At 49.0% G+C, this 260,506-nt stretch overlaps 7 protein-coding genes, 2 long non-coding RNA genes and 1 other non-coding gene across 49 annotated transcripts; 5 read left to right on the top strand and 5 right to left on the bottom strand.

The window, feature by feature from the left end:
* Positions 1–20,429: 20,429 nt before the first annotated feature.
* LOC118678113 lies at positions 20,430–21,832 on the bottom strand. Its single transcript, XR_004974751.1, has 2 exons — positions 21,556–21,832; positions 20,430–20,856 (listed from the first exon to the last, which is right to left on the bottom strand). It is a non-coding gene; the product is annotated as an uncharacterized LOC118678113 (long non-coding RNA).
* On the top strand, positions 21,187–30,481 carry DRG1 (developmentally regulated GTP binding protein 1). Of its 2 annotated transcripts, XM_036353215.1 has the most exons (9): positions 21,188–21,343; positions 22,727–22,850; positions 23,504–23,679; positions 24,941–25,010; positions 25,810–25,979; positions 26,679–26,809; positions 28,177–28,344; positions 28,603–28,725; positions 30,152–30,481. In XM_036353215.1, exons 1-9 carry the CDS (start codon positions 21,302–21,304, stop codon positions 30,249–30,251), a joined length of 1,104 nt encoding a protein of 367 aa, XP_036209108.1. In that variant the 5' UTR covers positions 21,188–21,301; the 3' UTR covers positions 30,252–30,481. The 2 variants fall into 2 exon arrangements, with proteins under 2 accessions (XP_036209109.1, XP_036209108.1); XM_036353216.1 differs by lacking the exon at positions 28,603–28,725 and having other exon boundaries at positions 21,187–21,343.
* A 2,126-nt stretch (positions 30,482–32,607) lies between these two features.
* EIF4ENIF1 (eukaryotic translation initiation factor 4E nuclear import factor 1) lies at positions 32,608–65,929 on the bottom strand. Of its 10 annotated transcripts, none has more exons than XM_036353160.1 (20): positions 65,782–65,929; positions 64,752–64,877; positions 57,980–58,053; positions 55,335–55,462; positions 51,766–52,052; positions 51,295–51,496; positions 49,065–49,240; positions 46,884–46,910; positions 46,663–46,798; positions 46,276–46,455; positions 45,319–45,551; positions 42,737–42,808; positions 42,097–42,277; positions 41,076–41,155; positions 40,603–40,745; positions 37,794–37,872; positions 36,295–36,427; positions 34,513–34,857; positions 34,074–34,238; positions 32,608–33,313 (listed from the first exon to the last, which is right to left on the bottom strand). In XM_036353160.1, the coding sequence occupies exons 2-20, from the start codon at positions 64,845–64,847 to the stop codon at positions 33,072–33,074; spliced, it is 2,979 nt and encodes a 992-aa protein (XP_036209053.1). In that variant the 5' UTR covers positions 64,848–64,877; positions 65,782–65,929; the 3' UTR covers positions 32,608–33,071. The 10 variants fall into 10 exon arrangements, with proteins under 10 accessions (XP_036209053.1, XP_036209055.1, XP_036209056.1 ...); XM_036353162.1 differs by lacking the exon at positions 65,782–65,929 and adding an exon at positions 65,508–65,648; XM_036353163.1 differs by lacking the exon at positions 65,782–65,929 and adding an exon at positions 65,374–65,459.
* LOC118678099 lies at positions 42,273–59,800 on the top strand. Of its 2 annotated transcripts, XR_004974746.1 has the most exons (5): positions 42,273–43,534; positions 43,915–44,226; positions 48,302–52,077; positions 58,724–58,763; positions 58,860–59,800. It is a non-coding gene; the product is annotated as an uncharacterized LOC118678099 (long non-coding RNA). The 2 variants fall into 2 exon arrangements; XR_004974745.1 differs by having other exon boundaries at positions 42,273–44,226.
* A 3,354-nt stretch (positions 65,930–69,283) lies between the features above and the next one.
* On the top strand, positions 69,284–110,785 carry SFI1 (SFI1 centrin binding protein). 3 transcript variants are annotated; one of them, XM_036353157.1, is made up of 31 exons: positions 69,298–69,437; positions 73,626–73,787; positions 75,467–75,538; positions 78,841–78,999; positions 80,513–80,607; positions 82,132–82,249; positions 83,644–83,746; positions 90,228–90,384; positions 91,896–92,057; positions 92,333–92,403; positions 93,396–93,488; positions 95,165–95,262; positions 96,411–96,477; positions 96,825–96,955; positions 99,001–99,082; positions 99,361–99,539; positions 100,687–100,762; positions 101,252–101,347; positions 101,775–101,851; positions 102,880–102,982; positions 104,305–104,401; positions 105,237–105,397; positions 105,804–105,878; positions 106,519–106,593; positions 106,735–106,911; positions 106,982–107,241; positions 107,923–108,027; positions 108,176–108,407; positions 109,581–109,882; positions 110,385–110,496; positions 110,572–110,785. In XM_036353157.1, the coding sequence occupies exons 1-31, from the start codon at positions 69,367–69,369 to the stop codon at positions 110,674–110,676; spliced, it is 3,873 nt and encodes a 1,290-aa protein (XP_036209050.1). In that variant the 5' UTR covers positions 69,298–69,366; the 3' UTR covers positions 110,677–110,785. The 3 variants fall into 3 exon arrangements, with proteins under 3 accessions (XP_036209052.1, XP_036209050.1, XP_036209051.1); XM_036353158.1 differs by lacking the exon at positions 78,841–78,999 and having other exon boundaries at positions 110,385–110,785; XM_036353159.1 differs by lacking the exons at positions 73,626–73,787; positions 75,467–75,538; positions 78,841–78,999 and adding an exon at positions 70,563–70,697 and having other exon boundaries at positions 69,284–69,437; positions 110,385–110,785.
* PISD (phosphatidylserine decarboxylase) lies at positions 110,739–132,172 on the bottom strand. Of its 10 annotated transcripts, XM_036353175.1 has the most exons (9): positions 132,043–132,102; positions 128,556–128,635; positions 116,194–116,568; positions 114,804–114,969; positions 113,327–113,563; positions 113,030–113,168; positions 112,638–112,784; positions 112,316–112,476; positions 110,739–111,948 (listed from the first exon to the last, which is right to left on the bottom strand). In XM_036353175.1, the coding sequence occupies exons 3-9, from the start codon at positions 116,364–116,366 to the stop codon at positions 111,724–111,726; spliced, it is 1,248 nt and encodes a 415-aa protein (XP_036209068.1). In that variant the 5' UTR covers positions 116,367–116,568; positions 128,556–128,635; positions 132,043–132,102; the 3' UTR covers positions 110,739–111,723. The 10 variants fall into 10 exon arrangements, with proteins under 10 accessions (XP_036209068.1, XP_036209069.1, XP_036209074.1 ...); XM_036353176.1 differs by lacking the exons at positions 114,804–114,969; positions 116,194–116,568 and adding an exon at positions 125,324–125,502 and having other exon boundaries at positions 132,043–132,172; XM_036353181.1 differs by lacking the exon at positions 116,194–116,568 and having other exon boundaries at positions 132,043–132,089.
* A 1,925-nt stretch (positions 132,173–134,097) lies between these two features.
* On the bottom strand, positions 134,098–163,347 carry PRR14L (proline rich 14 like). 11 transcript variants are annotated; one of them, XM_036353146.1, is made up of 9 exons: positions 163,228–163,347; positions 156,537–157,056; positions 150,278–150,350; positions 144,547–149,722; positions 143,461–143,532; positions 142,607–142,778; positions 141,959–142,065; positions 139,105–139,176; positions 134,098–138,431 (listed from the first exon to the last, which is right to left on the bottom strand). In XM_036353146.1, the coding sequence occupies exons 2-9, from the start codon at positions 157,005–157,007 to the stop codon at positions 138,155–138,157; spliced, it is 6,420 nt and encodes a 2,139-aa protein (XP_036209039.1). In that variant the 5' UTR covers positions 157,008–157,056; positions 163,228–163,347; the 3' UTR covers positions 134,098–138,154. The 11 variants fall into 11 exon arrangements, 10 of the variants coding, with proteins under 10 accessions (XP_036209039.1, XP_036209040.1, XP_036209045.1 ...); XM_036353147.1 differs by lacking the exon at positions 163,228–163,347 and having other exon boundaries at positions 144,547–149,407; positions 149,666–149,722; positions 156,537–157,232; XM_036353152.1 differs by lacking the exon at positions 156,537–157,056 and having other exon boundaries at positions 163,228–163,343.
* A 3,689-nt stretch (positions 163,348–167,036) lies between these two features.
* Positions 167,037–231,237, top strand: DEPDC5 (DEP domain containing 5, GATOR1 subcomplex subunit). Of its 8 annotated transcripts, none has more exons than XM_036354202.1 (43): positions 167,037–167,204; positions 167,876–167,992; positions 171,546–171,633; positions 172,441–172,487; positions 173,832–173,917; positions 174,975–175,058; positions 176,381–176,430; positions 178,439–178,508; positions 180,367–180,445; positions 181,359–181,420; positions 183,476–183,545; positions 183,844–183,916; positions 185,198–185,301; positions 185,813–185,887; positions 187,453–187,587; positions 188,776–188,837; positions 189,102–189,175; positions 189,899–189,968; positions 191,221–191,257; positions 191,952–192,072; positions 192,760–192,980; positions 193,593–193,796; positions 195,526–195,661; positions 196,879–196,976; positions 200,532–200,597; positions 202,471–202,654; positions 203,332–203,492; positions 205,273–205,390; positions 205,799–205,966; positions 207,070–207,289; positions 207,839–207,972; positions 211,665–211,776; positions 214,760–214,825; positions 217,797–217,951; positions 219,372–219,449; positions 219,952–220,084; positions 220,723–220,831; positions 221,793–222,017; positions 224,896–225,065; positions 225,641–225,812; positions 228,072–228,132; positions 229,933–230,015; positions 230,163–231,237. In XM_036354202.1, the coding sequence occupies exons 2-43, from the start codon at positions 167,935–167,937 to the stop codon at positions 230,453–230,455; spliced, it is 4,812 nt and encodes a 1,603-aa protein (XP_036210095.1). In that variant the 5' UTR covers positions 167,037–167,204; positions 167,876–167,934; the 3' UTR covers positions 230,456–231,237. The 8 variants fall into 8 exon arrangements, with proteins under 8 accessions (XP_036210095.1, XP_036210096.1, XP_036210094.1 ...); XM_036354203.1 differs by having other exon boundaries at positions 167,871–167,992; positions 202,498–202,654; XM_036354201.1 differs by having other exon boundaries at positions 167,871–167,992.
* On the bottom strand, positions 228,775–228,920 carry LOC118678657. The gene has a single exon (XR_004974954.1). It is a non-coding gene; the product is annotated as a U4 spliceosomal RNA (small nuclear RNA).
* Positions 231,238–243,073: 11,836 nt separating the features above from the next.
* YWHAH (tyrosine 3-monooxygenase/tryptophan 5-monooxygenase activation protein eta) lies at positions 243,074–254,643 on the top strand. The gene is made up of 2 exons (XM_036353585.1): positions 243,074–243,315; positions 253,192–254,643. The coding sequence occupies exons 1-2, from the start codon at positions 243,229–243,231 to the stop codon at positions 253,843–253,845; spliced, it is 741 nt and encodes a 246-aa protein (XP_036209478.1). The 5' UTR covers positions 243,074–243,228; the 3' UTR covers positions 253,846–254,643.
* Positions 254,644–260,506: the final 5,863 nt, after the last annotated feature.

The following is a 260,506-nucleotide window of genomic DNA, read 5'->3' as shown; positions in this document are numbered from 1 at the left end:
GAGGATGCCGCACGCGGGTTGGACACCGAGGTTTGCTGCCGGAGAAACGCGACCGCCGTGGGGCCGCCCGGCTTGGAGCTCTGAGCTGCAGGCACCGCGTGTGCGGGCGGGAAGTTCCCACAGTTGCAAAGAAGGAGCGAAGTGTGTGTTCCAAACTTTCCACGGTTCCAAACTCCAAACTGAGCGTTTCCATTAAGAGAAGCGGAGGGGGGGGGGCGGGGGAGGAGGAGGGGAGGGGAAGCATTCTGGGGATTAGCATGCAAATGAGCGGGCCCGGCTTCCAACTCCACTCAGGATTCCAACCGCCGCCAGCCTGCCCTGCGCCAAGCCACGCGCGCTTTGGGGGCTTCCGCGAGTGGCGCCGCGGGAGGACCCGAGTTCGAATTTGAGACTCCGCTCCCCGGTTAGGTGGTCTGGCGCCGGTCAGATGGCCTCTCTGAGCCCCTCGGTTAAACAGTTTTCCTAATGTGTACACCGGCTATGGCAGCACCTGTCTCAGGAAGTGAGGATTCGAGGGTCTTTGCACCGCACCTAATTCTGGGCTGGATGAATTAGGACCTTCCTAGGGCGTAGCTGGTGCTAAAAGACTGTTGGAGAGAAAAAAAAAAATGAAACTTAGAAACTTGAGGAAAATTCCTGGACCCGGAGCCAGACTATTTGTGTTTGTTCTAAGCCAAAACGTGCTGTGTCACCTCAGGCTAGCCTTAACTTCCCTGAGCCAGAGCTCGGAGATTCTTGGGTGGGTTCTGGAACCGGCAGTTTTTTTGTGTTCCAGAGTGCTGCTGGGAGCAACCACAGAAAAAGATGAAAGGGATTTCATTATTGAGTGCCTATTGCTCAGCGCACATCCTCTCTCTAAGCTGGACATAGCTCTTTCCATTCTACCGCTAAAGAAATGGAAATGAGTGACTTGCCCAAGGCCAGACAGTAATCCAGCCGGTTAACCTGAGCATGCCCCTGCCTTACCAGTGGCTTCTGAGCCTACTTACTGGCTCCTCCTGGAAGGAAGAGTAGCTCTCAATCTGCTGTGCTTAGAAAAGGGTGCCAGCCCTGGCCAGTGTGGCCCAGTTGGTTAGGCGTCCCTCCTGCGCACCAGAAGGTTGGTTCATTCCTGGTCAGGGCACATGCCCAGTTGCAGGCTCCATCCCTGGTAGAAGAAGGTGCTGTGACTGGCTTCACCCCACAGGGTTCACCCTATGAAGATAGGTGCACAGTGCTCTGAGGAAAAGGGGAGAGGCATCAGCCCCATTTTGCAGAGAGGAGGCCTGAGGCTGAGGGAATTTGAATGGCCTAGGATGCGATGCAGCCAGAGACAAATCCACACTCCAGTTCTGCAAATTCATATTCCCGCTGCATGTCATCTTGGCAGCATAATTGTACAGGACTGTAATGATCTCTCAACTTCATCCATGAGTTGACCTTCAGTCTTGCCCATCTCTTAGGCTCCCAGAATTCCATTCTATAACTTCAGGCTTCAGGGCATTCTTAAAGGACATTTTTTTTTTTTTTTTGTAATTGAAGTGAAATTTACATAAAATGTAACCATTTTAGGGAGTAATTCAGTAGCACATATTACATTCACAATATGGTGCAAGCAATACCTCTATCAAGTTCCACAACGTTTTTGTTAACCCAAACGAAAAGAGTACTCATTTGGCAGTCACTCCCCAATCCTCCCTCCAGCCCCTGCAACCACCAGTCTGCATTCTGTCTCTAAGGGTTTATCTGCTCTAGATATTTAATATAAATGGAATCATGCAATATTTGAGCTTTTGAGTCTGGCTTCTTTTACTTTGTATAACTTTTTGGAGGTATCAGTACTTCATTTCTTTATAAGGCTGAATTCTATTGTATGGGTACCACCTTCTCTTTATTCATCCATTCATGGCCTTTTGGCTATTGTGAATAGTGCTGCTATGAATATTCGAGTACAAGTATTGGTTTACCTGTTTTCAATTCTCTTGGGTATATACCTACAAGTGGAATTGCTGGGTTGTATGATAATACTAGGTTTAACTTTTTGAGAAGTCATCAAACTGTTGAAAACAGCAGCTGTAACCATTTTACATTCCTACCACACAGGTCTTTGTATAAGTGATTTTAGAGCTTGTTAAACCTCCCATTTTATGAATGAACATGCTGAGGCCCAGAGAGATTAAGTAACTTGTCTAAGGTCACACAGCAGGGTCCAGACTAGAACCCAACTTTCCTGAGTTTCTGGCTTTCCATCTACTAAGAGCCTTTCACCCTCCATCAAAGATCCAACTACCTGCCTGAGTTGTCACACCTGACCAGTGATCAACTGAGTTAACCATATTTATGAAGTTCCTTTTCCCCTCAACAGCTGTTGAAAAAGCCCACCACAATGTTCTCCATGTCCAGGCTGCACCTTGAAAAGAGGCAGAGCTCACAATTCCTGTGTCTGTCTCCTGCTGCTGGCCTGGCTGGCCCTCTTCTGTTGTCATGGAAACCACGCACCTCCCTTTTGGCAGTGTACCAGCTGGACAACATCCTTGTCTCCCAGGCTAAGAGGAGCTGTCAAGGTTATTCAGTCGCTAGATCCATATTTATTGAGCACATACTAGGCAACAGGTTTTTTTTGAGGTTTTTGTTTTGTTTTAGTTGTTAGGAATACAGCAGTGAACAAGCTAGGCCATGGACCATGCCCTCAAGGAGTCCACAGTCTAGGGGAGGAGACAGACAAAAAAACAGAACAAAACACAGGCCCGGCTGGTGTGGCTCAGTGGTTGAGTGTCTCGGTTCGATTCCCAGTCAGGCCATATGCCCAGGTTGCAGGCTTGTGGTGCGTGCAGGATGCAGCCAATCAATGATTCTCTCTCATCATTGATGTTTCTATCTCTCTCCCTATCCCTTCCTCTCTGAAATCAAGAAAAATATTTTTAAAAATAGACATATATTTTAAAAATAAATAAAATTACAAAAAAAAAAAAAAAAAAAACCCAAAGAAATAAAAAGGCTTCCCCTGGCTCCGCTCCCCAGTTCTTCAAAGTCTGCCATCACTGAAGGCCCCACTCACATCCCACTTCTAGGCCATACCCCCCCCCCCCCAGCAGCCCAGATCCAGATGGTAGCTCCTCTCAGCTCTCAGAGCTTTTATTTGATTGCTTTTCTCTCTCTCTCTCTTTTATTGAGGTATAATTGACGTACAGCATTATTTTAGTTTCAGGTATGCAACATAATTCAATATTAATTTACTTTTCTTGATTGTACAAGTGCATTGCAGAAAATACATGAAAACACAAAGGAAAAGATCCCTCTGTGAGTTCACCACCGATAGCTAAGCACTGCCGACATGTCCTTCTGGTCCTTTCCCCTGTCTACATGCGTAGAATGGCTTTGTTTTTAATCGAATTGGGTCCTGCCTTCTATTCTGCTTCATAATCTTGTCTCAACGGATTGTCCTTCCAACACCACTCAAAGTTCCCCAAGAGCATTGACAAGACGCGGACATTTTTTTTTTTTTTTAAATATATTTTATTGATTTTTTACAGAGAGGAAGGGAGAGAGATAGAGAGCCAGAAACATCAATGAGAGAGAAACATCGATCAGCTGCCTCCCGCACATCTCCCACTGGGGATATGCCTGCAATCCAGGTACATGCCCTTGACCGGAATCGAACCCGGGACCCTTCAGTCCACAGGCCGACGCTCTATCCACTGAGCCAAACCGGTTTCGGCGACGCGGACATTTTTTTGAACACCGTGCCAGCCATGGTCCTAAGAGCGTCCTTGGTTTCCCCGCTGCGATCCTAGAAACACCCGATCCGGGATCCTCATTTTATAGGCGAGGAAACTGAGGCATCGCCAGGTGAGGAAAGGAAAGGCATGGCCCAGAGCCTGTGAATGACAGGCAGGGTGGCCCCTGGATCTTGGCCTGCTCCTGGGGCCTCCCACCAGCCCAGGCTGCCCGGCTTTGTGGAGTGATTGGCCAGGAGCCAGGGACCCAGCTGGAGGTGGTTGGTGATGGAGGGAAGCACGAGAGAGGGGCACCCTCGTGTCTGCCACACAACAGCAAACACCCCACTGGCCTTTACCAGGCTTGCTTCCGACGCTCTTCAATGCTAGGCAGTATTCGGCTTCCTAACAGGAGTGACAAGCTCATTCGTTGAGCAGCACTGGCTCCTCGTGCAGAGGCAGAGCTGAGTCTTTGGAGCCAGACAGACATGAGTTCAGGGCCCAGCTCTGCCCCTTGCTGACAGTGGAGCTCTGGGTGAGCTGTGCCAGAGGTTTACTTAGTGCCCCCAACCTTCCTTGGGGGGTGGGATCATTGCCCCGTTTCTAGAGGTCGGGTAACTGGGACCGTAGGGGGGTCATCCACGCCTGCACAGTGGAGGGTGGAGGCACGGTCCTCCCCGACTCCCACCGCCAGGCTCTTCCCACCGACCCCTGAGCCTCCTTTGTTTCTTGAAATTGCGTTTCCTTTGTGACGGGAGACTGTGCCAGTCCTCCGCCTGTTCTGGAGGCCCAGCTCTTGGAGTGTCATCAAGGCTCCGGCAAGAGCAGGGGCTCAGGGTTACCCTGCCAACCCCAACCCGGTTATCGCCGCCAGTGCGGGCTGCGGTCTCCGAGGGCTGACAGGGATGCTGTGGCTCATGCTTTATCATGGGCCATGTTTCCTGCTTCTCTGTCACCAGCAGGCCCTTCACTCGTTCAGTTAATCAGCAAAAAAAAAGAAGAAAAAATTCTCATATGCAATTGTTTTATATTTTCTACATGCACATCGATGTGGGTTTTCTTTTTTGTTCCTATTCACTGAAGGAGAGTTAAGGTGCCACTGGTGGCATGGGGGCAGGAAACATGGCAGATGATAAATCATACCTCTCTGTCTCCCCCCCCCCTCACGCACACACACACACACACACACACACACACACACACGAAAGGCAAATGGCCAACCGCAAAAAAAGTGGCCACATTTGACAGTGAACGAGTCAACATCCTTAACATAGAAAGAATTCTTAAAGATATTAAAAAATATACACCCCCAAAACCAGGGTATTTGTTTTACTGCTTTTAAAACATTTTGTGAGGTTGAAGTTGTTAGAATAAATTAATTTCTATGGGGGGGGATGAGGACACATTTGTAATACCTTAACTAATAATAAAAAAAAATTAATTTCTGAAAGAGAACTCCCTGCTGCACAATATTGTGAATGTACTACATGCCACTGAATTTTACACTTTAAAACGCTTAAATTAAGGAGGTGAATTTCATGTTATGTGAATTTTACCTCCATTTAAAAAATATTTTTAAAGGGAAAAGTGTGTAAAGGATATAAGCAAGCAACTCACAAGAGAGGATCTGTCAAGAGCTCAAGTCTATTTCCAAAGTACGACTGGTCTCTATTTAAACGCGGCTTCCTCAGCGAGGCTGCTGGACACCCTGAGTCGTTGGGGTTGGGTCCTTCTGCTGTTTCCAGGAGTGCCCTAAGCTTCCCCTTCCTCCTCTCAGCAGCTCTGGCACCACTGCTCCTCGAGGCAATAATTTCCTCTTATTGTCCTTTCTCCCTTGACAGTGGGGACGACTCTCTGGTCCCCACAGAGTCTCTATTGCCCAGCATGGCACTCATAAATATTTGTTGAACGGATACATTTAAAAAAATCATTTTCGGCCTGGCCGGTGTGTCTCCATGGCTGAGCGTCGACCTATGAACCAGGAGGTCACGGTTCGATTCCCGGTCAGGGCACAGGCCCGGGTTGTGGCTTGTTACCCAGTGTGGGGCCTGCAGGAGGCAGCCGATCCATGATTCTTTCTCATCATTGATGTTTCTATTTCTCTCTCCCTCTCCCTTCCTCTCTGAAATCAATACAAAAACATTTAAAAAGAAGAAGAAGAAGAAAGCCCAGGGTATTTTTTTCCTGGCAGCTGGGCCTTTCTGAGTAAGCAAGTAGCATACTGTAGTGCCAGGTGATCCCCAAGCCCTTGGGGTGGGGGTGGGGCTGGGATGGAGAAGGGGAGGGTGGGGGAAGGGAGAGAAGCAGTGGGTGAGGAGGGGGAGAGGAAAGGAAGGAGGGGGGAGAGAGTGGGTGGAGTAGCAGGTTACAGAGGATTCTGGAGGTACCAGCCCAGGGGGCACTCCTGGCACAGAGTGGCCCTCAGCCTTCACCACAGGCACAGGAACCCCGGTTTTCTGCCCAGGGCTTGTGCTCTGGAAGAAACACATGTTGGGCATTGCACCCTGGAAACTAGCTGGGATCTCCTGTCTGCACCTCTCTTCCTCTCTCTAGGATTCCGTTTCCTCACCCGTAAAAATGACAGAGCCGCCCTAGATCGTGGTCTCAAACTCCAGGGCCTCCAGGGCCCAGGGTCACCTGGTGAGGTGGGCATCCAGGGGCTGAGGAAGTTGGCACCGCAGAGGGGCAGCCAGAGTCTGGCCTGTCGCCGCCGTGGGAGTGTGGGCCCCGTATTGTCAGGTCTTCCCGTTTTCCACGACCATCTAGGAATCTGGAAAACCCCCCATATTTAAATGTTTAGTAACCAGCCCAAACTTTTTAATAAACGTTGTGCTGGTCAAATGGACAAGCCCGCGGGCCCAGTTTACCATCCCTGGAATGGCTCCTCTCGGGGGAGTGCTCTGGCCCACATTTGCCCTTTTATGTGCTTGGAAATTGCCCCCTGGAACCCCAGGTAGGCCTTTCTCTGCCAATGGGATGTAATGCATGACCTTGGGCAGTGAGGTCAAATGCACTGAGCCTGCAGGCCGTATCCCCAACCACAGAAGCGCTCCAAGATGGGGCCTGGGCCTCAGAACCAGTCCCTGGTAGCCTCCCAGAAACTCAGAGAGCTTTCCTAGAAATCCCTAGGAATCCCTGCAGAGCCCCTCACCCGTGGCAGGCTCACCAGGCCCATCGGACCCCAGGTGGTCGACAAACAGACTGTGGTAAATCAGATCGTGGGTTCACAGGAAGTGAGCCTGGACAGAGCTTTAGGTACCAGCTAGTTCAATTCCTTCATTCCACAGACCCAGACTGCAAGCAGTGTGCCCCCAGTCCAGGGGGACCCAGGTCCCTGCTAAAGGGGTAGTGGTTACTCGTGAGCACTGAGGAACCGGGCAGGCCTGGGTTCAAATCCTGCCTGTGCACTTGCCAGCTCCTGACGTTAGCCCTCTTTCTGGATAAAGAAATCTGTTCCATAATCCACTTTTGTTTCATGCCTCTACACCTTGGCTTCACTTCCTTCATTAGGAATTCCCCTTTCCCTACATTTTTCTTTCCTAAAAAAAACATCCTGCTCATTTTCAATAGTCAGCTCAGATTTCAACTCCTCTGAAGACTTCCATCCCTCTAATCATTTGAATAGATAATACAGGCACAAACACATTCAAAGTCCAAGTGGAATGAAGTGTTTCTTGATCTCGAGCTGGTCTTTACCCCGGAATCTTTGACCTCTCCCTCCATTGACCTGACTCAGTGTCCAGCATGGGGTCTTGAAATGAATGGGGAATGGTAGTCAGACTCATTTCTGGGCCCTGGCCGGGTAGAGTATCATCCCCATACGCCAAGGTTGTGGTTTTGATCCCTGATCATGACACATACAAGAATCAACCAATGATGTTTCTCTCTCTCTCTCTCTCCCTTGCTCTCTCTCTCTCTCTCTCTCTAAAATGAATAAATAAAAAATATTCATGCCTGGGACGAAACACTATGCAGCCATTTAAAATGAAGTGGAATAATTTTGAAAAATATTCACAAATTGTTGAGTTAAAGAGTAGAGATCCTACTCCACACAAAAGAGTAGGATTCCAATTTTATCAGGAAAAAAGAAAGTACACATAGAAAAAATATTTGAGGAATTATAGTAAAATCTTACCAGCAGCATTAGTAACTTTTACGTGAATTTTTTTCTACTTCTTGCATTATTCTTCATTTTCATGATTTTCTACATAGCCTTCTGTTCACTTTGTGGTCATTCCAAAATAAGTTCTTTACCCTGTTGAACTTCTTATACTCTTGGACCCGCCCAACAAGTCTGGGTGATCAGAAACGTGACGACGGTTACCCCCATTTTAGAGATGCGCAGACTGAGGTTAGAGGAGGGTGTAGGACTCCCCCAAAGTCTGAAGCTAAAGCATGGAGCCCAGACTAAAACCCAGGTCCTTCCCAGGCTTGTTCTTTGCCTCCTTAGGGGAAACCCCCTGTCACTTCCTGCATCCTCCGGGCCGTGCACACGTGGCATCAAGGACTGGGCAAGGTGCAGAGGAGCCAGTGAGGACGGGCATGAAGGGACATCGTGAATAGGGTTGGGGGAGCTTCGTCCAAGGTTGACTTCCGCGTACATACAGGCGTATGTTGTCTTAGTCAAAGCTCTTTGCAAAGACCTATTCAAACTAGCTTAAGTGAAGAGAATAGGAATTTACCGGAAGGGCGCTGTCTCAGCTCACTGAACCCAAAAGTAATGGGGCCTCAGGAGGCCTGGGAAGGAGTCAGGAGTCCTGAGAATCGCTTAGAGCTCTCCTGGTTGCAAATAACAAAGTCAACTCAAGCTCTGTAAGTAAAAAGGAACTTTAGCTGAACCCTAGCCTGTTTGGCTCAGTGGATAGAGTGTCAGCATGCCGACCAAAGGGTCCTGGGTTCGATTCCGGTCAAGGGGACGTACCTTGGTTTCGGGGTCCTCCCTGGCCTGGCCTTGGTCGGGGCGCAGGCAGGAGGCAACCAAATGGAGGTGTTTCTCTCACATCGATGTTTCTCTCTGTCTTTCCCTCTCTCTTCCACTTTCTGTAAAAATCAGTGGAAAAATATCCTCGGGTGAGGATTAACAACAACAACAACAAAACTTTATTTGAAAGACACAAAAGTGTCCTCTGCTGGAACCCACAAGCAGCATTGGCTTTCTCCATGTACCCGGCACCCGGCAGAACATGGCTAAGCCACGGAGCCTGCATTTTGTCGTGTTTCTCATCTCAGTCACCCTGGAAACCCATTGGAACTGCTGAGCCCCAAGGCTGAATCTTTCAGAGAGGAAATTGGATGAGCCCAACTCGGGTCCCTTATTTTTTTACAAATATTTTTATTGTTTTCAGAGAGGAAGGGGGTGGGAGAGAGAGCTAGAAACGTCAAGTCAATGATGAGAGAGAATTATAGATCAGCTGCCTCCTGTATATCCCCCTTCCTTCCCCACATGGAATCGAGCCCACAACCTGGCATGGGCCCTGAATGGGAATTGAACCGTGGCCTCCTGGTTCATAGGTGGATGCTCAACCACTGAGCCACACCGGTCGGGCTCAACTCAGGTCCCTTATAAACCCTGGTACCATCCCCTGTGTCCAGGAGAAAGGGAGGGGTCCTGTCTTACCACATGGCTGCCCCGAGCCACACTGTGGGGAGAGAGCAGTTCTCAGAAAATGGATTGTTAGGAACTGGGCAGCCACCTCACAAGATGAGGGCTCTTCCTGATGCAATTACATGTCATGACTGCTCAGCTTATAAACGAGGGGCTTAGCTTTACTATCTTCCACTGAAACCCCGGAAAAACTGGGGTGTCTTTTTTTTCTTTTAAGGACCTCAGGATCTAGAAACCTTTGTGCACACGGACTAATTCAATTTGGCCAGCATATTGAGCAATTACCTTGAGCTGTGCCAGGCCCCGACCATCCGGAGATGATCAGATATCATCCCTGCTCAGTAGATTCCCAGCCACCCCTGCCCCCAATATTGTATTTCCATCAGTCAAGTTCATTTAGAAATCTGTTATTTCCGACACAGCCTGCCTTGGAACTCCCATCTGACCGCATTAGGAGACACTACATTGCAGGAATTCATCTGAGTGTTGAGCTCACAGGAACTAAGGATATATTTGATCTTCTTACTCCGAGTCATCATTTTTTTAAAGACATAAATATTCTGAAGGCCATGGGCAGTGGTGGTATTGATAACTGGTTGGGATTTCCCAAGCCGTCTCCCAGGCCTGTCCTTAAGGGGTGGAATCGGGTCCAGACACACTTGGGATGTCCTCGAGGGTCTGCCCTGGCTTGTCGTGTTGTTAACAGTTCTGCTGAACACACAGGGGCACACCTTCGACGCAGAGCCAAGTTCGGAATCTTCCATTTACTGGCCGGATCCCTGTGGATGGTGCACCTCCCGTCCTGCTCTGAGCCTCAGTCACGGCCTCCCGTGGAAAGGACACAGACCCGCAGACGAGCTGCTCTTCCTTCTGGGAGGAGTGGGGGGACTTCAGTGAGCAGCAAAAGAACATTTTTCACACTTTATTTCATCAGAGTCTGCATATTATTCTGTTAATTCATTAGAGAATTAGCTACAAGAGCTTGTGTTTCTCTTGGTTTTTAAAGCACGTTGGAAAAACTTAGAGCAGCCCTAACCTGGTAGCTCAGTTGGTTGGAGCCTTGTCCCCATAGGCCAAGGGGCAAGTTTTTGGGTTTGACCTTGGTCAGGGCCAATAAGAGCTTGTAGCTATAGGATTTTATTTGAGGGTGTTTTTTGTTTTGTTTGTATTTTTATAAAAATTAGGTAAACTGTACATATTATTCTATTAATTATTTTCACCTAAAAATAAAGTATTATGTTTATCCTTCCTAGGAAAAAAGAGATCTTATGCATTGGTTTTTTTTAATTTGTTTTGTTTTTCTGAAGAGAGGCCTAGGTCCTCCTCCTCTTTTATTTATTTATTTATTTTAAAATATATTTTTATTGATTTCAGAGAGGAAGGGAGAGGGGGAGAGATAGAAACATCAATGATGAGCGAGAATCATTGATTGGCTGCCTCCTCCGTGCCCCACACTGGGAATCGTCTCTATTTTAACCAATGTGATAGAGACAAACGCTACCTCACTGTGTCTCTCATTGTCATTTCCCTGGTCAGTGGACTTGGTCAGCAGTTTTTCATATGTTTACTGACCTGTTGGGTTTCCTCTTCTTGGAATGGCCTGTTCATACCCATTGCTCCCTTCTCCGGGCATGTGCCCTTGACCAGAACCGAACCTGGGACCCTTCAGTTCGCAGGCCGATGCTCTATCCACTGAGCCAAACCGGCTAAGGCTATGCATTGTTTTTTAATAGCTATGTAATATTCCATATTGTTTCATTAATATTGTTTCATGTACATGATGAATTCCCCCCCCTGATAAACATTGGGTTGTTTCAGGCTTTATTTATTTATTTATTTTTAAAATATATTTTATTGATTTTTTACAGAGAGGAAGGGAGAGGGATAGAGAGTTAGAAACATCGGTGAGAGAGAATCATCGATCAGCTGCCTCCTGCACACCCCCTACTGGGGATATGCCTGCAACCAAGGTACATGCCCTTGACTGGAATAGAACCCGGGACGCAGGCCGATGCTCTATCCACTGAGCCAAACCGGTTAGGGCCAGGCTTTATTTTTTAAACTATAAACAATACCGCCATAAACATTCTTGTACTTACATAGGAATTACGGCATGGATTCCCCAGAGTGGGAATGCAGGGTCAAGGGGCATGTCTGTCTTAAATCTTAGTAAATATTACCACCTTATTCCCCAAAAGGATTGTCACAATTCCCCTTCCCTTCGTAGTAGCAAGGAATGGGAGTGCCTCTTTTCCCACATTCTTATGAGCACTTGATGCCACGTCTCTCTTTTAACCAATGTGATAGGGACCAACGCTACCTCACTGTGTCTCTCATTGTCATTTCCCTGGTCAGTGGACTTGGTCAGCAGTTTTTCATATGTTCACTGACCTGTTGGGTTTCCTCTTCTTGGAATTGCCTGTTCATACCCATTGCTCCCTTCTCTGTTGAATGGTTTATCTTTTTGTTACGGCAATTTGTACGGCTTTTTTGTATAGCAGGAATTGTAAACCTTTGTCTTTCATAGGTGTTGTAAATATTTTTACCAGTTGTTCATTTATTTCTTACTTTGTTTTTTGTGTCTTCTTCAGTCTAAAAGTATGTGTGTGTTTTTTTTGTTTTGTTTTTGTAAGTTAAAATTGCCAGTCATTTCCTTTAAGGCCTGGGTCTGCCTTGTTTTGGAATGCTTCTCTTGCCTAAGGCATTATAAATGTTTTTCTAAAATTTCTTCTATACTTTTTTTCTCCTTCTAATATTTTTAATTGTGGTCATTTGAAAAGGATTAATTACTGTACCATTTCATGTAAAATGTAAGACACTTGAAACAACGTAATTCCATTTACACCCCCAATATTCTCCCTTGTGCTATTATGATCTTATATTCCATGTGTTTATGTAAACCGCATAATATAATACTACAGTTTTTGCTTTAAACAGTCGTCTTTTAAAGAAAATAAGAAAATCTAAAAGACAATATAATGGACATATAACATTGTATTTAAAAGCCCTGGCCAGTGTATCTCAGTGTGGCCAATGTTTCTCAGTGATTAGAGCATCAGACTGCGCACCCAAGGGTCTTGGGTTCAATTCCTGGTCAAGGGCAAGTACCTGTGTTGTGGGTTTGCTCCTCACCCCCTGTCGGGGTGTACGCAGGAAGCAACCAATTGATGTGTCTCTCACATCAATGTTTCTCTCTCTTCCTCCCTCCCTTTTACTCTCTCTGAAAAGCAATGGAAAAGATATCCTCAGGTGCGGATAAAAACAAACAAACGAATGAATGATTTAAAAAAGTTCTCTACATACTTATCCCTTCCAGGGCTCTTCACTCCTTACTGCAGATCTGAGTTCCACCTGGTATCATTTTCCTTCAGCTGGAGAGTTTCCTTTTAGCATTTCTTATGGCTGGCAATGAATTCTCTTTAACTTTCGTTTTTTTCTGAACATGTCTTTAGCTCACTCATTTTCTAAGGATATTTTTGCTGGGGAGAATTCTGGATTGACACTTTCTCTATTTTAGCACTTGATTCCACCCCCCGCCCCCTCCCAACTTTCACGATCTTGCTCTAGTTCCTTCTGGAATCTGCGTCTAATGAAAAGTGAGTTCTCCTTGTATCTTTCCACCACCACTACCCCCGTCCCCCCCGCCCCCACCCCTGTATGTAAATGTCTTATTTTTCTCTGGCTGCTGTTTAGATCGTCTCTTTATTCATGATTTCTAGCACTTTGAATATGATGTTCCTGGGTATGTGTGTTTGTATTTATCCTACTAGAGATTTGCTGAGCTTCTTGGATCTGTAGGATGATGTTTTCTGCAAAATGACAGGAATCTGGGAAGGGCCAGTTTAGAGGTATTAATTGGCACTTCTTTCTTCACATAGTTTTTCTGCCCCACTATCTTTTCTCTACTTCTGGGCTCCCGTTACAAGTATGTTACAGTTTGATACTGTCCCACGGGACATGAAGACTGTTCATTTTCCTCCCATTTTTTTTTCTCTTTGTTTTTCAATTTAGATCATTTGTATTGATTCTTCACGTTTAAACTTTATGCTGCACTTTGAAATCTCTTGTTAACTTTACATGGTGAATTTTTCATTTCAGATACTGTGCTTATCTGTTCTATAAATCCCATTTTGAAATATTTTTCACTTGTCTGCTGAGATGTTTCCTCATTGTGTCCATTTATTCCTTTAAATCCTTGAACAAGGTTGTGGTGGTTGGGTTAAGTCCTTTTCTGCTAAGACCAACATAGACCCTCTTAACTTTTTCTCTGGACCATGTATCTCATTTTCCGTCATCTTTTCCACATGAATAACCTCTATGGTATGTAGACTTGAACGATACATACTAGTGGGTCTGAATTTTATGGCATTCTTTTCAAGGGTTTGGTTGTTGTGTTTTTCTTCCTGGAAGGTGGTCAAATCACTGGTAAAGCCTGTTCCTATCAGGTTCGGTTTTTTTTGTTTGTTTGTTTGTTTTTATATTTTATTGATTTTTTACAGAGAGGAAGGGGGAGAGATAGAGAGTTAGAAACATCAATGAGAGAGGAACATCGATCAGCCGCCTCCTGCACATCTCCCACTGGGGATGTGCCCGCAACCCAGGTACATGCCCTTGACCGGAATCGAACCCGGGACCTTTCAGTCCGCAGGCCGACGCTCTATCCACTGAGCCAAACCGGTTTCGGCAGGTTCGGTTTTAAGTTTTGTTCAGGAGAATCTCTTTTGGTTTTGCCTTTTAGTCCTAGGGGATGGCCCTTACGCTAGGCCTCCGTCCTTAATCCTTTGGGAGTCTCCACTGAATGCCCACAATGTCTAGCATGTCCACTATGGCGGGGCTTGAACTCCAACCTGTTCCAACCCTGAGCAAACTCTGCTGTTTCTGTTCAGCTCGCCGCCTTGTTCTGTGCTAAGCCTCCCAGAGTCTCACTCGGTACACATACAGCCCACAGCCCAGCCTTCTTTGACCAAAGACTCAGAGAAATTCCTCTGTAGAGACTTCTGCCTCCTTCCATCTCCCATTGTGCTACTCCCCCGCCCTCTGAACCCTGACCTGCAAATTCCTGCTGCTTCAGCAGCCTCAGACACGGATTTCTGCCTCTTCAGCGCAGGAAGATGACTCCTTTGCTTGGGATCCACCTCTCTGCACTACAGCTGGGAGACTGTAGGCAGGCAGAAAGCCAGGACAAACACGGAGCTCGTCTTGTCCATTTCCCTTTTCTCAAGGATCGGAGTCTATGTTGCCTATTTTCCAATGCCTGAAGACAATGGCTTCTGAATTTTTTTTTTTTTTTTTAGCTATTTAGAATTAGAGGGTTAGTTTGTCATTATTTGAAGTCCTACTTTCTTTTTTTAAAAAAATATATTTTATTAATTTTTTATAGAGAGGGAGAGAGATAGAGAGTTAGAAACATCGATGAGAGAGAAACATCGGTCAGCTGCCTCCTGCACACCTCCCACTGGGGATGTGCCCGCAACCAAGGTACATGCCCTTGACCGGAATCGAGCCTGGGACCTCTCAGTCCACAGGCCGACGCTCTATCCACTGAGCCAAACCGGTTTCGGCTGAAGTCCTACTTTCCCTGTCATTTTGTAAACATCTTTTTAGAGGTATAACTGACCTATAACACATTGTATGTATTTGAAGCGTACACTTGGTGAGTTTTGATTTATGCACATACCCATGGAACCATCATGGCAATGAAGAAATGAAGGCGATAAACATATTTATCACCCCCAATGAAAGCTCTTATTCTTTAAAATTGAAGACATCTCCGCTGTAAACCATCTGAACCTCGGGCCTTCTAAAATGATTGATACTGCCAGGCGGTGTGATTCAGCGGTTGAGCGTTGACCTGTGGACCAGGAGGACATCACGGTGCGGTTCGATTCCCAGTCAGGTCACATGCCCAGGTTTCGGGCTTGATCACAAGTAGGCAGCATGAGGAGGCAGCCGATCAGTGATTCTCTCTCATCATTGATGTTTCTATCTCTCTTCCCCTCTCCCTTTCTCTCTGAAATAAAACTTATAAAAAAAAACAAAAAAGTAATAGCGTCCTGCATGGGGGTTCCGGGTTCATTCCGGTGGGGGCATGGCCTGGTTGCGGGCGCATCCGTGGGAGATGTGAGAGGGGCTGACTGTTCTCCTCTATCGATGTTTCTGGCCTCTATCTCCTTCCCTTAAAAAATCAAAAAAATAAAAAAAAAATAAATAAATAAATAAAAAATCTAACCGCATCCAGGCCCCCGTAGAACCCATTTCGGCTCTCGGCACAAGTAATTCTTTCACATTATGTTTATTATTATTATTATTTCTATCCTTTACCCTTTAATCAGGCATGCTAGGCTATTTTTCCTTTCTATTTTATTGGTCCGTTCAAATCCCTTCACCTACTTTTGACAAATTGTTATTTTTTTTATTTTAGATTTTATTTTACTTTCTACATTATTTTGACTTACTTGTATTTATTTGGTGTTCTTGCTCAAATTTAAAATTTTTAATAATTAATCCATCTTTTTATCATCTTTTAAAAAAATAATATTTAAGACTACACGATTTCCTCTGAGTACAGTTTTTGCAATATTCCTATGGTTTTGGTATGCAGTGTTTTACTCATAAGATTATAGATGATTTGAATTTTTACTTTTTGTTTTATTTAGGAGATTGTTTCTTAATTTCCAAGTGATTACATTTTCTCATATCTTTGCTGCTGCTATTTAATTTTATTGGATTATGTTTAGAAAATGCAGCCTGTGTAATCTCTACTATTTGGAGTATTTGGAAGATTTAAAAACATATTCTTGAACTTTTTTAGTACCAGTCAGTGGTTTTTAGTATATTCACAAGGCTGTGCAGCTACCACCACAAATCAATTTTATAATACTTTTCTTACCTCAAACAGAAACCATACCTTTTGGCAATCATTCCCCCTGCCTGCCAAGTCCTAGGCAGTCACTAATCTACTTTCTGCCTCTATAAATTTGCCTAAAATGGACATTTCATATACAAATGCAATCATAGAATATGTGGTCCTTGGTGACTGGGTTCTTTCACTCAAGATGTTTTTAGGATTCATGCATATTGCAGCATGTATCAGTACATTCCTTTTTATTGCTGAGTAATATTCCATTTTATGGATATAGCACATTTTATTTATCCATTCATTAGTTGATGGATATTTGGTTATTTCCAGTTCTTTTACTTATTATGAATAATGCTGTTTTCTTTTGTTTTCATTTATCTAGCATATCTTTGAACATTTATCAATCTGTTTCATTCTTTTATTTTTAACTTTTCTTTGTCACATTATCAGGATGTTGGTTTTTTTTTCATATTTAAGATCCAGCTGGATTTTTAAATAATCTAATTTGACAATTTCTGTTTCTTAGAGTGGAATTTAGCATTTATTGTATAACAACAGATATATTGGATATTATTCCTTTCAACCTATTTTACTAATTTCCTCTTTCTCCTTTTCCCTACTTTTGCTGCCTTAATCACATTTCCTTATTCCCCTGTTATTTCAGAACCTCTACTGTGCTTTTCAATTCTACCATGGTTACCTTCCTTCCCCTTGCTAACATCATAATCAAAGGCATATTTTTTTATTAACATAACACAATTAAATGATGACTAAGCCTTTAGAGCACATTTATTTCTCCAGTCTCCCCAACTCTCAATGCCTCCATTTTACTGGACTAGACTGACATTTCTAGTCCAGGGTTTTAATTTGACTTCTTTTCGGCTTATTTCTTCTGTTTTGAGCGTACTTAGAACAAACAATACAAGTTCTTGGACATTTTTACAACTTTTTTCAGAAGAAGGCTAATGAAGGAAAGGGAATTATCTTTCAGTAAAGTACCATTTTGCCTTTTAACCACAAAACGACTGGCCATGTTCACCGTACTCACAATCTCAGTGAGCAGGATGTGTATTGATAATCAAGAACAATGTTCTGTTTTGGGATGTTCTTAGCATACACACTCACTCCATTTCACTGTCACCTGTGGAGACCACAGGCGTGTCCTGGCCTTCCTTCTGCTCTGCGTTTGCTCACCTGCATGAACTGGTTTCTCTCTCCCATCTCCATCTTCCCAGGCCCATCTCTTTCCGAAACAGATGTGAGAGCTTCTTCCTTTGAACTCTACCTTGTTTATCTCTCTCCTGACACCTCATTGGGCTTTGTATGACTGAGCTCTGGGTATTTGCATATCTTCACCCCTCTCCTCTCTTCTTGGGGTGGGGCAGGTATCTGGTCTTTGTAGTATTCCCAGTGCCTAGCATAGTCCCTGACACACAATGCATACAGAGATGAAAGGACTAGAAGTACTATATGGGTCAAGGAATTACCCACTTGAATGAAAAAAAAAAACCCAAAAAATCAGACTTTGACTTAGTGCAGACTTTTGTGCACTTTTAGTTTTTGCATCGATGAGATGAAGTTTTTATAGAGAAGGACTGCCTTCATTTGTACCCTATATGCACATTCTTGAGCATTTCCTTTCTAAAAGCAAAGCATTTACCACTCCCCGATGATATTAATAACTTCCCTTCATCTAGGGCTTCCCAGTCTCTACTGCTATAGTATCCGGGGAATTTTGACCTGTTTAGAAGCTAAACTTAAAACAGTGATAACATGGAGTTTTTCCTGTATCATTACCCTTTTACTTTTCTTTTATTTTTTTTTAAAATATATTTTTATTGATTTCTTACAGAGAGGAAGGGAGAGAGAGAGCCAGAAACATCGATGAGAGAGAAACATCGATCAGCTGCCTCCTGCACACGCCCTGGGGATGTGCCCGAAACCCAGGCACATGCCCCCGACCGGAATCGAACCCGGGACCCTTCAGTCCGCAGGCCCACGCTCTATCCACTGAGCCAAACCGGTTTCGGCTTTTATTGATTTTTTTTTACAGAGAGGAAGGGAGAGAGATAGAGAGTTAGAAACATCGATGAGAGAGAAACATCGATCAGCTGCCTCCTGCACATCTCCCACTGGGGATATGCCCGCAACCCAGGTACATGCCCTTGACCGGAATCGAACCCGGGACCCCTCAGTCCGCAGGCTGACGCTCTATCCACTGAGCCAAACCGGTTTCGGCTACCCTTTTACTTTTCATGCTATCAACCAGACCCAGGTGTTTTAGCTCTCCATTTCTGTGGTGTCTGAAACAAGGTATAAATGCTCATCTAGGGGAAAAAAAAATTTTAAACCTCTTCTGGCCGAAACCGGTTTGGCTCAGTGGATAGAGCGTCGGCCTGCGGACTGGGGGGTCCCGGCTTCGATTCCAGTCAAGGGCATGTACCTTGGTTATGGGCACATCCCCGGTGGGAGATGTGCAGGAGGCAGCTGATTGATGTTTCTCTCTCTCTCTCTCTCCCTTCCTCTCTGTAAAAAAATATATAAAATATATTTATTAAAAAAAAAACACAAAAAACCCCTCTTCTGCTTCTATAAATTTTTTTTCTGTTTTCTTGTTTTTATTTTCATTTGTTTAATAAACATGTTTCAAGAGTTTGCTGTAGCTGCACTTTTGCTGGTGCTGGGAATATATCCTGCTCCTCCCTCGTGGGCTCGGGGGTTAGTGGTGAGTCAGACAAGTCGAGAAGCAGAGTGACTGCACCCTGGTTGGGCCGAGGTGAGTGGGGAAGCCAGAGGCGGGCCCCTACTCAGCCAAAGAATGCTTCTCAGAGATTACGCAGATCAGAAAACTATGACGATGAGGAAGACTTAGGCCAGATCTGGGTGGTGGAGAGAAAGGGTGGGGCAATAGTATACTGAGCAGAAAAAACAAGTTCCAGAGAACCCTCACACATCTGGAGAAGTGTAATTACTTCAGAGTGGTTGGAGTGTCCCGGCAAGCGATGAAGCTTTTCTGTCTTCCCTCCATTTTATTTTTAATTATTTTTTGTTTTGTTTTGTTTTGTTTTGTTTTGTTAGAAACACAGTGCCAAGCCATGAGTGGTTTCGCCATCATGCAAAACAGGCCCTCTGTTGTGGTTGGTACCAAGCAGACCTGGGCTACCCAAGGCTTGTAGGAGCCTACAGCTTGAAGGTCTGGTCTTGGCCTCCTAACCTAGGAATTGCTTAAGTTCAAGGACAGTGTCTGATTCACTCTCTGCTCTGTCCCCAGCCCTGGTACAGTGCCAGGCAGCAGTTGGAGCTCAGTTAAGTATTTGTTGGATGAATAAGATGGCCACCCAGGACCCTGGCGGAGATGAGTTTTACCCTCTGGCACGTTCTTGACAGCGTGGGGCTTCCAAGGTGGGTCCCGGGATGTCTGTGAGCGATGAAGTAGTTAACTTATCGGCAGGTCTCCTATGACAGATTTGCTAAGGAGAACCTACTCACAGAGCTGTGATGCCCTTGATCTTGTCAGCCGATTAATTCCTTAAGTACTCCAAGTTAGGGAAGGTCTGCTGATTTGATTTTATCTGACTTTTAAGGCTGATCTTTGATCATATCCCATTCCAGCTGGACTTCCTCTCCTCTTCTTCCCTCCTCCATTACTGATCGTGCAGGGATCTAATTACCTCATCACCCCTTAATTTATTTATGAAAGGGCTGAGGTTAAAGAAAAGAAGAACAAAACTCCTGGACCCTTTTGGGGACCTTGTGTAAAAGCGTTCCTCTCTCGATTCCCGCCTTTATGCCCAATAAAACCTCCTTTTCTGTCTCTGGCAAGTTGGAAATGTTCTTACTTACAAATTTAAATAAATAAACTTCCCTCCCTGGGGCTGAGTGGAGGCCAGCCATGTGGGTTAAGCCTGGCCCGCCACTCCCAATGGATCAATCAATCTATCAACAAGAATTCATTGATCCCACAGGAAGCAGATTTCAAAACCAGCACACAGCTCCTGGACATCTTGGCTTCCTCTTCACGAGACGCTTGGGAAAGAGGAGTGTTTTGAAATTTTTAACTTTATTATTACACAAATGTCACATGGACACAGTCAGCTTGTACACAATTCCAACGACAAAATGTATGGAATGACAAGTGAACCGCTTCCCTTTCCTTGCATCCCATCCCAGTGTAAGAAGTTGAGAGTGTGTCCTTTCATTCAGGCCTTTAAACAATGCACTTTCCTACATGAACACCAATATCTAATTAAAATAAACACAAACAAATGGGATCATAACATAGGTGTTTTTTAAAAAATATATCCTGGAGATCTATTGAGTCAGACCACACGAATGTACACTTTAATGGCTGAAATAGTATTTCACAGCCTAGAAGGACCATTATTTATTTATCGGTTTTCCTATCGATGGGCGTTAACATATAGCTTCAAAATTTTCAGTACCGGTTCTCTGGGCATTATCCATTTAATCTTGCATTTATTGTGGGCTCACCATGTGCCATGCATTCTACCCGGGATTTGGGGGGGTAAACAAAACAGATACCTAAATATAGTTGTGAGTGATGAAAAAGGAGCATTTTCTTTTTTGCCAAGAGGGCGGGACAGGTTGAAGATCGGCCTCTACATCAACCTAGGGGTCCGGTAAGTCCGCCCGGGCGTCCCCCCAGCACGAAAAGGGGCTCCGGGACCCGTAAGGCGCTGGCGAGGAAGAGAGGGTGGAAGGCTGCAGCGCACGCTTCTCCGCCGTCCAGGGTCTGTGGGCTGCGGGCCCTGGGCCGCGGCAGGGAGCAGCCCCCGGACACCCCGCGCCGGGCCTGGGCGGGGCGGGGCGGGGCCGAGCGGCGCGCGACCCTCCGCGCGCTCCGGGAGGCACGGGCTGGGGCGGCCGCTCTGGCCCCCGCTCCCGCGGGCTCTATGACACCGCGCTGGCTGGCGGGACGGGGCGGGGTTGGCTGAGGGGGAGGAGCCGACGGGACGCGGCGGATCTCGCGGGGCACCTCGCGCGGGGCTCTCTCGCGAGAACTGGGGAAAGTCCCGCGCGTGCGCACCGTCGTGCCTGGCAGCTGTGGCAGGTCCGCCGGCGGGTGTGTGAACCGAGACAGTCAAGTGTGGAGGTGGCTGCAGCCCCCCGCGACCCGCCGCGATGAGCAGTACCTTAGCCAAGATTGCGGAGATCGAGGCCGAGGTAATGGGCGCCACGCGCGCTTCGCCGTCCGCCCGAGCGTGCTGGCTTCGCCGGTGTCGCTCCTGCCTACCTCCCCTCAGCCGCGTCAGAACCGGGCCCGCGCCCCCCGACTCCCCTCAATCTGGTCCCGCGCCCCCCGACGCCCCTGTGCCCAGGCCCGGGTTCTCCGACTCCCTTCAGTCCAGGCCCGCGTTCCCCGAACCCTTCCTCACCTGCCCGCGTTCCACACCACTGCGTCTTGGTTGGTGCTCCTGGTGCTGTTTGTTTTTCTCAATCTCTAATTGTGTGTGTGTGTGTGTGTGTGTGTGTGTGTGTGTGTGCACGTACGTGCGTGTGCACCGAGGTCTGCTTCCTGACTCCAGCCCTGACTGCTCACGTACTTTGTGTGTGTGGTGTGTGCGTGTGCGTACATGTGTGCGTACGTGCGTGTGCACCGAATCCTGTTTTCTTACTCCAGCCCTGATTCTCCTTGTTCTGTTTGTTTCTCTCAATCTCTAAGAGAGTGTGTACACGTGTGTGTACACGTACGTGCGTGTGCAGCGAATCCTGCTTCCTTACTCCAGCCCTGACGCTCCTTGCTCAGTTTGTTTCTCTCAGTCTCTGATTGTGTGTGTGTACGTACCAGTCCTGCTGCCTCACTCCCGCCCTGGCTGCTCACCCGCTTCGGTATCTTTCCTCATCACCTCTCGACCCCCCACCTCCCCCAGCCTCTGCTTTGACGGCTCGGTTCCCCGGAGGTAGGACCTGGGAGTGGATCGACACCTGTGGAGGCGGTCGATTCCACCCGGATGGTCGTGCGATTCTGTCGCTCTTGAAACCGGGGAGAGGGGTGGCCCTGTGTGGTACGGGGCGCAGCAGGTACAAGCAGCGGGAAGGGAACCAGCGGATGCGTTCTAGTCTCATCTGTGGACGCTGCTGGTAACGGCAGGTCTCTTCTCTAGACACCCCGTTTGCTTGCTCTGTAATGAGGGGAATGGGCCGGGTGCTGGAGAGAATGGGTTTTTACTCTTTTTAACATCTGACTAAAATGGGTACAGGTATACTGACCTGAGAGGGACCGAGGAAGAAAACGCCATCCTCTCGGACAGTGGTTCTCAACCTTCTGGCCCTTTAAATACAGTTCCTCATGTTGTGACCCCACCATAAAATTATTTTCGTGGCTACTTCATAACTGTCATGTTGCTACTGTTATGAATCATCATGTAAATATCTGATATGCAGGATGGGCTTAGGCGACCCCTGTGAAAGGGTGGTTCGGCCGCCAAAGGGGTCGCGACCCACAGGTGGAGAACCGCTGCTCTCGGAGGTGGGGGAGCATTTGTTCTGGGTCTTGGAGCCTGTCGGGACTGCTTCTGACTCGGGGCTGTGATTCTTCCCCTGTAGATGGCTCGGACTCAGAAGAACAAGGCCACCGCGCACCACCTGGGGCTGCTGAAGGCTCGCCTGGCCAAGCTTCGCAGGGAGCTCATTACTCCGAAGGGCGGAGGCGGCGGTGGGCCAGGAGAAGGTTTGTGTTGTCCTTAAACCTTGTTTTCCTCTGGTGTAATTTTAATCCAAATAATACAGGCACATGGCCCAAAAGTAATTTTTAAATTTCTATCAGAGAAGATTTATGCTTTCTAAGCCTAAAGTCTTGATTTGTGTTTATTCTGCTGATTTCAAAGGCAAGTGGATATTATCTAAATAAATTAGGGTTTTATTGATGTGTATTTTATACCGATAGATTTACATCGGCTTACAGAAATACATACACATAGACAGTCAAGATAAAAATTAAGGAAATGGATGCCAAGGGACACGAAGGTAGGAAGAATAAGCGTAAGCCGGAGAAATTGAGAGAGAGAAGGTTAGGAACAAAAAGGAATGTCAGTATTCTGTACACTTTCTAGAGAAGGGCCACAAATGTGGCTTTGAACCTGTTTGCAGCCATTGTAAAAAGAAAAAAAGGAAAAAAAAAAAGAAAACCTAAAAAGTCCATTAAACATTGCAAATTGCTGTAGTGAGATTTTGTATGCTTAAGTTCTACTCTAGAGGTAAACTGTACAAAATTGCAGACGTAGGTCCTCGTCAGATAGGTAACCAGAATGTGAAAAGAATTACATGAGTCTCAACACTCAGGGATAACTTTCTTCCTCTTTTTGATATTTGTTGATGCTTTAGGTTTTGATGTGGCCAAGACAGGTGATGCTCGAATTGGGTTTGTGGGTTTTCCATCTGTGGGGAAGTCGACACTGCTCAGTAACCTGGCAGGGGTGTATTCTGAGGTGGCAGCCTATGAGTTCACCACTCTGACCACTGTGCCTGGCGTCATCAGATACAAAGGTGCCAAGATCCAGGTGAGTCAGTCCTGCAGGACAAGGCAGGGGGGAACCCATCCTTTCATTCATTTAAAAAGCACTTATTGGGAGCTCTCCCTATGCCAGACCTGGTCTTTGCTTCCCGATCATTGTCTAGCAGCGAGATAGAGCAGTAAGGCCAATCAGTACACAGTGGGATAGACCTGTGAAAACACAGAGAAAGGAGGGACTACTTTTCATCTGAGGATTGGGTGTGGGGGAGGTCTGGTAAGACCAAAACAAAACAAAAAAGACTTCATGTAGAAAGTGACATTGGAGGAGTGGAAGGGAGGAGGAGAGACACACACAGAGAAACATCAATGTGAGAGAGACACATTGACTGGTTGCCTCCCACATGCGCCCTGGCATCCACTGGAATGGAACCCATGTCCCTTCAGTCCACAGCCGGATGCTGTATCCCCTGAGCCAAACCTGCTAGGGCTGGAGGTGGGTCTTGATGTTCAAAAGGCATTTCACCAGCCAGTAAAGGTAAAGGGCTACTTCAGGGAGCCATAATGGTGAACAGCCTGCTGTGGTGTGAGCTTAGGTGTGGGACAGGGAGTGTTAGTAACTGAATCTGGAAAGGTAGGTTGGAGTGGAATTATGAAGGACCTTGTGTACCTACTAAGGAAGTTGAATTTTATCTTGTACCTAATTTAGGAGCTATTAGAAACTTTTAATAAATAATATGATCAGCCTTAGCCTGTTTGGCTCAGTGGATAGAGCGTCAGCCCTTGGACTGAAGGTCCTGGGTTTGATTCCAGTCAAGGGCATGTACCTCGGTTGCAGGCTTAATCCCTGGCCCTACTCTGGGCGTGGGCGGAAAGCAACCAATCGATGTTTCTCTCTCACATGGATGTTTTTCTCTCTTGGTCTCCCCTTCCCCTCTCTCTAAAAAGAAGTGTGGTGATATTGAAAGATATTAATAGAGACAAATGCATTTGGCTCCAAAAATGTGGGTTATAATTTTACTTGAGTTATTAGGATTGTGACTTTGAGTAAATCACCACTTTTATGAAACTCAGCTAATATCCTTATTTTATAGGGTTGTTAGGCATTTTAAACTAAAGTATGTAAAAAGCCTGTAGCTGACATTTAGAAGATGCTTAGTTGAAATAATATTCATATACTCATAAGGAACATTTGATTTATATCTCCTAAATTTTGTATACTGAGAAATAAATCATTCTATGTGATCTGCTCAGATTTATAATAAGTTTTTCCATTTCTCCCCCCTACCCCCCTACCCCCAATCTTGCAGCTCCTGGATCTCCCGGGTATCATTGAGGGTGCCAAGGACGGGAAAGGTAGAGGCCGTCAAGTCATTGCAGGTGAGTGGTCCAGGGCCACCATCCTGGAATATCATTCCTTTACCAGATGTTCTTTAGCTGGGGACTGTGGACTTGGAGACGATGCTATAGTGAAGGGCATAGTTTTACCCGATTCTTACCAGAATAGAATGTCAGAACTTGAAGGGACCTCAGATCCCCATTTGAGGAGAAACACTAAGGACAGGAGAGGTAAAGGGCTTTGGTCCAGTGTTGCAGTGTTCATGGAAGATTTGGAATTAGAACTGAGGTTTCCTTATTTCCACCCATGCTTTTTCTTCTTTTCTGTTTATTTAAAGTAAAATCTTATGAAAGGCTAATCATAAATTGCAACAATCTGCTACCCCACCTCTCCTCACCTTCACTGTCACTCCCCTTTGACAACTATACTGTCAACTCTTCAACTGTTTCTTCTACTTACCTTCATACTTTTTTAAAGTGTCTGCACACTATCACCTCATCTAAAAAAAAAAAATTATTGATTTCAGAGAGGAAGGGAGAGGGAAAGAGAGAGATAGAAACATCAATGATGAGAGAGAACTATTGATTGGCTGCCTCCTGCATGCCCCACACTGGGGATCGAGCCTGCAACCTGGCCATGTGCCCTGACCACAAATTCAACTGTGACCTCCCGGTTCATAGGCCGACTATTTACAAAAACATTTTTTGTCTGTTAAGTGCAGGAACTCTCCCCCACCCCTACTCCCACCCTCACCCTCACCCCTATACTTTTGAGTATTTGTATTAGTTAAATCTTTAATGAACTTTGCCTGGGTGTAACTTTTATTTTTTAATTCTTCAGTGGCTCGAACGTGTAACCTGATCCTGATTGTTCTGGATGTCCTAAAACCCTTGGGACATAAGAAGATCATTGAAAATGAATTGGAAGGCTTTGGCCTTCGCTTGAACAGCAAACCTCCCAACATTGGCTTTAAGAAGAAGGATAAAGGAGGCATTAATCTCACAGCCACTGTAAGGGGATAAGGTGGTATGAGGCAGGCTGCTAAAGACACTGGGGTGGAATGGATTGAGCTAAGGGACAGTGTCATTTGGAAATTACCGGACTTCTAGCACTAATTGAAGTAACATAATTACCTTGTAATGATTGACAAGAATCAAGAGTAGGATAAGAGTCAGACTCTCATTTCCTCTTTTGGGTTAACTGTTTGAGGTGGTATGGGGGTATAGACCAATTTTATGTTTGCAGGAGGTAGATCGGCCAATGCCACGTTTTTATTCAACACAGATTAATAGAGTGCTTACCATGGGCTAAGTATTGCTTTACGCTCTGGGGAGTGGATGGAAAAGGGAGCAAAATAGACAAAAATTCTTGCTCTTACATTATATGAGCCTACTCATGTGATTTTAACTTAATTACCGCTTTAAGACCCTATCTCCAAAAAGTTATATTCTGAGATACTAGAACTTCAACATGAATTTGGGTGGGGGCTATGGGGACGCAATTCAGGCCATAACACCTTCCCTAGAGTTTGGAAAGATTTTTAGTTTTTTGTATTTCCTACTATAAGTTCGTTACTCTCATCCAGGATAGCAGTCTTTAGAAATGAGTTTGCTGCACTTTAGCTAAGGTTACCCAGATTCATCCATGGATACTCTTGGGAGTTTTTGTTTTTGCTCTCTGACCAGTCATTGTCTTCTATGTCTATTCAGTGCCCTCAGAGTGAGCTGGATGCGGAAACTGTGAAGAGCATTCTGGCTGAATACAAAATTCACAATGCCGATGTGACTCTGCGTAGCGATGCCACAGCGGATGACCTCATTGATGTGGTGGAAGGAAACAGGTATGGACCGACTGCAGTCTGGTGCCCGAGTTTGAATTTGAAGCCTCTTAATGGAAACAACATTGGATCCTGAATGTGGCAGACCTTGATTCTAACTGTAGTTGTGCTAGTATCTCCAATATTAGTGGGCCTTGGTTTCTTTGGCTATAAAGGGTTGATCTTGCTTTCTAACTTCCTTGTTTGCTTTGAAATTTCATTATGATGGTCTGATTCCCCATTTCAGTTACTTGCTGTGAACTAGGCTGTCCCCTAAGCTCTGTGTCATACGATGGTTGAAGAGACTACGTTTTCGGTCTTCGCTCCTAGAATTAACCCATGTGAGAAATCCTAGAGGCTATCCTGCAGAACTCAGAGTAGGCCGGGCTGTGTCTGTTCTCTCTGACCTAAGGGTGCATTAGCTAAAACCCTAATCCATGAAACATTACTACTATTAATATTTGAAATTAAATAATAATTGAAACTACTGTTAAAATTATTTCTGGCATTTGGATATAATATTTTCTAGTTGCCTTCCTGTTCATTTGTTCCAATTGGTTGGATGAATTTATTTGATCCTCATTTGAAAATAAAGCCAGTGCTTTGATTTAGGCATTTAGTGAGATAATTGAAGCCTGAGAATTTGTGGCCTGCCTATTTAATACTAACCTTAGCTGCCACATTGATTGGACATTGGGATTGTGACATTGCCAGATTTTTGTTTAAAGTGCTTTTTAAAAAAATATATTTTTATTGATTTTAGAGAGGAAAGAAGAGGGGGAAAGAGATAGAAACATCAATGATGAGAGAGAATCATGGGTTGGCTGCCTCCTGCACGCTTCCCACAGGGGATCAAGCTCACACCTGGGCATGTGCCCTGACCAGGACTCGAACTGTGACCTCCTGGTTCATAGGTTGATGCTCAACCACTGAGCCATGCCAGCTGGGCAAGTTTTTTTTATTCTTTAAAAATTATCATGAAATATGTTATTAGAAATACATTTACATTCTTACATTTCTGAAAACAACTTTGTAGGAAATCAACTCTGAGACCTGTCCTGGGGCACATATGTAGAAAGTGAAAGAGCTATGAGTAGATTCAGTCTGTATGACTCTAAAGCTTGTGTTCTTTTCTCTGTAGCATGTTCTCTCAGTTAGCTGCATGGCTGGAACTAGAGCCTGGGTTTTGTTACCTGTAGTTCACTTTCTGGATGTTCTACTTTATTTTGGTGGGAAGTTCATTTTTGTGGGATAGAGGGGGTGGGGGTTATCTGCATCATATGATCCCTTTGGAGAGTCTCTGATTTAGGATTCTGGATGAGGGGGTACTGATAATCAAACTGACAGTCTTGTCAGCAGCTCCAGACTAATGTCCTGGTTTTCTTTTTTAGAGTTTATATCCCCTGTATCTATGTGTTAAATAAGATTGATCAGATCTCCATTGAGGAATTGGATATCATCTATAAGGTACCTCACTGTGTACCCATCTCTGCTCATCACCGCTGGAATTTTGATGACCTGTTGGAAAAGATCTGGGACTATCTGAAACTTGTGAGGATGTAAGTCTTAGTGGGTAGGGTAATATTGCTGTGGGAATTAAACCAGACTGGATTACAATGATGTCCTGTGGAGCTCATTAACATAAAGTCTTTGGAGACACAAATTAATTCCTATCATCTGCTAGGCCATATTGAGGGCACTTTTTTCTCGAGTTGGGGGTTATGTGCACCTGTTCTGAGAGGTGATGGAGGGCTGATTTGCATTCAGCACATGAAGCATTCCAAGAAGTAGACAACCTCTGCTTCTTCTCTTTCTAGTTACACCAAACCCAAAGGCCAGTTGCCAGATTACACATCCCCAGTGGTACTGCCTTACTCCAGGACCACAGTGGAGGATTTCTGCATGAAGATTCACAAAAATCTTATTAAGGAATTTAAATAGTAAGTATCACGGGCACGTAGGTGGTGCCTTCTTTTCCCAGTAAGCTACTGATTTCACTAAGTGGAAATTCTTAGCATGGCATTAATAGCAATATGGCCACCATTTTCTGTCCTTTTGTACATAGTTCTTAGCTTCTGTGAGGCAGGTTTCAGTGTCTTGTTTACCAGTTCCCATCAGTAGTACTACATATTTTTAGTACTTGAGATCCATGGATAAAAATTATCTTCATTTACCATATATATATATATATATATATATATTTTTTTTAAATATATTTTATTGAATTTTTACAGAGAGGAAGGGAGAGAGAGAGAGAGTTAGAAACATTGATGATGAGAGAAACATCGATTAGCTGCCTCCTGCACATCTCCTACTGGGGATGTGCCTGCAACCCAGGTACATGCCCTTGACTGGAATCGAACCTGGGACCTTTCAGTCCGCAGGCTGACGCTCTATCCACTGAGCCAAACCGGTTTTGGCTATATATTTCTTTTTAACTTATTGATTTGAGAGAGAGAGAGAAACATTGATTTGTTGTCCTACTTATTTGTGCATTCATTGGTTGATTTTTGTATGTGTCCTGACCGGGCATTGAACCCACAGCGTTGGCATATTGGGACGATGCTGTAACCAACTGAGCTACCTGGTCAGGGCCCAGTTATGGTTTCTTGATAGGGAGAATTTTCCTGGCATGGCTGAGGAAGGAAGTCCTACATTTTTTATCAGATACCACTGATAGTTTTAGTAGAACCAATAAAAACTGGTATTCTTTAACAGTCGATAACTGACACTGTACTTCTGAGAATTAATTTCCAATCTGATTTCAGGGTATTTCTCTATAATAAACCCATGCTTTCTTAATTTTAAGCTCATCTTGTCACACTTCTCATTTGTGTTTTTTCTCTTTGACTTTCTTAAATTGGCTTTGGAACATGAGGAATTACACAATTTCCAAGTCTATGCTACTTTGTATGTGAAGGTTCCAGTGTGCCACACTGCTGGGGACGCTAAAGCCTCTGAATGAATTTTGAGTGTGATTTTTGACTAGGCAGAAGGATCCTTGACTGTTGCAGGACTGTAGCTCTTAAGAGCCTGAATGCTAAACCTGAGCAGAAAGGTGGCTGCCAGGTAGTCAAGCTAGGTCAGTGATGGCGAACCTATGACACGCATGTCAGAGGTGACACGCGAACTCATTTTTTTGGTTGATTTTTCTTTGTTAAATGGCATTTAACTATATAAAATAAATATCAAAAATATAAGTCTGTCTTTTACTATGGTTGCAAATACCAAAAAATTTCTATATGTGACACGGCACCAGAGTTAAGTTAGGGTTTTTCAAAATGCTGACATGTCGAGCTCAAAAGGTTCGCCATCACTGAGCTAGGTGATTGTTCATACTGACTGTTTTTTTTCCCTTCCATATAGTGCTCTGGTCTGGGGTCTCTCTGTGAAACACAATCCTCAAAAAGTGGGTAAAGACCATACGTTGGAGGACGAGGATGTCATTCAGATTGTGAAGAAGTGAAGCCTTCCCCTTTGCCTATCTGCTGGGCCAACCACTGCAGCTTTCCCCATGACCAAGCCCCCCACCTCAAGCCCCTTCTGGCTTTGGCAACCACTGGATCAGGATTCAGGGGAGGGAGATGGAGGTACCCAAATTGGAACACTTGTCTTAACTTGGTGTCACCTTGTGTGTTGAACTGCATAAAGGACCTGACGGCCAGCTGGCTGTGTGCAGGTCATGTGTCATTGTCAGAATTTGTTTTGCGATGGACTAAATGTGGATGGGTATGTACAGCGAGGCAGCTGGATAAGGGGTTACTTGGGAACTTGGTCTTGAGTGTGAACTGGATAAAAATGTGACTGCAACTTTTTTTTTTTTAATTCTCACCCAAGGATATTTTCTCCATTGATCTTTAGAGAGTGGAAGAGAGCGGGAGGGATGGAAGGAGGGAGCGAGAGTGAGAGAAACATTGATGTGAGAGAGAGAGACATCAACTGGTTGCCTCCTGCATGAGCCCTGACTGGGACCAGGGATTGAACCTGCAATTGAGGTATGTACCCTTGACTGGAAATTGAATCATGACTTTTTGGTTGACAGGGCCAATGCTCTAACTGCTGAACAAACCAGCCAGAGCTGACTGCAACATTTTTTTTTTAATCTTCACCCGAGGATATTTTTCCATTGATTTTTAGAGAGGGAAAGAGAGATATTGACATGAGAGAAACACATCAATTGGTTGCCTCCTGCACACCCCACACCAGGGATTGAGCCCACAACCCCTGGCATGTGTCCTGACTGGGAATTGAACCATTACTGCCTGGTTCATAGGTTGACGCTCAACCACTGAGCCACACCAGCTGGGCTGCAACATCTTAATTTGATGTTTAATCATGGGAAATCCTTCCAACTGGCTGTGGCCTTTAGTCCTTTCAAGTGGTCTTCATATGATGCCGAAAGACTTAAGTTAACTGCTTATTCTTTGCAAGGCTAGCCCATTTGGGAGACGATGTGTGGTCACTGAGTAAAATACTCTGACCAGGCACATTGGAGTTTGAATTGCAGGTTAACTTCTAATTAGCTGTGGAACCTTGCACAAATTACTTAATCTCAGTAAGCCTTAGTTTCCTCATATAACATGGAGATAGTAATAGCACTTACTAAAGTGGAGATTGTTAGTATTAAGGGATGTGGTGCTTGTAAAATGCTTAGCAGTGTGTGCCGAATGTTGGCTCTTGTCACTGGTTCCTGTGCTTTTCCTGGGCTCCCTGCCTGCCCTAGTCAGAGCACAGCCCTCTGTCAGTGTTGGGCTGAATGTTCAGCTGAACCATGCTGCCAGGTTGGCCACTAAATGTCCCTTTTTCTGTAGCCCAGCCTTTCTGCTTGAACCCCCATGGCAGTCCCGGCCTCAACCACATAACCTGGTTGAAGGCATGGAGGCAGAACATTGCAAGTGAGGCAACCGGTGTGATCAGAGCAGCCTTGTGTGTATACGTAACGTGTTACGTAAGGCGGTGGGAGACTGCATTAGGAGGGGTGTGGTCAGGACTACTTGAGAGTCTATTAAGGGCATAATCAGAGGTTTGGGGTTGGGAATAAGGGATTTTGAAGGGATTGCTTGGCTAATGGGAAATTGGCAAAAATCTTGGTGTGGACTGGCTAGTGAGGGTATGGACATGGGAGGTGGGCATATAGGTACAGAGGAGAAATGTAAACCTGGTGCCTGACTTGCTCTTTAGAGGAAGAGAAGTCCAAGATGATTTCATTACGGGTTAAAGGGATGAAGCAGCCCGAGGAAATCAGGAAGGGAAACAGTTGCAGGAATAGGTTGTCGGTGGCGTGAGCTAGGACTCGCAGTTGGCGGGGCGAGGATGCGGGCTTATGCACACTCAGGCTTTTCTAGTACTTGTTTCTTTTGCTTCCTTGTGGCAGTTTCCCTCTGAGTCTTTCTGGAGTGTGTCAGCGCGCACTGTCTTTCGGCTCAGAAGATAAGCCCCTCAGGCCTGGTATCCAGTCACTTTGTAGGATATAAGCCTTGATGTCACTGGTCCATTTAAAAATATATATATATTTTTTATTTCAGAGTGGAAGGGAGAGGGGGAGAGAGAGAGAGAAACATCAATGATGAGAGATTCACTGGTCTGCTGTCTCCTGCACGCCCCCTACTGGCGATTGAGCCTGTAACCAAAGTACTTGCCCTTGACTGGAATCATCCGACTCTATCCAGAGACAAACCAGCTAGGGCAGTGCCATGGGTTTTAAAGAAAAACTTAAAACCAGATTAATTTCCCATGAGGAACCTATTGACCCTGATAGGTCAGCTGGTTGGAAACAAGGAGGGAGGGATTCAGGAGGAAATAAACACAGCAATGCCATTCACTTCATTCACAGCATATGCAACTTTAATCAACCCAAAGAGAAAGTCCCAAATGTACAAGTGAAAGAAATACAAACTAGACACATGTTTAACTAATATCAGCTACTTTTTTTTTATGTACAGCTGTATAAGTTCAAAAAAGCTATCCTATATGTATATACAAAAATTATTTATACACAGGTCTGTACATAAGGGTCTATACATTTATTTCCTCAGAACCCTTAGGTGCCACCTCTTGGTGAAGACACCAGCACTTCATTCACATATCTTACAAAAAAAGAAAGACTATTTCCGGCATTGACAGGACTGTGCATCCTGTATTCAGACCATGGAGGCTTCCATCATGCAGACCACACCAGATGCCTAGGCCTCCTAAACAGCTTTGCACAGAGTGCTCCAAAGTAAAAGCCTGTAAACCAAGCAGAGTCCACCATAGGTCCAGGGTTAGGTGAGCCTGCCTGCCTTGCTCACTGTCGATACTCTAATTCATCCACACTGATGACTTTGGCAGGCATGGAGGGCAGGGGCTGCTGTAGCACATCAGAGCCAAACCATTTGGCAAGGCCCACCGGGGAGCTGCTCCTCTGGCTGGGGCGGTGCTCCAGTGGGGAGTGCATGTGGGGCAGGCCTGACCGGCTGGGCACATTCTGTGGGGTCGCCTGAACACTGACAGCTGCTGCCTGGGAACCAGAGCCTGGAGGATGAAGAACTGTGGGAATAAGAAGGAAGAGTTATGCCCTAGCCGGCTTGGCTCAGTGGATAGAGCATCAGCCTGCGGACTGACGGGTCCCAGGTTCGATTCCTGGGTTGTGGGCTCGATCCCCAGTAGGGGGCATGCAGGAGACAGCTGATCAATGACTCTCATCATTGATGTTTCTGTCCTTCTCCCTTCCTCTCTGAAATCAATAAATACATTTTAAAAAAAGGAAGAGGTAGAACAGGAGGGGGAAAGTACTGTATCAGGTCCTGCCTCACTCAACTCTATCCATAAAACTCCAAACAGAATTCTTTACCTGATGATTTATTCTAGGAAATTCCTTTGCAAAATGCCAGAAAATAGACCTTGGAAAGCTGAGCTATTCAGAAGACACCCTAGTAGATGACATGACTACTATGTCCCACAGCAAGCAGCCACATCACGGAAGCACTAACATTAGCTGGCGAGAGGGCATCTATTCTGGGCAGTCCCTATGTGGAACCTCTGTTGGAAGGATTTTCAGCTCCTAAGAGGCGAAGGACAAAAAAGCACCAGAGCACATTTGGCTCTCTGTTTTACAGGAACAGGAATTCCCAATCCCGTAGAGGTTGGTTTACATCATCTTCGTCTTGGTTATACCCTTATCCCAGTCTTGCAGGATAAGTTAAAGAATGAATTGTCTATGTCAATTCATCCCCCTCACTGGGAACTGGTCCAAGACTTTAAGCCTATGTAGCCACACCCAGCTCACCCGGCCCATTCCTGAACCTACCTGAACGCTGTAGCTGCTGCTGCATCATTGCCAGATGCAGAGGTGTCCCAGGACGAGGGTTTAGGAGAGGGTGGTTAGCAGCAGGTAAAGGGTAAAAGGGTTGACCCAGGATTGGGCTAGATATTCCCTGTAAATGAGTCAGATCCATCCCAGGAGGAAGCACACCTGTTAGAAAGAAGAAATTGGTGAGAATCTTAATCTACCTGGAAATTTTCAAGCTTCACTGTACAGTGTTACTGATCTGAAAGTTTACTGAGAGTGAAAAATGCTTAAGCTAGGTTCCTAATCTTTTAATAGAGTAAGGAGTGGACTGGATTGGACCCACTATCCACCAGTTAGATGGAAAAATCTAGTAACATCTTTCTAGAGATGAAAACCTCCCACAGCACAGCACTTTATTAGTTCTAGCAGCTGTTGTCATGGCAGGGCAGAAACTCACCAGCTTGTAGCAAACTTGGAAGATGCTGTGGATGTATTCCCTGGGCCAGCATCCTTTGGACCAACCCTGGGTGAAGCTGGTGAGCAGGCCGAACAATTGGGACATGGGGGACAAGGGGAACTTGGTGGACAGGACGGAGAAAAGGTGTTCCTGGAACTGGGGGTGCCAAGGTGGGTGTTTTTCTCCCAGTTGCTTTAGGTCGATAATCTTGTTCTTTGGTGTAACGGCTGGTCTGGGACAGTGGGGTGGAACATGAAGACCGCTGCAATGTTGACAGTTTGGGATTTGTGGTAGGAGAATAGTCTCGATCAGCATTGGGCACAGAGTTGGATGACAAGAGATTCTCTGTAGAGATCCAGACAGAATATTTTTAGTGTTGGCAAACTCCCAAACACTTTGTCCTCCCAATGATCCAGTAAATCTTTTTTTTTTTTTTTTGGGGGGGGGGGTGTTAAATCTCACTTCTTAGAAAGCTCACAATCCTTATTTGGCTCCACTCAACAAATTTAGAGGATTGCATAATTAGGAAACATCAATTTGCCTTATGAACAGGCCCAGTCAAGGCCATAGGGGTAGTCAGGGACAGAGCTGGGAGCAGACCCCAAGTTTTCCTGTCTTCAGCACTTTGTTGGAATAGAGTTTATCTTTGCTACACTTTAAAAACCCAAAGGCTCTAAAGTTAAAAAAACAATGTAACTCTTAAGCCCCAGTTTTTATTCTTAAAATCCTCTCAACCCAGGAATAGCTACTGGGCAAGTGAGCCTGGCACAGCATTTCTGGTGATGTAATTCAGCTGGGCACCTTGCTCTGCCCATATGGCTATGGTCTGGATCTGTGTGGGAGCTCGTCCTATTCTAGTCAGCTGCTTGGGATTAACATGCTTTTTCAAAGCCTAAGGTAAAAATCAGAATTATGCAAATCCATCATAACAGAAAGTTCAAATAGCAATTAGAACCTGGTGAAGGAATCTTAACTGCCTTTTTAAGTAAGACCAACAGGATTTCCTCCCCCCACCCCAAACTTCCTCACAGGCAAAAAGCTCTTACACTAATACCCAGGCCTGTAAACCCAACATTGGAATGTTTCACCATGTCTTGAACAATCTCAACTGCAATTCCTAAAAGAAGCCTGTCAGCATTTTCTATGTACTTCTAAAAGGCTTGGTACACTTCCTATATGCTTCATCCGTTGCAGAGTTTGTTGGACACACACACTATAGACTGGAGAGAACCTTTCAGAAGTAAAACTGGTTGAACTATATCAATTTGCCAAATAGATGTACTAATAATTCTACTTTGAACCTAAATAAGAATCCAAACCTAAAGCTCATCCCTTCCTGTCTAATACTAGTACTCTTAGATTGGTCAGAGTTTTCAAGCGGCTAAGTCACTATGAGCTGGTCCAACCTTCTCAATGTCAAACAGAAATGTGGTCTAGAGCAGTCAGGGATCTTGTCTAGCGCTTTTATTTTATTTTACATTTTTTACAGAGAGGAAGGGAGAGGGATAGAGAGTTAGAAACATCAATGAGAGGAAACACTGATCAGCTGCTTCCTGCACACTCTCTACTGGGTATGTGCCCGCAACCAAGGTACATGCCCTTGACTGGAATCGAACCTAGGACCCTTGAGTCTGCAGGCCGAGGCTCTATCCACTGAGCCAAACCGGTCAGGGCATTGTCTAGCGCTTTGCAGAGAATCAGGCCATGCTGGTCAGCACTCAAATCCATGCTCCTTCTCTCACATACTATCTGGGCAATACACCCTCAACAGCTCTGCAGTACCTTCACTGGACTTCTGAGTGTCCTCTTTACTGTCACCAAGAACTGCTTTTCCAGATGCTGGCTCCTCCTTGCTTTTCTCTTTGCTCTCGTACATCTTACGAATCACTGAGGTAGGGGTGAAGGAAGGAGAAAGCTGCAGAGAACAATTAGTGTTAGCACTGCTCTAAATACCTTTGCTACTCAAGCCGAGATTAACTGGACAAACTAAGCAAATTGAGGAGTCCCTTTATTGGCGACATGTGAAAGCCAACGTTCTGGTCTCTAGCTACTAGAGGTAACGAAACAGGATGGGGCAAATGGATGGTGGCCAGTGCATCATCCCTTACAACTGACTTTCATCAAAACCTAGACTTCCTTGTACATAAAGGTTTAACTTGATGACGGTGACCTCCAGTGCAGCTAGCTACTTCCCCAGCCAGGGCATTAGCTTGGAAGGGGGAGAGCATGCCCAGAAATACGCCCTGGAGCAGTAACACTTCCAGCCAGGAAAGGACATTTCAGAGACAACCCCAGAGCCTAAATTTCTCTATCATCAAGTTCTCACCTAACATTATTGACAGGCTCTGTGACTCTGAGCTAAGTGACATATAATGAAACCAATTTTACTATAGGCTAGTTGATAAAAACAGGAGTTATATGTACAGCATCTCATCAACATTATAACCAAATGACCTTGAACAAAACATAATTTAAGGACTTGTTATATTACTAGAAAATTCAAAATTATCTTCCTATTCTCCTCAGCTACTAGAACTCGCCATTTGGGGTCATTTGTTCCTATCTCTTCACTGCATATTTCTACTTTGATGACTATCATGCAGGCAACTTTTCTTATTAACCAACCCAAATCCATGATGGCAGGAGACAGGGAATGAATTATGAACAGAAAACATCCTTCTGGACCCTGCCTTCAAGGTGCTTAGTACAAAGACCTACTTGGGATCCTGAACACAGAGTGATCGTTTTGCCCACATCTGTCAGATTTAACTAGGTGATAAAATTTGTGGGGAAGGAAACTTAAAAGAAAATGCTGGCACATGAGTCAGCTGTGAAACTAAACTTGTCTCCACAAAAAGCAAACCCCTTGGTCCCAGTCTTAATTCGTATCAGAGATCTGGAGCTGAATTTGTGAACTCACCACTGCACTCCCCATGACCTGACCCCGGTCACCATCCCATCCACCACACCCCCTGCCTTTCACACTGTCCTCCCCACTCCAATTGTTCACTTGTTTGAATATACTACATATCATCTGTATGCTCCAGCCATACTTGTCTATTTGCTGAAACACACTTTCCCCAATGTAAGGGCTTTAACTAAAACCCCAACAGACTGAAAGGGGAAAACCCAATAGACAGACAGGTCTGAAAGAGTGAAATCAATGATTCCTGTGGAAGGCACTCAAGGACATTTGGGTTACAGTGATACAACATAGGCACAACCAAACAGGGAGAAACCTAGAACCCTAGAGGTCATTCACAAAGGCAAAGGTCACTGACCATGCTTGTGATGGAGGCGGCAGGGGAAGAGGAATTCCCTCTGTGCACGGGTGCTGGTGACTTGGTCACTCGCTGTTGCCTGTGAACAAACCAAGTATCAGTGTAAGCCCCGAGCTGCTTCAACTCTGAGTCCTAAAACCACACCATACTGAAGATCAGCCTAGGACTTCAACATTTCCCTTAATCCAATTCAACTTCCCAAGCATTTGCTAAGTCTAAATATGCAAAACCACATGCTAAGTTCTGAGGGAAGACAAGCTCACTGAAACATGGTCCTGGGCCTTGCAAGAACTCTCATCTGGTGGGGGAGATGCTCACTAACCTAGGACACACCAAGCATTCAGGTATTAGGTACCAACAAGGTGTCATGGCAAAATGAGGGGTAGAAGGAATGATAGGATACGTCTATTGCAGGGACTGGACAAGCTTCCTGGTAAGGAGCTGCATTAACTTGGGTGTGACCAATGAGAAGCTACAAGATGAGAACAAGGATTTAGGTAGAAGGAACAGGTACAGGGACTTGGTAAGGACTTGGGAATGTAGGGTTATCCACAGCTCATGTATAGTTTATTTTCAGACTACGAGTGAGGTAGGCTAGCGAGAAGTTTCATCTTGTGGTCCAGGCTGTGCTCTAGAGGGGAGGGAGCAACACTGACTAGCATAGTGCTTGGCATAGAACTGATGCTCTGTGAGACACTGACTCAAATCAGATACAGCGCCAACAGTTTCAGCTATTTTATTTTAAGACCTAGTTCCATGCAGCATTCCCCACCACTCCTGGTCTACACACAAGGCTGATCCCAGGCCTCCCAAGTGAAGTTAAGAACAGACTTGCATTCTATCCCGGACGTTCTACTCATTCTGCCTTAATTTGGAAGAAAACCGGAAACAGTTGAAGATATAAATAGGCTGAGAGAAGAATGAATGTGTGAGCTCACTGGCTAATGAAAGCTCCACTGCAGTTCAGCCTGGTCAGACCCAGTACCACAAAGGCCCAAGCCCAAGTACAGCCTGCTTCTGAAGTTTTCTGAATCATGAGCAAATGGGAATCCTAAACCATGACTTCTTTCCTCTTTCCAGTCTCTACCAGGTAAGCCCTACTGCTGCCATACTGAGACTCTGATCATGACAACGAGGGGACAGACAGGTTAACAGTATTCTGAGTGATTAAGATATAAACCCCAAATCAGGTGATTCTGCATAAGGTATAATTAATTTATTCCTTCTGACAAACGTACTTGAGCACGTACTATATGCTAGACCAGGGGTGGGCAAACTTTTTGACTCGAGGGCCACAATGGATTCTTAAACTGGACCGGAGGGCCGGAACAAAAGCATGGATGGAGTGTTTGTGTGAACTAGTATAAATTCAAAGTAAACATCATTACATAAAAGGGTACGGTATTTTTTTTTTTTTTTAGTTTTATTCATTTCAAACGGGCTGGATCCGGCCTGCGGGCTGTAGTTTGCCCACGGCTGTGCTAGACACTATTGTAAGTGCTAGGGATGCAGTAGTAAACAAAATAGACAAACTTTGGCCTCATTACATTCTTGTTGCAGAGTGGAGAGGGGTTACTATGGGCAGGGACACAGACAAAAATTAAATAGCATGCTAGAGCCCGGCTGGTGTGGCTCAGTGGTTGAGCATTGACCTATGAACCAGGAGGTCATGGTTGGATTCTAAGTCAGGGCATATGCCTGGGTTGTGGGCTTGATCCCCAGTGTGGGGGCGTGCAGGTGGCAGCCACTCAGTGATTCTCATCAGTGATGTTTCCATCTCTCCCTTCCTCTCTGAAATCAACAAAGATATATTTCGAAAAATAGTATGCTAGAAGGTGCTAAGTACAATAAATAAAGGAAGAGAAGGAGAAAGGCATGTCTGTTGGAGGACACAACGTAACACAGGGTGTTCAGGGAAGGCCTGGGAGGGTGACATTTGATCTAAACATGAAGGCTCCACTGACACATATTGTAGAGAGAAAGCCAATGACAGAGCCTTAGCAGACTAGTCCTGAGCTCTCTAGGCTGAGGGCTACTAAGGATAGAATGCCTTTAGGCAAGGCTACAGGGTACTTACTAGTCTCAATGTTTTCTGAAAATGTCAGCATATAAAACTAGCTGAAGCAAGACACTAAGACACAGATGTGGCAAATTTTAAGAATCACATCAAAACATAAATACTTCTTAATTTCCAAGTACTGTATGAATAGGACTAAACTGTCTTTAAGGCTAGACACTTATGGGAGCATAAAGGGGACAGGGCACACAGCTTCTGGGTAGCTAACAAGGAGTTTGCCTTGCACATTTGCTTAATGCAGTTTTTTATTTTCTAATAAAAAAGAACAATGTTGCTACTCCCCTACCCCCCAACTTATGATTCCTTCCATTTTACTACTTGTTGCAACTCGCAGAAAGAACAGGAGGAGAGTGGTCAGTAATCATTTAACTGCTCTGATCAGCAAACCCACATCAAGAGACAGTTTGATCACTCAACAAGGAAGCCATGGGGGAGGAAGCTAGGTAGTTTTACTTTCCATCATTTTCTGGCGTAACTGCAAATAAGCTGCATTCGAAAAGATGAACCCTTTAAATCAAGAATATAAAAAAGCATCATACAGGAGGAGAAGCCTATGCCCAGGCAGAATTCAATCATTTTTCCCTTCACTGCACATCTGGATGAGATGGCATTCTCACCATGCGGTGTACAACGTATCCGTGTTTACAACAGAATTACACTGCGGATAACTAATTTGCTAATCTGAGGAAAATTAAATTGCAAATCCCCACAAGGGTAGGGTCAGTAACTTACCTGTTTCTGAATCCATCTCTGGTTCTGTCCACCTGTGGTTTGCCAAAACCAGGCTGATAGAAGTTTGCTGCCTGCACTGCAAGGTCGTGTGGCAGGGCCAGCCCCTCCAAAGCTGCTGCCTGCTGCAGTTCCAGCTGGCTCATCTGCTGGACACAAGCGGCAGAGGGTCAGAAGAGTGAGGACGGTCACTGAACTTTATACAAAGGTCTCTCTTCACTCTCCGTCAGCAGCAGCTGAGAGAAATTACATGCTGCAACCTGACTAAATCGTGCTGTCCACCAAAGAGGGTTTTAACTATTTAAATATGACTTCAGCTGTTCACCAATTTTTTAGCCTTTACTTGAATTATAGTTGAACCGGAATTACAGTTAAAACCACCTCCAAGAATTATAGCAATCTAATTCTCCACCCCATAAATAATAATAAAGGTGGAAAGCAAGTAATAGATTGCATTTGAGAAAGCTCAGCTGGACCTGGGCCGTGACGGGACTCATGGGCTTGCGCATGCCTTGGAATGGATCTCCGAGTAGCTGCTGTGGTCCTGGTGTGAAACCTGTTGGAAAGGTTACAGTATCAGGGAGTGTCAGGGTAGCACATGTCCATCAAAGAGGCATTATCACCAAGACATGCTGCTCCTCAACACCAGCTCTTTTGAGAAGTACTGACTTCTTGGGCTGATGTCCCTCTTCTGTGTCCCCCACAGTGGGCTTTGTGGACCGGCACTTAATGACCTGAACTGCCGCTGTGTCCATCTTCCCCGCTAAGCTGCCAGCTTTGTCCTTTCAGAGCTTCACTAGCCAGTGATTTGGCTCATTATCACCAAGCCAGCTGATACCAAAGCAGAGACCAGTGCACTCAGTGGCCTTATGGGGAGCTCTTCATTCTATCTCCCTAATTATGGAGGGAAGATTACAAAAAACTCCCTCGCAAGACATGACTGGCAGGAGCCAGGGTGGCCAGCAGCCTATAGTAGTCCAGGGTGGGAGGAACACCTGGAGATTAAGCACAACACTTTGCTATGATAGCTTTCTGGAAGTGCTTCCCTTCATATCTGAATTAGCCATAGACCTCACAAATGATTGTGTACCGACTTCATTAGGTTGGTAAAGACCCAGTACTCTGACATACTCTATCAAGAAAAAAACCTAGGAAGTCAAATTAACTTTTTTGGATTGAATTCCCGAAATAAGGAAAAAGACTGAAGAGCTGGACCCAATTTAGTTCAATCTCAAGAGAAAAAACAAAACTATAACATGGACATATTTATCTAGAGGGGCAGTTGGAAAATAAACTATGTTCCACATGTGTCCTCCCCACCCGTTGTAAACAACGTATAATAAACCCACACATTTCTTTTTAAAATCTTCAAGGATGCCCATCAAAAGACTTTGCCAATTCTAGGGGACAAGTATAATGTTGGTCATGTGAGTGGGTGGTGAAATGTGCATGGCATGATGGAGACGGATGGACGGACATCTACACACGAGTATTTACCAATTGGTGATGGTATTCGAGGACGAAGGTAGTCTGCTGAGGCTGCTCGTGTTTGAAACACCTGTGACAAGGGAGGAGATGGTGCTCTTTGGCCCAGTAGAGATGTAGGCTCCAAGCTCCCCATAAGGCCGCTCAGAAGGTTGGAGGAAGCAGGTCTCTGAACTGATGGACCCAGAAGTTCCTAGAAGGCAGAAAAGTCAAATCCTTGTGAACACAACTCGTTCTCCCTCCTGGTGAGAGGCTATGGATTAGGGATGAGTTTTTGGAAGCCAACAACGAATCTCCCTCATACTCCACTGAAGGAATTGTCACATGTACATGCGACAATTTTCTCTGAAAGTTCAGTTAGCAACATTGCTGCAAGTTAGTGCTATCAGTACAGGTTAGATACTTTAAACTTCCATAGGAATTGTAAGCCTGCAAACTGGAAATCAAGGGCTTGCTTTGTCATTTTTTTTTTTTTTTACCTTCCTCCCCACCCCACATTGAGGCTAACAGCGACAGCTATGTTAGGGCAGCGACATATCCTCAATTGCCAGCAACATGGATCATTCTCTCAGGCCCAAAGCTGGACCACTACAAAAACCAGTTCAGAGGATACTGTTCAGGACCCGAGGCCTCGGATAAGATTGTGAAGTACCTGCAGGATGTTCTTAGGGACAGGCTGGCCTGGAATCTCAGCAGAGGACATCAAATGGCTTTCAAGGTTTCGCTAAAAAAGTCAAAGGAAAACTGGTTTTAACCTTCTCACACATGGCAAAGATTAATTGGGGACCACAAGAAAGCTTTAAAAACTCTTCAGGAGTCAACATGTAACAGCAGAATAATGTCAAAGTTACAGAAAACAAACTTAAATCAACCTGTTCCACTCTCTCATCATATAGGTCCCAAATATCTGGGACCAGAAAGAATCTTCCATGTACATGTAGCATCCACTCAGAGACCGTCCTCAGACAAGGTCTTTTCCTCCCTGTAGTAACCCTAATGCATTTAATGGTTTCTAACACTGACCAAACAAAGGAAAAAAAGAAATGGTGAAAGGGGGAGTACTTTAGTTAAGAAGCCACATGCAGAAAATTTGGATAATTTATAGTTTCTGAGGCAACTTTTGCTATACTGTAACAAGATTTATAGACCAGGCGATACTAAAAATCTAGTCAACATGCAGGCCAGAACTGTCATATTTTAGGAAATTTAAACTTTATTATTTATAAACAAGCTGTTTCAAATGGGTCTCACATACAGGGGGAAATTCAATTACTTCACTTTTTGCTCTTTTAATGCAGCTGCAGTTATGTTTTGCATCCAACTTGCATTACCTCCCTGCACTTCAGTACATCCTCATGCCTAAGTGCTCTTCTCTGGTACACTTCCCTTCCACTGGGTGGAGATGCCAAGGCCCACAGCAGTGTCCTCGGGCATGGAGTATAGCCCAAAGGTATCCACATGTTTTACTGTTGGTTTTGGAACTGGGACTCACTGCAGATGATTTTAATAAGAGATATCCTAAAAAGCCATTTAATTCTAACAAAAAACAAATAGGCAACTTTATACTATATAGGCTCATATAGTATACAGAGCCTACAATTCAATTTGAAATAGAGTTTAGATTGAACCAACAAGTTTGGAGGAGGAAACATGATTGAAGCTAAACAGACATAGTCAAATCAGAAATAGTATGCATCGCACACATAGCCACAGTAATTAAAAACGATTTTAGATGTAGACCATGACTCAACAACATGCAAATTAAGCAATATTTTGGGATAATGACTGGTGTGCTTATTACATTATTTTTCTTGTTGCTTTCTTTCCTAGGTTATGTTGGATTTCTGTTACTCTTTGCCTAGCAGCTTGAATTATGTCATCCATCCCTTTAAATAGGCGTTTTGAGTCTCCTTCCCTCGGCGAAATCAGATATATTTCAGAACATTGAAGTACAAACATTGAAATAGTTCCTCTAACAACTCAGGGTCAACTGTGCTACTATCAAACCCTAGAATCGTATCCATATCTGAAACAAAATGTTCAAAAGCATCAGGTTAACTGTTGAATTTTCCTGTTCCCATTTCTTTGCTCACACTAAAAGAAAGAAGGTACAAGAAGTGACCCAGTCACCAAGACACAAAGGTAACAAGGAGAACAGAATAGTTTGCAATCTTTTAATCTGGCCCTTGTATCTAATAATTCTTTGAATGGAAATAATTCTAAAGCAGTTTACAAGAAGTATTCCCCTAAACTGGCAGGGTGTGGTCAGATACTCAGGAATGAATCTACCTCCCTGAGTTGCCACCTTTCCGAGGTGGACAGTTCTAGCAGTAAGGCCCGGAACAATGGCATTTCTGTGGGAATCTCTATTGCTAACTGCTGGTCATATGAGAAACACCAAAAATCAGTTCCCTTCCCACGGTCAAGGCACAATGAATCAGTTACTGCTGCAGCAGCTAACTTGTAGTTCCCAGATAAGAATGTATAAGGAGAAAACAACTCACTTTGGTAAATCTAACACAGCAAATGGAATGTCTATGTTTTTATTCTTCAGATTTATCCTGCTTCCTTGATCACTTTCATCAAGGAGAGCAATACTGACACAAAGGCCATGGTTGAGAGTCTCACACTTCCAGTATGTGCTACACACCTGCATTTACTGATATTCAGTCACCTTGTAACCCAAATTCATGCCTAAAGGTGTTTTACAAGTTTAGAGTCACAGCTTTTTCTATTAGTAAATTAACAAAATACAATTGTCTTGAAAAAATCCATCTTACTTGACAAATGTTTCGTATAACTGCCAACGGCCTAGTCAAGAAAGCAGGTAAGCCTGGGTATTTGGAAGTAAGTAGAAGGTATGGAAAAGATCTGACTATAAATATACAGTAAGTTACTTTAACAAGTAGCTGAATAAACACAAAACTTTCTTTGGAGTTCATCCAAAAAGATATGTATCACCATTTTTTTTAGCAATGACTTAAGAAAGTTATGTATGACTCTTTCAATCTTTATATTGTCACCCACAACACATGTAGATGAACCAAAACCTGTTTTTTCTAGTAACAAATAGCACAGCGATAATTAAAGAACACACAAAAGCATCAAGGACCAAATGACTACTAAAAAATTTCCAACTTACTCAGAATACCTTTTTAAAAATCCATTTATTGTGGGAAGTGGAACAGAAAGAGGGAAAAGGAGAAAAGGCTGGAGTTTGTGTCAAATACTTACGCTGACTTTGGGCTGAGAAGGCAAAGTCCCACTTGCCTTCATGGTGTTCACTAGCTTGTTGAATGCAGTCATATCGCCATCTTTTTTGAGCTGTCGATTGCTGGTAACAGCACTCAGGGTCTCCTCTAAGTGTTCTGCCATGAAAGGAGTGGAATTCTTCAGTTGCTGGTCCACCTTCAAGCCCTTGAGCCCTGCTTCTACTTCTTCCACTGAAAGCACAACCCCTGAATGTGCTGAAAAGTTGAGAAAGTCTAGGTTAAGTCAAGCAAAGGAGTATGTGGTAGGAATTCTCTTTGGCTACATCACGGTTAAGGTGAAAGTAAAAAAGAATCACACCAAAAATAGACTGAAGATACTTAAAATCATTGTTGCTTAGTTGAAATGAGGCCATAATTGTGTGCTGAGTAAGAGATGGCATAAACTAACCCTAAAATGCTTCAGTGCTAGAAACGGGGCCACAAGCTGTAAGACTTGACAAGATCCTGCTGCGCATCCTGTCGGAGGACCTCTGCAAGGGTCTTCTGGAGGCTTGTCACCAGGGCAGGAATCCCCGCTGGCCTAACGTCAGCACGACTGCCGCCAGCACGATGCTTACTGTACCACTAAGGTTTCCTGTGGAAGGCTTATAACCTCACAAGAACATGGCAGTTCGGGGCAAAGATGTGAGGAGCTGCCAAATGCTGTTCAGGAAGACAGCATTCGCTAGAGGGTTATAAACGGGCTCCCGGTGAGGAGGACTGGGTGGAAGAGTTAATAGAGGTCCCAGGACCTACTGACTATACCCGGTTCTCAAAGAGGTGGTATTGGTTGATTAAAAAAAAAATTTTTTTTTTTTTTTGAAGAATGTTCAACGAAGCCCACTATATATTTGACTTTTGATGAAATAGCATTAACTGCCTTAAGACTGAGCATTCAAGCTTTTGCAGATACCTAAAGCAGACTCTAATAAACACTTACAGCTCTCTTTAAGTTTTTCTTTATTTGCAGAAAGGCTGGAAAGAAGAGGTTTTAAATCCACTTTGGCCTTCTGTAACATTTCTAAAATATCCACTTTATTCTCAGCATGGTCTTCCAATGGTATAGGAGCAAAATAATTCCCCGAATTCTGTCCAGGAGAGAGGATGGCTTGCTCCAGACCTAATAATGCAAGTAAATATATTCATAATTGATCCCAATAAAGCACAGAAACACAGCTTCAAATAGTATTAAAAGGACACGAATTGAAGGCTTTTTCAGTATCCAGAGACTCTTTAACCCTAATGGACCCCTGACTAATGAAGACAATGAACAGTGTCAGCGAGAGCTCAAGTTGAGGTCCGTGGCCAGAATCTGCAGCCATTTTACCTGCAAGTCTCTCCAGTTCTTCATGTGGTGTTGAACCAAGACTGCTGGATCTGCTTCCTGATCGGCTTGGGTTAGAGAACCACCTACTGAATCGACTGGCAGAGACTGACCCTTCTCCCAAAACGTCTTCTATCATCTAAAAGGAAAGACAGAGGAGCTAAGATAATAGTTTCTAGGCGAAAGGGACAAGAAGTTTCAATTTTTAAGAAAGGGTCACTTACTTTGAAACTTCCTTTGAAGCGGCTGACCTGAAGGTAAACACTTTCAGAACTTAGGAATCTGAACATCTTTCATTTTTCTTCCCCTCCTGGGTCATTTCTGAGTAACCCAAACTTGAGAATAACCAACCATGTACTTTCTAAGCATATAAAGCAAAACCACTGTGCCATAGAAATGGCATTTTTTATCCTTTGCCTCATTAGACAAACCCATGAACCACCGAATGTTCTTGGGGGACATAATTTCAAAATCAAAATCAGCACCAAGAGTAAAGCATTCCATTGCCAAGCTGAGAAGTGGCCTTCAACTAAATATCATGTATGGACAGCTGACGAAAGAAAATCCTTGCTGCAAACAGTCTCATGGCTGTAATGAACATCATAGAGTTCAATGCTGCTAATTTCCGAAGCCAAAAGCTAAAAAGTAGAGCTCACAGATCACAATTCCAAGTCAAAGTTTAGAAAATATCAGAATGTGAAAGATGAACTTTTAACGCATCTCTAATATCTGTTTGAATTTAACGAGGAGTTTTCGGATGTTTGTTCTGTTTTAAATCCAACTTCCATGGTTTCTGGCTTAATAATAAGGCCAACTAAATGATGCGCTATGATCAGAAATATTTTTTTCAACACTATTTCATAATAGTAATTTCTATCATCAATCCTTCTTAAAAGATAGATTTTAAACGGTTTTTTTAAAAAATAAAATTTTCAACTGTACCCTATCATAAATCCAGTTAAATATAAAAATTGATATTTATGCAGTATTCTTATCAACATTTAGAAAAGCTAAAGCAAATGTCAATCCAAAAACGAGGCACATCCTTGAAAGTAAGGCATAAACTTTTACTTCTATACCAATAATAAACAGAAAACACATTTCCCCCCAAACTGGTACATAGATGACAGTGTTAGTGACTCTTTTATCTGAAGTCTAGAACCCCCAGTTTCCAAAGTTCAGCAGTGGAAGTTAAGAATTATTCTTTTATTCTTATCTGGAAGAATTTTCTCGTAACACATACCCAAACTAAGCCACAAAACACTCCTGTCACATAAGAAAAGGGATTTTAATTCAAGACACTAATTTGATCATTATCTGTGGTACTTATATTTTCTGAGGTATTAGTCATAGTTTCAATCACATTCCACTTGTAGACTCTCATTTAAATAATGCTGACTTTTACGTGCACTTGCAATAATTACAGCATAAGAGAAGCATTATGAGTGATGTGGCACTGTGAAAATAGGGAATCGTATCCAAGATACAATCACCTTAGTGATAAATAGGAATTATTTTAAAAGTAACTAAAAGATACAGCTATTAAAAACAGTTTAATGTTGAAAAGAGTTTTGCTATATTATAAATAGCAAAAATGGCTTTTCATTTTAATCCTTTTATTTCCTCTGATCATACTATATAGGAAAAAAGTCAGAAGATATACAGAAGGAACACGAAAAGCAAAGGACCTGAATATAAAGCATCTGGACATTTTCTAAAGATATGACAGTAAGTGTTGAGAAAGTCATTTGCATATTTTGATCATCTACCAACTTTGTTTCACTTAGAGAAGCTAAATTTTATTATAGCTAAAACATAAAACAAAGTTACTTTTATACACATTAACTGGAAATGCCAATTACAAGAAACTAAAAGCATTTTAAACCTGAGAAGAATCCTGAAGAGTTTATCTAGTCTGTCATTTTTATCACAGAGCAAGCTGGGATGCTCTAACAGTAGGGCCTCCCCCTAAGTGTGCCAGAAGAGGCAAAAGGGAGAAAGGGATAGAGAATGTGTTTGAAGAAATGGCAGAAAACTTCCCTAGTTTGGTAAAGGAAAAAGTCACACAAGTTCAGGAGGCACAGAGAACCCTAAGCAGGAAGAATGCAAACAGGCCCAGACACATCATAATTAAAATGCCAAAAAATTAACAACAAAGAGAGAATCTTAAAGGCAGTAAGAGAAAAGCAAACTGTTACCTACAAGGGAGCTCCCATAAGGCTGACACCTGATTTTTCATCAGAAACATACACTTGGGTGAAGATTTAAATAAACAAACAAATAAAAGCCTAACAGCCCCCAGGGCCTCTAACAAAAAAAAAAACAAACCTCAAAAAGACATATGTTAAAGACATATTAACCATACAGTTGCTCCCTCCATTTCGTAAGTGTGCTACTACACTCACCGAAGCCAAGCATGGCACCTTATCAAGGTTAAAGAACTCGTTAAAGTCAAATTCTCCTGGGGACTGCTCAGGCAAGACGGCATCCCTCGGCACTTCCTGATCTGCAGCAGGCTCCTGTGCAAGGATGACCTCCACCTCCTCCTCTTCGGCCACTCCTCCATTGCATTCGGCTATGCCTAAAAGCAAAACCAGGTCAGAAGCAGGCTGAGCACGCTAATTGCTACTGACTTAGTCTGTGGCCTCAGCCATCATTACATGCAGAAGAGACATAGGTGACTTTAAAAGCGGACTTCTGTTACAGTACAGCATGTTCAGTAGAAAAACAGTTCTCTTCCTATGGAAGGAGAATTGTGGTTCCTCCTCTGCCCATTCTTCAAGTTTCCCCCAGTGCAGTATAGTGCTTTCCCTCTAGTGCGCCACAAGAATTTTTAAAACCTGCAATACCTGACTCTTTAGTCAGGGGCACTGACCTCTCCCTTAGATTGCCAAATTTAAAAAATGATAGCAGCCAACACAATAGCCCTCCAGTATGAAGCCCCGCCTTGAACCATAAATACAGGGTGTCCCAAGAAAATGTGTACACACTCTAACAGCTGGGAGCTCAATTTGAAAATGAAATGTGTATTAATAAATACTCCCTTTGTAATTAGTCAAAGTGTGTGTACACATTTCTTTGGGACACCCTATGTATGGGTCACCTAATAGAGATGCATCTTACTGGCCAGGTCACATAATAAGGTTACGTATGATCGGTTAATTGTTGGTCCCAGAAATTCTTCTACACAAGTGTAGGCACCTGATATTTTCACAAAGTTACTTTGGAGCAAAAAGGGTAGGCAATTACTACCATTATTATTAATTTTTTGTAAATCAATCAAAATCATACCTATTTTTTGTCAGATCAGCAAGAAATACCTTTTTTGATGTGCCACAGAATTTTAGTAATTAGTTTTCCTGTGCCATGAGATGGAAAAGCTTGAAAATTGCTGGTGTGGTGGATTATTTTTCTAACAGGATCTTTTTTTTAAGGAGTGGCCTTTGCATGTCTTACTGCTTAAAAATGGAACCAAATTAATTTGGTTCTGTCTTTATACATGCATCTGCACCACCACTTAAGTCAGGGTTCAGAAAGCTAAGATACTGTTGCAGTTGTGTCCCAACTAAGACTCATACATTTATAAAAGAAACTAATTTTTAGCATAGTCACTCTAATTCTGTGTTGTGATGGGGACATCTCTTAACAGATGAATGGCTTTTGCAAGCAGCACGAGTGCCCCATATGCAACTTTCTGTTGTTAATCCTCATCTTAGGCTATTTCTTCCATTGATTTTTTTTTTTAAGTGAGAGTGGCAGGGAGGGAGGGGGAGAGAGACACAGTGAGAGAGAAATGGATGTGAGAGACACTTCGATTGGTTGCCTCTCTCATGTGCTCCGGTAGGGCAGGAGAATCAAACCTGCAAATCAGGTACATGCCCTTGACCAGGGATTGAACCCGTGACCCCTCAGTACGTGGGCTAATGCTCTTAACCACTGAGCCATACCAGCCAGGACTGTGTGCAGCTTTAAGCTCTCTAGAAAGCAGGCTGGGCCTGACAACTGAGAGTCTGTACGAGTAGGAATATGTACTAGCAGACAAACACAACTGGCCATTTATTATGATAAACTCAAAAGTCAGGGACCTAGGCAAAGTAACTAAGAACAAAGTCTCCCAAGTTACCTATTTCCTGCATCACCCGAGGGGAAAAAAGTGTAACAGCATACATCCTGTTCAACTCCCAGCTTCACTATTTACTTCCTCAGGGTCCTCAGACAAGTCACTAAAGCCCCCTGTACCTTCAATTGCTCACTTATAAGATGGGCATAAAAGCACCTGCCTCACAGGATTGTTGGAAGTAGGATTATATAGACAAAATGCTTACCACTCTGTGTAATATATATATATAGTGTGCTCAATAAATGAGATCCCCATTATATCTACCACGTTTCTGTCTCTGGGAATCCTTTTGTGTGCACAGTGCTCGTAGCAGCACAACGTGAGGACTTTCTGTTTAGCATTACAGGCAGAGCAAGTTGAGGAGGTAGTATAGGAAGCCGTTTCAAAATCAGGCTGCAACTGTAAGAACTTGCTACTTCCTAATAAATGTGCCCATTCCTAAGTGCATAGTTATAAGCCAATTATAAGCACATCGCGTTTTAGAACAGTGAGCTTCCCTCCCCGTTTTTGCTGACCTTCCTTCACAGAGGCTGTCCGTCGCCTTGTTCTTTTTCTCCCCTTCTGATCTTCTTCCAGGATCTTATCATCAAAGCCAGTCAGCTCAATGGTTTCAGACTGACTTGTGGGTCCAGCTGAGAACCATTCTGGTTCTTCTTCTGTGTAGGAATCGTTTCTTCTACGCTCACCAAAGACACGCTTACTATCCCCAAACTCCCTCTGGAAAAGTACATAATGCAGATAAAAAAGAAAATTCTAGTTAAGGCATTTCTACCTCAATCAAGGCCTTGGTGAATTAAGTAATACTCAATAGTGCAATGAAGATACTATGTTGTAGACTTGAAGCCCCTCTTTGCCCCCATCCAGCTCGCTCTATTCCTCCCTATCTGGCTTAAGAATGGGCCATGTTCGTCCAGGATCTCAGAGTACAAATGAGGTGACTACTGAGTCCCTAAGTACACAGGTGCCAAGTAACCTAGAAGACAAACCCTGAAGCGCTTGTCCTTGTAGTCCCTCTCTCGGTCTCTTTCTCTCAAGTCCCGCAGGTCCTTGTCGCTAAGCCGGTGGTCCTTCTCGAAGTTCCTGGCAGAGATTATCCTCCCACTGCCAATTCTTCGTCCTCCAATCAGGCGAAGTCCATCACCGTCTTTCTCCAATGGACTTCCTGAGCGCCGGGAGCTAACAGCGGCCGTGACGTGGCAACCCCCTCCGAAGCTTCGCCTCTGTGGGCTGAGAACAACATCTAAGTCATCTTCTTTCAGGCGTTCTCGTGGGTCTGGAAAGATGCCAGAAACAGAAAGGTAAGCAAGCCAGCAAGGGCATTTTCCTCCTCCATGGTATACCCATGATGTGGTGGTGGGGTTCCTAGAGAAGAGTCCCACTAAAACAGTTACCGAGTAACATGTACATTACATATTTACGTAAGACAGCCTTTGCTTTTTTATCTTTAGTAGCAATCAATGTATTTAATCATAAATGATTTTCCCAGATTAGTTTCCATAATCCCTTTTGACTATGTCCTTATCTATGTAATTATTAGCAAATGTTTAGTCAACTTATGTTGTGTGTCAGCATTAAAAAAATTACTTAAAAAGTTAGCGTCTCTTCAACAAATAGTATTGAACAGTTGGATATCCATACACAAACAAGTGAACTTGAATCCACACTTGGTCTCATATACAAAAATTAATTCAAAATGGATAATAGATCTAACTGTAAAACCTTATCAGCGGTTCTCAACTTGTGGGTCGCGAACAATGAAAATACATCCTGCATATCAGATATTTACATGACGATTCATAACAGTAGCAAAATTACAGTTATGAAATAGCAACAAAAATAATTTTATGGTTGGGGGTCACCACAACATAAGGAACTGTATTAAAGGGTCGTGGCATTAGGAAGGTTGAGAACCACTAAAACTTCTGGAAGAAACAACAGGAGAAAATCTTTGTGACATTGGGTTAAGCAAAGTTTTCTTAGGCATGACACCAAGAGCATAATCCCTTTAAAAAAACGATAAAGGGGGCTTGATCAAAATTTAAAGCCTCTACTCTTTGACAGATACAATAATTCCTTTCTTAAGTTCTCTTAAGGTAGTTGATAGGTTCCTTAACTTTAAGTGAAACAATGTATAACAAAACCAATTTTACCAGAGGCTAATTGATATAAACAGGAGTTAAATTCCCATGGCATTTCCTCAATGTTAAAATGAAACGACACTGAACAAATGATGTTCTTTGAGAACCTGGCATAGTACTCAAAGAACGGAAAAACAAGCCACAGACTGGAAGAAAACATTTCAAACCATATAGCTCATAAAAGGCCTGTACCCAGTACATATGAAAACTCTAAAAAAAACTCCAAATGGCTTGAAGAGACACTTCACCAAAGATGATATATGGTTGGCAAATAGCAATAGGAAAAGATATTCAACATCATTAGCCACTAGGGAAGTGTAAATTCAACCGTATACGATGCCACTACACATCCATTAGAATGGCTACACTAAAAAGAATGACTGGCGCTCTCCCTCATGAGAGCACGCCAGGCTTTACCCTCCCCCTCTTCTTCCGCCAGGACCATCACCTTTGACTTTCTCCTGAGCTCCAAGGGCCCTTCTTCTTTCTGCCTCTCTAACTTGTTTCCTGACCTTATGCAGCCCAGCGGGCTCACTTCTCCCTCTGTAACTTTCTAAATAAACTTTCTCTTATAATTTGAAGAAAAAGAAATAAAGACTGACCATTCCAAGTGCTGACAAGGATGTGGAGCAAACGGAATTCTCATCCAGTGCTGTAAAATGGTATAACCACTTTTAAAAACAGCCTGGCAGTTTCTCAAAATGTTAACCACATCTACCATCTGACCCAGCCATACTACTTTAAGCTATTTACCCAAGAGACAAGAAAGCATATGTTTCCATTGAGACTTGTACATGAATGTTCATAGTTTTAACAGTTAATAACTGGAAACAATCCGAATATCCACCAATAGATAAATGAATGGTGGCGAACTCATACAATGAAATACTATTAGAAAATAAAAAGGAATTACTTATAGAAAATAAAAAGAAAAACAACATGAATGAATCTTAAAACAACTATCCTGAGTGGAAGAAGCTACCCAAATAGTGCACACTGTCTATAAAATTCTAGGAAAAGTAAACTAGAGTGACAGAAAGCAGATCAGTGCTTGTCTGGGGGGAATTGTACAGAAGAGACTCAGAGGAATACTAGGAAACTTTTGGGGGTGATGGAAACGCTTATTACTTTCATTGTGGTAATGTTTCACAGGTGTAGACACATGTTAAAACATTAAATGGTATGCTTTATGTGCAGTCTATTATATGTCTACTAGAGGCCTGGTGCACGAATTCGTGCACAGGTGGGGCTGACTGGGGCCAGGCTGGCTGGGGGGAGGGGATGCGGGAGGTTGGCCGGCTGCCCCCCCCCCCCCACCATCGGAGTGGAGGGGGCTGACTGGGGCTGCATTTTGCATCAAAGCAACCAGTCATTCCGGTGTTCCAGTCACTTGGCTTTTATATAGATAGATTATATCTCAATAAAGGTGTAAGAAAAGTAAACATGTTAACACACACTCAAAAATTCTTCCTAGAAAAACCAGAAAACTAAAGATAAGTCCAAGTGAGAAAAATCTTTTAATCCTCTCATCAAAATCAGTTCCTAAAACATTTTGGTGTGTACTTTTCCAGAACTTTTATGCAGTGCCTCAGTTTTTATATGGGTAGCTTTATATAACTTGGTAAACACATCTCCAACACGTTTTTAACAGCTAACCAATGCAATACTCACACATACTCAACCCATTTCTACTATGGACATTTAGGTTGCTTCTAAGTTTTCATCATTTGAATAAAGTCTGTGGCACATCTTTAATGATTCTGTTAGAATAAATTCTTTGAGGGGCATTACTGCACTGACTGCACTAGTAGATTCTTTGTAGAAGGATCTTATAGCTCCAACTAAAGTCATCCCTATTTTCTTTGCTCAGTTCCAAATTTGTTCTATGATGGGTCTTCTCTTATCAAAAGGAGTTCCTCTTGCAACAAGTTTCTTGACTAGTTTTAATATTGCCAGGTCTCCATTTCACTCTTCAGTATCTTTTCTAGTTCAAAGGGGGAAAGGTATGGAAGATCAAACTTTACTCCAGTCAAAAACCTTATCTAAACCCTGTATTCATACCATATTCCATTATGAATTAAGAACTGCCAGAACTGATTTATACCTGAGTACTAGTCTCTCATATGAGACTAAGCATAACCAGATTTCCAGCACAGCTTTATGCTCCCTACCACACCTAACTCAGTTATCTACGTCAATGAATGACATGAGTACTTTTCATTCAAAAGCACATAGCCTAATGTGTCTACTTGCCACTGCTGCTACACAGGAAGGCTATGATTTTGCTTAACTGGAAATCAGCTTCCTGATAATGACGCTTTCCCTCCTTGCACAAAGCTCTCACAGCTAAGAATGAAGCCAGCAGCAAAGAGCCTTGTCTCCAAACTGCTGCCCCCACTTCCAAGTGACTTGCTCACCTACTATCCTGCGCACCAGGGAAGGCCGGTCTGCATCCAACTCTTTTTTCACACTTTCCACTGGGGAGCTCCTCCCGGAAGCTGGGTACAGAGAGGCGTGCCACTTCTCAGGGTCCCAGACACCGTCACTGTAAGGCAAAGGGCACCAACAGTTAGCATTTACACATGTCTCATTTACGAATTTCCTCAAGTAGTAAGTTGTGGAAATCCCTTTCCAATATAAAATGTCATGGTTACCATAAAAATGGTTAAAAATGGTTATCTATTTTAAGATGAAAACAAAAGCAACTATTAATTCAGTAATACTTTGTTGTTCACGTAACACCTGAAGTAGCTTGAAAACTAGTCATCTGTGCATAAATGAAACATTCAGATTACATACCTTGGGGTGCAGTAACTATGCCTGTTTTTCACAAAAACTATGGCTTCCTAAATGTTACTACTCAGTTTACAGAAGATTAGTACAAGGAGGAAAAACCTCTTAATCCTCTCACTAGAAGTAGCTCCTAGAATGCTTGGTGGGTATTTTCCCAGAATTTCTATGCATAGTCTCAGTTTTCCCCATAAGCTCTTTCTAGTAAGAGCCTAAAACGTGTGGCTTGGGTTTTACTTTGTCCGCCCTCTGATGATGGAATGACAGGTGGTACAGTGTGCATAGCAGCTTTGGAGCCCAATGATCTGGGACTAATTCTAGCTCTGCCATCACCACCAGGGACACCTTAGACAAGATGCCCTTCGATCTTCTGCAGAAAGGACTTCCCCAAGCCCAGATCAGACCAGCTGCACTACACACTAGCTCTGCTCTCTGCACTTGTCCTTCACAGCCTGTACTGGTGGCATGATAACCTCTTAGGGGTATCTGATTGTGCCCTTCCACAGACCAATGTTCCACGAAGGAAGTACTTGACAGCACCTGACACAATGTTTGCCGCATGGCAGGCACTAATGGAACATTTCTTGAATAAGTGAGTCAACCTCTCTGTCTCAAACTCCTCATCATAAAGGGGACATGACCTGTCTTTTCGTGCGGTTTTGAGGATTGCTTAAAGTTTAGGAACCCAACAAATTTTAATTGTCAAGAGAAGAGAAACAGCAGAATGAGAACCTTTTTCCTCTTATTTTTATTAGCATTACTAGGCATAATGTCTCCACTTCAGAATAAAAGTGAATGTGTATGCCCACAATAACTTTATTTTATGTCAAGAAGAAACAGCTGTAATAAGAAAATTCAATTTGAGGCATAAAAAAGCTTTACAGCTTTAATGAAAAACAACAACAGATTATCTGAGACTTATTAAAAAGTCCTAACCATGTGGAATAGCAATTATTCAAGTATCCCCTTCATCAGGGTAAAGCAGATGAGGAGTCCAGATTTAGCAACCTTCTAAACAGTCCATATACAAAAATAAAATGAATACGCACTATTCAACCAAGATGGATGCTTTGTATGTTAAAAATGTAGACCAGCCCTAGCCAGTTTGGCTCAGTGGATAGAGCGTGGCCTGTAGACTAAAGGGTCTCAGGTTCGATTTCGGCCAAGGGCACATGCCCAGGTTGCGGGCTCAATCCCCCCAGTGGGAGGCGTGCAGGAGGCAGCCAATCAGTGATTCTCTCTTATCACTGATGTTTCTCTCTCTCCCTTCCTCTCTGAAATCAATAAAAAATATATATTAAAAAAAAAGTGTAGACCAGTATGAACCATCTACGTTGACACTGAAGAAATGACCTTAAAAGTGCAATGTAGAAGTTACTGTAAGAGCTTTTCAGAACATTGTTAGCTATATATATAGTCTTATTTTTTCTTTCTTTTTTTTTTTTATATAGTCTTGTCAAACCAAAGCCTCTATCTCTTAGGAAAGTGCCAAGATTAGAAAGGGCTTATTTGAATGACTCTTTTTAAAAAAAAATATATATATATATATATTTTATTGATTTTTTACAGAGAGGAAGGGAGAGGGATAGTTAGAAACATCGATGATAGAGAAACATCGATCAGCTTCCTCCTGCACACTCCCTACTGGGGATGTGCCCACAACTAAGGTACATGCCCTTGACCGGAATCGAATCTGGGACCCTTGAGTCCACAGGCTGATGCTCTATCCACTGAGCCAAACTGGTCAGGGTTGAATGACTCTTGTTTGACAGAGCTGGGGGGGAGGGCACAGATGAAAAGGCTCAGAGTCCTCCTGATCAGCCTACCTGGGGCAGACCTTGAAGAAGGCCCCTCAAAGCACAGTGCAAAAGCCACTAGAAGAGAGGAAATACCCTGATGAGGACTCCTGTGTTCAAGTCAAGTCTTAATTCTGCTTTCTGACCATGTGCCTTTGACCAAGTTATTTTCTAGTTTTAGTTTCATCACCAATTAGTTAAAAGGGAACTGGTTTAGCTGTCTTTAGAGTCCCTTGCAGCTCAAATCTTTGAATTAATGTTCAAAACTAATTAATAATGAAAATAATGAAGACAATGTAATGAAATACTAGTCATGTTCATAGTTTATCTGTAATATGTTGTGTTGAAGCTCAATGTCAAAACCCCTATCTCCCCACTCATAATTCTATCAAGAAGCTCCAAAACAATACAATTCTAAATGTACCAAGTTTGATGTAACAAGCTGACCAGAAGCAACCCCCCCCACCCCCCCATACCTGTCGTATTTTTCAGAGAGGCATGAAGGCCTTTGTTTGGAATGAGGGCGTTCTTTTATATCCAAGAGCTCCTCCTACAAAGAGAAATCAAATGGTGATTTTGAATACTATTTCACGCACTTTTGCTTATCTTTGTGTTCAGTAATTGAGTGTTTACTTTAAGCATTTTAAACAGTTCCTATTTATTTATACCTGACTTATTCCTGAAAGGACTGGAGTCAGTTTAAGGTTCTTACAAGAAGTTCAAGCAAAACTGGCAAATAACCTAACAGTGATCAGTTTCTTGCTAAGACACATTCTCTCACAAATCACTGTCCAATAATATATTCCACACACTGAATGCTCCTCACGGCATGGAAGCATCAGGCTTACCTGAAACCTCCTGCTCTTAAATGCACCAGGTGCCAATTTATAAGGAGACAGATTTTTAAAATGGACTTCAAATTCATAAACTTTTGTGTTTCAAATTACTAGTAAGAAAGCAAAAAGACAACCCCGAAAATAGGGGGGGAAATTACAAATCATATATGGTAATCTCCCTTTACCCCCAGTTACACTTTCTGAGGTCTGGAATTAGATAGTAGTGAAGGCTGCACAGCTTTGTGAATTCACTAAAAACCACTGAGTGGTGTACCTTAAAAGGGATGAATTTTATATTTCTGAATTATAAATATTTTTAAGTAAACACAAGTGAGAGATTCAGTTACCAGAGGATAATGTTTTGTTTAATTTCTCTTCTTACAGATTTATTAATCAATGACTGATAAATGCCAACTATTCTCAGGTATAAGAATCACTCAGGTTGGTAAAAATGTTTTAACTTCCCCTCCCATATTATTCTAGTTTTCTTTGTTGACTTTATATGCTTGGCAATTTCCAGGTGTGAACAAATACTCAAGTGACTGACTATACAAAGCCGATAGGAGCAAAAGATGGAGCAATGAGCCAGCTGCACACCGGCATTAACTATGCTAGCAGTACCATTTGTGACAGGGTACACCTCTACTGGAATGTCAATAGAGGATGAAGAACCACATTCTTCAATAATAGGCTGAGAAGTGGGAAAACAAAACCATTCTTGGACTGTAAAAGCTGGTGGGAATAACTTAAACATCAAGGTAAACTTATACTTATGGTTCTTGAGAGCAGAGCTTGTTAAACCAATTTCAGGGCCTCAAGGAATCATATACAAAATTGTGTGTTTCAGCAGTGAGTGTTTATACCTTCAAACGATTGCCAGTAAATCCTAAAGAAGTTAAGAAGTAGCACTTTAAACCAATGACGTTTCTCAAAATGTGACCCGGATCCACCTGCGCATTTAGGGAAACAGGAGAATGCTCCTCTTCGTGGGCTGAGAGAGTGGAACCTGGTAGCAAAGTCTCAACTGCATAAGACATAGGTATCCCAGCCTGAGAGGATCCCCACTTAAGTGGGGAGGAGTCAACAAAGTTTGCTTTTTCGTAACTGTCCACTGAACATTTCCTGGGAGCCAGGCTAGTCTAGCACAGGCAGATGACTCTCTTTCCTGGCCTCACAGCTCTCCAGTTTCTCAAGAGGACTTGCTATCTCATCTAGAGCCCTTAACAACAATTATTCCTGGAAAGGAACCACTTTGGGATATTTTAAAAGAAAACCTTCAAATTTAGCTAAAGGAAAAATACTTGGAAAAGTGCCCACTATGGTTTTCTGCACAATTGAAACATTAAAACTGTATAATGATTTTTCCTTTTTTTTTTTTGGTTAATCCTCACCTGAGGACATTTTTTCCACTGCTTTTTATTTTTATTTTATTATTATTTTTAAAATATATTTTATTGATTTTTTTACAGAGAGGAAGGGAGAGGGATAGAGAATTAGAAACATCGATGAGAGAGAAACATCGATCAGCTGCCTCCTGCACACCTCCTACTGGTGATGTGCCCGCAACCAAGGTACATGCCCTTGACCGGAATCAAACCTGGGACCCTTGAGTCCGAAGGCCGACGCTCTATCCACTGAGCCAAACCGGTTAGGGCTCCATTGCCTTTTAGAGAGAATGGGAGGGAGTGAAGGGGGAGAGACACACACACACACATTGACTGGTTGATTCCTGGGAGCACCCTGATCGAGGGTGGGGGACAGGGAGTGAACCCATAGCCCAGGTATCGAACCCATGACCAGGAATCGAACCCATGACTCTTGAGTGCACAGTCTGATGCTTTAAGCCACACCAGCCAGGGCTCCTTTCTTCCTTACTATTTATTTATTTTAGAGAGAGGGGGGATAGGAGAGGAAAAGAGAGTGAGACAGACAGACAGTCAGACACATATCAACTTGCTGTTTCACCCACCTATGCATTCATTGGTTGATTCTTGTATGTGTCCTGACCAGGGATTGAATCTGCAACCTTGGTGTATCAGGACAACATTGTAACCAACTGAGCTACCCGGCCAGGGCTATCATGACTTTCATACCATAATTCTGCTTTCTCCAATATAAACAGGCACCCCTATTTTTACATTAGCTTAAGAGTTTGCAACTAGCCCTAACCGGTTTGGCTCAGCGGACAGAGCGTCGGCCTGCGGACTGAAGGGTCCCAGGTTCGATTCCGGTCAAAGGCATGTACCTAGGTTGTGGGCACATCCCCAGTGGGGGGTATGCAGGAGGCAGCTGAATCGATGTTTCTCTCTCATCGATGTTTCTAACTCTGTATTCCTCTTCCTCTCCCTTCCTCTCTGTAAAAAATCAATAAAATATATTAAAAAAAAGAGTTTGCAACTAAGTGTGCCACTGAAATGCCACCTGTTAAAGATTACTATTCAATTCAGTTTTTGAGAGAAACCTATAGCCATACTTTGAGTAGCTAGACTTTAGTATTCCTTGAACAACCCTGACGTTATCAAACGAGATCTATGTACAAGAAAAACCAACCATCTGACTACTGATTTCAACTTAGGGTTTAAATCACAGTTACTGTTTTCTTCTCAGAAGCTTGCTGACTTCAAGTCTTGCACCTGATTTTCTCCAAGAAGGCTAGGAGGTTACTCAAACCAGTCCACTTGGGTTGTTTTATTAATGATTTTAAAGCAAAGACATAAACATGGCTGCACCACTGTCACCAATTGCCCACCAGCCACAAATGAGGGGGCCTCTTTTAAAGATCCCTTACAGACACTGATGGCTAAAATGGTGCCAATTCTCAACAAGTCAAGGCAATGAAGATCACACATGAAATTAAGCTCAGATAATCCAACACCTACTTTTTAGATTTCACATGCATGAACACTGATCAGTGTCAAGATGAATGCTCTGTATAAGTACTGCGCGCTAACCGACTGCGCCACTGGAGCTCCAAGATGAATGTTCTGTGTCCTCTGTTTTTATTTCCTGTCCCCTGGCAGGAGGCAGCATTTAATGAGTTGGTGGGAAGATAAAGAGCAAAGGAGGAATAGCACTAAGTATGTACACTCTATGGTCTAAGATCAGTCTGTTCACTTGAAGAAAAAACACATGGATCTGAATAACGGGACAGTCCAAAGCATTTCTATTTTGTATTTCAAGCAGAAGATGATATCACTAATAGAATAGCCAGTGCTGCACCTCAAGAACTGGTAAATAAGGGCCTCTGATGAAGGTAAGAAAAAGCTGAATGGCTCCCAAAGTTTCTTCACTAATACACATCACTATCTCCTCTGTTTCCTAAACCAATGGTTCTCAAACTAGAATCAGAGTCAGAACTCCCTGAAAGACTTGTTAAATGCTGATGACTAGGCCTTATCCCTAGACTTTGATTCAATACCTTTGGGATGGGACTTGAGACTTTATATTTCTAACAAGTTACCAGATAATGCTAAATGCTAGTTCAAAGACCACACGGTGAGAACCACTGTCTAAACCAGCGGTTGCCAACCTTTCGGACCTCACAGACCACCAGTTGGTGACCGATGGTCTAAAACACTTTTAATCCATGACTTTGAGGTGAGACCCACACTATAACCTCCAAAAGTCTCTCAACATAATCCAATCAACTTATAAATGCACATTTAAATACTACGGAAACACAGCTTTTGATCTCAGTAATCTGACCTGGCAAAATGGACCTCTATCAGTTTATAAATTAAGGGCTCAAACCCCTCAGGACAACAGGTGCATTTGAAAAATCCACTTATAACCATCCCCATTAATCATCACTGAGACTTAAGGGTAGGTCTGAAAGTACCCAGTGTGAGTCTGAATTGAGTTCCTGAGATGTTTACGGAAGCACAATGGACACCAACTGAACCAGGAGGAGTAACAATGCATCTGAGTTGCCTGACAACATCAACACCACGTATTGGGTTGTTCAAGGAATACTAAAGCCTAGCTACTCAAAGTGTGGTCAGTGGACCAGCAGTTTTTAACTTGGGACCTGGTTAAGAAACTGAATTTTCAAGCCCATCTCTGACCTAACATTCAGAATCACACTTTACAAGGTGATCCCCGGACACAAGGAAACTCTGGTATGTTACCCTTAAAAGCACTTAGCCAAACATCTGGACCCCTTACCTTCATGGGGAAAAAAAGCCCTCAAATTCTGAACAGACTATTGTTATCCCATAAAAACAACTGAATGCTAAACTACGAAGGGTCAAAGGTTAAGAAGCCTCTTATCTGGCCAATGTGTTTTATATTTTTTTGACCTTGTAGTAAAATTCCCACATTTACAAAAGTTTTCACAAAATATATCACTTATGGTCCTGACTGGTTTGGCTCAGTGCATAGAGTGTCGGCCTGCAGACTGAAATGTCCCAGGTTTGATTCCAGTCAAGGGCATGTACCTTGGTTGTGGGCACATCCCTAGTAGGAGGGTGTGCAGGAGGCAGCTGATCGATGTTTCTCTCTCATCGATGTTCCTAACTCTCTATTCCTCTCCCTTCCTCTCTGTAAAAAATCAATGAAATATATTTAAAAAAATATATATATATACATATATATATATATATATATATATATATATATATATATCACTTATGAAAATCACTGAGGACAGTTTCCTTCTACTGCTTCTAAACTTTCTAGTGCATGAACTTGAAGTGGCAGAAGTATTACTAAATGCTTTACTTATTCCAATTGTTTGATCTCTGTATGCTGATAAAGAATAGGCGAGCTCAAATACTATTCCAGTTGTGGGACTAACAGACCATTTACTATGGTACTCAGAACTCAGGATTGCTTTAAGCTTTCTTCAAAAGAAGAAAGGCTTAGTTTGCCTCAAGTCTCACATAAAATTACTAGTGCTGAGTAACATATATAAGAAAGCACTACCCTAACTTTGCCTAAACACAATCCTGAAAGTGCCATTAACTAAATGCTCTTGAATGGAATGGGAAGTAAGCCTATTTTCAACTAAATTTGGTAGAGAAGACTATTACATCTAAGCCCCACTGTCACTCACTTAAAAAATGCTTTTCTTAACCATTTTAGGTACAGAGTTTTGAGGTTGGACTATAAAAAATGGGCTATTATGAGCTTTTTATTCTTTACTGTAGACATACATACGCTCTATCCCAAGAGAAACCAATAATAACTTTCTAAAAATGACTTAACCATCAAGATGGATAAACATTAAGATGAAATACACATGCCAGCCTCAGGTCAGCCTGTGGAAGTGTCAGTGCTCTACCATTAGACTACCAGTCAGAACTTCATTCAAAAAGTTCTGGCAGAGTTGAAATCACAGAAGCTTATAAAAGTTTCCCTTCATTTAATAAGCTTTTCTCCATTCACAATTCACCTGTCAACATTTTAGGTAATGAATTTAAGTTGTGAACACTACTCAACAAGCACCCTCAGGTTTGAGGAGAACTACACTGGGGAAGACCAAACCTGGACGAAGTAAAATGCTATCTATCAACTCTCACTGTTACGCCAACACGGACTGCAGTAAGACAGCAATTAACCAAGAACTCTTTTGCACTTGAACACACTTATCGGTATCCTAGCAAGCCAGGGACAATACCACCTCCAAGACCTGACTGGGTCCATAGTAAGAAAGTATAGATATGGACCCGACTAGGACATAATCCTTTCTGTCAACAGTCCCAAGCACATTTTATATACTCCAGCCCACTACATCGCACACAGCTCACTCAGTCCTGTCAGCCTCTTCAGAAACATTCAGCAACTGACAAGATCCTGTGGGAAACAATAGCCTCAATAAAAATACCCCACCCCTCCCACCCCTGGCAAAAGCAGATCTCTAGATGAGTTTAAAATCACGAGTTTTCAGCTAGGGGAAATATAATTGAAGTCTTACTTCTGTGAGTCCATATTCAATCTGTGACAGGAACTAAAAAAAAAATTGAAAATCTGGTGATTCTAGCCAAGCACCTAGAATGCACCCAAGAGCATTCCTTTGGGGTGTTCACCTCTTAAGAAAACATCAAAACACAGGACACTGCTTTTGTGAGGCATCTCAGAGATGCAGTTCTTACAGCATCTAAGCCAACAACATACCAGCTCTTACAGAATGTGTGTGCCAACGTATGCTGGTCCACAAATTCATGTGGGATCCGAGCCAACACTCCTCTCACCGGAAAGCTACCGAGAAGCAAAATCTACTGCAAACTCTGGGGATTCACTCTTTCAGAAAAAAAGTTCAAAGCGATGCGTTACGAACTCTAGTTAACATTTAGTCCATAGAGTGAATGGAATGTCACTACCACTTTCGATAACACCAATGAAATACCTACACAATGTTACCAACCTCCCCGCCTTTACGAAGAAACACTATTTCATTAGTAACAAAGCCTACTTTTGTATAGCGATGGGGGGCTCTGAAGGCCAGTTGCTTCTTCAAGTCAAGGAAAGCATCTCCATTTTCTATGTCACCCGCACTTCTCCTATCCATGGCTCCTCCCGGGTCTACGATTCTTTGCACCTGGAAGATAAAGGAGCACAAAACTGTCTCTGAGAACAGCACATTTGCAGAAGTCTTGACTGTTTCAGAAACTGGAACTTTTCCCTCTTAAAATGACTACCATTAAGACACAAACCTTCACCCAACAACTGTGCTCTAAACCAGAGCCCCGTCGGAAACGGCACCCCTGGTACTGGGTTATCTCTTCTAGTAAATAAACATCCAAAGGGCGAGAACAGCAGGGGCAGGTGCCCAGGTCAGGGGACAGCCTTTCAGCTGCTTTACTCAAAAAAGGAACCAAGATCAGCGGCTGCCACCCATGGAGACCGGTCGCGGCGCAGCGGGGAAGTTTCCCGGACTGGGGGCAGGTAGGGCAGTGGTTGGGGCCGGAGAGACGGGAAGTCGGGCTGTCGTCAAGTGCCTGTCACTTGCCAATGGACGGCGCCAGCTGCCCCTCGTTACCCGCGGCCAGGGACCGGGGACGGAGCCCGAGCGCCCCTCGCCCCGCCAGCCGCACCTGTGGCCATGCCAGGCGAGCGCCGGCCGCGGCTCCGAAACTCGGCTTCCCCCGGCCGCGACCCCAACCCCCGGCCTCTCGCGCAGGCCCCGGCCAGCGGCCTCCTTCGGAGGAAGGGCGGGGGCTGTACTCACGAGAGGAGGCGGGCCGGAGGGAACGGGGAGACCGAACCCCCTGGCCCGGGCGCTCCGAGCTGGAGCCGGCGCAGGCCCGCCGCCGTCCGGCCCGGCGGCTCGGGCCCCACCAGCCCGTCCGCGGGCCGCCCCGCGGGCCCCGAGTCCCCGCCCGCCCCCCGCGCGCGCCCCGGCGTTCGCGCTAACGCACGCGACCCCGGGAGCAGCGCGCCCGCGCCCCTTCTCTGCGGGCCCCGGGGCGCGGCGCCCGGACCCCCCGCCCCCCGGCTCTTACTCGGTGCCTCCGCCGCCCGGAGGCCCTTCCCCTCGGCCGCGGCTCCCCGCTCCGCCGCCCGCGCGGGTCCCAGGGCTGCTCGGCGCGGCCTCCGCTCTCGCCCCCCCACCCGTCCGGGCTGTCTCTCCTCAGCCGCCGTAACCGCGGCCCAGCCCTCCGCCCTCCTCCCCGGCCCCCTCCCTCTTAATAACTCCCTCCACGCACCCGGGCGCCGGCGCCGCCTCCGCCGCCGCGAGCCCGGATGTGAGGTGGCCGCGGCGGTGCCGGGCCGAAAAGGGGGCCGTCGGGGCGCGCTGCCCGGGCGCCGGCGCCCGCGAGCGCTCGGAGGCGAGGAGGTGGCGACGGGGGATGGGGGTGGCGGCGGGGGCGAGGAGGCCGGGCCGGAGGGGGCATGAGTCCTCCCGGGTGCGCGCAGGCGGCCGTCGTGGGCAGCCCCCGGGACAACGCCGGGTTCCCACGCGCGCTTCGGGGCGGGGAGGAGCGGGACGGGCGGCGCTGGGAGCCCGCGACCCCCGCGGGGCTGCGCTCCTGGGGAGGCCGGGGCCCGCCGCCTGGGCCGCTGCGTTGGCACTGTCGTCGCCCGCGGAGAACCGGGGGGCTTAGGCGGCGGGCGAGCCTGGGGGTTCTGAGCCTGCGGGGTGTGGGCTCGAACCCCAGCTCTTCCCAGGGCTGTGAGCTGGGGCAGAGCGGCCCGCCTTGAGTTCCGCTCTTTTTAAAATGGTTTCTCTCTGTAGATTTCCGAGGAATAAGCGACGTTCCTGGCGGTTGTGTTGCAGGGCGAGCGCGCCGCGCTTGCTGTGGATGGGGCTGAAGGCGGCTGACAGGTTCTTGGAAGGGTGTTTCCCGCCCATCAGCCGCCGTCTGCCGGGAAGGGGAAGCGCGAGTGTGTTTGGGTGGAAATGGACGCCCAGCGCCGAGGCCCGAGTGCGGACACTCAGAAGGGGACACAGAAAAGCAAATATGACCTCCCTCCCGTGTGAAAAGGCCGGACGGGTCCCCTGTGAGCCTGCTCGGCAGGATTATCGCAGCTCCGGCGGCCGCCCAGGGTTTGTGTGGAATGACACATGGGTGTGGATGGCGTTTTTTTGTTTTTTTTTTAAGGGACCTACTTTCTTTGAGCTTAATTTTCCTGTGAAACCCAGGGACTGGACACTGGTCACTAAGTTTTCTTCTTATGAGTCTTGGCAACAGAGAAAACTGGGACGTAAACGTTTTTCTTTTCCTCTGTAATACGAAATAACAATGTGTTTCTCACAAATTCTATTTTCTCTGCAAGAGGCAGAGGGGAGCGTTTGCAAATGGGCCGAATTTGCCTCCCAGCCCTACCACACCCTACAGGCGGCGGAGAATTAGGCCGGTTACTCATTCTTAGCCTGGGTTTTCTCATCTGTAAAGTTGGGATGATGGTAACTCACTCACACCGCTGTTGTCGAGATTAAATAGGAGAAGGTGGGCAAAAGGCCTCATACAACCTTCATAAAGCTGCTGTGTGTGTGTGTTTTTAAGCCTATACAGAGACACGTTATAGGTGATCAAACAATGGTCGTTTTAATTATTATTTTAAAAAACCAAAATGTGTCCTGGCGGGTGTTGTACATTGGTTAGAGCGTTGGTAGTGAACCAAGGGTCTCAGGTTCCATTCTGGTCAAGGGGTCAAGGGCAGGTACCTGGGTTGCAGGTTAGATCCCCACCCCTTTTGGGGTGCATGAGCCAGGCAACCAATCAATGTGTCTCGCGTAGATGTTTTTCTCTCTTCCCCTCCTCCCTCTCGCCCTCTTGGGTCAATGCTCAACCACCCAGCGACACTGGCCGAGTAGTATCTACTTTTTAAGCTTGTAGTGGGAATTAGACATACTAAAAACACTGTTCCGGTTCTCGATTGCTGTGTAACAAACGACCCCAAATCTCAGTGGCTTCACTCCACATTTATTTTGCACTCCAATCTGCAATTTGGGTGGTTTTATCTGGGACAGCTGGTCTCTGCTCCATTGAGAATCAGCTGTGGTGGTGGGAGGCTGGGGGCTAGGATCACCTACCTAGTGGCTCACATGTTTGATGGTTGACGGTGGCTGTCAGCTGGTGCCATCGGAATTGGCCGAAACACTGACACATGGCCTTTCTCTGTGGCAAGATGGTGGCTGGATTCTGAGTCAGACAGTTGCTGAATTTCCTTTTCGAACCTAGCCTCAAGATCACTCAGTGCCTGTTGTGCCACTTTCTGTTCTTTAGCTAGGAGTCACCAGGACTGGCCCATGTTCAAGGGGAGGGGCCGTAGACTCCACCTTTATAAGGGAGGAGTGTTGGAAGACAGTGTGAGCGTATTTTAAAATTACCACAAGTCACACGTGTAATCTCAAGGCAGTTTACTGTGGTGACATTGGCTTGGCCTGGAGCTAATTTCCTAGGCCCTCGGGCTTATCCTAGTTAGGACGTACTCTTCCACTAGGCTCTTGAATGTCTTGTGGAACCTTGGTCTCACCTCTCTCTATGAGTCTCAATTTGTGCTTGTGAAAGAAGACAATTATTACCTAGAAATAAAAAGGTAGTAATTTACTAACGGGGGGCAACTGTAAACTACATTTACCTGTGCTTGCAAAAACTTGTCTCATTGTAGCATTTTATAAAAAATAAATGTACTTATTGAAAATGTATATACATACAGAAAAGTATACAAATTCTAAGGGCTCATCTCAATAAATTTTCACAAGGCAAACTCATGCAACCACAACCTGGATCAAGGAAAAAAAATATTTTTTCAAGAAGCTCTGCTCAGCCCTAACTGGGTGGGCTCAGTGGATAGAGTGTCAGCCTGTGGACTGAGGGGTCCTGAGTTCAATTCCGATCAAGGGCACATGCCTGGGTTGCTGCCTGGATCCCCAGTGGGGGTGTGCAAGAGGCAGCCGATGGATGATTCTTTCTCCTCATTGATGTTTCTGTCTCTCCCTTCCTCTCTGATATCAATAAAAATATATTTTAAAAAATTAACATGTAGAAAATAGGGCAAAAATGCAAATTACCTAATATTCTAATCCTGAGACACCCAACAATTTTTTTCCTCATGTTTTTAACGTAAAACCTTTCAAGCATTTAAATATATGATACTAGCTAGCTTTTGTTCTTTCCACCAGATATCTCATGTGCTTTCAAGCGATATTTTACAAAGCACAGGAGAAAAGCACGTAAAAATGTCTCTTACCCTTACCCACTCCGATTTTTAAAAGATGATCAAGAGTGGACCCCCAATTTAAAATTTTAACAACTAGCGCTTGTTAGTTTCTGAATCCTCCCCTTAAAATGTAGTTATCAGCCCGGGATAATTTTAATTAGGAGGTGGCAGAACGCCGCGCCCCCCACCCAGCCCAGACCGACAACCGCCCGGTCCACCCAGGTGCGCCCGGACAGTGCGAGGCTGCCGGAGGGGGGCGTGTCTCCTGACGCACTGCGGCTGCGCGAACTCCCGGGTCCCAGGCGCCGCGTCCCTCACGCACGCCGCGTCGCCTTGGAGACGTGGGCGGGGCCGGCACGAGATCCGCTCGCCGAGGCGCGGGAAGCGCAGAGCCTGCGTGGGCCGCGCGGGCGCCGGAAATGGGTGGGCGTCCGCCGGCTCCCGCCCGGACTCGCCTGAGGCGCTACTCGCGAGGGCTTGACTTCCTCAGGTACGAGGCCGGGTCTGAGGGCCCCCCCCCCCGCTTTTTTGAGGCTCAGCCTCTCGGGGCCGCTCCCAGCGGCCGGCGCGCGCCTGTCTCTCGGAAGTGGGCCGGGTGCCTCCTGAGGCAGCCTCGGCTTCCTCCCCGTCCCCCTCCTCCTCCTCCTCGGCTAGAAGTGCAGGTGACGCCGCCCACCCCCGGGGCCTGGTGGGGAGCGGAGGAGGCGAGGGAAGGGCGCGCAGGGCGGCCCCCGGAGCCTGTCCGTGCCCAGCGCGGCGCTCGCGTCGTTTTGGCGGCGGCTGCTCGTCAGCGTCGCGGAGCCGGGACCGGGCGCCGCCGCCTCCCGCGCGTCCCGTGCGTTGCAGGCATGTGCCTGGCCCCGCGTCCGTGCAAGGCTCGGATTGGGGTGTCCGTCCGTCCGTGTCCCCCTGCTGCGTAGCCGGCGAGGGGCGAGTGTAAGCACACCACAGGGCCCCCCTAAGCCCCCCGGGGCCACGTTGTGAGGGAGCCCCCCCCCCCTCAGGGCGAGGAGGGCTTCGCTTCAGCGGCTCGAGGCCCTCCGACCCCTCGTTGGCCTCCGCGCAGGTGCATGTCTTCGTGGCGTGAATGGTGCCGGGCGAGCACCTGTCCCCGCGGGGCCGCTCTCAGTGGTTCTCCACCTTCCTAACGCCGCGACCCTTTCATACAAGTCCTCATGCTCTGGTGACACCCGACCATAAACTTATTTCCGTGGCTATTTCATAACTGCAATGTTGCTACTGTTATGAGTCGTCACGGAAATATCTGATGTGCAGGATGGACTTTCCTTGCTCGCGACCCACAGGTTGAGAACCGCTGGTAGCTGGACACCGTGGGCCCTTGGTTTCTGCGTGGAAATGGCCGCCCCGGTCGGGGTCGTTGTGTTGAGAAGCCGGTGATGGATGTCCCGGCCAGCGTGGCCCCGCGGGCGGAGGGCGGAGGGGTGTCCGCGCCTCGGGAGGTTGCTGGTTCGGTTCCGGGCCCCGCACGTACCTGGGTCGCGGGTTCGTCCCCCGCCGGGGGTGCGCGGGGAGGCAGCCAAAGGCCGTTTCTCTGTTTCTCTCTCCTGTCCTCTCTCAAAAAGACACCCCCTCCTTTTCTTCTTTTTTCTTGTAGTTAGAAGAGAAAATAAAAGGCTTTGACTCATGAAGAATCTGCTCACTCAGAAGAGTGTATATCAAGCCGCTGGTTGAATTTCCATTAAAAAAAAAAAGAGATTAAGTGGAGAATGGAGAGGAAGGTTGGCTCCAGGTGAGTGATGTGACTTGACACACACACACACACACACACACACACACACACAGTCACTGAAGTGATGGCTCAGATAAAAGCCTGCACATATTTTGTGTGTGAAAATAGTATATGATTTTATTTTTAAAAGTTTTGTGCTCAATTCATGCACGGAGGATGTGATAGGAAGTTTGGGTAAGGATTTTTTTGTTGTTGTTGTTCATTTTTTTGGTTTCTCATCCACCGTGTAGAGTATAATGCACATTTCATACCTTACGTTACAGTCAAACCCTGTCCTGAGTGTGCGGCGTAGCCATCGTGAGAGTTTTGATTTTGATTCATTGCTGGAGAAAGGCCCTGCGGTGGGTGCTGGGGCCACCCCAGGGAATGGACAGCCTGGACCGTCCTCTGCCGGGCGGGACGGGGACGGGGACGGGGATGGGGACAGGACTCTGCCTTCGCGGGGCGTCCTGGAGAAGCAGCCTGACCCCCGGCAGCGAGGTGGCGGGGCTGGTGAAGGTCACGCTGGTTTCCTGCAGGCCGTGCCGTGAGGGAGGTGGCGGTGGGTGTCTCAGTGTGTCCTGGTCAGAGGAGGACTGGGCCGTAGCAAACGGACATTGAAGCAGGCCATGGGCTGGCCTTCGCCGCGTGCAGCCTGTCCCCCGCCCGAGGGCCGGCCGCCGGGAAGGAGTTCTGTAGGGGCCACCTGGATGCTTTATATCCTGGATGGTTGTAAAGGCTTTGGCCATTGAGAGGGGACTGGACTTTTCTTGCAGAAAGGGACCCGAATTAACAAGTATGTTGGTGAATCTGGAAGAGCTGTTAGAGCAGTGGTTCTCAGCCTGGGCTGCACATTAGAATCACCTGGGAATCTTTTTAAAATCCTGATTTCTAGGCCTCATCCTCCGGAAATTCTGTTTCTTTGTTGCTAATGTTGTGGCCCCACCCCATAGCAAAGAAACAGAATTTCCAGAGGATGAGGCCCAGAAATCAGGATTTTATTTTCTTTTATTTTTAAAAAATATATTTTATTGATTTTTTACAGAGAGGAAGGGAGAGGGATAGAGAGTTGGAAACATCGATGAGAGAGAAACATCGACCAGCGACCTCCTGCACGCGCCCTACTGGGGGTGTGTCTGCAACCAAGGTACCTGCCCTTGACTGGAATCGAACCTGGGACCTTTCAGTCTGTAGGCCGACGCTCTATCCACTGATCCAAACCGGTTAGGGCTAGAAATCAGGATTTTAAAAGGATTCCCAGGTGATTCTAATGTGCAGCCAAGGTTGAGAACCACTGTGCTAGAGCATCCAAAAAGCAGGAATGGCGGCTCCTTCCATTATTTTCCTTGAATTGGATGCTTAGCAGTTGAAAGGGGCAACCGTGTGTGTGTGTGTGTAGATAACTTTTTGAAACTACATTAACATCCTGTTCCTTATCAAACTAGCACCCACTTGTTTCTGTGGGGCCACCCCAGTGAATGAGACAGCCGGGGTCCATAGACGCTTGTGGCGTACAGATGGTTCACATGCCCCCGTCATTGTTTGAACACTTCTTTACCTTCTGATCTAAAAAGGTATTCCAGGCTCAGCTTGCATTTCCCTTGTTTCAGACCTGAAATCATATCTCCAAGGAGCCCTGGTTCCTTTTAGTAGGAAATGGCATTTTATAAACAGTGTTTAAGCTCTGTGTGTGCTCATTGTTAATGGACTATCATTGCTTCCAAGTATTTCCTGCAGGTAGAGTTCTGCCATACATTTCTTTCTTTCTTCCTCTCTTCCTCCCTCCCTTCCTTCCTTTTTTTAGAAAAGCAAGCAAGAATTTATTGACCTCAGCAAAAACATAGCACAGTGAAACAAGGACGGGCATAGGAGAAGCACCAGGAAAGCCTAGGGTGGGCTGCCTTAGCTCACTGGGAAGTCAGAGGCAGGTTCAAAGGGTTAGTTATCCCTGGACGAGCTGCAGCTGCCTATTGTTTGGAGCTAGGTTCAAGGAGTTAGCCCTGGACGAGCTGCAGCTGTCCATTGCTCCCCTGGCTGCAAGCCTCATGGGGTCCCTTAGCAGTGGTCGGCAAACTGCGGCCCCTTGAGTGTGGCTCTTCCACAAAACACCACGTGCGGGCGGGCACGTACAGTGCGATTGAAACTTCGTGGCCACACTCAAGGGGCCAAAGAGCCGCATGTGGCTCGCGAGCCGCAGTTTGCCGACCACTGCCTTAGAGGATAGGGGATACATGACGGGAGGGAGGGAGGAGAAAAGGGAGAAGAAAACGGTACAGGGCCGTACTCCCTGGAGGGAAGAGCACCTGCCACACATTTCTTAAAAATCATGAGTTCAGCCTTAGCCTGTTTGGCTCTGTGGATAGAGCGTCGGCCAGGGTCCGATTCTGGTCAAGGGCATGTGCCCGGGTTGTGGGCTCGATCCCCAGTGTGGGGCGTGCAGAAGGCAGCTGATTCATGATTCTCATCATTGATGTTTCTCTCTCCCCCCGCTTCCTCTCTGAAATCAATAAATATATATTAAAAACATTTAAAGAAATCATGAGTTCATCCCAATAATGTAACTTTTAATGTTTCTAAAGCAGGATTAAAAGTCAGAAATTTAGTGTTTAGTAAAATATGTGGTTTCATATTGTTGTAAAAGTCACATTATCTGAAAATCATTTCTAATTGCTTTCTATATAAAAGAATGTTTCTAGTTTATAAATGTTTACTCTTAAAATGACATTAAAATGTTAGGACTCATGACTCCAGGGTGCCCTGTACCTCTGCAGTCGATGCCTAGAGCCTGCAGGTATTTCTGTCAGAGATTGGGCTGCTTGGTGTCCTGGAAGCATAGTTATTATCTGTCTGTCTCAAAGAGTTTATTTAATTTCACTTAAACGTGTAAAGGTATTTGCAGCACATGCAGAGATAATTTGATTCTGATTCCCCTTACTCCTCAAATTTAAGGTCTTTTAGGGATGGTGCAGTTAAGAAATTTTATTCTCCAAAGATACTGTCCGACAAGAAGTCTTCTGCCTTCCCTGGGATCCGGAGTGCGATACCTCGTTCCGGCCATCCAGGGCACCACACTCGGACCCAAAGGGGTCGGTTAAAAGAATTGCGCATCAGGTGAGCATGCGAGTGGTCACCTGCCTGCAGTGGATTTCTCATTGTTTTCCCTTCTTGGTTAAAATAGAGGGACAAGCCCTGGCTGGTTTTGCTCAGTGGATAGAGTGTCGGCCTGGGGACTGAAGGGTCCTGGGTTTGATTCCGGTCAAGGGCACATGCCTGGATTGTGGGCTTGGTCCCCAGTGGGAGTCGTGCAGGAAGCAGCTGATCAATGATTCTCATCATTGATGTTTCAATCTCTCTCTCCCTCTTCCTCTCTGTAAATATAAATTTGAGTAAAAAAGAAATTGAGGGACGATTCTTATTCTCCTATCTCATTTAGTTGGACACCTTCATGCCTGCTTTTCATGACAGAATGTTCAGAAGAAATATTTAGGACTCAGCTGACATAAAACCTGTCATTGCGTGTTTTCATTCACGTTCTCTAGTTAGTACCCACAATGTGTAAGCTATAAAAGAAAAGTCTAAACATGGTCCAAGAAAAATGATTGTTTTCTATTCCTCTTCATTAGCGCCATCAAAGGCATCCATCCATTTCTGCATTCAGTGAAATGTACCTGTTGCCTCTTGCACGCTCCCCACTTTGCCAGTGTTACGTAGATGCTGAGCAATCCCAGGCGAAGAAGGCATTCCTGGTCCCTTAACCTGACCGAAGTTTAAGAGCAGGGATGCTTGATAGACTCTTAAATAAGTCACAACAACAGAGTGTGGTAAGTGCAGTGAAAGGAGAGGATGTGGTGCCAGAGATAGGTTCATGTGTCAGGGGCAGCCATGCTAGTGTAGTCGGGTGACTTCCTGCAGGAAGCGAGTTTAAGCCAACTCCTGAAGGATGATGTAAGAATCCGCCAGGTAAAGGGCAGGAGGAAGAAAAACATTCCCAACTAAACCTGGAGGTTAACAGCTGAGAAAAGTCAACTTTTTGTGTGCGCGCTAGGTACTGGGGATACTGTAAGGCCCAGTCCCTGCTCTCAGGAGCTCATGGCAAAGGGAACAAGAGGCACCCTGCAAATCCATGACCGTGATTTGGTGGCATAATGTTCCAGAATAGAATAAAGTGCTGAGAGCACAGAGCATTCACCCTGTTTGGGTTGAGGAAGGTCCAGTAAGGGTTCACATAGGAGCAGGCATTGAAGATGAGCCTTGATGGGTAGGTGGGCATTTGCCAGGCATTTTAGGAAGGAGGAATAATACAAACAAAAGCATTATTATGTACTTCCTTTTCCTCAACTCCGAAGTCTTTAAATATATATATACACATATATTTTGAAGAGGAAGGAGAGGGAGGGAGAGCTAGAAACATCAGTGATAAGAGAGAGTCATGGATCAGCTGCCTCCTGCACATCTAACTCATTGAGGATCGAGCCCCACAGGGAATCAAACCGTGACCTCCTGGTTCAAAGGTCGACACTCAAGCACTAAGTCACACTGGCTGGGCTGAAGTCTTCATTGACAAAATACTTTAAACTGAAAGTATTTTTTTAAAAATCTGCTTGATTTTAGCTTTATAAATCTGTCCCATCGTATGCTGTTTGATGCAAGATTAGCTATGATTCACCCTTTGACTCACTAGCCTTTCTCTCCCTCTGGGGCCTTAAAGTTTCCCTCTCCTTTCCAGAAAACTGATGAAGTAGGCCAAATGGAGTTTTAAAATGTGCATGTCCTTTCTTTTCATCTTTCAGATGTGTGGCCAGGAAGTTCTTGTATTTGTGGATTCGAAAAACTTTCGGAAGAGTATTTCCCTCTAAAGCCAGGTAGTATTAGCTCGGAACACCCAGCTTCCGCTGCATTCATTCTGGGCTTCTGTTTTTATATTAAGCCCACACGTAACGTTTATTATGGCATGTGTAACATTCCTTCCCCGCCCTCCCTTGGCCTCCAGCAGGCATATAATAAAGTGATAATTTAAGACATATTAGTTTGACTGAGTGAGTGTACGAAGGAATCAGAAAGGAAACCAGGACAGCTAATAGCCTCTGGGAAAAAAGGTATTTGACCAGAGTAAGTGAGCCCTTTGAAGGGCAAGATGAACACATTGACTTGTTCTATGGAAAACGTTGGCATTGGCAATGGGAATGAAATTTTAGTCAAGAGAAAGTCCCTCTGCCATAGCTTCACTTGGTATAATCCACCGCTCACTGCTCTGGGTTTTGGTTGATAGTTTTAGCTGCCACGTCCAGAGTGGGCGGCAAGGGGGCGCCCCCGGGGTCAGGGACACTGTGCAGCAGGTAGTGGGGATGGAGAGGAGGGGCCAGTGTAGGGCATTTTTTAGAGGGAGAATTGGCAACCATTGAGAACGTAAGCGTTTTTTAAAAAACAAATGTTACGGGTTCTCGCCCCCTTCCCTCTCTCCCGTTGTACTTTCCTGAGCCTGGCTTTCCCAGCCTGGAACATTTCCCAAGGCCTCTTGGTTCAAGGTCTCTCAAGCAGCTTTGCTGTGTGTGCTCTCGGAAACCTTTCCTTTGAATACCTTGTGGCGCCTTACTGTTCCCGTCTCCTTGTGCCCAGCGATGCTCCCCGTGTGGCAGCAGCCCATCCCAGTGGCAGGGGTTAGGGGCCCGCTCACCTCAGCTCTCCCCCTGCGCGTGGCCCCGTCCTCCTTCGCTGCCTTGGCAGCTCTTTAGTGCCCTCAAAGGATTTTTTTGATCTGCTTTCCTTGCCCTCAGTAGGAGAATTGATCCGAATTATCTAGTGTGCCGTTATCAGAAATCTCTTGTTTTTGTTATTTTTTTATTCATGTTGGCTTAGAAGTTATATATTCTTTTTCCTTTTAAGGACTGTCCTGAAGCTATAGCTGGTGTTGCTCAGTGGGTAGAGCATCGGCCTGCAGACTGAAGGGTCTCAGGTTTGATTCTGGTCAAGGGCACATGCCCAGGTTGTGGACTCGATCCCCAATGGCGGGGAGAAGGGGCGTGCAGGAGGCAGCTGATCAATGATTCTCATCATTGATGTTTCTATCTCTCCCTCTCCCTTCCTCTCTGAAGTCAATAAAAATATAAAAAAAGAAAAATAAATAAAATCAGTTCTTTTAAAAAAAAAAGAATATAAAGTAGTCCCCCTAATTTGTGAAAGTTTCGCTTTTTGCAGTTTGTTGCCTGTGGTCAACTGAGATCCGAAAATATTAAATGGAAAATTTCAGAGATCAACAATTTATAAGTTTTAAATTGCACGCCATTCTGAGTAACACGATGAAACCTTGTACTGTCCCGGCCAGAAAGTGAATCATTCCTTTATCCCGAGTATCCATCGGATACACGTTGCCCGCCCTGTTAGTCACTTAGTGGCCATCTCAGTTATCAGATCAAGTGCTGCGGTATCACAGTGCTCATGTTCAACTTACCCTTATTTTACTTAATAATGGCCCCAAAGTGATGCTGGCAATTTGGATATGCCAGAGAGAAGCCACAGTGCTTCCTTTACGTGAAAAGGTAGAAGTTATTGACTTAATAAGGAAAAAAAAACCAAGGAAGTATGCTGCGGTTGCTAAGATGTAGGGTAAGAATGAGTTTTCTATCCATGAACTTGTGAAGAAGGAAGAAGAAATTGGTACTAGTTTGCTGAGAGAGAGGGAGAGATCCCATTCACATAACTATTTTTTTTAATATATATTTTTTACTGATTTCAGAGAGGAAGGGAGAGATAGATACATCAATGATGAGAGAATCATTGATCAGCTGCCTCCTGCATGCCCCTGGCAACCCGGGCATGTTCCCTGACCCGGAGTGGAACTGTGACCTCCTGGTTAATAGATCAGTGCTCAAACACTGAGCCACGCTGGCCAGTGTGCAATCTTTTTTTAGGTCAAGGAGGTTGTTACTTTGGGGAGGTTTGGGCATATTGATTTTTCTTTTCTTTTTTTCTTTTTTTTTTTGTCTCTTCATTGAATTACCTATTTCTCACATTTAGGAATATTAGAGGGGAATGACATATCAGAAACTATAGAATATAGCCATTAAAGAATGCTTTAATTTTTATAAACGAATTGTTTTATCATTAATAAACTAAACCAAAATGATCACTGAATTAGTAGGGCAAAAATAATACAGTAAGTGTCCGTATATAAGGCAGTCTTAGATCTGAAGTAGCCCCTATTTTTCTGAAGAGAAGATCTGAGCGAAACGTGTCTGACTGGGGAAGCCGATGAAACAGGCGTGTCCGTTTGTTGTTAATCAGTGTTTCTTCCTCATTCGTAGCGGGTCCTTGTTTCCGGGTGTAGAAGCAGCAGAAGAGACCTCCACCATGTTTACCCGGTGCCAGCACCTGTCCCGTGTAGCCTGCCTTCCCAGCTGGTGGGCAGATGAACTGTCCGTGCTCTCATTTGTGGCAAAATCCTTGACTTTTGCATGATATTCCCCTTGTGCCTACTCAAGGCCATCAATGTAGCAAGGGTTGTTTTTTCTTCTTCTTTTTTTTGCATTGTCAGTTTTTCCCTCTTTAATGGGTCACATTCAGTCATTTTTCCCATTCTGGGAAAAAAATCTTTTTGCCTCAACTTCCTCCTGTAGCTAGGATTCCATCACTTGGGTTCCCTTTACATCAAATCAGTCCTTACCTGAGGATATGTTTATCGATTTTAAAGAGAGAGGAAGGGGGAGAGGGGAGAAAGAGAGAGAAACATTGATTATTGCCTTCCTCACCCCCCTACCCCCCCAGTGTGGAGATCGAACCCAAAACTTGGGTATGTGCCCTGCCTGGGAATTGAACATGTGACCTTTTGGTATACAGGACAACGCTCCAACCAACTGAGTTATACTGTCCAGGGCTCAAGAATATTTTTTAGTCTGGTTCATGAAAAAAATTGAGAATAATTCTCAATTCAATATGGTATTTGAAAAGTCAGATTTTTATTTTACTTTAATGCCTTTAGTTGGTAAGATCTATAGTATACAGTTTTGATCTGAAAAAGTTAAATGTCTATTTTTAATCTATGTTGGTGTTAATCAAATAATGAGCCACACTTTACTATGCGAAAGCAATGGTAAAATGAAACCGTGACTTGGGACTAGAGATCAGCTTTAATATCCTCATGTCCCCCTGATTTTTCCCGTTGCCCTAGGTGTTACTATAAGCAAAGGGTGCTCCGGAAGGTCTTTGAAGAATGGAAAGGAGAGTGGTGGGTTTCCCAGCGGGAGTGGAAGCTCTGTGTTCGAGCAGACTGTTACTACAGGTCAGATTTCATTTGTGTGACTTCAAGTTTAGTGATGCACATTATCAGGTAATTCCTTGGCATGTTTATGGTCAAACAGAGACACGTTCTGAATCGTTTTAGAATCCGCAAGATCAGAATCCTATGTTAAACCCAAGCACACATGCACGTTAGTGCGCATGCATGAGAGCCACTCCTCTAATTCAAATAACCATTATGTGCTGGTCATGCTAGTGATTTGAATAAGGTTTTCTGCTTGGCTTTCACTTATTTATAATTTCTTATTCTGAGAATATTCTGTTCTTTAATGTAAGTTGTTTTAATTTATACTGATTATAGGAGAAAATATATGCCCAATAAATCTGACACATTGTGTGTTTAAAATGGTGTTTACTCTCACCCTCAGGCCCTTGCTTACATGACCCAAAAAAGAAGGAACAATGGCCATTACCAAAAGGCCGTGGCCATGTGCAGGCACGCCACCTGCACCCGATGCGTGCCCATGGGCAAGGAGTTGTCCTTTGAAACATAGTGCAGGCCCTTGCCATTAGGGACATTTCTGAAGCAAGTGTCTTCCCTGCCTATGTGCTTCCCAAGCTGCATGTGAAAGAACACGACTGTGTGAGCTGTGCCTTCACAGAGAGGTGGTCAGGAATCGTTCTCGTGAGGCCCAGAAGGACCACCCCGCCCCCCCCCCCCCAAGGCACCACCTCGATTCAGACCTGCGGGTGCTGCCCCACCGCCTCCACCAAAGCCCACGAAGGAGCTAAGTCCTTAAGGACTGCAGTTCTCTGGGGGAAAAAAGTCACTTCTTTAGGTTCTTTGGGGTAGGGGTTCTGATTTACATATTTTTGATAAAATAGATGTATTGAATAATTCTTAAAAGCTGGTATAGTATGAAAAATCAAGTCTAAGGAAATGGGGTAGTGAAAATATGGAGGGACTGACAGTTTGAATGTGTTCAGTGTATGTATTGAGAAGGAAAAGAAAGAAAATGTCATTGACCAAGTTTTAATGCAGAGGAGAAGTAATGTTTTACATACTGTGGATATTAAGGTTTGGCTTAGTGGATAGAGCGTTGGCTTGCAGACTGAAGGGTCCAGGGTTCGAGTCCAGTCAAGGGCACATGCCCTGGTCGCGGGCTCAGTTCCCAGTAGGGAGCATGCGTGAGGTAGCCGATCAATGATTCTCTCTCATCATTGATGTTTCTATCTTGCCCTCTCCCGTCCTCTCTGAAATCAATAAAAATATTTTTTAAAAAATATTTTAAGAAAGATGACTAAAATATGCCTATCATTCCAAATGTGGCTTTGTAGCTGCTGAAGGTGAAGTTATTCTCGGAAAAATTGGGCTTTTTTTCTTCAGTGACACCGTAAGGTGTGGAGAGCAACATTCTGTCAAGGACAGTAGATTTCACTGTGATCAGAGGCAATGAAAGTTTAGCTTAGGATGAAGATAAGGCTTTTTTTTTTTTTTTTTGTATCGGAAATGTCCATGGTGATTTCTCCTGAGTACAGACCAAGCCTATCAATGAGGAATTGTTTCTTATAAAGAAATGCCGTTTGCTTTTTTGGCTCCTCAGGTATTACTTGTACAGCCTGATGTTCCAGACCTGGAGGACCTGCGTGCACCAGCAGCGGGGCATGAGGAACAAGTACACGAGAGCCGAGAACTACGGTGAGAAACGGAAGTGCACGTCTAAAGGAAATGCCCAGATTGGCTTTTATTTTCCCTTATTAAGACTTTATTTTTTGGGAGCAATACCTTCTGCCCCTACACATTCATGGTTTCCCCCTTTTGCCAATATTTTCTCCCACCTGGGGCTTGTCTTTTCATCCTCTTAACACTATCTTTTGCAGAACAAAAGCTTTTAATTTTGATGAAGTCCAATTTATCAATTTTCCTTTTGTTAAACAAGTTATTCCAGGCATATGACATTGTTTCAGACCGTGTCCACAGACCTCAGGGAGTGTTCACTCTTTCACTGTTAGATGAAGTCTGCAGGCACTTGTAGGCCTGAGGGAGGAATGGTCCTCAAATTGTCATCAGACTCTTGGTAGAGACGATGAATGCAGATTCCCGGGATTTCCATGCTCAGAACATAACAGCTTGCATTTATTGGAGACACTTTTCACAGATAACCTCATTTACTCTTTGCAAACATATCTCTAAGGAGGCATCACTTAATAGATAAGGTTACTTACCTAATTATGCAAGGTTACTTACCTAATAAATGACAAGGTCCAGTATTCAGACCTGGCCTCTTACCCAACTCTAAACCATAGCACCATGCTATTGACCTTGTTGCTGAGGGTGTGTGGATTCCTGAGGCCTGCGGTGGGCTCGAGGAAGCTACATGTTAAATTTGTCTTCATATTTTGAGTTGACTTTTCAACAACTATGAAATATAAAGTATAGCTCTAGTCCTATTGACCACATTTTAGAGAATATTTTGAAAATGCTTTCTATAATTTTATTTTCTCCTTTGTATGCTAAAAAGAAAAGAAGTTTACTTTATTAGTGATAACTTTCATAATAAAAATGGAATTTACCACAAAGGGAAACCTGTTGACCTTTGCACCTTCATATCTACTAACTTCTCTTTCCTCCAGGATCATTACTGGTCTGCCTTACTCTGTTTCCCAAGCAGATAGAGATGGTAGCCTTTTCTTTTGTCTTTCTTATGCTACTTTAAAATTGTTTCAGACAGCAAGATTTATAACATGATTTCTTACTCTTTAAACTTCATATTATGGAAAATTTTAAATCTCTACAAAATTGAAAGATGGAATAAGGAACCTCTATGTACATACACCCACCCGGCTTCAACAATTATCAACTCACACCAGTCTCACCTCTCTACTTCCTGTGTTATTCACATCATTTCATCTGTAAATGTTACACAACATATCTCTAAAAAATAAAGGGCTTTTAAAATAAAGTGTTTCTGAGCAGGGCAGTGTATTGATTTTTCTTTAAATGTTTTGTAACTGTCATCACTTCTATAACCATTCTTCACATCCTCTTGCATCTTTATTCATTTTGTGGAACTTCACGACTTTTCCAGCAGGGGGCAATTGAAGCCTGGAGGAATTTAGACATTCAGAGGCGGGAGAAGTACAGAATCCCATGAGTTTTACCATAACCCAGAGTCACCCATCTCCCCCACCCTCTTTTTGAAAATCTCTTTGGTGCATCTAGATGCAAAGCAAAAGATGCGACAGGCCTGGAAGTCCTGGTTGATCTACGTGGTTTTTCGAAGAACCAAATTTCAGATGCAGACCACCGCCCTGGAGTTTAGGCAGCGGCGCATTTTGTGGTGAGTGCACTCAGATGCCCTGCGGTTCAGTAATGATCATTTTATCGCCGGGAAGCAGCATAAAAACCCACCTTAAAACAGTTTTGAACACAATTGATACCTAATAAATATTAACAAGTTGTTCAACTATAAGATCACTGGTTTCTGCATAATCGTAACACTAATTGATTATGTGCGGTGTTCTAAACCCTGTATGAAGTATGTGTGTATATTAATTTTTTTAAGTAAAGTGCCTCGTTTAGTCCTCACCGTAAGCTGCAAAGGAAGCTTTCTTGTGCAGGTTAGGGCACGCAGGGAGCTCGGAGAGGTTGAGCAGCGCGCTCCAGCTCATGCCAGCTGTAAACGCACTTTTCTGGCGCCAAACCCGCGCTCCCACCTGGGCACCATGTGTGGGACGGATGAGGGCGGGGGCTTTCCAGCGACACTGGACCGGCTCCACCCCTCCCAGCGTGTCATTGGTCATCTCACCCCTCCATGCCTCACTGTTGTCACCTGTGAGATAGGCACCCCTTAAGTGTCTTTCAAGGTTGTCATGGAGACACTTTCAAGATAATATTTGTAAAGTATTTTAACATAGGATGGGCATACAGAAAGTTATTTAAAATAAAATAATTTTGAAATGATTTAAAATTTATTCAGCAAATATTGTAAGACTCTTAAGTATGTAATTCTACTAGAGTCTATAATGGTTATTTTTACATGATTTTATTTACTCAGTGTATATTTATTGAGGGCTTAAAATGTTCCTGGTATAATATTGGGTGCTGGGGCTGCATTCAGGGAACTTAAATTCCCTGAGTGCTCTAAAAGATAACTCATAATGTAAGATAGCTTGAGATTTTGAAGTGCGTGACGCAGCTAGCATGGCCTAGGTTAGGAGGAAAGAGATTTTGGTGGGTGGAGTGACCAGGCAGATTGTGTGTTTCTGTAAAGCAGAGGCTGCGAACTCTCACATCCTCATACTGTTTCTAGAAAATAAGCAGAAGAGAAATGAGACTGGAATGAAACCTGGCCCGGACAGTGGGAAAGAAAGGGATCCATCAGGACTAGAAATCTAAAAGCTACTTTTATTTGCAGGTTATTCTGTGAACTCTCCTGTTTTTTTAAATCTTGGCAATGATTTATTATATATTCTTAAATATTTACGTAAGCCATACAGAGCACGTTGTCTAAGGCTGGATCTGACCATAGAACCATCAGTTTCCAAACCTGACTTGGTAGCTTTAGGACTGTCTCGATTGACGTTTTTAGCAGCGACTCTAACATACCCATCTGCACATGGTGCCAAGAGGCAGAGGGACGAGCTGAGAGTCTGAGGCCCAGCCCTCGCTCCCCTTCTCTTTCCCGCATGACTTTTTTCTGACTGGTTCCATCCTCAATGTGCTCTTCGGCAGGGCGTGGTGGAGCGAGTGGAGGCGGCAGCTGGGACAGGTCCGGGTGGGACGTGCTCTCTGTGCCTCAGCTGTGACGCACAGGGCCCTGAGCCTCAAGCTGCAGGTGAGTCCTTTGTCCAAGTTGTGAAGCCCCACACCCAGAGGGTGATGCTTGGAATATGGAAATGCTCGGTGAATGCTAGCCATCCACTCCTCCTCCTTACCTGACTGTATAGCTCTAAGTCTCCATCTAGGGAAAGGGATCTTCTTTATTCTTGTTCTTTTTAAAAATTGTCCTGGCTGTATCAGGGAGCTCACATTGTGAGTTATGTAAATTTCTAACCACTATGGGGTACACCTGAAACTAATAAATTATTGAATGTCACTGTAATTTAAAGAAAAAGAAGTTCAGCCTTGGCCAGGTGTCTTGGTTGGAGTATTGTCCCATACACCTGAAGGTTGTGGGTTCGATCCCCAGTTGGGGCACATGTGTGAGGCAACCAATCTATATTTCTTTCTCACATCCATGTTTCTCTCTCTCCCCCTCCCTTCCTCTCTCTCTGGAATCAATGAAAAACATATCCTCAGGTTAGGATTTTTAAAATAAGTGCAGTAACAAACAAAAACTTTAAAAAAGGCAATAAAAACAAGAAGCTCTGAGCTAAATTTAAGAGTCAGCTCCAATATACTCATCATGTCTGATAGGAAGCTTGCACCACGATGCTGTATAATTAATATATGTTGAATATGATCTCAAATTGTTTCATGCTTTCAGAAGTCCACATGGAAAGAAAACACTTCATGGGGTCAACTTTGTACATGGTTGGTTGGTACTGCTTATGGAAGAGTTCATATAAACACTCTCTTCTCTTTGACACTATCTTTCCTCTTCCCTGGCCTATTCTGTAATATTCTGTTCTTCCTACCCCTACTAATACATATGCAACAAAAAAGGGAAGAGGGAGTATTTATGTCCCCAAATTGTATCCACTTAATAAGGACTAAGAAATCATGATGTGAAATAAATGTGGTAAACATTTTTTTAAAAAAAGAGTCAGCTCCAAGCAGCCAAGTGGGCCCAGAGCCCTCGCACCTCGTGTTCTCTTCTGCCCACTCCCACGTTCCAACCGAAGCTTGTCTCTCTCCACATACTTTCTGAGGGCTTACCAGCCATTGTAGACGTATTGACCACTGGCGGCAATGTTGGCTGCTACCTCTGGGTAGATAGTGTCAGAATTGAGTTGAATTCCTGGACACCCTACCGTTGTCCAAGAATTGCTTGTTGGTGTGTGTCTAGGAGGGGGCTTTCTCTATACCCCTCGCCCACCCCACTTTAGAATGGGGCCCAGGGACCCAATTGAGAGGGAGAGAGAAGGAAGGGTCAGGTAGATCATGAGGTGACAAGGAGGCAGATTGTAGGGCTTTGTAGGCTGTGCCCTTTAAAGGCTTTGGCTCTTATTCCGTGTGTGTGTGTGTGTGTGTGTGTGTGTGTGTGTGTGTGTGTGGGTGTGGCTATTGGCTTTGAGTGGGTCCTCTTCATAGGACCCTCTGGTTCATTACTGCTGCCTTTTGAGGAAGAAAGGAAGGGAGAGAAACTAGAGATAGTGTGTTTTCTTATATTTTCAAGAAAAACAATGGAAAAATAAACCCCCAAAGGTAAATCAGAAAGGAAGATAATCCCTAGGGTTTTAAGACACTGAAGCAAACATACCAAGTTTGTAGCAGTGACTACACAGAGAAAATCATTACTTCAGGGACTTCAAAATACAACATTGGGACTGTTCCTCCCTGGTGGGATGCAGGCTAAGGACACAGGACTGCTCAGAAATCTAAAACTGTATCCAGCAGTCTTACTGTTAGTAGCAGCTTTGGAATTAGGTTGAAATGATTATAGCTACATTGTAAGACAAAGCAGATAACCATGGCAGTATCATTAGGAGTCACAATTTATAGGGTAAAAGAAAAAACAGGAGCCCTGTAAATCTGAAACTGGAACTGTAAATATCAATATGGACTCAAAAATTTTTTTACCTAAAAAATCTACTTATTGAAAAGTCTTAGAAGCAGTGGCAATAACACAGCATTTGGCATCCTGAGAGCCCAAGTTGTGGTCTCTGCTATTTCCCACTGAAAGGAACTGAGGGTGTGTGTGTTGAGAAATGGCTGATTTCAGATCTAGAGCTGAAAATAGACATCATAAGCCTAAGGAAGTGATTTTCAATGTTTTTCATCTCCTGGCACGTAAACTAATTACTAAAATTCTGCAGCATACCAAAAATATATATTTTTTGCCAATCTAACAAAAAGTAAGTATAATTCTGATTGACTTAACAAAAACTAATAATAGTAATCACCTACTCTTTTTGCTCCACAATGACTTTTTAAAAAAATTTTTAAAGAGTTGACTTGAGGCCCTGGCTGGGTAGCTCAGTTGGTTAGAGCATTATCCCAGTATGCTAAGGTTGTGGGTTCTATCTCTGATCAGGGCACATACAAGAAGCAACCAATGAGTGCATAAATAAGATGAACAAACGGATCGCTATTTCTCTTTCTAAAAATCAATTAAAGAAAAAAAAAGGAGTTGATTTGAGTGTATTTGAGCCAAACAGACTACATGCCAGGGAAGCAAGATTTCAGATGCTCCCCAAAGTGACTTTTTACCAAAATATCAGGTGCCCATACTTGTATATAAGGATTTCTGGTACCAAGATATAGCCCATCAGATGCAACCTTATGTGATGTAACCAATAAAATGCAACTCTGTACGTGACCTATATATTGTTCAAGACGGGGCGTTCACACTGCACCGCTGTGTGTTGGCTGTGGTCTTTTTTTAATTTGTCAGTCTAAGGAAAAATAGTTCAGTGCCCCTGACTAAATAGGTGTTGCATGCTTTAAAAATTCTCACGGCACACCTGTTGAAAATTGCTGGCCTCCGGGATAGCGTGCTGGAAAGGGTGTAAATTAACAAAGGTTAATGGAGTTGTATCAGGGCTCCCATAGGCTTAAGCTAGAACAGTTGGAGCATCAAAAAAGAATAATAGTGGATTAAAAACACATCAAGTATATAAAAACGTATGCATTCATAATGAGACATAAAAAGGAACTCATTGGTCACAATTTGTGTTGTGAGAGCTTTAATTCAATTCTTTGAAAATTAATGAAGGTAAAAATCAAGCTATTTATCCTGCCTTTCCTATGCAAACCTCTGAGAAACGAGGTTAACGAGAGAGTAGGCTTCTTTATAGAACTCCAGCTATAAAAGCACTAGAATTAGAAAATCACTGCCCGTCACTCCTAATGAAAAAATGGATCTGGGCAGCAACCACCAGGTGAAAAGACGATGGGGAAATACAGTGGAGGGACCAGGCTGATGCCACTGAGCAGTCTGGCGCAGAACACTGGCAGCAGCCACGCTGGGCCTCCTGACGCAGTGTGATGGGAAATGCCTAGCACCACTTGAGAAAGGTTCTTGTCTAAAAATTGGAACCTGACTCCATCAGTTCAGGGAAATACGGGGTCAGAGGAATGAGTGTCAGGCACCTGGAGGAGACAGTCAGCCACATCTAAAATGTGGGGCATTTTATGCCGAAACCGGTTTGGATCGGTGGATAGAGCGTCGGCCTGCGGACTGAAGGGTCCCAGGTTCGATTCCGGTCAGGGGCATGTACCTGGGTTGCGGGCACATCCCCAGTAGGAGATGTGCAGGAGGCAGCTGATCGATGTTTCTCGCTCATCGATGTTTCTAGCTCTCTATCTCTCTCCCTTCCTCTCTGTAAAAAATCAATAAAATATATTTAAACAAATAAAAATAAAAAAAATAAAATGTGGGGCATTTTATAGGGTAAATGACTTGGTATCCCTAATAAATTGGTGGCATGAGAGGGGAAAAAAAAGGAGGAGGGAAATTGTCATATAAAATAAAGAGGTTTAAGTGACATAAACCAAAACAAACGAAAAAGGATCACTGTGGCTGTTGCATTAAAATTAGACCATTGAATGTCAAGGCTAAAAGCAGGGAGAACAGATAAGGAGCTGTTATCAGATTCCAGGGGAGATTTTGGACAAGGATGACAGCAAGTTGGTGTTGGATTCTGGGTATGTTTTGAAGGTATTGTCCACAGGATATGTCAATGGATAGATAAGATGTGAAGTTTCAGAGAAACTCCAAGATGACTCCCATGTTTTAGGCCTAAGTGAACAGTGTCGTTGCCATTTATTGAAATTGGGCAGATGGAGGAAGGAGCAGGTTTGTGGGGAAAGATTAGGAAGAGGTACATGTTTTCAGCCTGGGAGGCCTTTCGAATCCCACCAGGAGGTGTTAGGAAGGCAGTTGGATATGTGTGTGGAGTAGTGAGGACAGGCCCAGACCTGGATGTAGTTAGATCTGGGAGTCCTAGGCACGCAGCTGGTGGTGGAGAGGTTCCAGGACTGAGCCTGTGAGCTGGAGATCAGCAGCAGGAGCAGAGGGAGACTGTGATATCCTGGGAGCCGGGGAAGGACGGTTTGACCGGCTGTCCCATGTTTCTGCCAGTTCCGGGAAGCTGAGGGCTGCGGCGATTTGACCTTGGGATTGGGGAACTAGAGAGATCATGAATGACAGCAGTTTCAGTACGCCTGATGGGGAAGAGGGTTCAAGGACACCTTCATGGGAGAAGAGAAATCAGGAAACAGGCAGCCTTTTCTAGAGTTTGGAAAGGAAGGGAAAGAAACGTAGTGTTAGCCGCTGGCAAAGTGGTGGTCGGTGAGGTCTGAAAGGTTGGGGACTGCTGGTCTAGAGAGGGGTGCCAGTTGGTTGGTTTGAGAATTACTGATTTCTTTTAAGAAGTATTTTTATGTCCTAGCTGGTTTGGCTCAATGGATAGAGCATCGGCCTGCAGACTGAAGGGTCCCAGGTTCCATTCCGGTTAAGGGCACATGCCTAGGTTGTGGGCTCAATCCCCAGTAGGGGGTGGGCAGAAGGCAGCCAATCAATGATATTCTCTCATCATTGATGCTTTTCTCTCCCTCTCCCTTCCTCTCTGGAAAAAAAAAGTTTTTATGACAGTAAGCTACCTCCCCCCCCCCCCACACACTTTTTATTTTTAACAAATACCAAGTCACGGAAAAGGTGTATACTATCTTCTATTCACTAGTTTAAGCATTGTTTATATCTTGCCATATTTGCTTTATCTAAGTATATCAATGTATTTTCTGAGACACTTTAAAGTTGCAGACATAAAGTTTATACTACTTTAGCTTCTTATTTCCTAAAATAAGGATGTTTCCCTACATAACCACAATATCATTGTATCCATGAAATTTAATATTGATACAATAATAACTAACATAGTTTATATGCAGATATACATATATTGTTGCTATTTCAGTGTCAGGTCCAGGTCCATTGAAGGGTTACCTATTGCTTTTGATTTTCTTTTTTTTTAAATTGATTTCAGAGAGGAAGGGAGAGGGAGATAGAGATAGAAACATCAATGATGAGAGAGAATCATTGATGGGCTGCCTCCTGCACGCCCCACACTGGGGATCAAGCCTGCAACCCGGGCATGTGCCCTTGACTGGACTCGAACCCAGGACCCTTCAGTCCGCAGGCCGACGCTCTATCCACTGAGCCAAACCGGCTAGGGCTGCTTTTGGTTTTCACATCCCTGAGGGATACATCAATATTGTTTAGGATGGGAGAAATAGTAGCACATTCATATGCTGATTTTGAAAATCTAGTAGAGAGTGAAAATCAATGATGTAGAAGTCGGAATGGCCAGAGAGGTCATCTTGAGAAGATGAGAGAAGGTGGGATGTATCCTTAGTGAGAGGGGTGACCTTCGATGGGAGCACGGACAGTTTATCCAGAGTTCACAGGAGAGAAGGCAGAGCCTGTGGGCAGGTGGGTGGGTGGGTAGGGTGGGGGGAGCTTGAGAAAATTTTTTTTGATTGCTTTTATTTTCTTGGTGAAATAGGAAGAATGGTATTCAGCTGAGAGGAAAGGAAGGCGAAGAGGTGGTACAGGTTTAAGAAGGTACGAAGTCTTGTCTGAGACAGTCATCTTGCAACTAGGGCACGAGTCTCGCTGAGCGTGCTTGGAGGTCTCCTGAGGGTGTGCGTTACGGGTTGTCCTCTGGGGTCCTTTTGTGGACCTCAGCTTCGGCCGATAAAGTTCCTGGAAACTAACACGTCTGAGGAAGGGCCTCTTGACAGCAGGCTCCTCCCACTGAGGAGGAGAAGGCAGGCTCTCACCTGTCCCAGATCCGAATGCATCAGGTCACCCCTGTGGTTGTCCCTGCTTCTTGTCTGCTCGTTGGTTTGATGATTCATTTTTATTTTTTGTTCTTTATCCAGAAAAAAACTTACTTTCTGGAAGCAGAATGACCCTCTTAAAGATCCTTTCACCCCAAATTCCCATAGCTTATGATCCTGCTTAGGGATTGCCACTTCCTTGTGTCTGATTTTTACCTTTCCTGTGTGTGTGTGTGTGTGTGTGTGTGTGTGTGTGTGTGTCTGTGTGTGTCTGTCTGTGTGTCTGTCTGTGTCTGTCTGTTTCCCTCACCTGTACTTCACCTCTGCTTTCCTGCCTCTTCTTTGATCGTCATCTTTTCTTTATTTTTCAGGCTTGGTCACGGTGGCAGGAACAGCTCCTGCATGTCCAGAGAGAGAGACAGAAGCTGGTCTGCGCAGTGAAACACCATCAGCACTGGCAGAAGTGCAGATGTCTGAAGGCCTGGCTTGACTACCTGCAGGCCCGGAGGGTAAAGATACAGCAGAACGGTGAGCGGGAAGTCCGGGGCTCGAGAGACAGAGGGTCGGGTCACAATTCCCACTTTCCTTCCGCCAGTGGAGCTAATTTATTAAGGAGAGAGAGCACCAGAGTGTGCCCCAGTCCTGGTAAAGGGAGATTGAGGAGGAAAGTACGTAATCCTCAGTTCACACTTACTTTCTTCTGTGCATATATTTTATTCAATAGGGTTTTTAAAAATATTTTTTAATTGATTTCAGAGGAGAAGAGAGAGAGAGAGAGAGAGAGAAACATCAATGATGGGAGAGAATCATGGATCGGCTGCCTCTCCTGCACTCCTGAAGATCGAGCCCACAACCCAAGCATGTGCCCTTGCCTGGAATTGAACTTGGGACCCTTCAGTCTGCAGGCCAACACTCTGTCCACAGCCAAAGCAGCTAGGGCTTCAGTAGAGTTTTAAAGATACTATAACTACCCTGTTGTTATGGTTAATATGATACATGCAATTTTGTATGTGGCTTTTTTCCCCATACAACTAACCTGTACTTCCCTGTGCCTTTATTCTTCACAAATGCTACATTCTTTTTAGTGGCTGTACTTAATAGGGTGGCTTATTTTAATCTACCGTAGCCATTCTTCTGTCGATGGGTATTTGGGTTGTTCTCTTTGTCCCCAGTTACAGGGATGCCTGTGATTTAGATGGTGAGTCGTGTTAGCTCTGTGCCAATCGTTTCTTTACCAGTGAGAGTTCAGAAGTAATAATACATGCATAGGTCATGGTCACCGGTACTTCTGTGCTTTCGTTTCTTCAGCGTACGCAGAAGTGACTCACACTCTGTGCCCGATGCCGGGTCGGGCTCTCCAGCGTTCACCTCGACCTCCCTGCAGAAATCTCTAGGCTCCTGCGCTCTGGGGAGAGTGAGTGTGTCCTGTGAGAATAGTGACGGGACCACTGCCTGGTTGCCCAAGCCCAGAGCGTTAGGAGTGATGAGCTGCAGACTAACGTTCCTCCAGTTACAATATTTCGTCCGGGACCCGCTCCCTTTCGCTTCCCGGACGCCGGCTCCTCAGGCCCTCAGCTAGTCAGTGTTCAAAGGGAGTGAAGCTGGCAGCCTGCGTCAGCCCGACTGAGAGCTCCACAAGCCGCGGCCAGCAGTTGACCGAATGGTGTGACATGGACTTGGTCCCTGAAGTCCTGTCCAGGAGACATTAGCCAAGAGGCAGAAATAGAGCGGAGTCTGAAAGCAGCAGTCACCGTTCTTACTCGTCAGTAGTGACTAGGAGCCTCAGCGCTTTGATTTCATAGCATCCTCTTCCCTGAAAAGCCACACCTTTTCTCTTTTCTTGGACAGAAGAGATGTGATGAAGGGATTCCTGAGGTCCCTCCCATGGTCAGAAACCATGTAGTCCAGGGTTCCTTGTGAGAACTGCTTGGAGCCCTGCTGGCTGCTTGTGGGGTCAGCTGGTGTGAGGGATGCTGCCTGCTCACTGCCCAGGCGGGAGGGGCAGCAGCGAAGTCACGAAGTCACGTTCTGTGTTGCAGAGATGGCTGAGCGATTCCACCGCGTCACGGTGCTTCAGACGCACTTCTGTGATTGGCAGTGGGCCTGGCAGCGGAGGCAGAGCTGGCACGCTTGCCATGCCCGGGTGCAGGCGCTGGCCGGCAGGGTGGCGCTGCGGCGGGCCTTCACTCACTGGAAGCACTGTATCCTTTTCAGCCCTGTGGCCCGTCCGCTGCCGGCCAGGGCAGCGTGAGCTCAGCCGCCTGTACGACAAGGGTCAGGGGCACACGGGCAGCAGTTCTGAACACTTTCGTAGTCCTGCTCTCTGTTGACTTCTTTTAGAAATTTTCGTTTAATTGGGGCTATTCATACAAAAGAGTCCCTCAATCCTGCAGCCAGAACCCTTCAGTGGGTCAGCGGGATTGTACCATGTGGGGGTGGGAACCCTGAGGAGATGCGAGGCCTTAACTCCTGGCGGACGTGCTGCTGTGTGCAGAGGACACTGCCCGGTGGAAGGGGGCAGAGGACCACCGTCGGCGCCGCTTGCTGGTGAGCGGGGAGCCCTGCGCCAGCCTCCACTCAGGAGCCCTGGACCCACACGCTCTTTCAGTGCCTCTGGGCATGTGAGCCCTCCCTGTGTGGGCATCACCATGGAGCCCTCCCTGTGTGGGCGTCACCGTGGAGCCCTCCCCTATGTGGGTGTCCCTGTTTTCACTCTGCATCAGAGATGGTAATGGGCGCCCCCAGGGGTTTGGAACTGTAAAGGAATCTTAGGGATGTTGTAGTCCTGGGGTTTTTTACTGGTACACAGGCGGGCCCCTGTTTAAGGGTGGAAGCCTAATCTGTGAAATGGATCAAAGAAGAGATGTGGAGGATGGGGGAAGGTCTGGGCGTAGAACCTGTTCTCTCCCCGACCCTCGCCAACACTTTAGTGGCCCGGGGGCTCCGCAGAGCACAGTGTGAGAACCCCTGATCCCTTCACTTCTGTCTCGGGAAACTGAAGCCCAGGCCGTGGGGGAATGGGCTTGGCTTAGGCCACTGGAGAGACATCGATGGGACTGGAGCCAGGCCCACGTGTCCTGCCCCTTCCCCAACCCGACTTACCAAGGATTCCTTCTCTTCCACTCTTGCAAAACTGCATTTATAACTGCAGGTATAGGCGTGACCCCACGTAGTTTAAAACAAAACATCATAGGCTAAAAGTCTGCCTCCGTCCTGAGAGGCAAAGTTGATATTTTCCACCTTTGTCTGTGGTGTTCCCATCTGGGCCATGGGGTCTCTGCTGGTCAGCGGGAGGGCGTGTTTGTTCCTGTGCATCACTGTGCACAGCAGGGAGGGGTTCCACAGCGGTTTGTTAAGTGCCTACTGTGCGGCCTCACCTACTGTGTGTGCATCAGACTCCCAGTTGACACGCAGCAGAGAAATGCTCTCCGGGACCTGGGAGCAGCTGTGACTGAGCTCCTGGCCACCGGACCCGGGCGCTGCTGTTACTGTTGCAGCCACTTAGATGGGTGACCCGTGTGTCCTTCTGCCTTCCACAGCACTTCTGCTTTAGAGCCCTCAGAGGCAACGTGACCCGCGCCCGCCTCCAGCGCATGAGAAGGAATCTCGCTCACCAGCAGCACGACGTCGGGGTGAGGGCCTTCTCCTGCCGCAGGGGCCCTCCTGGTGGCCCTTCTCTTGTTAACCTTTGTGCTTACAGATTTGTCCCCAGACTCATAGATGCTGAAACCTCAGTGCTCGTCTCCTCAATACTCCATCCCAGCCAATAGAGAAACCCTGGTTTAATCCCACTTATCTGTTGGCTAAGAAAGGTGGTGTTTGAATCACAGGTCAGGTACTGGCTTCCAACCCTGACCCAGTGAATATGGTTTAAGCCCCCACTCCAGGCAGCTCTGGTTGGTTTGCACTGTACATCTGTTCTCATCAGGGGTGAGTTACCTCAGGACGACAAACGTTCTGTCTCTACTTAGAGATTGTGTTTGTGGGTGCAGAAGGATGGGGTTTTCTTGTTTTGTCTTTTTTTTTTTAATTGAGTTTTTAGAGAGGAAGGGAAAGGGAGAGAGAGAGAAACATCGATTGGTTGCCTCCTGTAGTCGCCCCAACTATGGATCAAACCTGCAACCTGGGTACGTGCCCTGACCTGGAATCGAACCTGTGGCTCTTCGGTTCACAGGATGATGCTTCAACCAACAAAGCCACCCTGGCCAGGGCTCTTGCTTTGTTTTTAATTGTGAAAATGTTCAAATGCATAGAAAAAACTTAAAGAGTAGTTTGATACACGAAATGTATCATATTAACCATTTTTAAGTTTACAGTCCAGTGACATTAAGCACATTCACATTGTTGTGCAGCCATCAGCACCATCTCAGAACTCTTCTCATCTTGCAACACTGAAACTCGGTCCCCATTGAACAGCTCCCATTCTCCTTCTCCCTAGCCCCTGGCAACCGCCATTCTCCTGTCTCTAGGAGTTTGACTGCCCTGGGTCCTTCCTATTTGCAGTACTAGCCTTTTGTGACTGGCTTATTTCACTCAGCATCATGTACACCTTTTTTTTAAAAAAATGACATTGAGCCGAAACCGGTTTGGCTCAGTGGATGGAGCGTCGGCCTGCGGACTGAAAGGTCCCGGGTTCGATTCCGGCCAAGGGCATGTATATGGGTTACGGGCACATCCCCAGTAGGAGATGTGCAGGAGGCAGCTGATCGATGTTTCTCTCTCATCGATGCTTCTAACTATCTCTCTCCCTTCCTCTCTGTTAAAAATCAATAAAATATATTTTAAAAAAATAAATAAATAAAAAATGACATTGACTTTTTGAAAAGGAACACCAGTTATTTTGTACAGTTTTCCAATGTTCTCAATTTATCTGTTTCCTTTTGATGACATTTGATTTTCCTTTTTTCTTTCTATGTAACTCCCCTAAACTAGAAGTTAGATCTAAGGGCTTGATGAAATTGAAGCTAAACATTTTTTTTGGCAAGACTACTTCATAGGCAGTAAAATGTGCTAAGATCGCTTCTAATTTCTACAGTGGCATTGTTGGCCGCTAGGCCCTGATGAGAAGTAGCTCCTGATTTCCATAGATTGGAAGACCCTTCCTTTTGCTTTTTGGTTGGCCCAGAATAGCTCCATGTAGCCTCACCCTAGTCGTCCCACAAGCCTGTTGTATGTTGCGTGCTCCCAATTGCGGTCATTTCTGCTTTGGGGACCTTACAGTCTTTTGGTATGGGGGTTTGCTAGCTAATAGGCTAAGAGAGATTAGTTTGTGGTAATAAATTTTTGCTTCTTTTCTGTTTTGTTTCAGCTGCTGCGCCGGTTCTGGAACCTCTGGCAGTCTCGGATCCAGCAGAGGGAGGAGCGAGAGCAGCGCCCCTTACTGCAGGCTGCCTGGGACCACCACAGGTAGGGACTCTGACGCTCGCCCGGGGCTCTCCTGGGACCGCCGGACAGACTCGCTGTTCCCCAGGAGCGAGTGCTTACCCTCCGTGTGCCCCTGAGCAGGTTCAGGCAGCCCCTGCGGTAACATTGGTCCTGAGCGTGTGTTCTCTTGGCTGCTCAGAGGAGAGGTAGAATGAGGATGTTTGTACCGGCTCTCGGCCACCATGGTTTGAAGCATGTGCCTGCTGGCTCGCCGCCTCAGTCCTTGGGGCTCTAGTGGTGTTCATGTTGTAGAAGTCATGCGTTAGTGCTGTTAAAGAGAAGGCTCGGGCCCTGGCCGGTGTGGCTCAGTGGATAGAGCATTGGCCTGCGGACTGAAGGGTCTCGGGTTCGATTCTGGTCAAGGGCATGTACCTTGGTTGCGGGCACATCCCCGGTCGGGGGGTGTACGGGAGGCAGCTATTCGATGTTTCTCTCTCATCGATGTTTCTGGCTGTCTATTCCTCTCCCATCCTCTCTGTAAAAAATCAATGAAATAAAAAAAAAGAGAAGAAGGCTCAGGCCAGGGGCATATTTGTGGTGCCGTCTTGAGGGGTGCAGAGAGTATCTTCAGTTTTTTAGAGTTAATCATTCCGTTAAAATAAATATGTGAGTGTACACATGTCCATGAGGAGAAACTCGGTGTCCAGGAAGGAATGTAGAGAGTTAAATAAAAGCTACCTGGGACCCTCCTCCAACCCCTTGGTCTTACGCTGCAGAGGTAACCACTATCAGTTTTTGCTGCCAGACTTGTTTAGTATACCCCCTTAAAAAGCCACTTTAACCCACCTAATGTGCACAGTTATAGGTCTGATTTTGGAGCATTTTTCCTTTTTTTTTTTCTTAAAGGGGAGTGGTGAGAGAAGGACAGGTGTCTTTTTATTTTATTATTATTTTTAATTGGTTTCAGAGAGGAAGGGAGATGGAGAGACAGAAACATCAGTGAGAGAGAATCACTGATCAGCTGCCTCCTGCACGACCCCCCACTGGGGGTCTCCTAGAATGAAACGCATGGGGTGCCTTTAACACTCATGATATAACTACACTGAATATACCTGCCTCAGAACAAAACAGAAATGCAGGAACCTGGAAGTGGGCTGGGCAGCACCTTGGTGTTCTGTGTTTTATTTCAGAAGAACATTGCTACGCAGGTGTGTCAGGCGGTGGTTACAGCGTATGCAGAAGAGGCGAGACAAGGAGGTAGGGAGCACTTCACCGCAGGTCGCTCTGCTGGCTTACACTCTAGTTACGTTTCCTTTGCTTTGAAAAGATTCTTGTAGCCCAGCCGCTGTGGCTCAGTGGTGGAGCATTGACCTATGAACCAGGAGGTCACGATTTGACTCCCGGTCAGGGCACATGCCCGGGTTGCAGGCTTGATCCCCAGTGTGGGGCCTGCAGGAGGCAGCCGGTCCATGATTCTCTCTCATCATTGATGTTTCTCTCTCTTTCTCTTTCCCTGTCCATTCCTCTGTGAAATCAATAAAAAGAGAAAGGTTATTTTCTTTTTTAATGTAAAGTACAAGTAAAGGTCACTCGTTTTACTTCAGCTGCTACAGGCCAGAGCAGACAGGCATTTCCAGCAGAGAACCCTGCCCGCAGCCTTCCAGGCGTGGAGGAGACTGTGGCGATGGCGCCTGCAGGAGAGCGTCCTGGAGGCCAGAGCAGCACGCTTCCACAGGTACGCGGCTGGGCAGTGTCGCTTCCACGGGTACGCGCAAGGCGGCGTCAGGGTCTGACTCAGCCACCGCACGGCCATTGCGGTGCCTTTCAGCCTCGCAGCCCCCGGGCCCAGGCTCTTCCTGGATTTTCTCTAATTGATTTTTCTCTGAAATCAATGTGCTCTCACTGATCTCATCTCGCAGGAAGACGGCCAGCCTCCTCCCCAGGGAAACGTTTATCCAGCTTCATTGCAAATGCTTTCAGAGCAGGCTGGGTTTTATGTCCCTCCCCTCATTACAAGCCACAGTGCGTTCCATTAAAACTGCCCATTAGCGTCTGAATCCGAGTGGGGGGGACCTTGCATTGCTTTGGCAGGCCGCCTGGAGTGTGATTTCCCTGCAGCGTGTGGTCCCTGCTCCGCTAGACCTGACTTCGTGGAGTCTTGAAATGAGGACAGGCGAGGAGCAGAGCTACCTCTTTTTAGTGGCCACAGGGGCAAACTCGCCCAACTGCAGGTCCTTCCTGCATGTGGGTGGAATGTATTGGAATGATTCACCGCTAGCTGTGTGTCTGCCACTGTGGTGGGCAGGGTGTGATGGGAGAAAGGAAGCCACCAATCGAGGGACTCGTGTGCCTGTGCCATCGTCATCGCGTTAATAACGTCCATCTCCCAGCCTGAGAGAACCAGTTCACATGGCAAACGACCCACCTGGTAACGCAGGCCGTCGTTAGCAGAGCCCGGGTTTCAACTCAGCTCCCGGACTCCAAAGTCCAGGGAGGGAGCTCTTTCTAAAGACTTTGCGGGAGATAAGACTGTTACGCAAGAAACTACTGAAGAACAAACAGTTCCAGAGAACAGCTCTCGTGTCCTCAGCTGTGTCAGCCACAAGCTCGAGGGCTCAGCGCTAGTGCTGAGGGAAGGACCTGGGGCAGGCGTGGCTGTGAGCCGGGGGCTGGGGATGGGTGGCTGAGTGGACAGATGAGGAGGACAGGACTGAGGCGATGGCCTGATCCTGTGGATCAGTCACGGGCAGGTGTGTGCAGCCAGTGAAATGACAGCTTTGGAGATTGCCCTGAGTAATGGTGTAGGTCAGCTTAGGACAGAGGCGGGAGGGAGGGACACGCGTTGGGAGAAGTGGCCGTGATCTTGACTAGGAGGATTCGATCCTCGGCAGGTGGGGCGAGGCAGCCAGTTGATGTGTCTCTCTCACATTGATGTTTCTTTTTCTCTCTCCCCTCCTCCACTCTCTCTAAAAATTAACGGGAAAAAATGTCCTCACGTGAGGATTAACAAAAACACACTTTTCAGTTACAGTTCACACACAGTATTACGTTTGTTTCAGGTGTACAACATGGTGATCAGATGTTTACATGCTTCACTCAGTGGGCAGTGATAAGTCTAGGGCCCGTCTAGAGGTGACAGAGCAGTGGTTCCCACTTACCTCCCTGTCTGCCGGCTGCTTCCGGGGCAGCCTCAGGCCTGCTCCGCAGCCTTGGGGGCCAGGCATCTGGTTTTGTTTGTTTTGTTTTATATATTTGCTGATTTCAGAGAGGAAGGGAGAGGGAGAGATAGAAATATCAATGATGACAGGATCATTGATTGGCTGCCTCTTGCACGCCCCCTCCTGGTGATCAAGCCTGCAACCTGGGCATGTGCCCTTGACCGGAATCGAACCCAGTACCCTTCAGTCTGCAGGTCGACGCTCTATCCGCTGAGCCAAACCAGCTAGGGCCAGGCATCTGTTTTTCACGGCTTTGCCCAAGGATGTGTGTCCTGCAGGTCAGCCTGGCCTGGAGCAGCTTTCGCTAGGAACCGTGAGCACTGGCGGTAACTCCGCATGGACTGCAGAAGAACAGTCTCACAGTCTTGCTCACACTCTGTGAGTGCCTGGCTGGCACCAAAAATACTTGGAAAGAATTGGGTGGTTGTGGGGTTGTTGGCTATTTTTCCTGTTCTTCCCCTTTTCTTTCTCCCTAGATAAGCTTATTTGTCTCTTAAAAGCACAGTGTACGAGGAAAATCCATTTGGAACTTCTCATTCTATTATTATTATTATTTACATAGGGAGACATTAGAGAAGCAAGTATTTGCTATTTGGTGGCAGAAGATGTTTCGGCATCAAGAACTCCGCTTGGCAGAGAGAATGGTATGTGGCTTCCCCTGAGGAGGTGCGAGCCAAGCCTTTGCATTCACTGCCTCCTCGCCTCAGGACGTCGCCTGGGACCCAGACCCCCTCAAGGACGTCCTGCCTGTGACCAGGACTTGGGGCAGGGCCAGGGTCTGGGGCATTGGTTTCCTCTGCACAGGTGGCTTCTGGGCGAGGGCAGCTGGCTCCTGAGTGTCTGTTTCTTCTGCCTCGTCGTCCTGGCTCCTGTACCCCTCCGACCTGACCCCTTCTGTTCTCTCCCTGCCTTCGTGCCGCAGGCCATCCTTCACGCCGAGCGGCAGCTCCTGTGCAGGTGCTGGTCCACGTGGCACCGGCGGGCGGCAGCACATCGCCAGGAGCGGCAGTGGCAAGCAGTGGCCCGTGCCCACCACCGCCAGGCGAGGCTCAGCACGGCTTTCTCCACTTGGAGGGAGAGCGCCCGAGGGCTCAGATCAGAGTGAGTGGTCGCTTTCCTGCCTCTGGCTTTTCCCATCTCAGACCAGCTTTTTTTTTTTTTTTTTAATGTTTTTATTGATTTTTGGAGAGAGAGGAAAGAGAGGTAGAAATATCAATGATGAGAGAGAATCTTTGATTGGCTGCCTCCCGCGCACCCTCTCCTGGGGACCCACAACCCGGGCATGTGCCCTGACCTGGAATTGAACCGGTGACCTCTTGGTTCCTGGGTCAATGCTCAGCCACTGAGCCACACCGTCCAGGCTCAGACCAGCTTTGATTGTAGTAGCAGCACTGTCAGATCTGAGTGCCCAGCCAGAGGGTCACGTTAGCCTAGACCAGTGATGGTGAACCTATGACACGTGTGTCAGAGGTGACACGCGAACTCATTTTTTTGGTTGATTTTTGTTAAATGGCATTTAAATATATAAAATAAATATCAAAAGTATAAATTTTTGTTTTACTATGGTTGCAAATAGCAAAAAATTTCTATATGTGACACGGCACCAGAGTTAAGTTAGGATTTTTCAAAATGCTGACACGCCAAGCGCAAAAGGTTCGCCATCACTGGCCTAGACTCTGGTTTTAAGTTCCGAAAATTCAACCTGAAACAGTCTGAGCACAACCAGGGCTGTGGTGAGAGGACCCTGTGCCTGTGCATCTGGGTCCTGTGCATGGGCGCACCCTGCTTGCTGATTGGGGCCCATGTGAAGTGACCGTGGCCAAGGGACACACTAATGGGCTTCCTTGGGGGTCATGGACCCTCCCCAGCATGGAGCAGAGCTGTAGCCAGGGCCACGGGCAGCAGGTTTTGCCTACCACGTGATTAGTGGGGACAGAGCCCGCTGGTGCACTGCAGGCACTGTCCTGCTTCAGGCCTTTCTGGATCCCCTTGGGGCTGTGAGGCGCTCCCCCACTCAGCTCGGCCACATGGCGCCTCCTGCACGTGACTAGGCCTCAGTGGTACTTGGAGCCCCGCGAGGTCGTCTACAAAGACGTGATCACACGTGCATGCTCCTGGGTGAAGAGCCCAAATCCTTTGGCCGTTCTTCAGAGTGGAGCTTGACTCTCCACATTTAAGAACCGCTAGGCAGGAGCCAGGGAGTGTGAGGGGCACTCTCGGCTGGGCCCTGCCCACTCTCTCCCCACAGGAAGACGGGCGGGGTGCTGGCTGCAGCGTTCCTCTCAGCGCGGCTCCTGCGCGGGGCCTGGCACAGGTGGAGGCAGGTAAGCTTTGGCACAGGCGCCACCCCCGTGTGGCTGGGGACAGGTGGAGCTGGGTGTCAGTGACTCAGCCACAGGACGGGCTCATCCCCGTCCCTCTGAGACCGCAGGCCCCTGAGCGTGGGGTGGGGCCGGGCAGCAGATGAAAACGTGAACCTGGCCTCCCAAGATGATAGACTCAGAATTCCTTGTTCTCTTACGCGCTGGGCTGTTCTACCTGAACTCCCTGAGCCTGAAATTCCTGGTCTAACCATGATAGGTACCCTGCTCTGGGCAGAAACATTCACGCTCACATTGCCGGAGCATTCACCCCAAGTCAGGCCCTGGCCCCACTGATCCCTGCAAAACCTCTAACGGTACCTATTTATAGATGGGGGAGCCGGGCTCCCAGGTGTCCTGCCCTCCCCCAGCTCACCCAAGCTGCGTGTACCTGGAGGCAAAGCTGAGCCTGCCCTCCTCGGCCCTCCCCTCTGGCCGGGCCTCTGTCCGCAGTGCCTGACCCTGCGGGGCGCCGAGCAGCAGAAGCTGATGCGCGCAGACCTGCACCACCAGCACACCCTGCTGCACCGGGCGCTGCACACCTGGGGGGTAGGCGCTGCTGCTTCCTCCTCGCCCCCTTGCCTTGGGAGAGGGGGACCCTGAAGGCGGTTTCCCTTCCTGTTCTTCCCGCCCCTCAGAGCAGTCATTCCACCAGAGCGAGTGTCCTGGACGGGGTCTTACAGCACAGGGCTCAGTCCTTCCCTCCTCGCTCAGCAAACACAAACCAGAAACGTAAACACGGGCTGTCTAGGCTCCAGCCTTCTGTTCAGAGTGGCCTGTGCCCAGGAGCCCAGGGGTCTGTGGGTGAGGCTGAGGGGGACAGTCCTCGCCCTGCTCTCGGGTGGTCTCCCAGCCAGGGGCCTTGTGGCCTCTCCGCCCCTCTGGTGGGTGTGAGCTCTGGGCATGGAGAACCCCCGCGGCCTGGGAATGGAGAGAGCTGTGGCCCAGGGCGGCCTCCAGTCCTGGTCTCCTGCAGGCTTACCAGAGCCGCGTGCGGAGCGTCCTTCAAGAGGTGGCGGCCAGGGAGAGCCAGCACCAGAGGCAGCTGCTGCGGTGAGTCTCCTGGCGTCCCGGGCCGCCCGAGCGTGGGGCCAGGCTCCTGACCAGGCAGGTTGGAGAGTTTTGTCCGGGGCAGGCACAGGATGGGCCTGGCTGCCACGTGCAGCTCACAGCGTAGCTCTGGCTTTTCCACAGCCAGCGCTCCGTTCACCGGTTCCCCCCTTGTGCCCAGAGCCCGCTACGTGCAGGGCCGGGCCCCTGGGAAGCAGCTCACCTGCGTGTCTGAGGGCCCCGCGTGCCCTGCTCTGAGCGCTCCCCCTCCCACCTCAGGCCTGAAGGAGGCACCAGTGTAGCATCTCCTGCTCCAGAGGCTGCGATGGCTCCTGTGGCCTCTCAGCTCCCAGTCAGTGGCCTCCCTGCTTGGCTCTCCAGACCTTTCCCTGACTCCCCGTGGCACCTCTTGCCGCCAGCACCCTCTGTGTCTGGGACGCCTTTGGTCACCTGCACCGCTCAGCGCCAGTCCCCCAGCCCGTCCTCCAGTCTTGCTAAGCCACGCTCTGAACTCACTCCCACCGCAGGCCTCCCTCCGTCCGCCCTTCCGTTTCCTCCTGTGTCTGTTCACTGCACACTGTGTCAGGCCACCTGTGCGTGAGGGGCCTGGGGACTTTAAACATCACTGTCCCTCCTTCAGGGCCCTGTATGTCCATTCGGCTCCCCAGACAGCATGGCATGGGGAGGGAGCCCTGCACTGACTCCTGGGTCACAGCATGACTCTCCTGTCCTGTCATCACCTGTTACAACGCTGTGTTCCCTGGAGCGCACACATGTGCGAGGATGTGGCCTTTGGTCTTGTCTACCGCATGGTCCCCAGGGCTGCCCCATCCTGGCACAGGGCAGGGCTCAGCAGCCGTGGGGCCCACGTCCCAGTCACCATAAACACGCCTGTGGGGAAATGTTCTGGGCAGAGGGCGTCCTTGATTGGGGGTGGGAGGGGGCTGCGGAACCAGCAGTGATTCCCAGGAACCTCACCCCATCTCTCCACACTGGTGTCCCCCGCCCCGTCCCGTCCTGTGCGCCTGCAGGTCTGTGTTACGTCGCTGGAGGGAGAATGCAGCGGCCTGCGTGGAGGAAGCAAGGAAAACCTCTCGAGCGAGGGCTCACTACCGAAGGGGCCTGTGCCTCAAGGTGAGGGCTCTGCAAGGCAGTGGCGTGGGAGGTGGTGCCAGGGATTCGCACTGAACAAGGAACTAGAAAATGGGGTAACGTCCTCGCCGTGTGAGCAGGCGGGCTTTCTGTTTATTGAATTATGAGCCAGTGTTCATTAAAACAGAATAGCACCTAGTGAGCAAGCTGCTTGTGTCACAACTAGTACTTTCCACACGTGTGGGATTTCCCACGGGACAGACTGGCAGTCACGGTGCCATCTGAGCGAAGAGGACACTCGCTCCTGCTCCTCAGCCTCACAGGTGTTGTGGCTGGGGGACTTATGGGAAAACCTAGAGCAGCGGTTCTCAACCTGTGGGTCGCGACCCCTTTGGGGGTTGAACGACCCTTTCACAGGGGTCACCTAAGACCATCGGAAAACACATCTATAATTACATATTGTTTTTGTGATTAATCACTTTGCTTTAATTATGTTCAATTTGTAACAATGAAATTGGGGGTCACCACAACATGAGGAACTGGATTAAAGGGTCGTGGCATTAGGAAGGTTGAGAACCACTGGCCTAGAGCATCCCAAGAATGTGAGGCTGTTGGTCGTCATCGGTGGGAAGTGGCCCCCAAATGCCACCCGGTGGGGCCTGGTTTCACATGCTGGGGCGCGGGGGTGTGTGTGTGTGTGTGTGTGTGGCAGGATGTGGCTGTGGGAAGATGACCTGTTACAAGACAGAAGGGACTCAAGTGACAGGTGGCCCTGGGCGCAGGGATGCCTTAGAAGGAAGCGGTTGCGGGAGCCCAGCTGGCAGACCTGGCAGGGGCAGCTCCTGACAACTCTGACACGTCCGCGGTGGAGAGCCATGTGCAGTCCGGCCCAGGCCTTTCTCAGGAAAGCACGGAGGCCGGCATGCGGGTCCCCTGCCCTGGAGGGAGGGTCAGGACTCTGCTTGGCTTTACGGCCTTTTTGGGGTGAATGGAGTTTGTGATCATTTGGGGAGCAGGCACCAGGTGTCCCCTGGATGTTCGACTTCTTTTCAAAGTGTCCTACTACTGTGACTTCGTAGGTCTCACAGGAAGTGTACGCGTGACATATAGTCTCCATATCAGAATGGAAGCCCGTTCGCGTCCTCGTGGCGCGGGGTGACGGTTAACTCTCGGTAGGGAAGGCCGCCCCTGAGGTCTGGGCTCCCCTGTTGCCTGCCTGTGGGTGGCATGTGCCTCCGGGAACGTGTGGCAGCGCCGTATGTCTGCCACTTGGCTTCCTTCCCTGAGGAGCTGCCAGCAGAGCACGGTGTCCCCAGGAAGTCGGACACGCTGTGACCGCCCCTCTGCACTTCGTCTGCCCGCAGGTCTTGACCCGGTGGCGGGAGGCTGCGGCGGTGCAGATCTACCGCCGGCAGCGGGCGGACTGTGCCCTCCGGGAGGCCCAGCAGGTGCTGGCGAAGGGTAAGCGGGCCCTGGAGCTTAGGGAAGGGTGTGAAGGACCCAGGACGCTTGTTGCCCTGCAGTCTTGTCTCCTCATGTGTGGGTTTCCTGTTGCTGAGGTAACAGCACTACAGATGCTGGCTGTGCAACCTGGGCCCGTCCTCGGAGCCCCCATTTCTCCATCTGTAAAGTGGGGACAATGCTCCCTGCGTCTCGGGGTGCCATGAAGGCCAGGCAGTGTCGGCATTAGTACTAACGCTTGGCCTCCAAGCCCGTGAGCGCAGCCTTCCCTGCCCCGCCTGTGGGTGCTGGAGGGCACCCTATCTTGGCATCAGTTCCCTGGTATCAACCCTCTTCTGTTGTCTCTGAAAGACACTTCTCTCAGGGCCTGAGAAAAGGAAAAACCCAAAGTAAAATAATCAGCAGGAGAAAGTGAGACTTGGTGACATAGAAAGAATGCAGGCCATGGCCCTGCCTGGCTCGGCTGCTCGCCGGTCTCTGCGCCTCGGTTTCCTCCCACAGAGCAGGCCGTCTGTCGGGCCCAGGGCCTTCCGGGCCATAGGCGCTCGTGCAGCCCTGTGGGCCCTGACACACCTGTGGTCTCTGAGGCTCGAGGGCCCACGGGACAGGCGCACCAGCAGAGAGCAGGCCTGGCTCCGGTCCCGGTGCTCACGGCTGTTGAGGTGCCCGGAGCTGTCCTCAGAGGCGTGTCCATCTGTGGTGATCTCACCCCGTGTGGCTGACATCCCAACGCTGCCCCCCAGGGCCTCCTCCATTCTCCACGCTCAGCTTTGCCCATGACGTAGGCATTCATATAGACCTGACCAAAGAGCACACTGACTCGGACCTGCCGTAGGCCGTCTCAGGACCTGGTTTCGGCGCTGGCGGGCCCGGGGCCGGAGGGTAGCCCAGCAGCGAGCCCAGCTGGAGAGGGCGGCGCGGCATTACCGTCAGCGGCTCCTGCTGCAGGGCCTGGCCTGCTGGAAAGTGCACCACCTGGGCTGCGTCAGGAAGAGGGTGAGGCAGCGGCAGCTTCCTCCCCCCCCCCCCCCCCCCCCCGCCCCCGGGGCCCTGGTTCCCTTGTGTGGTGGAGCCTCCCAGGCCAGGAGGGCGCTTCTGGGGAGGAAAGGTCCTTTCTGCAGAACTCACAGTACCAGTCGGGTGCTGGGTGGTCTCGGGTCCTGTGGGCACACGGTTCAGGAGCCTCCAGGCATGGCTGCGGGGACCAAGGTTAAAGGGGTCTCTCCAGGTGAAAGAGAAACCTGGCTCACTCGAAATCATGGCCTGTCCGAGCCGGGGCACCTGGCAACGGGAGACCCATTCGCTTGGGTGGGGAGCCTCACCTGTGGCTGCCCTGGGTGGTCTGGGCAAGGGCACCTGGTAGCACTGGAAGCATCTCCCATGCGTGTGTCCTCTCTTCCAGCTGCTGCAGAGGCGGGGCACCCAGCTCCGGGCCCAGACACTCAGCCGGTCCTGCTTCCGCCAGTGGCGACACCAGGTGGGAGCCGAGCAGCCCTCACCCCAGAGCTCCCCCTGACATTGCTGGGCAGCGCCAGCTTCCGTCCACCTGTGACACTACGGCCAAGCCGCTTCAGGGCCCTGTTTCTGTGTGTCTCATTAAAAATATGTCAGGATAATATCCAAAAATCAACATGAGACACATTTTTAAAAAATATGTTTTTATTGACTTTAGAGAGGAAGGGAGGGGGGAGAGAGAAACATTAATGATCGGAGAGAATCAGATTGGCTGCCTCCTGCACGCCCCCTACTGGGGATCGAGCCCACAACCCAGGCACATGCCCTTGACCAGAATCGAACCTGGGACCCTTCAGTCCGCAGGCCAACACTCTATCCACTGAGCCAAACCAGCCAGGGCACGAGACCCATTTTAAGTCTTAGTGAAGTCTTGGCAAAACACCGGGTGGGCCTGTGCCCTGCTCCGCCAACCGTCATATGCCAGCGTCCTGCTGAGCCTCTGACTGCCATGTGGAGGTGTTCCCTGTGCTTCTGCAGCCCAGCGTGCTGCCCCACGTGCCCTTTCCGAGGGTCATTCCCTGATCCAGCCCCTCGGGGCCTGGCAGAGCGGGGTCTGCGAGTGACGGGGAGGCCTCCCTGCCATCTTTTCTTTCTGGCTGTAGCTGGAGAACAGGCGGCAGGAGCAGCGGGACACAGCTCGGGCCCTGTGGCTCTGGGCCTTCTCGCTTCAGGCAAAGGTACTGACGGGCTCCGCATCCCGCTGCCCAGCTCCTCCCGGGGGAGCGCTGTGCTTTGGTGGAGGGCAGGGTGGGCTGTGGGCATAGCCCCTGGAGGGTCCTAAAGGGAGAGCTGGGCCTCACCTCCTCCCCCTCCTGGAGGTGTGGGCTGCGTGGCTGGGCTTCGTACTGGAGAGGAGGAGGAAGAAGGCGAGGCTGGAGCGGGCGGTGCAGGCCTACCACCAGCAGCTCCTCCAGGAGGGCGCCACCTGCCTCCTGCGGTTCACAGCGGACATGAAGGCCCTCCGGCAGCAGCTGCATGCCCAGCAGCAGGTGCAGGTAGGCCCGGGTTCCCCTGCCTTGGGGGAGCAGGCAGGGCATGGCATGTCCTGACAAGAGGCCATTGCAGGTGGCCCACAGCCTCCACCGGGCAGTCCACCGCTGTGCCATGCTCTGGAAACAGAAGGTGCTGGGCCCCGGCCGGGCGCCTCCCCCCACCTCCACTGTGCCCAGCAGGAGAGTGACATTCAGTGGCCCCCTTCCCGACCACGTCAGCGCTGCTGCTGGAGATGCCGCCCCGGAGACCAGGAGGCCTCGAGCCCCTCGCGGGCCACAGGGCGCTCTGGGTAGCCTGGCCCTCGATGCCGGGGACCCCCCACTCCTGGAGCTGTGAGTAGCCACCCCTCACCTCGCCCCTCCGCTCCCACCTGGGGCAGAAGCTTGGCCTGTCCTGCAGGGAGAACACTGGGAGCCTTCTCTCCAGCAGGACCTGTCCCTCCCAAGCGCAGGGGTTAGCAAAAGGAGGGCAGCTCTGCCCTCCTGCCCCAGGCCTGCCAGTGTCCTGCTGATCCTTACAGCCAGGAAATGGGGCCCCCTCTCGGGAACCCCTTTCTATGCTTTGGCACCTGCCCTATAGCTGCACACTGAGCTGCCGTAGCTGTTGCTCCCAGAGAGCCCCGTGCTGCCTGAGGCTGGGGGAGGTTGCCAGCAGGGAGTGGCCCAGGCCTGTCCTGCTCTGCTTGCCTCACCCCATCCCTCCAATCCCGACCCTAACCAGGGCCGGACCCTGACAGGCCTGTCCCCGTGAGGTGGGACAAGCAGCTGCATCACCAGGGTCGCCGGAGGTCAAATGAGATGATGTGGGTGAGGGAGCAGGCTCGCTTCATGGAGATGCCGAAGTTCTGTGTGGCCCGGGCCTAGCCCAGCTCCCATGTCAACCTTGGGCAAGAGCCTCTCCTTCTCTGGCCTGCAGTCTCCCCACAAGATTGGGGGGTTGGGCTGGATGACGACCCCTACCCCAGAGTCCCAGGCCCCTGGGCAGCCTGAGGAACAGGCCTTGTTTCTTCCCAGCAGTGCCGTCCGCTCCGCAAGGAAGCAGCCACGACGTCCCAACTTCTTGCTGGAGCCCTTGCAGAGCCAGCGGCCCCTGGGGGGTGGCAGCCTCGGGGGACGGGGGTAGGTCATGGGGTCTTGGGCCCCCAAAGTACATGGTGCCTCCATCCAGGGCATGTGGTTTGGGGTCTGAGGGTGAGTGCTCCCCTTCCCTTCCTGCTCCTCAGGAGGATGCTGAGGCCTGACCAGCTCCTGCCTTCCCTTTGCTCAGGCCTGAGACGCCGAGGGAGCGAGACCTAGGCCTGGCCCCGCCCACAGGCTCTTCCCTGACGAGGCCCTTCTCGGAAAAGGCCCAGACAGTCCTGGTCCCAGGCAGCGCCCTGCCCCAGCCTGGGGCCCTGCCAAGTGCCTCTGGCCTGAAGTTGGTGCCCATGGCGAGTACAGGCCCGCAGTTGCTGCCCCCTTCCTCCTTCATGCCCTGTGGGGTGGGCACACCCACCGAGGTGAGTCCTCCCTGGTCATCTGGGCTCCCATCCTTCAGGGCTCATGCACTTGGTGCTGCAGCCACAGCTGTACTTGTTGCTTCTGAAACACATTCATTCACCAAGTGCAGGTGCCACTGCTTGAGGGCACAGGAGTGACCCTGGTGATGCAGCTGCTTGTTCCACCTCACAGGGACAGGCCCGTCAGGGTCGGGCCCTGGTTAGGTTCGGGATTGGAGGGAGGGGGTGAGGCAAACAGAGCAGGACAGGCCTGGGCCACTCCCTGCTGGCAACCTCCCCCGGCCCAGGCCCCTGCTCCCAAGGTTACATGTCCCAGTAGAGAGGACAAGACCAGCAGACAGACTGCAGGTCACAGAGGGCCGTGCAGGCCCTGCTGGAAGTTTGGCTTTAAGGAGAGGGAAGTCCTAGAGGCTGGCTGGCTGCTGTGATGGATCGCCCAGTAGGTGCTGGCCGCAGCAGACCTGGGCCAAGACCCTGGTGAAAGGCAGAAGAGGCAGGACTTGCTCTGATGGGTCTGCAGCCAGTGAAGGAAGGAAGCTGGCTTGGATCCCTCGGGATAATGAGTTCTTTCACTGAAAGAAGGAACACTGGGTCCCATTTGGGGTGAAGCATGAAGTGTGTTCAACCTGTCACATTTGAGATAAAGCAACAGGCTTGTGAGCCTGGCCTTCAGGGAAGAAGTCTGGTCTGGAGATCAAAGTTGAGAATAGGAGTCGGGTCGGGACGGAGGTGTGAGAGCAGGAGGGCTCAGTAGCAGGAGACAGCCTGGGGCTGGGCCACCCCAAAGAGCTAGGGTCTCGAGAGCCACGGGAGTGCTGAGGGGCAGGGTGACAGGAGGGGACGTTGCTCTCACCAGGAGGGAAGGAGGGTTGTAGGTGGGCAGCTGGACACTTACAAGTGCCTCTGATCACTTTCTCACTGAAAGACAAGGCCACAGCCTACAGACAGGTAGGGGTTAGGGCCAGGAAGGCTTGAAGCAGCTGTTTGGAGCAGTGCTCAGCCAGGCTCGGCGGTGTGGGGTGCTTGGGGTCAGCCCTGAAGGAAGGGCAGGGCCAGGACACTGCAAAGCCCAGCTCCTGGGGCCTCCTCGACCCTCCCCTGCAGTGGGCAGCCTTGGCTCTTGCCCCAGCCTTCCTCCAGCTTCTCTGCTTAGTGTCCATCCTTCCTTTACAGGCATCAGCATGGGTGACCACCCCTGGCCTTATGCCCCAGGCCCCTCTATCCCTGGCCAGTGTCCCCGACCCCTGTCTGCTCCTTCCTGAGGCCGTCACAGGTGGGCCTAGCTCTGAAACTGCAGGTGTGCACCTGAGGTCTGTCAGTGCCTGGGTCCCCTCCATTCAGCCTGGGCCCAGCTGGGAGCATGGCCAAGATCAAGTTCATTGTCCTGTTGCCCTGGGCCACAGCGACCTGGAGGCTGAGCTTGAGAGCATCCAGCGGCAATTGCAGGACTACCAGAGCATGAAGCAGAGCCTCCGGTGAGGCCCACAAACACCCTGCCCACGGGAGCAGCTGGGGGTGCTGCCAGGGCCTGGGGCGATTCACCTGCCAGCCCCGGAGCACAGGTGGCCCCTTTACCCTCAGTCCTGCTCAGGAAGGCTGTTGGCCTTACCTGTGGGTTGGGGGGCAACAAAGCTGAGCATAAGTAAACATGACTGGGCCACGTGAGTGCTGGGCCAGCAGTCTGCCCAGTGATCGTGACGTGGGATGAAAAGCTACAAAGACTGGCCTGGGCCCCAGCGGCACGCAGTGGCTTGTCTTGCTTGTGCTCTGGGTCCAGAGTCTGCGCCTCCAAGGCCAGGCTGGAGACCCCATGAGCAGCAGCCGTGGAGGTACAGGAAGGGGTCCCTGGGCCCCTCCGAGCTGCGTCTGCTGGACAGTGTGGAGGCAGGGGAGGAACAGGCACCCCTGCACCAGAAGCACATGCTTCACCCCAAGCCTGAGCGCCACCGAGGCGAACAGCAGGTGTCTCACCCTCAGGTCCTACCAGCGGCAAGCGAGCAGCCTGCGCCGGTGGCTGGAGCTGAGCCAGGAGGAGCCCAGGCCCGAGGACCAGGAGGCTGAGCAGCAGGTGCAGGAAGAGCTGCAGGAGGTGAGGTCCCCGGCCCCCCTGGGAGGGGCTCTGGCTGTGCTTCCTCTCAGCACGGCTGTCCCTCCCTGCCCGCAGGTGGAGCTGCAGGCCCAGCAACTGGCTGCGGAGCTCCAGGCCCGGCGCCAGCCCGTCAGCGCCTGCATCGCCCGCGTCCAGGCCCTGCGGCGGGCTCTGTGCTAGAGGCCCTGGCCAGGGAGGCCTCAGCCTGCCTCCAGGAACAGAATGTAAAGTAAAATGAGTTCTTTTTAAATTATTATTTCAAAATGTTGCAATTACATGAATTACTGTTCAGAAGTCTCCTGCTTTTCATACAAAAATACTGTGCTACTGATACAGTTGAAAAAGTTCAAATGGCTTCTCCTGCAGGAGAAATGCGGAGTCCCCAGGAGACAGGAACCCTGGGCCACCTTAGTGGCTCCCCAAGGATACATGCCTACCACCTGGGACAGGGTTTCTAGGCACCGGCCCTGCCTCCCACCCAGTGTGCCAGGGCTCCTCTGCCTCTAGCGTATGCCCCCAAACCAACAGCAGCAACTTCCCTGTATTTAATGGAGGGGGGGGGGGGACGGGATGCAAGCTCTCCCCGTGTGGCCATGACTACCTGCCTGCCCCATTCACACGGGACACCAGTCAGGGGGTTCAGTAACTGGCCTTGACAGCTCCGGGTCACTTGGGTCTGCAAAGCGCCTCGTCTAGTCACCATCCTTGGGAGACCTGGCTGAGTCGGGTGACGTAGTCGCCACCAGTATGAAGAGGAAGGCTTTCCCAGTGAGCAGGTGGGCCGGGTTTGGAAACAGAAAGCGGTTACATTACAGGCTGGCGGGCCCAGTCAGTGCCAGGAGGGGAGGCCAACAGTAGTGATGGGAGGAGCAGCAGAAGGTACAGTACCACTTACCATCGTAACAAACCAAGACCAACAACGCTCAGCCAGGAGATGCAGGTCTCTGGTTTATGCAATAGGAGTTAAAACTTCTCCAAAAGGGAATCTGAGATCAGCCCGACACTTACTTTCTCTTTAGGGTGAGCAGAGGGGATGACGTAGGTCTTGGGCAGGACCGGGCTCTGGCCTTGCCCGCACCTCTGGGACAGCAGGAGCAGAAGTGACCCAGGTCCTGCCTGGTCAGACCCCCCTGGTCCTGAGAGTCCCCTCCAGACAGCTGAGGAGGTTCCCCTCAAAAACTCTCCCATTTCTGTTTAGATCCCTCAGTAGCGGCAGCCAGGAGAGGCCTAGAGGGAGCCCAGGGCCTCCCCAAATCGGATTTTCTGTCCTGCTTTCAGCTTGAAGTCGAAGTCCTTGGGGGCCTCGAAGATGAGCACGATGGTGGAGCCCAGGTTGAACTCGCCCAGGTGCTCACCCTTGCGCATGGGGATGCCCTCCCTGTTGGCCTGGGTCACGAAGCTGAAGTCGTTGTAGGAGCCCTTGCTGTACCGCGGGCTGTTTGTGTGCAGGTCCTGGGGAGGCAGAGGCAGAGCAGGTGGAGACTGGCTCCCTGGACCTTCGACACAGCCTGCGGCCCGCCCCCAACTACTTGCAAAGGGCGGTGGGCATAGTGGCTCAGCCCAGGGGCCGGTGCCTAACCAGACACAGTGCCTGACGCCCGCTCTGAACGAGGCAGGCCTCTGAGGGATCAGACCCGACTGTTCTCCAGCACAAACAGAGGTGCCAGATCAGCACCCGAGGGGGCAAGTGGCAGTCACAAACCAACACCAAGAAAGGCCCTCCCTCTCCAGCCACCTCCAGGGAGGGGCAGGGGTCAAACTTCTGGTTCTGACAGATCTGGCTGCGCAGGGGACCCCAAGTGGCCAGGGTTCTGCTTACCCGGTCAAAGTAGATGCGGATGGAGCCCACGTTGGTGGCCCCCACAGCTGTCAGTGAGAAGAAGCCGTGTTTCCAGTCCCCGGTCAGGACCACCCGCTCGTTGTGGCAGAAGAGCTCTTTGATCCAGCGGGCCATGCCGGGGTTCACGGACATCAGGGAGCCTGTGGCAGCAGGGACACTGTACTCTCTGCCCGGCGGGAGGCCCAGCCACCCAGGGTCACACTCACATCACTGCAAACACTGAGGGGGCTGGGTCCCTGAGACCTAGAAGCTGAGGGCACATGGGGCTCACAGGCAGCCCTCGGCCCTGGGCCTGGCCTACCTGGGAAGTGGCGCCGGTGGGACACGGTCCAGTCGGTGGGCGAGTGGAAGCAGTGGTAGTCCCCGGGCGCCAGGTAGATGACGCAGTGGTAGAGCTCGTTTCCTTCCCGGGTGACCAGCTGGCTCCGGAAGGAGTTGCAGGAGGCGGCTGTTGGGGGCAGACACAGGGCCAGGCAATCAGATGGGCACCCGATGTCCCCAGCTGGGGCCGGTGTGTCATCTGGACACGGGCTCCAGGGAGGCCCTGAAGTGCTGGACAGAGTGATCCTGGCCCAGGGGCCAGCCCTCAGTGCCTACAGCCTTCCCAGTGGCCCCTTCCCAACCCGTTCCCAGCCTTCACCCTCTGACCTCGGGCCGGCCACACTGCAGCAGGGCGGCCAGGCCAAAACCCACCTGGTGGGAAGGGCAGGTCCTCCACAGAGGTACGCGGGCCCAGGAACGACTCCAGTGAGTAGGTGACCCCCTTCACCTGCTCCACCTCCGAGTTCTTCACCTGCCCAAAGTTGAGGATCTTCCCATCCGACGGGCTGATCTGGAAGGGCAGGCGGGTCTTACTGCCAGGGACGGGAGGGGGGAGAGGGGACACAGGGCAGGAATGCCCACCCGTGGGGGCTGTTGGGACTGGTTCCCAAAGGCACAGGCTACATCCTGTTTCTGGAGGGGGGAGTGGAAGGCAGGACCAGGCCTCACCACGCAGTGCACACCACACACGGGCCGGGCCTGCGGCTTCAGCTTGCGCCGGAAGAACTCGCTGAGGTTGCGGTAGTGGTGCAGGTCCTCCACGGCGGCCTCCTTCATGTTCACCCCGAAGGTCCAGATGTACAGGCTGTAGACGGGCCTGCGCAGCCAGTGCGGCAGCTCCACCTGGTTAAGGCGACCCCAGGCCCGCGACAGCAAGCGTGTGGGCACCGACTTGTACAACGCCACCTGCAGGCCACAGGCGGGTGGGTGAGTGGGCCACCCTGCGAGCCCACTGACCCCACCAAGGGGGCCCCCTCCAGAGGCCTTGTGCACCCCACATTGGCTTGTGATGTGGTTTCTCACTAGGAACCAGACTGAGCTTGCAAAGTGGTTTCACAGACTAAGTCCTGGCCCAGACCGACACGGGACTACAACTCCGGTGTTTGTCATTTCACACAGACCCGCCCGCCGCCATCCTAGTCCCTGGGGCGAGACTGGGCAGCACAGTCTTGCTTCTTGAAGGGGGAGGGAGACTAAATGGATCTGATACCGTCACAGACAGGCTGGGGCAGGAGGCCCTGGAGGACAGGAAAGTGCAGCCCAAAGTGATTCCCTGCCCTAACAGGACCCACTCCCCCGTCCAAGGTCAGGCACTGTGACAGGCAGATGCGCTGTGTTGCCCGCCCGGCAGGCAGAGGCATCTCCTGTGACGGGCCAGGCCACGCGGCTGTTTACATTTGGGGCTCCTCCCAGGTGGGACAAGGGAACCAGCCTCTCTCAGGGCCAGGTGACCCTTCTAGGTGCCGCTGACATGGGATTGCTAGTTGGTGGCTGATGTCTGAACACAACCAAGCCCCAAGGTAAAAGCAATTTCATTCCAACTTAACCGCCTCTAGGTGTTGCCTGCCTGATTCCCAGAACTCCTCCCAGCTGACGCTTGTACACGAGTGGCCACAGCTGCCACGTGCCCTCAGGTCGAATGTCCAGAGCTCCATAGCTTTTGAGACACCCCACCTGGGCCGTCCACGGGCCAGGAGCAGGGCCTCCTCCTTGGGGCCCACCTGCCCTCCAGGGAACTGCCCGGGCTCCCATGTCCTCAAAGGCATCCCCTCCCCAAGGGCCCACACAGGCTCCAGCCTTCCTGGACCGCCCTCTGGCATCCAGGAATTAGCTTAGATTCTTCTCAAAATTACCTCTAAGCTCACTCCTCCTTGAACAAGGAAACCAACCCGACACCGTTTTCTGAAGGCCCACACGGTTCTGTCCGGAAGCAGAACCCCCGAAGGCGCAAATGCAGGCAGAGCCGCCCTCAGGCACCTGTCGGCAGGGCCACAGCCACCGGCCAGCAGGCCCTCACCTCGCCTTTCAGCGCCCCGCCTGCCAGGCTCAGCCCCACAGCCAGGCCCTCCATGACCACTGTCTCCTAGGTCTGGTCCCTACCTCAGGCTGCCCGGGTGGGCCCGGCCAGCAGCCTGCACACACTTACCCTGCTCACGGGCCTCCATCCCACCCGGCTGAGCGGTCTGAGGGCACCGAAGGGCAGGAGGTAGTAGAGGACCGTCAGGGGCCAGGAGCGCAGTTTCAGCGCAGGTCTGGACATGCAGCTCAGCTGTCCCAGCCTCCGTCGCAGGGCCAGCTGGGGGAAGTGCAACCTGCGGGCAATGTCCACGCGTGACGGGTCAGCAGCCGGGGTCTGGGAGGCATGGGGAGCCCCACCCACCCTCAGCAAGCTCGCCTCAGAGCAGCGTCCGCCCTGCCCTGCATCCTAACCCCATTCTGACCCGGTGGCTTGGCCGCCTCTGGTTGGCAGCTCAAGTCCCAGCCCCTCACACCTGCCCCGGCTGCGGCGGACAGGTGTCTGCTGGCCGCTGAGACGCAGCAGGAGGTCCAGCTCCTCACCCCTCTGAGAAAGCGGCTTCTAAACATGGGACGGGCCCTGGGAGGCCCTTCAGGGCTAAGCACCACCTCGCCCCGCCCTCCTGGGGCACCAGCAGGCAGTCTGACCTCCCAGCACCCCTCAGCATAGCCGCGCACCGTGGGGGAGCTACTGCTACTGCCCGCGAGGACCTGGGGAACCGACGGATGGCTCCAGGCCTCTTAGTTCCTCATCTGAGTTAAGGGGCTGGGACGAGATCACAGAGGAAAACAGCCCCCTAGCAGTGACTGCTCCATCCATCAGCATGGCCACTCGACACAGGTCAGCATCTCCAAAACCCATCCACAAATTGCTGGGGGGAACCTGCCACACCCCTGGCCCAAGCCTCCCCAGCCCCAGCCCAGCGCACTCAGCTCAGGCGCAGCCTCTCCCCAGAACCTGGGCCTCCTGAGCCACATCAGTGAGGCCCGTGTCCCCTCAGTGCCGAAGGCTCGGAAAATGCTGCCGAGGCCCTAGAGCAGCCATCAGGAGGCCACACTGCCACCCTCTGAGCATCTGCAAACGGACTGCATTCAACTGGAAACTAAGTCCCCCAGAGAAGCGGTGTCCTTTGCCCCCCGCCCCCACTTGCTGACCAAACCAAGGAACAAAGAGGCAGCTCAGCTGATACCGAAAGCAGGAAACACAGAGAACCGAGCCGATGGCCAGGCCCAGCTCAGGGACGGTTCTGCCGCATCCACTGCTCTGCGGACTCCCCGTTCATTCTCTCACCGCCCGCCAGTTTTTTAAACAGGTCTGGTTGGTGGTGGGGCCCAAGCAAAACCAGACAAATCCCCGCTCCCCGTCCCACTGCCCCCACCCGCCCTGCTCACTGCAGAAGCACAGGGACCAATCCTGGAAGAGCTGCACCCAATTGGGGTGGGGGCGCCTGGGGTGGGGGTGCAGCAGTTTAGGTGCAGCGCAGACCCTGGGCCACCAGCCCGCTCCGCCTCCCCAGTACCTGAAGCGGGCTCTCCGACTGAGGCCCCCAAGGCCGGGACCCTCCAACCGCGGGGGAGCCCCGGGGCCCCTGCCGCCACCTCCACTTCGGGGTCGCTGGACATGAACTCTGACCTTGTGGAGGTCGTGGCGGGGAACAGCAGGGTTAGGAGGCCGCTGGCAGCATCTCACCATTTCGCCGCGCTGAGCTCTGGTCCTCGCCTCGCCTCTGACTGACACATGGTGGGCGGGCAGGGAGGCGGCGCCAGCACGATTGCCTTTGTTCCTCCTCCTTCCGCCCTTCCCCCCAAGGAGCTCCTGGGCTGTCACGGCTCCACGGCGGCTGGTGGGCCGCTTCCTCGGCCCTCGGCTCAGAGACCACTGGGTGGGGCAGGGACTATTGCAAAGACAGGCACTGGTCACACACCTGCTGGGCCTGCAGCACCAGCCCTGAGCGCGGCCCACGCTGTCCCCAGCTTGGCCACCAGCCGCTCCAGTGAAGCCCGGCAGGGAGGGGACCGGCCCCTCTGGGCCCAAGGAGCACAAGCGGGAATCGGAGGGAATCTGAGCCCTGCGCTCCAGGCAGGCGCCCAGCGTCGCCCAGTCTGCGGCTCGGGAGGCCCCTCCCTTGCCAGGACCTGACCCATTTTCCATTCAGGTGACAAAGTAGCATCTGAGGAATGAGGGAGGGGAGGCAGGGGAGGTGGCTCTTCCTCACGGCCCATGCCCCGGGTCCCCCATACGGGGAGCACCCAGGTGACAGCCAGGAAAACGGCATGGAGCTGGGGCCAGGACTGAAGCTCACCCCTGCCCCGCCTCTGCCCTCCCCGTCGGTACTTGGGAACAGGGACAACACTCTGGCCGGGGACCCGCTAGGCTAGGGGGAGGACACGTGTCCTCCAAGCCCTTCCGGTAGCCTCACAGATAACAGGGAAGAAGAGCAACATCCCAGGTTGTTGCTGCCTCAGCCCCGGGAAGCCAAGGCCCCGGGGAGGACGCCCCACCAGCCTGGCCTCCAGCCCCATCTCTGAACCCCCCAGGACCCCACACGGCCACCGCCTGTGACCCAGCAGGAGGCCCCAACTCAACACGTTCTATCACACAAGCGGGACCAGATGACACCCAGCAAGCCCGCCTCAGGCAGAGGAAAAGGCCAGCTCGGCACCTGCCAGGTGTGCAGGGGCCCGTGGGAGCCAGGACCAGGCTGCCTGAAGTCTGGACGTGAGTGTGGATTTCTGCCCTGACCGAGGAGACAGCAAAGCCCGGCCCACCCAGACCAGAGCAGGTCCAGACCCCTCCCCAGGCCACTGGCCTTGGGAGGGGTCAGTTCCCTGTGGGGAGGGGGCCAGGCCTCCTCTGGCCCCGAGGGACAAGCCCACAGCCCCATGGACACCCCTGCTTCAGGCTCTGTGATCTCCAGCTAGCAGTCCTATCCCTGATGGTCAGGTAGCCTCAACCACACCACTCACAAGCTGAGCATACCCCACCCCTTCCACCAGGCCTTGGCCTCATACTGCTCCCCAAGAAAACAGGCCCAGAGGGTGATGGCAGTCGGGGCTAAGTTTGGTGCGTGGCTTCCAGGACGGGGTTCTCTCCCTGCCTCTAGAAACTAGAAAGCTCGGATTCGCGGTGGGGCCAGCGAGGCCTGTGGGAGGGGATGGGGCTCAGCCGCCACTTGCGGGTGCTGCTCTCGGCCATGGTGGCCACGCAGCATGCTGTCAGGTCAGAGAGGCACAGTCAAGGGCCCGCAGACAAACCCGCTTCTCTGGAAACCTGACCCTCAGAGCAGAGGCTCATGCTGGGATTTCATGGTCCCCAGACCTCCCCTGCTTCCCCTCCCACCCCACAGTGGAGGGAGCTCAGGAGCCGGCCAAGGAGCTGCTGTCCTCGGGCCGGCAGGAGGTCCTTCCCGCCTCAGTCCCATCTCGGCCACTCCTCTGCCTCTTCTTCTGAAAGATCCCCAGGAAGCGAGCCTGGCGCCCAGGCCAGCTTAGAGCTGCAGGACGGAGGCAGTCGGTCCCTGGCGGTCACCACTCACCTCCCGGGGTCAGAGCCACTCCCGGCCTCCCATCCCTGAGCCCCACTTCCCTCCACACGTGGGCCAGCCTCGCCCTCTCTGGCTCCGAGTGGGGCTGGGGATGGAGGTGGGGGTGCCTCAGCTGATGAGGAAGCCGCAAGGAGGTGCTCTGAGGTGGGGAAGGGCGGACACTCTCCCTGGACCCCGAGAGTCTCAAGGACACTCCGTGGTGGTGAGTTTTGGGCTGTGACCAATAGGACATTAAAGTCATTACAAGGCCTAAGGGACAGTCACATGGACCATGAAAACTCAGGTGGCTTTGGTGGGGACAGGGACAATGTGGTTACTGCAAAACCCCCACCCTGAGAGCAGGGAGAGGCCTTGCCCCTCACAGGAGCTCTCCCTGGTCATTCCTCCTGCGCCACCCCCACCCCCACCCCAGGCCCAGACCAGAGCTGCGACCACTCCCAGAAGGACTCTGCTCAGAAACCCAGGCCTCCCCTCCACCAGGAGCTCAGTGCAGCCTCACCCCAGGCCTGGCTCCTGACATCTCCCCTCCAGACCCACACCCTGGGGGACAGAGGTGTCCCCCACTGGGAGGTGGAAGCAACAGGGCCGAGGCTGCCTGTGAGTAGGAGGAGAGGGCCCCACAGGACCCGGGGAACCAGGACTGAGCCCACGCCTGCCCGCCTCTGCCTCCAGCTGCGCGGGAACAGGGACAGCACTCTGGCGGCCCCATGGCCGGGGGGGACCATCTGTGCCAGGATGCGCTGTTCTGGGGGTTCACACCGAGCAGTGCTGCATGTCCCCGTCCACCCTCACTGACCGGGCGAATGGACACTCCACCTCATGTCGGACGGACTGACCCAGGCCAGTGACCAGCTACTACAGGTGGGTGGGCGTGGGCATGTGCCCCCGGCTCCCAGGACCTGACAGACTCAGGTCTGAGCCTCAGCCAGGCCAGGGAGGCAGTGAGGGGGTCGGAACTGTCCCCCCTCCGCCCCCTCAGAGGCTCTCCATGCGCACATAGGGCCCGGCAGCCCTGCTCATGTCCAGCCTGAGACCACCCAGACTCTGCTCCTGCACCTGCGTGGCCATCTCCCTGGGTGCCAGTCACCCCTCTGAAGCCTCAGCAGAACCCCATGCCCCCTGAATGTGTGCACCGACCTTTGAGTGCCCCGCCCTGGAGGACAGAGACGCTCCCCCCGCACCACCACCCCCCCCCCCAGCTCCCCTGGGCCTGGCCCCCAGGCAGCTGTGTCCCGGTGAGGCTCCAGCCCTTCCTCCTGTTCCGGGGCTAGAAACAGGCACAGCTTCACAAGGAAGGAGCGGAGCCATGCTCTCCCCGTGACGTGGGTGGGCCGTCTTGGAGAGGCCTCGGCAAGAGAAGCGGAAGCAGAGATGGCCCAGGGGCAGCCGGGGAGGGGGGACAGGGCTCTCCCAAAGGAAAGGCCCTCCTCTCGGGCAGTCCCCCCCGCCAGCAGGGATGAGGCTCAGAAAGGACAGCACGTCACCCCGCGAGGGGCGGGGAGGGGGCGACAAGTACTGACACGGCCAGGTCCCGCCGAGGAACAGTGCAGCCCCACCCCCCATGCCCACCCCAGGCCCTTTGGGGGGCACAGAGGAGACCAGCCGAGCTCTCGGCGCTGGAGGCACTTCCCTTTTCTCGGCCCTAAGGCTCCGAGAAGCCAGAGGATGCAGAGGAAGTGAGCTCATCCAACCGGCCGGCCCACAACGGCCATGCGGGGCCGGGAAGCCCACTACTTGGGGGAGACGGTGGGGTGGGCTCCTTGGGCCCCCAGGCCTCAGGCTCCGAGCCGGAAAGGGGTGCCCTGAACCGCGGGGGCTGGTGGCCTCCCAGCCGGGTGTGGAGAGGAGCCCAGCTCACTCACCGGCAGGTGGTCCTGTCCCGCTGGCTTCCGGGCTGCACCCAACGAGGGAGACGGAGACGCCGCTCCTCCGCCAAAGCCTTGGGTTGGAGGGCGGGGCTCAGCCTCCAGCCACTCAGACAGTGGGACGGGACAGAAGGGCGGACACCAGACACCGGGAGCTGTGCTCCGCCTCCCGGCCCAGCCCCGCCTGCCCAGGGGCCCTTCAAGGGGAAGAGGAGACCAGCACCCTGGATCACAGTCAGGGCACTTCCCCAGTGACATGGCGGGTTGGGAGCCGCAGTCCCCAGCAGGGGCTGGTCGTCTGGGCGGCTGCCTCCCTGACCCCCCTCCCTACACCCACCCCTGGAGGCAGGCGGGGCCTTCAGGTGCCTGTGGCTTCTCTGGGCTAAGGAGCCCTGTCCAGCCCTCCAAGTGAGAAAGTGAAACATCCCGAGACCCAGGCTGCCCCACCCCCGCTTCCTCTCCAGTTCACTGTGGGTGGCCACGCCTGCCGCACAAAAATCCCGTGGACCAGCAAACAAGCCCAGGGGGCCAGGTGTGCCCCTGGGCCGAGCACTCAGGACATGTCTTATTTTATTTTCCTATTACAGTTAACAGTCAACCTTATTTTAGATTAGTTTCAGGTGCACACACAGTGTTAGACCTGCCTTTCTACCCACCAGACGGCAGACCGCTAGCCTGTGGGGCCAGCGCCACATCCGCATGCCCGCCAGTCAGCACGGATGGAATGACGCACTTAGCATATCCGACCAGGGGAAGGGCTGACAGGAAGCCCGCCCATGCGACCACAGCAAGGCAGGACTCAGGGGCCCGGCTGCTGGGGGTGCCGGCCACGCGGGCAGCTCGGCAACCGCTGGTCACACTGCTCAGAGGCGCCTTCTTCTGGCTCAGGCTCCTGAACCAAACCAAGCCCTGCTTCTTCCACCGAGAATGTGGTTTCTAGGACGCCTCTGGGCTGTGAAGAGATGGTAGCTGACCAGGGCGCGCAGACCGCCCACACCAGGCCTCACTGGGACCAGCACCTTCTCCACGACCTGGAGACCTGGCTGCTGCGTGGAGCGCAGGGAGGCAACGGGAGGCTCCTGGCTCAGGCCGTCCGACATCCCACAGCGGCAGGCGCAGCGGGCGGGACCCACACTGAGGCTGCGGGACTCCCAGCATTCTGAACCCTGCTGAGGCGCCAGACCCTTCTCACCTCCACACTCCAAGCAAATGCCACCTGACAAGATCAAACGGAGCTAAAGCACAGAGGAGGCCGCCAGAGTCCTGGCCGCACACACGCCACAGCAGAAAGGTCCTGGGAGCCTCCAGCACGGCCCACCCAGACCAGCACGCGCCTGTGGGTCGAAAGACCAGCTTCTCATTTGCTGAGTGGAGGCACCAACACGCTCCCTGGTAAAATGACCAATCAGGTGGCTCCACACCATCTCCCAGAGTTCATTGTGACACTCAGACCCCTCAGGGGACGGTGTTCAGAAAAGGCACACACATGCCCCAGGTTTGCCTTGGGATCAGCCTCCGGCTCGGACCTGACCGCCTGGGGCCCTGTTTCAGCAGGAAACGCCTCCTGGATCCCAGACAACAGCTGCCAGATCATTTCTGGGAAAACAAGAGCCCGTGGTAAGCTTACTTCCCCTCAGAATGAGCCCCTTCCGGCCAACTGGGTCCTTCACTTCAACTCCCGCGGGTGGGAGTACCGCCTCTCGCCGCTGGGAGGCTCTGCAAGCCTCCGGCCTCTTGGCCACCAAGACGCGTGGACAGACCTCCCCTCCAGGTCAACCCCTGCAGCTCCCCACTGAGCGCCAGGGACCAGGAGGCAGTGGGACAGGGTGGCAGGAATCTCTGCTGATTCCCATTCCCTGGGGGCCAGTCGGGCGGAGGGGGGAGGAAGATGGGTGCTTGCAAACGTCTCTCAGCAGCCCTGCCAGCCCGCAGGCCTCTCCGGCTCACGCGGGGAGCCCCTCGGTGGCTCTGAGGAAGGGTGGCACGCAGCATGAGAAGAGAACAAGGTGCATGTGCAGGAATAAACTCAAAATGGATTGAAAACTTAAGGTCAGATCTGAAACTGAGCCCAGTGAGCCAGGACAGGTGGGCCGGGAAACGGAGGCAGACAGCGGGACCAGCTGCCCGAGCGTGGACAGCAGACACAGGTCACAGGACCCAGCCACTCAGGTAGGACGCGGCCAGCACTCCGCGTGCCAGGCTGCACGCTGGGGCTGGTGTTCCGGGAGCTCTTCACGCCTGATGCGAGTGCCGGCTGCCACCACAGCTCCCTCTGCAGCACAGGCCTCCCACCCCTGCTTGTCACCTCCCTGGTGGCACCTCCGTGGCTTGCAGGAGGGCCGTGTGGACGGCTTCTTCCCCGACAGGCCCCCCATTTCCATCGCCCAGCTTTCCCACCACATGGCCCCGTCCTCAGGTCAAGAAAGGACCAACAGGAAACGCCAGAGACCGAGGGGAATCTGTCACCAGACGTCACCCTGCACGGAACTCACATCGGCTATGTTCCCAGAAACCCGGGAGTCACCACGCCTGGATCACCCAGTAGCTTTAGGGGTACAGCGCCACACACCTTCACCCCGCTCGTTAGGAGGTACTTAAGAAGGCTCTGTTCCCGCTTTCTGACTTATGGGGACAAGAGGACAGCGTATCTGAAATCTCAACTGCCACACAGATGCAGAATCCGCCCTTAACCCAGAGTCTTTCGCTCGCTCTGGGCAGTTACTGTCAGAACTGAGTTGGACTGTAGGACACCCAGCTAGTGTGAGCCTGTTTGCTGGTGTGGGAAATACACCCCCAAACACACATGCAAATGTTGGAATTGGTCCCAGAACCCTAAACAAATAATAATTTACAAAAACCCTCCAAGTGCCCCTGCTGCCATGCGTCCTGCTAGCTGGTAAAGAAAGGAGGTGTCTGTACTAATAACGAGCTGGGTTCTCTAAGGTCCAGAGGCTCTGCCCACTACACAGCCATGCACATGCAGGGGCTTAGCTTCCAGGAGCTCCACCGCACACTCAGAGCTGGGAGCCAGTTCCCAGCTCACCCGGGGTCAGGAGACACTTGCACAGGCACAGGCCGGTGGGAAGTCCTCACAGAACACAGGGCATTGAGGAGGCATCCCCGAGAGCCGCCCCGTAGTGCAGCAGCAGGGCTGGCCTAGTCCTGAGTAGAGGCCACGCAGTTTACAACCATCCAGCAAATCGAAAAACCCTGTCGTCTGTAACCAAGGACACTGAAGAGTGAACAGTCCGCCCGGCTGGCGTGGCTCAGTGGCTGAGCATCGACCCATGAACCAGGTCACCGGCTGACCCCAGAGCCAACCAGCCCCGCCCTCATTACAAACAATCCCCGTTCAGGTCTGGCCTCACATATGGCGGTAGCCCAAGCACGCAAACGGTGGGTGCTGAGAAAACAGCTGCTGACACTGGTCTGTCATGATTTTGGAACCAGCAAGTTTCTCCCAAATGTACATCCTCTTGAAGGGAGTGGGGATTTCCTGAGGGCTGCAAGCTCCTCACAGGGTGAGTCAGCCTGCCACGTGCTGGGGCCAGAGCGAAGCAGCTTGGCTTTAACACGTGACGACAGTCATGAGTCAGCTCAGCAGCACTAAGTGCTCTCCAGGAAGAGCATGTTCACTGGGGAGACCACCAGGGCCATGGAGAATGCAGAGCCCAGCAGGCCCCGGAGTGTGCTCACATTCGATGCCTGCCCTTCCCCGCGGATCTGCGCTGGAACGCCAGAGGACAGAAAGCCTTCGGTCTCTTGGTCCGAGTCGGTTCTTATAAAGGCCACGGCGCGTGGACGGTAGGCACATGAGGACAGGCGGACACATCTCAGGGTCCAGCCACATCGCGACCTGCATGGCCCGCCGACGAAGGCAGTTTCACAGGCTGTGGGACTCAAGTGAAACCATTCCCCTGCTTCTCTTGGAGGAAGAGGGTCAACACCAAAAGCCAAAACAGGGTTCTGGGAGGAAGCCTGTATAACATGTAGCAGGTAATGCCAACAATTCTAGATGAACCGTTAGAGCTGGAGTCATGTTCCAATCCAAGCACTGTTATTGTTGTTTTCAAGTCTTCCAAGGACATGCTTGACGAGAGCGGGGGGGGGGGGGGGGGACTTTCATCGGCTGCCTTCATCCCTGCCCTGACTGGGGACTGAACCTGCCCTTTGGGTGCACAGGACGACGCTCAACCGAGCCCCTCGAGCCACTGTTTTACAGCTGACGACACAAAGGCCCAGACGGAAAGTGACACAGCCTAGTTCCCTGAGGAGCACGCTGGGACTCGCAGACGCCCTGGACCAGCTGCACTGGATACTAACATGGACGGAGCGGCTCACGAGGACACCCAGGCATCATTCCAAACGCCGTAACGTCTTCACGTTCACCCCCTCTTCCGCCCAGACTGCCAAGACCGATTGGTATTTTGTATTTTCATTTGTTAAATATAGCTGCAAAGGGGGCAGTTTTTATTTATTTATTTTTTAAATATTCACAGAGAGGAAGGGAGAGGGATAGAGAGTTAGAAACATCGATGAGAGAGAAACATCGATCAGCTGCCCCTTGCACACCCCCGACTGGGGATGTGCCCGCAACCAAGGTACATGCCCTTGGCCGCAATCGAACTCGGGACCCTTCAGCCCGCAGGGCGACGCTCTATCCACTGAGCCAAACTGGTCAGGGCAGGGGGCAGTTTTTAAACATACACACTTATATTCGATTTCAACATTTACTGAATATCTGCTGAGTCAGGGATGGTCCCGGGCCACGGGAAGCACAGAGGAATAAGGCAGCTCGTTACGCATCACCCCCGGGGTCAACAGTATCGCAGCCTGGCCCTACCACGCGGCCCTCTAGTGGGGGGGTATCTGAGCAACAAGGACAAAGGATTTGATTATTTCAGTCTGGTTTCTGGTGAGAACTTAACCACATCCCCAAAATCCAACCGTTTTAGTTCATCCTCAGCCTGAGAAGGCGTGAGCAGCCAGGATGCCAGCCCCAATATCAGGCAAGAACTCTGAGGGTTTCAGCAGCAGGCCGTTTCTACTCAGAGCCCGTGGGGCGCCCTGGGGAGGTCTGGGACGGAAGAGAGAACTTCTGTATCTGGCCAGAGCCCACTGGAGACATGAGCTCCAAGAAGGCGCGGTTCACTTTTTCAAACATTTCGACTTTGGAGCATTTAAAAGTGACGGGCGGTTGTGCTAGACGAGAAATCAAAGCGGTTCCGTCTTATTCCTACCTCCCAGTGACCTGCGAGTTTGGGTGGAATCTCCAATCCCAGCTTCTCCAGCTCTCGCTCCCTATACTTCTCATATTGCCGGTAACCTGCGTACCCGCCGCCGCCAGTCAAAACCAGAAATGGCAGGGGGCGCAACCGGAACAAGGTTCGAGCAGGGGCAGTGTGAACTTTTCTGGCATCTGTAAGAACAAAAAACCAACAACAGCGAAAATGGTGAGCCTGGGAAAAGGGACAGGAATGAGTCATGCAAGCCCAGCGCCAACAGGAGGGCCAGGAGAAGGCACTGCGTCTTAGAAGCCTGTGCAGGTGAGTGGCCTCAAGGGATCTGACAGGCAGGTGCTACCTGAGTCACTACTTGGGACCCTCTGTCTCCAAATTCTATCAATGAGCAAGCGACAAGCATCTTTCCTGTGAAACTACAAGGCGCCCCAATTGCCGCCACAATCACAGAATTTAAGAAAATACTGAATAACAAAGAGGTCAAGACACTGATCCAGGTGGCCAGCCCGTCCCCACCAGGTCCAGGGCTGAGAGCCAGGCACCCTTTCTCAGCCAGGCCTCTCTGACCTCACTTTAGCAAGGCGTCCAGTTCTTATTGGACACTTCCTACTGGACACTACTGTTCTCAAATGCAAAATCTCATAAGCTCTTACAGTTCAACAATAATGAAAAAAAAAACACAATTAAAAATGTACAAAGGGTTTGAAGAGACGTATCTTCAAACAAGATACACGAATGGCCAATAAGCACATGAGAAGATGCTCAACATGTGCCCCTCCCCCAATTCATATCTTGAAACCCTGGCCCCCAGTAGCTCAGAACAGGACCTTACTTGGATAGAGGGTCTCCACAGGTCATCAAGTCAAAATCAAATCATCACGATGAGGCCTAATCCAATGACTGGTGTCCTTATAAAAGGGAAATTTGGACAAAGACACGCACACGGGGAGAATGCCACGTGAGGGTGAGGGTGAGGGTGAGGGAGAGGGTGAGGGATGATGCTTCTAAAAGCTAAGGAAGCCAAAGACTGCCAGCAAACCACCAGACACCAGACAAGTTGCATGGAATAGCCGTCAGAAGGAAGCAACCCCATGACCCCCTCATCTTGGACCTCTAGTCTCCAGAACCTCAAAAAAATTAATTCTATTGTTTAAGCCACTTGGTGTGTGACACTTTATTAGAGCGGCCTAACCAATCAAGACAACATCACTAGTCATTAGGGAAATCAACTCAAGCCACGAGAGCTACCACCTCCCAGCCACTAGGATGGCTACAATAAAAGACTACGTGCTGGCCAGGCCGGGGGGGACTGAACACTCACACGGCTGCTGGGATTGCAAAACGAGGCAGCCACTCTGAAAACCATTTGTAACTCAAAAAAGTGAAACATACATCTACGCGAAAACTTATACAAGATCTTTCAACAGAAGCATGATTCCTAACAGGCCAAAAAACCCCACTCCAAATGACCCCCAACGGAGACTGGATAAACAAAACGTGGTTATCCATTTGGTGGGACATTATGTGATAATGAAAAGGAATGAAGTATTGACAAACGCTACAACATGAACCTGAAAACATGACATGAAAGAAGCCAGCCACAAAAAGCTGTACATTGTGTGATTCCATTCATATGAAACTAGAGGCCCAATCCACGAAATTCGTGCAAGGGGCTTGGCCCTTGCAGCCGCAGTGGCGGCAGCCACAGCTTCATCCAGAAGGACGTCCAGAAGGTCATTCGGCTGTCTGGTCTAATTAGCATATTACACTTTTATTATTATTGATACCCAGTATAGGAAATGTACCATAAGTGATTAGTGATTGCCTGGGGGAGGAGGGGAGGGAGAAATGGGGAGGGACAGTTTAATGGGTGGAGTGTTTTTCATGGGAGGGCAAGGAGGAAATGAAAATGCCCTGAAAGTAGACAGTGGTGACAGTTGCACAACCCTGAAAATATACTAAAGAACACGGAAACGCATACTTAAAAGGGTGAATTTCTGGTATGTGAATTATTGATCAATACAACTGTTATTAAAACAAAATCTCTAGAGCTGACTTCCCAGTCGCCTGTGCAGAACCAGAGCACACCCTTCGTAGGCCCGACTCCAAGGAAGGAGTGCCCTGCTCCCGGCATCGCTTCCCTCCAGCGGGTTCTAGTTGCTGCTGTTCCTTTTTTCAATGAACAAGCGAGGGTGTCATTAATCTCTCCCACCCTCTAACGATCCCTCCTGGACCCTTACTACTTAATAACTAAATACTCTACCTCTGACGACCAGGAAAGATGTGTCAAAAAGCAGAACACTTTTTCTCTTTCTGGAATATTTGGTGATGAGAAAACTTGTAGCCTCCCTGCACTAGGCCACATCCTGGACGGACTGGTCCCCCTCAACCTAATGCCGGCGCGTATTTCTCCGATGACGGGCCCCTTTCTCTTGCCTCTCAAAGGCTTGCTTTACTCTTCCAAAAGGAAGCAGTGAATACGGGCGCTCACCCCTCCTGACCACTGCTCCACTGGGTTTGCCGCTTCCTAAAAGCACAGCTTAATGCAGGAGGTTCCCCACCTCCCTCTTCCATGTGGTTCCTGCGTGGTCTAGCACGCAGGCCAATTCAGTAACACCCAGGTGCGCCCCTGTTAACTACAATAAGCCTTTGCTTCTGTTCTCGCTAACCATCTCATTCTACTCCAAGGCGCTCTTATTGGGCAGTTAGAAATAGCTCTTGGTATGATGAATAAAAAGGGTATTTAGATAATAAGGACAATACACATTTTCAAAAGGGTTCACATAGCTGCTTCAAGATCAAAAAAGTTCCGAACCCACGGTGTGGGGAACTAATGTGCCACGGCGTGCCCTGCTGTGTGAGGGGCAACTGGTTTACCCTCTGTGAGGAGCAACTGGCGTAAATACCCAACTGTAAAATACATAAACCTGACTCAGCAGTCCGCCCTTTACCGATATATCCTGAAGATGCAGAGATGTTACTATAGCGCCACCTACAGTAGGAAAAGACTGGGAACAAATGCCCAATGCTAAATGGGACTGCAGGCAGCCTGTAAAACAGGGAGAGAACAGCTACTGCTTCCGTGAGACCACATGCCTGGCATGTGGGCACCTCACAGGCACATGTCCTTGGATTCTAACCACAACCCTGAGGAACAGGTGCCACGTGCATCCCAATTAGCTGATGAGCAGCCCGAAGCCCAGAGAGGCCACCACCTCGGATGACTACTTACTTTTAGAGAAGGCTCTGAGAGGCAGCTTCCGTGAGGGCTGTGGGAAGTGGCTCAGGGCAGTGTTTTCACAGTGATGGAGGCTGCAATCAAGCAAAAATGAACAATTAGACACTGTTTTTATAATTAAAACAATTAGATCAATTGGCAAATTTTGAATACAGTCTATGGATTCAACAATGTTACAGCATCAATGTTAATTTCCTGGTTATGTACGAAAATGCCCTTAGCCCTGGCCGGTGTGGCTCGCTGGATAGAGCGTCCACCAGTGGAATGAAGGGTCCTGGGTTCAATTCCGGTCAAGGGCACGTCACTCGGTTGCAGGCTCTCCCCGGCCCAGGCCCTGGCCCAGCCCTCTCTATGTGGCTCAATTTTTTACTCATTCAGTTCTCTGCTCAAATGTTTCTCCTGTTTGGTCTGTCCTGACCACCCTGTGGCTGAGCTGCCGCTCAAGCACTCTCTAATCCCTCAAGTACCTGCCTTCCTTTATTTATTTATCTTTACTGTTGAACCTTTATTTTTCTTCCTAGCACTTCTCACGAACTGAAAGAAACAGATTGCATATATTTATTCACTTAATTGTTAGCTGGCTGTAACCCGGATGAAGGCAGGGGTGGTCTGTCTTCTCAATGGACTAAATCTCAGCAATGAGGTGAAGCCCAGAGGAGGAATGGACCATCACCGGCTGTCTCTCCCATGGTGTCCGGAAGCAGGTGATCGCAGCCCCTCCTGTGATTAAGCACTCAAGTCCGACTGTGGGGCTCAAATCTCAGGCCTACCACGTATTAGCTGCGTGACTTTAGGAAATTTCCTAACTAATTCCAAGCCTGTTTCTCCACCTGTAAAAATAGGACCGACGTCTCATTAAGAGTGAGACAATCATGCAAACCCCTCAGCCCAAGGCCTGGCCCCTAGTTACACATTACTACATATTAAAAGTTACATGTATTGCTATAGATATATTAAAAGAAAGAGAGTTTACATTAATCTGGCCCACACTGGGATGGCCGTGTCAACTGTCTATGACCAGTGTCCATGCTGACTGGTCTGTGCCCATATTGTCATAGTTATAAAAATATCCTTAAAATAATTTTAACTTATTGATTTTTAGAGAGAAGGAGAGAAACACTGATTTGCTGCCCGCTTATTTATGCATGCATTGCTTGCTTCTTGTACGTGCCCTGAACTGGGAATCGAACCTGAAACTTTGGTGCATTAGGACGCCTTAACCAACTGAGCTACCCGGACAAGCCTACAAATATTCTTAACATCACCTCTGGTGACAACATTGTAACTAGAGCTGTTATCTCTCTCCTGCTTCTAAAGCTGTGAAAATTCTGAAAATGAACTGGCAGGCCTCTTGACAGCCTCGTTTCATATTCTATCTTATATAATTTCCTAGGGTGTTTTCTCTCTCTCCTACTGAACTGTACAGGCTACTCTTCCACAGTCCCTGGCGCCATATACACTGGTAAATGCACGTCTTACACAGCCAACCACGCCCCGAGCGTCACGTCCATACTGGCCCGAACCTGAGCGGATCGGGCACCAAGAGCCCAGCCTCACCTACTGAGCCTGAACGTGGCAGCAGGATGGAGGTCTCTGTTTCTAATACATATCTCCCCCGTTCTTTCATCAAACATGGCCCCAAATTGTCACCCGAGATGCTGCTCTCTCCGTGTTCTATCACCTGTCGCACATCACCCAGTTACTGAAAAACTTCCCTGCGATATGGGGCTTGCATCTGTGTGTCTCTCAGAGGCTGCTTTACTGAAAACTCAAGAAAATGTTACCTTTTAGTTTTTTGTATCAATATAGTTTCCTTCTGTCTTGATAAGTAATACCTTTGAATATTGAGACATCTCCTTGTACCCAAGTCCTTATCCTTCCCAATCACTGCACCTAAATCTAGTCTTTCGTACTTACATTGGTACTAAAAGTGTAACTCCATCCCACCCTTTAAAAAAATATGTATTTTTATTGATTTTAGAGAGGAAGGGGAAAGAAAGGAGGGAGGGAAGGAGAGAGAAAGAAAGAGAGAGAGAAACATCAATGATGAGAGAGAATCACTGACCGGCTGCCTCCTGCAGGCCCCACATTGGGGATCGAGGCTGCAACCCGGGCCTGTGCCCTGACTGGGAATCGAACCGTGACCTCCTGGCTCAAAGGTTGACGCTCAACCACCGAGTGAGTGACGCTGGCCCGGCGACTTCCCCGTTTTTTAATGACAATGAGTAAATCCTCCTCCTCATTTAAAAAATATTTTAGGAATGTCACTTTTTAGTCTTCCCAACTCATGACAGAGTTTAAAAGAATTCATGGCTGACGCAAGCAGCACACCTGGTAATAACACTGAAACCACAGGGCCCCACCTGCCCAGATCCCGCCAGTGACCACCCCGCTGCAGAGGCCCCTCCGCGCGACCCGCTACCGCTGCACAGTCCTAGGGGGAGGGGAGCTCTGGCGTCCAGGCCGAGGACAGCTCTGCTCCCCTCGCAGAGCAAATTCCGTGTCTCTAGCTTCCCAAAGGTACCGCGAGGGGTGGCTTTGGGCAACGCCTCTGAGAGGAACCCGGCCGGAAACACACGTGTTTCCCAGCGTCCAAACTCCCTTCTTAGAAACACCAAGCGGCTGACCCTGAGTCACAGCTGCCAACACTCATGCATCTTCCGAGAGTCCCACTGTTCCCGAGCTATGGGGGATGATGATGATGATGATAATAATAATAATAATAATAATAAATGCTCACACGGCGGGCAGCCTGAGGTCCTTGGAGAGGAGAGGAGGGGGAAGGGGGGAGAGGGAGAGGGGGAGGGAGGGAGAGAGAGAGGGAGAGAGAGAGAGAGAGAGAGAGAGAGAGAGAGAGAGAGAGAGAGAGAGAGTCCTGGCTCTGCTACTAACTGGCTGGGTGAACGCGAGCGAGGCCTCTCTCCCGGGGCCTCCCTTTCGCCAACTCCAGGAAGAGCCGGACGTGGACGGCGCCTCGGGGTGCCCTCCAGCTCTCAGCACCTCCGAGGTGGGAGTCGCCACGGTACAGGGGACCCCAGGTCCATCCTACTTGGAGGTTACGGGCCTCAAACCCCCCGCTTCCAAGAACCAGACTCCGAAGTGAAAGCCGCCCGAGGACTCCCAGTCCAGTGCTCCCCCCACGCCACACCGCCCGTCCCCTCCAGGAACACGAACCCCTGAGAGGCGCCAGTCCCGCCTCGACTCCAGGGCGGCACGGGCTTCCTCCCTCTGGCCTTTTCCCTTCCTTTCCCTTGTCCCTGTGCACGTGTAGCGGGCGAGGGCAAAGCCCGGGCGCTTAGCAAGACCCCGACTAAAGCCGGGCCGCCCTACGCGGCGGCAGCCGCACCTGCTCCCGGGCTCGAGGTGAAGGCGGGTGACCCCGTCGCCCCCGGAGCGGCCCCCCGGGCGAGCCGGCGATTAAACACGACTCCTCCCTCCCGACCCCGGCTGGGCCCAGGCCGCCCCCCTCCAAGCACGGTACCTGCTCCGCCAGGGCGCGACCTCACGCAGCAACCTCAGGCACCGCTGCCCCACGGAAGCCGCCATCTTGCCTCCTCCTTCTCACTGGCCACGCCCCCTTCCGCACGAGCGGCGCACGCATGTGGCGTCGCGAGCCTTGAGCTCACGGAGCCAATGAGGAACGCGGAGGGGTTGTGGGCGGAGTCGATTGAGTCCCTCCCCCAGGTCTCCCCGCCCGACCAGCGAGGGGCTTCTGGCCGCCCCGAGCCGGGTTGGGCAGGTGTGGGCGGGGCTTGCTCCGGCTGTCCTAAACCCGGGCCGGGGAGCAGCGTGGCCAGTGGAGGCAGAGATGTTCATACCTCCATGTGTAGCTATGTGTTTTTAGTTATGACAACTTTTATTTAACATATTTTATTTTTTAAATATATTTTATTGATTTTTTACAGAGCGGAAGGGAGGATAGAGTCAGAAACATCGATGAGAGAAACATCGATCAGCCGCCTCCTGCACACCCCTTACCGGGGATGTGCCCGAAACCAAGGTACATGCCCTTGACCGGAATCGAACCCGGGACCCTTGAGTCCGCAGGCCGACGCTCTATCCACTGAGCCAAACTGGTTAGGGCTGTCTAACATATTTTAATGTTTATGAGAATTCGAGATTGTTATCTCTTGCTGCTGGATTTGCCCTTTTTCTTTAATATATTTCAGAGAGGAATGGAGGTGGGAGGTGGGGGGAACATCAATGATGAGAGAGAATCACTGGGGATCGAGCTTGCAACCCAGACAGGTGCCCTAACCGGGAATTGAAAAGTGACCTCCTGGTTCACAGGTGGATGCTCAACCACGGAGCCACCCAGGCCAGGCTGGATTTGCCCTTTTTGCCAATGATGAATGACCAACAGCTCCTGGGCAGTGCTTTCTTCGGAATGTCCCTACTGCCACTAGGGGGCAGAATTAGCCTAACATTTAAGAACCAGCATGCAATCCCTGTGATTTTGCAAACTGAATGGTGGGGGCTGAGCTGCATTACTGCGTTTGTGGCCCCTTTGTTTGCCTTAATGGACCCTTTTCTCCATTAAAAAAAATTGGTTAAAAATTGTATTTTACAATAGTCTGTTCAAGTAACTGCAAAGGTTCCGTGTGCAAGTTCTATTCAAATAGGTTCTATCTCAGTGAAATGCAAAGTTATCAACTGTCAGTAAGGAGGGAGAAGACACTGGAATTTGAGGTTATGAAAAACTCACCTATGACCCCTGGAAGTTGCTTGAAGAATTTTCTAGAACATTTCTCAAGAGAAGTCCCAGAAGGAACTGCAGAAACGAGGTCTCCATATTAGCAGAGGGCAGGACACCAGAGACCTTTTCTTTTTTTAAGACCATCATTTTTTAATTTAATTTTTCCCATCACCATTTATCCCCTCTATGCCCTGTTATCAACCCCCACAGTCACACACTGTTGTCCATGTCCAGGAGTTGAGAGAATTCTTAAAACAGTTTGGACTAGTCCTCTTATTCTCAGGAGGACCTACCCATGCTAAGATTCTGAGATGGAAGATGTTAAAGGAATAACACCACCTTAATTGATGACTAGCCTCTGCCTTCTAAACAGAGGAAAAGTGTAGAATACTCCTCAAGTAATGGTGAAACCAAACAAGTGCAAGGGTACATGCCCGGGTTGTGGGTTCGATCCCCAGGAGAGCACGTGCAGGAGGCAGTCCATCAATGATTCTTTCTCATCACTGATGTTCCTCTCTCTTCCTCTCTAAAATCAATTTTAAAAAATCAATGGAAACAACATTCTCAGATGAGAATTAACAACAACAACAAAAGGAACAAAGAGAAGGGAAGGAAGAAAAGCTTCATGGTAGCACGGAAGGCACGTGAAGGTAGAGTGCCACACGTCCTGAGCACAGGACAGCCCTTAGGACCTGGTGGCCGCTTTGGAGGGTATGATGCCTGTTCTGATGATAACTTTGTGATGTCTATTTTAAAAAAACCAGCCTCATGACATTACAGGCAGAATTTTAACTTATTAATGCCAAGCCATAAGAATAAAATAACAGCCTGGAGAGTTACTTGAAAGGCTTCAAAAATTCTTTATTTTCATAAATTAACACACATAACAGTGGGAATTTTAGAGGCACAAACTACCAAACAGAACAGGAGCTGCAGGGGCATCATGTATGCCAATGTCACCAAAAAATGTACAAAATCTCACTGAACTATTGATCGTGATAATATATAAACACGGCAGGCAGCTACTCACTGGCCAGCCCAGCCCAAGGAGATGCGGAGGCCTCTCACCGAAATTCAAATCCAATTCAGCACCAGAGAGGGACTCGTGAAGACACACAACGAACAAGCATCAGATCGGACTATGCTGTGCTGGATGGTGGACTACTCGGGGGCCTTCACTTTACCATCGAATAGCCTTTGCTGCTCCATCTGTGGTTGGAGACCATTACATTTGATTGTGATAAAACGGAGCCTTCCTCCCCAGCCAGCCTTTTACGTAAGAAGTTCAGTTGTGGTGCAGGAGCCCTTCCCTCCCATGAGTTCAGGAAAGCTTGCTCCACATTATCTGGCCAATTATTTAGACTTTGGATACAGCCACCCACAAGGTGGTGATGAGGAGGTCCTTTCCATGATACCAGGGGAAAAGCTTACAGAAACAAAACAGGAGAATTTTAAAAGCACCAACTGCATCCACCCTCCCACCCAGGGAGCAGGAGAAAAGGACCACGGCCGAAAGTTGGTCTCTTGCGGACGCTGATGCACATGGGACTGTGAGGTGGCATTCTGGCCTGGAGACGACCGCGGGCTCCGTGTGCCACGAGGCTGCCCAAAGCTCGAGGACCCACCCCAGCCCTGCCTCCTTGGTGCAGCTCCTGGCCTGGCGGGCAGGGATGGAGCCGTGGGGGACGGGGGGTCGTGCCTGGAGGGTGGGATCTGGAATTGACCTCAGGTTGGCTCTGGCACCCATCAAGGCTCTTTCAGGCAAAAATGTGACGAAGTGTCATGATTTCACAGCTCTCGGAGGAGCGCAGAGCTTTGGGATTCACAGCATGAGTTTCTGAGCTTTTCAGGCTCCAATAAGGCAAACGCTACATGTCTTTCCACTGTACCTCCCTCAGCTGTAGCTCTCAGAGCAAGGTCAGTAAGAAAAAGTGGACATAATCTGGTTTAAAAGGTGATGAGGTATGAAGAAATGAAGCTGGAAAGGAGGCCAAAGGAACAGAGATGGGGAAGGTGGGTGGGAAAGCAAATACAGCTGTAAACTAAAAGACGAGAAAACCCCTAGTTCAAAGTCTCGGTGAAAAACTGACGGGTGAAACCCCAACTGGACCTGAGATTTCTCCTCTTTCCCACATTAATGACACTACACCAGAGTTGAGTAAGTTACGGTTAACTAGAACTCCCTGCCACTTCGGAAGGAAGTCCCCAAACTTAGGAACTGTACCAGGGCCCACCAGAACCAGACACTCGGGGCAGGCCGTGTGCCAGCAGCTGACTCACATCCCCAATCATTGGCGGGTCCCACAGGCTCCGAGGACCACCAACAGCGCTGCAGCTTGCTAGCCAATGGGGAGGACAGAGGTAAGACACGTGTGCCTGAGCATGGCTAGAACCCTTCTAGCGACTTTAGGCAAGCAACGGCAAGTTCGCAGTGGGGACCCATTCTTAACTTTGCGGCGGGGAAAGGCCCTAACCAGAGGGCATGCCGAGAACTTCAGGGATAGACAGGTTGGCCTCAGAGCAGCTTCTCTCCCACATTCCCAGGACGAGGAAGGAACCCAGGTCTCCATTTCCTCCAATTCTCCCTTCCCAGACACCAATGTCCCAAGTCACTCCTGCTGGCTCATAAAATGCCCTGCTGCTAACGGGCAAACTTGAAGTCGTAATTGTAAAGTTGGTGCTACCACAGTGCGCCCATCTCAACCTCAGCCTGCAGGATGCGTGGCTACATCACTGACTCGGCTAGACCGCACGGGCGCTGGCAAACAGGGCTCTGTGGACTCACTGGGCGTTTGCAAGCGTGTCCAGCAGTACTTCCCTAAACACGTTTGGACAAGGGCACATGGCATCACTCACCCACTCCTAAAGCAAGAAGACAGAAGCGTTAGGGGCCCTGTCCCAGGAAGGGAGAAGTACCGAGGTGAACACAGGTCGTGTCCATACAGTCTAGGGCTCTAGGCCAAGTGGATGTGCAAGGGCAGAACGGGCTCACTCAGAGCCGGGGGAAGCCCGCTCTCTCCTGACGCTAGCTGGCCGTGGCCTGAGAAGCCTCGGGACTCCCAGGTGTGTATGGGACTTACTAGGCGCTGTCTGAGACAGGGGCCCAAGACAGAGGTGCACTTTGTTTTTTCCGGCTCATGTCCGTCTCACTGCTCCAGTGTGGCACAGACTGTCAACCTGCAAAGGAAAGGCACATAGAGACCTCCCACCCCACCCGTCTCCCCACTGACAAATGGGGAGCCACAGAAACCTAGGAGACACACCCCAGGGCGCCTCTCTCTCCTCTAGCAGCCTGGCGGCAAGTGCCTGGCGCCGGGACAGTTCCCACTGGCAGCAGCTTCTGCAGTGGCTCTGAGGAGGACAGGGAGAGGTGACCGGTGTCCGGAGGCTGCGTCTAGTACTCCATTCACCAGCCAAGGAATGTAATTCTCTGAACTCTTGTTTTGAGAGAGAGAGAGAGAGAGAGAAACACAAGGGAAGAAGGGCAGGGGAAGCAGGGTGCGGGCACACAGGGATTAGTGGGAAAGGAATGAACCTCTGGGACTGCTAACCCACACAGCATCCTTCTGCCCAGACTCCTGTGGGCACAAAAGAAGACGCTCAGCAAGCACGGGCATTCTACATTTCCAGTAGGTTCGACACAGGAGCCCAGAGAACAAAGAGGTGTCCTCAGAGGGGCCGGCCAGCCGTGGGATTTCGTGATCCCACCGCAAGAACACACCACTGAGCTTGAACCGCGGTGGCCCCTCCCCACTCTCAGGGCCGGCTGCTCCGACAGCTGCAAACACACTGGTCGGCCTCTACCACCGCCTATACTGTTGTTCCCAACTTTGTTACATTCCAACACTTCAGATAAAATCCATTAAAAGACCACACCCAACCATCACACTTTAAAAATGATTGGGAGAGAAACCTGCTCTTACTTCCGTCATTAAAATTAATACATCTACTTAGCACGCAAGAATGAGAACCCAGATGAAAAAAGTACTCCCTCTAATGAACTGCAGAGAGAGAGATGGGGAAGGGATTGCTGAAACACGTGGATGGAAAAGTGTCTCTCCACTGTCCCAGACCATGCAGATACACTGGGTCAAACTCCTACCATCTATTCTGCAGACATGTATTATCTTTCTCCTCAATGTCTTAAAAAATTGTTTTAAAATCACATTTAAAGGCTCTGAACATGCAGCAATTTAAAAAAAAGGAATAAAACAAATGAAAATAACACCACAACGTTAAAAAGTGCAACTTACTCTGAATGGGGCCTGGATGGCCCCTCTGGCACTAGTGACCCACAGTCACAGAGGGGAGGAAAAAATGATGGGAAAACACACACACACGCACACGCACACACACGCGCACACATATACACACACGCACACGCATACACACACATATACCCCAGGTTCTGGGCAGACAGACTCAAAGGATTAGAAAACACCACAGGCTCATCGTTCCTCAGCTACCGAAATGAGCTGTGAGGCCACTCAGGCGAGGACGCCAGGCCCCCTCCCTAGGCAACATCTGTGAGCAATCTTGGTCTAGCACCACCGTAAACAGCGTGGAACTTTCACAGGGACGTGCCAGTGCTGGAGTCCTTGGGATCTAGTGTTGTCGAAGGTGCGCTGCGCCCTCCTCTGTGGATGGCAGAGTGTGGGAGGCGGCGGCCCGATGTCACTCAGGACCACTTCCAGGAGGAAGGGCGCTTTCCTGAGGTTCTAGATCAGCAGTAGAAGTAGAGGGCCCTCCGCCACCAGTTTCCAAAGAGGCTGCACCTTGAAGCAGTAAAAATCCATGGATTGCAATTTGAGTGGTTTGGGCACTGGGCAAACTGATGCAACCTCTTCCCAGGAGGCCTGGGAAATCTAACATTGAGACGCCCCAACCAAACTGCTTCTCAACACCCAGGTGATGGCTCCTCTTCCTCTTCCTTGGCAAAGAAGGTCTCCAGTTCCATTAGTTTCTGTATCAAAAGGGCATCCAGCTCTCGACTCTGCAGGGCTGCCTTCTGGGCTCTGGTGAAGCTGCCTGTCACCTTGACCTTCCCACGAGCTCTCCTCTTTCTTGGGACAGTAAAATCCTGAAACTCGAGAACTCGCTTCCTCTTCTGTTGGCTGATGGAGATTAGCGTACCATTTCGTTCCTTAGGTTCCTCAAAGATGGTCTCTAAGCACCTAAGAGTGGAACACAAAACAATCACCAACACACCAACTCAAGGCCACACGTCTAGTCAACAGGGGCTGAGAGCTGTTTGCACCAACTCCGTAGGCAACTATTTCCTCTGGCCAGTATCTTTTTTTTTTTTACATGTGTGTGTGTGTTTTTTCCAACTTTATCAAGGTATAACTGACAACTACAACTGTAAGATATTTAAAAGCATAATACTGTGACTTGATATAACTGCGCACTGGTAAAGGATTCACATATTGGGGTTAACACACTCATCACCTCAGATATTTACTTTTGGGGGGAGGGGAATACAGTCCAAGGACTTGAACTGAATTTAGACCCAAAGCCAGCCAAGTAAAACCTTCTCTGTGTTCGGAATCATATGCAATATCAGTGATTATTAGTCCAAAAGACAGCCAGCATATTCAGTAAAAACTCTAGTACAAACTAAAAGGAGACTACATTTTCTGTATTAACTAACCCAATACACATTTCTTTCCCATCCCGCCACCGACCCCAATTCAAATGCTGGGAACTAAAAGCAACAATCCTAGTAATTTCCAAGACCTGACATGGGAAGAACTGAGCATACCCTGTCTGCAGTTAAAGAACTAGAGATTTACATCGATCATGTCAGAAGCCCTCCCCATGTATTCCTGCCTACTCATATGTACCTACCTGTTTGCAGGAGGAGACTTATAATTCTTGTTGGTATATATTTCTTCCAAACTGAACTCCTTTTTCTTTAACCTGAAATGAGAACAAAATGTTTGTCTCTTACAAGAGGTAAGATTGGCTTCCTAACTCTGTCCATTAATTTACTTTCGACCTTTCTGTAGTATGTTTTAGATGCGTTTCATGTGAACGTAATACTGGATTTTCCCCCCAGGCTGCCATTCTCTCCAATGTTATGAAATGTAGCTCATTTATCCTTATTGGGAATGATACAGCTGAATCTATAACTATTTTCTAAACTTACTGCTTCTTTTTCTTCTCCTCAATTGACACCTCCCCCCGCCCCCGCCGCACTTGCTGCTGTCTCCCTTGCAGCCCATCTCCTGGCTTAGAAATCGTACACTCTTCTATTCTTTCAGTGGTTGGCAAGAATTTTATGAGTATATTGAACATAGAAACTAAAGTGCATCAATATTTTTATCCTTCTCCCAACAACACAAGGACCCTGGAACACGAGAGACCCTGGATCTATCTAAATCAGATCAGTACTGTCCCAATTTATGTTATCAGTGCTCTATTTTGTCTCCTTTTTTATTTTGTAATTTCTTTGATGAATAAATCAGGTAATCTGGATTCCCCAGTCAAGATTTTTTTACTTGATTCCATCTACATGGTGTCATTTAACATGCTTCTTTGACCTAAACATATGGGAATACTATAGATGTTTCCTACAGACAGGCAATTAAATACAGAGGCATAATCAGATTAAGGTGTGTTTGGCTAGGAAGACTTTTAGATGGTGCTGTAGTTTCCATCACAAGGGACATGACCCTTGTTTTCACCCTTTTTGTGCTATTGATAGCCACTGAAAAACACTGACAGAGAGATAGATTTACTCTTCTTTACCAGGCTCAAACCCGCAACCTTGGTATTATCAGAGGATGCTCTAAACCAACTGAGCTACCCAGCCAGAACTGCTTTTCAGAAATTTTAAAAAATATACATATTTTTTTATTGACTTCAGAATGGAAGGGAGAGGGAGAGAGAAATAGAAAAATCAATGATGACAGAGAATCACCAATCAGCTGCCTCCTGCCCATCCCACACTGGGGATCGGCCCAAAACCCAGGCATGTGCCCTGATCAGAAATTGAACTATGACCTCCTAGTTCAGGAATTGAAGCTCAACCATTGAGTCATGCCAGCCAGGCTGGTTTTCAGAACTTTTATCTACAAGGTAGAATACATCCAATTCTGAATCCTATTTTATTTTAGTAATGATCAATAATAGAACTATAAGATAAAAATACAGTAAGATGAAAACCACATGGGAAAAGTGAAGCATGAATCATGATCATAGTAAAAATTAACTATTAATTGCATATGTGTTGTGTGAACCAGTATAATAGCTACAGTACATTTTTTTGGAATCTCTATTAGACTTTACAGCAACCTTGAGTATTGGGAATTTTCACTCACATTTTACAGAAAAGTTTCTAGAAGCTCAGGAAGGTTATTAAATAACTTACCTGGGGTGACTTCAGGGACCATGTTAGGCTTCTATTTGCCAATGAGAAATGAAGGAGTGAGAGCCACTACATGAAAATAGAGCTCTGGAGGCCTTCTAAAAAATGTTTCAATTGTCATAATGTGTCCGTGTAACACATAAAATTGGATTCAGGCTAAATACATAATTTGGAATCTGTTTTTTCTCCCCTCTTTACTTTATAGGATTAGCAATGGTCTCTGTCATAAAAAAATAAATATTTAGAGCCCTAGCCGGTTTGGCTCAGTGGATGGAGTGTTGGCCTGTGGACCGAAGGGTCCCAGGTTCAGTTCTGGTCAGAGTCATGTACCTCAGTTGTAGGTTCCTCCACAGCCCGAGCCCTGGTCGGGCCTCGCGCAGGAGGCAACTGATCGATGTGTTTCTCTCACATCGATGTTTCTGTCTTTCCTTCTCCCACTCTCCCTAAAAATCAATGGAAAAATACCCTTGGGTGAGGATTAACAAAATAAATAAATAAATAAATAAAATGACCAAATGGTTTATGACACGTGTTGGTCCAGTTTAAAAATAAAAATAATAAATCTTTAGAGCCGAAACCGGTTTGGCTCAGTGGACAGAGCGTCGGCCTGCGGACTGAGGGGTCCCGGGTTCGATTCTGGTCAAGGGCATGTACCTGGGTTGCGGGCACATCCCCAGTAGGAGATGTGCAGGAGGCAGCTGATCGATGTTTCTCTCTCATCGATGTTTCTAACTCTCTATCTCTCTCCCTTCCTCTCTGTAAAAAAATCAATAAAATATATATATTAAAAAAAAAAAAATCTTTAGAAACAAAATCTTTTAAGGCTATAAGTAGACCATAACATGGATCTGGTATTTTCGAAAAAAATTTAATTCTTTCCTTCATAACATTTAGGCCCCTTCCCAGTTTTGTGCACAGAATGTTGTGAGCTTGAGCTGTGGGGTCGGGTAAGACCTGTGTGAGACAGAAACCACCTGTGTCGTGACTGGCACTATGGCCTACCAGGTTCCTAACCCAGGAAGCTCAGCACACTTACCTACACCTGGGGTGACAACAGTGTTTTCCTCCCAGCACCACTGAAGGGCAAACAGAGAGAGTATCCACCCAAAGGGTGCATGGTGAGCTCAATGGTGAGCTCAATGCAGATGATTAGGAGTGTGGTGAGATACCTCTGCACATAAGTCTCTGGCCACACTGCCAACGAATATTCTTGGGTCAACCTTAGGAGTAAAATAGCTCAAGGGTATACTAGTAGATCACTGAAAGGTCATTGTATTATGTCAAACGATTTTCCAAACGAGTGAAGCTATGTGTATTAGGGAAAGAGCTCACCTTTTGGGGCGAGGGAGGCCCATGGGGGTAAGATTAGGGTCTGGCTTAGGAATGGTTTTCCGGATGCGAATCTGTGAGACTTTCTTTGGCCTCTTCTCTGGCTCAGCCTATTTTTAAGGGTTAAAAAGAAAGATACGTCAAGTTGTAAGATGTTTTAAAAAATATAAAGTCCCTTTTTTCACCCTCAAGATATCACATCCTCCATTTACAGATGACTCTAATAAGTAGTTTATGACAAAGCTTCCCCTGCTACTCCTGCCACCAGTGTTTTCAGCAACTATCCTACTTTATATTAAAAGAGAGCCCTATCATTCTCTGTTGGAGACAGCAGATATTGCAAAACTGAAAAATGCCGTCATTCACTCATCCTCTCTGAATGCATGAAGCAGCGCTGTGGTCTAATTCTCTAAACAGTGTTAAATTCTGTCATTAAGAAAAAAAGATCCAGAAAACAATGTAGATTAAGAGCTCCAGGGTAGCTGCAGTGGACAAACAGAAACCTCCTCTTGGTGCTCTCCAGGACGCAGCGGAAGCTAAAGGTGGCAAGTAAAGGCAGTCAGGGCCATGTGTACCTATCACGTGATCTGTCGTCATCGATGGCCATCTCCAGTGCCTCTGCCACCTGACCCCGGAGCACTTCACACTCACCTCTTTCTGCTCTGGAGGGCTGCTCTGTGGACGGGGGCGCGCTGCTGTCACACCATCCAGTTCATCTAACCCAGGAACCGGGAACTCAGAGGCGGACAGCAGGAGCTTGCCGACAGCCGAGTCTGTTACCAAGCACGACTTTGGTACCAGGGCAGGGAACGGAGGCTCTAGCCTAGCAGCACCGAGAGAAAAACACAAGAGAAAGGATGGGACTCACTTTCTACCTCAGCACATTCAACTTAACCCCCAGACTAGGTTGAAGCCTTTTGCCAGCAATGACATTTCAACCTGATCTCTAGTCACATCTGGGCATAGCCTGTGTCTATGTATGTAAAAATTTACAAGAATGCGGGCAATCCATTTCATTGGTATGGAGTGATAAAATAAGGAAAAAGTAGTGAATAAGGAAAAATGTAAAAAGGAACAGATTTTTTGGAAGGGAGAAGACATTTAGTGAACGAAACAAATGAAATGTAGGCAGATGAGATCAATCCCACCCAGGCACTGAAGTTGGGCTAAATGACCAAAAATAGCTTGAGAGGGAACTTACAGTATAATGAGCTGGCTAAGTGATTTTGATTTCCCCCCCTTATTTGGTATTGATTACATATTCTTAGTTGTTACTTATAATAAAACACATTTGAATCTAAGATTCAATCTGGTTTAGAAGAAAAACAAAAGCTCAGAATCACACCAGGCCTGATCCACACCATCCGCTACCATATTCTCTCTCTCTCTCTCCCTCTCTCTCTCTCTCTCTCTCTCTCTCTCTCACACGCGCGCGCACACACGCGCACACACACGCACACTCACTCACTCCGCAAGTCCTCATGCGCCAGCACCATTGGACTTACCTCATCTGACCGCCACTGGTGTTGTAAGCAGCTTCCATGCCTGGAAGAGGCACATACGGTAACATGGTGTGGCTGAAGCGGAACAAAAGTACACGAGCAATAGGTTAGGGCAGTGGAACAACAGAAAATGTTTTGATGTCATTATGGGTTTAGCACATGATGGTCAATTAGAGCCCCAGGAAGATAAGAAATGTCAGTAACTCAGAAAGATGACAATCTCCCAGTTGGGAGCATTTCATTTATGTGCTCATCACTGGAATGGAGGCCGGTGGACAGGGAGATGATTTTCTCACTTAGATGGAAAGAAGGTAGAAATAAGCAGAGGACAGTAAGAGAAAGGAGGAGAAAAGAATCATATGGGCAACATAAAACATGTTTAAAGTCTCTATTTACTCAAAGGGTTACAAACGGGAGGATGTATCTATTACATCTAAAGCAGATCTTTAGGGATATAACTCTCAATTCTTTTTCTTTAACTTTCAATTAGAAGGTAAAATGATACTGGTGAAATTATTTTCCTAGTGGTCAAACCACAATAACTCTCTTCCAAGTTCATGTAAAATTCTATAAATTCTGCAACTATAGTATGTAAATGCCAATCTTTGAAGCCTTTCTGTTCCAGAAAGAAATGCAAAGGTTCACAAACCAGATTTGGTGACGCCTATGTAATTAACTTGTTAAAAAAGTATTTCTTCGTATCCTTTACACACCAAACTCTGAATTAGGTGCTGGCTATATAATACTTTGTGAACAAGTTATAGTTACCAGCCATTATTTGTCACTACTTAACTTGTCATGTTGTTCTGTTCAGAGTAGGGACAAGAGGAGAAAAGACATTCAAAAGATTTGATGGTTTGCAGAATGAATGGAACAGAACAAAGAATGGCACCAAATAAAGGATTCGGCAGGAAATTAGAGGGGTCTGCATTTAAATTACTGCCCCATTTTCTCAGCAGAGACTGGGCAAGGTATAAAAAGAATGCAGACACAGCTCCCAATAGCCCTGCACATCCAGCAGTGGCCCTCCCTCTCCCTGATGGCAGGCAGCAAAGACGGAACACTTACAAAGAACAGGGGACAGTTTACCTGCTTGTGATGTCCAGAGTTGGCGGTCGCTTGCTGTGAGTGGAATGCAGAGCAGAGGTTTCGAAGGGGCAGGCAGAAGGCCCATGCTGGCTCCAAACGGACAGCACTCGGCCCACCGAATAGGGCAGAGAACAGAAGATCTTGTCTGCTATGGAGGCTGGAGACCTTAACCCCCTCAAGCCCTGTGTAAACTGAGTCATGAAGAGCCTCTGCATGGTAGGCATGTGACTGGAGAAGCTCCGTTTTTTTGTCCAGATTCGGTAACATCCCGGGGAACAAAGTGCTAGGAGAGTGTGAAGGCCAAGGACAGAACAGCCTGTTCTGGTCTGGACTATGGCGGTGCCTCCGTAGTCTTGGAGAGGAGCTGGAGGCTGTGGAGGAGCCTGGGAATGTGCCTGAGCATGGAGGCCAGTGTCTTCCCTGAATGTGGCCATCCCAGGGCAACCATGGGACAAGAAGAAGGAAAAGGTCCACTTGGGAGGTTGAGAAGGACAAGGGGTGGCCTCCCCTAAGGCAAGCCTCGCCGGAGCACAGTGCTCAGGAAAAGTCCGTGGGGACTCAGGCATGCACTCGGAGCCTGATTTCACGTGAAAGGATATGGGGAAGATTCCAGAACCCAACAGCAGCAATGGCATCTTGTTGCTCAAATCTATGAAGCTCATTTTAATGGCTTCGAGTGGATAAAGTGTCAAGGGTTTATTGTTAGGCCTCCTATCCCATCCACTAGCTGTCAAATATGGATTCAGCTGCATCATAGTGTCTGAAAATCCATCCAGGAGCTTTTTACATCTGAGCCGCTTGTAGCTTTTAGCCACTGGAAGGAGTTCAGAAGAACACCGCCGATACCTTAGTTTGTGGGTCTCTGAGGCTGGGGCCAGCCTGGAGGCAAGGACGGATAGCTTGCTGAGTAAGGCTGATTCTTTGGTGGGCTTCCTGACGTTCAGGCTCCTTAAGAGATGGCACGGAGTAGCCTTCTGCTTTGGTATGTGCCTAACTAGGCTCCCGCTAGGTACTGTGTCGGGTTCCAGTCGTGCGGGTGCAGACAGAGCAGGTGAGCTGAGAAGTCTGTGTGCTTTTGTGGGGATGGTCTCAGAGGAATTCTTTAAAAAGGCAGAATTCCTGATTTTACTTACTTTCCTCCCGATGCTGACTTGCTCCTGACAGGGAACTTTCTTACATGCCCGATGCGGCTGCTTCTTGAAGGGAAGCACTCCTTTCTGATGGGAAGTGTTCCCAAAGGCACCGTGTACTTCGTAACACCTGGCAGAGCTGGGGTCTTGGGATTTCTGGGGGACACCATGAAGGCAAGGACCTACGCACAACTCAATGTCCTTTTTTAATGGATGACGTAATTTTTCCTCCTTTGGGTCTTTCAACTTCTGAAGCCGTGCGGTAATGTTACCCTGGGCCAGCTGTGCTGGGGTGACTTCTTTCATCCTGGTGTACTCACATTTGTAATCCTTAGGTTGGTTCTGATTTTGCACTTCATCTGACAACATATTAGATGATGTACATTGTTCCAATAGTGTCTGTGCTTCTTTCTGATGTTCATATTCCTCTGCCTTCTGCAACATGGAGTCCAAATCCCTCTGGCTTTGCTGTTCTTCAGCGTCACCATACATCCTCAGGGATTTACAGTGTGTCTGAGAAATCTCACTCCTGTCACCACCATGACCATCTTCTCTGGTAACCCTCTCGTCAGATTCCTCCCCAACAGGTACGTGATCTGGTGGTCCCCTCTGATCTTTTTTGGCTTCTTCCCCTTTCACTTTAGTTTCTGTTTTCATCATCAAAGGCAACATTTTCATACTGATGTCAATGCTGTTTCCTTCGCCGGGATTACTCCTATTCCTTGGTATTTCTTCCTTCATCTCAGGCGGGACTGTGCGATCCTCTACATTTTCACAAAGCATTTCACCATCTTTTGGTTTAAAAATATTTTTCATGTCAGTTTCTTCACTTTTAACATTAGCTTCTGATGCTTCTTGAGCAGATAGACACAATGGCATTATCTCAATGGATTTCAGGCTCTCTGGGAGAACCGAGTTCTCATCTTGGTGTCTTCTAGACACCAACTCTTCTGAGGAAATTCCAAAGATATTTTCCTTGTCAAACTCAGAATGTATTTCTAGTCTTGATTTTTCAATCATTTCTTGTGTTTCTCTCAGAGATGCTTCTTTAACTTGCTGTTCATGATGACTATGATTTAAAGACACATTTACTCCATCCAATATTCTTGTATTTGGTTCATGATCTGCAATAGACTCTATCTCATTGGCACAAGGGTCTGGATGCACTTCCATTTCACTATCGTTTAACGATCTGCAAACTTTCTCTTCACATGATTTTTTTATTTCAAGAGATTCTGCTGCAGAGGAAGTAGCATCTGGGAATTCTGAATCCTGGTCAATCTGTCCTGTAAACGCAGCATTCAAGTCTCCTCTCTGAGACAGGGCACTCCTTGAGGTTTCAATTAATGCCAGTCCACCTTGCCGCACACCACCAAGTGTGTCCAGCATGCCTTCTCTAGGCTTATTATTACAGTTTGTGCAGGTGATGTCTACCATACCATCTGTGGACTTACCACAACTAGAAATCCTTTCAAAGCCTCCTTTCAAATAGCCTTTCTTCCGACTACCACCAGACAATGAGTTGTTATTGCCGGAACTGAATGGCAGATTCTTCTGGTTACAGCTTTCCCCTGTGTTAGGCTCTGTGATGGTCTGTCTCTGGTCATTACCTAGTGTCCCCTTAGCTGGTTTATCTTCACTTCTGTACTCATCTGGTCTGTCTGGGTTACTCCGGTAGTCAAGGACTTCATCTGTCTTCTGATCAAGAGTTTTAACTGCTTGATTCATGTTTTTAAAACTGGAGCACTTAGCAGGAAACAGCTCCAATCGTTTTTCAGGATTTGGAATGTTTATAGATTGGTTTGGCTCTTGTGTGGCACAATCAGAGTTGTTATATTTATAAAACACAGTCTCTTTGGGTATATCCTGTTCCTTTAATTCTAGCCCTTCCTCACTGGGTTGGATGTGATTGGTGCCGTGAATGGTTCTGTTGGAAGCTTCACTATTTAACATACCTACTGTCCTTTCGTTTCTGATCTTATCTCCTGGAAGGCTGCCCTTCGTTTCTCTTCCATTAAGTTCACTTCCCTCTGATGTACAACTCACTTTATGGGTGCTTCTTTCCACGGAGTCTTCTCTTCCTGGGGAATAGTGATCGCTGTGCTGAAATGCATTTTCATGGTTGATCATCAGTGAGTTTTCACCTTCCAGGATGATTCTTCTAGACTCATAAGCAGCACACGCAGAACACGTGCTCTCTCCTGGTGCATTTTCCCCTACACAATGGCAGCTAGAGAGATGCTGAGGTTGAACACTCTGACAATCCATGATAGAGACCTCTGGAGACAAGACTGCTATTTCTTTCTTACATGAGAGAAGTCTGGAATGTAGGTCTTCTGTTCCTGAATCAGCCATTTTGTTTTTTCTTTGTAGGCTTCCTGGTTTGATATTTAAGGTGAAATTGTTTGATGAGGCACCACAGGTTTTGTCACCTGGTGGAGAGATATCTTTCATTTTTGTCTTCATGGGGATGGTTTGGATATCAGTAAGGACACTGGCTCCATCCTCTAATGGAGGGTGATGGCTCTGTTGGGAATCCTCGCTTAGTGCTAAAGGCAACTCTTTGTCAGTTGACAATGTCGCATGATCTTGAGAATTAAGGGACACTTGATTTAAAACACATTCACTTTCTATTTTGTCTAGAACTAGTTCATCAGCAGAGGGACGTTCATTCAACTCACAGGCAATGCTCTGTTCATCTAAATGTGGAATATTGTCCTGTGAGATCTGTACAGATTTTTCTGACTCAGGTCTGCAACCAAATTCTAGAGATGGTAATAGCTGAGCAGCACCTTTCTTGGGTTTTGATTCCTCATTTACAAGACTTATCTGGTCCTCTGGCATTAAACTCACATGGGTTTTTTTTTCAATCATAAAGTCACTATATGATGCTTCATTTAACTGGGTGTCACCTTCCAGATTTCTCTGGTTGCTGACTAAGGAGTTAGGGTCTTTACTGTAAATCTTTTCACTTAACATACCAGGCTTGATAGTGGTTGTCTGTTTTGGCTCTTCAGTCTGCATCGAGGAGGAAAAACTGCTTTCTTCAGAGTGTCTGCCTAGATGGCTTATATTAGTAAAAGTTTCTCTATGGCCCTCAGGGTCTGTTAAGCTAACTTGCATGTCTGAAGTGATATTCAAATCTTTTTTTTTAAACGTGACTTCTGTGGCTTTGGGAAAATACTTGGGCATTAGAGAACTGGAGCTGTCTGTGTGGATACTGCCTTGAATGCAATAGTTATCGCGGACATTTTCTTCTGGGGAGGCAACAGTCTTTTTTTCTACAGAACAAGGACCACCAGCATCCTCTTCTGGTTGCTTGGCATTAACAAGAAAGAATTCCCCTCTTTCAGAGCTGAAGTTCACACACTGTTCTTCATTTTCTTCTCTAGAAGCCAAGTTCTTGCTTTGAGCGTCACCATCAAAACAGGAATTCTCTGTCTTTTCAGCAGATCTCTTTAGCAAGCCATCACCTGCAAAACTACATTTTTCTAAGGATGCTGTTCTGGATTCTGGACCAGATAAACTTGATTTGAAACAGGAAACTTCAGAATTTTTTCCTAAGGGTTCTACAACTACATTTCTCATGGGTCTGGGACTGCCATGAGCAGAACCGTGTTTTTCATTATGGTGGCCAACAATCTGGTGGTGATTGTCATCTGCTTCACAGACAAGGCTTAACTTACACAACTCTTCCTTCCCATTGTCCACTTCGCAAATGGCACTGTTCCCTGGTAATAATGACAACGAAGAAGAACAAGTTTTTAATTCTTCACATACTTTTTCTTTAGGAGTTGCTTCTGTTAATCCAAGGTTCGCAGAGTTTAAAGGCTCTAGGGAAATGAATGTGCTGGTTTCTGAAACCTCACCACTGGTCATGATTTTGTCTACTTCTGGGGAATCGCTGCGCCCAGCCGAGAGATCTTTACTCACATTGCCATTCTTGTGTCCATCATTATTATCTGTCTGAGTCCCATTGACCTTCATACCTTGTACTTGTTCAGTAGATTTTAACAGAGTTTCAGTTGTAATTTGGACATTTCCTTCTGCACAAAAGAAATAAATCCAAATCAGCATGTAATCATAAAAAATAAATTCATGAAGGCAGAACAAAGTAATCATGCAACAAACAACAAAAATGCCCAACTCAGAAGAAGAATTGCAAAGTCAGTGCACGATGCCATTGGTTTTGTTCTTCTCTGCAGAGTATGACAGAGGCCAAAAGTGTACCTGACTGGAACAGGTAATTAAGTGTTACTTAAATGTACTTACTTAGCAGGACCAAGGACTGCAACAAAAGACATGCCTAATTCAGAGTCTTAAGCAGCTTCCATTCTAAAACATTAACAAAGCAGACTCACAATATAACAGCTTATATTATTATTAGATGACTACCTTCTTACTACTTAAATAATTAAATACTAAAGAAGTCATTGATCAGTTACCTCAGCCGAAATACCTGGAATAATAGCTACAAGACTGGTCATAAGCTGGTAATCACTGAAACTGAGTGAGGTACATGGGGGTTTAGTATGCTCTCCACTTTCGAAAAAATTTGCAATTTTATGAATATTTCCAGTATGAAGATTTGTGATAAATACCTTTGATCCTCAGACAATCCTCAGGGAGGTCCATGCATAACAGTTCTTCATGCGACGGCATCCGGAGGTCCTCCTGCAGGAAGATCAGTGGTCAGGGAGGACTCAGAGCTCTGTTGAATACTTGAGCTCATGAATGAGAATTCTTTATGACTCTGGAAATTCACTAGTAGCCACAAAGATTGGGAACTGAAGGAAACCTCAAATTTAAATAAGTATAATCAATAAAAACTTCCACTTCTCAAGGGAGAAAAAAAAAGGAGACATATATAATACTCTTTGTAATACTTTAAGCAATAAAACAAAAAACAAAAACAAAAAAACTTTCACTTCTCTATTTGACCTGGAAAAGCCAACTTTCCCAAGATCGGGACAATAGAGGTTTAAAATGTTGGCCTGAAGATCCATCCAAAGCCCTATAAATACCTTCTGAATCAAGAAACAAATTGCTGCAATGTAATCTTAATTTCATTAAAAAATATATCAGGAAGTCTGATGTACTGTATCTCAGTCCCTAACCATTCGAAATACATACTCAATTTTCTTTCCAAAGTTTCTTCCAAAAATTCGTAGAAGGGCTATTATTTTCTTTCATCCCCCTTCACATGGGAGGAGAGGATAAGGGGAAACACCACCAATAATAACCAGTTTCCTCCTGAAGGAATTCAGAAAATTGAGAAGGGCAGTGGCAGAATGTGCACGGCGTGCAGCAAATGGCTTGGAGCCCCATAAGGTTAAGGTTGTGTTAGACTGACCAGCTGGGAGACACTGATAGACCAAAGACAGCTGCTCACACTCAGCTCCTTCTGGGTCATTTCTTTTTCCCTGCCCTAAGAATAAAAAAATATTTTTTTTCACAGTGATTTAACTGGTAAGCACAGACTATCGCATAGTGTTCACCTAAATCTACAGGCAGTGAAATCATTATTACAACTTTTGATAAGTTATGTAACACTTTAAAAACCTTACAAAAAATACCAGGTAAAAGCCATTTGGGCGCTGGCCGGTGTGGTGGAGTTGGCTGGGTGCTGTTCCATGTACCTATAGGATGCTGGTTCGATTCTGGGTGAGGGCACAGGCTGGCGTTGTGGGCTCGATGCCCAGGAGGGGCAGACAAGGGGCAGCCACTCTCTTCCCCTCTCTCTAAAAATCATTTAAAAAAATCTTCACACACACACACACACACACACACACACACCCCCAGCCATTTGGCTTTAAGCTCTGTGGTGGAAACAGAACCCATAAAGGAGAGAAGACAAAACGAATGAGCAATGGCAAGTACAGGTGAGCACGGGCAGCAATAAAACATCATTGAAATTGAGAGGTGGGATTAGCATGGACTGGCATATATAAAGTAGGTCTATTCTTTCATTTTCTAGATAAGCTTCAGTGTGGTATACTTTTGCAGACCATGAACTTAAAAAAAAATACCTTCCAGATAACTTATGTGTAACATTACCATGTTTGCAAAAAGTATGAATTATAGCATGATGCCAGACTGACATTATTTGTAAATGGGGAGCAGAGAAAGCTCTTACTTACCATAGAAGGATGAGAATAGAAAAATCACCACTTGGCAACAATCACAGTAATAATTATCTCAAGCACGTATTATCTCCAACATCATCCTGGATGTTCAAACCAGTGGTTAAAAGTTTAAGTGGAGGGGGAGGGGAGTTTGAGAATCAGCCCTGTCCGGTGTGGGACAGTTGGTTGGAGAGTTGCCCCATACACGGAAAGGTGACAGGTTCGATTCCTGGTCAGGGCACATACCCAGGGTGCGGGTTTGACCCCGGTAGGTCAGGGCGTGTATGGGAGGCAACCAATCGATGTTTCCTACAATATTTTATCAATGTTCTAACTTTCAGGAGGTAGAATTCTAAGCATTTCTTTCTACCATCTAGATTTTGTTAGATACTGACATCTGATCATTACTATACTAACATTGCCTGCAAAATGTTTTAAATGAATAGATTTTTAAGATAAAGTTCCCATGGATCCCTCTTTCAACCTCAAGTGAAATAACTGCTATAGTTTGCAGCATTCTATCAACTATTGGACACAAGAAACATCACGTAAGCGCAACTTGCTTTTCAAATTGACAGTAAACAAATTCTTTGCCTTGCCCATCCAACACACCCTCTCCCTGACCACTGCTTTGGAATAAAACGCAGCTTCTGGGACTTCTCCAAAGTTTTGGCAGAATTTAGGAGGGTCTTAAAAACCATTCTTATACTGTTCGTCTGTAATCTTATTTCCCATTAAAAACTTGCTGTATGTTCTGGGGGCGGGGGGAAATACAATTCTCTTATTCATTCCCATGAGACCAGTTTAGAGCAGGAAAAACACACAAACACTTAAGGGGAGAAATGACTATACATCAGGCTGTCAGCTGTATAAGCAGGGCAGTCCGAAGCTCCTCGGGGCCTGATGTATTGCTGAGCCATTAGCCCAGACCCTGCTGAGCTCCTCCAACCCCGAGCTTCCTGAGCTGGAGGCAGAGGCAGATGGAAGGGCAGCAGAAGGGCAGCGATGATGGCCCCCGTCTTTGGATGGGACTGCCTCTACACTGAACTGTGCAATTATGGGTCCACAACATGGAGCAAATGAGATCTTTCCTACTTCATGACATTTGCGAAAATAGCCAGGATTATGTTCATAGCAAAGTACACTGAAAATAAAGAAACTTCTGTATTTCTAGATGGATCCCTCACTTTCCTATGTTTGCATATTTAGAAAGGAACAGCTGGACAACGACAACTATAAGTCATCTTAACAGAGCTTAATAAAAAGGAATTTTCCTCCACCTATCTCAATTCAGAGAAACAACTGGTGACTTTACATAAGACACCGGCCATGTTAGTTGGGTAAGACATTTAATAGCATCCCCCCACAATAAGTTATCTAAGAGAACTGCTAAAATACTTAGGAGGAAGTTCTGTCTTAAGCTTCAGCAGTATGGCACCAATGCTTTGGTCACGTCTTTGCCACACACTTTCAATAGTCTATAATAATAAGAGCATAATATGCTAATTGACCAGACGTCCAGGGGCTTCGAGGGACGCCCGGGTCCTGGGTGCCTGCCGGCGGCCAGAGAGAAGCCCAGGTCCCGGGTGTCAGAGGGAAGCCAGTGCTGGCAGCCGGAGGGAGGAAGGCCTACTCTTGCACGATTTTCATGCATCGGGCCTCTAGTATGAGATAAGAACTGTGAGCCAGCCATCACTGTGGGGACAACAGTGCCCTGGCAGACCCGGAGAACAGCTTATGGCCACCAATTGTACTGCTGAAAGTGCAAAGTTCAGATTTCTTCACCTTTAGTGACAATGAATTCTTTCCAACGATTTCCTTTTCATCAAATAGTAAGTACTTTCACACGACTGCAAATTTCCCTTAGAATCACAGACTCTTAGGGTGAGAAATAGGTAAGCTTAATGGGCAGCTAGTCCAATAGCCTTTCATTTAAGTAAAGTCATAAAAATTGTACAATGTTAAGTCTCTTAAACATATGCCATTAAAAAACAAGTTTTCCAACAGCATAACATGCTACAAGTGATCAACAACCATTGTGTTTCCTTACTTGATGTCCCCTGTCCAGGTACTTTCAAAGAGCCTTTGTATTATAGCTAACAGACAATTCAGAACTTTTTCTGTGTCTGTACTGAGTATGACTAAAGTCTTGTATCCTGGACCCAAAGCTATTACAACATATTCAACCCAGGCATATGCTACCAACATTTTTCAATAATAAATAATGCTTCAAAGAATAACCTTGTGGATACACATTTTTACTTTGTTGAAGGTGTGTCTTCAGGTAGATACATAGAAAGAACAATGCTAGGTCAATAGGGCAGGACATATGCAGTTTTGTTAGGAGCAATCAAAGTCTCCTTCTGAACCGTTACATCATTATGCATTCCCCCTGTCAATGTGGGAGAATATCTTTTTCTTCACAGCCTTGCCAACCAGATATGTTGTCATAATTTTTCGTTTTCACTATTCTCGCAGGTAAAAAGTGGAATCACGTCTCTAATTATGAGTGGGTTTGACCGTCTCTTCATGTGTTTAAGTACAATACACACACACACACACACACACACACACAGTGAATTATCCAAGTCTTTCCTCTATCAGGTTTTTCATTTATATATTAGAGACATAAATCCTTTATCTGCGATATATGTTGCAAATACATTCTCTCAATCTGTCAGTGTCTTTGACTATGTTTGTGGTGTTTTGCCATTCTAGCAAGAGTTCTTATCTCAAGGTCCACGGATGTCAGAGCTCTGCGAACCTTCTGAAATGTTATTTTCTGAGAGGTCTGCAGCATTCATTTAGATTTCCAAAGGATCCTATAACCTGAGAATGACTAGGAGACATCACTGCCAGGTCTCCCACTGAGCCTAACGGTGCCCAACAGAATCACTTCTGCTTCACAGCTCCCAAATTCCTGAGGTTTCTAACACTTCTCTTGATTTTTCCCTTTCATAGGAAGACACGCCCAGCAACTCTGTCTCCAATGGTGTGTTGTCAAGTTGTGACATTAGTGTGAATTTTTATCCAGGAATACATTCCTGGTTTTCTATATTCCTGCCACATATGACACCAGGCTCAGCATGAGGAGGGGACAGGAAGGATCCTCTTTGGCCAGGAACCCCAACACTGACACATTCTTGCTTCCCCTCTCCCCCCCACATTCTCTCAAACCTAGGGGCATCTTGAGCTCATCTGAGTGCTGCGGGGAGAAGGGACTCCCTGTGAGTATGATACTCTAGCTATAGGCTAGCCAGAAGGCAACAGAGCACCACCTCTCAGCCCAGGGAACACATTTCTGTTGGTGTATATTAAGAGCAAACTGGCTTTCCTTGGCAGCCATACCACAAAGTTAATTCTAAGTGACCAGCTAAAACCTGTAGGTCTTCTGTTTCTCCAAAAAATACTGCTTTTTTTCACTTGTGAAGTTCAATTTATGAAATCAAGTACAAAATCTTATGTTTATTACTATTAATTATAGTATAGTCAAACCTCAGTTCTCGGATGTCTCCCATCTCAAACAATTCGGTTCTTGACCAAGTTGTTCACAGAAAAAATGTCTTAGTTGTAGAACAAAACTTCGGTTCTCAACCTGACAACCCATTCATGCTGATACCTGTATGCTCAGTCACACGCCTGTCAGGCGACAAACAAAGGAGCGAATGCATGAGTATGAGTCAGTTCACTGCTAAACCTCATGTTGTTAACATCTCAGGAAATTGTGCTGTGAATATTTTGTGGGGTTTTCTGCTTTTGTTGTTGCTTGTTATTATTAAATATGTACAATAAGTCACCATGGGTCCTAAGAAAGTTAGTGATAGGAGCAAAGTGAAAAGGAAAGTTGTGAGAACAATAATAGAGCTTAAAAAAGAAATAATTGCAAAGTATGTAGACCGTGTCTGACCTGGCTACCGAGTATGGCATGGCAAAATCAATGATTAGCACAATTTTAAAACATAAAGAGGCTACCAAGAGTGCTGATGCTACGAAAGGGTGAAAGTACTCACAAGACAACAATCAGGAAATTGTGAAAGGTTAAAACAGGGAATCTTCCGGGGGTCTGGACCGGATTAATTCAATTTATGTTATTTTTAATGGGAAAAAAATGATCTGGTTTTTGAACAAATCACTTCTCAAACAGCCTTCTGGAACAAATTAAGTTTGAGAACCGAGGTTCCACTGTATTTACCTATGGTGGAGTTGGAAGGGAAAAAAGAGATGGTTTTAAAAAGGAATAGAGTTCCTGGCCGATTTGGTTCAGTGGATAGAGCATCGGCCTGTGGACTGAAGGGTCCCAAGTTTGACTCCCATCAAGGGCATGTACCTAGGGCACGTGCGGGAGGCAACAGCCTCCCTCAAAGATATCTCTGTGACATCTTACTCCACAACGCTATCCCTAAACAGGATACTACCCTAACTTAAGGGACAAGTACCCATAATTTCTTAACATCAGATGCAGAAATACGACTATCACAAAGAGACTCACTATTTCATATACAATAGCTGCTTCAAAGAAGTGACACTTTTTCATTAAATAAGCACTTCCTCTCTGCAAGGGTCTATTATCTTAAAAGATCATCCAAAGAAGTTAACACCAAAATCAACATTTTGGAAATGTTTCAAGAATAAATCATAAGCTACCTGTCAGCACCTACACTTTATCCTGTGAAGTGTGACTCTGGAAAGCTGTCATTCATATTCAACTCATCTGAATCAACAGCTCATCTCTTACCTGACGTGGGCTGATCTTTTCTTCAGAGGCTGTGGAATGCTGACAGGGGTCTTCCTTTGCTCCCTCACAGGGGTCTCTTACAATTTCCACCTGGTCCCCTCGATCTCTGAAGACCTGTAGCTCCACGCTCTCGGTTTTCTCTTCCCTATCCAAGATCCCAGAAGCCACAGAGCCTCCTGCTGTGGAGTCCACCAGCCCACACCGCCCAGGCGCTCCCCCATGATCCGAGGTCTCAGAGGTTTCTTCACAACTTCCCGCGTGAGTCCTCTGCAGCTCCAAGGGCACTGTCCTACTCTGACTTATAAGAGAGCTTGAGGCTCCAGGTTTTACATCTGGAATCACACTTGGCTCAGGGTCAGCATGAAGCTCTTTGGAGACACTTACTGGGAGTGCCGAGTATAATTCCTGTACCACGGCAGACATGGAGGAATCAAGTGGAACTGGCTGAGTCTCTATTCCGGATGACAGCATTAGGGCAGATGTAGATTATGGAGTCAAGTCTTACATCAAACGGTTCACCCTGACACAAATCAAAGGAAGGGATAAAAGTTTAAAACTTTGCAGGGTTGAAGAAAGCTGTCTCAGCTCAACCTGGCAAAAATAAGGACAATAAATTCTAACTCAAATGCCGGCATTATCTGGCATTAAAAAAATTGTCTTTAATAGACTGAATTTGTGGGGAAAAAAATGATGTAAATTAAAAGATCAAAACAGGCCTGGCTGGTGTGTCTCAGTGGTTGAGCATCGACCTTATGAACCAGGCAGTCCTGGTTTGATTCCCGGTCAGGGAACATGCCTTGTTGTGGGCGTGCAGGAGGCAGCCAATCAATGATTCTCATCGTTGATGTTTCTATCTCTCTCTCCCTCTGCTTCCCTCTCTGAAATCAATAAAAAATATATTTTAAAAAAGGATCAAAAGTTTTCTACTTTGTTTTAAAGGCATGAACTTTGCTCATTTTGTTCACTGCTGTATCCCCACTGCTTGGAATAGGTACTTGACACAGAGTGGGTACTCAGTAAATAACTGCTGAATGAATATACACCGCAGGACTCTGAAGAATATGAATCACTGGCTTTTCTTTATTAAAATACAGGGTGTCCCCAAAAATGTACACACACTTTGAATACTTATTAACCCCAATGGGTTAAACATGAAAAGAAAGAAACATCAACTGAGCTATCAGCTGTTAAGTGTATATACATTTTTGGGGACACCCTGTACTTTCTGAAAGAAGATATGGAGAAAATGGAATTCCGTTCCTTCACTGCTTACCAAACACTTGAGCTGTACCTACCCAGGCTGGCACGAGACACTACTAAACCAGATCTTTTGCAGGTTCCTTCCTGACCTTTATTCAGCATCTTGAGATTTTCTAAGTGCCTTCACAGTCACCACTCACTTGATTCTCACAATAACCCTGTGAGCTAAGTAGGGCAGCTATCATCTTATGATTTTAAAATCACACCTGAAGAGGTTAAAAATGACCTGCCTACAATATTACATGGTTATCTGAGAGGAAGGAGGGGGATACCCAGGGGACTTCATTTGAAATGGGAATGTTTAATTTTTTGCATTGGGTAATGGAAACACAGCTTATTTGCTGAAATAATATTTATATCTATATAGGTCATAATATTATATCATTAGTCAACACACACACACACACACACACACACACACGTGCACTCACACACGTGCACTCACACAGAGCTAGAAAATGGTACACTCACAACCAGGGTTTCCTGACCGGTAAGTTTTCCATTTTAGTCTACCAATAATGTGTGCAGTTTCCACAAAATCCACTGTGACCTGACCAACATAGAAGCTGATTAACAACATAAGATACTGCATGCTTTCATTCTGATGCTTTCCCTAACCCTACATAAGGAGAGGAAAGATGAGAAATAGTTGGCAACTCAGTTCGTTACAAGGATTAATTGGAGGTATTGATGGCACATCCTTTGGCCAAAATGCACCGAGGAAAGAAGGCATGTTTCAGAAAGCCAGCCAATTTCTCCTCCCCACTTCCTAACGTCCAGCTTTTCCCCCAAATAAACATGTCACACACCTGTAAGGTCCAGTGCTGGCTACTGAACGGTCTCACCTTCTCTTCACTGACCACAACCAGGTTTCTGAGCAGCAGGGACTCCCAGCACACCATGTAAATCCTCATAACGCCATTTCCTTGGCCCCTGTGTCTACTCCTACCTTGATTATCTTGGGAGCCCGCTGATGTCACTTACACAGATGTCCATGCTCTGCCTCCAAGGGAAGGAGCACCCACTGTGAATACTCCTGTGCTGACAATCGTTCCTCCTTGCACAGGTCCCATCCTCTCCCCTGTGCCATCTGGACCGAAGCTGGGGGCTGAGGACAGAAGACAGGTCCTCACTCTGGACCTTTCTGCCTTTCTCTTGGTTTTCTAAACTGCTGGATGTTTTATTCATGTTCCTATGATTTCACCCACTGGGTGGCCTTAATTTTTTGTTTGTTTGTTTGTTTTTTAATATCCCAGCATCTCAGTAATGACATCTCCATTATCCTAGAGCTCAGACTTGAACTTTATCAGACCTTCCACTTGCCTTCGTGGACTCAAATCCAGCAGTGTCTCTAACAAATCCCACTCCTTTCAGCCCCCATGGTCCTAATTCAAGATTTTGTTCTGAACACGAACTTACGTAAAAATACATCTTTATCACAAAGAGGCAATATTGATAATCACATAAAATGGCTCAAAATATTCCTCAGAGAAGAGAGTACCTTTCCCTTTCTTATGGCTCCATATACACTGTAAACTCGCACTGGCTACAACTCAATTTTAAATGCTTTGGTCACCAAAAGATAATTTCCAATTTACAAAAACCAAACAGCACATCATCTCTTGATGCTCGTGTTTGGTAGAGACGAAATTCTTAGAATTTGCGATCTGTAGAACAATGAGGCACATTGGCTGTGGAAGCCAAACAGACAATCCCTCCTTTCACTCCTCACCCAACTCTGGGTCCTCCAGTTTCTCAGCCGTATCTGCAACTGAGTCACCAGGAACAGCTGAGTGCCTTGGCTGGAACCCTCAGAGATGGAGTAATATTTAGATGCAAGCCTCGAGCGGCAGTACAAAATCATTCTCAGCTCTCTAGCTTGCATCACTAAACCCTTCTCTCAATTTTTGCCATCTATTATGTTATTGGTAATGCCACAAGACTGCAGGAAAATACCCCAAAATTTACCATTCAAGTTCTTTAAAATGAAATCTCTGAATACAATGGAGCAATTAAAAATGGTAAAGAAATATAGTTCTACACAGAAAGTCAGAAATATTTTACCCAACTACATAAACATTAGGACTGCTTTATTTAGGGAAAATATATATGTATATAAGGAAATGTTTGAAAGACTGTAAGCCCAAGCAAGAGTGATGGAATGATGGGCGTTGGAATGATGGACGATGAAAACAGTGATGGGTGATGGAATCATGAATGGCTTCATTATATGTTGTACTTTTTCCTTTTTTACAATGAGTATGCATTCCATATGTCGAATTTTTTTAAACATTATCTCCCAAGACCCAAATATGTAGCAATAAATAACTGTAACTGTATTATGCCTTTATCAGTATCACCCCAAATGTCAGCTCTCTAATCCAACCACAAAGTTTTTACATTAAATGTTCAATAAACTTCAAGTAAGAGGAAAGAGTAACACATGCTTATAAAATGTAGATAGGGATTTAGGGTTTAATCCTTGCTAATGACTTATAACCAACCTTCTAGGTAAGGATACCAGATAATTATCTAATTTGAGGTATAAGCAAGAAATAACCTAGAGACTCAGGAACAACTCTTACCAGCTGCTATTGGCTTCATCTTTACCATAACATAAATAAGATTTCGATTGCTTAAAGAATGGATTTTTTCCTAAAGGAAAAAAATGACTGATATTTATAGGAGTATGCAGAATTCTTCCAATAAAAGAAGAAATTGTTTTGAATTGAGAACAAATATGCCCGGATCTTTGTCTCAAATGCAGAAGCAGTGCTGGGCGCAGTCTAGATGCTGGTTTTCCTGTGGGGCGACCAGGGTCCCTATCCTGTCATGCACGTGCTGGCAGCTAGGCTTGGAGTGTGTCCCTAACTTCCTCAGGCTAGTATTTCACGTGTAAAGTTAACAAATTAAACAGAACAATCTCAAAGGTCCTGCCCCCAATAAAAATCCCATAACTCTAAAGAAAACTGTTCTATTTCACTGTTTCAGCAAAGCACACCCAAGGCATCCAAAATGGTGGTATAGAGCTCAGACTAATCCCCACTGTACTTACTCAAGAGCAAGCAGGGGTAATTTAAGAACACTTTACATACAAAAACGATGAAAGGACACCTTGGCAGTGTTCATTCCTATCCCACCCAGTAACAACAGCTCGGGTGGTGGAGAGACAACCCGTGAAAGAGAACGCTGCAGCTCCCCATCTCAATACGTTTATGATACTAAAAACCTGACAGAGTGGCCTTTCCACTTTAGTCCTTCCGACAGCCCCCAAACAAAAGTTCTGGGAGTACAAAGTTTGTGGCACTAAGAAAAGAAATGGGGGGCGGGGGGGGGGGGGGGGGTGAAGGAATCACACAAAGAAAACAGCAGGACAGAAAACCATGTGCCCCAATAATCCCAAGGCCGAAGGTCTCCCCTCCCTTTCTCTCCAAATGTAAAGGGGCTGCCTGAACGGAAAGAACAGCTAGTAACAGCGGGCCCTCAGACGTTCCCCACCCGCCCTCCTTGCACCTTGGAAAGGGGCTTTCTCCGCCAGCGATCAGACACTGCAGCCAACCCTTCCAGGAGGGAGCTCGGAGAAGGGCCTCTTCTTCAGGCTCAGAGAAAGACCGATCTCTGAACCCCGTCTCCACACAAACTGAAAGTGGGGCAGGGAAGCCCACCCACGGACAGGGCCCCGCTCTCCAACGCGGAGCGCAGGAACCCCACCAGCAGCCACTGCTCCCCTGTCCCCGCTTCACTGGCACGCAGAGGAGCCCCTGTGCCCACCCGGGAGGGAACGCTCCTTGCTCCTCTCCCAAGGACGGGCTCCCCCAAGGACGGGCTCCCCGCAGGAAAGGCTGGGGCTCCTTTTTCCGAGGAAGAGAAAAGCAGCCGCCGGAGCTGCTCTCAACAGACGGCAGAAAGGGGTCCTGCTCTCAGGGGTATTTATTTGTCTTGGAAGAGCAAGAGACACAAGTTGGACTCTCCCTCTTTGGAGGGGGCGGGGGGCTAGCTAGCGAGAAGGAAGCCTTTTCTCACCGGAGCAAGTACCGGGGAGTGGGAGAGGACACCTCCAACCGGGGAGGGAGCGAGAGCTTCTGGGAACAAAGACAAGGCTGGCCTCTGCACCAGGCCTCCCGACCTCCTGGAGGACAGACTCGCTTCCAAAAACCAAGCCTATTTCCCAGATGATTCTACGGGAGGCCCCCTCTGTTCGCTGGGGGGAGTGTGGTGGGACCTACAGGGATGAGAAGCGCCTCTCTCTCCACCCCGGGGGGGGGAGGGGGGCTCCACGAGAGAAAGGGTGGGTTGAACACTTGCCATGGGGGGGGGGTGGGGAGGGGTGGGTTGGGGGTGCTGAGAGGAAACATGTTTCTCTGGAGAGGATATTAGTTTCCTTTTTTAAAAAGCAAGTGAAGTAACAGTTGCTAGCAACAATTGACCACAAGGTTACAGCGACGGGCTGAGCACTCCCACAAGGTCTCCCGGAGCCCCTGGGACACGTCTACCCCGACCCGAGAGGGGCTGGGGGGGGGGAAGGTGCAGCCATCGGCCAAGGTCACAACGGTGGGCGGCGGCGGAGGGCAGGGGCTCGCGACGATCGCCCTCCCGACGCCGAGCGTGCAAATGGCAGGAGCTCACGGCACAGCCGGCGCCGAGGGGGTTAGAGGAGCGAGGCGCCGCGCCGCCGTGGGCATGACTGGGGGCGGGGGAGAAAGGCTGGCTTCTCCCACCATAAATTCTGCGTCTTCCTCCCGGTGTCTCGGGGTAAAGGTGGGAAAAAAAAGGGGCGACGGTAAGTCCATCTCCCACGGGGAAGGGAGAGCCCCTCTGTCACTTTCAGGCAAGTTGAGCCTCGCTCGCTCTCCACTTGCGGGGCTGGCGCTGACCGCATCGGAGGAGTGGGGGGAAGGTCTCGTTGGGGATGTGTGTGTGTGTGTGTGGGGGGGGGGGGGGTATTAGCCTTAAAATAAAATCAGACTCGCCCTCCCGCACCCCGGGAGCGGGGCTTGCGCCGCTGAGAGACGCACTGGAGCCGGGGGAGAGCGTCCGCCCACGACCGGGGGCGTCGCACTCCCCGGAGGAAGTTGGGGGTCTCCGGCCGCGGCGAGGCTGAAGAGGAGCGTCTCTCCCCCGTCGGAGCCATGACTCGGGGAGGCCGTTTCCCCCTCGCGGCGCGGGGGCCCGGTCTCCTCCCTCTTCCCGGGGCGTTCCGCCGCCCCGCAGCGCAGCTTCAGTTCCCTTCGGCACCCCGAGAGAGCGGGGGGCCGGGCTCCCCCTCCACCTGCACCTCCCGGCGGAAGGTCCTCTCAGGGTGGAGTGGGGCGGGGCGGCTGCGCCCCAAGCCTTCCCGCCCCCGCCTCTTACCCTGCGGCCTGCTCCGCGGCCCGCACTCGCCCCGCCAGCCGGGCCTCGGCAGCCGCAGCCCCGCCGCCGCCAAGTCTACCTGAGCCTACGGAGTCCCGAGAGCCCAGGGCGCTCCGGCCGCCGCCACCTCTTCGTCTCTATGGTCCGCTCCCTCCTTCTCCCCCCCGCCCCCCTCCTCGTACTTCCTCATCCGGGGCCGGAGACAGCCATGCGGGCTCGCCCAAGCCCCGCCCCCGCACGGTGCGCGCGCACGCCGAGGGGCTGCTCTTCCAGCGTCGGCCTCCCGCCCTCGGCTGACCCCCGTCGCTTTAGGCCCCGCCCCTGCGGCCTGTGCTCTTAAAGCGGAACACACCGTTTTACGCTACTGCTGAGACCCCCCGCCCCCAGGGTCCAGTGTCTGTCTCTACCGAAAATACCCTGGTCCAGTCCACCATTTCTCCGGCCTGGCGCTGCAATTCTAGGGGCTTCCTGCCTCCCACTATGGCAGCCCTAGAGCTCTTTATAACTGGAATCAGTGTTTCAGGTCATGTCACTCCCCTCCTCCTTCTAAATAGCACCTCTCTGCCTCCAGTCCTTTAAGGCAAGGCGTCTTGTTTTAATTTATTCATAGGTTTAACACCAGCTGAAGTGGCCCCGTTTCATCTCTCCATTCACTATCACCTGTCCCTTCCCACCCTTGTGTATCTTGTCCATCGTTCTTTGCTGGGTACCTAACGGAGTCCGCTCAATAGGTATTTGAAGGACAGTCTCAAGGTTTGAGGGAGACTTTATTTTTCCCTTTTCTGATCAAGATATCTTTGAGCCAGCCAGCCTGGCGGAGATAATAGGTTTCCCAGCTTTAGTTGGGGCTAGAGATAAAACAAATCCAAATCCAAAAGCTGAGACAGGCTAGTAAGCCAGGACAAGCGGAATAGGGGAACAGTTAAATGGCCAAGCAGTTTGCAGCCATCTAATAAATCGCAAAATCGTGTCTCCTGTAACCAAGGACACTTAAGAGTAAATGGTTTGCCTGGCTGGTGTGGCTCAGTGATTGAGCATCAACCCATGAACCAGGAGGTCACCAGTTGATTCCTGGTCAGGGCACCTGCCCAGGTTGTATGCTTGATCCCCAGTAGGGGGCATGCAGGAGGCAGCTGATAGATGTTTCTCTCTCATCAATGTTTCTATCTCTTTCTCTCTCTCTCTCTAAAATCAATAAACACATATGGGGAAAAAAAAAGAGTAAATGGTTTACTTCTCCCCAACCAGAGGGTAAATAGCTTAAATCATCCGACTCAGGGAGATAGGTAGCAGAAATCCAATTAGTGCCATTTGCCAGGTTCATTGAAGGATAGATGAAGTTAGGGGGATAAATCTCATCTGAGCACATCAACATAAACCGGATGGATATTCTATTGAAATTCTCCCCTAAGACTTCTCCTAGACTTGCAGCCTTTAAAAACCATCAAAATGAAGGTTCCAGCGTGCTCTCTCCATCCCAGGAGCAGGCCGGTGCCTTTCCCTTCCCCCACTCCTTCCCCTGCAGGCCCGCATCTAAACTCTAAGGGACCCCATGAGACTCACATCCAGGGTGACTCCCCTGAACCGTCTCCAAGGTGCCCTTTTCTCTGACTTCTCAGTGAGCCAAAGCAGTGCAGCCTGGGCTCAGGCCCCTACCTAGTCTCTCTCCTGGTGCTGCTTCTATCCTAGGCCCTTCCTGGTTCCACTGTCCCCAGCTGTAAAAACATCCTCTAAAATCCACCTGGATTCGTGTTGTGAAATTGTTCCTGCAAGAACCCACACACTACTAGCTGGCCCTAGGCAGACCCCCTCAGGGCCAGGTTCCCTTTCCCATAACAATGCCAACCCTATTGTTAGCAATATAGCCTGTGAGTCCATGTATCATCTATATACTTGTACAGTTCACTTATAGGCTACTGTAGGTGCTGTTGGGATGAATTCACTAGAAATTCACTTTAGAACATTTCTACATTTACAGAATCGGCTTCCTCAAGTACTTCCTCAGGCAACTATTTATCTATAGAAGGGGATCTGAGAAACCCAGAATTACTGGTTTGTCCTTCTGCCGCAGGCTCTAATATGACTCTGCAGAGCACCATTATTGATCTCGTCTTTATTTAAATATGTGATTATTCTGTACGTTATGGAATTTTGTATTAATTTTGACTTGAAAATATTGCATTCAAAATATTATTTATCTTGCTCACTGAATTTTAGGGTACATCCTGTAGGTGGTTGTAGCACAATGGTTGTAGAACCAAGGCAGTTGGAGTCCCAGTCTGGGAGCTCCAGCCTCCCCTTACCTTGACCAGCTTTAGACAAGTGTTTTCTTTTGTGCCCTCCTCCCCCCCAAAAAATATATTTTTATTGATTTCATAGATGAAGGAGAGGGAGAGATAGAAACATCAATGATGAGAGAAAATCATTGATCGGCCGCTTCTAGCTCGCCCCCTACTGGAGATCGAGCCTGCAACCCAGGCATGTACCCTTGAGTAGAATCGAACCCAGGCCCTTCAGTCCACAGGCCCATGCTCTATCCACTGAGCCAAACCGGCTAAGGCTAGACAAATTTTTTTAAAATCTCAAACCTTAAGGTGTTTCTCAAGTTTATGCCAAATTAAAAAGTGGGATATTTTCATTTGTAATATATGAGACCAACCTTGGACAGCTCTCAGGAGGTGGAATCCAACTCTCCTGAGAGCAAGGAGAAGCATGCCATTAGCCACCTCACAGATGGAAGGACTTCCCATCAGCCATTGCTGCTAAGGACGGAAAACAGCCTTAGGGGGTGGGAGGGTCTGTGTGTGTCTCTGAATTGGCAACATAAAAAGTCTTCAACATGTAACATTTTGTCCCTGAAAATGTTTGGAACTGTTACAGTTCCCTTGATTATATGTTTCCTTTAAATATATATAAAAAATTACAATGATGTAATATTTAACTTCTGAATCCTAAAGTAAAAGCATGGATGCTTAAGGAAGCTCTTACTTGTCTTGCAACTCCCAAGTCTCCTTGCAGGATGCAATGCTTTTTTCTCTTTCAGCTTTCCGAATTTCCCCGAATATCACAGTCAATCAGATAAATGTTTTGAGCCCTTGGGTGTGACATGAAGATGCTGATTAAACCTTTGGACTCAGCGGGGTCAGGATGCGTCCTTGCTTTCTTCCGAGGAGTTTCGGGTCCCCAGCCTGTTCCCTGGTGCCTGAAACACACGATTGTATTTGCCACAAAATAGGGATGTGACGATCACATTAGGACGTCTGTGAAAGCCATGGTAGCTATTATTATGAATAACCAGGCCAGCGCACACGTTATCTGGGGTTTGGAAAAGGCTTTGAAAAGCCCCTCCAGACGGTACTTTCCAGCAGGGGCAATCGCACTGAGTCACACGTGCTTCGCCCTTTGTATTTTACCTAAGTTCTCCCAGAAACCATGTTGGGCCTCTCAGTAGCCCGGGTGAGGCCAGACAGAGGGTCCATACATAACATTCCCCTTATAGATCCGGGGAGGAGACTCTGCTGAATTTGCCTCGTTGGGGGGACCACTAAGTTGGAAACGAAGATCTCGGGCTCGTATTTGTTTAGAAATGACTAGAAGGTAAAGGCATTTCCTCTATGCGGCTTACTGAGGTCTTCAGGCCAGCACAGCGGGAAATGCACCGGGCAGCGGGAGCAGGAGTCTGCACGCGATGCCCCGCCCCGCGCCGCGCGACGCCCCGCCCTCACGCGACGCCCCGCCCCCGGCGCGAGGCCCGGATGCGGAAGTCGCGCGGACACCGAGAGGAGGCGGAGGCCGGGCCAGAGCGGCCCGGGGCGGGTGGGCGGGAAGGGGGCGTAGCCGCGGGGCGGAGCCACCGGCGCGGCGCGGGTTCTCAGGTGAGCGCTCCTCGGCTGGGGCGGGCGAGCGGGTCGGCGGCTGGAGCTCGGGCACGAGAGCTGCACGGGGTGGGGGCGATCGAGGCGTCGACAGGGGCTCCCCGAGGAGGCGCGAGGGACCTGGCGAAGGTCCGGTCCTCGGGGCCCCGGGCTGAAGCGGGAAGGGGGTCCGGCGCTGCGGGTGAGTGGAGCTGCCAGCCGGGGCCCGGGTTTGGGGAACAAGAGGGAGGCCCCACCCCCAACCCGCTGTGTGACCTTAGACCAGGCTCTGCACCTCTCTGAATCTCAGCGGCCTCCGCCGCGAAATGAGTGAACGTGCGGAGGACCCGCTGCGAGTTTGCACGAATGGAAGTGCGGGGCAGGAACCCGCGCCTTCCTCCCATTTATACTCTTATTTGCCCTCGACATGGATGGCCAAACAGGAACTGTGGCCATGCCTCTCAGCCTCCCGAGTGGTTTTGGCCAAGTCAGCTCGCCCCGGCCCACGCTGTCCTCCCACAGAAGGAGTGCGCTTACCTTTTCAAAGGGCTTAATGACTTGAGTGTTATTGGTGGAGATGGAGGCCAGGTAATCAGTGCCCCCTTCTCACTCCCGGTTTCCCCCTGTAGGAGTGTGATAGGGTGAATGTCTTCTTCTTGGAGGAAGGACGAGAGCGTGGCCCCCAATCCTCTCGTTCCCCAAATTCTCTGGTCCTCTTTGTCCTCCATCCCTCGTTGGAGGCGTTATTTTTCATCCACGGGTTTGGTGCCACCTCTTCGCTGGGCAGCAACGGGTATGTGCAGGAGGTTCAAATGGAAGAGCAGTTGCAAGGCGAAGTCTGACCGCCTTTTTGTTTGTGTTTCTCAAGGGCAGGGAGGCAAGATGACTTCTCTCCCCCAAGCCTGGAACAGCTGAAGGAACCGCCGTGCAAGATGAGAACCACAAAGGTCTACAAACTGGTCATCCACAAGAAGGGCTTTGGGGGCAGCGGTCAGTATCGATTGGGAGTTGTGTGAGTTGGCCGCGGTCCTGGTGTGTCCAGTGCCTTGAAAATGACACACTGGCTCGTGTGGCCATGAAGGCGAGACAGGCAACTTGTCTGAGAGAAGCAGCAAGTATAATACCGTAGTGGAAGGGCAGTAGGCGCAGAGAGTACAGACCTTTTCTTTCTTTTTTGTTTTGTTTTGTTGTTGTTAATCCTCACCTGAGGATATTTTTCCATTGATTTTTTAGGGAGAGTAGAAGAGAGAGGGAAAGATAGAGAGAAACATTGATGTGAGAGAAACACATTAATTGGTTGCCTCCTGCACGAGCCAGGACCAGGGCCCAAGCCCAGGAGAAGCCTGCAATCAAGGTACCTGCCCTTGACTGGAATCAAACCTGGAACCCTTTAGTCCGCAGGCCAGTGCTTTATCCACTGAGCCAAACCGGCTAGGGCCAGGCCTTTTTTAAAAGCATTTGCACTTGGACCTATTTTTTAAGTTTGTGGGTTTTTTTTGTTTTTTTTTTTTAATATATTTTATTGATTTTTTACAGAGAGGAAGGGAGAGAGAGATAGAGAGTCAGAAACATCGATGAGAGAGAATCATCGATCAGCTGCCTCCTGCACATCTCCCACTGGGGATGTGCCCGCAACCCAGGTACATGCCCTTGACCGGAATCGAACCCGGGACCCTTCAGTCCGCAGGCCGACGCTCTATCCACCGAGCCAAACTGGTTTCGGCTTTTTTTTTTTTTTTTTTTTAAATTTGATTTCAGAGAGGAAGGGAGTGAGAGATAAATACATCCGTGATGAAAGAGAATCAGTGATCAGCTGCCTCCTTCACGCCCCGTACTGGGGATGGAGCCCACAAACAGGCTGACCAGGAATCGAACTGTGACCTACTGGTTTGTAGGTCAATGCTCAACCACTGAGCAACACCAGCCAGGCTGCACTGACTTTTTTTTTTTAATTTTAAATATATTTTATTGATTTTTTACAGAGAGGAAGGGAGAGGGATAGAGAGTTAGAAACATCGATCAGCTGCCTCCTGCACACCCCCCACTGGGGATGTGCCCACAACCAAGGTACATGCCCTTGACCAGAATCGAACCCGGGACCCTTCAGTTCACAGGCTGAGCCAAACTGGCTAGGTCTGCATTCTGACTTTTAAGTCAGAATATTACCAATTAACACCTTTCATTTGTTAAATTGAAGGGTGTTAAATCAGCCTGCACTGGTTTGGCAGAAAAGAGAAACTTCCATTCAATGAGAGAGAAATAGCAGATGTGCATGAGACAGGTATGATCAAAGCATGAAGCTTTGCATGGCTCTGAGGCCATGTGAGAAGGGGCAGAAACACGGCGTGTTGTCCTGTGCTAACCAGAATCCAGAGTGTCAGCTCAGCCTCTGACTTTCCCTGTGGCCCTGGCCAGCCCCTGGTTTATCGTATCTACACATCCACGGGCCTTATGTCTTTTCTCTGAGCACCTGAGTCTATACATCTGCAGCAGAGGATGACACTTAGTAATATGAGTAATATGATTTTTTTGCTAAAGAAATAATTTTCTGTCTTAACAACCTTATTTGCTTCAGCAATTGGAATTAACAGCACAGTGAGTTGTTTTAAAATTGTATTTTAGTATGCATTTGCTCCAAAGGCAAGGGCTGCCAAAAAAGGAAAAACAATCATGTTTTTGTTGTTGTTTTTTAGTATAGTTTTTATTGATTTCAGAGAGGAAGGGAGAGGGAGAGAGAGATAAAAACACCAATGATGAGAGAGAACCACTGATCGGCCGCCTCCTGCATGCTCCGCACTGAAGATGGAGCCTGCAAGCCAGGCATGTGTCCTGACTGGGAATCGAGCCATGACCTCCTGGTTCATAGGTTGATGCTCAACCAATGAGCCACGCCAGCCCGGTGGAAAAACATTAGTTTCTCTGTCATAAGGTGTTGTGGAGGTCAAGTTAGGTGACGTATGGAAAGTATTTAGCAAAACACCAGGCTTGTTAGTGCAACTCCATAAATGTAGCCACTGTCATGACCAGGACCAGGATAACCAAGCATTGCTATACTTAAAACAACTTTTGCTAAAACTCACCCTCTGTGGTTAACATTATTCTTGGCGTGCGGCTGATGCTGCCTACACATGGGGGAAGTAGAACTGAACAGCCAACACAAATCACTTTTGGTAGAGGGACGGAGGCAACAGAGTGGGGCAAAAGTAGGTGTCCAGTTGTGAGTACACGAAACACAGAGTTTATTCTTGTGTTATTACTTATTAATTTTTGTATTATTTTCCATACGAACACCTGGAAACCTACTTGTGCCCCACCCTATGTGGTAGTAGATACGATGCATACAAGTCTGCTTTTTCCTGTTGATGAGGCCCAGGTGGCTAGGTGCTGTACCCGTTTCCTGTAGGATGATAAATAAAAACACATCCAACCATTCTCAGGTGCACACCTGTGCCAAACATAAAGGTTATGAGCATGATAAGGTCCCTTGTCCCTGAGGGGCATTCAGCTTGAAGAGACAGATGAGCAAAAAGGAAATGATAACGTGAAGCAGAAGGAATGCATGCTCAGGGAGCTTCATTCGGACTGTGGAAGTTGGGACAAAACTGTCATAAAACAGAGGATTTGGCATAAAACTGTCAATGGAAACAATATGCCACAGAAGCCCTGGCCGGTGTAGCTCAGTTGGTTGAGCATTGTCCCATGCACTGAAAGGTCGGTTGCTGGTTTGATTCCCCACCTGGGCACATGCCCAGGTGGTGGGCTTGATCCCCCTGCTTGGGATGCATGTGGGAGGCAGCCAGTCGATGATTCTCTCTCACATGGATGTTTCTTTCTCTTTCTCCCTTCCTCTCTAAAATCAATAAAAAAAAAAAATATATATATATATATATATATATATGTATGAAATTTGGAATTAACCCAGTGCTTTGGTTCCCAGGCTGAATTTTGATTGGATCTGATTATGTTTGAAATTTAGATATACTTATTTGTCATGATTTTAGCTTAGTTAAAGGCCATGTCTTTCCCGAAATATCAAAAGAGAAAAAAAAAAATCACTCCCATCTTTATGGCTTTGAGTATGTTGTATTTGCAAGAGTTCTCTCCCAAACAAAGCATGAAACCATGTCCGCCCTTTATTTTAAGGGTCTCTTTGGATCCTAATGTGAATGGTATCGGAAGCTTTTTCCCTGATCAGATGCTGCCCTCTGAAGCCCATTTTGTTTGGCTTGACTTTCATGACATGGGAGGTGGTGGGCGTTAGTTAGACGGAGCTCTGGCCTAGGCAGTCATCAGTCCTGGCTGTGCTGTTACTAGCTGTTTACCCTTAACCTGTTCTAGGGTATATCCTCATTTCTGCTAGATCCAAAGATTTATTGTGAGGGTCGTATGAAGACAGTACCTTTGCGTCATTTTGGATAAATATAAGGGATTGTCCGGTCATACCCGCCCGAGGGGGTGGCGAGGACCCAGTGTGAGAACACGCACCATACCTGTCACTCACGTGAGTGTGTTTCCTGTTTGGGACTGCCCAATTGTCTTTCAGATGATGAGCTGGTCATGAACCCCAAAGTGTTTCCTCACATCAAGCTTGGAGACATTGTGGAGATTGCTCACCCCAACGATGAGTACAGGTGAGTGCCTGACTGGGGTCAAGGAAGCTGACTGGCGGCTGTTTCCAGATGAGATTTTGTTTAAGGGGCTTGGCGGGCAAGACAGCTCTTTGCCTTGGGATAAAAATGCTCCTGCCTCTAGGATTCGGTAAGCCCATAATCTTTTACAAAGTGGTGCATTCTTCCTGTTTTTTTTTTTCTTTCATTCTTTCTGTTTTTGTTGTTAATCCTCACCCGAGGACATTTTTTCCCATTGATTTTTAGAGAGAGTGGAAGGGAAGGAGGGGAGAGAGAGAACGAGAGAGAGAGAGAGAGAGAGAGAGAGAGAGAGAGAGAAGCGGGCATTGATTGGTTGCCTCCTGCACAAGCCCCAACTAGGGCCAGGGATTGAACCTGCAACCCAGGTATGTGTCCTTAACTGGGAATTGAACCCTCGACACTTTGGTGCACCAGCCAACATTCTAACCACTGAGCACACTGGCCAGGACCATTCTTTCTGTTTTTGAAGCCGAATTGACAACTCTATGAAAAATTCTGGCAGGCTGGAAAAGACAAATGGGGATGGGGTGGGCGGGGGGGGGGGGGGGGGGAGTGGGGAGGGGAAGAGGACCTATGTAATACTTTCAACAATAAAGTTTTTAAAAAGAGAGAGAAACATTCTGTAACATTTTTCCATTTCCTTGAGTGCAGGTGCAGGATTACTTTGTTGTGCTGCAAGTTACAATATGTCCAGAGTCCTTTGTTTACCTTTTAGAGGGGGGTTGCATGAAGAAAGCTAGTTAGTTACTGCTTATAGCATCCCATCTTTTTGTTGCTTTTTTCCCCCAGCCCTCTGCTTTTGCAAGTCAAGTCACTTAAGGAAGATTTACAGAAAGGTAAGAAAAAGTTCCATCTCTCTTCTCTAAGATTTTTATACTCTACTATCCCAGACACTGCAGGAAACTTCTCTCTCTCTCTTTTTGTTTTTTGTTAATCCTCACCAGGGGTTATTTTTTCCATTGATTTTTTTTTTTAGAGAGAGTGGAAGGGAGGGGGGGGGAAAGAGAGAGAGAGAGAGAGAGAGAGAGAGAGAGAGAGAGATGTGAAAGAGACACATTAATTGGTTGCCTCCGGCACCTGCCCCGGGGTTTGAGCCTGCTACCCAGGTACATGCCCTTGTCTGGAATCGAACCCTCAACCCTTCAGTCCCCGAGGCCAACGCTCTGACCACTGAGCCAAACCGGTTAGGGCAAGAAACCTCTCTTTACAATCTCAGGAATGAGGGCACAGTACTTCTCTCCTTATTGTGTTATCTCTTAAGAAATGGTCCACTATCGAAACTGTCCGTGAATCGCACTTGTCAGCATCGGGTTTTTCTTCTTCTTTTTTTTTTTTTAATATATTTTATTGATTTTTTACAGAGAGGAAGGGAGAGCGATAGAGAGTTAGAAACATCGATGAGAGAGAAACATCGACCAGCTGCCTCCTGCACATCTCCTACTGGGGATGTGCCCGCAACCAAGGTACATGCCCTTGACCGGAATCGAACCTGGGACCTTTCATTCCGCAAGCCGACGCTCTATCCACTGAGCCAAACCGGTTTCGGCATGAAGAAACTGTCTTAATCTAGTTCAGGAGGAAAATTAATCTGAAGAGGTGAAGCTTTACACTTAACTCCAAAGTGGTTGTTGCAAAACTTTCTTTTTTTCTTTCCGTTTTTTTAAAATATATTTTTATTGATTTCAGAGAGGAAGGGAGGGAGGGAGGGAGGGAGGGAGAGAGAGAGAGAGAGAGAGAGAGAGAAACATCAATGATGAGAGAAGACCATTGATCGGCTGCCTCCTGCTCGCCCCAGGACTCTGTGGAGTTGGTTTCTTTCCGCGCGACCATCACTACATTCCCAATAAGAAAGGACTCTTCCTCTTCTGAATTTTCACAGCTCTTTGAACTTTTTTTTTTTAACTTTTTTATGTTGCTTCTTAAATTATTTTCTCTTTCTCTATGTGTCTTATCTCTTTTTCTCTCTCACTTTTTATTTGCTTGGGCTCAAGTCTTTATCTGCTTGTGTCATCTGAAAAGCAGAGAATTCTAAATTTTAAGCTCCTGGTAGGCAGAGAGCATGGCTCGTCCATGGCAAAGGGTCAGTTGTGTTGCTTCCTGAACGTCTGAGTATTTATGGATTAGAATATATGTACCTGCTTTTTTCCAGACTGTATCGCTAGATTTCTTCTCTGTTGCAGAAACTATCAGTGTGGACCAGACCGTGACCCAAGTGTTTCGTCTAAGGCCTTATCAAGATGTCTATGTGAATGTCGTAGACCCTAAGGTATGTCTTTGCTCTGGGCTGGAATATCTTTCCGAGATGATTAGCACCCTTCCTCTAGGTTAGGCCTCTAAGGAAATAATGAGTTACTTATGTATAGTGTTAGACTATGAAATATGCAGTCACATGTAGGTTATTTAGATTATAGGTAGTATGTAAGTTGCATTTAAAATGCCCCCCCTTTTTTGCCCCTCTTTCTATAAGGATGGAGTCTTTTAAAAAATATTTATGGCCGAAACCGGTTTGGCTCAGTGGATAGAGCGTCGGCCTGCGGACTGAGAGGTCCCAGGTTCGATTCCGGTCGGGGGCATGTACCTGGGTTGCGGGCACATCCCCAGTAGGAGATGTGCAGGAGGCAGCTGATCGATGTTTCTCTCTCATCGATGTTTCTAACTCTCTATCTCTCTCCCTTCCTCTCTGTAAAAAAATCAATAAAATATATTTAAAAAAAAAAATATTTATGTATGTGTATATATATATATTTTTTCTCCTCCCTTTTTAAAGATTTTGTGTATAGATATCTGTGTGTGTTCGTGAAGCTACAACTAAAGTTTTCTATTAAAATACTAAATTTTCTTTATAGTCTCGCACATCTAGAAACAATGCTGTATTAGGTAAAAATCTTCTAGAAGGTATTATTGACATTATCTAGGGAAATAAAACACAAACCTCGATGTCATACTTGTGTGTCAGAATTAAGACTAAAACAACACAGTAGAGTGTACAGGTGATGTACTGTGGACTTGTGCATAATGTTGTTAAGCAGTGGCACCCCAGTGCAGTCAGTAACAAGAGGAAAGAACTGAAGCCCAGAACTAGTACTCTGGAGCTCATTGCACTCAACCGCGATTCAGCTGCTGTAGCCCCTGTTACAGACTCATCACCTGTTCTCGGAAACCGCTGTTGGCAGGATGAAACCTGTGTGTCATGGTGCTGCCATTGGATGGTCTTCCAGTAGTTTCTTTTTTGCCAAAAGGCGTCTCCATGCGACGGGCATTATCTTATGCCCGTGAAGTGAGGCAGAAGGATGCAGAGGGATATGTCTGATTGTCTTTTCTAGGATGTGACCCTTGATCTAGTGGAGCTCACCTTTAAGGATCAATATATTGGCCGTGGGGATATGTGGAGACTAAAGAAAAGTTTGGTAAGATAACGATTTTTTTAAAATCTGTGCCTTTTTATATTATATCAATAGTCCATGTTCTCATAGAGATTAGAGTAAGGGAGAAGAGCTTACAGTCATTTCAAATTGCAGCATCACAGACAATTATTGGGAACATTGTCTGTATCTTCCCATTACTTTTCATCGTGTGTTTTTTTCTTCTGGGAGTCGGACCTGCGACCTTCTAGTGCTGGGAAGAGGCTCCAACCAACAGAGCCACACCGGCCAGGGCTTTTTTCATAGTTCTTTTCTTTTTAGCTTTGTTTTGCTTGTCTATTATCGGAGATTTTTACTCTGCATTTTTGGTTTGAATGGGAAACTATAATATTATTTGATATTTGAATAAAACTCTAGTTTTCAAATTTTCCCTTGATTTCATTTGCACCTCACATGTCCTTCTTCTGGACAGGTATTTATTACCGCTCATTTATAGATGTGAAAACTGAGATTGAGACGTTAGGTGATTGGCCGAGACTAGAAGGCTGGGAAGCAGTCAGCACTGAGCTAAAAGCCAGACCTCACTGCTTCCAGGTTACACTGCTTTTGCCATACCCTCCTCCCATTTTCCTTATTTTATCTTTAATTTTCATTTTCCACCTAAAATGATGAGTTCATCAAAATTGTGAGCTGGTGCTGAAAAGTCTCCTTATTGGATTTTTTTAGTACTATGAAGCAACAAATTATAGGTAGAATTTCCATGCAGTGCATATTTTCAGAAAAAAAATCTTTGCTCATTTTTTTAAATTTATTTTTTGGTTAATCCTCACATGAGGATATTTTTTCATTGATTTTCAGAGAGCGTGTAAGGGCGGGGGAGAGACACAGAGAGAGAAACATTGATGTGAGAGAGACACATTGATTGGTTGCCTCCTGCACATGCCCCAACCAGGGCCGGGGATCGAGCCTGCAACCAAGGTCCGTGCCCTTGACCGGAACCAAACTGGCTGGGGCTCTTTGCTCATTTTCAATGATAGAAGGAGGGTTCTATTTTCCGAAATGAGAGCTAACATGAGAATGACAGGTTCTATATTTAAGTGAGTATGTAAATTTAGGTACGCATGCAAACGTGAGGATAAGTATATCGGTGAAGCTGGCTGCTTATCCACCTGGTCTTTACTATTGTCTGTACTTGCCAAACGCTTAAGACCCTGATGTTGGACCTGCCCCAGCAGGCTTTCCTATAAAGCTGTTACTCCCAGGCTAATTGAACTTGGGGTTGTTAGGAGGGATGAGACAGCCTGGAGCCTTTCTTGATGACCTTTTACGGCCTAGGTGTATTGTTAAACCTCCCCCTCTTTCCTTAGGTCAGCACATGTGCCTACATCACTCAGAAGGTGGAATTTGCTGGCATCAGGTAGGTATTACCTGATTGGCTAGTCAATGGGAGCAGGATGTAATGCAGCCATGGGGCTGCAGACAGCATTTGAGGCCTATGGATGTCCCTATAATGAAATACACAATAGTTTAAAATGTTAGGTTCTCTTCTGGCTAAAACAAAGCAAAAACCCCCCCAAAATGCACAAGAGTCCAGGCAGCTGCTGAAGCCACCTGGTGTTCGGTAACAAAGGAGGTCTAGACTCATAACTTTAGAATTGGAAAAAGCCTCAGGTGAACATACTTGATCAAACCTTTTTTTAAAATACATATTTTTATTGATTTCAGAGAGGAAGGAAGAGGGAGAGAGAGAAACATTAATGATGGGAGAGAATCATGGATCAGCTGCCTCCTGCACACCCCCCCACTAGCGATTGAGCCTGCAACCCAGGCATGTGCCCTTGACCGAAATCAAACTCAGGACTCTTCAGTCCACAGGCCAACGCCCTATCCACTGAGCCAAACTGGCTGGGGCTAGTTCTGCCTTTTTAACTGTATTGAATTACTCTTGATTTATTAAAGTTATTTCTATATTTCACTTTGTTTAGAAGAGACCCCCTTTAAATTAAAAAAGCAGACTTCTACATAATAAAGCTGTCGGTACAAAGATGTGTATAATGAAATATATAATCCTTTTCCTTAGAAGACACTGTGTCTTTCCTGAAATTTGTTGCACACGTACAAGCATATTTGCACCTGGTTGGCTCACTTAATCATGTTAAGGTTGACAGGTGGGCTCCGGCGATGAAGCCTGAAGTTCCCCATCAACTTTTTACCTAATGGTTTTATCCATTGACGATTGTTGTGAGATGGTGGTTTTCTAATTCAGTCATTCTTTCTACATTCATTAGCCAGGATCATTTTGAAAAGAACTTTTATACCAGCAACTAGGGCTGTTTGATTGGTCTGAACTACTTAATTGGGAAAGAAAAAAAGGGTAAGGGAATTTTTTCCCCCAAAAAGGGATGTTTTATGATTCAGCCATAAATTGGACGCGCAACCACTGCGCATACTGGCTGGGCTGTCTTGGGTTTGTTTTGACTCATAAGACCTGAGGATATTTTCCACTGATTTTTTTTTTTTTTTTTTAGAGAGAGAGAGAAAAACATGTGGGAGAGGAACATTGATTGGTTGCCCTCCGGGCTGGTCAGCGCTAAAGGCCTTGTTCTTTCACTGTTCTACCCATTTTACAGTCTTAACAAGTGGCCGAGGAGAAAACAACAGGCCCCCAAAACACAATAGCAAGTTGCCATGAAAATTATTCACTAGAATGGCCTCCATTGTATAGGGCAGTGGTCGGCAAACTCATGAGTCAACAGAGCCAAATATCAACAGGACAACGATTGAAATTTCTTTTGAGAGCCAGATTTTTTAAACTTAAACTATATAGGTAGGTACACTATTATTAACTTAATTAGGGTACTCCTAAGGCTTAGGAAGAGCCACACTCAAGGGGCCAAAGAGCCGCATGTGGCTCACGAGCCGCAGTTTGCCGACCACGGGTGTAGGGCCTCTGTCCCTTCTTGCCTTCTAACTGCCTATCTTCCAATCCTGATATTAAGATGGATTTGGTTTCTGTTGAGACTGACTGTGTTAAAACTGGGATTAGCAGAAATGCTCATCAGTGCTTCTTAGTTGTTTTTTGTGACATACGGACCCTTACAAGATTTGACAGAAGCTGCAGTACTCTGCCCAGAACAAAATTTGCATCACTGGAGAGGGTTCATGGCTTCCCTGTAGCCCTTTTTTCAGACCCACGTGCTGTCTGTGGACGCTCAGATTAAGAGTTCCTGTTGTGCATATACAGCATGCTCTAGGAATTCCTCATGTTGTGTCATCCGTCCATGGCACTATCTCTGGAAATCCGTAGCTGGCCAGGTCACTTGGGTAGAAATAACAGAGTAGAGTGAGCCGCCCTGAAGTCAGCACCGTGTCTTCACGGTTCATGTAAGATTTGCAGTAACTTGTGTGTGTGTTCCTCCTTTCAGGGCACAGGCTGGTGAGCTGTGGGTCAAGAATGAGAAGGTCATGTGTGGTTATATCAGTGAAGATACCAGGGTAAGATGGAGAAAATGTTTTTGGTTTTTTTTTTGGTTTCGTTTCCCTGTATCGTGATGTCTAAGGCCTGAAATAAAAAACAGAACAGAGAAATAAGCAAAAACTTGATAATGAGTGGCACAAGGCCCTCTGCTGTTAGATAAACTTTATAACCGGTTCAAGTACCTGGTTTTCCAGCCTCCAGATTTTTAGAAGTAGCAAACATAAAAAGAGAGGGAGTATTAATGTCTATAAGTTATTTTTATATAGAAAAAATACGGTGGGTTGATTGATAGATGGCGAGGGATGGCCAGATGGTGATGGGTGGCATGTTCAGTATAGGATTTAGGTGGTGGGTATGTGGATGGTTGCTGTATGATTTTTAAAAAAACGTTTTCCTATGTTTGAAACTTTTAATAATAAAATAATAAAAAAAACACCCCAAATTCTAAATTAAGAATGGCAACATTAATATGGCTATATATCTACATAAATACTAAAATATGATAGAAAAAGTTATAATCAACATTAACTAGAACATTTTAAAGTATCTTTGAAAGAGACTCAAATGTAGTAAATGACTAATTCACTTTATTTATTTTTTTAATATATTTTATTGATTTTTTTACAGAGAGGAAGGGACAGGGATAGAGAGTTAGAAACATCGATCAGCTGCCTCCTGCACACCCCCTACTGGGGATGTGCCCACAACCAAGGTACATGCCCTTGACCGGAGTCGAACCTGGGACCCTTCAGTCCGCAGCCCAGCGCTCTATCTACTGAGCCAAACCGGTTAAGGCTGATTAATTCACTTTAAAAAAGGAAGACAAACAGCCCAATTGACCAATAAACACATGAGAAGATGTTCTATATCATTAGTCATTAGGGAAATGTCAGTCAAAACCCTACTGAGCTACCACCTCAAACTCACTAGGATGCCTACGATAAAAAATTTTAAAAAGGAAAATGACAAATGTTAGAGAGGATGGGGAGAAATTAGAACCTGCACACACTCCCGGGGTGAATGTAACATGGCGCGGCCACTGTGGAACAATTTGGCGGTTCCTCCAAAGGTTAGATGTAGAATCACCAAATGACCCAGCCATTACACTCGCAGGTACATGCCCGATAGAATTGAAAATATGTGTTCACACAAAAACTTGCACACAAATGTTTGTAGCGGAATTATTCACATAGCAAAAAGTGGAAACAACCAGGAATGCCCATCAGCTGATGAGTAGATAAACACAGTATGGTATAGCCATACGATAGAAGGTTATTCAATAAAAAAAGAATGAGCCCTAGCCGGTTTGGCTCTAGGTTCAGTGGGTAGAGCGTTGGCCTGTGGACCGAAAGGTCTCGGGTTCGATCCCAGTCAAGAGCACATACCTCAGTTGCAGGCTCCTCCCCAGCCCGGACCCTAATCGGGGCTTCTGCAGGAGGCATCCAATCCTGTGTTTCTCGCACATCAATATTTCTCTCTGTCTTTCCCTCTCTCTTCCACTCTCCCTAAAAATCAACAGAACAATATCCTCCGGTGGGGATTTAAAAAAAAAAAAAAAAAGGAAGTGATGATTCATGCTGAACCTTGAAAACATGCTAAGTGAAAGAAACCAGTTAGAAAAGGCCACAGATTGTATGACGCCATTGATGCAAAGTGTTCACAAGAGACAAATCCACGGAGACACGGGAGAGGGTAGGAGGGAGTCACTGCTAGTGGGTATGTTTTTCTTTCCGGAGTGGTAGAATGTCCTGGCATTAGTGCTGATGGTTGCGTAACATTGCGACTATGCTAAAAACCACTGAGTTCACTAAGAATGGCGAGCCGAAACTCTACATCATTGCTTTTCTAATGCAGTCATGTTTTCGTTTATTTCAGGTGGTGTTCCGTTCTACGTCGGCTATGGTTTACATATTTATTCAGATGAGCTGTGAAATGTGGGATTTTGATATTTATGGTACTGTCCCTAAATGCTGGCTGTCACTGCTAATGGGGAGAAGTTTCTGGTTTCTCCCAAGTTGTTATCATTGACAGTAAGCCCTTGACATTCTCTAACGACGTGTCCCTGGGATTTTTACAAATTCTCAAATGCTGGAACAAACCAGCAATTTATATATTTTCCATATACTGAATTACATGACATGTGGCAAAGCGTTAAAAGGTAAACAAAAAGATGAACTAAAGCACACACACTCAATGCCAATAGATCTTTAATTGTCCTGTGACTATAGGGTCACAAGTCATAGAGAGAGTGACTCTGTGAACCAATACTTTCTTTGCTAGCTTTCATTTCTCGTCCTATCATCCCAGAAATCTCATTTTATTAGAACGACGACGCAAGTAGAGAACAGTAAAGGTGCTAGGCAGTGTGGATACCGTGTCTAACACACCAGCTTCATGGTGCACGCAATTCGGATTTGTGTTTTATAAATTATAAATTCCTCTATTCCTGCGGGTCATCAAAATCACTCAAAAACAGCAGGAACTGACAATGGTCATTCAGTGAATGCCCAGGGTCCACCTGGTCATCTAACGAACTGCAAGCATCCCTATGAACATGGTCATGTTTGGAAATCAGATGGTTCTCTCATTTTGAAGACCCACCGTATTTTCCAGTCGTCAGAGCTTTTCCAATCTTGCATTTTCCCTCGAAGCCATGGCCTCTCACTCAGTGAGGTGAATGCTGAGTTTGACCCCATGGAAAGTCTAGGTTGAAACCCCTTTTGTATGTCTGGCTTTTATGACCTCATTTGAGGACATAGCAGAACCCACCTTCTCTTGGACTAGTCCCATTCCTGCGACTTTACTGAGAGAAGTAATTGTCAGCAAGAATGACAGATTGTCCTCACCCTCTTCTTGTTCCTTTTCAGGGGATCTGTATTTTGAGAAAGCTGTGAATGGTTTCCTTGCCGATCTCTTTACCAAGTGGAAGGTATGGTTCCTCTTATGCACTCAGTCTCATCGAGCAAATGTTTTTCAATGCAGATTTAAAAAATACACTGTTTCTATTAAACTGTATTTAATTGGGGTATCTTAGCTAAAGCCTAAGTTGATGAGACTCAGCTTAAATTACTTTAATCACCTTGACATTGTAAAAAGCATTTATGAAAAACCCATAGTTAATATACCCAATGTGGAAAGACTGATAACTTTCCCCCTTAAGATCAGGAATAGTATAAGGATGCCTGCTGTCACCACTAATTTTCAACATTGTCCTAGAACAGCCGTGGGCAAACTACGGCCCGCTGGCCGGATCCGGCCCGTTTAAAATGAATAAAACTAAAAAAAAAAAAAAAAGACCGTACCCTTTTATGTAATGATGTTTACTTTGAATTTATATTAGTTCACACAAACACTCCATCCATGCTTTTGTTCCGGCCCTCCGGTCCAGTTTAAGAACCCATTGTGGCCCTCGAGTCAAAAAGTTTGCCCACCCCTGTCCTAGAAGTTCTAGCCAGAGCAACAACGTAAGAAAAAGAAACAGTGGCCCTGGCCGGTAGCTGGGTTGGTTAGAGCGTCGTCCCGAGATGCCATGGTTGTGGGTTTGATCACCGGTCAGGGCACATCCAAGAAGAAACCAGTGAATGCACAAGTGGAACAACAAATCTATGCCCCCCCCCCCCTCTCAAATCAATAAATAAAAAATTTTGTTAAAAAGAAGTATTTGAGGTCACACATGTAGCTGAAAAGAGCATGGAGTCTGGATTCAAATAGACTGGGTTTCAAATTATGGTTCTGCTCTGATTAGCTTCTTTATATTTGAGAAGAATTCAGTCTCTCTGAGCCTCCGTTTTCTTATCTATAGATTGGAGATAATAATAGTCACTAACTCACAAGGTGTTTTAAATTAGCTGCACATAGCCGGGTCTCAGTAGGGTCTGGGTCTCAATGTCATCTAAGTCTCATTCTCTTTCCTCAGCAACATAGGGAAAATGTCCTCCAGCTCTGAAGGTTAAAGAAAATAGAAATATAATGCTTGCCCTCAGAGAACTTATGGAGGTTGGATATATGTATTTGAAACAGCAGCTAACCATACATTTACTATTATTATTATTATTATTATTATTATCATTATTATTTTAACTATACATTTTAGGGGCTAGAAAGTTATTTACTTTTGAGTTTGGACCTGGAAGGCGGGCTCCCTGTTCCAAGCCAAATTTCATGCCACCTGTAAACACTCCACTTCCAGAACATTGGTCTCCAGGCTGCATGGGAGTGCTTCTTCTCACTAGTCCCTATCCCAGTCCAAAGGGAATGCATTGCCTTGGCTTCAACCCCTGCCTCTCGAGCAGCCCCCAGTCCTCATCCTATGACAGTGACAGGATGTGGGGGTGTCTTTGAGTCTCACATCCACCACCAGCAGTTCTGTTCACGTTCCCTAAACTGCACGTATGTAGAAATCAGAAAACACTGCCTGGCCGGTGTGGCTCAGTGGTTGCGCATTGATCTGTGAACCAGGAGGTCACGGTTCAATTCCTGGTCAGGGTACACGCCCAGGCTGCGAGCTCAATCCCCAGTAGGGGGCGTGCAGGAGGCAGCAGATCCATGATTCTCTCTCCTCATTGATGTTTCTCTCTCTCCCTCTCCCTTCCTTCCTGAAATCAATAAAAATTATTTTTAAAAAAACAATAACACTGACACAGATATAAATACCATAACCCTTAGACACTGGGCTGGTCCATTTCATGCCAAATCAAGACCTGGGAGGGAGGGACCTCTACTTTTTTTGGTGATTTGCAGCTTTCAAAGCATTTACCACATGCCTGGAGCTTTAGGTAACTTGCCCAGGGTCACGTCGTGGTAAGTCTCAGTGCCAGGGCTGAATCCAGCAGCGCTCTCTTCATCGCCTTGTGCAACCTGATGTTATCTGAGGCTGTACTACCCACCATGCCTCCTAGCACTGAGAATGCTGCGTCCATGCGGGCTGCTTCATGTGAAGGACATGGAATAAACCTGAGCCTTCTTTTTCTCTACTCATGCCTAGGAGAAGAACTGTAGTCATGAAGTGACAGTGGTCCTATTTTCTAGAACTTTCTATGATGCAAAATCGCTTGGTGAGTACGTCTTTCTCCTAGTTCTTTTTTGTTAAGCTCATTCATTCCTTATTATCTTCTTTCCCTTTGCTCTGCTCCATCTTTCTCACCCTTCCTGGTCTATGGTCGGTAAAGTGGCAAATAGCACAGTCCTTTAGCAGGTGCAAGAAGTCTGTGGGCTGTGATTCATCTTAAACCAACTTCATAGACACATCATGCTATTTATTTATTTTTGTGATGCAAATGTTCAACCCAGAAGCATGGGAGCAGAGGAACTGAGTCTCTCTTTTCAGTCTCATCTTTGTTTTCTCTGTTTCAGATGAATTTCCCGAGGTAAACCGAGCCTCGATTCGGCAGGATCACAAGGGGCGATTCTATGAAGACTTTTATAAGTATGTTTTGGGCCTTTCACTAGAAACCCCTCTCCTTGTTTCTTGGTGTTTTCTTTCCTAACTTTTTTTTTTAATCAGCCTTAGTATTTTGGAATAATTTTAGGTTTACAGAGAAGTTGCACAGATCTAGAGCAGCGGTTCTCAACCTGTGGGTCGCAATCCCTTTGGCGGTCAAACGACCCTTTCACAGGGGTCGCCTAAGACCGTCCTGCATATCAGATATTTACATTATGATTCATAACAGTAGCAACATTACAGTTATGAAGTAGCAACGAAAACAATTTTATGGTTGGGTCACAACATGAGGAACTGTATTTAAAGGGCCAGAAGGTTGAGAACCACTGATCTAGAGCATTCCCATATACTCTTCCCCTAGTTTTCCCTGTTAACATGTCATAACCAAGGTTTATTTGTCAAACTACAAAAACGTTACTGTTCACTAAGCTTCAGACTTTTCTCAGATTTCACCAGTTTTCCATTTATGTACTCTGTTGTTCCACGGTCCAGTCTAGGATACTACATTGCCTTACGACTCCCCAAACTTTTTGTGGGAAATATTTCAAACTTGCAGAAAAGAATGAGTAATATAATGAACCGGTATACCCAACACCTGGTTTTAGCAGTTGCTATTGCTGTATTTGCTTCATCTGTTCTCTTTGTGGCTAAATTATTATTGAGAGTAAATTATAGATATTATAACATTTTGCTTCTCTGCATATCTCAAGAGTAAGGGCATTTCCATGTATAATCACAGTGTAATCACATATATACCCACAATTTTTTTATTATAATCACCTTTAACAAAATTAATAATAATTCTATAATATTATCCAATATCTAGTACATATTCAGATTTCATTATCTCCAAAACAACTTTTTTGTTTGGTCTGCTTAAGCAATTTCCCCTTTCTTCCCTCCCCTCCCACCAAGTGTTGACGTAATGGAGAATCTGAGTCAGTGGTCAGGTACATGCCCTTAACTGGGAATCAAACCCACAGCCCTTAGGTGTGTGAGCTGATACTGTAACCACTAAGCAACACCAGCCAGGCCAAGGCAATTTTAAAATATTTTCTTCATGTCAATCTATGTGGCTATTGACATGATTACATTTCTTTGTTAATATTTGTTAAATGTACTTGACTTTATCACTTATAACTGTCTGATAAAGTTCCCTAACTTTGGGAATCCCACCTATCTTCTTTCCTTACAACCCTCTAAGGGACCTGCTGTCCTGTGAGTAGTAGTTGGCTAATATCTGTTTCATGATGATGTCCCTTTCAGAGTGGTGGTGCAGAATGAGAGGAGAGAAGAGTGGACGTCACTCCTGGTGACCATTAAAAAGCTCTTCATCCAGTATCCAGTGTTGGTGCGACTGGAACAGGCAGGTACTGCAGCCATGGGGTAGAAGGTGCAGTGGGGAAGAGAGGTGTAGGACGAGGCTGGGAGAAGAAGAGGTTCATGCTTGTTCCCCTTCCAGTGCTGTGTGTAGTTTCTGCTTCCATCAGGTTTCTTTAAAAATATATATATTTTTTTTTTATTGATTTCAGAGAGGTAGGAAAAGGGAAAGAGAGAGATAGAAACACCAACGATGAGAGAGAACCATGGATCAGCTGCCTCTTGCACGCCCCACACTGGGGATCGAGCCTGCAACCCGGGCACGTGCCCTGGCCGGGAATCGAACCGTGACCTTCTGGTTCCTAGGTTGATGCTCAGTCACTGAGCCAGTGGGCCCAGGTTTCTGCTTCTGGTTGGGTCCGATTGTTCATTACACATGCAGTAGGTTCAATAATGTCCCCACTGCAGGGTGTGGGGTGTCCTGTGGAGCCAGGCACCTGCTACTTGCTTTACAAGACTTTCTCATGAGCTGTTTTCCCTCTCTTGTGTCTCTCGCTTCAGAGGGCTTCCCTCCAGGAGACAATTCTACCTCAGCACAAGGGAACTACCTAGAGGCCATCAACCTGTCCTTCAATGGTGAGTGAGTTCAGCGCCACCGTGAGCAGGCATCCTGCTGACCGCATGACTCTGAACTTCTCTGTATCGATGCCAAAGACCCAGGCCTGGTTGGTGATGTTCACCCCACCTACCCTCCCCCCCCCCCCAATTAATTGAAAGCATTAACTTCGGACGGCCAGAATGTAGCTCTTAGGTCTCCTGCTGGGAACTTAACTTGCTGTTCTCATCTGTTTCTCGGGGTAACCTCAGAGTAAAGCGCTGGGGGACCCTCTTGGGCTCTTTGTTTTACTAAACTATATTCTTACTCCTTTTCACCCCAGCCCTCAGCTGCTCCCAGGCAATTTTTCCAATCAACTTTTTAAAAAAATTATAAAAGTGACCTGTGTGCCTAGAATTCAAGTCATGGAGAGGGATAGTGAAGAAATTCTCCCCTTCCCGCCACTGTCAGGCTCCTTCCGAGAGCGGCCGTTGTTAAGAGCGTGGCGGGATTTCTTCCTGATGTTTGTCCCTACATTCCTCTGTTAGTTTGCAAATACCAGAAACCTCCTAAATTCATTTAAACAAAAAGGGAAATTTACTCTACAGGTACAGGGGCTCAGTGGGGCAGCCGAGAAAGGCCTGAACCCCATGTCGAAGAATGTGGGGACCAGGGTGGCTCTGGGAAGCGCAGCGGCAGGAATTCCTCGAACTGTGTTCATGTCCCAGCAACCCCGGCTCTGCTCTCTGTTCCGAATTCCACGTTCCCAGCAGAGAGCATCTGATCGGACCAGCCCCGGTTAGGCATCTGTCTGGCGCCGACCAGTGGTGGAAGGGACCCTGTGTGGGCACTTCACTGTGCATATCACCCTCCCACGGCCTGCACTCGGGCGCTGGGCATTCCAGAGCCTGGGGTCTTTTATTAACGAGGCTTCTGTCATATTTGGATATCACTGATTTTCCATAGTGAGAATTTCACAGGCCAGAAATAAAAATTAACTTTCGGTTCTGGCCCATCTCTTTTAAATATTATCCGAAATTAGTATTTGATTCTGTTTTTAAAAATATATATTTTTATTGATTTCAGAGAGGAAGGGAGGGGGAGAGGGAGAGAGAAACATCAATGATGAGGGAGAATCACTGACGGGCTGCCTCCTGCACGCCCCCTACTAGGGATTGATCCTGCCACCCCAGGCATGTGCCCTTGACTGGAATCAAATCTGGGACCCTTCATTCTGCAGGCCAACACTTGACCCACTGAGCCAAACCAGCCAGGGTAGTATTTTATTCTTAGAAGTTTTAATGCTGCCTCATTTGTGGAAACTAATGACATGAAGTTTGAGCCTATAGGGCTGGCTGCACAAGGCAAGTATCAATGGAGAGCAATGAACAAAGGCGACAGTGACATAGTCTTGTGTGAGGCAGTTCTTAATGTAAAAGGGGAAAGGCAGGCATGCGTGTGACCAACTAGAAACCAGGTCAGCATGTGGCAGTTGCTGTGGTAGCGATACAGGTAAAATGCTCCGAGAAGAGAGCGTCTTGCCCGTGGCTGGTTTCCCAAAAGCTGTAACATCTCCATTGGAGGGTTTCTTTTGCTTCATTTCCAGTGTTTGACAAGCACTATATCAACCGCAACTTTGACCGAACTGGGCAGATGTCCGTGGTGATCACGCCTGGGGTGGGTGTGTTCGAAGTGGACCGTCTACTCATGATCCTGACCAAGCAGCGGATGATAGATAACGGTAACGCTCCCTGGGTCCTGCTGACTTCCCCTTAGAACTCAGCTTCCCCTGGCTCTGTGCATCGGAGGTCGGGAGTGTGAGTGGTATCAGGCGACAAAGAATTCCATGGTCAAAGTGGTTTGGGAGAACTTGGTCATACACATTTAGGCCCATTCCCTAAGTTCAGATTTTTTTAAAAATATATTTTTATTGATTTCAAAGAGGAAGGGAGAGGGAGAGAGAGATAAAAACATCAATAATGAGAGAGAATCATTGATTGGCTGCCTCCTGCAGGCCCCCTACTGGGAATCGAGCCCGCAACATGGGCATGTGTCCTTGATCGGAATCAAACCTGGGACCCTTCAGTCCGCAGGCCGGTGCTGTATCCACTGAGCCACGCCAGCGAGGGCCCTAATTTCAGATTTTAATATGTCAGTGTACCCTGCTTATCTCTAAAGGGCATAACTGGTACCCTGAGTTTCCCAAACATATTTGACACTGGGGAGCCCTTCTGGGGGTGATGGTTTCCAGGAACCAGTGTCCATCAGCCACACTGGGAAGTCCCATCAGATCGTCCAGTGCAGCCCTCCCTCTGTGGGGTGCTGTGCTTCCCCAACTCGCACCCCGGGCCCCCATTTAATCTGTGCTTCCACAACAGGATGGGGCTGGGAACGGAAATCCCAATTGCCAGTAAAGACGCCCTGTTAAGTGACGGGGATCGTCTGGCTTTTTACGGAGATGACAAGGTTCCTTTCCCTGTCTGGCCTTAACCCTGGTCATGGAGGCCTGTCTGTCTGTGTGACAAATCGTGATCTGCAAGGCAGCCAGAGGCTGACTGTCGAGCACCAAATAGTGGCAGGTGTGACAGACTTGGTAACGGGACAGAGAACGAACAAAACACATCTACGTACTTTGCTGCGTAGGCAGCACAGGGGGTTGTAAATCGTGGCACGGAAAGTTGGCTCTGCCCCAGGCCCCCACCCAGTGAGATGACCTCGGCAATAGATCGGAGCACTGATCTCCGCCCCTCCCCGCCTCGCCCCTCCCCGCCTCGCCCCTCCCCGCCTCGCCCCCTCCCCGCCTCGCCTCTCCCCGCCTCGCCCCTCCCCGCCTCGCCCCTCCCCGCCTCGCCCCTCCCCGCCTCGCCCCTCCCCGCCTCGCCTCTCCCCGCCTCGCCTCTCCCCAAACTCTTTTCGTTTTGTTTTTCAGGAATTGGTGTGGACTTGGTGTGCATGGGGGAGCAGCCGTTACATGCTGTCCCGTTGTTCAAGGTAATTCGGTTTTGGATCGCTTACTGAAGGCCAGTTCCCAGGGCCGGGATGGTCTTGAGAATAGTTTTCATTAAAAACAAGAGCTGGGCTGGAGGGCGGGGGAGGACGGGGGCAGGCTGCAGAGGTGAATGGGGGGAAAAGGAGGAGCTGTGTACTACTTTGAGCAATAAAGACGAAAAGAAGGAAAAAGGGAAACGGAAGTGGAGCAGTCGCGTGGCCTGCTTGTTTTCGTAGCTGATCTGTGCCTGACTTTCTCGCTTGCAGCTGCATAACCGGAGTGCTCCTTGCGATTCCCGTCTGGGCGACGACTATAATATTCCTCACTGGATCAACCACAGGTGGGCGTGATCTTGACTCGTGGTATGTGACCAGAATGTCAGATAAATTCCTTGCCATTTTCTCTGTGAAGTCTCTTGTCAAGACGTGGAAACCAAAGCTTTTAACATTTGCCTAAAGCTTCTCTATGTACATGCCCGACCAGCGTGGCTCAGTGGTTGAGCATCGACCTATGAACCAGGCGTTCACAGTGTGATTCCCAGTCAGGGCCCAGCATCATGCCATGCATCTGGGTGAAAAATTATGGTATAAATAGATTTATCTCTGCCAGAAGAAGGAGATTCTAATCCAGTTAGGAATCAGAACTAGCACGAACACAATTGAAAGCATAATTAATACTTATAGTAATTACAAAAGAAGTTAGAATTGGGGAGACCAGGAAGCCTGAGACAAAGGCTTTCACGAGGCGGCTGATCCAGGGCTGCGATTTCATCTGTGTCTTGAGGTTTAAAAGAGAAGGAGGTTCATGCCCTGGCTGGTTTGGCTCAGTAGATAGAGCGTCAGCCTGCGGATTGAAGGGCCCTGGGCTCGATTCCAGTCAAGGGCGCTGCCCGGGTTGCGGGCTCAATCCCCAGTAGGGGGCGTGCAGGAGGCAGCCAATCAATGATTCTCTCTCATCATTGATATTTCTACCTCTCCCTCTTCCTTCCTCTCTGAAATCAATAAAATATATATATTTTTAAAAGGGGTGTTTAGATTGATGACCCTGTTTGTTTCTTTCGCAGTTTCTACACCTCCAAAAGCCAGCTCTTTTGTAACAGTTTCACCCCCCGGATAAAACTGGCCGGAAAGAAGGTAGGTGTCACCCGCCAGCAGAGACTTGAGGGACTGTCACACACCCAGGCAGTTATTTTGGTCCTGAGATACTCCCTTTCCCCCGGGGAATAAATGAGTTTCAGAAATTGTTTTAGAACTTTTTACAATTCCCCACATTAAGTAACAAGGCAAACCTCCGTATGTAAGAAATACCTTTGGCAAAAATATGGCCAAAGAACTATTTTTAGTTTTTAATAATAAAAACTATTTTTATTATGATGTGACTGGTGTGTTCACCCACTGAGACCTCTCAGGTACTGGCAGGGACAAAGACAGGGACACATGTTGCAGCAAAGGGGAAATACGTTAAAAAGATCACATCCTAGCAGGTCATTAAAGAAAGGCGCGTTCAGACAGGAGTGAGACTCATTTTTTTACTTACCAAACCGAATAGGTTTAAAACCTATTAATAATTATACCAAAAGTCTGTGAAACTGGTGTTTGAGTATCTGGTTCGTGTCTGATTCTTATGAAAAGCAGTTCAGCGTGTGTATGAAGAGCAGTGCAAATGGTCATGCCGTTTGACACATCATTTCATTTCCGGCCACGTGGTCTCAGGACATAACTGAGGACATTGAATGTCAATAGACCTTGGTCTAGTGTTTTGGTTTTTTAATATGTTTTTATTGAGTTCAGAGAGGGAGGGAGAGGTAGAGAGAGAGAGAAACACCAGTGATGAGAGAGAATCATTGATCGGCTGCTGCTTGCACGCCCCCTACTATGAACCGTGGTTCATAGGTTGACGCTCAACCAGTGAGCCACGTCGGCTGGGCTAATTTTATTCATAATAGTGACAAGTTGAAAATAATAAGGAAATAGCTAAATAAACCATGAAATATCCACTCGATGGAGTATATTTGCAGCCAATAAAAATGCCACTCTTACGAGTCTGAAGAGCTGACCTTAGACTTCGGCTCTGCCACCTGCTAATCGTGTGCCTTTGAACAAGTCCCTTATTCTCTCTAGAATTAAATAGCCTCCCCTGTGAAGTGAGGTCCGGGGGTCCCCTGGGTAGAGTTGTGAGAGCAAACAGGGTGTGAGGCGGGAGGAAAGGCCCTGGCAGGGCTTGAGGCCACGGTAGGCAGGTGCCTGGCGTGGGCTCCCGCCTTCCCATCAGTGTCAGGAGTGAGACGGTCTCCCCCCTGGGGAGCGGCTGCCTGCGCGCTGTGCCTTGTGGTCAGTCCTGTTCCAGCAGGGAGGGGAGCGATTAACTCTCTCTCTATTTCCTCAGCCTGCCTCCGAGAGAGCGAAAAATGGCCGTGACACGTGTGAGTATCTTCCTCCTTTCATCTCTTTAGAAAGAGTCAGCCTGCCATGGCAACAGAGGATGTGAGCTCACAAACAGTTCACAGCCACGTTGGGAGACCTGGGTTCCTAAACCACCTTTGTATATTTGTCCTATCAGCTGCAAGGTGGGTGGTAATGACAGGCCAGTTGTAGGGGTCAGGGAGACGTTTGCAAGTACGAAACGCCCACAGGAAGATGGTACCGTGAGAGTGGGATGACAGAAGGATGAGGCACTGCCATCACCTCGCCTCCAGTTAGTGTATACTCTTCCTGCATCCTTTGGCGTATGTCATGTGTCTCAACAACCTGGTGAGTGGTTATCCTTTTTAAAAAGATATTTTTGTTAATTTTTAGAGAGAGAGGAAGGGAGAGGGAGAGAGAGAAACATTGATGTGAGAGCAGAACATCTACCGGCTGCCTGCTGCCTACCGGGCATCGAGCCTGCAACCTGGGCCTGTGCCTGACCAGGAATCGAACCAGCAACCTTTTGGTGCACAGCAGGATGCCCATCCAACTGACCCTCACTGGTCAGGGCATCTCTCTCTTTTTTTTTTTCAGGGGGAGATGATGATGATGGTGGTGATCATTATGTCTTGCAGATTTTGATGAAGACCCTCGGAAGACATCTGGTTGAAATGAGTTTTGGTGACAATTCATGTTATTTGTGTGTTTCAGCTCTTGGGACTCCAAAAGAAGCTGAGAATGCCCTGCCCATCCAAGTAGACTATGATGCCTACGACGCTCAAGTGTTCAGGCTGCCAGGCCCATCCCGGGCTCAGCGCCTCGCCACCTGCAGGTTTTCTGCCCGATTCCCTTGGGGGTGGATATAAAAACTGCTTGAGGTCTGGCGGGGACCTTTATGAGAGGAACCTCGAAAATGTTTTCAATTCAAATTAGCCAAGTAGCCTGGGGTGGGGTGGGGGCAGGCTGGAGAGGGTGGGGGGGGAGGTGGGGGGGGGAGAAAAGGAGACTTATGTAATACTTTCAATAATAAAGAATTATTTTTTAAAAATTAGCCAAATAGGAGGCTTGCCTTATAGATCATCAGGGTCTCTGGGTCAGCCATTTTGTTAGCTCTGTTTGCTGTAACATATTGTCCCTAATAAGGAGCGCATTTTTCTGCTTTTTACTAGACACTCGGACATCTCATTGGGGATTTTTTAATATATAGTTTTACTGATTTCCGAGAGGAAGGGAGAGGGAGAGGGAGAGAGAGAGAAACATCAATGATGAGAGAGAACCATGGATTGGCTGCCTCCTACACGCCCCCACACTGGGGATCAAGCCTGCAATCTGGGCATGTGCCCTGACCGGGAATCGAACCCTGACCTCCTGGTTCATAGGTCGACGCTCAACCCCTGAACCACGCCGGCCAGGCTCATTGGAGACTTTTGTTACTGGTTTCCCAAGTAGCTTGGGCTGGTGACAGGTTTGGGAGCAGCGTCCCTTCCTTGGCGGTAACTTGTCCTCTCTCCCGGGTCAGGTCTGTGCGCGAGCAGGAGAGTCACAGTCGAAAGAGTGCCAGCTCCTGCGACGTCTCCTCCAGCCCTTCCGTGCCCAGCCGGGCACTGCCCACGGAGGAAGTGAGGAGCCAGGCTTCCGATGACAGCTCCCTGGGCAGGAGCGCCAACATCCTCATGATCCCTCTCCCCCACCTGCACCAGTATGAAGTCAGCAGCTCCTTGGGCTACACCAGCACGCGAGGTCAGAGCCGAAGCCCGGGCCGAGCTGGGCAGAGCTGGGCGCAGCTTCCTTCCTGCAGTGAGGGGTGGGGCTTGGGGGGTTGTGGCCAGATGTAAGTCCACGTTTAATGATTTCCATGCCAGTGCAGTGAGTACAAACCACCTGAGCTGTCTGTCCATGTGCCTACGAGGAAAATCAAGCAGGTTTAGCGAACACATGGACTGTCTCTGCCAGGGTCTGGCCCGCTGTTCATCCAAATATACATATTTTATTGTTCCTCTCACATGCAGAACATACCCACCCCATCTCCACGGGAGGCAATTCAAGTCCTGCCCTTGACGTATACCAGCTTAAAGTGCAGGGTCTTTAAGTCTAGGCGATGTGTGGTCCTCCCCGTCAGTTTGGATGTGGCTTCATTGGCCAGTCATTTGGGGACCGAGACTATGAGTTTAAAAAGTAAACACACCCCCGGCTTCATCTCTCCCTGCTTTGGTGCTTGTACTCATTTCCCTCACTGCTCGGCACGAGTACTGTCCGAGGTTCTTGGCAGCCTTGGCAGAGCGGGCTGCCTGGTTCTGGTTCCTCTGTGGCTCTGTGCTTGTCTCCGTGTCTCATCTCTACCGTAACCGGCAGATGCCCTGGAGAACATGGTGGAGCCGCCGCAGCGAGACTCCAGCGCGCCAGGGCGGTTCCACGTGGGCAGCGCGGAATCCATGCTGCACGTTCGACCGGGGGGCTGCGCACCCCAGCGGGCGCTGATCAACCCCTTCGCCCCCTCACGGATGCCCATGAAGCTCACGTCCAACAGGAGGCGCTGGATGCACACCTTCCCTGTGGGTGAGTTGGTGGCTCAGGAAAGAGCCGTGGCCGGGCGCTCTCAGGCCTGGTCCTCAGCACCAACCAACCACAGGGCTGTGGTCAAGTATCCAAACACCTCTGGTACCTGGTGCCCCACCTGTCAGATGGGGTAGCCACGCCCCCCTTTGCCTACCACAGGGGTTCTCGTGAGGACCCCGAGGGCACACCTGGGAATGGGCTTTGTGACTGTCGCGAGCGGTATGGAGCCGAGGGCTTCTGTTGTTCTGTTTGAAAGAGACTGTGCTTTGCCACCTGCTTTCTTTCCTAAGACTGATGGCCCTCATTCTCGTTCATTCCTCCCTCTCCTGCCTCTCTCTGGGTTTTATGCAGCTGTGGCTGGAATGCACCTGCAGCTGAATGGGCTCTTGCTGGGCTGGGAAGGGACAGGTGCATGAAACGCCAGGGTTTTTCCTGGAAGCCATCCTGCTGAACGCCTGGGAACGTCTAGTTGTTATTATTATTTATTATTATTATCATTTTCTTGCGTTAGTGTTAAATAAGTGAGCAGTGGATCTGGTTCTTTCGGCTGTCATTGGGGGTCATTCTCAGCCCCCTTCTCGCCCTCCTGATCGCTGTCATAGTCAGTCACATGACCTGTTTCTTCGGCGTCTCTTTCTTCCCATTGCTTTCCCACTGGCTCCCTTCGTGTTCTCTTGGGGGAAGGACCATTGGTGTTTCCCCCGTGACTCTTCGCTCTTCTTGCTTCTGTGCTTTTCCTCCAAACACCCGACACGCAGCACTTCACTGAAACAGTATCTCCAGAGCTGCATCCTCCGCCCACCTGGGCCTCGCATCGCCAGGCCCTCCCTTGCCGGGCTCCCCAACTGTCGCCATCCTCAGAGGTTCCCTTCTTTCCCAAGCTCGTCGCCTGCACGTGTCTTGCCTCTTGCACGCCTGGGTTTCACACGGATCCTTTCTTCCACCTAGACCTCCTCTCCTTCAGCCTCGCTGACTTCGATGTTCTGAAACTTCCTTCTCTAAGAAGCAGACTGGACTAATTCTGATGATCTCCTACTCGCCTTTTTTGCGCTTATGTATCTTCTGCTTCTTCAAGTCACAGTTGTTGCTATCTTATATATTAGTCAAATCCTTGGTGTTTCTTTCTTTTTTAAAATATATTTTTATTGATTTCAGAGAGGAAGGGAGAGGGAGAGAGAGAGAGAAACATCAATGTTGAGAAAGAATCATGGATTGGCTGCCTCCTGCATGCTCCACCCTGGGGATTGAGCCCACTACCCGGGCATGTGCCCCGACCGGGAATCGAACCGTGACCTCCTGGTTCACGGGTTGATGCTCACGTACTGAGCCACACCGGCCGGGGGAGCCATTGGTGTTTCAGTTGTGTGGTCCTTTTCATGTGGTTGGTGCTAACCTTCCTGGGAAGGGCCTTTGCCTCCTGTACTTCTGTATTTCTCTGTGGTGTCTCAGTTGGACACGCCTGAGAAAGAGGCTCGAATATTCTTAGGCTGGACAGAGTGACAAACACAAGGCCACACGGGAGGATGAGTTCAGCTCTGAAGAGCAGACGTCCTGTTGGGAGCCGAAGGGCCACGGGGATACCGTGCCTCTGTGTGTGTGGTCTGTCGTGTGCTCCTTCAATGGCTGCAATACCCGCATCCCGGCAGCCAGAAGGGAGGAAGATGGATGCCAAGTGCACAGCACGAGCTGTCGGGTGGGGATGATGCTCAGTGGGTCTTTGTCTGGGTAGGACCATCCGGAGAGGCCATCCAGATCCATCACCAAACTCGACAGAACATGGCGGAGCTGCAGGGCAGCGGGCGGAGGGACCCCACCCACTCCTCTGCAGAGCTGCTGGAGTTAGCCTATCATGAAGCTGCTGGAAGGTGAGAATGTGCGCAGGGCTCCGGACAGTAGCCCGAGACCACCCTTTGGCACCCAAGACAATGCGCAGAACAGACCACTGACACAGTGTCATGTTGATGAGACTGGAAGAGACAGTGTGAGATCAGGGTCAGCGTCACTCCCTTCAATGGGCCACGTTCAAAGCAAACGGCCTGACATTTTTGCCAGAAATGTTGCCCAGGCCCTGCTTTAGTGGAGGTGTAATTCAGAGCCCAGTTTGTACACCTCAGACATGAATGCCTTCTAGTCCTTGGTCAAGGCTGACAAGGGGTGCCGAGACCGGTGATTCTTGCTGTGTGTGTTGGGCAGGCAGCCTCTGGCTTTTGTCATTTTGGTCACTGAGAAATCTCACTGCTGAATTTAGAATAAATCAGTGTTAAAAACGGTGGAAATCAAGGTCTTTGTTTTTAAAAACAAGCCTTTTTGAACCAGAATTCTGAATGCGTTAGAGCAGCGGTTCTCAACCTGTGGGTCGCGACCCCTTTGGGAGTCGAACGACCCTTTCACAGGGGTCACCTAAGACCATCAGAAAACACATATATAATTACATATTTGTGATTAATCTCACTGTGCTTTAATTATGTTCAATTTGTAACAATGAAATTGAGGGGTCACCACAACATGAGAAAGTGTATTAAAGGGTCGCGGCATTAGGAAGGTTGAGAACCACTGCGTTAGAGGCATCCAAAGAGACTCGGTCCAGGAAGAAAGCCATTGAAGCCTGGACAAGCATGAGCCCGGGTTACGCCTGGACTCACTGTGATGCTTTAGGCAACACTTTGCAAAGAGCAGTGTTCGACCCCATTCACTCACCTCAGCATCCCCTGGGATGGATGAGGGATATAGACCGACGTGACCATCTCTACCAGATTAACTTGCTGCCTCTATTCGAGCACCTCACATCCTCCTGTTGGTGTCAGCAGGGGAGGCTTAGAGCAGAAAGGGCAGACGGTCTAGCCTGGCAATCGCAGGTGAGGTGCCAGGGCAGGAGGGGCTGGTCACAGGAGGCCGGAGCTGGCACCCAGACCACGCGCCACGGCCTGGTAGCCTGTGACACGGATCCCAGCGGTTGCCAGCCTGGGACTGGGTGGCTGAATAGCCAGTCCTGTTTTGGATGACGACCCCTGGGATGCAGGGTGAGCAGGATAAAGGAGGTGATGATCTGCACTAAGCCAGGTGGCTGGGCTCTTCCCTGCAGGCACAGCTCCTCCCGCCAGCCTGGCGACGGCATGTCCTTCTTGAACTTCGGTGGGACGGAAGAGCTTGCTGCCGGCCTGCTTAGCAACAGCAGCGCAGGTAACCGATCCAGGAGGCGACAGAGCCGGGACGCTCGGAGCAGGCTCGCCTGGGGACCAGAAGGAAGGGCCGCGTCTATTTTGGGATCATGTCAGCCACAATTTGGGGCGACCTATTTAGAAGCAGTGCTTTATAATGCATGGAATTATAAATGGGCCGCACGGTACATTTTTAGCCGGGAACATGCTGGTCAAGCCACATTTATCATCGGTCTGTCAGCCAGTCGTGACCGAGGACGACTTGCGAGCTTGGTGTTGAGGGCAGGGCCAGGGCCAGGGCAGGAGAGATCTCTGCTCCCGAAAGAGCTTTCCATTGTGTGTGTGGGGGGGGGACCCCTCCATAAGAACAACTAGGAGAGGCCCAGAGGGGAGCAGTGTGGTGTATTTTGTCCTCTTCTCTCTTTGCATTTCTTGTTCGGCCTGTGTGGCTCGGTGGTTGAGCGTCGACCCAGTGAACCAGGAGGTCGCGGTTCAATCCCGGGTCAGGGCCCAGGCCCAGGTGGTGGGCTTGCCTCTGTCTGGAACATGCTTTTTCTCTTTCTTCAACACCTGATTCTGCGTGGGAAATGTCGGCTTGGTCTTTATGCATCAGCTCCAACAGCGCCCCTCCTTTGCGGCCCTCTGGTGCTCCTGTCTCCTCCCCAGGCCTTCCCAGGAGCTGTTAGGCATGTGTCCACAGCGCTTCACACGCGTGACCCCGTTGTCCCACTTGGCACGTTCTGATCCCATCGCTTCTGTGTTTGTCGCTCCACTCGCCTGAAAGAGCTTATCTCTGTTCGCCCCCACTTTGTCCCCACGCCCCACATGTATTGACAAGTGAACGTACACTTCCAAGGCCAAGCGGCCATTGTGAGAAGCATCTGAATGACCCACAGAGTTACTCTACTTTGCCTGCGAGTGTTCAGTTACATAAATATGTTCTAGAATGTTTAGCATCTTACCGTAGAGAAGGCGTGGGCACCTCGGGTACTGTTGTCTGGGTAATGTAGAGAAGCAGGCTCATCCTTACTCTTGCCCTGTCCCTTGATGACCAGTAGCATGTGTTTTCAAAGGGGTCAGGGGTCATCAGAGGTGATCTGTAGCATTGAACTCCCACCTTTGATTTTGTGCTTCCTGGTCAGTCGTGTTAGCCAGCCACGGAAAGAAACGCGATCAAATCATTCTGTGTTGCCATGTGCAATAAGCAGTTCATGTCAGATTTACCTTCAGGATAGATCTAGACTCTTACCATCACCTCCACCACTCGCTCGGTCCAACGTAACACTGTAACATCCATCATCTTTGCCTGAATTAGCTCCGAAGCCTGCTAACTGCCCTTCCATACAGAAACATTAATGATGAGAGGGAATCACTGATCGGCTCCCTCCTGTACAACCCACACGGGGGATCGAGCCCACAACCCGGGAATCGAAACGTGACATAGGTCGATGCTCAACCTGTGAGCCACTGGGCTAGAACTTTCCTTTTTGTTGTTTATGGCTGTATCTCTAGAGTTTAAAATGCTTCCTGGCACACAGCAGGGAGCTGAGTGAATGCCGAGAGCCTTCTGAGGTTAGCTTTCTCTCCTGAAGGTTTTTCTTCTCTCTTAAAACCTTTAGCATTGATTCTGGAACAGTTAACTGGATTCCTTTCCTCACAGCATCGGACCGTCTTTTTCTGCCTTGATTGGTTTGGAATTGACTCCTTTCAGCCATCCTCAATCCCCACAGACCGCTCTCTTCATACCCACTAAACTCTTACCCGTTCCCGAAATGTTTCTTGAACACTAGGCACTATGCTAAGCCCTGAGGAGACGCCAAGTGATCCGGACACCGATCCTCACCTCAGGGAGCTCTGGCTCGGGATTCTGTTGGAAGCAGTTCCATGGGGGGAAGGGGTAACAATCATGGAAGTAAAGCCCTCGTCCTAGCCAGTTTGGCTCAGTGGGTAGAGTGTCGGCCCATGGCCTGAAGGGTCCCGGGTTCGATTCTGGTCAAGGGCACATATCTCAGTTGCAGGCTCAATCCCTGGCCCTGGTCAGGGCGCATGCGGAAGATGCCCAGTCGATGTGTCTCCCTCACATCAATGTTTCTCTCTCTCTGTCACTCCCCCTCCCTTCCACTCTCTAAAAAAAAGAGAAAATAAAGCCTTCTTGAGGGGAGCTGGACTGTGAGTGGTTCCAGTGGTACCGTGTGGTTTGAACACGTGACCTACGACCAGAACTAAGTTCCCAGCCCGACTCCTCATGGCCTCCGGAGTTCGGCCTTCAGCCTGGGCTGCGCCTCATCCGTTTAATGGGCAGAAAGGCCTTCGCCTCCTCCCTGCCTGCCCACCCGCCTCGCCAAGTTGCAGCCATCAAAAGTAATCGGGTTCCCTGAGGGCAAAATGTCACATTGGGTTCTTGTTTGGGGACAAGGTGGGGTCTAAACAAACAGCTAGTTCACATTTCATTCATTAAAACACAGACGACCTCATCCGTGACCTCACCCTCACCCCCTGGGCTTGACAGTCTGCACCACCTGCAGGCACTCGGGCATGACTCAGGTCTTCTGCGCTTGGACTGAATCCCTAATCCCTAGCGAGTCATGGCTCCCAGGAGGTGTCTCTGTGGGTCTCCCTCCTGGCCCCGTCGGTTCTTTCTGAGCTTTGTTGGCTGCAGCCTGGCACCTGGGCCATTCCCTTGTTCTTTACACTCGGCCCAGCAGTGGGACTGGGCAGAGAGTTTTCACCCCTCTGCTTCTTTTAAAAATATATATATATTCGCCCTCGCCAGTCTGGCTCAGTGGATAGGGCGCCGGCCTGCAAACTGAAAGGTCCCAGGTTCAATTCCGGTCAAGAGCACATTCCCGGATTGTGGGCTCAATCCCCAGTAGGGGATTTGCAGGAAGCAGCCAATCAATGATTCTCTCTCATCATGGATGTTTCTATCTCTCTGTCCCTCTTCCTTCCTCTCTGAAATCAATAAAAATATATTTTTTAAAATGTATTTTTTTTTATTGATTTCATGTTTTGAAAGGAACATTTAAATATTTACATGTGTGTTTTAAAATGAGTTCTATTACATTTCTGTTAATAAATTGTATTTCAAAGAACCTGTTTTTCTTTCAGCCTAGTTATAGGTGAAATCATGTGTTCGATTTTGTGTGTTTTCTCTTCAGATAGTGAGCTTTGACATCATACTTCAAATAGCCATGATTTGGGGAAGGATGAAATTCAAATAGGTCATTATATGCTTGCTAAAGATTGCTTTTATGTGTGCTAAAGATGGCTTTACTTTGTTTAAAATGACTTTGGAATATGTCCCTTTTCTTACTGTAAGTGGTAAGCTGCTTTTTGCAAGGCCTCAGTGGGCAAAGAATAATAGTATTGATAACCTCAGAGTCACGTTCTGGCTCGTTCCCAATGTTTAGAGTGATCCTTTTTCTGTGACTGATTCCTTCGTGCTGCTGCAAATCCTCAGCACTTGGCTTATGTCTTCATTTTTACCTCTAGTTTGGGGCTGTGTAAACCATGACTGGTCAGAGCTTTTCTTGAAGAATGAGCTTCATTAAAACCAGCTGTTTTCCTCTTTCCATAGGGATGAACCCCAGGACCCAAAATAAGGATTCGCTAGAGGACAGTGTCTCTACCTCTCCCGACCCAAGTAAGAGGGGCGGCTGGCTGGGGAAGGTGGGGAGGAGGTGGGGGTGTTGACAATCCACAAATAACTTAAACAGTTTTTTTATTGAGTGATTGATTTTAGAGAGAGAGGGAGAGAGAAAAAGAGAAGAGAGAGAGAAACATTGATCTGTTGTTCCACGCATCCACAACCTTGGCCGATCAGGTCAATGCTCCAACCAACTACCTGGCCAGGGCTATGTTTTGAATTCTTGAAATGGTGATGAGTTAACAAGACCTGTGCATAGTCAAACTCATAGAATCGAAGAGCGGAATGGTAGTTGCCAGGCGCTTAGGGAGGAGGTGGAAATGGGGTGTTGCTCGTTCATGGACGTGAAGTTTCAGTAACGCAAGATGAGTAAGTTCTAGCGCTCCGCGGTACAACAGTGTGCCCAAGTTAATAATACTGTGTGGTGCACTTACTTGAAAAATGCGTGAGGGGGTGGATCTTGTCTTAAGTGTTCTCACCATAATAAAGTAAAATTGAAACAAAAAATCAGCCCAAGGCCTGTGTGGGTCATGGAGTTGGGCCGATTGTAGGTCAGATCAGATTCCCCAAGGCAGCTGATGGGGCATATTTCCTGCTCTGACTGAGCACACGGCCCTCCTCCTGTCCGGCAGCCCCGGGTTCGGTGGGACCCGTTGCACTGGTCGGGGTGTGTCTACATGCTGGAAAGTCGCCTCAGCAGAGAGGGTTCTGGTCCTGTCACCGCTGGGAGGTCAGGCTTGGCCCGCTGTGTCAGGGGTTGGTGAACACACAGCTGCCCCGAGGAGGCAGGGTGAGGGCTGCTGAGGCAGCAGAGGTCAGCCTCACCGAGGGACACAGCGCCGTGCAAAGAAGGTGTATGGGTTCTCGCCCGGGGCTGAGGGGAGAGGCGTGGAGTGTTTCTTTGTACAGAGACTTGGGAAATAATCTTCACTTCAGTAACTTAAAGAAATAGCTGCCCTATTCCTTTAACTCACTGATGCTCCACTGGGGTGGGCGGGGGGCAGGGGGCGGGGGAGGGGGGGGGCTGCGATGATGTGCCCGGGGGACACGTGGCAGTGTCTGCAGACATGTTTGGTTTTCACAACCAGGAGATGCCATTGGTGTCCAGTGAGTAGCGTCCATGGTGCTGCTCCACATCCCACAATGCACAGGGCAGCCCCCCTCCCCACCCCAACACAGAATTATCCAATGTGAACACCTCAGTAGTGCCGAGGTGGAGAAACCCCACTTTAACCAAAGAGCAAGCAATTTGGGGGCAGACCCCTGTGGTCAGGCCCACTCTCCCTACCCACCGAAGCTTTCCTTTCTAGGTGGTTCAGCTCAGCCGCTTACACTTCCGGCCTTATAACTGTCCCAAGCACCCTGATTTCTCTTCCAACCCTTTGGATCTGTGGCTTATTTTTGCAATTCTGAAAGAATTCCTAAATTCTGCTACCGTGTGCTGCTCGCTCCAAAATCCAGCTGAGCTCTCCTCCTCGCTCCGCCAGCCCCTCTGCCGTCTCAGGAGAGGCTCGGGCTCCAGCCCGCTCCTGCTCTGGGGACGTGATCCGCTTCGATGTGTGCCTCTGCCTGCCCCGCGGTAACCTCCTTGCCATCGCAGCTTATAGCTCACAATCAGCAGAAAACGAAAGGATCAGCTTGAATCCCATTTGCATGATGGGACTGAATAAGCAGCACGCGCATTGCATTGTCTAACAAACTGTTTCTCTTCTTTCTCTTTCTCCCTCCCCATCCCCGTGCCTGGAAATTTTGTCACCTTGCACCATGAACTCCCCCCGCCCCTCCCTCTCCCCCGGCTCCCCTCCCTGCCCGCCTCTGTCCACGCTTGCCCGTGGCGACCACACGTGCCTCCCCCGTTTACACGAGGCAGTTCTGACACTGTCTGCCCCCCCTGTAGTGCCAGGCTTCTGTTGCACAGTTGGAGTGGACTGGAAGTCTCTCACGACTCCGGCGTGCCTCCCCCTCACCACCGACTACTTCCCCGACCGCCAGGGCCTGCAGAACGACTACACGGAGGGCTGTTATGACCTCCTCCCAGAAGCGGACATGGACAGGTGGGTGTCAGAGGAAGGGTGTTGGCAGGCAGTCTGGGAATGGCCAGGTGTGCGTCAGAACACTGAATTTTCAGAACACTGAAATTATACTTAGGAAATGTTATGATGCAAGAACTGTTAAATTTTCTTTTAAAAAAAAAAAATTTTTTTTATTGATTTTTAGAGAGGAAGGGAGAGGGAGGGATAGAAACATCACTGAAGAGAGAGAATCATGGACCGGCTGCCTCCTGCACACCCCCTACTGGGGATCAAGCCCACAGCCCGGGCAAGTGCCCGGACCAGGAATTGAACCCCGACCTCCTGGTTCATAGGTCGATGCTCAACCACTGAGCTACACCAGCTGGGCTGTCTATTTTTCTTTGGAGTTCTATTGACCCGCCTCCTTTAACCATTTCCCCTCATTGATCCCTTCTCATGTTTTCTGTGACAGTTGTTCGGATCTTCTTTTCTAAGATTATTCATTTGGGCATCGAATTACCTGCCTTCTTTTCCACCTCTTGAACCGATCATTGCTCCCAGAATAGATTTATAGACGGTTAGTTTTATGAACCACCGTGGAATGGTTATCAGGGCTGGCTTGTGGGGTTGAAGCGAAGGAGAGGATGGGAGTGTGGACTCCGAGTGTCCCTCCGCCCTGGGCTAAGCATATGCGTGTGAGCAATCGTTGGCTCTTTCAGGAGAGACGAGGAGGGTGTGCAGATGACGGCCCAGCAGGTGTTCGAAGAGTTCATTTGCCAGCGTCTCATGCAGGGCTATCAGATCATAGTGCAGCCCAAGGCGCAGAAACCCAACCCCGCCGTCCCACCCCCGCTGAGCAGCAGCCCCCTGTACAGCCGAGGTGAGTTCTCTTCGACTTATATTTTTTCCTTTTTAAATATATATGTGTATATATGTAACTTTTTTAAAATAGATTTTTATTGGAGGGTCCAGGACCCTTTATTCCACAGACCAATGCTCTATCCACTGAGCCAAACCAGCTACTGTATTTTTTCTTTTCTACTAAATTTGTGCAAGTAGAGTCTCAAGATGGTAGGGAATAGATAAATTTAGGAGTAATTATTTTTCTTTTCTCTTTTTCAAATATATCTTTATTGATTTCAGAGAGGAAGGGAGAGGGAGAGAGAGAGAAAAACATCAATGATGAGAGAGAATCATGGATCGGCTGCCTCCTGCACGCCCCACACTGGGGATGGAGCCCGCAACCTGGGCCTGTGCCCTGACCAGGAATTGAACAGTAACCTCCGGGTTCATAGGTCGATGCTCAACTGAGCCACACCAGCAGGGCTAGGAGTAATTACTTTTCAACACAAAATATTTCCCCCTAAATTTTACTTTACAGGAGGAATGAAGTCTCCACTAGGCACAGATTTATCCTAAAGCTCTCATCTAAACTCTCCTTTCAAGGAGGAGAATGGCCAAGTTCAGAAATGTCACAGCCTGGCTTGGGCGACACCTCAGCTGAGCTGTGACTGAGATGTCAGCATTCGCAGGGACTGTTCTAGACCCAGACACTTGCATTTGTTTCTGACATGGTGCCTGGCACACGGCAGGTTCTCAGATGTCACCTAAACCTGAAGCTTATACTTTCTTTCTTTTTTCTATTCTGGATTCATCTCTTTTTTATCACTGACGTTTACTGATTTGGAGCAAGAATGGGGGTGTCATCTGTGAGTGGCAGGGGCTAATCAGTGGCAGAGACTGGGTGACGCCGGCTGAGTTGGAGCCAGGCGCTGGAGAGCCCTTCTGAAGTGACGCAGGCAGAGAAAATTCAGTGCGGGTGCCTGGAATCAGAAAGCAGCGGTCGCTTCCTGGAACAATCGATGAGCAACCATTAATCTTCAGCTTCCTCCATCTAGCTAATGAGACCCCTGTTCCCCGAGCCACCCAGCTCAAAATCTCTGCTCGTCTTTGGCTCCATTAAGCCGCCCCTGGCCAGAGGATCAGAGAAGTGTGGTTTTGTTAGAGGGAGCTCGGTGGTCACCCGGCCCAGGCCCCGTTGTTGATGACGAAGCCTCGGACTCCCTCTGGATTTTCCTTGAAAGCCCCCTGTGATCTTTATCATGTGTTGCCTTCTTTTCCTAGTCTGGACTCTACTGAATAGGAACCTTTCTGAGTACCGGGACTATTTTGGCTTCATTTTTAAAAAAATATAGATTTGTATTGATTTCAGAGAGGAAGGGAAAGGGAGAGATAGAAACACCAATGATGAGAAAGAATCATGGATCAGCTGCCTCCTGCAGGCCCCCACACTGGGGATCGAGCCTCCAACCCGGGCATGTGCCCTGAGCGGGAATGGAATCATGACCTCCTGGTTCCTAGGTCGATGCTCAATCACTGAGCCACACCGGCTGTTTGACTTTGAGTGTGTCATCCAGGTGCTATCAGCAGCCCCAGGCTCTGATCTGTAGCTGGTTGGTTCATAACGGAAAAATCTGCTAACTTCAGGACTTTAACATTTTGTTTTTTTACCAAAGGATAACACTTTTCCACGAAACTACCCTCCAAAGAAAGTATCTCTTTTGTCTCTCCTTTCCTGAATCTATACGGAAGAGAGGCAATTGGCTGTTAATGGAATGACCTGCAACCACATGTAGAAAATGATTTTTTTCCTCTCTCAGGCCTGGTGTCCCGAAACCGCGCTGAGGAGGAGGACCAGTACTGGCTGAGCATGGGCCGCACGTTCCACAAAGTGACTCTGAAGGACAAGATGATCACAGTGACGCGCTACCTGCCCAAGTGAGTCCTGGGGCAGGTCAGGCTCCAGCTCCTGTCCTGCGTGTGTCCACGTGCTGTCCACATACTCAGTTACATGTGTCACGCAGTTCACACGGAGGCGTGGGAGTGAGTGTTGTCCTCTTCTGGAGTTGCTGTTTGGTTTCCTAGGGTTCTGTTAGGGTTATAGTGCCCAGACTTCCAAAAGGGATTTGATTCCGTTTATAACGTTTCCCCTGATTCTTAAAAAGCCAAGTGAAAATGAAGAATGTGAGGAGAGAAGAAGGAGAAAGTTGAGATCTGAGAAATCTCTGCCAGCCCCCAGGGACGAGGTGGTTGAATGCCCAGGAGGGTGCTAAGCGTTTTGGAAAAGGTAGGGAGGAATCGGGGAAGGTTCCCTGTTGGACTTCCGGCCGGGCTGTTTTGTTTCAGGTACCCTTACGAATCGGCCCAGATCCACTACACCTACAGCCTGTGCCCTTCCCACTCGGACTCGGAGTTCGTGTCCTGCTGGGTGGAATTCTCCCACGAACGGCTGGAGGAGTACAAGTGGAACTACTTAGATCAGTACATCTGCTCCGCCGGCTCGGAGGACTTCAGGTCGGTGGGCGCTTTGGGCCGCCTTGGGTGTAGCCATATTTTTTGTTTGTTTTTGTCTAAACAATATTTAGTCATTTATTATTTTATTATTATTATTATTTTTTAATCTTTATTGTTGAAAGTGTTACATATGTCCCCCTTTTCCCCTATTGACCCTTCCAGCCTGCCCCCGTCCCCCGCCCCAGGCCTTCACCACCCTATTGTCTGTGTCCATGGGTTATGCGTGTATGCATACAAGTTCTTTGGGTGTATCCATATTTTAACGCTTCCGGCCGTTGATTACAAAATGATGTCGGTTTTAGAAGAACCTGGAAGAACAAAAGCACATCTGCATTTGGGTTAAAAACTCAATGATGGGATGGATGGTGGTGATGGTTGCACAACCGTGGGAATGTGCTTAATGCCACTGAAATGTACACGTAACGATCATTAAAGTGGTAAACTGCTATGTAGATTTTACCACCTAAAAACCAACAGCCAGAAAATTTGGTGGAATGTCAGTGCAGGTTATGTTCTCTTAACGTTTTCCTGACCACTTTGTGGTGCTTTGCTGTGAATTTTCTGTGTGATTTATGACTGCGGGGATTAAAAAGCCACAACTCCCCCGGGCCGGGCGCACAGAAGCATCCTGGCATCTCTGGGAACAATAAGCAAATTCAATCTTCCAGTTCCTCCTTCTGAGCTTGTGTTTTTGTGGGTTTTTTAAATTTTTATTTTGTTATTATTTTAAAAAATATTTTTATGGATTTCAGAGAGGAAGGGGGAGGGAGAGAGAGAGAGAGAAACATCAATGATAAGACAGATTCATTGATCAGCTGCCTCCTGCACACTCCATTCTGGGGATCGAGCCCGCAACCCGGGCATGTGCCCTGACCAGGAATCGAACCGTGACCTTGAAGTCAATTCTTTTGTTTTTTCAGAATTTATTTTTAAATTATCTTTGGCATACAGCCAGCTTGTGTTGTGAGTGAAGCTCCCTGAATTGTGGCACATCATGGGGGAGGGTCCCTCACACATCACCTTCGGGGAGAGGCTTGAGATGGTGCTTTCATGATCTGCTTTTTCTCACCACCACCCCCTTTTCTTCCTTGGCTCCTCCACAGCTTAATCGAGTCTCTGAAGTTCTGGAGGACCCGCTTCCTGCTGCTGCCCGCCTGTGTCACTGCCACCAAGCGCATCACGGAGGGCGAAGCCCACTGCGACATCTATGGGGACCGGCCGCGGGCCGACGAGGAGGAGTGGCAGCTGCTGGATGGCTTTATCCGCTTCGTGGAGGGCCTGAACCGCATCCGCCGGCGCCACCGCTCAGACCGCATGATGCGGGTGAGGGTTCCGGGGCCCCTTGGGGACGGCGCTTGGTCTGGGATTTGGGAACCGTCTCCTCCTATCACAGGGACCTCTCCAGGAGATGCCAGCATATGGAATAGTTGCCGTCACTCAAAAAAAATCTCCCTCGTGCCACCCTGTGTAACAGGTGGGGAGCGTCCGGCCCACGGGCAGTGTAAGGCCCTCAAAATCATTTGGTCGGGCCCTGCCAAGGCATTAGAAGTTCATTAAATGTCCGACCAAATCGAGCGGGCTAATGTTTAAGTTGATAATTTTGTGTGGCCCTCGGATGATGTTATAAATATCCACATGGCCCTCGGCAGAAAAAAGGTTCCCCACCCCTACTTTCTAGCCACCTTCTCCCCTCATCTCTCATCCCTGGCAGCCAGTGGCCTGTTCTCCATCACGACGCTTTTCGTCTTTTCCAAATGTCCTACGAGTGGAATCACACAGCATGTGACCCGTCGGGGCTGCCTGCTCTCCCTCAGCATCAGCCTCCACTGAGGGCCCCCTGGGGCTGATGCCTGTCTCCTTTCTCTGCTTCAGAAAGGGGCCGCCATGAAAGGCCTACAGATGGCGGGGCCCATTTCCGCGCACTCCCTCGAGGCGGCCGGCCCCCCGGTTGGGAAGAAGGGAACCTCGGCCCTGTCTGCCCTGCTGGAGATGGAGGCCAGCCAGAAGTAAGTGCCTGGGCGGAGAGAGGCTACAGCTACACTCAGTGGCCCAGAGAGGGGTTTTGGTTTTGTTTAGTTTTGTTTGTTTTTGTTTGTTTTGTTTTTAGTAGAATTTATTTTGTAGAACAGTTTTAGGTTCAAAGCAAAATTGAGTGCAAGGTCCAGGGATTTCCCATACACACAAATGGGGAATCTCTGTACCCACATATACGATACGTATCCTCCCCCATTCATCAGCATCGCCCACCAGAGTGGTACAGTTATTACAACTGATGAGCTACATCGACACATAGTCACCCAAAGGCCATAGTTCATCTACCTCAGGGTTTTCTCATGGTGTACATTCTGTGGGTTTAGACAAGTTTAGGATTACATGTCGTCACATGACAGCAGTTTCTGTGCCCCCTTAACTCTCCCAGCCTGGTCAGGGAGCCTCGGAGCTTCCCGGCGTCCTGGGCCTGTGTCCGTCAGTATTCTTCCAGGCCGCCCCTGGTTCGCTCATCTTCTCTCGACTTGTCTGTGCGCTGAGGACAGAGGCTGCGTGCTGTGCCTGGCACGTAGTAGGTGGACAATAGACGTGAATGATGGAGAAAGGGATGCAGGGGTCCCTGGACGAGATGTTATAGGGGACTAGACCATGTGTGTCTGGTGTGAGGGTCCCAGCAGGAGCCCGCATCCATTCAGCCTTCAGGAAGTGACATGGAGTGAGGATGGGGCCGAGTGGGAGATGCCGTTACAGAGGCTGCGTGGGAAGTTGAGTTCAGGCTGTCCTTTCCTTAGCAAGAGCGATCCTCTGAAAGGCCTTTTATTTTCATGGAAAATTTCAAACAGATTAAAAAAAAATAGGCTGGTATAATAACTCCCCATTTACCCATCACCCAGCTTCACTGGTTATCATCTCATGGCCAATCTCTTTCGTTTATATCCCACTTGCTCTCATCTTCCTTTTTTTTTTTTCTTTTTTTTTTTTCTTTTTTTTTTTTCATCTTCCTTTTTAATTTCTTATTCAATCCCACACACATGTCCCTTCCTCTGTAACATTTCAGTATGTCTCTGAGAAATAAGTCCTCTTTCTTAAACAAAGCAAAACAAAACTGTGATACCATTATTTACCTAAAAAGTTACAGCAATCCCTTAACATCATGAAATAGCCCTTCAGTGTCTTTGCCAGAAGTGGTGTTTTCAGAGCTGAGCCCCACGTGTAGGAAGGCCCGGTGGGTGGGCCCAGGAGGCAGGGGCCCATGGGTGGGCTCTCACTGGCCCAGGCGAGAATGCAGAGGTGGAGGGAGGGTGATGGTGACATGGGAAGGAAGGGATCCAGGTGGGGACGTGGAGAACATAGCAGGCTGACGGGGAGCAAATGAAAGGAAGAGAGCTGGGAGGGGCTGGGCTCGTGACTGAGGGGTCCTCTTCCAAAAATACCTTCATGTGCCCAAGGGGAGACCCCAGGATCCTGCCTGGCAGGCTCTCCCTGCAACTAGTCATAGGCCTTTCCTGCTGGAAACAACAAGGAGCATATGTTGCTGGGAAGGGTGTGAAGCTGGGGGTGGGAGGGGTCTTATTTTAATTTGTCAGTGAGTCACCATTCAGGACGCTCCAAGGAGCCTGCTTCTGCTCAGCCTGGAAGAGGAAGGGTGGCTTGTGGGGGGAGGAGGGGTTCTGTGTGAGGGGCAAGACTCAGCTAGCCCCAGAGCAAGAGGCAGGACGGAGAGGTGAGATCCGCGCCTTCCCGAGGACTGTTCTGTGACGTGGTGCGTTCTCTCAGTGCTGGAGGCAGAGCAGAGGGAGCAGACCTTCCTATAGTGTTTGCTCACACAGCGTTTTCATTTGTGTGCTTTTTTAATTTCCTGCACCGAGCTGACCCAACTTTATTTATTATGAAAAAGAATTTTTTAAATATAATTTTTAAATTGATTTCAGAGAGGAAGGAAGAGGGAGAGGGGGAGGGAGAGAGACAGAAACATCAATGATGAGAGAGAATCATGGATCGGCAGCCGCCTGCACACCCCCCACTGGGGATCGAGCCCACCCCCCGGGCATGTGCCATGACCGGGAATCGAACCGTGACCTCCTGGTTCATAGGTCGATGCTCAACCACTGAGCCACCACAGCCAGGCCATGAAAAATAATTTTTAAATGTCCGCTATAGTCCGGCCATCCCAGCATAACTGTGCTTATTTCTTCCACTTCCCTCCCGTCTTTGTCAGAGGCGTGTCCATTCAGTCGGGCCCCCCTGGAAGGTGGCGGCCCCGGGGACCTTGGCCTTGGGCCCATGAGCAGCGGGCCGTGAGCCGTCTGGGCAGCAGGTACCCAGCAGCAGGCTTCGCTGCTCCTGCAGATGAGGACAATGACGACAGCTGAGTCCGAGCAGAGACCCCCCCCACACATGGCCGCCGTTACTGCCTTGGTGCCGCCCTCCCGGCAGAAGGCCGTGTGCCCCTACGCATGTTCTCACGGATGTACGTGCACAATACATGTGACTGGTCATTTTGTGGCAGCCCCGTCCCCTGAGCCCTGAGACAAGGAGCCTCCAGGGGCAAGGACAGGGTCCCTGGATCCCTGATTGCTAGTCCCCGGGCCGGACGGCAGCTCCGTAAATGGGGGTTGACATGGCGTCAGTGAAGCGTCTGTGGGTAGCCAGGACTACCCAAGGGAATGTCACAATGCGTGTCCGCGCGTGGGGCTCAGAAGAAACCACACGGTGAGAGGGGGCGGGGGGCTGTGTGGCGGGAGGAGGCAGACAGTGATGCGAGGGGACAAGGGAAGGAACCCAGCACCTGTTCCCCTTTTCCTGTATGAACTACACCCCAGAGTAGCAAGTCACTGGTGTGGGGAAGTTTTCTTTTTCTCAATATTCCAGGGAATAGCTGGGGACGGATGATAGCACATCACATGTGTGGGCTCTAACGGACGCGTAGATCAGCAGAGATGATCAGCGGCAACTGCCGTTGCCAGAGAGGGGCGAGGGGCCTCCCGGCAGGAGCACACACACACGTGGGGAGGAGGCTGGCCCTTGAGTGTCGATCTGCCCACGCCTGTCGTCATCGTCTCTCGGCCTCGGGAAGCGCAGGCCCAGAGGAACGGGATGCGCAGTGAAGGGTGCCATCGGCTCTCCCAGGCTGTCCGTTTACAGGACACGCGAGCTGCTTTCTTCAGCAGATAAACGGCAGGGATAAGAGCGATAAGAAGGCGTTTATAGCTTGAAAGAGACTTAAGAGACACAGCGTATTGCAGTGGAGGGACCTTAGTTGAATCCTGTTTTGAACAAACAAACTGCCAAGAAATTTTTGAAGGTGATTGGAGAAATATTTGATATTAGAAAACCTTAAAGAAAAGTTTTTGAGCCCTGGCTGGTATTTCTCAGTGGTTAGAGCATCAGCCTGCGCACTGGAGGGTCATGGGTTCGATTCCTGGTCAAGGGCGCGTACCTGGGTTGAAGGTTTGATCACCTCAGTCAGGGTGTGTGGGGGAGGCAACCAGCCGAAGTGTCTCTCACATCGATGTTTCTCTCTGTCTCTCCTCCCTTCCACTCCCTCTAAAAATCAATAGAAAAAAATCCTCGAGTGAGGATTTAAAAAAAACAAACAAACAAAAAACAAAGGTGACAGCAACAGCGCTGTCTTCGTGTCATCTTGGCTACCGCGGGTCCTTCCTCGGGGGGCTCTGAGCGAGCCACGGGCGTGTGTTTGCCCTTCCAGGTGCCTGGGAGAGCAGCAGGCAGCTGTGCACGGCGGCAAGAACTCCGCCCAGCCCGCCGAGAGCAGCAGCAGCGTTGCCATGACTCCCACCTACGTGGACAGCCCGAGAAAGGTAAAGGGGGCCACGCCAGCAGGGAACGGGCGACCCAGTGGGCAGGGCGGGGTCTAGGACTGACGAGCTGAGGACTCAGAGGCGCTCTGCCCTGCATTGCGCCCTTTGCAGCGTGACTGCTTTTACTGAGGAACTTTCCTGCTCAGAACTGTAAGGAGGCTGGCTGCTCAGTAAAGGCAGATGGAAAGCAGTCGGGCTAAACGGTACTGGTCACGGCCCAGGGCCTGGCTTGAGCCTTGGAATTGGCCATCTGGTTGTCCTGTAGCCACCTCTCCGGCTCCCCCGGAGGGCAGGTAGGAAGCTCCGGAAGCGTCTGCCATGAGTTCACTGTTTTTCTTTTTCTTTTTTAAAAATTATCTACAAGTAAAGGTCCAGGATGAGAGAGCTCACTCTTTGGTAATGAAATTCCCGTCAGTCAGTTTGCTTAGACTCCTGAAAACAACAACCACCACAAAAAACACAACCTGAGTCTGGGGCCTCTGAGCAGAATAGGACGCACAGCAGAGGGGCGGGAACTGAAGGTCGGGATTCGCACACCTTTAAGACCAGTAGCCTTGGCTCTGTCCACGCCTCTGGGAAATCTAGACCCTGAGATCGTCTGGTGTGGGAGGTGAGCCGATCAGATGTCCTTCTATCTGATCTCCATTAAGAAGAAACGAAGGAGATTTAATGGATGTATTTTCTTTTCAAAATTGTGGTCAAATTGTATATCCACCTTGGTATTTATTTATTTTACTTCCCTGTCATGAACATTTGCCCAGATCATTATTTTTCCAAAGAATTATTTTTAAAAATAATGATAGAATATTTCATCAGATGGATGGCCCTTCATTTATAATTTACTTTTTTTCACCTGGTTTTAAAAACAACTTTTGAAAATTCTTCCATACATTTTTATAATTATTCTACAATTATCAATAATACTGCAGATAGCATCTTTGCAGATAATAATTTGACCACATTGCTGGTTATTTTTTTAGGATAAATTACTAGCATTAGACTACAAGGATGGAGGGATTAAAATCTGAGAAAAAGTATAACTAAGTCTATAGGCAGCTTGTGAAATCTGCAGATCAGGGGTTGGCAAACCTTGAGGAATGCAGGCTTTGTGGGCCAAGAGGCAAGTTCAAGGCTTTTGCATAGTACTTCCATAAGCTGTTACAACCCTCTCCTAGCTCACAGGCTGTGATAAGCCAGTGGCTGGATTTGGCCTGCAGGCTGTAGTTTGCTGTGACTTCAGGTGCAGTTCTAAGGACAGTCTGTGCGTAAGGAATGACGTGTGGGTCAAGGAAAAGCTTTTCACCCGTCCTCACTTGCATGTGTATACATCTCAGCAGTATCAGCACCTCTGCTTCTGTATGTTCCGGCAGAGAAGGGACCCGGATGGAACAGGGAGAATCCCAAAGTACCCTCGCTTTGACCTCTGCTCATTGCCATCTGTGAGGATTAGAAAGAGTGCCAGGGACAGGCCTGAAAGGTAGAGAAATTATAGAGCCATAAGCATTCAGGCTAAAATGTGGCAACAACCCGATATTCGAGGGCTATTTAGAACACGCTCCTACTCTTCCAACTGAACACTAAAATCCAGACAGATGGCCACCCGTCATGCCGGGTGTGGGTTCCCGTGTCGTCAAGGAGAAGCACAGGTGTGATGCGATGGCCAGCGCGAAGAGCCCTGGCTGACATGCTCAGAACCGCCTGGCGGTGTCTCCTGGCAGCGTCTGGGTTGGGATGCGTGGAAGGGGACCCGAGGTTGCATCTCCACAGGCGCGCGTTTGCATGGTCGGTTCCCCGAGTTCCCAGTGGCCTGTGGGAAATGGCGGCAGTACTGATCAAACACAGCCAGGCAGGTCAGTGACTCTGCTGACAGGATCGAAGGAAGGTCGTAGGAAAGCAGAGGCCTTCAGATCTATCGTGTGTCAGTGATAATGCATCCCAAGTAAAAACGTGTTGACAGGACGAGAGAGGCCTTCTTAGCCATAAGAAAGGTGGAAGGAGGGGTCATTGGACAAGTCCTCCATGTCATTTTTTAAAAATATATTTTTATTGTTTCAGAGAGGAAGGGAGAGGGAGAGAGAGAGAAACATCAGTGATGAGAGAGAACCATTGGTTGGCTGCCTCCTGCACACCCCACACTGGGGATGGAGCCCGCAACCCGGGCTCAATTGAACCATGACCTCCTGGTTCATAGGTTGACGCTCCACCACTGAGCCGCACTGCCTGGGCTTCTATGTCATTTTTGTTTCACATACGTGGCAACTTGAGGCCCACAGGGGCAGGCGGGGAGAGGAAGGCGGTTTCAGAAGCTCCCCCCAGTGCCTGTGCATCCGACAATATGACATTGTCACACAGGCTGTGGAGGAGAAGGGATTGCTGCCCCTTTATCCCCTGTTTGCTCAGAAAATGAAGCAAGAACTTTTCCTTCATGGAACCCTCTTCTCCCATCTGGCTGCCATATTTAGGGAGCGACAGAATTGAAAGCCTCAAGCCCTTGAGTATCTCTCCAAGGGGCCTGCTGGTCACTCAGGCTGGTGGGAGGCCAAGAAGTGACCCCTGAAGCGCCTTCCCTACCATCCCCTGCAAGCTGCTCTCCCGCCGCCCCTTCCCCCTGGGCATAGGCCTGAAGGGAGCCGAGAGCTATGTGGCAGGGCACACGCGTCCGAGCCGGGCTCCGAGGAGGCCCCAGGGAGCTTGGACCCACCTTCTAAGCCAGGTGCTCGCTCCCACATCACGGGATGCTCTGCCCAAGAAGGTGCAAGTCCTGCCTGTGCTTTGCATTTGGATATTGTCTTCCCTGGTGGATCTCTCTTTCCCCCCATTCTCTTCATGAGCCCTTGTTTCTCTCCTTCCCTCCTTGTTTTCGTTTTTTTGTTTTTCTTTCGTCCCCCGCTCCTCCCCCTGATGGCTCACCACGGGTCCACATTCCGTTCCTTCGCTCTCTTGCACCTGCTGCCGCCACTGCCTCCTCCTCCTCTGACTCCAGGACGGGGCCTTCTTTATGGAGTTTGTCCGCAGTCCGCGCACAGCGTCGTCTGCCTTCTACTCGCAGGTCAGTCAAACCCTGCAGCCCACGCACGCCTGCCCGGTCAGCAGAAGCCTTCTGCTCGGCTCAGGACAGATGGGATGGGACCTCGGCTGAGATTCAAGGGCAGCTGACATTGAATTTGGTCTCCGAGGCGTCCATTCCCACCCGAGGTTTGGGCCAGGGCAGAGGGGGATGGAAATGATGGATGTCAGAGACCAAATGGTCGCATCAGTGCTGACTCACGCTTCCTGCCTCTGCCTCTCTGTGCCACAGAGTTGCCCCCGATTCTTCGCCAAGGGGCAGCCTCTTCCCTTTGAGGTGTTTTTGTCCATATAATGCAAGCAGCATGAACGATGCCTGCTTAAGGCCTGAACGCTTATTTTTCCCCTCCTAATACAACCAGAGAAGTCTGTAACCGTGGGGTGAGAAGCGGGAAGTGGTGGAAACCAGCAGACATTTACTAACAGGCATGTGCTGTCAGAGGCTAACGTGTGTGGCCTGGGCAGCTCGTCCGGCCACTGGACTTCCCTGAACACGTTTGTCAAAGGAAGGGTTTGGGCCAGATCTCCAAGGGCCTCCCAAGCCTTAACATGCTTCAGTTGCTATCTGCCATGACATAGCACCACCTCACTTATCCTCACGCCGTCACCGGTGCGTTAGGTAGAAGTGTTAGGGCCAGTTTACACATGGAAAAATTGAGAGGCAAAGAAGTTGTACTTTGCACAGCATGGTGCCGACCTGGGCTTTAAATCCAGGACCAACAGGCTTGACCCGTGACCCCCCTGCTCTGTAGTCAACATTAGCAGTGACTGTCCTGACAGGTCCTAGGTGACGATGAACGGGGCTCCCAGTCCTTTACCAAGACCCCTGAGTGTGTGAGATCGGCTTAGTTACAGAGACTTGAGAGAGCTGAGGAGGCTTATGCGGAGCAGGGCAAGCTAAGGAGGATGGGACTTGAGAGTTTAAGGGTGGAGGTTAAGGGAGCCTTACTGGATAGAAGTCAGAAAACCAGCATTTAGTACCTACTCTGCCACCTACTGTGCAATGGACTCTGCAAATATGATCTTCCCAACAGGGTGTGAGGTGCAGGGATTATCACCCCACTTTCCAGATGAGGACACTGAGGCTTAAGGATGTTAGCTGGTCAGGAGGCATACAGCTGGCGAGTAGCTAAGCCCCTGCACCATTCTGCCCACCAGTCTGTGTGGTCTGCACCTACCTCTTCCCAGTGAGCTGCTCGACTCGGGGCAAATCCCTGCTGGGACCTGAGTCCTCATCCAGAATCTGTGATCTCTGAGTGTGGGCGGCATGCTGCATTTTTGGTTTAAAACAGACTCAGGTCGGACTTCTTAAACTTTTGCTTTCTAACAAGAGAACCTCTTGGACTTAGATTAGAATTTAACATAAGAAAAAGCAATCCCTAGCCGGTTTGGTTCAGTGGCTAGAGCGTCGGCCTGTGGACTGAAGGGTCCCGGGTTTTATGGTCAAGGGCACATGCCTGGGTTGCAGGCTTGATCCCCAGTGGGGGGCGTGCAGGAGGCAGCCGATCAATGATTCTCTTTCATCATTGATGTTTCTATCTCTCCCTCTCCCTTCCTCTCTGAAATCAATAAAAAAAAATATTTTAAAAAGATCAACAGATCTGGAATAAGAGAATTGTTTTATAAATCCCGTAATAGTCCGCACAGCTTCACATGGTAGAATTCACCAGTAGAACAAAAGTGGATGTGTTCCCACAATTGGAAATAACAGAGTTGAGAGCTTAGGAGGACACATGAAAAATTTTATATCGCCCACCAGGTATGTTGTTAAGAAGACATATAACTTCTTAGAAAATTATCTCTACTCAAATCAGATACTTACACAAAATTAAATTGCACTTTATGTTTCATTTCTGTGTTAAATATACATAACATAAAATCTGCTTGCTTTGTTTTCTTTAGATATTTTTTATTTTTATTGATTTCAGAGAGGAAGGGAGAGGAGAGAGAGAAAGATTGAAAGATGAACATAGAGCAGGCATCAGGGAATGGGCAAACTTGGCCCACCATCTGCTTTTATGAATAAAGTTTTATTGGAACAAGGCCATGTCCATTTGTTTAAGTTGTCTACGGCTGCTTCTGTGCCTCTCCATGCAGAGTTGAGTACTTGCCGCAAACCCTGTATGGCCCACAAAGCCTAAAATATTTAGTCTGGTCCTTTCCAGAAAATGTTTGCCAATTTCTGATGAAGAGGATAACTCCTTAACCTCATCTCCACTGAAATGAAACGCAGGAATTAGGTAAATTTTGGAGACATCCTTCCATTTAGGCTGGTGGGGCAGTTCTCAGGGGCAATAGATGAGAGGGAACCCATTACCGGGATCCAGAGGGCATCACGGAAGAACCACGCTTTTGTGCCTGAGAGCTGGGTCGAGTCCTCCATTCACTTCTAATTTAGAATGACAGTGCGGTACCCGTTCCTAAGCCTTGCTGGTTAGAAGCAGATGGGGATTGGTAATAGCAAGTTGCCTCTTGCTGTCTTTCTCCATGTTCTTATGGTGCTGGCAGAGTCTACGTGTTTTTGGTGTGTCCCCCCACCCCCCCAAACCGAGAGCCAAATGGTTCTTTCAGAATGAGGGGCAATTTTGCCTCCCAAGGTACATTTGGTACTATCTGGAGACACTTTTATTCATGACAACTGGGCTGGGGGAGATAATGAGAGTAGTGTTACTGGCATCTAGTGGGTAGGAGCTGGGGATGCTGCTCTATGTCCCACACAGGACAGCCCCCACAACAGACTTATCTGTCCCCAAGTGGCAGTAGTGTCAAGGTTGAGACGCCCTGACTTAGCAGAAGTAATTTGTGCAGCATCTAACAACATAGCTGATGATATAAAGCTTCATTTTAGAAGTGCTCAAGTACTCCTAGTCCCCTTAAAAAAAAAAGAAAGAAAAGAAAAGAAAAGAACCACAAATGTAAATAGCCTTAAAGGATTTTTTTTTTTTAACGTACAGGTGTCTGTGGACCAGACGGCCGTCCCGGGGTTTGATGGCACCAGCTTGGGGGTAAGCACAGGCCAGTCCGCGGACAGAGGCAACAGCCAGACCTTCGGGAGCTCCCAGAACGCGGGGGAGCAGAGCTTCACCTCCACAAACCCCAGTGACAGCAGGTGAGACTCTTCTTGGGCGGTGGGATGGTCCGCCTGCAAAGGCTGCGGAGGCTGGGCAGCCAGAGTCCCGACTCCCAGTCCGTTCTTACCAGACCTGTGCTGGGGCTGATGCCCTGCGCCCTGTCTTGCTCACAGGAGAGCTCAGAGGTCCCCGCGGAGGATCAGACATGCAGGGTGGGTTTCGGGGAGGGGACCCCCTAGCCAGTCAGTCCTGTTCCACGTGGCTCCCGTGGCAGAGACCTCCCATGTGGTAGCGTGCAGTGGGCCTGTGCCGCTGGAGGAAATGCACGGGTAGTGCATGGGTACCCCTCTGTGGCCAGATAGGGCCACACTGTTCCCAGTCCTGAGCATCCAGAGGGAACAGAAGCCGCTCGGACCTCATTTGCTTGGGGAAGCGGCCCACACCCCAGCTTGCTATACCCTTGGCAGATCAGAGGAACTTCTTTTTTATTTCCTTTGTTGCATAATTGCTCCCTAGCCATCTGCCCAGGCTGTTCCTGCCGCCTCCCTGGGCTGATGGAGCAGCCCTGGGCTGCGTGGCCTGAGAAGCTGCCTCTTGCACCCGTTCCCCGAGAGAGAAGGGCCCCGGGCAGCCTGCCTGCCGGCGCTGTCAGAAGCACTCCATTGCCTTCACGTCGCACGTGCAGGGCCGGGCTTCCCATGTCTCACGCACGCAGCCCGTTCACTGTGGCCAGCGGAGGATCAGTTCAGAGGCACAAGCAGGCCTGGGTGTGGCTCCTCTCTGTCGCCTCCCAGGCTCATCCCCATTGAGCCTGGCTCTGGACGGGGAGGGTCAGAGGGGCTGCCTGGCTCCTAGGGACGGAGTGCATGTCCCGGCTTCCTCCTTGCTTTCGAGACCAGGGGCGCAGGTTTCTTTTGCTTTTGAAAGGAAAGAGGAACTGGAGGGTATGTAGGCTGGAGACAAGGAGACCAACATTGACAGAATCAGGACCAGTGAATGGAAATAGAACAGGTTCCATTTCGTGGTAAAGAACTTGCTAGCAGCTGGTACGCCACGGGGAGGTGGGCTTCCTCGGAGGAGCTGAGTTCTGCGCTCACACGGGTGGGACCGCCTCCTGTCCGAGCCTGGGAGTAGGGACTCGGGGTGCTGGGTTCAGTCCCCATTCAGCATGGGTATGGGAGGCACCCCTTCTCCTCTCTCTAAAATCAACAAAACGTATTTTTTAAAAAATAAGCAAGTGTGGACATAAAATCACTTGGAATTCTTTTTGTTTTTTAATGTATACACTTTGGAAGTAGGAACCTCTCCCCCTTCCCATAAGATAACCCCAGGATGTAGCGATCCAGAATTTTCTGGGTCACCTTTAACGTCAGTGCTGTCCAAGGTCCCCACTCTGTAAGAAGGACAGTTCCTCAGGTCCCGGCTCTGGCCCTGCTGACCAGGCGCTCTGTGTCCCAGCTCTCAGCAGGTGCTGGCAAGCTCCTTGACGTCGGCCTCCACCCTGGCCGAGATCCTGGAAGCCATGAAGCACCCCTCGTAAGTGCTGGGCGCGTGTGTGAGCGCCGGGGCGGGGGCGGGGGGGTCCGCAGGCCCAAGCCGGGCCCTGCTCGGGCAGTGCAGTTTGGTGGGGTCCTACCTGACTTGGTTGCTCACTAGCTGTGAGACCTCGGGCGAGTCACATACCTCTCTGGTCTCTGAGACGTACCTTGTTCGTAAAATGGGACAATAGAAGTCCCAGGTTGGATGTAAGGATTAAGTAGAACAGTTACGTAGCTCACCTCGTCTCGTACCTGGCAAGTATATTCTCTAAATGTCAGGTCCTTTTGCTTTCTCTTCTCCTTTTCCCCCTTTCACACCATTTTTTGTTCTGTCCTGGGGTTTCTCTGGGTCTAGAAATAGTGGAGAGCAGTTGCACTGTGGGGATGCTCGCACCAGATAGTAAGCGCTTTAGCGCGAGTCCCTTCTTCACCATCTTCTCTTTCCGCTGCTGCCATGGTGCGCACACGCCTTGCTCCCTGCGCGCCACGTTGGAACTCAGGACAGGCGTCCAGCTGCTCTCAGAACAGAAGGGCCTCTCGCCCTCCTGCTTCATCAGCGCGGAGGTGGTGCACTGGCTGGTGAACAACGTGGAGGGCGTCCAGACGCCGGCCATGGCCATCGACATCATGCAGGTGAGACAGCCCGGGCAGGGCCCCAGGAAGCCAGAGCCCGTCTGTGAAGGAGCCGCCCTTTCCAGCAGCGAGGTCTGGGGCGAGGGGGTGGGGGTGGGGGGGAGGGGGGGGTCTGCTTAAGACATGACTTAAAAATCTGGCTGAGCCCGGCCGGCGGGGCTCAGTGTTTGAGTGTTAATCTATGAACCAGGAGGTCACAGCTCGATTCCCGGTCAGGACACAGGCCTGGGTTGTGGGCTCCATCCCCAGTGGGGGGCATGCAGGAGGCAGCTGATCAATGATTCTCTGAGATCATTGATGTTTCAATCTCTCCCTCTCCCTTCCTTTCGGAAATCAATAAAAATATATTTAAAAAAGATCTGATGTCAGTATAGTAAAATATTAACTTTGTTAAAGTTGGGTTTTCTTTATACTTTTCTGTATGTTTGAAATATTTGATGATGTTAAAATACGCATTTGTACTTTATAGCATTGTCTGCACCAGGCACAGCACTTTGCAGGGTGCAGCTGTGGCTGATGGGGTGGAGGGTACGGTCTCCTGGGGGCCCTGTCACTCCCTCCACTCCGCCCTGTACGGGGGCTGCGCCTCTCACATGTCCCTCTGCGGGAATTTCAGAGTCTCACTGTCTCTCCCTCAGAAAATGCTGGAGGAGCAGCTCATCACGCATGCGTCTGGCGAAGTCTGGCGGACCTTCATCTACGGCTTCTATTTCTACAAGATAGTCATGGACAGAGAGCCCGACCGAGGTCAGAGGCGTGGCACGCTGGGGCCACAGGGGCTGGTGCTTTGCCCGGTGACTTGCTCTCTCAAATGGCGCTGCTGCTGGAGCTTCTTGGGTCACTTGGTTTTCCAAGTTGTGCCGGGCCTGTCAGCTTCCCTGAGCGTTCGTGTTTAATTTAAGCATAGCTGGAGCGACACGGGTGTTTTAAAGCTACCAGACGTTCTTGGTGGGAACAGGGTGAATGGAAGATAACCCTCCAGGAGGGCAAGGGACCTGGCATTCGCAAATTCCTGCGGGCCATGTTTTGGTAGCTGGCTTTGATTAGAGCGCCCCCACCCAGTGCAGGTGGGTCTGAGGATGACATGATGGGCTCTAACCTGCATGTCTGACAGCACTTCTCCTCGCTGGGCCTGCAGACTCCATTTCTTCCCCCAGGAAGACCATCAAGACCTAACATATTTCCCAAGATATGTTTTATGTGTTTGTCTGCGGGTTTTTTAATGAGGAAAAGTGATCCCCAAGAGGATAGCAATCCCAGCTGGTCAGAGCTGGCTCGCACAGCACTGGAGGCAGCCAGGACGCAGACAGGCAGCTGTGGTCCCCTGACGCACAGGGCTGTGTGACTCCTGTCCTGCAGACGAAGGTCATCCGGCCATGGGTCTCAGGAATCGTGCATCCGATAAAGCAGCCTGTGCCGCTCTTGCCCAAGGATGGGTCAGAGCGGATCGGGCAGGTCGTCTCCCTTGTAGCTGCTAGTGTGCCCCTGCCACCTCTTCCCTTCATTTCTGGGTGTGACCCATTGTACCTTCAAGTTGAAGAAATGCCGGTCAAAGTGGACATTTTATTAAGGGGACTCTTACAGCGTGGCCTTTTGTGCTGGCTTCTTCTGCTTAGCGTGATGTGCTTATGGCTCACCCGTGTTGTAGCGTGCGTCCGTAAGAAAACAGGCCTTCGTGCCCACGGCGCTTTCTCTCCTGCTTCCCCAGTGGCCATGCAGCAGCCCACCACCTGGCACACGCCAGCGGTGGACGACTTCGCCAGCTTCCAGCGCAAGTGGTTCGAGGTGGCTTTCGTGGCCGAAGAGCTCTTGCACTCGGAGATCCCGGCCTTCCTCCTGCCCTGGCTGCCCAGCCGGCCGGCCTCCTACGCGAGCAGGCACAGCTCCTTCAGCCGCAGCTTCGGAGGACGGAGCCAGGCCGCTGCACTCTTAGGTAGGTGCCCGACCCACGTAGGGCCTGGCGGTGCGCTGGCGGGTGGCTAAGGCAGAGTGGCCGCCAGCCGGGGGGACAAGGCCTGGGAACCGGGATCGAAGCCGCTGCGGCGGTCACACTGGCCATTCAGTCTGTGGGCACTGCAGGCTCCTGCGCTGGCTTCTGTGAGTGGGTCAAGCTCATTATTGTCCCGACCAGCAAACAGTGTTCATCAGCGTCCCGCTCTCCCCAAGGTCACGTTCAGAGACAGAGGCACAATGAGCCACTTTATATAAGTATTGGATGGTGTGCGGTGATACTTTCTTTTCCTGAGAGCTGAGGGAACAAGAGAGATTCCCAAAGAACCCGACCCAGTGCCAGAAGTCCAAGCGTCACTCTCACAGGGCGCGCCCCTCAGACCAGCACAGAGAGCTCTTTGCTGTAAGGAGCTTGGCTATAGTCACTCAGGATCGCCCCAGGTTAGAGGCAGGAAATCAGGGGCACTGATGGCAGCAAGTGTACAAACACGTTGTAGGAATGTGTTTTACAAACATCCGTTAGATTTGGGTTCCTTTTAGGTGGGGGGTAACTAGCATTACTTGAAGAACGTCTTTTCCTTTAAAGTGCTCGATAAAGGGGCTTCTTCTGATGTGAGTCCCTCGTGCGGAATGTGCCAAACCAGAGAGCAGGGGCCTCGACCTCAGCACTGTGGATATTGGGGTCCAGATCATTCTGTTGGGGGGGGGGGGCACTGTCCTGTGCCTCGTAGTGTGCTTAGCCTCTCAGACCTCTACCCACTGGATGCCAGTGGCACCGCCCACTGGCAAAATGTCTCCAGACATTGCCCGGCGTCCCCAGGGGAGTGCCAAATCGCCCCCAATTGGGAATGGCTGCCTGGGAGGGAATTGAAGATTCCAGGAAGGAGCCAAGATCGGGGAGCTCAGCAAACCGGGGAGGCCCACTTCCCTCTGCAGGTGTCAGGCCGGCGAGGTGTTTTCAGAGCTGGTGGGAGGAGGGAGCCGCAGCCCAAAGCAAGCACTGTCCTCTGCCCTCGCGGCCCTGGGCTGCTCTAGTGCTTCCCGTGGGTGATGCGGCTGCTCTAGCCCCACCCTGCCCCAGGCGGTGCCGTGCAATGACAGCCTTCCTGCCCTGGTTTCTAGATCACTCTGAGTCGGCACTGCAGCAGGCAGACAGTTACCTCGTTTACTCCTCCTCCCGTGCCGGAGCGATGCTGTGATTTATGTTGCAGAGTGCGTGACACTGAGGCTCAGGGAGGGGCAGAATTTGCCCCAGGCTCTGCTTCTATGCAGTGTTGGGACTGGCGTGTTTTCTGCACTGTCTGAGCCCGACCATACTGCACCACGGCTTCAGGAAGACAAGAGTCAGAGCAGGTCAGGGCTGGAGGGATTTGTGTGCCAGTTTCAATGAAACTTCTAGCATTGGAGCCACCGAACTCTTTCGCCTTAAGTACCGTAGCCAGCTAAGCAGTGTCCATGGGAGCCTGGCCAGGCCTCGGGGTGACCGTGGGTGAGCGGGAGGCTTACACTGGGAGGAAGGGTTACCAGGAACAGGAGGAGAGGGGATGATTACAAGCGAGGTGGCCAGAGGAGAAGGCACGCAGGGAGGCTGTGACTCATCCACGTTTCATTGATCAGAGCTCTCCTCTGTGGCTGCAGAGGATTTCTGAGCAGGAGACCCATGGAGGATGAGCTAGTTTGATACTGACCTGGAATTTTTGAGTAACACACAGTTGATGAGCCAGGGCATTAGGCCTCATGATGAGGTTTCTTGAGGTAAGATTATAGAACCGTTGCCTTCCGGGGTCGAGACCAGAAAAGGGAGACTTGCCCTGGACTGTGATGTGGTTTGGATGGCTGGTCCAGTTGTGTCCCTTCGTGGGTCACTGGGACCAGAAGGTTAGGGGTTCAGCTGACTCTGATCTTGATGGAGACATTTTCCCTCCTTGCCTGCTGTTTCCTCCACTATAAATGTAGGGGCAGGATTAGATTGGGGGAGGTAAACTGTGGCTTACCTGCTCAAATCTGTTTAATTGTTTGTTTTATAATACATTTTCTTTTTTATATATATTTTTTTATTGATTTCAGAGAGGAAGGGAGAGGGAGAGAGAGTTATAAACATCAAATGATGAAAGAATCATTGAGCAGCTGCCTCCTGCACACCCCCTACTGGGATCGAGCCCACAACCCAGGCATGTGCCCTTGACTGGAATTGAACCGGGACCCTTCAGTCCATAGGCCGATGCGCTATCCACTGAGCCAAATCAACCAGGGCATAAATTTTATTTTCAGAGCACTTTTAGACTCAAAGCAAAATTGAGCACAAAGTAGACTTTCCTATATGCTCCCTGTCCCAACACACACACAGCCTTCTCCACTATCAACATCTCCCACCAGAGTGGGATGGTTGTTATAATCGATGAACCTACATTGACATTATCATCACCCAAAGTCTGTGGTTTGCATTAGGTTTCACTCTTGGTGGTGTACATTTTATGGGTCTTGACAAATGTCTGATGACATGTATTCACCATTGTAGTATCATACAGAGCAGTTTCACCGCCCTAAAAATCCATCTGTTTTTATAAATAAAATCTACATTTACGTCATGCCTGTGGCTGCTTTTGCACTATAATGGCAGACCTGAGCCATGGAAACAGTCTCTATATGAGACCGCATAGCCTGCAAAACCTAAAGTATTTATTATCTGGACCTTTACAGAAGTTTGCAACCCCTGGACTAGATGATTTCCAGGAAGCTTCTAGAATCTGCGATTTTCCTCTTAGGTTATTCTGCAGTTTCCTATCTGGGTGTTTATTCTTCCTCCTCATCCCCTCCTCCTTCTCCCTCTCTCTTGGGGCCCCTCCTCTGCACGGACATAGCTGCCACCGTCCCGGAGCAGAGGACTGTGACGCTGGACGTGGACGTGAACAACCGAACAGACCGGCTGGAGTGGTGCAGCTGCTATTACCATGGCAACTTCTCCCTGAACGCGGCCTTTGAGATCAAGCTCCACTGGATGGCGGTGACCGCTGCGGTCCTCTTCGAGATGGTGAGCGTCTCCTCTCCTTGCGGATGGGGCCCTGGCTCGCTGTGCAGAGGGCTCAGTGGGTGCTTAGTAGCAAATCGTGTCACTTCAAGAAATACATCTTTTTATTGATTTCAGAGAGGAAGGGAGAGGGAGAGATAGAAACTTTAGTGATGAGAGAGAATCATGGATCGGTTGCCTCCTGCACGCCCCCTACTGGGGATTGAGCCCACCACCCAGGCATGTGCCCTGACCTGGAAGCAAACCGGCAACCTCTTGGTTCCTGGGTTGATACCCAACCACTGAGTCACACAGGCCAGGTGAGAAGGGTTTTTAGAAGCAAGAGATAGCTGTCTCCAGTCTCCTCCTCCCAAAAGAAACACCGGCATTGCAGACGCATGGGCTGCCGGGAGGAACTGTGCGTAGCTCATAATTGTGAGTATTTGTCAGGAGGTGAGACTGCGTTTTCCTGCCCGGGACTGGTTGGGAGCCAGCAATCACCAACGTGCCAGTCAACGTGCGTGACGCCACCTGGCAGTGTTTCCTCTCGTCTGCACCAGGTTGGGGGTGACACTGTTTGTGTCTGTGTTTTCCACCAGGTCCAAGGGTGGCATCGCAAAGCCACCTCCTGCGGCTTTTTGCTGGTGCCGGTTCTGGAGGGTCCCTTTGCGCTGCCCAGTTACCTGTACGGCGACCCGCTTCGAGCCCAGCTCTTCATCCCGCTCAACGTCAGCTGTCTGCTCAAGGAGGGCAGCGAGCACCTGTTCGATAGTAAGAGACGCTCCCTTCGGGGCTTCCGTCTCCATGAGTAAGACCAGACCCCTCTTCCCCCCAAGGACACCTCTGGGGAGCTAACCCACGCAGGCTTCTGCATAGAGAGCCTTCGGACAGGGGCCAAAGGATCTGGGGTTTTTTGTTTGTTTTTGTTTTTTTTTAATGAAGTGGCCCTAAGGCTTTTTGAACGATTTTTTAAAATATATTTTATTGACTTTTTACAGAGATGAAGGGAGAGGGTTAGAGAGTTAGAAACATCGATGAGAGAGAAACATCCATCAGCTGCCTCCTGCACACTCCCCACTGGGGATGTGCCTGCAACCAAGGTATGTGCCCTTGACCAGAATCGAACCTGGGACCCTTCAGTCAACAGGCTGACGTTCTATCCACTGAGCCAAACCAGTCAGGGCAGATCTGGGTTTTAATCTTCCTTCTTCACTTAGTGACTGGGTAACCCTGGACAAGTCACTTAATGTCTCTGGGCCTCAAAATCCTTTTTATTTATTTTTATTTTTGTATATATTTTTATTGATTTCAGAGAGGAAGGGAGAGGGAGAAAGAGAGAGAAACATCGATGATGAGAGAGAATCATGGATCGGCAGCCTCTTGCACACCCCACACTGGGGATCGAGCCCACAACCTGGGCATGTGCCCTGACCGGGAATCTAATCATGACCTCCTGGTTCATAGGTCGATGCTCAACCACTGAGCCACACCAGCGGGGCTATAAAGCACTCTTTACACACACACACACACACACACACACACACACACACACACACACTTGTGTGACCTCACGGTGTGGCTGAGGCAGGACCATTTTTGCAGTTCGGAAATGCCTAATGAGTGTGTGTATCTGACTATTTTAAGCCAGGCACCGCCTCATGGTGTTGTTTTTCATGTGTTGAGGGGACAGAGAGATGGTCCCCGCACCGTCCGAGCCTCCTCTGGGGTTTTCCACCTTCACGGTGATAGCCCAGGGTAGCGCGAGGGGCTGGCCTCGGGGGACATTTTTTGTGTGAGCTGATGGCTTTCTCTGCCACTCATAACCCCGTCATCAAGACCAGCCGCCTCTGTGGGTTGCCATGGTTACAGCTGAACGAAAGGAGTCCTAGCTTCAAGGAATAAGGGCTTGAGTCTAAAATTCGATTTTCTTGCTTCTGTGCTGCTTCTCTTCCAGTTATCGCCCCTTCTGATAACAGTGGATTCAAACCCTTAAAAACCCGACAAGAATCTGCCGTGTGTGTGTTTTCCTATTAAAGCCAGAGCCTTTTTCTCCCTTGCTCTCCCGTTGCCCAGAATCCTCAGGTCTGTCCTAGATAGAAGAGTCCAAGTGCGGAAGGAGTGACGAGGCCACTCAGGCACCCGGCCTTGGGGATGTCCGTGGCACCTCCGTCCTGAGAGCGGCCCTGGCCCCTGGCCGGCTGCTGTGGGACAGCCCTCAGCCCCCCTCCCGCCCCTCTTGGTCCTCAAGGCAGCCCCGCAGGAGGAGCAGGAGGAGCAGGAGGAGCAACAAAGTGGGCGATGGGGGAGGGTATGTCCCCGCCCCTCCCCAGACGATCACTCTTCCAAAATTATTTTTATATCACTTTGCTTCCATTTCCCCACCCAGCTTATAATATTGCCTTTCCTCATAGGGAAATGGAAGATGGTCCTGAGAGGCAGATAACATGCATTTCTTTTTTATTTTTTTGTTAATCCTCACCCAAGGATATTTTTCCATTGACTTTTAGAGAGAGTGGAAGAGAGAGGGACAGACAGAGGAAACATCGATGTAAGAGAAACGCATCGATTGGTTGCCTCCTGCACGAGCCCCAACCAGGGCCCTTGACCGGGATCGAACCTGGCACCCTTTGGTCTGCAGGCTCTATCCATTGAGCAACACTGGCCAGAGCCCTTAAAGCTCCTCTCCTTTTTGCACTGGGACATCGTGCTCCTTTCCGCTGCTGACACAGGAGGTCATTGGAATGAGTCCTGGCAGCTCACGCTGGCTCCTAAGGGCTCACGTTCGTCCCCTCTCTAGACCCTGATAGAACACAGGAGAGAGGAGGGTGAGAATGTGTGGCTGTCACTTTCTTTGGCCCGTCCCCCCTTGGGGTAGAGGCTGGTCTCTCCGGAGGCAGGGCGGGTGGAAAAGCTGAGCCTGTGACCAGGGGGAGGCATTGCCAAGAGCAGAGAAGGGCTCAGAAGGCCAGACCCCGGGCCAGTCGCGTACCGTAGGGTCCCAGCCGAGCATTTACTCCTTCTCCCTTTCAGGCTTTGAACCGGAAACGTACTGGGACCGCATGCACCTCTTCCAGGAAGCCATTGCGCACAGGTTCGTCCCTTCGCAAGAGAGAACGGCAGGGAGGCCCTCGCGTTCGTCTGGAATAGCAGTTCCCAGAGCGAAGCCCCGTTCGTTTCATTTCTGGGGAAACAGGGCTAGCCCCCCAATGTCACACGCGCTGCTTATCTCCGCTCGGACCCCGACCTTGGTTTCAAAGCTCAGCGCACCCTCTCCAGTTCCCGTGGCTGTTGTTTTCAGACCTGATTTCCGTCGCCTTCCAGTTGAGGGGAGAGCAGAGCCCCCCCCTTAGCCTCCAACAAGACCTGAGACAAGCTATCTGGGAGATGACAGGAGACGAAAAACTGGAATTTGTCAAGAGTCCCTTGACACATGCCAAAAAGACAGTCAGTGCTTAAGCAGTGATAGAGGAGTCAGGAGGCATTTCCTGGCACTTCAGCTGTGTTCCAGGGAAAGCCTTCCCCAGGCTCGGCTGTCCATCCTGGGGATAGTCAGTGAGGGGGCCCAGGACCATGTGGTTAAATTACCTTTTTAAAAAGTATGTATTTTTTTATTGATTTCAGAAAGGGAGGGAGAGGGAGAAAGACATAGAAACGTCAGTGATGAGAGAGAATCATGGATCAGCTGCCTCCCGCACATCCCACACTGGGGATGGAGCCCGCAACCCCGCATGTGCCCTGACCGGGAGTGGAACTGTGACCTCCAGGCTCATAGGTTGATGCTCAACCACGGAGCCACGCATTTTTTCTTTTTCCCCCAAATAGCAATAATCGCGCCTCAGGTAAACCTCATTGGTTACGATACTGCCAGTGCGCAAAGCTTAAGTTGCCTTTTTAAAATGGAAGCTCCTTCCTGGTGACTTAAGGAAGAGATGAGGCAAGAATCTGGCTCAGGCTGATCTACGCTGAGGAAATGAAGGACTTGATTAGAAGTAGAGAGGAAGAGAGGAAAACCCAGGCCACGCCTGCACCTGATGGAGTCAGCCTGCGGGCGATGGGCTTGCGAGGCGTGTTAGCCGGTCCATGTGTTTGCAGATCTGACTAATGTAGAGGCTACCACACAGCACCTCCCTGAGGAGCTTGGTCCAGGAGAGAAGAGGGGCCTTTCACCTCCTGGAGTTCTGCCCGTGTCCCCGCCTGCATTACATAAAGCGTCGGGCTCAGGGCAGGAGCCACATCTATTAATATGTCCTTTGCAGCACTTAGCAGGTAGAGCTGTGACAAATGGGCTTCACGAAATAGAAAAACCAGGAATAGAACAAGCCGGAGACAGAAGCCGGAAGGAACAGCCGTGCATGAAAAACGGCCCCTCCTGCCCATTCCAGACCGCAGGGAAGCACAGCCCAGACTGGTGGTCCTCGCTTCTAAGAACAGAATTTCAATTAAGATACTTCATTTCCCTTCAGGGCCTTTAATGAGCACCTACTGTGTGCTTAGTGTGGGAGACGAGGAAGGGAGAGAGGCGTGGCTACGGTATAGAAAGATCAGGACCGTTTTCTGGAGGGCCTGACAGTCCCGAGGATATGGGCGCCGTGGGAAGGTCTGATGGGACGGTTGGGGGTGCCAGGAGCAGGGGATGAGGAAGAGGGCGGCGGGGAGGGGGCTTTCAGCCGCCCGGAGGTGAACGGAGGCTGGGCGCGAGGAGGTCCGGGGAGCCTCAGAGAGGTAGAGGTGAGGTAGAGATTGAGACGCAGCCGGGACAGACGGAAGCAGCCTGCATGTTCCATCTTGAAGGAGACCTTTCCAGATCCTGTTAGCCCAGCCTGTCGGAGTCCTGTTAGCCCCTGGTCCCGTGAGAGGCCCTACTCAGTGCGTCTTCCTGTCTTTCCCTTAGGTTTGGGTTTGTGCAAGATAAATATTCCGCGTCTGCTTTTAACTTCCCAGCTGAGAACAAGCCTCAGTACATCCATGTCACAGGTGAGGGGCTCTGGAGAGAAGGGGGAGGGGGTGGGCCCCATGCCCAGGGTCTGCACCCCGCCTGTGGTTGCAGAACCGCCCAGCCAACCCCGACCCCATGCGGGGCACTACCTGTGGCTGCAACCCCGCGCCCTCCCCTTCGTCCAGGCACCGTGTTCCTGCAGCTGCCCTACTCCAAGCGCAAGTTCTCGGGGCAGCAGCGCCGGCGGCGCAACTCCACCAGCTCCGCCAACCAGAACATGTTCTGCGAGGAGCGGATCGGCTACAACTGGGCCTACAACACCATGCTGACCAAGACCTGGCGCTCCAGTGCCACGGGCGACGAGAAGTTCGCCGACCGGCTGCTGAGGGACTTCACCGACTTCTGCGTCAACCGCGACAACCGGCTGGTCACGTTCTGGGCGAGCTGCCTGGAGAAGATGCATGCCAGCGCCCCCTGAGACGGGGGTGTGGTCAGAGGATGGGAGGATGCCCGTCTGCTGCTGATAGGCAACGGATCAGCCAGGCTCTGGGCGTCGATGGCAGTTTGCCACCGTCAGTGGGCGGGGGCCGCCGCCGCTTCCCCCGTGTTCTTCCGCTCGAGGAGAAGGATTCTGGAAGCAGCTAGCGCCCGCCCAGAGCAGGTGGGAGGCCCAGATGGCCCGTGGGAAGGGGACAGGCAGCCCCCAGGAGTGTCCTCAGAGGGGGTGGCTCCTCCGAGAGTCCCCTCCTGCACCCCCCGGGGGCTCTTCAGAGCAGGATCCACACTTCCCACTAGGAGAGCGCACAGGATGTAAGATAATGTTGTGAAATAGTGTACATAGGCTCACACTGACTGTACATACCTGTACATAGCAGCAGCGGAGTAAAGAGCCCCGCGCGCCATCCCTGGCCCCAGCCTGGTTTCTGTGCCGTCTTAAAGCACCCCCCAACCCCCACCTTTCCAGGCCCCTGGTACATGCTGGGGGAGCACCAGGGGCTGGCCAGGGTTCTCACTGGGGGCGACTTGGACCCCCGTTTGAGAAACATTTGGCAATATCTGGAAACACTCGGGTGTCCTAACAGTCCACAGTGCTACTGGCATCTGATGGGTGCTTCCCAACACCCTGCATTGCCCAGGGTGGCTCCTACAGCAAAGAATTGCCCGGCCCCGGCCCCCAGCCAGGCACCATGGCTCAGTGGTTGAGCGTTGACCTATGAACCAGGAGGCCACGGTTCAATTCCCAGTCAGGGCACATGCCTGGGTTGTGGGCTCGATTCCCAGTGTGGGGCGTGCAGGAGGCGGCCATCAATAATTCTCTCTCATCATTGACGTTTCTGTCTCTCTCCCCCTCTCCCTTCCTCTCTCTGAAATCAATAAAAATATATTTTTTAAAAAAAGGAGTGGGAGAAATAAGCCCATTGTGTGTGGTTTCCCCGCACTGGGAAGGAGGGAGGGCAGGCTGGGGCCTGCTCCCTGCACAGCGATGAAGGCCAAGGCCACACACCCTCCGGTCCCCAGTCACCGCACTGGCCTCCGAGGGCGGTTGGCACAGGAGGACAGGAGCGCTCCGGGCTGGTCTGACACAGGAAGTGTCTCACCTCAAAGCAGAAGTGAAACAGGCCACACTTCCCCTCGCAGGAGGCGCATCGGACCATCCCCTCGCCACCGTCTCCTGCAGGAACGGCTGGGGTCTGAGGTTGGGGGTTGACAGAAGCCGGGCTGTCTGCCTCACCCATGTCTGCCTCCCACCACACATCCTGGGCAGCATCTGGTCACACAGGCCTCCTTGGCTGGCATCCCTGTGGTTGGAAGATACCATTTCTGTTGGGTTTTGTGATGTAGACTCTCAGGGAAATGGCCCTTTTTACATCCCCTGCTCCCAGTGGAATCGCGGCCAGCCCATCACTACAAGATAGAGGTTCACGTACGGTTTATGCTCTCATTCATTGTTCTCCCATCAACAATATATTCAGAGCAATCTGTGTACAGGTCCGTGAGGAAGAAGGGCTGTGAACACGAGTGTGCACAGGTCACTATTGTTATGGTGGTGAAATCTTGCAGTCGTGGGCTGGGATGTGAAGGCTGTGTAAGAGTTCTGGCCTTCAAGGAGTGGGAGGGGAAGGGGATTCTGGAGGGCTAAAGGGCTTTGGCACTAAAACCAAACGAGAAGGCAGCCTGGCCACGGGGGCTCAGTGGTTGAGCGTCCACTATGAACCAGGAGGTCACGGTTCAATTCCCGGTCAGGGCACAAGCCCGGCTTGTGGGTTCAATCATTGGTGGGGTGTGTTCAGGAGGCAGCAGATCAATTAATTATTCTCATCATTGATGTTTCAGTCTCTCTCCCTTTTCCTTCCTCTCTAAAATCAATAAAATTTTTTAAATAAAAATAATAAAAAATAATCCCTAGCCAGTTTGGCTCAGTGGATAGAGTGTCAGCCTGCAGACCAAAGGGTCCCAGGTTCGATTCCGGTCAAGGGCTTGTACCTTGGTTGCAGGGTCGGCCCCGGTCGGGGGCGCGTGCAGGAGGCAACCAGTTGATGTGTTTCTCTCACATCAGTATTTCTCTCCTCTCTCTTCCACTCTAAAAATCAATGGAAAAATATCCTCGGGTGAGGATTCTAGAAGGAAATTACTAGTCATCCTAATAAGAAGATACAGTTTGTTAAGTCAGACCAATACTGGTATAGTGTGAGCTTCCTTACAGTGCGCAGACAGCGAGCGGCTCGCAGAGGAAGAACAGCATGCAGCAGTTGATGAGCAAAGACCAACAGGAGTGGCCAGACTTTGTGCTGGGCCACTTCTGAGGGTGGCAGCTCAGGGGCTGAGAAGTGCAGATGGGTAGTGACCGCGTCCCGGGGATGTGCAGTCCCGCATAGGGACATAGTCAGTGATGCTGCAATCACCATGGGTGGTGCCGGGCGGGTCCTGGGAATATCGGGGGACGCTTTGGGAAGGGAATCGTCTGACCACTGGGCTGTACACCTGGAACCCACACAAAATAATATTGAATGCAAGCTGTGATAAACCATTTGTTTTTAAAGATGGAACTACCTTTTATTTTTTTAAATATATTTTTATTGATTTCAGAGAGGAAGGGAGAGAGAGAAACATCGATGATGAGAGAGAATCATGGATCGGCTGCCTCCTGCACGCCTCCCATTGGGGAGCAAGCCTGCAACCCGGGCATGTGCCCTGACCAGGAATTGAACCCTCAACCACTGAGCATCTTTGAGGTCGATGCTCAACCACTGAGCCACACCGGCCAGGCATAAAACATTTTTTGGTTTTTATCATTAAAGGCTCTAAGCCAGCACCAGGTGACCCGGTCAGGTGTGGAGTTTTAAAAGCGTGTCTGGCTGTGGTGATCCAAAATGGAAGCGGGGGGTGGGTTGAGCGAATGTCAAAGCAGGAAGCCGCTGAGAGCCAGTGTGGTTGTCCAGGAAATCTGTGATGGAACCTCAGACCGGGAAAGGGGGGGGAGGGGAGGGGGAGGCATGGATGACTTGTCAACCATTTAGGAGATAAAAGGGATATGACTGGGCAATGGGTTTGGTGGGAAGGATGCGGGCCAGCCAGGCCCTTGTTTAGGATGACACCTAGGTTTCTGGAAAGAACTGTTGCCAGGCAACAGAGTGAAAGCCAGGGCAGAGCTGGGAAGGGGTGGGAGCACTTTCCCCTGCAGTTGTGATTATGCCCGTGTTTGCAAAATAAGGGGTGTTGAGAGCCTGGGCTGCACAGCTCCCTGATTGCCTGTGGGGGTGGGGTGGGGTGGGGTGGGGTAGGGTGGGGTGAGGAGGCTGGTTGAAGGAGGTTGCACGTGGCCGGCTGGAGGGCTGGGCTGGGAGCTAGGGCTTAGCTGTGTGGCATTGAGGGGGCAGCTTTGCCCCTCTGGCCCTCAGCTCTAGAATGGCTGGCCCTGCTGGTCTGGCATTTTAAGGGCAACCTGAGTCTTATTTGTGTCCGCTGGCACTATTGCCAGGGATCCCCCCCTGGTCCACCTGATCCAGAGCTTGGAGGCGAAGACAGCACGAAGTCTGGAATGTGAGGTCTGAGAGGCATCCCAGAGCCCATTTGCTCCAGCTTTGAATTTTGCAGAGGGGCCAGCACCTGTCTGACCCTCATCGCCATCCTCCAGCAGTTCCCTGCTCAGAGGAGAAGAGGTGGAGCGTTGGTGCAAAGCCACAGAGCTAGAGGGTGGAGGGGTACCGCTGGGGTGAGCTCCGTGTTCCTTTCCCGTGGGGGTGGGCATTTTTCTGCAGCCCACAGCCGTTTCTCAGGACAGATGGGGCTGGGAGAGCCGTGGGGAAGGACTGAGACCATAGACCAGGTGATGTTGCGCATCTGAGGGGTGGGGGAGAATGATGAGGGGCATCTGACGCTGAGCCCTGCGAAGCTGGGTCCTTTGCGACTCTTTACACAGGCCTCTTGTCACGCACCCTCGCTATGACTCCTGAATGTCCTCCCTGGGCTGCAAGATGCTCTTTGCAAGAAAAAGGATGCAGGAAGCCCAGCCTCCCCCCTGCAAACAGCAAAAACCTGGTTGGAACAGAATCTCAAGGCTGAGGTTTCCATGGTGGCTCCACTCTGCCGCCCTTCCCATTGGCCAGGCATCCTGCTTCGGCTTTAGCAACAGAGGCTCAGACACCCACCCCCTTCCTGATTGGCCAGGTTGTGCTGCAGTGCCATGGCAACGGGGGCAGAGGGACCAGTCGCTGCAGGATGACTGGAGTCACCATCTACCTGGGGTGGAGCTGAGAGTCCCCTGGTGGGGAAGGGAGGGGGATGCAAAGAGGAATAGGGAGCCCCACCGCCTCTCACAGCCAGGTGGGGGACCCTCCTCAGCAGTTGCCCAGGCTGGGGGGCTTCCCCTCATTTATCACATCCTGTAGCATCTTCCCAGCCCTTCTTTCGCCCCAGAGTCCCTGTCTCTGCAGAAGAAAAGCCAGACCTCTGACAGAGGTTAACGTATTTGCCCAAAGTCATGAAAATTGCAAGCCAGCATTTGAACCCCTATTATATTGCCTGACTTAAAGGCTTTGCAGTGGTTCTCAACCTTCTGGCCCTTTAAATACAGTTCCTCATGTTGTGACCCAACCATAAAATTATTTTTGTTGCTACTTCCTAACTGTAATGTTGCTACTGTGATGAATCGTCATGTAAATATCTGATATGCAGAATGGTCTTAGGCGACCCCTGTGAAAGGGTCGTTCGACCGCCAAAGGGGTCGCGACCCACAGGTTGAGAACTGCTGGTCTAGAGGGTCTTGCTAGAGGTCCTTTAAAAAAAAAAAAGAAAAGACTACTGTAAGAGCCATTTTAGGTTCATAGCAAAACTGAGCAGAAAGTAGAGATTTCCAATGGGTTGTTTTCAGGTTTAACAGCAACCCCCTGTTACTCACCAAGCAGCTCCTGCTCTCCGAAGCACTCTCCCATCGAACTGCTATCTGATCCTCCCAACAGCCCCATGGGCTTGGAAAGTCCAGGGAGGAGTGGCCCGTTTTATAGATGAGGACACCGGCGTCCAGAGAGGGCAAGGAGTTTGTTCCGTGTCACACAGCATCCTGATGCCACAGCTGGGCTGGTCGGATTTACTCTTTGGGGAGCTCCCCCCAAGATTTGTGGGAAACACACTGGAGAGAGACAGGAAGGGGTGGGAGTTAGGGTCCTGCTTTGTCCAGGCCAGAGAAGCAGAGGTCCCCTCCTGCCAGGGAATGGGGGCACCTCATCATGTCACCTGCCTCCTCGACCCCATGGGCGGGCTTGGGTAACCCCCTCAGCTGAGGCAGCCTCCTACAGGTGACTGCAGACCGGGTCAGGCCCCAGCTCTGCTGTGTGAGCTTCTGGGCTGATCTGAGCCCTCAGCAGCCTCATCTGTTGAATGAAGGGGTCAGATGGTGAGAAGAGATGGTCCATAAGAGCCATTCTGTTCCTGCTGTCCTGGGCTCTCTGCCCATCCTCTCTCTGACATCTCTCCTAGGCGTTGCCCCACCATGATGCCAAGTCCAAACTCGAGATGTTTGGCTTCAAGGTCACCCTTCCTATGTGCCCCTTACCCCCCTCCCTCCCATCTCTTCTCTCCAACCTCAGAACCCATGCCTGGTTTGGGAGAAGAAACTCAGCATTTTCTGAGGTCCTACTATGTGCTGAGCTGGGTCCTCTACATCATTTCTCTCATTGAAGCCTCATAACAGCCCCTCAAGGAAGGTATTTTATTGTACCCATTTCAGAGGTCAGAAAACTGAGGCTCAGTGGTCAGAAAACTTGCTGCTCAGGCCACACAGTGAAGTCCTGGTCTGGCTGGCGCTGCTGCTCTGCCCTCCCACTGTCTCCGGGAAATGTCCCCGGGGAGCCCCTGATCCCCCCTACATTCATCGCTTGGGCTCAGTCAGCAGTCTCCTCGTCCCCCCGCAGGCACACGCTGCCCCGGCCTTTTCTGAGTTAAGCCAGGGGCTCAAATGGATGTGTTTAATGCTCGTCTGCTGGGGGCTTTCTGGTTTATGAAGCCCTTTCCCAGCTGTGCCCTCCTCACGACCCCACGGACACTCTGTGCGCCCCCCTCCAGCTCTTCCAACCTGCAGCTCTGCCGCAGTGCCGGCCACATTAAATATTAACGGCAGCTCCTGGCACCCGGTGATGCTGGTTACTAGGCTGCTCAGTGGGGGCCGAGGCTGCCTTTCCAAGGTGAAGCAGTGACGGGAATCCAATTCGGCTGGCTCAGATGGTGTCCCGGGGGGCCAGCTGTCAGGCGCAGAGGAGATGCGCTAATGGAAGGCGTGGCAGGAGCTCTGAAGCTTTCCTCCGGTCTCCTCTCGGCTCCCTCAGGGCCCGCTGCTTCCTGCTGCTGACACAGTGCACTCAGCCATTTGGGAAGTGTTTGCTGAGCACCTGCTGAATGCCAGGCACGGTGCTAGGCTCTGGGGGCACAGCTGCGAGGGTGATAAGACCCCTGCCTCACGGGACTCCCTGTCTGCTGGAGGAGATGGAGAAGCAGCCTCACTGCAGAGAGGAAAGCCCAGCCCTGTGCCCGCCCGCCTGAGGCTGAGGGGTCCTCCAAGGAGGCTAGGGTGGTGCTGAAAACTGAAGGAGAGGCTCGAGTTAGGTCTGGAAAGAGGCAGGAGACGTGTTTCAGGCAGAGGGAACCAGATCCGAGCTCGGGGGTCCTGGTTCCGCCCCTTCCTAGTCATTTACCTGCAGACTGGGTCCCCCTCTCAGGGTTGCTAGGAGGACTGAGTGAAGCCACGGCTAGCAATAGCACAGGGCTTGGTGCACAGGGAGAGCTCTGGGAGGAGCAGGGGGGGGGGGGGGGGGAGGGGAGGCTGTGAATAAAAGAGCCCTAGAGACTGGCTGGTGGGGCTCAGTGGTTGAGCATCAACCTATGAACCAGGAGGTCACAGTTTGGTTCCCAGGCAGGGCACATGCACGGGTTGTGGGCTTGATCCCCAGTGTGAGGCACTCAGGAGGCAGCCGATTCATGATTCTCTCTCATCGTTGATGTTTCTATCTCTCTCCCCCTCTCCCTTCCTCTCTGAAAGAAAAGATTTCAGTTGGGCATTAAAGGACGTAAGGAACAGAGAGGTGGAGGAGTCAGAAAGGATATTCTACGTTTCGACATTGGAAGAAACTCATGGGAACCTGGTGGGCCTAGGGCAGCGACGGCGAACCTTTTGAGCTCGGCGTGTCCGCCTTTTGAAAAACCCTAACTTAACTCTGGTGCCGTGTCACATATAGAAATTTTTTGATCTTTGCAACCATAGTAAAACAAAGATGTATAGTTTTGGTATTTATTTTATATAGTTAAATGCCATTTAACAAAGAAAAATCAACCAAAAAAATGAGTTCACGTGTCACCTCTGACACGCGTGTCGTAGGTTTGCCATCACTGGCCTAGGATGTGCAGAGGTGGGGAGGAGCTTGGAAAGGTGGGCCAGGTCTGGTTCTGAAGGGCCAGGAGAGGAGCTTGTACCTTTAAGCGGTCCGACCTATGACCCTGGAGGCAGCTCAGAGCGGTCTGCAGAGGCCAGGCCCCTGGAGTCAGCCTGCCCGGTGGCTTTGGTCCTCCCAGATCCCTTATTTCCCAAGTTGGGGCCAGCCTGGCACTGTTTTCTGGAGGAAGGCACAGGGCTCCAGCAATCTGCTCGCCTCCTACTAACATACTGGGCGGAGAAAGATGTTTTCCAGCACAGATGCCTGGCAGGGAGCCCCGGCGAACACTCAGCGACCCTCCCCCTGGCTTCCCAGGGTACCGCTGCTTAAGCAGAAAAAGAATGTTCCGCCACCGAAAGAATGTTCTCAGGCTCTCAGAAGGGCAGGGGCAGCAGTGGGAAACACGGTGACGGTGGAGCGGGTCTGCGCTCTGCTTCCTGCCCCCAACCTCTGTGCTGCAGTTGAGTTCACTGGGACTCAGTCTCCTCGTCTGTAAAATGGAACAGTACCACTGACCTCGCCTTTACTTAAGTGGGAGCTCCCGGGCTACCTGCCGCCCAGGGCCTGCTATGGGGTGGGTGCTCGTTCCCTTCCCCAACTCGGTGTACTGACCTGGTCCCAACACGGGGCCTCTGAGGCACCCCTGGTTCATCCTCTTGAGTTTGCTGAGCTGCCGATGGCGACCTGCCTAGACCTTCGGAGCTGGGAGGAAGGAAGTACTCTGTCACCCACCAGTGCAGTCTCCCATTTCACAGATAGGAACGCCAAGGCTCAGAGAGGGGAAGTCCCAGCAACCTCAGGCCCTGTCCTCCAGCTTTCCTGGACCACAGGGCCCCTCCCACCTCAGCCTCACCTTGTGGGAATCACACAGAAGCCTGAAGCCATGATCTAGATCAGCCGTGGGCAAACTACGGTCCGCTGGCCGGATCCGGCCCGTTTGAAATGAATAAAACTAAAAAAAAAAAAGACCGCACCCTTTTATGTAATGATGTTTACTTCGAATTTATATTAGTTCACACAAACACTCCATCCATGCTTTTGTTCCGACCCTCCGGTCCAGTTTAAGAACCCATTGTGGCCCTGGAGTCAAAAAGTTTGCCCACCCCTGATCTAGATGGTTCCAGCCCAAGGATCTAGAAAATTCTGGCTAAAGGACACAAGCTCCTTGACCAGAGCAAAAGCCTTTCTCCCCTTGTTTTAACCAGATCCCACAGCCTCGCCTTCTCCCCCGGAGCTGAGCTTGGGGGGTGGGGACGGGGGACGGGGGGCGGGTGCTGGGAATGGGGCTCTGAGCTCCACCAGCTCCCAGATTGCAGCTACCAGGACATTTTCACACGTCTGAATGCCAAGAGCTGCCTCGGGAGCCAGTCTGCTTCCAAAGTGGGCTTTGAAAGAGTGGCGAAGGCTCTGGACGGACGGCCCTGAAATCTGTGAGCTCAGGCTGGTCTTAGACACAGGGGGTGGGATTCGGTAGCAGCCAAAGCAAATGGCAGGAAGTGGGCATGAAGGGGGCGGGGCAGGGGGGGCTGGGGTGACCGCCTTGAACACTGAGCGAGTGAGTGCCTGACCCTTCCAGGTCTCATTTCCCTCATCCGTATCATGGGGATAAACACCTCCCTCCAGGGGCTGTAAGGATCTGGGGAGACAACATATGGGGGTAAAGTACCCTCAAGCCAGGCAGAGAGCCAGCCAGGATTCATCACTTAAGATGCAGTCGATGGTGGGGTCACGGCTCGGGACGGGCAGGGTCACCTGGGCAGCAGGAGACCTGCATTTGAGGGGGCAAAATTAAAATCCTATCTGGGTGACACCAATCTGTGGGCGGGTGGCCCCTCCTGCTCAAGACGGTAACCATGCCAACGGTGTGAACGCCGCCGTCTCTTCCAGAACAAAGCCAGGGCTTCTTTTTAATATGTCCCTTGGTGTCCAGACTTGTCGGGGAGCTCAGAGTGTCCCAGAGTGCCCGAGAGGAAAAGCAGGACGTGCCTTTTCTGGGTCACCCATTCACTGGGCTCCGGCAGAAGGTGCTGGCGATGCTTTGCAGATCCGGTCCTGAGCGAGGAGCTGTCATTCCAGTGGGAGAGCAAGGAATCGTTACCAGCTGTGATGGCCGGCGCTTCCCGTTGCTGGCCCCAGGCTGGCCCGGGACAAACACAGTCTTGCTGATCCCCGACCCTAAAAGACAGGGGTGCTTAGTCCCATTTGGCAAGTGGCTTGCGCAAGGTACTTACTCAGCCCACCAGGTACCAGGCAGAGAGGGTTCTAACCAAGTCCAGACCCTTCTTCCCCATCACACCACACGCCCACCCTCCGGTAGCCGCGGGGTTCCCTCTGTTCCCTGCGTGAGACACAGCAGACCTGGCCCCCGCACTGGGGACCTGCTCTGAGCTCCATGGCAACACAGCCTGTCTGACCTTAATCATCAGCCCCCCTACACCTGGCTCAGCCCCCCTAAACCTGTCTCAGGAGCACTCTTTGGAGGTGTTCAAAGGCCATGTTTCTTTTCTTTTTAAATTTTTTTTTAATTGATTGAGAGAGAGAGAGAGAGAGAGAGAGAGAGAGAGAGAGAGAGAGAGAGAGAAGGGAGTGGAGGGGGGACCAGGGAAGAGAGCGAGAGAGAGAAACATCGATTTGCTATTCCACTTATACATGCATCCATTGGTTGATTCTCATATATGCCCTGACTGAGGATTGAACCTGCAACCTTGGCATACTGGGGCGATGCTCTAACCAACTGACCAACTGAGCCACAGCGGCCAGGGCAAGGCCATGTTTCTTGATGAGACTCGGAACCGTGGGAATAGGTGAGCTGTCTGAGGTGGCTGTCCTGGGTTATTTGGGAGGAATGGGGATGTTAGCAGCTCTCCCCATGGCTGAGGAACCCCTGCATTTCCGGGTAGGCTGAGAAGATCAGCCCACACAGGAGACAGGAGAGGAGTGGCCAGAGCAGCAGAGGGAAGCCAGGGGCGTGCAGGGTCATGAAAGCTAAAAGGCCAAGGAGGGGAGGACTATGAGTGACCTTGGATTTGACAACCGGAGCCGTTGGTGGCCACAGTGGAGGAGTGGAGGTGGCCGAGTATGTTGAGCTGAGGGTTGGGTGGGAGGTACGGAAGTGGAGACTGAAGTTTGGTGAGAAGGGGAAAAGGCTCTGTGGGAGAACCAACGTGTCCCCCACGCATGTCACAACCAATTAGCATGAGAATTGACTTTGATTAGAATGCTGCCGTCTACCTAATGTCCACTGTGTTGAAATCCATCTCAGTCCAAGTGATTAGAAAAGCTAGAAGGGCTCTAACCCCTCTGAGAGTTGAGGGAAACTGGGGTCCCCTCCGGTGCTGGGAACCCTGGCCTCACGGAGGGCAGGGCTGGTGGGTGACTTACTATTTACTGGGCTCTGGAAAGATATTCACCGGGGGAAACATAAGCCGGTTTGTGAACCTCGATTCCATGTGTCGTTAGCAAACATGACGCTTCCAAGCCTGGTGATGCCTGGGGTGGGGGCTCCTCTCACACCCACAGGCAAATCCTACCCCACGGGCACTGCGTTCCTCATGTTAGCATCAGCCAGGAGGAGGAGGCCCCGGAGGCTGGAGACTGTGCAAACCCGGGCCAGCCTCCCCCTTCCCCCCCTCCCTGCTCAAATCTCAGTTTCCTCTTATGTTAAAGGGTCAGACAGTGGTTGACTTTAATATATATATATATATATATATATATATATATATATATATATATATATATATTTGATTTTTAGAGAGAGAGAGGAAGGGAGAGAGATAGAGTTAGAAACATCCACAAGAGGGGAAGTCATGGACTGGCTGCCTCCTGCATGGCCCCCACTAGGAATCAAGGCTCAACCACTGAGCCACACCAGCCGGTGACAGTGGTGACTTTCAAGGGCCCTGCCAGCCTTCCTTGGACATCCCGAGATTTCTATTCTAGTGCTCTCAGCAGTCCTTCAAGTCCAATTTCTAGAGGGTAACACTCAGGTCCAGAAAAGACCCACTTTCCAGTTACTCCCTTCTCCCTTCTAATGCAGGGCTGTATGACTTAACTCTGTAGGAACTCCCCCTCCGGGTGCTGAGCACGCAGTAGGTGTTCAGTTAGACTCTCAGCGCCCAAAGCCCTTTGTCCTGGGCTGCTCTTTGCATGTTGTACTGAAGGTAGCGCCTGTTTTCGTCATTGGGGTTTTCCTAGTTTGTCCAGGGCGGGCCCAGCCCAGGGCCTGGCACGAGGCACCCTCAGCACCTCAGCACCGAATGGCAGCACTGGGAGGGGCTTAGTGACCAGCCAGCCTTTCACCCCTCTCTTTGGCACAGGAGGAAGTCCAGCCTGGGTTTGAACTCAGACCCTGGTCCCCCCACTCACAGGCTGTGTAACCTTGAGCAAGTCACTAGCCTGGCTTTGAAAGAACGGAGAGCCGTGCCCACCTGCTGGATGGGTTGTGAGACTGTACCCTAAAGGCATGGCCTAGTGGCGGCCCCTAGTAGGTGTGTCCCTCCTCTCAAGGCAAATACAGAATGCCTAACGCCATTGATCAGGGTGGGGCAGGTCGCGCATTGATCTGGGTGTGTGTGTGTGCGTGGGAAGGGGGGGGACTTTCCCAAAGGCCCGACGCGATCTCGCCCGGGCCGGTGCAGGGTGTGGCCCAGCGGCTGCCGGGGCTCGGGGCGGGCGAGAGGGCTGGGCGGGTTCGACCCGCCCCTCCGGGCACTCGGCCTCCCGGATGCTCCAAGCACCAGGTTTATTTGCGTTTCGGGTCCTTCTCCGGCCAGACCTCTCGCCTGGCTTCGGGGGCGCTGTTCTGGGTGGGGTGCGCCCACGCGCTGCCGGCGCAGGAGCCACCCCCGCGCCCCCTCCTCCAGCCCGCAGTGCGCCCCGCGTCCCCGCTCCCACCTCTCGCTGCGGCGGCAGACTGCAGCACGCACAGGGCGCATGCGCGGCTCGGGGGGGCGGGGCCGCGGCGACAGCTATTTATAGTAGGTGACGTCACCTTGAAATAGACCGTTAGGGCCGGCCCGCCCTTCCCCCCTCCCACTCCCGCCGCTCCCCGCCGCCCGCCCCGGCGGCTCCCACTGCGCAGGCGCCCTCCAGCGCGCCCCGCCCCTCGGCAGCAGCCTCTCCTCCCTCGGCGGCGGCGGCGGCGGCGGCCACAGCGCACGGGGCGAGCCAGCGAGAGGGCGCGAGCGGCGCTGCGGCAGCGGAGCCTCGGGCGGCCGGCGAGCCAGTGCGCGTGCGCGGCGGCGGCCTCCTCGGCGACCGGGGAGCGAGCGGGCGAGCGAGTTCGCGATCGAGCGGTGCGGGGCGCGAGGCGAGGCCGAGCCACAGCGACATGGGGGACCGGGAGCAGCTGCTGCAGCGGGCGCGGCTGGCCGAGCAGGCGGAGCGCTACGACGACATGGCCTCCGCCATGAAGGCGGTGAGCGCGCCGAGAGCCCGGGCGGCCGGCCGGGGGGGGCCCGGCGTGGGGGCGGGAGGGGAGGCCCGGCGGCGGCTCCCTCCGGGCCCGGGGCGACCCCGCGACCCCGTTGGGCGCGGCCGCCCGCCCGTAGCCCGTACTTCCCGCGCCCGCCGGGCGTCCCCGCCATTTCCTGCGGCCGGACTCGGGTGGGGTCTCCCGGGAGGGAGCCAGTCGGGGTCGCGCGTGCAGCCCTGATGGGCGGGCGGGTGACGGGGTCCCCCGCGGGCGGGTGGGCGGGTGGGGGTCTTCGCCTCCCAGCTCGGAGCCCCGCCTGGGGGGCGGGGGTGGCCCGAGGGGTCGGGGGGCAGACACGGTCCTCCTAGAGCGTTCTTGCAGACCTGGGGCTCACTCCCCGCTTGCCGTCCTCCGCACCCCAACTTGCAATAAAGAATCGCCTAGCTCGTGGCGCCCTGTCTCTCCTGTTTTCTCGCTGCCACGACCTGGTCTGTAATTCCGGTCTGTTCGGCTCGGCTCGCTCGAATCGTGCTCGTCCCAGCTCCCCACGCCCGGGGGTCCGGCTTTGTGTGCGGGAGACTCCCCTCCTGCAGCCTGGGCGTGGGCTTGGGCGGGAGGACGGCGGGCCTGGGGCCCCGCTCCCTGGTGTGAGGCTGTGCCCATCTGCCCGCAGCTGAGGATGAGGATGAGGCTGAGGCGTGACTCCTGAGCGCGAGGAGCCAGTGCCTTTGCATGCTCCAGACCCTCAGGGATCACCCCCACAGATCGCTTCTGCAGCCTGATTTCTGGTGGAGGATTCGGGGGTGGGGGGTGGGGGCAGCCACACCCTAACCGTGGATCAGACACCCTCCACCTGCGTTTCTGGGAGTTGCAGTTATCCTGTTACTGTCCCTGTCTCTCAACCTTATCTTCACATTCTCTCTAAAATGCACGTTACTTCTCTCTGCCTCAAGGTCACACAGGGGTAGAGCTACAAACGCGGCCACCAGCCTATCTGTGCATCCCGTGTGCAACCTCCTGAGACCTGGAAGGATTAACCGGGGCCCCACCTTAGACCCAGAGAGTCTCAGACTATGGGGGAGGGAGGGGGTGGGCCCCAGAAATCTGCATTTTTTACCGGCTCTCCTGGCAGATTTTAGTGGGCTGAAGTTTGAGAATTACTTCCCTGGGTCATAGCTCATTTGCCCTTTTTGACGGCCTCTGTGAGGGGATTTTTTAGGGGCGAAGCGACACATCCAGAGGAACCCTGAAATTTCTGAGTCATCCGAAAAGCTCCTTGTAAGGCTTTTGATATTAATGTGATATGGAGGATGTTGATGAGGTCGGGGTTTGGGATTACCCAGGTAAGAAACACGCTTGAAGCGTTGTGTTTCCAGGAGTGCCCTTATTGCCCACGAACAAGGCGGGTTTGGAAATGGAAACCACAACCGCAGCCCAGTTGTTGACTCAGTGGTGACACGGCATGGTGTGGGTTAGATAAGGGCTTTTCACCCACACCTGGGCCATCTAGGTTTGGAACTGCAGTCTGCGGTTCTGGAGGCCCTGTTTAAGAAAGTAAATGGAAAAGATAGTCATTTTGGAAAACTTTCACAATCAGGACTGGCCGTGTGGCCTCATTTCCTTGGAAGAGGCCCTGAGCTTTAATTTCTTGGCGATAAAGCCACTTCTGTCCACACAGCGAGTCACACTTAAGTGACCTCTTCTCCCCAGTAACCGAGTGGTGCTGGGATTGGGGGGGCTCTCTGGATATTTTAGGGGGGCCCTGGCTTCACCCTGTGGGTGTTGGAGCCTTTTGGGGGATGAAGGCATGAGGCCTGAAAGAAGGTGAATGGAGGTTACGGCAAAAGGACAAGAAGGTGTGTTCTGGGCGATAGGAAACCGAGGCACCCGCAAGTGGGAGGGAAGAGAAGAAGGGAGGGCGAAACAGCAGAAGAAATAGTTTGGGGCGAGAAAACATGGGCTTTCTGTTCTTCATATCCAGGCATGGAAAAAGGCTTTCTCGCAGCGACTTGTGTCCAGTTTTTCTCTGAGGCTTATGGGGTATAGTATTCACAAACCCACGGATCCACCATGTGTGGGGAATCTGATAGCCGAACTGAACTGATGGATGGGCTGGATAAGCCAGCCAGCATCAAAAAGTCAATCCAAGCTGTAATCATGTCATCTCAGAATTGTGATAAGCCACTTCCTCAAGGTAACTCCGGAAAAAAAAAAAAAAAAGAACCTTTCTTATGTGTCAGTATGCTTGTTTCTTCTATTAAAAAATATTTTTGTCATCGAAATTAGTGGAATATGTTTATTGGAAAGGACTTGGCAGGGTCAGTGGGAAAACTAAGTTGATGTTTGTACGTTACATTTTTAAAAATACATATATTTTATTGATTTTTTTTACAGAGAGGAAGGGAGAGGCATAGAGAGTTAGAAACATTGATGAGAGAGAAACATCGATCAGCTGCCTCCTGCACACTCCCTACTGGGGATTTGCCAGCAACCGAGGTACATGCCCTTGGCCGGAATCGAACCTGGGACCCTTCAGTCCGCAGGCCAACGCTCTATCCACTGAGCCAAACCGGCTAGGGCTGTACATTACATTCTTAATGTTATTGAGAAGACTCAAGTCTCCATTTTATTAATGTCACAGGCCGTAAGAGCTTGTGGAAAGAGTGAATTCTAGGAGCCCTCTGGCTTTATGTGGGTTTTTCCCCGGTCAGGTAAGTAGACTGCCGTGAGGAGAACGGAGCAGCACACCTGAGTGGAGGAGTGTTCTGAGGCCACCACTCTGACCTTGAAGCTTGTACCTGGGCTTTGGGTCCTCCGCAGTGTAAAGCTAATGTTGGTGTAACTGTCAACGCTGATTTTCGGTCTTCGTTCTTCTAACTTTTCTTTTTCCCTTTATCATATAAATGGGCATCTAATAATACTGCCTGCTTGTGATGATCGATGTTTTAATGATACCAGCGCCACCTGGAGGAGGCTGTGGGTAAGCGCTAAGAAAAGTCATGGGCATCGGAATGGTGTCTCACTCAGCTGAGAACTGCCATTCCCCACTCACTCCTAAATTTGAAGAGGCAGGAAATGTCTCAGGCGAAATACAGGAGTGCCTTCAAGCTCCTCACCTCATACGTAGTAGCTTATATGGAGGATGATAGTGGGAAGAGACATCGAAAGATTCTAGAACCCCACGTGTTTCTCAGCCCTGACAAAGCATGGGCAGAAATACATGGGAAGGGCTTGGGTATCGGTAGTGCAGGAAACAAAGCTGCAGTTAAGGAAGCAGGAGTCGGAGAGGAAGAGGCACCTGGCCCAGGCGGGGGCAAAGGGCGCTTATCCGACAGCTGTGAGGTTATGGAAAATGGGAGGTGAGCAGGTGCCGTGTAAAAGGAGAGCTGCCGAGTGGCCCGGGCGAGAGAGTGTAAAGCTAACGATGCTGTGAGGCGCACCAACACTGTGGTTAGTGTGAAACCCTAAAACCACGCGGGGACCACAGCCCGAAATATAGATGGAAACGAGCGAGTCCCGTTTCCCACTAACCAGACATTTGAAACGTAATTATGGCTTTGTCATCTATTGTCTGAGGAAGGGAGAAGGCTCTGGATTCTTGCAATGTCTGAGTTAAAAGGCGCTTCAGATAGCGAACAGTTCACAGCTTTGCTGCACGAAGTGAGAGTTGTGGCCTCTCTCTGGGCTTGGGGTTTCTGAAATATCTCCAGAAGAGCTCCCACAATCAAGGAACCCACCACTGCCTTAAAGGAACCCAAAAGGTGTTTTCTCCTGTCTGGAATTCTATATTAGTGGTAGGTTGTTTTCCAGAATATACTTTGTAAGGGGGTACCCCAAATGTATTTTCCATGTTATAATTCATCAAGTTTGTGGAATTTATCATTTGACTTATTAGGCACTCAGTAAATGTTGTCTGTTATTCCATGTGTGCGTTCTCAGTCAATCTTCATAACCACTCTGGGTAGATACTGTTAACTTTATTTTACAAAAGGAATTTAGAGTTTAATTTTCTCATGGTCAAGTTGTAAAGCCAGGATTTGAACTCTTAAATTTAGAACTCTCACTTTACCATATGTTAGTGCCCCGTGAGGCTAAGGGATAATATTTCTAGTATACGTTCTGGTATATTAGCCGTTGTCATTATCAGTGATGAAATTCCAAGCCTTTTACGTCAGTGGGCTTCCTGAACACAAAAGCTCATCTATTAGATGTAAGTTATTTTTGCCGTTTGATTAGGAGTGGAATCTACTGGCCCTGGCTCGGTAGCTCAGTTGGTTAGAGCATCATCCCAATATGTTGAGGTTTCAGGTTCTATTCCCAGTTAGGGCACATACAGAATCAACTAATGAATGCATAAGTAAGTGGAACAACAAATCAATGCTTGCCTTTCCCTCCCTCCTTCCTTTCAAGTCAATTAAAAAAATAAAACCAGAATCTACTACTTAGCAGATCTTAGCTGCAGCAGAGGAGCATAAAAGGCAAAATCACACATTTGGATTTTGCTTTTTCTCTTATTTTATTTTTTAAATACATTGATTTGAGAGAGAAAAACAATGATGAGAATCATTGGTTGGCTTCCTCCTGCATACCCGCTATTGGGGATTGAGCCTGCAACCTTGGGCATGTGCCCTGATCTGGAATGGAACCGTGACCACCTGGTTCATCAACCAACCGAGTTATTTTAATTTTTTTCCTCACCCGAGGATATTTTTTCCATTGATTCTAGAGAGAGTGGGGGAGGGGGTGGGGGAGGAGCAACGAGAGCGTGACATTGATTGGTTGCCTCCTACACGGTTGCAGGCACCCAAGTACCTGCCCTTGACTGGGGGCATCAAACACAAGACTCTTTGGTCTGCAGGCTGATGCTCTAACCACTGAGAAAGCTGGTCAGGACAGGATTTTGCTTATTCTCTTGAAGACCAAGATTTTTTAAGCTTAATTGAAATACTAACGGGCTTTGAGTCCCTGCTATGAATTAAGTGCAGGGCTATGTTAAATTATACATGTATTTTAAGAAACGGATGCACTTGGCACCAGTTGTTTTTCTATGTTGCCTTTATATTTTATAAGCCCATAGACCCCCAGATTTCAGGCTTTAGGTTGTTAGGAAAATCGTTAGTGTCCAAGTGAAGGCCACCTATTTTCTGTCGCCCTCCTCCCTGCTGCCATGGCATTCCTCTCTGGTGATGGGTGTTGGCACTTTCCTGTGATCAGAGTCTGGCACAGCTTCAGAAACCTTCAGTGTGGTGCTGCAGTAATGCCATTCACATGGGGTTGTATTCAACTCCTGCCAGTTCCTGCAAAAATGTCCAGTCAGGTCAAGAGCAAGACCCAGGCAGCCTCAGTGGTACAAGGGTGGCTGTTTTCATGAATGCTAAGCTTGAGTAGATATTAACTACCTGAACTCATCTGCTCTCAGCTTGCAGTTGAGCCCCTGGTGGCCTTACAGACCTGCAGCCTCACCCTGGTGAGGACAGGGCGCGGTCTTTCCTGGCCTGGGCAAGTGGTGACGGATGGTGACTTGCCAGCTTGGAACCAGGCAGAATCCTCACTTTCAGGGCTTTGACTCGAGGGAGAGTCAGCCAAGAAAGCTTTCATCCCTCTAACTCACTTTAAAAAAGAAAACATGTACAGATGTATAGGACTCTGCCACAGAAGCCTGAAGGTTTTATGATGTGGTTATGTTTATCTGACTGTTTATGAAAATTTTTTCTTCTGTTATAAACTGGTATCAAAAGCAAACTAGCTGGTAGTGTGTGGGTGGGGCAACGATGGAAGGTGGGGTGGTAGTGTGTGGAGTAGCTGTGAAGGGTGGGAGTGCCGTTCAGGGGAAGTAACAGCCCCAGCTGTGGCCTGGCCGCTCGGGGATGGCATTTTTGTTTGCTCAGTATTACTTTTGAGGCTGGCTGTTTCCCAGAATAAGAACTTTAAGTTTTCCCAAATACTCCCTGTGCTATTTTTAGCAGTGGATCTATTTTTACTCACAAACGAATAGTTTATTGCCTGGTGAGTTAGTGGGAGGAGGCCCTGAGGGATTTCTGAGTAAGCCAGCAGTGTCATAGGAAGAGAAGTGAGTTCATGGTAGGCCAGGTTATTTGTGACTTTTCTTCATCATGCTGTGTAATGTGGAAGCAGAGAGAAGGGGGAAGGGAGTGCCCAGGCCTGGGAGTTGGTGTGGCCCAAGGCTGTGTGGTAAGGATACCAGTCCTGTGGCTGACAAGGAGCCCTGTCCTTAAAGGAAGTGGAGAGCAGGGCCCACCAATTCAAGATTTACAGGAGGAGTGTAAGCAGGATGGAACGAGGTGGGGAGAGAGCAGGAGGGGAAGGAAGGGGGCTGTGAGCAGAGGTGGGGGAGCCCTCACAGATGGGGTGACACGCGAAGGCTTAGTGCCTTGAGCCACTGCAAGAGGGCAGCTGACCTGCGGCATCAGAGCGGAAGGAAGGTTGAGGGCCATGGTCTAGGTCTCTTCCATCTTGACAATTCTCTGTCTTGCCTTCATGTTCCTCATTGGGAACCATGATTACAGAGACGCAGTAAATCATCCCCATAAAATCCCCAGATGATCATGTTGGTTCCGTGTCCGTGTGGGTGGGACCAGCAGGCAGTGCTTTCCTTTCTTTCCATTAGGCCACATCGCCTCCCAGTGTCTGCCTCCCTTAGTGCAGGACTAGACTTCTCTTTGGGTCTCCTGGCTCCAGTCTTTTGGAATTTGAAGTGTTGGGAACTGGGCTAACTAATATTATGAAGGTTATTTACAACAAGTATCGCCAGTCAGCACCGGCTAGGAATCTGTTTTGTTTTAATGGGCCATCTGATTTTCCTTTGACCTATAATTTTTCTTCCCATCTGGGAACACTCCCAGTTTTCTTGAGTTATTTGATCAAGTAATAAACCTATCTTCATTCCATAAGTTACTCTTTGTTAACTGAATTGTAAGCCAGGATGATAAAGGAAATACCATATTTAAATGTATCCACTTGGGTCCTGGCTGGGGTTCTGGGAACAATGCTTGCCTGGTGATGTTAGTCACCCTCAGCTGATGCTGACAGTGATTCATTCAGACTGGCAGGCAACCAGGTGATTGTTACATAAACACAAAACCTCCTAGTAAATTATTTTCCTTGTGGAGGTGTCATTAAAAATACTGCCCAGTAGCCTTTTCTGGCAGTTTATTCCTGAGGGAGAAAGGGAATGCTGCGTGAATTCCTGAAATGCACAGGTACACCCACATTTCATGTACATTAGTGACATCAGCCTCGTGCCTTCACCAGGCCTTTTATCTGTCAGGAAAAATGGGAGCCTCGGATTTGGGCGCTGCGGTCCTTGGAGATCATTTGGGCTGATCCCCCTTTTGCTTTTGATGAAAGGTGATTTATGCCGGGTCACACCCGAGCTCAGGCTAAACTCCAGATGGCCTGAAGTAATGACACTGCCCCTGGTATGAACATCCTATGTGGTATGTAATGTGTCTCAGATGTGCACCTGCGTTCAGTGGTGCGCTGTGGAGAGTTACTTTGTGTAACTTTGCAGCAGCCTAACAAGCAGCTTCATCAGTCAAGGATGGAGTGTAACGGGACTCGGGATGGAGACATTAGCATTTTCATGTCAAGTGGCTTAGTCAGATGTACTTACTGCAAGATCTAGGGGGCTCTCCAAATTCTGTTCTTGCTTCAGGTTATGTTTTATTGACTATTGGCCCTAGAAAAGAGTTATTCTAGACTCGAGAATCTAGAGGATTCAAGCATTCTGAGACTTTTCAGAGTATTTGAGACAGAATTTCGATTTATGAGGGTTTCTTCCTTAAAAGACCAAATTATCAAACAAGTATCTACAAAGACTATGTTTCTAATAAACAGATGATGATTAAAGGTACTGACCGTTGGGGAAAACTAGTCGGGTTACAGGTCTTCAACGAGTTGAAGGGAGCATGGATGTGGGTGAGTAGAGAGACTGGCAGATCACAGAGACCACAGAGCTAAGAGACCCCACTCGGCCAGCGTGAGGAGGAATGGGGAACCTGGCTTGCAGGCTGCTGCCCTGGGGGAATGGGCAGGAGGCGGCTTGTAGGCAAAGACAAAGCTGAAGAGAAAGGGGGGTTGGAGTCATTGAGTTGGCAGAGGAGGAGAAAATCCAGGCTAAGGATCATGGCAAAGGAATAAGGGGACTGGGGACAGGGAAATAAATAGATTAGAGAGGGAGCTGGTATTTTTGTTTTGTCTGGGCTTTGTTGAAGAGTTGGGCGGTAGTGCATAATTGCTTGTTTCATTTTTTAAGAACTTGGCACAAGTTTCCTAATTTTACACAAAATGATTACATTTGTTGCTTATGTTCGTTTTTAAAATTTCGGATTCTCCACTGCTCAGTCTTCTCAGTCCGTGTTAAGCATGTCTGTTTTTAATATGCTGTTAATAGCTTTCTCCATTGAACTTGGCTTTTCCTCTCCACTGGAGGAGGTTCTGTCCTTATTTGGTTTGACTTACAGTAACACCTTTCTGTTGTTGGTTATTTTATGGTTTCCCAAGTGCTTCTCTTGACCAGCAGGTCATATAATTAAGGAATCGCCCTACTTTATAGACGATACAGGCCAGTGTAGCAACTTACTGGCCTTGCTGAGGCCTGGACCAAGGTTTTTTTACTCCAAGTTTGCATTAGTTTCTTAGTGCTGCCCCCCAAAGTCCCACCCGTTGGGTGGCTTACAACAGCAGAAACGTGCAGAGCTGTGCTCCCTCCGAAGCTTTGGGGAAGAACTCTCCTCGCCTCTGTCCTAGCTCCTGGTTGTCATTGGTGTTCCTGGGCTTGTAGACACAGCCCTCCAGTTTCTGCCTCCACCATCACAGGGTGTTCTCTGTGTTTGTTTGCCTCTAAACCTTCTTTTCCTTATAAGGGCAGCAATCATTGGATGTAGGATCCACCCTAATGCAGTATGACTTCATCTTAACTGATTATATCTGCAAAGGCCCTACTTCCAAATAAGGTCACATAACCAGGTGCTACAGATTAGGACTTCAACAGAACTTTTGGGGGGACAAAGTTTAGCAACAACACAGTCCATTGTTCTTTCTACCAATGACATAGCTTGGAGGTGGCAGCATGGAGAACTAAGTAATGGAAGTTGCAGCTTGTGACATGTAACAGTACCAGGTAAAGCAGTTGGTGCTTCCATCCTTGATGGCCAGTCAGGGTTTCCTGTCAGGTAGGTGGAGTGAAGCTCGCTGCCGAGTAGCTCTACTTCCTTTCAGGGCGGAGGCCGGGGCCACTTTACTGTCCCTAATGCATCCGCTTTGTCTTAGGGGAGGGAGGGCTGGGCGTCCCAGTGGGATTCCACGGAACCACACGGGCTGAAACTGGCCCTTAGACTGTGTGGTGTTTGATCTCCTCTGTGAAGCGCTTACCTATTAATATGTATATGAGGGAGGTTTCATTGCTTCTTTCTAGAATATAAAGCTGGGAGTAGAATCTGGAACAGACTTCTGATCTGTAAGTTTTGAACATTTGACAAAGGAATCGCATGATCTTATTGTCGAGAATATCTTTTGCAGAATAGCTGAACCTTCGGGCTTTTCCACCCACCTTTATGTACCATCCCCTCACAACCTTCCCATGGTTACCTTCCCCCCATACCTTTGCCAAGGTGAAGGCAACATCTTATAAGGTCTGGATTAGGGATTTCTCAAAACCCTTATGAGTTTCAAGTATTTGTTTATTTGGTGAGATTACAGTCTTCCTTCAGATAGGATCCGTGTCTGATTGGTTTTCCTCCAGACTGGCTTGTCCATAATCTTGCTTTCGAGAAGGGTTGTTGGTTAGAATGAAGGGAAGGCTTCTTTCCAAGATTTTCGAACTAGGATCTCAGTGTTAATATCTTCGGCATTTTGCAGGTGACAGAGCTCAACGAACCTCTCTCCAATGAAGATCGAAACCTCCTCTCTGTGGCCTACAAGAATGTGGTTGGAGCCAGGCGATCTTCCTGGAGGGTCATCAGCAGCATCGAGCAGAAGACCATGGCCGACGGGAACGAGAAGAAGCTGGAGAAAGTGAAAGCTTACCGGGAGAAGATCGAGAAGGAGCTGGAAACGGTGTGCAACGACGTCCTGGCCCTGCTGGACAAGTTCCTCATCAAGAACTGCAACGACTTCCAGTACGAGAGCAAGGTGTTCTACCTGAAGATGAAGGGCGACTACTACCGCTACCTGGCGGAGGTGGCTTCCGGCGAGAAGAAAAACAGTGTGGTCGAAGCTTCCGAGGCGGCCTACAAGGAAGCCTTTGAAATCAGCAAAGAGCACATGCAGCCGACGCACCCCATCCGGCTGGGCCTGGCCCTCAACTTCTCCGTGTTCTACTATGAGATCCAGAATGCGCCCGAGCAGGCCTGCCTCTTAGCCAAACAAGCCTTCGATGACGCCATAGCTGAGCTGGACACACTAAACGAGGATTCCTATAAGGACTCCACGCTCATCATGCAGTTGCTGCGAGACAACCTCACCCTCTGGACGAGCGACCAGCAGGATGAAGAAGCAGGAGAAGGCAACTGAAGAGCCTGCAGGTTCCCGCCCTTCCTCCACCCACCGCCCCCCTCATCACTGATTCTTCCTCGCCACAATCACTAAATATCTAGTGCTAAACCTCTCTGTATTGGCAGCGCCGCTACTCAGATCTGCTCCCCCGCCCCCTGGGAAGCAGTTTCAGATCCATCTTCATGGGCATAGCTGGATCGATGGTTGCTTGGAGCCCACGGGAGCTTTCTTTTGAATTGTGTAGACAAGTGCGTTCTGAATGAGGCATTTTACTATGCCTGTCGGTAGTTGTGAAAGCGATGGGGAAGTTTAGAAAGGAGAATTAGCCAAAACTGGCTACAATGATATTTAAAAGATCCATTTAAAATGAGCTGATAGTGTTTTGTTAATAAGCAGTACATCTTGTGCATGCAAAAAAGAATTCATCCCTCCCACCTCTTCTTCCTTCAACTAATGGAAAACTGTTAAGGGAAGCTGATACAAAGAGAACACTCCCTTCTTTCCGTCAGCTTTATATAAACTGTTCACGTGAGGTTTCAGTAGCGCCTTGTTTTGCCTCTTTAAGTTATGATGTGCACAAACCTTCTTAAATGCAGTGCATCTAAAGTTTTGATACCTGTAACTTTGTTTTGGTTGCGATTGTTTAAGAATCATGGATTTATTTTTTGTAACCCTTTGGCTATTGTCCTTGTGTATCCTGACAGCACCACGTGTGTCAGCCCCTGTCAATCAAGATGGGTAATTATTGAAATGCCAGACTTCTAAATTAAATGTTTTGGAATTCAGTGGGTAAATAAATGCTGCTTTGGGGATATCGCTAGGCGTATGGTCTTCATTTCCCCTCCTCAAGGAGCTGTGTAGCAGCTCACCACCTTGAATCCTGGTTTGTGTCTCAAATATGAAGCGTTTTTCACACAGTAAGTTCTTTTGCCTGCTGGTTCCATTACACATTTTGTAATATACACATAAGACTCCTGCATTTTAAATAGTTTTCTGTGAGCCCAGCCAACATAGCCTCTCTCTCTTTTTTTAAAAATGTATTTTATTGATTTTTTACAGAGAGGAAGGGAGAAGGATAAAGAGTTAGAAACATCGATGAGAGAGAAACATCGATCAGCTGCCTCCTGCACACCCCCTATTGGGAATGTGCCCGCAACCAAGGCACATGCCCTTGACCGGAATCGAACCTGGGACCCTTCAGTCTGCAGGCCGACGCTCTATCCACTGAGCCAAACTGGTTAGGACCAACATAGCCTCTCTTATCCGCTCACTCTCCCTGAAAACTGGTGCTTAATGGGAGCCTCTGAAAGGCCAGGCCCGAGTTTAGCTTGGGAGGGAGGGTGTTTGTCCCACCCTATGGATGCTGGTTGGTATTTAAACTCAAGGTACATACTGAGCTTATACATGTCCTCAAAAATTTATTTTTAAACCTTTTTTTAAAAAAATATTGATTTCGTAGAGAGGGAGATAGAAACATCAATGATGAGACAGAATCATTGATTGGCTGCCTCCTGCACGCCCGACATTGGGGATTGAGCCACAACCTGGGCATGTGCCAGTGACCGGGAAACCACCAGCGACCTCTTAGTGCTGGGGTTGACACTCAGCCGCTGAGCCACACCAGCTGGCCCTCAAATTTTCTTAATATTTTTCCTGTATTAGGTGTCATAAAATGTTAATTAGGGACACAACCTGGATTCCTGAAATAACCTTTACTGATTAATATTAAGAAAGCTTTGAGTAGTCTTTAAAATTGAAAAATGAACCTCCGTGTGAGTTAAAAAGAAAAAGACCTAAACTCTTAAGCAGAGGTCCTCAAACTTTTTAAAGAGGGGCCAGTTCACTGTCCCTCAGACATTCCACACATGCGCACTGCGGGCCCGGGACAGGCAGCGGCGGCAAAAACACCCGGCAGGCCGCATGTGCCCCACGGGCCGTAGTTTGAGGACCCCTGCTCTTAAGCATGCTCCCCATTTCTTGCTCCCCAAGACTTGAGGTTCAGCATCACCAGTTGGACTCTTCCTCGGGTGATGACTCCAGCCCCTCACAATGGTTAGCACCTCCAGTGCCGTGCCTGGGACCAACAGATTGGTTCAGTTGATTTTAGAGAGAAACATCACTTGCCTCCCGTACACACCCTGACCCCGAAACCTAGGTATGTGCCCTGACCGGGAATCGAACCCCCAACCTCTTAGTGTACAGGATGATGCTCCAACCAACCGAGCCACCGGCCAGGGCTTAACTCCTTTATTCTTGACTAAAGCTTGATATTAGCCTGGCGAAACGACCCAGTTTCTGTCCTTGAGCTTATATTGTGGTGGCACACAGAACTTTTAAGCATGGAAGTTTAACCTGTTTTCTCATTTTGAAGTAGAGGAACGACCCACGTGTTAATAAAAACTCCTTAGGAAGCCTGCTTCAAGTTGGCCTAGTTGCTAGCTAAAATGGTTACTGAGTCTCACTTCAATTAGGTCAGGTATTTTAAAGCTACAAGCTTTACGTGGCCAAGACACTGGGCTTCGACAAACCTGGACACTACACGTGTTCTTACGCCCTGGCTGGTGTGGCCAGGTTGGGGCGTCGTCCTGTACACCCAGAGGTGGCGGTTTGATTCCTGCTCAGGGCACATGTGTAGGCTGCAGGTTCGATCCCCTAGTGGGGCCTCTGTGGGAGGCAAACGACCAATGTTTCTCACGATGTTTCTCTCCCTTCTCTCTGAAATCAATAAAAAACACACCAAAAACTGTTCTTACATTGAAGTGCTCCTCAGAGCAGGGGCTGTGGGAAATCTTTCATTTCATGTCTGTCTTGTGAAAGGTTTTGTGTCCACCCTCCAGATGATGAAACAGCAGAGCTGTGGACCGCTGGGATTCACACAGCTGGGAAGTCAGGAGGACCGCCTCTGCCCAAGACTTCTGCTAAGTCAGAGCTCTCCCCGCCCTCGTGGGCTCGGGCAGGGCCTGCTGCCTGTGTGCCAGGCAGCCTTGACAAGCCACACGGCCTTCAAGGCTCCGGCCCCTCATTGAGTTTATTTCCCCAAGGTACAGCTGCCATGCCACTGTGCAAAGCAGGGGGAAGGAAGTAACATTTGCTGGTTGCCTTCTGTGGGGCCTTACTTAGTGGACAATTCAAAGCTGACCTTCTGTGAAGAAGGTTGTAGCTCCGAGAGGAAAAGTGACTTTCCTGTGATTGCACAACTGGCAAGTGGCAGAGCCCCAAGGCCCTTGTTCTCTGCAAAAACATGTTGCCTGCAGGCAGACGGTGGGAGCCTGACACTCCAGGTCGTCTTGGATGGGACCTCTTCCTCCTCAACCAGACTTAACCTCGCTTGCCTCTTCAGCCAGGCCCCACTCCCTGGTCTCGATTGATATATTGATTTCAGAGAGGAAGGGAGAGGGAAAGATAGAAACATTAATGATGAGAGAATCATTGATCGTCTGCCTCCTGCACACCCTCTACTGGGGATTGAGCCCCCAACCCGGGCTTGTGCCCAGACCGGGAATAGAACCGTGACCTCCTGGTTCATAGGTCGACGCTCAGCCGCGCCGATTGGGCTGCCTGGTCTTTTTTTGCTGCCCCACTCCCACCACCAGGCGTATCCAGGGCCACGTACCCTGATATTTTTCTTCCTCCTATTCCTTGGAGCGCCTTCTACCAGGAGAGGAGGTACCTGTAGGTGCTACAGCTATAGCATGACTCAGAGGTGGACCCATCCACCACCAGTTGAATTCTTTCCCCGGCTGGACTCAGCTTGTTCAGCCTGCTCTCTCACTTTGGCTCAAGCCATTACTCTCCTCTCTGGAATGGCTTTCTTCTCTTGGCCCACTCAAACCCTCATTGTGAAATCCCACCTTCTCCTGCCTGCTGCAGTGTGCCCCTCTCTGGGCTCCTGTACTGTCGGTCTGTGCCACACCTGACACCACTTCGTCTTCACTCATTCAACAAACACTATATGGTGGACATTGGGCGGGTGCTAGGGGTACCTTGGTGAGTTACCTGTCCTCCTGGTGCTGACACTCCAGTGGGGGAGCTACACTAAAAATATAAAATAATAAAGTAACTATGAAAATGGCACTTAGGTCCTTTTCCAGGGCCTAGCACACAGTTCACAATAAGAATTTGTTTTTAGAAAAAATTCATGAATGTCCAGTCGTCGTGGTTCAGTGGTCGAATGTCGACCTATGAACCAGGAGGTCACAGTTCGATGCCTGGTCAGGGCACATGCCCAGGTTGCAGGCTTGATCCTGTGTGGGGTGTGCAGGAGGCAACCAATCGATGATTCTCTCTCATCATTGGTGTTTCTATTTCTCCCTCTCCCTTCTCTGAAATAAAATATATATATATATTTTAAAAATTCATGAATAATTGATTGACTTGAGGGCAGAATTTTAAAAAAATGCAGTGACCAAAGGGAATCCTTTATATTCTCACCCAAGTCTACTACCAGAGGCATATAAGAGTCTGAGGTTCATGAGGCCTCAGGGTTGGTTCTAACATCATCTCTAAATTGGTGGTTTGACCTTGAGCAAATTCTGGCCTCTCAGCAGCCCCTAAAAAGGAGGCGAGTGCTTTTGGGGGTCTCTGGTGCCTTTGTTTCTGAGATTCTGTTATTTTCAACTGCTCAGGGATGGTCCTCATCCTCTTCCTGGCCTTTTCCCCCTGCGCTGCCCCCCTCTTCCTTCCGCCCTTCACATTCGTCCCCTCTGCATCCGCCCTCCACCCTCTTCGCTTTCCTGGCCACCCCCTAGTTCCACTGAGATGGTTACATGGCAATCATCTGGAAGTGACATCACTCATCTCCTAGGCAACTGTTTCCAGGGCAGTGACATCATTTGATCACCATGGCAACCATCCAGGAGGACAGTTCTGCAGTGAAATGGGCAACAGAATACTTACATATTTCTGGGGGCTGGGGGCAATGCATGGAGAATATTAAAAAAAACAAAAGCATCTCAGGAGCAAGAAGAAAAAGCTTTGGGCTTAGAGGGGAGACGCGGGAAACCAGCGTGGAGCTGGGAAAGAGCAGGGGCTCTCGGGTGAATCCCCATCCTCCCCTTCCAATAACTAGGCTGACCTATAATATATCACCAAACTGGGACACTGGAGCGTGAACTGGGGCATCATGATGATGATGCTGGGATGACAGGTGAAAACTGGGCCTTCTTAAGTAAACCAGGGCATGGGACCCCGCCCATAATCAGGGAGGTGCCTTCCTCACTCCCTCGCCTCATAAGCATCGATTCAGCTTTTCCTGCGTGTGGGCACCAGGACACCACAGGGAGCAAAGCCAGCCGGTCCCTGAACTAATGGAGCTCACAGTCGTGTGTGTGCTGGGGCCGAGGGTAATCCCCCAGTCACCCGGTGAACGCTGAGGTGCGGACTGAGAGCGGTGCCCAGAAGGGAAGACACAGAATGCCAGGGATGTGTTAACAAAAGGACCAGCCTGGCCAGTGTGGCTCAGTGGTTGAGCATTGAACCTATGAACCAGGAGGTCACGGTTCGATTCCGGGTCAGGGTACATGCCCGGGTTGCGGGCTCAATCCCCAGTGGGTGGCGTGAAGGAGGCAGCCAATCCGTGATTCTCTCTCATATTGATGTTTCTCTCTCTCTCCCTCTCCCTTCCTCTCTGAAATAAAAAAAATATATAAAAAAACCCCAAAGACAAAAGTACCAGAAGCAGCCTGGACAGGAGAAGAGCTAACGAAAGGGTGTGGGATGGAGTCAGGGAGAAGCCTGTTTTGGCAAAGAGAACAGCATGTGCTAAGGGAGTGTGCAGAGTACAGGCGCTCAAACGAGGCCAAGGAGAGAGCAGGAGGGAGCCAGGTGTGCATGAGGGCGGGGAGGGTGGCAGGGACCGGGCCTCATGGGACTTTGGAGGCCAGAGCACTGGGAGGCCCCAGGGAAATGTGTTCAGCAGCGGGAGGCCTGGTCCTGTTTGTACTTTTAAAATCTCCCCCTTGCTGAGTCACGGGCAGAGTGGGAGAGCAGATTGCCCAGGAGGGAGAGCAGTGGTGGGGACCTGGGTGGCGGCAGTGAAATGGAGGGCACAGTGGATATATTTGGGAGGTGGAGCCGAGAGGATCTGCGGAAGGACCAGTATGGGGTGAGGGTAAGGAAGGACTCAGGCCCTGGCTGGTGTGGCTCAGTGGATAGAGCGTCGGCCTGCGGACCAAAGAGTCCCAGGTTTGATTCCGGTCAAGGGCACGTACCTCAGTTGCAGGCTGAGTCCCGGCCCGGGCCCTGGTCAGGGCAGGTGCAGGAGGCAACCAATGGATGTGTTTCTCTCACATCGATGTTTCTCTCTGTCTTTCCCGTTCTCCTTCACTCTCCCTAAAAATCAATGGAAAAATATTCTCAGGTGAGGATTAACCAAAAAAAAAAAAAAAAGGAAGGACTCAGGACGGTACTTGGCATGAGTGACTTGGGGTGGGGGAGTGAGGAAGCAGGGACTGGGACTAAGGGCGGCGTGGCTTCTTCACTTTCACCAACCCCCCCAATAAACGTGGAGAGAACAGGTGGCAGACCTGAGGCCTGAGCGCCAATGGGCACCAGCTGCTTTCCTAGACCCATGGGAGCCCGTCCTACAGACGAGGAAACCGAGGCTCAGACCGGTTCCAGAACTTGCCGAAGTCGGCACGGTTTGCAAGTGGCCGCACCGGAACGCAGACAAAGGCTTGCT

The sequence above is a fragment of the Myotis myotis genome, unplaced genomic scaffold, assembly GCF_014108235.1.
Source record: "Myotis myotis isolate mMyoMyo1 unplaced genomic scaffold, mMyoMyo1.p scaffold_m19_p_20, whole genome shotgun sequence".
NCBI lineage: Eukaryota > Metazoa > Chordata > Mammalia > Chiroptera > Vespertilionidae > Myotis > Myotis myotis.
Note: the sequence above shows the minus strand (reverse complement) of the source record. Positions and strands in the feature narration are given on the sequence as shown.

What these genes read in the sequence shown, in the direction of transcription:
- DRG1 (XM_036353215.1), top strand. Translation starts at nt 21,302, where the DNA reads ATGAGCAGTACCTTAGCCAAGATTGCGGAGATCGAGGCCGAG. An exon ending in ACAAAGGTGCCAAGATCCAG is followed by an intron (nt 23,680 to 24,940) that starts GTGAGTCAGTCC and finishes CCAATCTTGCAG; the next exon opens with CTCCTGGATCTCCCGGGTAT. An exon ending in GATGTGGTGGAAGGAAACAG is followed by an intron (nt 26,810 to 28,176) that starts GTATGGACCGAC and finishes TTTCTTTTTTAG; the next exon opens with AGTTTATATCCCCTGTATCT.
- EIF4ENIF1 (XM_036353160.1), bottom strand. Translation starts at nt 64,847, where the DNA reads ATGGATAGGAGAAGTGCGGGTGACATAGAAAATGGAGATGCTTTCCTT. An exon ending in CCCCCCATCGCTATACAAAA is followed by an intron (nt 58,054 to 64,751) that starts GTAGGCTTTGTT and finishes TTCTCTTTGTAG; the next exon opens with GAGGAGCTCTTGGATATAAA. An exon ending in AGAGATGGATTCAGAAACAG is followed by an intron (nt 37,873 to 40,602) that starts GTAAGTTACTGA and finishes GTTTGTTCACAG; the next exon opens with GCAACAGCGAGTGACCAAGT.
- SFI1 (XM_036353157.1), top strand. Translation starts at nt 69,367, where the DNA reads ATGGGTGGGCGTCCGCCGGCTCCCGCCCGGACTCGCCTGAGGCGCTAC. An exon ending in GTATTTCCCTCTAAAGCCAG is followed by an intron (nt 75,539 to 78,840) that starts GTAGTATTAGCT and finishes CCGTTGCCCTAG; the next exon opens with GTGTTACTATAAGCAAAGGG. An exon ending in GAAGGGGCCTGTGCCTCAAG is followed by an intron (nt 102,983 to 104,304) that starts GTGAGGGCTCTG and finishes GTCTGCCCGCAG; the next exon opens with GTCTTGACCCGGTGGCGGGA.
- PISD (XM_036353173.1), bottom strand. Translation starts at nt 120,508, where the DNA reads ATGTTTCACTTTCTCACTTGGAGGGCTGGACAGGGCTCCTTAGCCCAG. An exon ending in GATGGAGGCCCGTGAGCAGG is followed by an intron (nt 113,564 to 114,803) that starts GTAAGTGTGTGC and finishes TGTGGCCTGCAG; the next exon opens with GTGGCGTTGTACAAGTCGGT. An exon ending in GGACCTGCCCTTCCCACCAG is followed by an intron (nt 112,785 to 113,029) that starts GTGGGTTTTGGC and finishes TGCCCCCAACAG; the next exon opens with CCGCCTCCTGCAACTCCTTC.
- PRR14L (XM_036353146.1), bottom strand. Translation starts at nt 157,007, where the DNA reads ATGCTGTCATCCGGAATAGAGACTCAGCCAGTTCCACTTGATTCCTCC. An exon ending in AAAAGATCAGCCCACGTCAG is followed by an intron (nt 150,351 to 156,536) that starts GTAAGAGATGAG and finishes ATCTTCCTGCAG; the next exon opens with GAGGACCTCCGGATGCCGTC. An exon ending in GGATTGTCTGAGGATCAAAG is followed by an intron (nt 149,723 to 150,277) that starts GTATTTATCACA and finishes TCTTTTGTGCAG; the next exon opens with AAGGAAATGTCCAAATTACA.
- DEPDC5 (XM_036354202.1), top strand. Translation starts at nt 167,935, where the DNA reads ATGAGAACCACAAAGGTCTACAAACTGGTCATCCACAAGAAGGGCTTT. An exon ending in GGAGACTAAAGAAAAGTTTG is followed by an intron (nt 175,059 to 176,380) that starts GTAAGATAACGA and finishes CTCTTTCCTTAG; the next exon opens with GTCAGCACATGTGCCTACAT. An exon ending in TTCTATGAAGACTTTTATAA is followed by an intron (nt 183,917 to 185,197) that starts GTATGTTTTGGG and finishes TGTCCCTTTCAG; the next exon opens with AGTGGTGGTGCAGAATGAGA.
- YWHAH (XM_036353585.1), top strand. Translation starts at nt 243,229, where the DNA reads ATGGGGGACCGGGAGCAGCTGCTGCAGCGGGCGCGGCTGGCCGAGCAG. An exon ending in TGGCCTCCGCCATGAAGGCG is followed by an intron (nt 243,316 to 253,191) that starts GTGAGCGCGCCG and finishes GGCATTTTGCAG; the next exon opens with GTGACAGAGCTCAACGAACC.